Here is a 237115-nt window from a genome sequence, read left to right as displayed (position 1 = left end):
TAGTTTCTCTCCTGAGAATGTCTATCTTTTCATTTGTTTCATAGTGTTTATTTTTACCTCATGGAATATGGTTATAATATCTGCTTTAAGGTTTTTATCTGAAAATTCCAATATCAAGGTCACCTTGGGTTGACATTTCTTGTCTTTTCCATTGAGAATTAGATTTTCTTGTATGTTGAGTAATTTTGTATTATATCTTGGACATTTTCAATATTACGTTGTGAAACTTAGGGTTCTGTTAAAATCCTCTGGAGAATGTTTATTATTTTTTAAGCAAGCAAAATCTTAAAGTTCAGAGCTCCAGTTCTGTGTCACTTTCTGTGGGTTGTAGATATGATGCCAGTTAAATTCTCCAAGCCAATGCTTCTTTGGATCTGTTTTTCACATGTAGCTTGGGAGTAAACCTGAGACTTGTTTTGATTCAGACACAGAATTAGAAGATTTCTTTCTCTAGTTCTCTCCTCTTTGGAATTTCTCCCACACTCTCCAGCCCCCTATTCCCAGTCCTCTGGCTGTAAAGCTGGAGTTTTTCTCAGAGTTTTGGCTGCCTTTGCTCTCTCACTGTTGGACTAACCTTGGGGTGAAGCAATGAGAGACAAGACATAAAATAATAACAGGGACTCCTCCCACACTCTCTGACCACAGGGGTCCCTTTTCCTGGTTCCTCTGGCCAGGAAGGCAGGACCTCTCAGGGTCTCAGGGTCTTACAATGTCACTACCACCACTGCTGCCCTGCTGCTGTGCAGCTTCATGACTGCAGCTGGTCTTGGGGCACACCAGGGAGGGAGAAAAGCTGGGGCTGGGGGGAGGCACTCCCTTCACTCTTTCCATCTCATAGGGGCCACATTTCCCGATTATCTGACTAGAAAGGGGTTCTCTTGAGTGTCTGCTGTCTGCGTAGTTCTAGATCTCAGATTATCCTCAGGTCAAAGTCAGAAGGGGAGTAAATTTACCAGTAAATTCATCACTATGCTAGTCATACTTTAAGTTGTAACTTCCTTACACAATCTTCCTGCTATTGTTTACTTTTCAGAGTCCTCAGGTAGCTGCTTTTTATTTTTAGTTCAGTTATAATCTGTTGGAAAGAAATGCTGTAGTGGGTCCTCTATCTTGGCCAGTGCTAGAAGGCTCTTTTTATGGTTTTGAGTCTTTATTCTTCCTCCTTTCACCTTTTGAGCAAATCAGGTGGCACTTCATTCCTTTCACTGAAATTTTATTAATTAGGATAAAGCTTTAACAGAGCCCAAATAATAGTGGCTTAACCAAGACAGAGTGCATTTTTCTCTCAAGAAACTGTTTAAAGATAAGTACTCCAAGATGGTAAGGTATCACTACTACTGTGGTTTCTAACACTGGGTTAAGTTAGCTGCACCAGTTCTCATCATTTACCAATTAACAAATAGGAAGCAAAGGGCAAGAGAGCAAGTGTGCATTTTTTTCTTTTAGGAGTATAACCTGGAAGTGGCACCGTTATTTCTGCCCATGTCTTGTTGGCCAGAATTTAATCACATGGCCACACCATGCTGCAAGGGAGCCTAGGAAATGAAGTCTCTAGCTTAGTGGCCATGTGTCTAGCGAAATACTCAGGGATCGCTAGCACTAAACATGGGGAAAATGGATCATAGTGGACAACCAGTCTGCCATATCCTGAAATTTTGGTGGAGGGAGCTACAAAATACCTAACAATCTGGCTAAAATATTTAAAAAATCTTTTTAAAATGTAAAGCTGCAAGGTAAGTCTCCAGATGCAATACAAAATGGGAGCAAGAATCCAGAGAAGTAAATATCAGTGAATTATCTATAATCTACGCATTTTAAATTAAGGCTAAAGATAAATTTTTATTTTGAAATAATTTCAAACTTACAGACAAGATTCAAGAATAGTAAAAATAGGGGCTAGCCTGGTGACTCAGGTGGTTAGAACTCCATGCTCCTAACTCTGAAGGCTGCCGGTTTGATTCCCACATGGGCTAGTGGGCTCTCAACCACAAGGTTGCCAGTTCAACTCCTCGAGTCCTGCAAGGGATGGTGGGCAGTGCCCCCTGCAACTAAGATTGAACATGGCACCTTGAGCTGAGCTGCCTCCCGAATGGCTCAGTTGGTTGGAGTGTGTCCTCTTAACCACAAGGTTGTCGGTTAGACTCCCGCAAGGGATGGTGGGCTGCGCCCCCTGCAACTAGCAACGGCAACTGGACCTGGAGCTGAGCTGCGCCCTCCACGACTAAGATTGAAAGGACAACAACTTGACTTGGAAAAATGTCCTGGAAGTACACACTGTTTCCCAATAAAAAAGTACTGTTCCCCTTCGCCAATAAAAATCTAAAAAAAAAAAAAGAATAGTAAAAATATTTCCTTTATCCCATTTTCCCTGTAACTAAGTTGCTGACATATGCCCTATTGCTTCTGAATAGAGTATAATGCCTTACAAATAGGAATATTCTCCCATAAAACCACAAAATAACCATCCAAATAAAAAAGTTAACATTGATTTATTCTTACCGTAATATCCAAAGTCTGAACTCAAATTCTGCCAAATGTCCCAATAATTCTCTCTCTCTTTCTCTTTCTCATTAAGCAAAAGGATCTAATCTATGATCATATGTTACATTTAGTTTTGTTTGTTTGTTTTTGGTGTGTATGTGTATTAAGTACTTTTGAATTTCCCATTCCTCATTAACTTGCACCCACCAGTTTTAGCATCTATTGATGTTTCTTTGCTAGATGAATAATTGTGATGATGATTGCTAAGTACAAATTTTTCTATTCCACCATTCCTGCTACATTTATTTGCTGGCATTCTACTATAAGACAAAGTGTTTGTTTCTCCCTGTTTATTTATATCAGTACAGATTTAAGGTTTTCTATTTCATTTAGTGAGTTCTAATCCACTCCTATCATTGATATAAAATTTGTGGCCAGTGGGATTCCTTCAAGCTGGCTTCTATGTTTTCTGTTTTACTTTAAATTAAAAAAAATATATTACAATGGTTTTAGAGGGTATCCTATATACTCTTCACCCAGTTTCCCCTATTGTTAACATCTTACATTTCTTTCTTTCCTTCTTTCCTTCTTTCCTTCCTCCCTCCCTGCCCTCCCTCCTTCCTTCCCTCCCTCCCTTTCTTCCTTCTTTCCTTCTTTCTTTCCAATTAGAAAGTATATTCACGCAGAGAAACACTGGCAGAAGAGTTGCCAGGGGTAGAGTCTAGAGTAAACAGCTGCCAACATCTTACATTTCTATGATAATTTTGTCACAACTAGGGAACCAACAGTGGTACTTTACCACGAAGTAAACTGCATACTTTATTCAGATTTCACTAGCCTTTCCCTCATGTCTTTTTCTGTTTCAAGATCCTATTCAGGATACCACATTACATCTAGATGTGAAGTGTCTTTAGCTTCCTTTGGTCTGTGTTCTATGTCCTTTTGTCACGTTCCTATGATTCTTTGAACACTTCCTTATTTTCTGTCATAACAAGATGTTCCAGGCTTCTCTTGTACTTTTCCTGACCTAGCTCTGGAATCAGCTATTTCTCCAAGGAAACTTGATTTCTTTTAGTGTAGAACAGTATTAAGAAACCTTGATCTGAGTGCTACTTGTTCTCATTGCTATTGGGATGTCTTTGCCTCAGGCCCTCTCTCTTCTCTGCAGATGAAGTCAGGGAATATTCTCTCTCTCTCTCTCTCTCTCTCTCTCACACACACACACACACACCTATGTATCTATAACTATATTGAAAATTATGAGTTCACACCAATATAACCAATTCCAATCCAAAATCCTAGTTAATTCTACTCTTCTTTTCCATGTTTAACTCCTGTCTGACAATGAGAAATCTGATTTCCCAGATCCTTCATGTATTACTGTATAAACCTTATGTAATCTCTGATCACGACTGCTCTCCTACACATATATGTCTCCTTTACTCTGCCTGGGCTTTGACGGTCTTCACCTGGATGCCATCCTTGCATGAATGCCCTTCTTACCACCCCCACCCCCAATTCTGTTATCCTCTGCATACTCACCTACTGTACAATTACCTTGCTCTACCCCGTCTAGTGGACTGAGTTATGAGTGCTACCTCATTGCTGAATATCACTATGGTCAATTTTGAAGTACTCCCTTTGGGAAGCTATGCACTGACACCAGCACCTAGTCCACCCTTCAAAGCAATTTTGGAATTCTTTTTCTGGAATGGCCATCAGAACTGTCATCGTATTACCCTGGATGTACTGAATGCCGTCAAAATGTCTTCATTTCAATATTTCCTTGATCTTCAGGTAAAGAAAGAAGTCATTGGGGGCCAGATCGGGTGAGTAGGGAGGTTGTTCCAATACAGTTATTTGTTTATTGGCTAAAACTCCTTCACAGACAGTGCTGTGTGAGCTGGTGCATTGTTGTGATGCAAGAGCCATGAATTGTTGGCGAAAAGTTAAGGTAATTTTAGTCTAACTTTTTCATGCAGCCTTTTCAGCATTTCCAAATAGTAAACTTGGTGAACTGTTTGTCCAGTTGGTACAAATTCATAATGAATAATCCCTCTGATATCAAAAAAGGTTAGCAACATTGTTTTGACTCTTGATTTGGACTGACGGAATTTTTCGGTCATGGAGAATTGGCTGACTTGCATTGTGCACTTTGACGCTTTGTTTCAAGGTTGGATTGGTATACCCATGTTTCATCACCAGTGATAACATGATCCAAAACATTGTCTTGCCTCTCAAAAAGGTCTTGGCAAACTTCGAATCTCCTCTGCTTTTGTTCATCAGTGAGCACCTTCAGGACCATTTTTGCATACAACTTTCTCATGGCAAGATTTTCAGTTAAGATTTTCCTGTTTCTCTGTTGATGTTCACTTGGTCTGTTATGCTTCTCACAGTTGGCCAACAATTTTGACACATGATTTAATGAATTTTTGCAATGTTTTCATCAGTTCTTCTAGTTACTGGCCACCCTGACCTCTCTTCATCAGTGACGCGTTCTTTCCCCTCAGAAAAATGTTTAATCCATTTGTACACTGCCGTTTTCTTCATGGAATTATTTTCATAAACTTGGACTAACATGTCCTGATTTCATTTCTACACTTGCCAAGTTTAACAAGAAATTAAATGTTTGTTCATTGCTCTAATTCAAGCTCAGACATTCTCACCATGGCAAACAAAAACACGCAACAATAATGAATGCCACTCAGCAAAACACTGCCACACGTCAACACACTTCAGCTGTGATACACTGATATACCAAGGTTATGAAACCTTACCAAGCTGTTTGTACAGTGCTGCCAATGTAAGCACATGATGGCAAGTTCGCAAACTTAATTGTCAGAATTTAAAGAAGAAATCAAGGAAGAAAAAAGGAAGAGTGAAGAGGGAAAGAAGGAAGAGGAAAGAAGGAAGAAATGGGGCTTTCTTGTTATGAGCTATGCATAGGTCAGAAAACAGAGCCTAGACATTTTTAAAAATTCTATAACAGAAAAAATCTGAAGACAAGGAATATCTTCAAAGGGCTGAGAAAATAAATGTCAATGTAGAATTGTATACCTAGCAAAACCATCAAGAATGAAAGCAAAATAACAGATTTTTAGGAAAAAAACATTATATAAACCAAAGGAAAAGTCTACCAACAATAACAAATGCGTTTTCCAACAGTGAGAGAATGCATATTTTTAGGATTATATAAAATATTTATCAAAGTTGATCATATACTGGGAAGTAAAGGAACCTTCAAAAGATGCTTTTGGATAAAGGAGCATAATTGAAGAAAGGGTGGAGATGCATGAAAAAATTGTGAGCAAAAAAAACAACATATATATATATATATATATATATATATATATATATGGCAAGTTTAAACAAACACTGATTTTTATAAACGATTTATGGGTTAAAAATGACAACATTAATAAAGCTTGTTTATTTCCTTTATGAGGTGGGAAAAGATTTTGAATATCTGACTTTTTCTAAGCTATTTAAGTACTAAAAGAATAGAAATAAGGTATGTGGCAGGCCATATATATTGGAGAGGTAGATTTTAGAGCCAGAATTCCAGGATTCAAATCCCAGCTCTGCCATTTACTAGCTGTGTGACCTTGGGCAAATAACTTTTCTGTGCCTAGGTTTTCTAATCAGAACAATCGAAATAATACTAGTATCTAATTCATAGTGTTGTTGTACCAAATGAATGTATGTAAAGCCATTTAGATTTAAAGTGTCTAACGTATAATAACTGCTAATAAGTTTTAACCACAATTATGAATTCCAAAACAGTAGAAGGAAAATATGGATGTAGAGGAGGGAAAAAAACCTTACTCCAAAAGCAATCAAGAAAGGATAAAAAAGAAATAGAGAAATGTAAAACAGCACAAAATGAGCGTAAAAACAGATGCAACTATAGGAATAACACAAGGTGATGTAAAATCATAAAATAATAGCTAATAAAATAATGTAAACGGACTAAGTTCCTCAGTTAAAAGACAAAGTTGGTCGGCCTGGATTGAAATAAAGCCTAGCAACAGTTGTTCCAAAGAGACATAGCTAAAACATGAAGCCAATGGAAAAAGGTACGCCAGAGTCAAAGCATGGGATTTTTCTTCCACTACCTTCCCCTCCCCTCCAGTCTTAGCCCACTGCCACGACTCTTCAGCCTCTTCCAGCTCCACTCCCGGTTCGCTCTTCCGCCCCTTCCCTGGGGGTGGGGGGGGTGGGGAGGAAGGGGGGAGGATGCTCAGCCCCCAGCGCTTCTCCCTTCATCAACTGGTTCACACTGGATTTGGCCGTGGTGACGCCTGCAGAAGGCCGGGCTCACGCCCTCGCTCTTAAGTTCTTGACGCCCCCAGCTGCGATTGATGAGCAGGAGCGCAGGTCACGCCGCTTATAAAAGGTGGGCTTGTGACGCAAGCACGCCGCGGCGCGTGCGCACCGGCTCCCTCGAGGCTGGCGCGGCGTAAAGCCCGGTGTTCTGCTGCCGCCTCTGCGGGACCGGCGGTGTGATTAGGCCACAATCCGTGATGAGTAAACACTCCTTTTGGTGGTGTTCTTGGTTACTCACTTATGGAATTTATGAAGGTCGTCGGAGGTTACCGCCAGGCACAGCATGACCCTTATGAGGACAAGTGAACTGTGGAAGTTCCCATTACTACTCCACCGAGGAGCCGCCATAGGAGCGGTTATCCCGGACGCAGACGTGTTGGATGGAAATTATCCGAGCTTTATACGAGATTCTGACCCGAGTGAGGTAAACCTCGGTGCGCTTCCTTTCCATGGACTCAGTATTACTGAAGGATTGATTGCCTCTTCTTAGGAGGTTCAGTTCATTTCCGATGACTCCCGATTGCATCTTCAAAGCATTGAGGGTTTCGAGTGGAATATATTACCGTAGACTTCAGTTTCTTCACATCTTCACATTTTGTTTTGTTTTAACTAAATTAACATGGCTGCAATGAACCGCCTACCCCTTCTGGAAATCACATAGAGGAACATGAGATTTCTTACTACATACAGTCCAACCAGTGCAACCTTAAACAAATGTATAGAGGAACTTAAGAAATATGGCGTCACCACAATAGGTAAGAGAGTGTAAAGCCACTTGTGATACTGCTCTTGTATCATAGGAAGAAGGCATCCGGATTCTGGATTGGCCTTTTGATGCCGGTTCATCACCGTCTAACCAGATCGTTGATGACGGGTTAGGTCTCGTAAACATTAAATTTCGTGAAGAACCTGGTCGTTGCAGTGCTGCTCACTGTGTTGCATCTCTTGGGAGAACTCCAGTGCTTGTTGCCCTAGCACTAATGAAGGTTGAATGAAAAATAAAGATGCAGTGCAGTTTGTAAGACAAAAATGGCGTGGAGCTTTTAACAGCAAGCAACTTTTGTATTTGGAGAACTATCGTTCTAAGATGTGGCTGTGCTTCAAAGACTCCAGCGTTCATAGAAACAGCGGTTGCATTCGGTAAGCTTGGCTGTCGGATGCTCTTGCCTTGGAAGTGGAACATGACAAGGCTTAATTGATTGTACATATTGGCCAACATGTAGGCTTAATGAATGACAAGTCTAATGAAGCTTCCTCAGGAATCCTGAAAAGCCACAGGCTTGCACTCTCTGTTGGGCTTACAGCTATTCCCATGACAGAAATAATATATAAGAAATTGAGTGAATAGGTGCCAAAATACTCAGCAAAATACTTGTATATTTTTAGTATCATTCAGAATTAAAATCCTAGGACTTCTAGACAGCACTGTAAACCATATGTGGCTTATTCCTTCAGTCATTTCAAGCATTGCAAGTAGGGCCTATATGGGTTGTTATATGTCTGCTCCTTTATGTTTACCACCTCACGTGTGTATCAGTATACATCAGCTTTGTGCAACAATTGATTTTGTTGGATTCTTACCAAGACTTATGGTGATTATTTAATGTCTTCCTATAAATCTCATTTTGGGCTGTAATGAAAACCTCCATTTTGAAAAAAATCACAGGTCTCTGGTTGAAAGTTCATATAAAGTACACATTGTACAGAAGCACAGGTGTGTAATGTCTTCAGAAAAAAAAGCCTCAAAATTTTATGTTTATACTTAGGATGCAACTTAGAGGGAAGGGCCTGAAGACAGAATAGGATGAGGCTATGAAATATTCCTAATAAAATGTTGGCTTTGTCTTATGCAGGATGTATAGAATAGGTCCTTTTATTTAGTCAACATTTTAAAAATGCTTTTGTAAATGCATTTTAAAAATGCTTTGGAGCTAAAACATTTTTTAATTATAAAATTTCTGAAAATCTTAGAATTCTTCACCATACCTATTAGACGTTGTTTAACTATTATTTTTGTTTGAAGTGTGATATTTTTCCTTGTCTTCCCAACCAGAAAAGAAGCATGGGTTTCTACACACTTCTACAATGACTTGATCAGACATCTAATATTTTATATGCTTTTCAACTGTGTAACTTAATATTTGGATATTTGATACTTTGTTATATAATTGATAAGATGGTGATATATTAGTTTAACCATATAATCATTCTGTCTGTGAATACAGTTCTGCAGGAGATAATTTGTCACTCTTCACCATTCACCAGCTAGTACAAGAGCTTAAACATCTAAATAAATAATGACTTGCAGGAGAAACACCATCTAAGCAAGATAGTATAGCTATGTTAATATTGATAAGAGTACGCAAAGGCATACTAGAGATCAAGAAAACCATCATTTAAAGTTTCAATTCACCAGAAAGTTATAACAATTCTAAATTTTACGTATCAAACAACATTGGACCAAAATATATTAAGCAAATATGGAGAGAACTACAAGGAAAAGTGACAAGTTTACCATAGTGGCAGGAAATTGTACTTTCCTTTCAGAAACAAATCAGGTAGACAAATCAGTAAGGATATAGATCTGGACAAAACAATTAACAGGCTTGATCCCATGAACGTATAAGGGGCATTACATTCAACAGTGAGGATCTATATTCTTTTCAAGAGTGTATGAAATATTTTATTGAATTTGACTATATATTTAACATAACAGTTTCATCAAATTTAAAATAGTTGAATAATACAAATAACTTTTCTGACTGCAATTCATTTAAGTTAGGAAAAGAGTTGATATCCATACATTTGATTTTGAAAATCTGTGTCTAGAGAAGAGACTGCCATATCTAGGTAGCATGTAGTAAGTCATGGCAGCTCTACCCCCTTCCTGCACAGACCAGAAAAATACAGATAAATTACAAAAGTCATATATTTAAAGACTTATATTTAAAGACTTGTGAGAGCTGTGAAAGCAACAAGAACTAGGTGAGAGGATTCCAGAAAGTGAGGAGCTCTCCTGGGTTGAGTGGCCATTTTGTTGGCTGGCAGCATTTACTGATTCTGAACTTGGACTAAGGATCAGGCCTGGTCCATGCAGAGGGTCTCTACTGAGGGAAAGAGAAGCCCAGCAAAGCTTTTGGTGGTCATGTGGGACTGGTGCAACAGATTGGGAAATTGAGAAGCTTGACCAGTTTCCTCCACACGTTGCAAGTTGAGTTCCTCAGAAAGCAGATACTGAATCTGAGATTTGCATTTGGAGGTTTACTGATGAGTCATTTCCACAACACCTTTGTGGGAGCAAGAGAAGCAGGATGTGGAAGAAGTTGATTGGTGATACACACAGTGGCAACAGTGGTCTCAGCCAATCTTGCACAGAACTCTGAAGCTGGGATGGCCGTTTAGAGATGTCTCCAATTGAGGTAAGGGGATTGGGCCTTTGGACCTGAATCAACCAGTCGTTGGATGCAGACTGTCCATGGGGATGAGGGAATAACCTTGGATGAAGCATCTTGCTTCAATCAAGTGCAGTTCCCAGGGAGGGATGCACCTATAAGCTTTCAGCTAATGATGCTCCTGGCAGCTGGGAGAATGAGTGTTTCAGGCCCGAAGAGGGATCTGGGTGGTGCAACTATAACATCCACTATTCTAAATGACACTTCCTGATTTCTGGGACTATGTGAGAGGCTGGAGAGTCAGAATGAAGACTTTTAAAAGATAGACGGAAATCTTCCTTAATCTCATAGTGCTTAGGAGACAAAGTCTTGCTAGGAGAAGAGGTTCCAATTCTCATCGACATTGATTGTCTTGCCTTTATTATTATAGCCATTCTGGTGAGTGTGAAGTGATATCCCATTGGGGTTCTAATTTTCATGTGACAAATGATGTTAAGCATCTTCTCCAGTGCTTGTTAGCCATTCACATATTTTTTTTTAGTAGCACGTCGATTCAAATATTTTGTCCAGTTTTTTCAGTTGGATTTTTGTTGAGCTGTAAAAGTTATTTATGTATTTTATTTTATTTTTCAAAAAGATTTTATTGGGGAAGGGAAACAGGACTTTATTGGGGAACAGTGTGTACTTCCAGGACTTTTTGTCCAAGTCAAGTTGTTGTCCTTTCAATCTTAGTTGTGGAGGGTGCCGTTCAGCTTCAAGTTGTTTTCCTTTCAGTCTTAATTGTGGAGGGCGCAGCACAGCTCCTGGTCCAGTTGTCGTTGCTAGTTGCAGGGGGCGCTGCCCACCATCCCTTGTGGGACTCGAGGACTTGAACTGGCAACCTTGTGGTTGAGAGCCCACTGGCCCATGTGGGAATCGAACCGGCAGCCTTCAGAGTTAGGAGCATGGAGCTCCAACCGACTGAGCCACCGGGCCGGCCCCTTATTTATGTATTTTAGATCCAATGTCTTTTTCAGATACGTAATTTGCAAATATTTTCTCCTAGTCTATTTCTGGTCTTTTTTTTCCTTCTCTCTTAATGGTGTGTTTCAAAGTGCAAAAGTTTTAAAATTTGATGAAGTACAATTTATCAGTTTCTTTTATGAATCATGCATTTAAATTGTATCTAAGAACTCAATCAGTCACAGAGATTTTTCTGCTATATTTTCTTCTAGAAATTTTATGGTTTTAGCTCTTACATTTAGGTCTGTGATCCATTTTGATTAATTTTTGTGTATGGTGTGAGTAAATGTCTAATTTTTTGTTTTTGTTTTTTGCATGTAGATATCCAGTTGTACCAGCATCATCTGTTCAAAAGACCATCCTTTACCCCTTTGAATTATCTTGGTAACTTTGTTGAGAAATCAATTTACCATAAATGAAAGGACTTATTCATGAATTCTCAACTCTGTTCCACTTATTGACATAACTATACAGTATTGATCATTGTAGTTTTATAGTAGGTTTTGGAATTGGATAGTTTGTTATTTAGGATCAGTCTGTCAATTTCTACAAAAAAAGGGAAAAAAGCCTGCAAGGATTTTGGTAAGTGTAGTATTGAATATGTAAGTAATTTGGAGAGAACTGTAGCCTTGACAATATTGAGTCTTCAAATCCATGAACATGGAACACTCTTATTTAGGTCTTTAATTTCTATCAGCAACGTTTTATAATTTTCAGTATACAAGACTTGCACTTCTTAAATTTCTAAGTATTTTTTGGATATCATTATGAATAGAATTGTTTTCTTAATTTCATTTCTAGATTGTTTGCTGCTAGTATTTAGAAATACAATTGATTTTTGTATATTGACCTTGCATCCTACAAGCTTTCTAAACTAATTTATTGGGAGTGGAGGTTGGAGGGAGGGGGAAGGAAGAGAGAAGCTATTCTATTCTCTACATACATGATTATGTCACCTGTGAATAAGGCAGTTTACTCTTCCTTTCCAATCTGGATGCCTTTCATTTCTTTTTCTTTCTTTATTGACTGGCTAGACCTTCCATATTGACCAGAAGTTGCAAAAACCAACCTTGCCTTGTTCCAGATCTTAGGGAGAAAGTATTCATTCTTTCATCATTGATTATGATGTCAGCCTTTGGTTCTGCATCAAGTTCAGGATGTTTTCTCCTATTCCTAGTTTGTTGAAAATTTTATTGTAAATGGGTGTTGTATTTTTTCAAATGCTTTTTCCATATCCATTGACATGATCTTGTAGTTTTTGTCCTTCACTCTATTAATATCATATACTACATTGATAAATTCTTAAATGTTAAAACAACTTTGTATTCCTGGGATAAATCCCACTTGTTCATAGTATGTAATTCTTTTATGTTGATGGATTTGGCTTGCTAATATTTTGTCTAAGATTTTGCATCTATGAAGGACATTGTTCTGTAGTTTTATTGTGTTGTCTTTATCGGGTTTTTATACCAGATAATACCATTGTCTGACAAGGGTAATACCATTGTCATAGAGTGATTTGGAAAGTGTCTCCTCCTCTATTTCCTGAAAGAATTTGTGAAGGCTTGGTATTGTTTCTACTTTAAATATTTGATAAAATTCACCAATGGAGACATCTGGGCCTGGGTTTTTCTTGGTGGGAAGATTTTTAATTACTAATTCAGTGTCTTTACTTGTTATGCATGGGTATGTTGATTTCTGCTTTAGTTTTTGCTTGCTTTGGATTGTGTTTGGTTTTCATTTTTAGTTTCTTGACGCAGTTTATGTTATTGCTTTGAGACCTTTTTTTTTTCCTGATATAGGCATTTTTTTCCCCCATAACTAAAACTTTTTGACTTTGAACTAGCTGTTTCTTTTCATGTTTTCTTTTTTTCTTTTTCTTTTCCTCTTCCAATGACGGATGCAGTCGCAAGCCCAGCCTGAACAGATCTCTGAGGCGACACCCCTAGCAAGCAGCGTGCGGTCTGGCGTGGGGCATCAACTTCCGGGATAGAGGAGGTTGGGCCTGATACAGGCATTTAAAGTTATACAATTTCTCTCTAAGCACTGCTTTAGCAATAGTGCATTAATTCTGGTTTTGTTTCTTTTTTTCATTCAATTCAACATATATAATTTACCTTGCAATTTCTTCTTTGAACTATGGATTATGTATTGTTTAATTTACAAATAGTTGAAAATTTCCCGTTTTTTTCCCCTGTTGTTGATTTCTAATTTAATTATTAATTCTGTCCAGGAAGCCTTTGTGGAGTCAGTTGCATTTGAACTCCAAGGATGAATGATGTCTCCAGGCAGAAAGCTGGGGTAATCTGAAATGTAATTGATAAAGGGCAGGGAAGCAGAGAGAAGAACTTTCCAGGTGGAGACCAAGCATGTGTAGTCACATAGACCTAAGAGTGTATATGTTTACTGCCAGCAAGATGTTCAGTGTGGTTGGACAAAGGAAATGTAATTTATATCTTCTTTTTGTCTTGGGCAGTATACCTAAAGTTTGTTCATTTAGTTGATCTTTTCAAAGAACCTGTTTTTGTTTCATTGATTTTTCTCTACTATGTTTCTTTTCTATTTCACTGAGTATAAAGGAAATGTAGTTGGGGCACAGAGGAAGGTTTTAAACAGGATGTAGAAAAAAGACTATATAAAAGCTTCCCTGGTGTTCAGAGTCCAACTTGACTCTTCCCCTCCTTGAAGAGTTTCTCATCTTCTAAGAGCCCAGAGATGACAGAACAGGGATGTTTTCTCAGGATGTCCTTGGCTGAGCACCAGCGCCAAGGAAGCAAATATTAGAACAAGACCTGGGCTAAGGGTGACTGGTGTCTCTGCTCATTACTCTCCTAGGAGCCCAAAGTCACCTAGCCTGTCAGTAGGTCTAGGACCTACTCACTCACTATGGGCAGTGGGGATCCCGAGGCTGAGCTGGCAGCAGGGTGGGCAGAGGTAGGTCCCTAAGCATGGTTTATTGTTTCCTGTGTTATACAGTGAAGTTAGAGTTTGGAAGCTACCATCCCAGTAGGTTTTAGCAATTCAGCAAGTCTTTGATTGCAGGGACTGCAGGCTCATCCCCCACCCCATGGTGGACCCTGCTGGACATGAGGAAGGTGAAGGCTATGGTTGAACTTGGTCTAAGCAAGGACAGACTGACACCATTCTATAAGAACACTGTTTTGGTGTGCTGAATTATTTCAGAGAGTGAAGGGTGGAAGAGTGAGTGTCCCAAAGTCAAGAAAATGAAAATCAAGTCTTCCCTAGAACTCCCTGTGGTGCTCTTCCCCTCCCTGCCTCTCTTCCTCCTCACTCCTTTGCTTGCTGACCCTCCCCACCCACATTTCTCTGTTTTTCCTTTTAGTAATAACCCAAAAGGAATGTCTCATACTCAGCAGCCCACAAAGCAGTGACCATTCTGATTAGTTAGTGAGCTGCCTCCAGCCACTCAGCCCCCACACCCATCTGAGACTTGAAGAGTGTATATTTCTCCTACAGGGACTCACCTCCCTGATGGGTGGGCCACACTCACACCAGTGGCTGCTCTCTCATTCCTCATTCCCCATGACTCCTACCTATCCTTCATTCTTGGGGCGCAGTGCAAACACTGCTCCCCCTGAGGCCTTTTCTTACGTCCTCATAAGAAGTATCCTCTCCCTTCTCTGAGCACCCTTGACCTTTATCTGTACTTCTTTCATGGATCTACCACTTTCTCCTTTGTGGCACAATGAATTTTGTCCATGTCTCATCTCCTCCATTAGACCCTGAGCTCTGAAAGGCAGAGTTCTAGGCAGTATTCTAGATTTCCCACCAGGGCTTGCCAGTAGTTGGCAATTAATAGTTGAAGAAATTCTTGGGAAGGAAGGCAGAGGAGGGTTATAGAAAAGTGAACTCAGGGCCTTCAGGGACAAGGCTCTCCTTTACTGTATGCTGGGCATCTCCCCTCACACCAAAAAGCTCAAAGGAAAAACACAGTGACAAGGGTGGCCATTTTGGAATCCATTTATATTGTCAGTGTTCCTCTGGGCTTCATCCAGCCACGCGCCCGCCTCTGAGAGTGCATCAGACCGTCTGAACATTCATGGCTTCCTTGGGCCAAGTGTAGCTGTCCAATGTAAAGGAGTCATAGGCTGGAGTGTAGACCAGGGATCTTACAAAAGCCTCCTTGTCCTTGGGCTCTGGGTAGTAGGAGGCCAGGCTGTGTTTGTACGCGAAGTTGAGAACCTAGGGAAAAACAAGTTTGGCTGAGGAACTAGATCTAAGGAGCAGTCTGCTTAAGCGCCTTTGCTTGGGGCATGTGAAAGGGAATATACCCTGAAAAACCAGACGTGAGCTGTGGCCCATGAAGCCACTGGATAGGAAAGATGAGCTTTCTGCCCAGGTACAGGGCTGGAGTCAAGAGGTCTCAGACTAGAGTTTGCCTCTGCTTCCCACAGTCTGTGAGTCCTCAGCAGTGACATTATCCTTGCTGAGCCTCAGTTTCCTCATCTTTAAAGTGGGAGTAATAAGATCTTTCTTTAGAGTGGTGTGAGAATAAAGTGAGGCAACAAGAAAAAGTGTTTAGTGCCTGATATTCCCCGCGCCGCAAATGTGGGTTGAATTGGAAGGCCAGTCTGGACATTGTTATCTGGGTATTAGATTTGACATCAGAATGGCGTGAATCTAAATGTCCCAAAAAGTAAGGAACTGGACAAGAGGAAGCTGGGTTATTGGTCTTGAGGGTGATCCTACAATGGACAACTCACGGGGAGTGAGTGCTGTTGTGCAATGTGTTTTATAAAATTATTTTTTAAAATTGATTATAAAAAATGCAAAATACATATAGTAATAGAAATAACAGTACAGTAAACCCTCTTGTAGTCATCGTCCAGATTCTACAGTTACCAGTGTTGGGCCAGTCTTTATTGCAACATGTTCTGATTCTTTGCAAACCCATCATCTCTGCGTGGTCTCTAGGGTGACATTTTTCCTTGGACTAGTCCATGAACCTGGTCATCCCATGGCCCAGCCTTTCTGAGAGAAAGGAGAGGAATGAGCATCTACTCTGGCCACAAGGCAGTGTGGAGCTTTCTGACTGTTCTCTTTTAGTCTTCTCCAGAACTCTGGGAGAGGGGAATTACTGGCCTCTTCGGAAAAAAAGGAAACTGAGACTCAAGGAAGTGAAGTGATTGGCCCCCGGTGACTCTGCTGCCGATTGGCAGAGCTGGGGCTCCCCAGCCTGAGCGCTTTCCGTAGTGGTATGCAAGTTACCCTTTCTGTATAAATGGGCACTTATGATTCATTTAAAAAAAATTCCACCCACGTTCCGGTCCACAAAACTATGGATGACCTTTCTGCCTGATATTTGAAGGGAAAGCCAGGATCATTCCCAGAAGTGGCTGGAGTGGGCGTTGCGGGTGGGGCTCGAGTTGCAGGCAGAAGTTTGTCACCCAGCCTCTGGGTTGTATGCAGTGCAGCCCAAGGAGCTCAGGATGTCTCCTTAGCTGCCATCCCATTAACCCTCCTCAGTCAGAGAAAGTCAGTTAGCCTCAGTACTCATATTACGGGGGTAGGATGCGCCTTACTTCGACGGCGATTCTCAGAGACACATCTCGGATGGTGTTGAGCGGTGGGTATAGTCTCCCCTGGGACAGATGTTGCTCAGAGACCTCCTGGGCAATTTGCTGGGGAGAGAGAACCAAGAGGCATAAGCTCAGTTTCGGCCTTCCCAGAACAAGCCCAAATCATTACACCAGAGACTCCCCTCACCCCGCAAAGGTGGCCAGTCTCTGTATTTCTCACTGTTGTCTCTGCTACCACCTGGCCCCAGGGGAGCTTAATGCTTGGGCTTAAGCCAGGACACATCCTTTCTGTACTATGAGACTGGCTGAGGCTTAAAATAACCCGAGGCTTTCTGAATTCAAGAGAACAATCACTAAGACCAAGACGCATAAACTCATGGCTTGCGAAGCAGACTCTGCCTTGTCTGGTCTAGCCTGTTGCATATGGGCCCCTGAGTCCCTTACTCCCTGAACTCCAGCCTCTCCCATGGCCTTAGTAACCTCCTGGGTGCTCACCTAGGCCATCCAGTCTCTGTATTCAGGGCTCCTTGAGCTCTGGTCCCAGACTGAGGAAAGGCTTCTTCTCCAGTGAGCCCCACAAATGGGCCTTGGACTTTACCTGAATAAATGCCCTAAGCACATCACCCTGAAAGCGATGCCCTCCACAGCTTGCCTCCTTTGTCCAGAGCCTGTCTTGGAGGGCAGCTTACCTCCCAAGCCTCATCCTCCAGCCTCAGGCACTGGTACTCAGCCAGCCTTGCAAAAAAGCCTCTTTAATGTGGCGGCTCTGCATCTACTCCCACGAGATCTTGTGTCAAAGTTAAATTTGGGAAAAGCCTGGGAACCGTGTGTCCCAGAATGGGCAAGGTAAAAGAGTTGGTCTCTCCTCAGAGTTTGGCAGACAATGGGGAAGTGGGCCTCCCCTTCTGCTGCCTCATTCTCACATTCCTTTCTCTCCCTTCCACTCAGTCAAACATTCACTGAGTTCGGTGACATGCCAGGTTCTGTGCTAGGTGCTGAGGATCCATGGTGGAGAAGCCATGAAGTCTTTGCCGTCCCGGAGACTGGTGTCAGTGGACAATTAAAATTATACCAATTATAACACAGTGAATGCAAGGAGAAAGGACATATAGACATAGAGGAGTCTGCCATGTACAGGAAAGGCTTTCCAGAAGAAGTGCTATAAGCTAAGACCTGAAGGACAAAGTATGAATTACCTGAAAAGGGGAACGAGAATAGCATATGCACATTAAATTCTCGGAGGTGAGAGAGAAGAGGGAGCAAGAAAGAGCAAGAGGAAGAGATTGAAGAAAGAACATTAGATGATATGTTGATGGTAGGGGGAGGGTACGAGTGAGGCTGGAGAGTAAAGAAGGCCAGGTGATGAAGTGCCTTGTATGGAAATCTATGAAGCAGTTTGGACTTTATCCTGTAAGCACCGAGTAGCCATACACAAGTCTGAAATGAGGACAGTGACAGCCTGCTCTGGATTTGGAAGGATTCTCTTAATGGAGGAGATGGACTGATTAGAGGGAATCAGGATCTATCTCCATGGCTAGATCTGCATCTAGAAAGGTTATTCTTCAGCGTAAAGAGATAAATCATGTATCTGTGGTCACTTCTAAGGCGTTGGGCACTGGACATGCTCTGCATCAGCTTGCGGTCACTTTGCCTGGGGTCATCCTGGTCATCACATGCCTAGTGACATTGAACAAGTTACTTAAATTCTCTGTGCCTCACTTTGTTTGTCTACAACGTAGGGATAATCACTATACGTATTTTACAGAGCTGTCAGTGTGAAATGAATTTGTCCATGTAAATCTCCTAATACTTGTATTATTTTTTTCCATAGGAAAGACAGAGTTGACTTAAATTGTCTCAATAAAAGCACACTTTTCAGAAATATAACTTGTCAGGCCTTTGAAGACCAGATTGTCAGCTCCTGGAGGGGAGGGACCTTGTCCTGCTCACAGCAGGTGATTAATAAGTAGATTGAGATGGAGGACACTGTTTTTGTAACGATGGAGATGGACTGGCCCACAGCACAGGGAGGGAGGTGGGGAAGAGGGTGAGACTGTCTCTGGGGGCTACATAGGAAGTCTCTAGCAACCATGTTTCTGCACAGTGGGGGAACTTGCTTTCAGACCGACTCTGCCTAATCAATGGGAGTTTCAGATAGCTTTGCCCATGGCCATAGGGCAGACATCACCACCACTGACCATGGCAACGAGAAAAATACAAACACAGAACACTCAGACAGAAGGGACAGAGAACCACAGCACGAAGCCATAGCTAGTGTGCACATAGTTTGGGGGAGGCTGCAACACCTCCAGGAGACGTTATCGGAAGGGCCTTGCAGAGCTGGCACTCAAAGCCCAAGGTGGAGTAAAAAGGAACCTAGTACATGAGGCAGTTCCTTGTGGGACTCGTGGAAGTGGAATTGGACAGGGCTGCGTGGAATCCACTCCCGTGTCTTGCTGGTTTTGCTGGGAAATGCAGATGGATGTCGGAAATCACAGTGGAGCCTTTGGAGCTCATTGGAGATACATACACTTAATATCTGTATATGTTAATAGCTCTGATTAGTGTAACCTGCCAACAGAGACATTTCTATGCCTCAGAGTGAGGTTAAATGTGAAGTGCCTGGCATTTAGTAAGCACTCGATAAAACGTGAGCCACTTATAACTGTTATTATTAATAACCATTATTATGAATCCACATTCTTAATGAATTCTTTCATTATTTTCATCGTGTCCAGTGAAGAACCCTCCTGGGAGCTTTTCTAGTAAGATACCTGGAGCAGGTGCACTCCCACACCCCGAGATCTGTACTCAGAGCAGGCAAACCAGAGAAGCAACCTCTCCCTTTCCTTATGGGAAGCTGCCCTAGTGGGGCTTATTATGCCGGCAGGTATCCCGGTGACGTGCTCAAAACCCATGGCTGGAAGAACCCATTGCCTTTCACGGTCCATGAGGCCACAGTTTCAGATGTGGCAACTTTGGGGCAACTCCTCTGTTCTGAGCATCTAGACAGGCACGGCTGGGAGACAGGGAGCAGTACAAGGTATGTCTCCTCACAGCTAATGCTCTGCTAACACCCCTGCTTTCGACTATTTCCTATCCCCTCTTAAAAACCCTGTGTGTGTTTTGAGAGAAGTTCAAGCCGCAAAGTGATTTTGAGAGACGCTTGAGGTTCAAGCACTTTGGGGATCCATTGCCAGGGTTGGGGGCAGGTTGGTAGGAGAGATGAGAGGAGGAATCTTTGGGGGCCCGGTGTGGGACGTGGGGTAGGTCACAGGCTCTTCTGGGTGCACGTAGGGAGCAGGGACAGTGCTACCTCTGCTGTCAGGAGGAAGATCTCATCTGGGATGTGCCGGATCCCGCCGGCGATGACGCCCAGAGCCACTCCCGGAAACACATAGGCGTTGTTTCCCTGTCCCGGAATGAAGGTCCTGCCATCCTTCAGGGTGACACTCTTAAAAGGACTTCCACTGGCAAAGATCCCTCGGCCCTGGAGGCAGGAAGAAAATCAGAGACAGAGCTTGGAGATCGGTTTTGGGCAGTAAGGTGGCCTAATCTTATCCCAAACATTGGACCTTTCTTTATCTTCTCCCAAAGGCTCAGCATTGTGTTTTGTTCATTTGACCAGAAAGCTTAGTCCCACTGAGTTACCTGGTAGCCAAGAAACCGCTGAAAGGTGAAAGTGGACCTTTTTTACCTGTCACTTCCTGGGAGGGCCAAGCCAGGACATGACAGGTATGCACGTGGCCTAGAGTCTGCAAATGCCTGGGGTTCTGGAGGCTCTGTGTTATCAGGGGAACCTTGAGCATATAGCACAATGGTAAGAGCGTGGGCTTTGGAGTGAGACCTGGGTTTCAGCGCCAGCTCCTCTCCTTACTAGCTCTGTGCCCTTGGGCAAGTTACTACATCCTTCTGAACCTCAGTTTGCTCCTTAGCAACTGGGGATGTTTTTCACCCTCATAGGGTTACTCATAGTTATTGTTACTATGTCCTCTCAGCCTGGGGAAGGAAGGACTCCCCGCTGACCTCGGTGACCTGGTAGCACTTCTCAGCCGTGCACTCGGCCTTGCTGGTGGGGTTGCTCAGGGCAAAGATGATAGGGCGCTCGTGGAAGGAGGCCATGTCCCTCAGAATCTGCTCCGTGAAGGCTCCTGCGATGGCGGCAACACCTATAGGGAAAAGGCGGGGTAGTGGGGATGCCTACTCTTTAGAAACAACCCATTCCTCTCCTGGTGGTAGTAGTGGGGAACTAGGTGCCATGTGAAAGACTCAGGCGTCTTGGGGATGGCATCTGCCATAGAGACGGAGGGAGCAGAAGAGAAAGGGTCTCTCTGCTTGAGCTGGCTGAGACCTCCTGTCAATCTCTAAGGGACCACTGGTCCACTGCAGGTCCCTGCCCAGTTCAGATGCACCTGGAAAGGCATTCCTGGCATTGTCCTTTAGACTGGGCTGCTGCCTCAGTACAGGGAGACATGCCACGGTCCCCGCCTCAGGAAGGAATGTTCCTGTCATTCTGGTTAGAGACCAGCCCTGCGCTCTTCCACTGCGCTGTGTAACTCTGCACCATTAAGCCCCAACTCCGTGCCTTAGCTCTATGGTTTTTATACACTAGCACTCAATAAAAGTTTGTGGTATTGAATTAGACATGAGATAGGGGAAGAGCTGTGTTTCCATGGACCGCTTATGCCTTCTTGCTGAGCCTCAGTCTCCACCTGCAAGTCAAGAGGGTTAGTTGGGCTGGGCCGCGGGCTGCCTCCCTCCTCCTACCTATGATGGCTGTGGGTTTCACCAGCCTCACCACCTCCTCCAGGGAGTTCACCTCGGGATGATCTTGAGCAAACATCTCCTTCTCATGGTTCAGGTGGCTCCTCCCCTGCAGGGAAAGGAAAAATGTGAAGCAGCTGTAGTGGTGAGAACTGTTAGGCAGCGGCATGGATGCATCCGGAGACGGAGATGCTGAGAGCATTCCCTGCTGAGCCCTGTGCTTTGGTCTGCACTATCAGAAGCCTTGGGGCCCGGCCCATTCTCTCGATCAGATTTCCTGGTAGAACCTAAAGATTTTGTGTGTGTGTGTGTGTGTGTGTGTGTGTGTGTGTGTGTGTTGTATTTATTTAATCCAAACCATATATAGAGAATCCACAAAGCCTTTCTTTGAGCTGCTGGGGTCATGAACTTCCTGGGCCAGGACAGAAAGGCTCTCAGGAAATGTCTGAGTCTGACTAAGACTGTTGGTCCCAAGACATCCAGCTCCTAGATCCAGTTAGGGTTGGGGCCTGAGGCACGTAGGGCCAGGGAGCTAATCTGAATACATTTCACAAGAGCCATTAACCTCCCTGTGAATAATAGTAGGCTGAGCTGTAGAGCAGGCTGTCAATGGCTGGCTGTGCCCAACCAGCTTCATATGCCTTCATTTTCATCTAATAGGAGTCAGTGGATGACAGACTGGTAAATGGGTACAGATGTTTCTGATGACTCCTTTGGGTTAGCTGCCCTCATGAGAACCAGAGTGAAGACATCAGCTTTGAGAGTTCTGAGTAGGGGTGAGCTCAGTGGGGTTAGCAAAAGGATGTTGAAAGATGGGCAAGAGAGAAGTGTGGCAGCCCCGACCTGTGCCTGGATTATGCTCTGGAATGACCTGGGGTGGGAGGAGGACTCTCCAGGCCTCAGTTGCTGCCAGCAGTAACCTGGTTCTATATGGAATAGAAAGGTCATTTTATGCTGAAGGGTCTCTGCTACTCTTGGTCGACGGCCCCTCACACTTCCCCTGTTCCTATCTCAGTCATCTTTTTCGTCTCTCACTGACAGTCCATGTTAGTGAAATTCTGGGAATTAACACTTGGAGCTCTGAGTGAAGTCCTAAGAGAGGAGGTGATCCAGTTGTGTCCCTCACCACATTCCGGTCAGGAGCTGGACTGTTTCTCTTTTTTTTTCACTCATACCTTAAACATTAGTTCTATACTTACCATACACCAGACATTGACATCAAGACTATATAGCCTAGTAGGGAAACAGACTAGTAAAGGGGCAACTGCCCTATGTGGGAAGTGTAGTATATGGAAGGGGAGGGCTACGTGACCATTGATGTAGGAAATTCACTGAGACCTAGATGCTCAGAGGAAACTTCTTGGAGGAGGTAACATTTGAGCTAAATCAGAAAAGGAAGAAATGATGGTGTTAAGGGTTGAGAGTGGGCATGTGGGAAAAGAGAGAAGAGCATTTCAGGCAGAAGAAGAAAATGTGTAAAGATGTGGAAGACAGCATGTTCCTTTTGGACGACTATGATTCAATATGGTTGGAGGTTAGTGCAAGGCAGGAAGTGGTGGGAGATGAGGCCGGAAGGGGCACACATACACACACTTACACCCATATTCAGAGCTTTTGGACAAGAGAAATTAAGGCTACTTTATGATGAGTCTTTTGCTTTGGAAGTTAGGGCATTGCCCTCCCTTTGCCCTCTATTCTCTCTGAGCTATTTGGTCCTTGGAGACTTCATCCTGTCCACTCCCAATAGCCGAAGGTGTCAGAAAACGTCCAGGTCTCCAGGCTGACAGTACCTTGACAATGAGTCCCTTGGAGTCCACCATCCAGATCTTCTTTGTGGCCTCTGCCTTGGGTACACCTTCTTTCTCTAGGGCCATGACAAGGAGGTGGGCAATGCCCATGGCTGCCTGGGAGGTACCATATGGCAGATGTTCAGACACAGGGCAAACAGCTACTTGGCATTTATCAGATGCTTCATCAAGGTCCTCTTTCCTTCCCCCCACCCCTGCTTCCAAGAGACCCAGTTAAATCCTTGCCTTGAGTCATCCAAATGTTGGGGCTAAGGCATCTGCAATTATCACAACACACCTGTGCTTCTTCCTCTTCTCAGAACCCCAGGACACCTCCCCTCCTTGACACCCATTCTTATTTTCCTACTGGAACAACAGTAGAGAGCCCCTGATGGCACCTACCTCACCTGCACCTTGGAAAACAAATACATGATTGGAGAGCTTGTTCTTGGTGATTCTCAGAGCAGCCAGGATCCCTGCCACAGCGACGGAGGCTGTGCCTGCAACGGTGTGGACTGAAATCAACCTCTGGCCACTGGGTCCCAGCCTCCAAGAGAAGACCTGTGGCAGAATCCCCCCACCCCCAGGACCCGTGGTGGAACAAGCCACATTCCTTAGTCCTTATCGAAGTCAAGCCTGTAGGCATGCAGGTTTTAAAGCAAACCCATGCCCTTTTTTGCAGATAACTGTTACTTTGAGAAACAGCTCCTGGATTGTTACTCAACCCTGGGAGAGAAGATCAGAGAGTGAGGTGCTGCTACCACCATCGTTTGCAAATGAAATGACAAGAATAAATATAATGGAATCCAAAACAAAGTGTGAGCCTCATAGATAGTCTTTGTTTAAGGGATAAATGGATAAAAACATATGAAAAATGAGGCCATAAAATAGCCACAAGACATTAAGTGACCATATGAACTGAGGTGCCTATCTGATCCACCAAGTCTAAGCCTAGAAGCATCCCATCGTCAAATGGCTTGAGCATGACCAGAAGGTAAAGTTGCATGAGCAGGTGGTTCAGGTTCGTTTGATACCTACTTCTCCTTCAATCTACACCTAAGGCCTTAACAGGAATTCCTTCTCGCCAGCTGACCAAGAAGAAAATAACCTGGACTTGGTTTACAGGTTATTCTTCATAATGTGCTTCCATCAACTGGAAGTGAAAGGCTGTATCTTCACAGCCCCAATGAAAGGTAGTCGTAAAGGGTGATGGTGGAACAGTTCCCAATGGACATGACTTCAAGTGTCCTTGGTTGTTCGGTCTAAGAGATAGCTAGATGGAAGTGATTCATGGGCAATTGCTAGTGGTTTAGCTGGATGGTCAGGGACTTAGAAAGAACCGAATAGTAAGATTGGTGATGAGGAAGTCTGGGGAAGGGGTGTGTGGATGGACCTCTTGGAATAGGTACAGTGTGTGACGATATCTGTGCCCCATGTAAAAGCTCACCAAAAAGTATGATGAGACTAGGTTCTCAATATCAGGGGGACAATGTGGCATGTCCTGTGCATGTCAGCCAGCATCTTTCCCCAGCCACCTAGGATTTGCTCAACGAGTTTATGTACAAAGTAGCCATGGTGACAAGGATGGAGGGTATGCATGGACTTCCACTCACCAAGGCTGACCTGCTACTGCTACTGCTGAAAAACTAACCTGTCGATGGCAGAGATCAATGCTGAGCTCCTGATATGGCACCATTCCCTGGAAGGACCATCCGCCTGGCAGCAGGATGAGTACATTGGATGCCTTCCATTATAGATAGGAGAGAGATTTGCCCTCACTGGAGTGAACCTATATTCTGGATATGGATTTTCCTTCCCTGTCTATAATGCCCTGCCAGTGCCATGATCTGTGGATGTTTGAATGCCTACTCACCATCCTGCTATATTCAGACAACAGGCTTCTTTCTAATCAAGGAATTCATTTCACAGTAATAGAAAAGCAGCAACAGGCTCATGGAATTCCGTGGTCTTAACACGTACTCTACTGCCCAGGAGCAGCTGGCTTAATAGAATGGTAGAATGGGCTACTGCAGATCTACTTAAGACTCAGTTGAGGTAACACCCTATGGAGATGGTGAGGCTGTATCTTACAGAATGCAATATATGATTTGACTTAGTAAACAATACATTGTACTCCTAATCTCATAGCCAGAGGACTTGGGTCTGGAAATCAAGGGGTTGAGGTGGAAGTGGCTCCTCTCCCCATTTTACCTGACTCACTTGCCAAAGTTTTGCTTCCTGCCCCTTCAACACTGTGCTCTCTGAACTGGAGGTCTTGATTCCCAAAAGACATATGCTTCCATCAGAGTTCACCACGTGGTTTCATTGAATTGGGAGTTGAGACTGCCACCTGGCCATTTGGTGCTCTTTTTGCCTTGAAACCAGTGGGCAAAGAAGAGGGTTACTTTACCGATTGTGTTGATTCATCCTGACAACCATGGGAAACTGGGGGCTGGGAGGATTACGCCAGAGCCCAGATCTTCTGGGGTGTATGATGATACTTCCATGCTTCATAGTAAATATTAATGCATACTATTACAACTAAAGAGAGACAGGACTACTGAGGATTGAGATGCTTCAGAAATGAAGGTTTGGGTCATCCTACTAGGTAAAGAATCCTGGCGAGCTGAGGTCCTGCCTGAGGACAAGAAAGCATAGAATGGGAGGTTGACGAAGAAATTTATAATCATCAACTATGGCTTCATGACTGGTTATAGACATGAGGAATGTAGCAGCCATGCATTCTTTCTTCCTTGATTATTATGTGACACATAATGGCATATATTAGTGAATTTATTCTCCCTTCTCCTTCTTCTTATTACTTTATATAAGTTTTGTTGGAAGATAATTCTATAATTTAGTCTTTAGGTAACCGAATTTTCAAATGTGAGGGCGACTGAGTTTTTAAGAATAGTTCATCTGCCCAGAGATGGATAGTGTGGCTTTCTTTCAGAGATGAATAAAATGACTTGTGAAACTTTGCCTCTCCCCATTTCAGGGAGAAGGTAGAATGTCTTCATTTGTTGGAAAGATAGTTGCATTTTATTATACATTTTGTTAGAGTTGTTTTTGTTGTCTGGAAGTACCTGTGTATAAAATGGCGTATGGATGCTGAATAGTTGAAAGGGTGGACTGTACCAATTGATGGGTAATTGTTTCTCAGCTTCAAACCCACTCTTGACTCTGCTTTGTCTACAAACCGCTTTTCAGCTTTGTCAACTGGCTCTATGCTGGGCTCTGCCAATAGGGGGCGCCAGAGGGCGACTGAAAGGCTAGCTGAGGGGGGTAGGAACTCTTTTCCAGTATCATCCCTGCCTTTTAAGATTACGAGGTAAAATGTAGGCCACTTAGTTAAATTTGAATTATAAATAAACAACAAGTGTTTTTTAAAAATTTATTTTCAATGACAGTTGGCATTCAATAGTATTTTATATTAGTTTCAGGTGTACAGCATAGTAGTTAGACATTTATATAATTTACAAAGTGATCCTCCCCCATTAGTCTAATACCCTCTTGGCACCATACACAGTTATTACAATATTATTGACTGTATTCCCTATGCTGCACTTTACATCCCCTTGACTATTTCGTAACTACCAATTTGTACTTCTTAATCCCTTCACCTTTTCACCCATCCCTCCCAAAACTGTCATTTTGTTCTCTTGTTCTCTGTATCTATGGGTTTGTATCTGTTAACAAATAATGTTTTATTGTAAGTATGTCCTATGAGCTAGCATAAATAGTCTAAAAAAATTGTTTATCTGAAATTAAAATTTAACTGGGCATCTGCATTTTGTTTTGCTAAATCTGGCAACCCTACAGCCTTGGTTTTTAACCTTTACAGCAGCAGTTTGTCCCCAGAGCAGCTGCTGAATCCAGTTTGTTGTGTGTCCCTCACTTATAGAACCAGCCTGGTAGCACACGCCTCAGAGACACGGATACTAAGCCAGTTGCCGCCTCATCTTCCCTTTGCTTCTCCAGCCCCAGGGGTGGTAGAAATCCTTACTGTTTTATTTGGCTTTTCAATTCCTTAATACATAATCCACAATTCTTGGCATCAGGTTTTCTCTGTTAAAGCAACTGGTGTGGAACTTGACTGATAGAGTTCATAATAAGTAATTGCAGTTGGCAATGTGTCATGCTAGGTGGCCTGCGGGGTCTCTGGTCCCCCTCCCCGCATAAGAACGCAGGACATGGTGAGGCCAAGAAGGAACATCCACGGAGCCATCGATGGGGGGGTTCATACCACTATATTCTCGCTGGTGGTTGGTTTGGAGACACAGGAAGTAGGAGCCACATTATCTGCAATCCGCCATCAGCTTCTCCGCCAACCAACCAACCCACTTGCTAACTGCAATCTATGCTTGCTAGCTCAGCCACAGCAGTTATATCAGTGGCCAATGGCTAACTGGTTACAGCTGATGGCCAACTAGTTACAGCTGATGGCCAACTAGTTACAGCTGATGGCCATCGACTACCTGAGCCAGCACCTTTCCACGTGAGGCCGAGAGCCTGGAAACTGCTTTCTGGGACTCTGTCCCTATACAATGACAAGCTTCTATGATGGTCAAAGAAAAGTAAGTTAAAGTGGGACTATTTATGGCTTGTTAAAGTTGCACAAAACAAAGAAATCGATGTTATCTAAGGCTGGTGAGGGAGCAGGGAAAAGCAAAAAGTTCCAGCATGCATTGCCTTTTAAAGAGCTACAGCTCTTTTTTGGAAAACTATTTCTTCCCAGTATAGACTAAAGGCATAAAATGTTTTTGCCCTTTGACCTCATGCTTCTACTTCTGGGAATCTATGCATGGAAAATTTCACAATGTATGTCCTAGGATATTTATGACAGTGCTATTTATAATACAGAATGACTACAAATAACAAACCTAACAAAGGAGTAATGGTTAAATAAATTAGCTTGTGTAGATACTCAGTAAACTATATTGCAGCCATTAAAAACGGTTGTTGTGAAGATTACTGTGTTTCCCGGAAAATAAGACCAGATCCAATATTAAGTTTTACTCCAAAAGATGCATTAAGGCTTATGTTCAGGGGATGTCCTCCTGAAAAATCATGCTAGGGCTTATTTTCCGATTAGGTCTTATTTTTGGGAAAACATAGTACGTAGCAACACAGAAAAAGCTATGAAGTTAGTAACATATTGTTCTAAGTGCTTTATATGTCTTAATGTAAAGGCACTTATTTACTCCTATTATCATCATCCCCATTTTACAGATTGGGAAAATGAGGTACAGAGCAGTTTGCCGGATTGTCCAAGATCACATAACAGAATGAGGCTTTGTTCTTGGGGAATCAGGCTCTAGGGTTTGTGCTCTTAACCCCCAAACTATGATTCATTGGCTTAGTTGTAAGGAAGAGAACCTTAAATAGTCTACATATCATGACTCTAATAGTAAAAAAATACACACACCGAATCTGGAAGGAACTACAAAATACTAATGGTTGCAGGGTGGAAGTATGAGTGAATTTTGTTTTCTCTTTCTAGTTTTCCAGGGGGTTGCTTTTTGGTAGCTCTGGAGTGGGGCCTTCTCCCAGAACATGGGTTGGATTTGTGCCTGGCTCAGAGGCTGTGTGGTGGGCTGAGACAGGTGGCTTGGCAAACAGTTGGAGCCTAATAAATGTACATTCATCACTGTGGACATTAGAAGGCGGGACCCGATACTCCCCAGAAGATAGGGTGCAGGCTCTGCAGCCTTCACACAGCTATGGCCTGGGGGGACTGCTGAAGTGTCAGCAGGGTCCCAGAGCCATGGCTGAGGACTGCTGGGCTTCCTAACATCATCTGAGGGTCGCGAAGGAGCTCAGTGTGCATTTACTGAGGACCCAGGTTACCATGGCTTGGGCACTAATAACTATAACACAGTCGGGGGTCAGAGGTCATTGTTTCGAAGCTGTTGCATTCATTTATTTATTAAGCATCAGTTATGTACCAGACTCCAGGGTACGGAGGATAGCACTGGTAACAAAGTAGACAGGTTCATTTCTGCTTTGGAAAGAGAGAAGTTATTAAATGATTACAAGTGTGATGACTGTTATAAAGAAGTCGTTCATGATATACTTTTTGTTAGTTTACATGCAGAAAAGTATGCTATCAGTAACTTTGCAGCCTAGTGAGTCCCCATGTACTCTGTGTTCCAGGCGCATTAGTCATCAACAGGCCACATGTTTTTTCACTGGTGTGTTTTGCCCTCGCTGCTCCCCCTAGCTGTGGGACCCTTCTGTAGTTCATTATTTATTCCTTAAGATTCAGCCCGAATGATTTCCTCTGCCAGGCATTTCTGCTTTTCCCAGGCATCACTGCCTTCTTTTCGGACATCTACTTTTTATGTAACCTAACTAAAGCTGGGCTATGTCATGGCCAGGCTCAGCACTGTACCGCATTCAAAAGGAACACCAAGCTGACATCCAATAAAGGATCAAAAAGCAATTTGAAATTATTTAAATCACTTACAGAGATGGTGAGAGTTGGATGGTAGGACCCTCCTCCCAAATCCCCAAATGCCCTTTGTCTATTATTTTCTCAAAGTTCACTTATAATGGTGACTATTCCCTACAGCTCGGTTTCCCTGCAAACAATCTCATCCGTCTTACTTTTTGCCCCCCAAAACTCGCTTCCATTTTAGTTCTACTGAGTCAGAATCTGTTATCCAAAAGCTGTCCAGATGGTTTATATGCCCATTTATGTTTGAGACCCACTGAACTAGATGGCTTCTCTAGGCGAAGTACTGGTTTCCGTCCATTGGATAGAGAGGGAGTTTTCTGCTCATTGGATTCTACTGCAGGACCGCTTTCTGCCTCCTGAAAGGAGGAGATGTACAAAGCACCTGCCACCAGATGGCGCCAAAGATATTTCATCAGGGAAGCTCCCCAAGACACTGCTTGCGCTCTTGATGGATCTTTACCTTCTTGGGTGTTAAATATCTTTTGTAGTTAGAACCTGCAGTTTGCATAACGGCTTACGTGCGAAATAGGGTGCTGGATTGGGAATGGAGAGCACGACATCCAACAATTGTACAGATGAGGAAAACGAGGTCAGAGAGAAGCAGTGGCTTGCCAGCCATCCAGTTGGAAGCAAAGCAGGAAAACCTGGATGCTGCTTCCACTCCTGGGTCTATGCAGCTCAGACAGCCTCTCCTGACTCTAAAGCTAAAGGTCGCAGGAGCCACATTATATAGGTTTCCATGGGGGAGACCTGAGGGGCGAGTGGTAGTGGAGGTAGAGGGAAGTGAATTTAGGCAGTGTATGTAAATTTTCAGCCATAACTCTGGAAGAGGTGGAAAACACAAACCAATGGGAAATATGATAGGAAAGAGTTGAAAATTTCAATGAAAGGACACAGGGCAACGACTATTTATTGATTACTCTCACCATGACCTTGGCTCCGTGCTAGGTATATGCTTACCTGCATTTGTTCTCTGAATCTTCACAACAATTCTGTGAAGCAGGTACTATTGTCCTTTCCCTCCCCTCTCTGAGGTGGAAAGTGAGGTTCAAAGAAAATAGAAATTACCAGGCGAGAACTTCTGAATCCTCTCACCGCCAAGTCTATAAAATGTCTGCAGCCATGTGCACACACTTTGCTTTTCCTCCTCTCACTGTTGATGAAGGGCCCCTGCTCCTAGCTAACGGCACCTCCAGGTATGTGCTGGATCCCATCATTTCTGCCTACTCGAAGAATCTGTCATGTCTTTCTGTCCCCTATCTTCTTCAGCCTCAATTCCTCCCTCTCTACTGGATCACTGCCAACAGCATAGCAGTGTCGTACAGCTCGCTCCTAAAATAGCCTTTTCTTGACCCTCTGTCGTTCCCACTCTATTTCCCACTTCCCTTTACAGCCAAACTCTTTGAAAGAGCTGAATATACTCATTGCCTCCATTTCCTTTCTTCTTCATCTCCCTGACACCCAATCCAACTAAGTGACTGTTCCCACCTCTTGTCAACGTCACCAGCACCTCCACTGCACCAAATTTAGGGGTCAGGCCTCAGCCCTCCTCTTCCTTGACTGCTCAGCAGCATTTGAGATCATTGCTCATTTTTCCTTTGGAAAACTCTCCCTGCACTTGGCTTCTCACCCTGCCCTCACTGGCTGCTTCCTCATGTCACCTTTCTGGGATCTGCCTTTGAGGCCGTCCTCTGAAGTGGCAAGTTACCCTAATTACAGACCAGAACTCAAGAGGAAAAACAGCAGTTACTTAAACCCCATATTACAAAGTTTGGCAAATAAAGTTATCTCCATCATTAACTTTCATTTTGGGGGACTCTTGGGAAACATGCTAGGGACCTATAAATGGAGAGGAAGGAAGCTGCTTAGCTTTCTGGAGGAAACCCCCTGGCATAACCCAGGGATCCAGGGGACATGGCTTGTGCCCGAAGAGGCCATGGGCAGCACAAAACAACTGGTTGTTCCTCATTCACAATGAAAGAAAAACAAATTTTCCGTTTCGGAGGGAGCTTTCCACAATTACATCTCCTGCAAACTGAGTCCTGGAGGTTGTAGGTTCAAGAAACAGCACAAAAGGACAAGCTGAGAATATAGTTTCTATTCTGCTTTTAACGGTCACGTTTGACAAGGTTAAAGGAGTTTCCCTGCTAAACAGCAGGTTATTGGAGACGAGGGAAAGAATAGCGATTTATCAGGTGAGGCCAGGCTGCTGTCCCAGGCAGTGGGAAGGACGGGGGGTTAGGCTCTGGCTAAGGTGGCTTTGGAGGCCTGTGGCTTGGGGGGACTGGGTGTCCTCTACTCCGGGCCAGGCTTGCTGCCACGAGCCACAGAATCACCTCCATTCATTGTTCATTAGTGTGTACAGAGCCAGGTCTGGGGTTTCCCTGGGCTAGGCCTTGGATGTCTACGGGCGTCAACAGCATTAATGTCCAGAAAATTCAAGATCTCCTTATTGGACACGAAGCAAAAGCCTTCTCTGACTGCTTCAACCCTATGTCTTTACCATGAGGGAAATTTTCTGGAACCCTGGACTCTCTAGAAAGCAGTTCCTGGCCCATGGAGGAAAGTGGGGTTAGGCCCATTCTGCCACCATTTGGAAGGAACCAGAGAGAATCATTACCATCTTCTCGGCTTCTCTGGGGATTTAACTGATGCAACAGGCTAAGGAGGAGGTCCCCGAGAAGCCAGTATTAGATGCTCGAGACATGGGACCCTCAGGGCTGGGACAGCCCTGTGAGTGAAGAATAGCCTCAGAACACAGGATTTAATGAAAAGGAAGATTTGGGGGCCTGGGGGGACATCCGGTTGAAGAGACTAGGGGAAGTGTCACTGTGGGGGAGAGAGAACAGAAAGGTCCGGAACTGCTGCTCACTGTGTATGGTGGTGTCGGCGGTGGAGGAGCAGACCCCTGACAGCTGGGAAGAACCCTGGTGTCTTGAAAATGCCAGGATAGGTCAGCTGCACAGTCTTCTGCGCTGGACCTTTCTTACTGAGCTCCCCTTTCCTACTGTGGCATCTGACTCCTGGGGTGCTTGGATGCATTCTGCAAAGAGGGTCACCACTGCCCGGCATCATTCCCAAGCCCTGGGGAAGGATGGGATCCTGTCTGTGGAACAGGTGTGGCCCTGGGTGCCAGTGTCTTGGGGAAGGTGAGGGCTTGAGCCCTTAAGGACAAAGAAAAATTAGCCAAGAGCGGAAAAGAGTTCTAGGCAGAGGGATGAGCACATTCAAAATTACAATGTTGGAAGAAAATTCACAGAAATGTGAGTAATTGGATGGGCTGGAAGGATAGAGTATATGTGGAAAGTGCAGAGGTGAGGTGGGACCCTGCCTCCTTTCTCCTCACGCTCTCCAGGTCCTGCGCTCACACTGGCTCCTCTCCTCACCTCCACCAAAGCCCGTCTGTCTCAGGTCTCAGCCCTTCCTCCTTCCCTTTCCTGTGTGCTGGGAGTCCACTCTGCACCAGCCGTATTAGTGCTAGGTACCAGCCCTGAGGACCGCTCCGTGCCTGTCTCTGCCTGTGCATCACTATAGCCCTTACAACAACCTGGTGCCATAAACAAGGGTGATGATGGAACTACGTAACAGTGAATTGGCGTAAGCTGCAGCCCACTGGAATGGAGGCGGGCCTTAGGGGAGCACCCTGGTCATTCTGGCGATACTGGCTGATTATCAGTCACCGTTGTCAATACCCTTATGTCCATTTGACAGACAAGGAAAAGAAGGCTGTGAGGATTTGAGCCACTTGGTCCAAGCTACAAAGCAGAGACGTGGGGAATCTAATGTCTATTAAACTCTCTGGCTCGCACATAAAAACCTGAAAGTGTGAGGGGGTGAGGACAGCCCGCCATACCATAACACAGGCACCCTGAGAGGCCGTCCGCCCCTGGGGATGTGGCAAGAGTTGGGGGCAATGCAGGTCCAGGGAAGACTGGTGAGGTAGGAGGACGCTCTGGAGCTGACGTGACAGCTGGGTTTTCTCGTCCCCAGCCACACCCTGCGGGCAGCTAGCAGTAGAGGCTGGGGGCCCGTGGTCACTAGGCCAGCAGGGTCTTGGACCTGACTCCTTTGGAAGGACACAGCTGGCCTGGCCTCCAGCATGACCATTCCTATTACCATTTCTCCTCGAGGTCTCCCTCTTCCCCCAAGAGCAGGGAGGCTTCCTTGGTCCCAGCTGAAACAACAAAGTCACCTGAGCCGCTCGCTGCCTTTTCCAAAATTCCTGAAGAGGCTGCCAGCTATGAGTCAGTGTGTTGGCAGCCCTGCTCACTGAGAACCCGCCTGGGCACTGAGGCTTTCCGGGAGTCTGAGCTGGGGTGGAAGCAGGAGACATTGGCAGCCCTGGGGAGCACTCGACCCTTCCAGCGGGGGCTCCAGAGGAGCCATGCCGTGGTCGGCCCTGTGGGGTCAGTGGTTCCCAGCTGTGTGTTACGGCATCACCTCCTGGGACACACTTCAAACCACGTACCTGAGCTCCTGCTCGGCACCAGGCATGGGCCTGACCTCATGGAGCTCAGGCTGGTGGGATCCTTAGGCCTTGAGTCACATCTTTCCTTGTTCCACTGAGGACACGAGGCTGGGATGATGTTCAGAGCATGCAGCATAGCCCAGTCTCATCTTCATTTAGGCAGCCAGGTTCCAGCCCCTGCCATGTGTGGGGTTCTAGAGGATTCTGACCACAGGTACAAACTGCCGGGGTGGACTGGCCTGTCTCCAGCAACCACACGTGGCATGGTTTTGGTTTCTGATCCCCACTGCAATTGTCCCTTCTTCCCTCCCTTTCCCCCAGCCCTCTCTAACACTGTGTGTGCAGGCATTCCTTTTCTATTTTTGAGCAAGGCCGTGTAGTCTTACGTTTCATTTCTCTCTACTTTGTATTTAGAGGTAAAGGGGGCCAATTCTGGCATAAGCTTAATCTTCCATGTTGCCCCATTAGGTCTGGAATTCCTCAGTCCTCTTAGCAATGAGAACACACAGAATAGGCTTCTGATCCTCGACCCATTACTAACCAGCTGGTGGCTGTGGGCAAACCCTTTCCCCTCCCCTCATCTTTGGGTTTGTGAACTGTGGGAGTTAGAGGAGGGATTGAGAGAGGCGCAGAGAGCAGCAGGATGCAGGAGAGCAGTGAGCCCCACTCTTGGGTGGGGTCTGGAACTTAATCCTTGGCAAGAAGACTCACTGCCCCATGTCACCCACACAGGAGAATAGACAGCCTGATGTCTTGGAGAGAGAGTGGAGAGTTTGAGTCAGAAATAACTAGGTTCCAGTTACCATTATCCAGAAATAACTAGTCCCAGCTTTGTGCCTGTCTGGCACAAACTTAAGCAAAACTTAACCCTTGAATTTCTGTTTCCTGATCAGTGACGTAGGATAGCAATGTCTGTCCTCTCCCTAAGCGGGAGGGTGTTGTGGCAAGGAAGTTGGGAGATAATGCGAATGAAAAATACTTATCAAACCTAAAGTTCGGGCCAGCACAGTGGCTCAGGTGGTTGGAGCGCCATGCTCCTAATGCCCAGGTCGCAGGTTCAATTCCCACATGGGCCTGTGAGCTGCGCCCTCTACAGCTAAGATTGTGAACAACGGCTCTCCCTGGAGCTGAGTGGTGGGCAGCCGGAGTGAGCTGTGAGCGGCCGACTGACAACTGGGGGGAGCGCAAGGCTCATAACACCAGCGTGGGCCAGGGAGCTGTGTCCTACACACAACGAGACTGAGAAACAACGGCTTGAACTGGAGTGCGGGGAGACGGAAGATGGGGAAAAAAACAAACAAACAAACAAAACCTAAAATTCTATGTGCATGCAACAATGTTATTATTTGGCACAGCTTGAGTTCCCTGGGAAGCAGAGTGTGAGACATGTGGAGTGTTGAGGATGTTATCAAGGAGTGCCCTTGGGGTCAACATACATGAACAGGTGGGTGTGGTTATGAGAATGTCAATTTGCATATGTAGACTTCATTCATTTATTCTTCAAACATTTATGAAGCATCTACAATGTGCCAGACAGCTGGGGAGTGAGAATAGATAAGACATGGTTCCTGCCTCTGGAAGCTTATTGTCCCCTGGGGAGACAGACAGCCCAGTGCAGGTATCTGGGGTACAGTGTGGTAAGAAAACTGACAGAGGGTGAACAGGTGGCTGTGGGAGTGCCTGATGTGCACCCAAATCTGACTGGGGAAGTGGAGGCTGATGTGGGGCCTTCCCTGGGACAGGATACCCTTGAGCTGAGTCTTGAAGGGTAAGAGTTACTCAGGCAAAGGGCCTGGGGAGGGTACCCCAAGGTGAAGAACAGAACTTTCACACACAGAGAGGACTGACTGGGAAGCAGGTCATAAGATACAAGTAAGGGAGGGTCAGAGGGGAGAGTGAGAGAGCTTGGTCGGGGTGGAGGTGGGACACAAGCAGGCAGGTACTTCCAGTGAGGAAGTGACAGCTTTCTCGTGCAGAGGGGGTCAACAGCCCTCGTTTCATCTCAGAGGTGTATTCTGGCAGCAGTGTGGGGGTGATTGGAGCGGATGGACTGCAGGCCCCCGATGTGTCCCTGTGCCTGTGTTTATGAGGATGTACACACATGTGGCTGTGTGTGTGTGTCTGCACATCTGGAGTCTGCGCACAGGTGCTGCCCACATAGACTTGTTTTCCACGTCCACCCTCTGGCCTTGGCAGCCCGGTGGGCTCAGGGGGATGGCTGTCCTGTGGCTGACTCATGGGTGAGTGCCATGACAGGGGAGCTGGTCAGGGGCTAGCAGGTGTTTCCTCTAGGGCCACAGGCACAGCCCAGCCCTCTGGGCTGTCAGTGAGGTGAGCAGCGGCAGTGCCTGAGTGCTTCCTTCCCTTAGCCGGGGCTCATGGGCTCCAGTGCTGGTCCCAGACCCGTGCATCATGGCTAGGGAAACAGCATGGGGACAGGCTTGCAGGGTTGCAAGGTGTCAGTTTTCCCTTTTGGGGTCTTCTCTCCCTGGGCACCCACTCTTCAGTGCTGAAGTCATATATTTTCATCCTTAATTATCTAAAATATGCTTAACTATGTTATCCTGTCTCTTGAAAATTTATAATGAATACAAAAAAAACAAAACCCAAAAAACCAAAAAATCATTTAGTCACATTTCTTTAGCCCTTAATGTGGACCACAGGCAAGAAAGAGGCATTTGGTTTTGTAATAGAAGTATAAAATCTGGGAACAGTAAGGTGAGTGATTAGAAACCACATTGGAATTTACAGTCCAAATTTCAACTCGGTGCTTATTGGCTACGGAAGTTACTTCGTCTCTCTGTGTCTCACTTTCTTCATTTAGAAGACAGAGGATGATACTATCTTATAGGATTAAATGTTCTTTACATAACATTATTTATATTAAATTACTATACAGTACCTGACGTATACTAAATACTCAGCTCTGAACATTAGCTATCATTACCTGGGTTTGAATCCTCTTAGCTCATTTGGTGAAAAGTCCTGACTGCGTTGGGCCTCTCTGCAAAACGAGGGGTTGGCCAATCGCTTACTCCCCAGGATCAACACCTGTCCCCCACCAACTTGTTCTTTTCATCTCACATGCATCCTTGGTTTTTAAAGAGTTTGCTTGCCAACACTTCATTTGTTAAATAATAACCCATATGTCATCAAGGTTTCCCTTGGGCTTTATAAAATCCCAGGAATTGCTCACAGAGCTCCTTTTCAACAACGCCTGGATCCCGGATGGGGAGAGAGGATCCCCGAGGGGCGTCCCTTTCCACTCCAGTGTCACACAGCGGCATCCCCGCAGCAAGATTCAAAGGCCCTCAGATATTTCCGGTCCATAGAACAGGGCACCAAGTTGACCCTGAACTAGAAGATGTTTCCCACTGGCTTTTGGCGTGCTCTGGGGCCCTGGGGCCATGTCTTTCCGGGATATCATTCTGAGGAGCACACATCCAGCCAAGTTAAGAGAAGGACTTGTTCTGATTCTCTGACAAGGATACATTTTGTGTTTGGAAAATCTAAAAGCAAATCCTTCTGGCTGGGGAAGGCCATTTTTATGGCGATTGATAACTTTGGTCTGAGAGTCCTATGTGCATATTAACTCTTTCAGTTTTCACAGGAATCTTCCAAGGCAGTTATCATCACCCTCACTGAACAGATGATGAAACTGCAGTCGGAGATCTGATCTGCCCAAGTTCAACTAGCTAGAAAATGACATCATAGCTTAGTATTTCTTACATAGATGAAATCACATAATTCTTACTCTTCTCTGAAGCAGTAATGCTCTCCATCCTATAGATGAGGAAACGAAGGCCTAGCAAAGTTACGGGACTTGTTCAAGGTCACAGAGCTAAGAATGAGCACCATGGGAATTGAATGCAAGTTTAATGTTCTTTCTTCAATACCTGCTGGCAGTAAACCAGCTAAGAGGTACCCCCGCTTTGGCACCCAAGTGAGCCTTTGAGATGGCACTAGTCCTCGGGGGCTTTGTCGGGGGGGTGGAAACTTACCCTGGATGTCATCGTTGAACATGCAGTATTTGTTGCGGTATTTGTTGAGCAGGCGGAAGGCGTTGGCATTGGCAAAGTCTTCAAATTGGATGAGACAGTTTATTCCAAACCTGCAGGGAGGGAAAGGAAAGAACGCATGGCTGCCTCCCCGTGGCACATCCCTGGCAGTGGGGAGGCGCAGGCCGGCCAGCAGGTGGGGTGTATGGTATGGCTCATTCACCTGGGTTTTTGCCACCTGGCTGGCTCCTGGACTCCCGGGCTCTTCCTACCTCATTACGGATGAAGATGGGGAAGGGAGAGTAGGGGCAGTGGGCTTGGTGGTCAGCTGAGCCCACCTCACTGTCTCTGATGTGGGCTGGTGGCTCACGTGGGCCACCACGTGGAAGGGCTGAGATAGGGCCTGCTCTTTCTATGGCCTGTGGCCATCTGAAATCCCAGCAGAAATCTCTCTCTAAACACAAGTACATGCAGACAGCCCGGCTTGCCCAGGGGTCTGGGAGCCTCTACAGTGTTCCAACCGCTCCCTGGGTGGGCCCCGAGGCCATGACTTCCTCCATTAGAGACTCTTCTGGGTTCAGGCATGGCTCCCTGACAGGATGCAAGGAAGGCTGAGAGGCATCTACGATCAAGCCGCTGTCCCCTCCTTACACCTCAGTGAGGGTGTCCTCCGTCTCCCAGGCACAGAAGAATCAGTGAGTGAGCCCGTCTACAGGACAGGTGCCCTAGCCCATCTCCCAAAGAGTCTCATTCAGTGAGTTTGGGTGGTAGGGCTGAGAAATCGGCATTGTTTTCCTCCAGAGTTATAATCGACACATAAAAACGGTATGTATTTAAGGTGTACACCATGATATACATATATCTTGTGAAATGATGACCTCAGTCAGGCTAATTGATGCATCCATCACCTCCCATCATTACTTTGTTCTGTGTTTTCAGTGGTGAAGACATTTAAGATCTTTTTAGCAAGCTTCAAGTATACGGTACGGTATTAATTATCACCTATGGTCCCCGGGCTGCACAGGATTCTGCATTGTTAGCAAGCACCCCAGATGGTTCTGACCTGACAGGCGAGGGGCCTCTGAGAAACGCTGCACTGGCAGGTGAAGACGTGCTCACAAAGCTGCCTGAGACGCCTTATGTAGAATCTATGCTAAAACTGCCTCCGAGAGTTCAAGGTCAGGAAGAAGTTTGCATTTCTTAAAAGATGCCTAGGTTCATAACCTAGTTTTCCTGCTGACATTGTCTGGGAGGAAGGTGAGAGCTCCGTTTTCTGCTGTTTGGCAGGCAGGAGGTTCTCTCAGTCTAGGCTTTCTGTGCGCACCTCCCCTCTGACTCCACTCTTGCTCTTTGATCCTGGTTTTGTTAGTTTTATCGTATTGTGTCTCTTATTGGAAGTCTTTCTGGAAGCAAGGGTGATATGAATTATTAAAAATCACTCAGTCCATGGACAAAACAAGGATTTCATCTCATGTGTCAATTTGTGACTAACAGTCTCTGAGGTCATGTTCATTGAGGAAAAAATGCCCTGATGGATCAGCAAGTAGTGTCGGGGCGTCTGTTCGGGACAAGTGGCCTGCCGTTCCCAACCTGGTGTGAACTGGAGGCTTGGGACCCGCTATAGAAAGAACGAATTATGACCTTGCTGAAAAGGTGGGTGAGCACATGCTTCTGCGTGGGCGTCCTGTGCTATGGGGGGCATCTGTCTGATGAGGCTGGTGATGGGGTGAGTAGCACTGAAATGGCCTAGAAAACATTGTTTCCAACCTCATAATTTTGTGCAAGACTTACCCTGTACAGTAGAAATGCCAGTAGGCAGGCAAGTGTTTGCTCCTACCATGGTCCTCGAGAAACTTAGTGAGCTGGGGCTGTCAGTGGGGGATCTGGAGATGGGTTCATGTTACAGGGACAGAAAGAGAGAGGCGGTGACTTGCCACAATCCAGGGCTAATACTTCTGGGCTGTGGTCAGGAGGCTTGTGGGCCTGAACCTGGCTCTGTGACACGCAACTGAGGGATCTTGCACATGTCAGTTCACTGCTCTTTACTGCCTCTGTTTCCCTGTTAGTGGGCACAATCATATCTGCTTGGGCAACTTCTGTGGGTTGTTATTAGTATTAAAAGTTGAGGGTGACTTTTAAATTGTAAAGTGCTAAACATACGTGTCATTCTGGCCTCAATTCTTATTCACAGTCATAGAGCAAGTGCTGACGGGGGAGGGGGAGGGGGCTTGCTGTGTCTCCTGACCCACCATCCAGTCCCCTTCTCCTTGTACAATGAAGAGAAATGATAACAACAAACAAACAAAAACCCTCCTGTGCACAAAATACAATGCTGTGCTTGCCAAGCCAAAATTTACTGTGCATTTTTGTTCAGGGTGTGAATTTCAAGTATTTGGGTTGGGAGGGGGAACAGAATGTCTTTGGTTGCTGGTGACATTTTGCTATATATAACCCTCACAAGATGCCCAGTGCAGCTCCGCAACTGGCCTGGAGCTGAAATGCCGAAAAGGTCAGACGACAAAAGAATGTGATGCACATTCTCCTTTTTCTCTCTGTCTCTCTCTCTCACACACACACACGCACACACACTCACACACGCACACACACACTCACACACGCACACACACGCACACACACTTGACCTTTAAACAACACCATTCTAGGTAAAAATAAGGCAAGAATTATGAATAAATACTTTCGTTCAGTGCACTATTACTCTTTCATATTATATTCAGTTTTATATGTGAGAACCTCCCTAGGGAGCCATTTGCTGAGATATTGAGTAAAAACCTCATTAATTCGGGTCACTTCAGTACGAACTTGGGATTCCAGAAAAGGCTTTGTGAATTGCCCATCCAATAACTAGACTCAGAGTTCCTCGACCTCAGTAGGTCCACGGATCTCCAGAACCCTCTCCACATTGCACACCCCTCCCCACTGCTGCTCCCTGCATCTTTTCTCGCCAGGAACCAGCCCTATTCTAGAATTTCACACTGCCCATTTCCGTCTCTGACCACAGCCTCTCTCTCCTTCCATCTCCCTCAGTTCCACTGTACCTACTCTTTGTCTCCACTGAGAACTTTGGGCCCTTCACCACTTTCTCCTAGTTCCTCGGCCCCTCTTTGAGGCCATGAAACCAGGCCACTAGCTAGTCTGAACCAAAGGTAATGATTTCAACTGCTCTCTTAGCATCATCCACCCACCCGTCTATCCATCCAAAAGCATTTATTGAGCATCTATGATAAGCTGATACTGCAGTTGTTCAATAAATGTTTTAAGGAGGGGTAGATACATGAAAGGGTTGGTGGAAATGATAGTTGTGAGTTTGCCTGACAACTTGTTAAACTAATTAAAAGCCAATTAAGAACAAAAACACTATTTCCAAGTGAAAATTTAAATTCTTAGGAGAAAAAATATTTTCTCAATTCATTCAAGCACATACAAATACAGGTACTGAACCTACCCCATAACACCAATTTAAATGTTAATTATAATTGCCTTCCATATATTCATGGACACTTAGTACTGCTAACAACAGTAACAAAAATAACTAAATCTTATTGAGTGTTTATTACCTGCTGGGCACCTCCCTGAGCTTTTGGCATATTATCTCAATTAATCTCCACATGCTTTTATGAAGTAGGTGTTATTTCTGAGAAGGATTCCTGAGCTACAGACGTTTTTTGCCCAGGGGTTGTTTACTGCAGTTGGAAAGTCATGGAGCTGGAATCTGAATCCAGTTGTACGGGACTCTAGAACTTACCTTAGTTTAGTTTCAATGGCGACATGAGTCTGTAAAGGATAAAACTAAGTAGATGAAAAAGTTGGATTTCTTTCTCCATAGAGAAGGGAAGTGCCATGTGGTGAAGAAAATACTGCACTGGGGCACAGGAAAACCGTGTTTTCTCTCTGTCTCTGACAGAAGCTCTGAGTCTTGGGTGAGGCCCCTTTCGCTCTGGGTCTCAGTTTCCTGCTCTGAGGGCTGGAAGAGCAGCAGAGGCTACTTAGTGTATGGTTGGAGTAGATGCACCAGGAGCTTCGCTCAGATAATTCTACAAGTCCAAAGTAGGGCGGTCTGACCATTCTGAGTAAGAGCAACATGTGACAGGAAAGTCTTGAGAGTATTTTGGAGTCCTTTTTGAGCTGAAGCCCAGCAGACCAGCTGAGTGAGCAGGGCTGAGGCAGTCACCCTCCAGGTTGTACAGCTGCCCCCTCCTCAGGGCTCTGGGCCCTGATTTTAGTGCTGGCAGCGTATTGCTGACCTCTTGCCTACAGAAGACCCCCCTCACTGGGGAGGCTCCTGCTTATCTGACCCCTTCTGCTCTTTTGAACTCTTCACCCTGAAGCCCTGGCAGGGGCTGAGGAACTTCTGATGCTTCTCCAGGGGAGAGTTCCTGCAGTGGACAAAGAGGGCCCTCCCCAAGCCATTGGTGGAGCTGCCCGGACTTCTCACCCCTGGGGACTCAGCTGGGAAATGGCCTTGGAGCTGCCAAGGAAGGCATTCCAAGGCCAGGGCTCATTTAAAGACACAAGGCCGACTGACGGGTGGTGGATGTTTAAATTCTTCCCCCAGGGCTCAAGCAAGAGGCAGCCTGCAAATGGTGACCTGCGCCTGGGAGCCCTGGTGAGCTGTGTGTGACAATGTGACAGGACCCAGGCCGGGACCCATCGATCAGGGTCCCTGCCACCTGGGATGCAGCCTCCCGAGGGTAAGGGGATTCTGAGGTGGCTGTTCCGCCCTTCCCCACCCCCCCCCTCCCACCCCCAGCAAGCTGACTGAACACTGCGTGAGGGAGGTGGTGAGAGCAGAACATTCCAGGGGCTGCCCACCTGGTTTCTCTTTCCATAGGTCAGGACCTGTCATTCTTTCAAACACCTGGGCCTGACCTCTTTCAGGCCTGAACAAACACGAGGGAGCTGGGAGGAGCAGGTGAATTTGCTCAGCCTGTCTCCAAACAGAATGACTAAAAGCTACCACTCATATTTCCATGGGAGCCTACTCTGTTCCCCCAACAAAAAACACACGCACAAGACTCTCACAGCAGAGGACTCAGTGAGAACATCAGTTGTCACCCAATGCAGAGCTATTTCTTTTATTTATTTTTTCCTTCCAAGAACCAGCACTGACAGAATCATGAAAGCTCTGGGTCTTTGATTCTGTGTTACATCTTCTGTTAAACTTGAGTCCCTTGAGATGCTCTCACATAGAGTTTCCATGGCTAACCCTGTTTGGGAAACTCTGAATGTTACATATATATTAAAGGCTCTGAAAAGTCCTGCATTAAGAGACCTGTTCAACCCAGCATCTTCTAAACTCATTTGACCAGACGCTTTACCTTTCTGTGTCCTACCCTCCCCACCTGAGGTGGAGCACACTTAGAAAGACACAACCCTCTGCAGAAAGAACTTTGTACCAGGTGGGGCTGGGTGGACTCAGGGCAAGGCCATCTGTCCCTGGGGATACTGCCATTGCTCCTCCTGTCCAGGAACCTACCATAACGGAACTCACCTCCTCCGGGTTTATTCCCCTCCCCCAATGCATCCTCCCTAGCGTTCTGAACATAAATCTGTGCAGGCCACTTATTTTCTGAAAATCCTTACTGGGCTCCCACTGCCTTTGGGATTATGTCCAAACGCCTTTGGTGATGTTCACTTTGGCTCCAAGCTTAAAGCTCAAGCTTAAAGCTGTCTTGGCATATGCTGCTGCTCCCCAACCATTGTGGGGCATGCATTGCACCATGTCTTTGCTCAAGTGCCTAGGAGGCCATTTTCATTAAGCCAACTCCTACTCAAACTGTAAGACCCAGCTGGCATGTCACCTCTTCCAGGAAGGCTTCTCTGACCCATTGCTTTCTCTACCTTCAGGGTAGCAGCAATTCTTTCCTCCAGGCTGCCATGATACCCTGGATATTTCTCTATAATAGCATATATCACATTGCACCACAATTATTTATTGATGTTTCTGTTTTAATTATTAAAGAAATGTGTACAGCAGGGTATCCTCTTTGTGTCAGGAACTATCCTAGGTAGGATATAAAAATTCAACTCAGCAAACATTTCTAAGTGACCACTGTGGACAAGGGACTGTCTTACCTGCTAGATGGCAAAGGCAAAAATCTGATGGGGACACAAGAAAATAAAAAAGCAGTTGCAACATACTGTGACAAGAGGAATCATAAAGGTATGTGCTAGGTATGTGGCAGGCCTGAAAGGGATCAGGCAGCTCGGCTGGGGGAGAGGCGGTGAGGGCTTCACAGAGCAGGGGACTCAGAGGTCCGTGTGTAGGTGGGGGTAGGGATGGAGAAGGGCGCCGCAGGTAGAGGGAACAGCACATGCTTGTGGAATGAGACCAGGGGGCCTCCTGGAGCTCCAGGGAAATAAATAGAGCTGGAGATGGGGAGAGGGGTGTGGAGAAGGGGAGGAGGCGGGAGAGATGAGGCTGGGTGGTGTCCAGTGGCCACCCCGTTACAGGCCTGTGCAAAGAGTCTAGTCCGTCTGGAGAGCAATGGGGCCCCCCTGAGGGGCTTTATGCAGGAAAGTGGCATGTGTTTTAGGAAGTTCATTCTGGCAGCAGAGTGGATGATGGGGTGGGCGGACATGTTGGCGATAAAGAGTCACGGAACCCCAGGGAGAGACCATGAACTTCCGGGACAAGGCAATGGGGACCGAACGGGAGAAGAGGGACTGGGTAAAAGATGTGAAGGAGGCCAGGCAGAGTGTGGAGAGCTTCGGGGTCGAGAGGGTCTGGCTCCGTCACTTACTAAATGTGTCACCTTGAGCAAGCGATTTAATCCAAATTTCAGTCTTCGCTGAGAATAGCGTGGGATCATAATACCGCTCTTGCAGTCCTGTTGTGAGAGTTTAATGGGGTAATGTATACAAAAAGCCTGGCACATCCACGGAGGTGATGGTTATTAAGGGCAGGATTTCATAACAGGGCAGATGTGGAAGATGAAGGAGGAGGAGGAGCCCAGGATGGGGGATGGTGTGTCCACTGCTTGACGAAGTTGGCGAGAGGGAAGGACAGGCTTCCTGGGTAAGACAGGTTTGACACGTGCTGAGTCTGAGGTGCTGGGGCGCTGGGGGAGAGTCCAGCAAAGGAAAGTGAGCAGGGGAACCAGCAGGGCAGAAGGTGGGCAGGCAGAGCAGTCGCGTCTGATGCTGCTGAGATGTCCAGTGAAACAGGGATCTCGAAGTGTGTACTGGAGTTGGCATTTAGAAGATTTTTTGTGACTTTTGCCAGACCACTTTCAGTGGAGTGGTGGGGAGGGGGCCATCCTGCAGGGGGTTAGAGGGTAAATGGAAGGGGAGGAAATGTCAGTGATTATGAATCTCAAGAAGCTTGGTTATGAAGTAGAAGGAGGCTGACAGCCATTGGGGGATGTGGGAATGAAGGACGGATTTATTTTTGAGATGGGAGGTGTGCATATGAGATACAGGAACCAGTATGGAGGAGAGATGAGAGTAGTAATGATGGAGAGACCCTAAGGAGATGGGAGGAGGTGGGAGCCACAGTCCAGTTAGAATTGGAAGAAGTCATGTTCCCTCCCTCTAGGACCTCCCAGCCTAGTGAAGCCCTCACAGCACAGCTCCATCACAGGTATGTATGAGGGAGTGACTCATTCTGCTGGGGGCAGGGGTTGGGAAAGGATCCAGAAGGGTGACAGGGAAACTATTGTGTAGGTGAGGAAACCAGAAACCATGGATTGGAGAAGGCGGGAATACTGAGCCTGAAAAAGAGAAAGCCAAGCGGAGTGAAGCATAATGATTATCTTCAAAGACATGAAGGACCATTCTGTCGACAGGGAATTAAGTAGACTTCTTTCATGTGGCTTTGAGCCAACAGGTAGAAGTCAGAAGGACACAGATTTTAGTGCCATGTAAGGCAGAGATTTCAAACACTGGATGGAAAGAAGCTGCTGGTCACTGGAAGTGATTCCATGGTTACCGGAGCGCCACTTGGCATGGAAGCTATGGAAGGGATTCCAGCGGGGAGTGGGGTGTGTGAGTGGACCCCTGAAGCCTTTGCCTTCTCAGGTCCCTCACAGGAAGATTCCTCTGGTGAGCCCTGCCCTGGCAGCCAGACTGGCCGGCTCCTGTGGGGGGCATTCTGGCCTAATGGGGAAAACTCCCATTGGGTAACAAGATAGTCACAGGAAGCAGCAACTTCTAAGCAACAATCCCAGAATAATGTGGCCATTCCCCAGCCACTGTTCTGACAGCAATCCCAGGCCAGACAGAAAACACTTCAGGAACAGTTTGGATTTCCTCCTCGATTTCCTTGTTTGTCCGAGTTCCTGGGCAAGCACGCAAATGGCGCCAGAAATCCCAGCGCTGGGAAGGGGATGGTGGCTGATCTGCTCACCCCTTGACCTCTCCAAGGTCAGAGGCCAGTACTGAATTTTTCTTCTAGGGCACAGACACTCACTCCTTAACTTTTCTGCTCCTAAAACCCACGCGCTTTTCCCAGCCACCAACCCACTAGCCGGCTTGGGGGTGTCAGCACTTATGCCCGCTCTGATTGGCCCATAGATTGAGCGTTTGAGCAGTCATGAGGCCACTGGTGTCCTCCATGAAGCTTCTCTGATTAGTTTGGCCCATTCTGATCTCTGTTCAGGTGAACTACCATGGTATATGTACCATACCGTCTGTCCGACAACTGTGTCTCAATCTCCTCGGAGTCTAAACCAACCCCCTCTCATAGAATTGGCTAAATTCTACCTTGAAGTATGACAGGTCATCTGGGGGTGGGAAACAATAAGGTCAGAGAACCTAGTCTGTGTTGGTGGGCTTTTGGGACCCAGTGAAGCAAAATTGGTGAGGGGAAGAAAGGGAAAGATTAAGGTTAGGTGACAGGCTACATCAAAGCAGGGGCGAGGCAGTCCTTGAGGGCAGGGGAGGTGGTCTTACTCACTCCAGTATGGCAGGACAGCTGAAGAAGGAGCTTTAACTGATCCCCTGTCCTGCCCCTTGCCCCCTGCCTCCTTTCCTGCCCTCTGGACAAGGCAGCTTCAGACATCCATGTTAAAAGACCAAATAGACAATAGACATGCTGCTGGGTGCCCCAGGCTCCGTACTTGCCTGGCTCTGTAACTAATATTGAACAAATGAAAGCATGAATGAATGAATGACAGAGAACAGTCCCACCACAGGAGGGACCAGTGACAAACATCTCTTATGATATTACCAGCTCCCCTTGGAGCCGCACCCTCCTTTCCTAGAGGCCACAGAGGCAAAGCATCTTTGTATCACAATCGCTCAGGCTATTTCTTTCACCCCCAAGGATGAGGCCACTGTGGGGAGGGCCCTCCCAGCCAGGCCAGGAGAGTGAGCAGCAGAGGGTCTGTATGACATGTCTTCAGGTTTTGGAGTCAGGTGGGTTTGGGACGAGTTCAAACTCTCCCAATTTCTAGCTGGGTGAGGATGGACAATGTACTTAACCTTTCTGAGCCCCAGTTATTTGCTCTCTAAGGGTTGCTGTGGTAATTAAATGTAAAGCCCCCAGAATAGAGTAGGTGCTCTATAAAAGTGAGTTGCTAGCTCTTTCCTAGGAAGAAAGCCATAACATTTTTTTTTCATTAAAGTTTACTGGGATGACAATGGTTAGTAAAATGACATAGGTTTCAGGTGTACAATTCTGTAATACATCATCTATATATCACATTGTGTGCTCACCACCCAGAGTCAGTTCTCCTTCCATCACCATATATTTGATCCCCTTTACCCTCTTTTACCACCCCCCTCCCCCCTTACCCTCTGGTAACCACTAAACTATTGTCTGTGTCTGTGAGGTTTTGTTTCATTCTTTCTTTGTCTTGTTCCTTTGTTTCTTTCAGTTTTATATCCCACATATTGATGAAATCATATGGTTCTCGACTTTTTCTGTCTGACTTATTTCTCTTAGCACAATAATCTCAAGATCCATCCATTTTGTCGCAAATGGCACTGTTTCATCTTTTCTCAAGGTCATAACTTTTAAACCCAGTCAAATATCCCAGGCCCCTTGGCCACCTATTTCCCCTATTTGCCTTGATTGACACTGTAGGCAGGGCCGTTAATGAAGCTCATCTTTAATCTATACAAACCCAGTAGTAATTCTTTGAGCACCTCTTTTTTCCCCCTAGTCAACTGTAAGCTCCTTTAGAACAAAGTCTATTTCTGACTTACTGCTATGTTCAATAAATATCTGTCCATTGAATGAATGGATGGATGGATGACTACATAAATAAATGAATAAACAGGTAACTTGATGCTGCCTTGAACTATTTTCTGATTATTTTATGTGCGCACATTACTATCTCAGGGAGAATTGAATTCTTCAAGGTGGGTCTTTTCTTTGTACTGGACACACTCTGGGGCACAGAGAAAGTACATGATAAATACATGCTGAACGGAAACTTGGAAAAGATTTCATGAATTTTGTGACTGAGAGCAAACAACTGGATAGGTTCCCCTTACCTTCCCACTGCTTTTATCATTATCTGACTGTGGGGAGCTAATTTTCCGTCTGGGTCTCTGTTTCCTCACCTGTGCAGTGAGGGAGTTTGATCAAATGGGCTTGTTGTTTCTTGCTCAGGTTCTCTGAGGCTGTAAGATTAGAGTCCTAGGGAGGGCCAGGCGGGGAAATGAGGTAAGATACAGAGGGCATTTCTAAAATTCAGTGTACATAAAAATAACGAGCAGTGACCGTGTCTGCTGAGAAGGACTCTGAATGTGAAAATTTCCTTGAAACATAATCGGGGCTTAGAGCTAACAGTCATGTTCTTTACTATCTTTTAAAATTAAAATAAAACCTTGAAGCTTTCTTTGTAGTTTGTATGCTATAAGCTTAGGGGTTTTCCTTTGTTTATATAGTTTTAAATCCACCAGAAGAAGCTTGGAGCCAGAGCCTCAGCTTTTCCCTTGGGGGTGGGTTGGTTGGGTTTGTAGTTTGTGGAGAGGCCTACAGGGGGCGCCCAGCTCTGGTGAATGAAGGGGTAAGGGGACCACGGGCCATGTGGGTGGTTAAGAGGGAAGAACCTGGGTGGTGAACACACAACGCAATATATAGATGATGTATTATAGAAATGTACACTTGAAACCCATATAATTTTGTTAACGAATGTCAACCAATAAATTTAATTAAAAAAAGAAGGAAGAACCAGGAAGCACTAGACAACGGATCCAGATGCTGGCAAATTTTCCCACCACAAAAAGAAATGATAATTGTGTGATGTGACAGAGGTGTTAGCAAAGGCTATGGTGGTACTCATATTGCAATATGTTAATGTATCAAATCAACACGTATACCTTAAACTTACACAATGTCACAATGTTATATGTCAATTCTCTCTCTCTCTCTCTCTCTCTCTCTCTCTCTCTCTATATATATATATATATATATATATATATATACTTTTTTTTTTTTTTTAAAGAGGATGATTCCTCACTGCTGGTAGCCAGAGAGTTTTGAAAATGGGAATTGATGGCTAGTCCCTCCAGAGCCCCCCTAATGGTGAGGCTAGGTGGGGTACTACCCCTGCCCTAGAACAGCCTGGAGAGAGAAGACATGAATATGCTAAGTAGGATAGTTTCCATAAGACCTCCCTCCCATTTATCCTCCTTGCCTACTGTATCAAGAAAGTGTCTAGAGTATGTTGCACTGTCTTTTCTTTCATGTTTAAAGAACAGAAATAGAGAGTATCCAAGTTAGAGGGGGGTTCTGGAGTTATAACCACCTGGGTTATAACTTGGTTCCACAATTTGCTAAAAGTGTGACCTTGGACAAGTTCCTTAACCTCTCTGTGCCTCAGTTTGCTCATCTGTAAAGAGTACATTCATTCAGTAAATGTTTATTGAGAATCCATTCTGCACTACACGTTGTTCTGTGTGCTTGAGACACAGCAGTGAACAGAAGAGACAAAGATCCCTTCCTGGAACTTCTGTTTTAGTGGGATAGGACAGTAATTGTAGCTACTGACTAGGGTTGTTGTATTAAATGAGTCAATGTATATGAATTGCTTTGTTGTCCTTAGGAGTCAAGGTTAGCCCAGCACTCAAATCACCAGAGAGAGTGAAGGGTGGAATGCTTGCTTGTTTATTTATTTCTTTATTATTTTTATTGTTTAATGCAAGGAACTGTCTCTGGGAAAGAATTGCTGCTTAACTCATTATAAAAAATCCATATAGTAATCAAAACAGCATTATACTGGCATAAAAACAGACACACAGATCAATGGGACAGAATAGAGAGCCCAGAAATAAATCCATGCCTATATGGTCATTTAATCTATGACAATGGAAGCAAGAATTTACACTGGGGAAAGACAGTCTATTCAATAAATGGTGCTGGGAAACCTGGACTGACACATGCTAAAAACTGAAACTGGACCAGCTCCTTACGCCATGTATGAGAACAAATTCAAAATGGATTAAAGACTTAAATGTAAGACCCGAAACCATAAAACCCCAAGAAGAAAATATAGGGAGCACATTTGCAGACATTACTCTGAGTAACATTTTTACTGATCTATCCCCTCGGGCAAGGGAAGTAAAAGAAAAAAATAAACATATGGGATTACATCAAACCAAAAAGTTTTTTTCACAGCAAAGGAAACCATCAGCAAAACAAAAAGGCAGCCTACTGAATGGGAGAAGATATTTGTCAATAATACAGCTGATAAGGAGTTCATATCCAAAATTTATAAAACACTCATTCAACTCAACACCAAAAAAAAAACACAAACAAAAACCCAATTAAAAATGGGCAGAGGACATGAAGAGACATTTCTCTAATGAGGACGTACAGATGGCCAACAGACATATGAAAAAATGCTCAACCTCACTAATCATTAGAAAAATGCAAATAAAAACCACAATGAGATACCACCTCCCTCCAGTCAGAATGGTTGTCATCAATAAATCAACAAACAACAAGTGTTGGCAAGGATTTGGAGAAAAAGGAACCCTTGCGCACTGTTGGTGGGATTGCAGATTGGTGCAGCCACTATAGAAATCAGTATGGAAGTATCTCAAAAAACTGGAAATGGAACTACCTTATGACCCAGCAATTCCACTCTTAGGTATTTATCCGGAAAAATCCAAGACGCTAATTCGAAAACATATATGCACCCCTCTGTTTATTACAGCACTATTCACAATAGCCAAGACGTGGAAACAACCCATTGGTAAACACCCATTGGTAAATGACTAGATTAAGAAACTGTGGTACTCAGCCATAAAGAGTGAAATCTTACCATTTGCAATCATATGGGAGGCCCTAGAGAACATTATGCTAAGTGAAATAAGTCAGACAGAGAAAGACAAATACCATATGATCTCACTTATATGTGGAATCTAAAGAACTGAATAAATGAGCAAAGTAATCAGAAATAGTCTCAGAGATATAGAGGAAAAACTGATGGTTGCTAGATGGGAGGGGAGTGCGGATGAGGGAGAAGGGGGGGGGATTAGAGAGCACAAAGTGGTAACTACAATATTGCCACGGGATATGAAAGACAGTTTGGGGAATATAATTAATAATGTTGTAAAGATTATGTAGGGTGTCAGATGGGCACATATCTTATTAGGGAGACCACTTCATGGACTGTATAGGTGCCTGATCACTGCACTGTACACCTGAAGCTGAAGCTGAATAATATTGTATGTCAACTATAATTTAATATATATATATATATATATATATATATATATATATATATATATATATAGTCACAGGATGTGGAGTACAGCATAGGGAATAGAGTCAATGGAACTGTAATAGATATAAACGATGTCAGAAGGGCAATAGATTGGGGGTGTGGGGTTATCACTTTGTGAGGGGTGTAAATGTGTAACTATTACATTGTTTTGTACACCTGAAACTAAAAAAAGAAAAATCCATATTTTTTTCTAATTACAAAAGAAATGCCTGCACCCAATCAAACATTATAGAAATGAATGGCTTGGCAAGCAAATATCCCTGAAAATCTCATGTCTCATCTGTAATCACTGTTAACGGTTCGGTGTATATACATCCAGATACTTTTTTCTTTACATAACTTATCTGGACTGAACCATTTGTTTTTAGGAATTTTTCCAGTTATCCAACTTTATTAAAAAAACAATCTGGTTAAGCCTAATCAAATGAACACAGTAGAATAAGAAGAATAAGAGGTGAGTGCTGGTTTGCAGTTTGCTACAGCCTTCCAGCAATTTCTGTGGCTCAGGGCAGATTCCTTGCAAGCATACAGATGTGTGAGTATGAATGAGCAGGACACAGAGAAGGAGAGAGACAGAGGAAACGAGAGTGAATACATCATGCCACGGCACTGTCTGGAATTGCTACATCCTTTCTGGCGTGGAATGACAAAGCTGGGATTTGGGGATTCCAGTCTTACACATTCTTTCTTTCCCTCAAGAAACGGTCTGTTTCATCAACCGCAGCTCCCGTGTTGGAGGAAAAACCCTTCTTAAATACAACACCTTGGAGTCCTACTTCCTTTCTGGGTAATGAGGACTAGGAATGGAGGGTCTTTCTAAGATACCTCCAGACTGTAAATTTCGAGGATTTAGGTTTTCTGATGGTGTCTTCCCCTAACTCTAGTGCACTTTGCAGGATTTCCATGACTCTGCTTTTCATTTTCAGAATTTTGTTTTATTTATTTATTTATTTATTCAAATCTGCCTGTTTTTTCCACAGTGTTGAGTACTTTCCTCATTACTTCATTCTTATAAAAAATATCTCTTTCATACACTTAAGTATGTCTGCTTTATAATCTTTCTCAGAATATTCCTTTTTCTGGGGTTCTAATTGTTCTATTAGTTGTGTATCTGATGTTCCCACATTGTGAATTGTTTCTGTGTGGATTATTGTGAATCATGAATTTATTTTCATTGGGGAATTGCTTTTTCCTTCAAGAAACCCCACACAGCATGGGTTGTGGGAATATCCCTATACGGAGGTTTTGCTTTTCCTTCTGCCAGGTTCTCCCGCCATACCCGTGGGAGGGAACAAGATTTTATACCCATTTCTTAACTTGGGGATTTTTGCACTGTGTGGATATTGCAAATGTGGAGTCTAAATTTACATGTGGTAAAGGCTTGGTGTTTTGGTTTCTTTCAACAGAAATTCCCCCCACCCCAAGCTGTCATTTCCCTAAGCTGGGGAGCAGAGCCGAGTTCTTCTTCATGGGGGCTGCAGCCATTTGAGGCTTCCATTTTCTTCAGGATGCTCAGTTCCGATGTCCTGCCTTGTGGAGGCCTCCGCACTAGACCCTACCTGGGTTTGGACCTGTTTCCAAGCGTGAATGATGGGAAGGAAACAGCCATGAAAATAGAAAGACATTCAAAGCTGGGGAAATTGCTAGCATGAAGGTTCTGTGGCTCTATCAAAAATGACAAGTTGAAGGAGCAGCAAGAAAGCCAAGTGACTGGAGCTGAGGGAGCGAGGGAGAGGGCGGGAGGACGTGAAGTTATCCAAGGCTCCCTTCCAGCTCCAGAGCAAAGTGCTGAATGTGCCGCCTCTTAATTAAGTCAGTATCGGTGGGTTGATCTCGGGGTGATTTAATGCTTTTCTATCCTTGGACAAGTTTCTGTTTTTCATTTCTGTGTTGAGAAATGTGTTACACAAAAAGATGTCCAGTGACTCAAGCGAGTAATGCTCTCAGGGTGGTGGGTCTGTAAGGTCCAAACAACATTCAGCCAAAACTGCAGAAAATAGGAGATTTTACCCCCACATGTACACACATGTATACACAGTGCCTCTCCACCTGGGGGGAGGGGTGAGCAAAGTTAAGCTGATCGTATGTAGGGGGTGGAGACCACACATTTACTAACTGTATATCCTGGGGATCTGAAAACAGAGATGGATCATACCCAGTGTTTCTAGGGCTGTTTTCCCCCCCTCATAAGATCAGCATTGGGGAAGAGAGGGAAAGTGGTATTGGGATGGAGGGGATAGACGAGTGGGGCACTATGGAAGGAAGTGATGGATAGAATAGTTGATAATTTAACTCAAGCAGGAATGCATGAAGGAGGATACCACTAAATCACTACCTAAAGGAAAGTGGCTTTGAAAATTACCTAAATTAATAATAATAATAATAACAAACATTATTGAAGTGTTTCCTATTATGAGATATAATGTTAAGCATTTTACATGGATTGTGTCAGTTATCATACTGAGCACTCTACAAGTTAAAAATGCATGTTAGAAATGAGGAAATGAAGGCACAGATAAACTAAGTAGCTTGTTAATAACTGGCAGGAGAGAGGTTCAAGCTCAGGCAGTTCAGTCCTAGACTTTGTGCATTTAACAATCATGGCTAGTGGGTGGGGTCTTCATATGGTCCCCTTCCTTAGGCAAGGTGCTTACACTTTATAATCTTCATTTTCCTCATCTCTTAATATGAAGCTAATAACAGTACCTACCTCAGAGTGTTGCTGTGAGATTTAAATGAATTACTATTGTATTAAGTGCTTGTATCAGCACATGCACATAGTAAGCAATTAAGTAAATAAGAGCTATTATTACTATTATTATTAATCCATTGAGGAAAATGAGAAAAAAACACACAAAAAAAACACAAAAACCCTTCTACTCCTTCATCTTCTCTGCTATAATCCGAAACTTTCAGGCCTGGGCATGATTTTGTTCGTATTCTAATGCCAGTTGATAAAATCAGACTGCTGAGGGAAAATGAAAAGGAAACAGCCATCTGGCATCGCTGAATCCATCTGCCTCGTCAGCAAACTTCCTCCAGCACAGTTCTGGGGCTGGACCTTAACTAATGAACGTCACGCTCTCTCAGTTGTTCAGTCTGCTTGACCACGATGGACGTGCATAGGTCCTAAAGAGGTGAGTGCTGGTTTGCAGTTTGCTACAGCCTTCCAGCACTTTCTGTGGCCCACGGCAGATTCCTTGCAGGCATGAGAGTCCATCATCAGGCACCATTCAGCTCCTATTCTGATGGAAACGTGTAGAAGCTGGACGGTCAACAATGAACCATGTCAGGCTGAGACTGGAAAACTGTCCTGCTTCTTCAGAGGCCAGGCAAGCTAGAACGAGTCACTGAGTTCCTTCTTCCGAGCTTCCTCAGATGTGGTCAGACTCATAATTCTAATTGATAGTTAGCCTGGTGAAGGCTTTCAATCCCTCAACTAACTAATCAACCACCCAACTCCCTCCCTCACCATTAACCACGGGCCGACCATGAATAAAGTCATGCTCTCTGCTCGCCAGGAACTACCAGTCAGGTAGAGACATTACAGAGTCATAGGGCCTGAGGAAGGTCTGATCCATGAAGTCCATACTCCAGCCCCGTGATACCTGAACCCCTCTAAAACACTTCAGGCACGTCTTTGCCTAATCTCTGCTCTGACCGTGAAAGGTTAAAGACCAAAAAAGCTTTAGAGCAAAGCTCTGGACCATTAGAGGAGATGTTACAATGCGGGGCATACTAATTAGCAAATGAATTCTCTGGCCAATAGTTACTCTATGATTACAAACAGAAAGAGCTTCAGGCCAGGCTGGTCAGGGCAGAATTCCCGGGGAAGGCAGAACTTGAGTGGGTGTGCCTTCTGTTCTAATCTTCTCCCACATGCTTTTCTCTGAATTCCCTTTGAACTCAACACCAGTCGAGAGCTTACCTCGTTTCTAATTATTTCCTGTTCAAAATTTTTGTCTTTTTGGAAGGTCTGTCAGATTCTCGAGGACCCAGTCCATGTCTTTTGTTTCTTTTGAATCTCATTACGGTGCCTAGTAGAGTGTTGGGCATGTAGTCTTTATTCAAAAGCCCTGGAAATGCACGATTAGAGACATTATTTGTGTGTGCTGCTTCTAGCTTTCTTGGAGCTTCTGTGATGAGTTTTCTCACCTCAGTGGTGAAAATAAAGCTTGATCCCCAGAGTGCTGGACACAGTACCTGCTGCTACTATCTTTCTTTCCCTTCACAGGAAAAGTTTGAAAAGCCAAATTTCAAAACATAGACATACTTGTTGGAAAAGTGACAGGACTTTCTGTACTTCCGCAGGACACTTTTTATAAGAAATCCCCCAAACAAGACAGTCACAGAGAAGCAAGCTTTGGCATGCACAGGTTGGTGGGGAAAGGCACGCCTCATTCCTCCACAGGATAGGTCTTCTGGGCCCTGGGTACCCAGATGTGTGAGTTCTTTCCCCACATGTGGCAGTATAATTATGTCAGGCCTGCAAACAGCTCAAGTTCCTCATGGCCAAGGGGATTCCAGCAGAAGCAGCTGGGACGGAAGGAAGCTGTCAGAGCAGCAGGTGCACTGTCAGGATGGACTGCCATGGCATGGCGAGCCCACAGAATGCGCTGGGTCTTTCCTCATGCAGGCCCCCAGTGGGAAGGCGTGTGGGAAGTCTCTGTGTACCAGTCCTTACACACTCACCTCAGGCTCCAGTTTGACTCTAAAAGCTGAGGGAGCTGGGGCCACTCAAAACGTGCCTCTCCTAGGACGTGGTCCGTCAGTTTCTCAAACTTCAATCTTTGTATAACTCTGTTGGAAGCATCAGGAAAGCTTCAAAAATACAGATGCCCAGGACTCAACCTACGCCTACTGTGGCATAGGAGGCTGGAGTCTGTTTTCTTGATAATTCCCCTGGTGAGTTATCCAATGTCAGGCCAGGCTTGGGATCCACAGGTCAGTGTTCGCATGCCTGCTTTTATTTTATATGATCCATTGCTTTATTCCAGAGTGGGCTGGGGGTGGGGGGTGGGGGTTGAGTGTACCCAAGGGACCATATTCCTGAATGTTCTTATAACTCAGAAGAAGAAGCTGTCGTTTCATGTGGACCAAATAGAAAGGTTTGGTTTAGCTCCCGAAATATCCTGAACACCTGGAGAAGAAAAATCTTCAACCTTCACATTCCTTTGAATGCTCATAGAACTGCAGATGCTTAGCCACGAGGCAACTCATGGATCCCGAATGGCTAAAGCATAGCACACAGGCTGTCACACACACCTCATTCCCCTGCTCAGGGCAGACATTGCTAATCAATCATGACACTCTTCCCTGTTGAACCTAGAAAGCCTTTAGAATCCTAGCATCAGAGCTTGTGCAATGAATGAAGACTTTTTTCTCACCTTGCCATTCCTACCAATAACATCCTAGTCGAATCCTCCATTTTGCTGAGCACGCTGGTTTGCAGTTACCCACAGGGTGTGGTTCAGAAAACGGTGGTGAGCCCATTCTCTTCTCTCTCTATTCTTTTTCCCTAGGTGAATTCATCATTGCCTTGACACTAAACATTATGTGAACTGGCAATTCCCAACTTTATATTTCCATCCTAGAACTCTTCATGAGCTCTAGACTTACATAGAAACTCAGAGGCTAAGAAAGCATAGAAGTCAGGTCCAAGCTCTCCTAGATATAGGAAAATGTCTGTGAATGAAAATCTCCTTGATAACAGGACTGTTTATTTCTCCGTGGGTTGCTATGCCTGGCACAGCATCTTGTGTACAGCAGGTACCAGTAAATGACTGTGATTTTATACCATACATTTCCCTGCTTATATGAGTAACTCTGTTATTCTTCTCTCGCTCTTCTTGCCTTTCCAGAGCACAACCTCCTATAACGGTGGCTGCCCCATTCTTTGTGCCTCTCAGGCTGGATGGGACGTGGTAGTCTGTTACATTGGTGGCTCCCCAGTGAACCATTCCTCTTGGTATTTACATCCTTGTGTTACCCTCTCCCTTGGAATTTGGTATGGACCAGTGATTTGCATTAGCCAGTAGAATGTGGTGGACCGTTATACTGTGTCTGCTTCAGGTCTCAGCCATGAGAAGGCCTGGAAGCTTTCCTTTTCGTGTTCTTGGGAGCCCTGGACTGCCATGAATCAAGTTCAGCTACCTTGTCGAGAAAAGAAACCAGATGGAGAGATGATGTGAAGAGACTACGGACAGCGAGAGGAGCCCAGCCCTTCTGTGTCCAGACAGCAGCCCAGCCTTTCTTTTCAGTCCCAGCTGAGCCCAGCTGCCAGCTACTCCACCAGTTGAAAGCAGCCCCTACAAGCAACTACTGGCAAGACCAGCAGGACCCACCCCACTGACTCAGCTCAGCTTGAAAGTTTCAAGAGCAAATAGCGTGTGTTAAGTCACTCAGACGTGGGGTGGTCTGGTCCACCGCAGCGGATAACTGAAACGGGGGGTGTGCTTTGACGTTACCGACCAAGGGGCAGGGAACAGTCTCGGGACCTCACTTCCTGCTTTCCAGCTTTCAGCGTTGGTGCTCTGCTTTGAACAGAGGCCTGACCAGTACCAATCAAGGGCACTGTAGAGATAATTTAGTCATTTTGTCAGCACGTTGGAGTGGAAAACTTTAGGGGCATCCTCCAAATGTAAGAGCAGAAACAAGTGGGATGAGAAGCAGAAGGGAGATGGAATGGGGGCGATCTCGTTCATGCTGAAGTGACAGAGGGAATGCATGCTTGCCTCCAGCTTGAGAGGCAGTGTGAAGGGGCGGGCCTGTGCAGTAACTGGCTTCAGAAATCAGGGGTCTAGAGCTGTCTGGATTTCTCTGAGAACTGGAACTTTCTACAAAGACCACTAATAATGATTGCCATTATGGTGTGAACCTCAGGTTTCTAGTGTAGGATGGTGTGTGTGTGTGTGTCAGAGAGAGAGAGAGAGAGACAGAGAGAGAGAGAGAGACAGAGAGAGAGAGAGAGACAGAGAGACAGAGAGAGACAGAGAGATAGAGAGACAGAGAGAGAGAGAGAACATGAGCCTAAGAGAGAAAGATGAAGAGACACAAAAAGACAGAAAGAAATTTTCCTGGAGCTGAAAGCAGATGACTTTTTTTGAAACAGTCAGGTTTTTTTTAGAACTATCATTTCCCTTCTTCTTTATCACTCTTCTTTCAGCAGCTTAGGAATCTCCATATTTAGGGTTTGGGTGCTGGAGAGACAGGACGTGGTTTCCTTTCCTGACCTGCCTAAAGGTGGAAGCTGCTGCTGACATCAGAGTTCTATCCAACCCAGGCTGAGCATCAGACAGAGCGAGGCAGACTTAAAGCGGCCATTCCCATCCATTCCACTGTAAGTGACAGAAATGAGCAACGTCAGTGGACACCCTGGGAGCACACCTGTCACTCAGGTGCAATGCCGCGGCTCTCCCTTCATGGCAGGGGGAACGCAGGTAGAATGAATCTGCTCGTCTTTTCCCCGGGACCATCAGGCATCGTCCCCACGGGACACTCACAGTTATCTATTTTTGTGCTTCACATATTTACACGGACATTCCTTCTGCTCTGGTAGGTCCTCCCCAAGGGCCAAAGTCCAAGATCGTAACTCAGCCATAGAGACTCTTTTCCAGGCCGGAAAAAAAAAAAAAAAAAAATCTTAAGACCCATCCTGATGAGTGGGCAGGGGCCAGAAGTTGGAGCTTTTTATGAGTAGGATATTTGGAAAGAGATAAGGATGTTGAAAGCAGGAGTCAATGTTTCCCAAGGTTCTTTCTTAAAATACATGGTGTTTGACTTCAGGGCTGCTGACTCACCCTCAGGCCGGGCATTCCATCTTGGGGCTCCTCTATTCCCCAGAGTGCCTGGGGAGACCAGCTCCCTCCCCACCTACAGGATCCACAGACACATCTGCTTTAGCTTATTAGAGCGTCAAAACAACCAGCTGTCAGCCCGTCATCTTTTCCACGTAAGGACATTCCTGCTGGCTGATGCACGGCTCTCCCCAAGGGTTCGCCCCTAGACTGCTGTGTGTCTGTGAGACTGGGAACTAAGTTTAATGATAATTTGAAGAGCCTCTTACATTCTACTTTATGTAACGCTCTCACATGAATAGCAAGATGTCTCTGTGGGAAATCATGGAATGACTACTGACTCATTAGATAAGCCGTGAGCCCTGGAAACAGGAAGCAGAAAACAGGCTCTCAGAGCCGACTTCATTCCCTGCTCTTGTCCTCCACAGGTAATTAAGGTAATTAAGTATTGTAGAAAGCAGGCTGGCCTCGGGGTCAGCAGATCCATGTGCAACTTAAAACCCTGCCAGATACTACTATGTGACCTGAGACAGGCTGCTGGGCCTCTCCTGACCTCAGTTTCCTATTCTATAAAATGGGAATAATAATACCTCTACTGCCAGCCTCACAGGGATCTTAAAAGATCCTAATAGAATCCCGGGGTGGGAAAGCAATGTAAAGAGCATCTAAAGCTGAACTCTCCTCCTATAAGAACACCACTAATAAGCCACACAACCTGTCCTTGAACTCTTGCTGTGAAAAGGAACTCTTTCTCACAGAAGGTCCGGTGTACTGTGGGATACCTGTGATTTATTTTGAGCTGCAGACTGCCTCCTTTGGCATTCTCCCAACTGGTTTTTCTCCATGTGGGTATACAGAAGCAAGTCCAGTGTTCTTCTGGAAGGACAGCTTTCAGATACCTGGAGGGGGTATCGTGCTCTGGGTGTGGACAGAGCCGTCCCTCAGTCTTTTCCCCACCAGGCTAAGCCTTTAACTTCCTTCACTGTCATGATTATTGTTCTCCAAAGGCACTTTAGGTAATTTATGACCCTCAAATTATCTTGTCTGGAACCAAATGTGGTATTCATGATGGTCTGAAAGGGGGGAATTAAGTGGGATATTCACCTCCCTTGTTCTAGATGATATACCTCTGTTGATGCAGCTGAGCCTTGAATTAGCTGCTTTGGGGGGGGGGGTCACATCTCAGAAACAGCTCTTCCTCCATAGTGTCCGCTTCAAACACTGAATGTTCTGATTACCACTTCTTTTCTTTCCAGCTTATTCCATCTGGCACCCAACTCAATAATTCTTCGGCCTCACCAGGACTTACCATCCATCGATCATACTACTGTCCTTTCTTCTTCTTCTCCACCATGTCCTCATGTCCCTTCTTACCCAGCCGAGGCCTCATGACACATCAATACAATCATTTCCTTGAATACACTCCCAGTTCCTTTCTCTCTTGCCTGGCAAAATCCCAACGCTGATTCAATCCTACTCTCTGTCCCTTCTTGCCCTGCAGCCACAGGATTGAAGCTGGCTAGAGAAAACACAGAAATAGGTCAACTGGCCTAAGTTAACTTCATGACCAGTAACCTCAAGGGGGCCCGTGGAGCTGCCCAATAATCATCCTCTAGTTGCCTAGTTTGGGCGTTGAAAGTCATCTATCCTTAAACCTCCACCACCTCCATCCCCACCTTCACCTTCAGTGGATGACCTTGCCTCTTCCAATCAGGCCACCACATGCTGCCCCATCACGTCCACCCACCTGCCCATATCTGCCCGGTGCTCTGCCCTCCCTCTGTGAGTGGGCTTCTGTGCTCCTAAGCTAAGACCAACCTCTCCGGGTGCGCACTAGATCCTTGCCCTCTGGTTTACAGGAACTTTTGCCCCTATGCCCCACACTCCATTACTAATTTCCTGTTTTCTACAGGACTATTCCCATCCTATATAACCACAATGTTATTTTTTTTCTCATCTGAAAAAACAAAAACAAAACACACAACAACAGGAAAATGCTTTCTTCTTATTTCCAGATAAGGAAAACTAAAAGTTTGGAACCTGCCCAAGGTTACAGACCTGGAAGTGGGGGGTCAGTTTGCATACTCCCAAAAGCCCACCCAAATGAGACTTTGTGGCTGCAGAGGCCAGAGCAGCACTGTCTCAAGCCACCACTCTGGTTCTAGTGGCTGAACTCGGGCAAGGGAATATTTCGCCAAGGACATCCAGGCCAGCTTTTCCATTCCTGGGCACTCTTGGGACAGCAAGAAAAGATGGAGCTTTTCAAGTGAGAAGGGGACTTGCTGGTAGGGGCCTGTTGAGCTGCTGAAACTGTCTTGACTGACTGGCCCAGCAGTGTATGGATGAAGGGGCTGTTTCCAGAACTCCAACCCAGCCTAAGCTGGGTGAGAGGGTGGCCAGGATGGCAGATAGACGGGGCAGACAAGGGGTGGGGCGGAAGCACCAATGTCACCCCCCCCCAGAACAGAAATGACACTTCATAAATCTCGCAGGCCCAGCCCACGCTGGCTCACTAATGCTGCCTGGATCTCATGTCCAGGTGGAAAGTGACAAGTAATGTGGCCAGCTGCCCTGCAAAGTGATTTTGTTAGAAGGGCACAGTTCTTTCCTCTACCACTCATAATATCCCTATTTATGCTGACAACCCAGAACAGCTCAGGCTAAGGGGGTTTTCCTCCTGAAATATCAGATACATAACTACCTCCAGATCCCAGACCTTCGGCCATCAACCCTCTCCCTTCCCCTCTCTGCTCCCAAAGATTCTCCCAGAGAACGAGCCCATTTGGCTTTGAGTCATTCAAGTCCATGGGGCAAGCTGGAATTTTCAGACTTGCATGCATGTACTGCCTCTTGTTTGTGTATCTGCCAAAACCAGTGTTGGCTTTAGTCATACTATCTCTTCAATGCCCTCTTTCAAAAGGGACAGACTGAGCCACTTACTTGTCTGTCACAGCCTGCATGAACTCGTCCAGTAGGTCATCATATTCCTTCCCACGCACACGCTGGTGTTTCAGGCCAATGTACAGAGGGTCTCTGAGCAGCTCCTGGAACAGACAAGATCCATTTTCTCAAGTGTCTTGGTTTACCAGGAAGGACCAGGGCTTAGGAGGGGAGGAAGGAAGAAGAAGCTGGCTGTCCCCCCTTCGCCCCCAAGGTGTCACTCTGGAAGGGTCTGAAGGCTAAGTTCCCGACTGAGGGTGGGCTCCAAGGTGGTCCCCACTTTAGGAGCCAAGGATGCTTTGAACAGGCAAGTCTCTTTTCGACACAATCTTGCAACCTCTGGCTGCAGCTCTAGGTTTATTTCAGGGATTCTCAGCAGTGACACTTGTTGCTATTTTGATTTGGATAATTCTTTGATGTGAGGGCTGACGTGTATATTGTAGAATACTTAGCAGCATCTCTGATCTCCAGCCACGAGATGTCAGTAGCACTCCCGGTTGTGACAATAAAAAATGTCTGCAGATATTGCCAAATGTCTTCTTGGAGAGGGGGCAAAATCGCCGCTGCTTGAGAATCACCATAGGCAGCGTCTGGATTGAGGTATTGGGTCTCATCCAAAGCCACTGATCTGGAGTCAAATTAGAAACCCTCCCTCACTCTCTCCCTACCTTCCTTTCTTCCACGAAACCTTACTGAATCCTTACCATGTGCCTGGTACTGGGTTACGCCCTGGGGATACAAGGACAAGAATGATACAAGCAGAAACTTCAGTTCAAGAAAGATGCCCACCCTAATGCCAGCCTGTGTCAGGTGATGCCACCTCTTGTAGTTCTTTGGCACAGTACGTACATGGGACATGTTTATTGATCATCTATTACTGCTGACATTGGGCCTCACTGGGAATTTGTAGATGAGTAAGAGAAGGTTGTTGCCTTCAAGGTACTCACAGTCTATTGCAGGTGGCTGGTGAGTAAATGAATAAACTTTCCTACAGGGCACTGTGCCATTGCTTTGGAACAAAGTGTGGCACATGGCAGCACAGAGAAGGAGAGAAACAATTCCCACTGGGGGACGGGGGGCTATATCATGGAGGAAATGGTTGGGCATTAAAAGATGGACAGATTTAGACTGGTGGGCTGGGCCTTCCAAGCCGAGAAGTCAACACAAATAAAGGCTGGGGCCTGGAGGCAGAAGGAGGAAAAAGTTCCTTGTATGTTTAGGAAACAGCAAGTAATTTCCACGTGTTAGAGTCTATCTCACAAAAATGCCAGCTCCTTGAGGACAAGGTTTGGTGTTATCTTCATCTCCATCTGAACTTCTACTGCAGGATTCAGAGGTAAGGATGCCATGGGCTGTGCCCTCAAGGGGCTTAAAGTCAAGCTTCACCTCCACCACTGACTAGCTTCGTGACCTCAGGCACATCATATGACCTCTCAGAACCTTCTTCTCATCGGTCAAATGGGGATAAAATACCAACTGCCCAGGAGGATTGTAACGAGTAAATGAAATAATGTATGTGAAAGAGCTTTGTGAATTATAACATACACTAAAAAGTAATGGAAGTAGCTTTAACTTTCTTAGGGCTTCCTATGTGCCACGTACTAAGAAATATTCTAAGAACTTGAGTCTTCCCTGTGAGGTGTGGCATTGGTGTGTGCAGCTCAGAACTCCCGTAAGAGAACCTGTCAAGGGAGGGTAATTGGTGGACAGCCTTCAGCTGCCACACCTCCCTGGGCTGCTGCTAACTCATGACTGAGCACGCAGACCTAGGATAGGCCGGTCCTGGCCAGCTGAGGCTCCTCTCAGGCCGTCTTTCCATCTTTCACTGGCCTGAGACTTTCCCGGGGCTGCACTGCAGGCAGAGAGCTCTGTCTCCCTCCTTCCCTCTCTCCTTTCACAGGTGTCAGACCTGGGTCCTCTCTGACCCACCTGCCAACTACCCCTGCTCCCTCTCTTTATTCTTCACGTGTGTTTTCCCCAATACACCTCTCACACTTCTGTTTTCTGGAGGACCTGAGTGGATGTAGAGGTAGGTCTCATTATTTTCCCCTATTTTACAAAAATTGGGCAACAAGACACAGAGAGGTGAAACAACCTGCCCAGACCTTGGGCTTGTAAGTGGAAGAGCCAGGATTCAAGTTCAGGCTGCCTGGGTCCACAGTCCATGAGCTTACCCACTGAGCCACACCGCTTAAGTGACTCTTTTGTACATCAAGCAGATTGACTTATTTTTTTGTTATAGATACTGCTCTAGGTCTGTATTGTCTTGATGGCACTGTAGGAGATGTTTGGGCAAAGGTGTGAGGGACAACAAAGAACAGGAAATAATCTGCCTTCCCAGACTCTCACCAACAATCAATCCCAGGGCCCACATAGCCTCAGGTGGGTTTAGTGCTTTCTCCAAGTCACCACAGGTCTGCATTAGAAAGACAGTGGGGCCTAACCTTCTTTTCTCAACCTCTCACCCCTGGATTATACATCCTTGAGATTATTTAGGATTCTGCCTTGGTAGGTGTGTGTGTGTGTGTGTGTGTGTGTGTGTGTGTGTGTGTGTGTGTGACTAAAGGGTGAAAGGAGGACATGTATGGTGCCTACCCTTCCATGTGCCACCTTCAAAGTGACCATCTAAAAGCCAGTTAGAGGCAGTAAACATCCAGCCAAGGGGGGGGACAAGAAAGTAAAAGATGGTATAATGACTTCATGGATAGCTAGACAGTCATTCAAATGGGTGGGTTTTTTGACTGTGCAGACACCTGGACAAAGGTAGCTGAGATTATTTAAAGTGAAAAAAGCGAGATACAAAATGGCACAGACATCATCATTTCAACTGTCTAAAACACACACGTACAACCTGGAAGGGCATACACAAAAATGATAAAAATGGAGTAACTCTTGGCATTTGCAGAGAACATTTGCTCTTTTTGTTCTGATAGAGATGAAAGGGTCCATGGTAAGTTATAATTTGTAATGTTGCCAAGTCACGGATTTGATCGGTGGTGCATCCGGCAGCAAAGAGTAAATTTCTCAGTGCTGTGTCTGTGTTTTCTGGGGCATATCAAATTCTCCAGTGGTACTAAAGAATTTTAGGGTTTTCCAGAAATTTCTCAGTATATCTGCATTTAAGATGAAAGGTCAACCCTAATGAGGTACTGTTGAGCTATAAGGGTGACTATGCAAAGCTTTAAAACAGTCCTTATATTTACTTTTTAAAAATTATTTTTTATTAAAATATAGCTCACATACAATATTATATTAATTTCAGGTATACATCAAGTTATCCAACAGTACCCAGCGGGCACTATACAGAGTTATTACCATATTATTGATTATATTCCTTATGCTAAAGAAGTGATCACCATGATAAGTCCAGCAACCGTCTGACACCGTACCCCGCTATCATATTATTATTGACTATATTCCTAGGCTGCACATTACATCCCTGAGACTTATTTGTTTCATATCTGGAACTTTGAACCTCTTCTTCTTCTTCGTCTTTTCTTCCCCCTTCTAATTTTTCAACTACAGCTGACATTCCATACGATTTTATATTAGTTTCAGGTGTACAGCATAGTGGTTAGACATTTATATAATTTAGGAAGTGATCCCCCTGCCTAGTCTAGTGCCCACCTGGCACTATGCATAGTTATTACCATATTGCTGATTATATTCCCTATGCTGTACTTCCCATCCCTGTGCCCGTTTTGTAACTACCAATTTGTATTTCTTCATCCCTTCCCCATTTTTACCCACCCCCTCCCAACCCCTGTCCCATCTGGCAACCATCAAAATGTTCTCTGTATTTATGAGTTTGTTTCTGTTCCGTTTGTTTGTTTATTTTGTTGTTTAGATTCCACTTGTAAGTGAAATCATATGACATTTTTCTTCCGCAGTTTGACTTACTACACTTCAGCACAATACCCTCTAGGTCCATCCATGCTTATATTTACTTTTATAACAAGATGTTTTATGCCTGAAATATTTCAAAACTAAGCCCACAAAAAATTGGAAAGTTTCCCTATGGAGATGACACTGAAAAATAGCTTCTTGTATTTGTATAGAACTTTTAAGCGATTCACTCCTTCTGGAACAGGAGTTAATTTGATCTTTCCGTCTTACATGTTCTCATATCCATTCTACAGATAAGGGAGGTAGAGTTCAAGGATTTAAATAAATTGCCCAAGCTCACACAGTTAGAAACACAACTAAGCTGAAGTTGCACGTTGCTTTGACTGGATATCGTGACGCGACACTTGCTGCTCAATCATCGGACGTTGTGGTGATCAGGGAATCTGGGGTGGGGGGTGGGCTTCTCACCCTCGGCCTGGTCCCCTCTGAAGAGTCCAGTAGTGGCTGTGAAGGTCCAGGCTATATTCCGCAGACCAGGCTGGAGAGCCGTGCCAGCCAAAATGGAGTCTGGGGCAAGGCCGGGTCCACATCCCGAGCCAGCTGGATCTCCTTTGGCAGGAGGGAAAGGAGTTTCTCAAAGACAGCAGAGGGTGGCACTCTCCCAGGCTGTCTTGCCACCACATGGAACAAGAGGTCCACATTCTTCCCTGTGTCCCACCGAGCGATTTGGCTGTAAGACTGATGGTCAGTGGGACTGCTAACTGGCCTGCACCCTCTCCTGGCAGCCCTCCTCTATCCTCAGATAATGGTTAAGCAGAGAAGTTTTCAGCAGGTAGTAATGCCAGATAAAATACAGGACGCCCACTTAAATTTGAATTTCAGATAGGCCGTATTTTTCTTTTTTTTAAGTATAAATACATCCCAACTATTGCCTAGAATGTACTTATGCTAAAAAATGATTAGGTCTGGAATTTAAAGTTAACGGGAGTCCTATGTTTTCCTTTGGTAAATCTTGCAACCCTATTGAGAGACAGAAGGAATCTTGAAGTTGGCAGTCCGTGTACGGCAGAGGAGAGGGCACTGCTGGGCTTGGTGGCTGTCTGAGCACCCTTAGTGTGGCCTGGCTGTAGAATTAGAAGGGGCTCTGGGCTTGAATTTAGGCTCTGTCACTGAACTAGCTCCGTGACTTCAGGAACGGTATTTCACTTCTGCATCTTCATTTTTCTTCTCGGTCAGTTGGGGATCATGATGAATCTCTATTGCACAACACAAAGTCTTGGAGGAAAGGGGCCCTATTCAGGGCAGGCCCTTAAAAAGTGTTTATGATGACAGTTGCATGATTTCTAGGATTGGGCTAGGGAGATGACGCATTAAGAACTATGAATGTCTTCAAAATCATCTGGTTCGACTTTCTCCAAACGAGTTTTTGAGGCTCAGAAAGGTTAAATGAGCTGCCCAAGGTCACAAAGCAAATTTGGTGGGCATCAGGGCAGACACGACGGCTTCTGGTCCCGGAGTCTGCCCAGCTAGGACCAGCTTACTCACCTCCAAGCCTGGCTGCTTCCCCTCTGTTACACAGTTACCAGGTTCCCTTCGGAACCAAGCCAGTCTCTAACTATGACTTTAGACTAAGGTTTTTTTATCCAAAGCAGGTGAACCAGAACTTTCTTCTCTGCCGTGGGAGTTGAATATGCCCTTTATGGCTGTCTGCCCGGCTCTGACTTCCTGAGGTTTTTCTTGGAGATGAAATGCTATGGAAAACAAAATGGTTTCCTCCTTGTCACATGTCATGTCACTGAGCACTGGATTTAAGCTGGAAGAGAGATGAACCTGCTGGTCTGGGATAATATTTATCTTCCGTAGCAACAGGCTCACGAAGATGTTACTCAGAGAGCATCCAGGGGTCAGGGGAAGTCTTGGCATTGGGTTCACGCTGCAGACACAGCGCACTGTCCCCTGAGGGTAGCGGTTATACATGCCCACCACACATTTCTTTGGAAGCTCAGTTAAGCCCAGAGTAAGCTACACAGATCCTTGGAAGGGCACCTCCTGGATGAATGCGCTCAGAGACTGAGCGCCTCTGATGGCAGCACATGGTGAATGCTGACTGTTAGCTGCAGTAAAGATGATCTCGCGAGGCGAAGAAACCCTTTGACACCAGCGGGGCTGGAGACCCTTTGCTTCCTCAGCAATCCAGTAACATCCCCAAGGCACCGCTGACCAAGCTCTGCTGATCATCTGACCCCATGTTTGTCTCCCCACCAAGCTGACATGATTTTCCTCCATCTCCGCATCAGTCAGCTCCACAGAGACGCACACAGCGTCTTGTTGGGAGGTGAATCATCAAGACTCTTGCCTCCTGCCAGGAGAAGAAGCCCTCTAGGGCTCAGGGGTCCTTGGAAAGCCAAGCCCCTCAGGTTTCCCCACAGAACCGTTAGCACAGAGCGGGATGAGCCTTGGGATTGGACTCAAACCTGGGGGAAGCCATTTCTGCTCTGGGGCCCCTTTTCCTGTGTGAGACAAGGGGCTGCACCAGAAGTATTTCATGTCTCCTCCAACATGGACAGTCTTTGACTCTGTCTGCTGTGTGTGGATGAAACAAAATGCATGAGGCAATCCACACAAAGCCATGCTGGAGGGCCAAGAACAGATGCGTGGGGCTCCCTCGCTTTGCCCGATTTGGAACTTAATTATGGAATGTCCCTTCTACAGGGGCTCAATGCCTCACATATTTATTTTTCCAAATCTCCTTGGTGTCAGCAGGTAAAAGTGACTCAGAGTTTCAGGGCTGTAGACAAGCAGATGTTTTCCTTCAACAGGAAGCCTGGAGGGTATTTTCTCTGCCTGCAAAGCTCCTGTGGCCTCAAGAGTTTTTATGGAGACAGACACACAGATGGTCTGGTTGTCCTGACACTAAAAGCCATCACAACAGCGCCCTCCCTGCACTGACATGTGAGATAAAAGTTGCAAGGCTGAGCCTCCCTCTCTTCTTGCTATGGCTCGCTCCGGGAGAGAGATGTGCCCCAAGACTTCTGGGGGAAATATCTTGCGAATTGATTCATTTTTTACAAAATGAACTGTAGCATGTGAGATCACACAGTGAATCTATTTTAAAAGAGATAAATCACCATCTCTCCAATGTTGGCCACTTTGTAACTTTGGATTTTTGTGTTCCGAGTTTCTTGAAGAGGGTCTGGTGGTGGTGGTGGTGGGGTCATCTTTCTTTGGAGCAGGAGGACTGTGGAAATAGCATTAGTTCACCCTGATTAGATCCTGAGTGTCCATGGACCCTGACTATGTGAAACACATCCTTTCCAGGTCTTTATTACCCAGTCTGTAACACAAATCCCTGACCTCTTGGAGCGGCGTGCCGTGAAGGACAAAGCAGCTCTGCCACCAGAGAGACCTGGGTCCAAATCCCGGCTCTGACACTTAGAGCTATGCGACCTGAGGTAAGTGCTTAACATGTTTCAGAGTTTGGTCAAGTACTTAACACATTTCAGTTCTTCCATCTGTAAAATGGGGAGAACAATATCTCCTATAGCCTTTGTGAGAATTAAATAAGATTAAAATATATAAAAGCGCCAAAACTGTGCCTGGCACATTGCAGATACTAGTATTGGTCTTACTGGATTGGGCGAGAACTGCTTTCTCTCACCTCCATGGTGTTGCAAGGGCAGGTCAGGCTGTGCCCCCACCTGTCATCTGGGGAGCACTCTTATCCTTCCTAAGGGAATCTTCCTGCTTCCTGAGGGAGCAGGCACAGGGGAAGCTCTCTCCCTTCCACACAGAGGAGGGAGAGGTGATTCAGAGGCCTACAGCCCAAGAGGGAGAAGCAGACACTTTGCGTAGATGTAACACATGAACCATTAAAATGATCAATTAGGTGACAGTGTTGAAACACTGACAACTAGAATATTCTACCCACGCTTGGCTCTCATTTATCTCCCTCATGCCTAGCAGAGTGCCTGACACTCAATAAATAAATTTAATAGATACATTTAAATGTCACAAAATACATTCAACTTTTCTTAAATGAGTGAAGAGAACATGTTACATAATAATCTTCATTGAAAAAAATTAAACCACAATTATGGGCACATGATTACAGCTGGGTAACAACGACATCTATATCCATAGACAAATATTAGATGGGAACACAGTGTAGCATTGAGGGATAAATGCCATTTCCTTTTCTTTTAAGATTTTGAATAACGTTTTAAAGTTACTTTAGTAATAAAAATTCTAAAAATCAAAGAAATGACCTTTAGTTATAAAGCAACGGAAGTCCAGGCAGGTGGTGTGGTGCGGTACGGGAAGAGGGTCCCCACCCTGCCCCTTCGAGCAGCTCTTCTTGGGAAAATTAATATCTCTGCACCCACATTTCCTCCACTGTAAAAAGAGGGTAATAACCCATGCTCCTCTCACTGGGTCATTGTCAGGCTTAAACAGAGTGGTGTGTGTAAAGGGCCTGGCCACGATTACTCGTGGTTTCTTGCCATCCTTCTTGGAGGGTTTGTTATAGGATGGGTCCAGCCCTAACTTCAGCACGTCATTGCTGGGTGCTGGACCTTCAACAACAGAGGCTCTTAATGCACCTCCTAGCGGCAAACAATACCCTTCTCGGGGATGAAGTGGCTTCAGAGTCAAACTCAAGCTGCTATCACGGCTGGCCTACAGCCAGCTTTTAGGAGACAGAGAATGAAGGTCTCAATGAAATCCCCCTGGAGCACAGCAAGAGGTGTCAGATGGGAATAATAACTAAAAGTTTGCTACGTGCATGCATGGGTCTACATATGTTCTTTGTGGCTGAGGGACAATTTCAGCAAATGCAAGTGTCTGGCTGTGCGGAGGGAACTACAGTGCAGAGCCCACCGTGAAGACTGGTCTTGATGAGCAACTCTAAGATTTGTACCACCATACCGCCTTCCATGTCCTCGGCTGGTAAAGAGGCATGTGGGAAAGAGCTATAGGAATGGCAGAGCACGCAGAAAGCTTCTAGTCCCACCCCTCGGTGTATTGGAAGGGGATCAAGGCTAGATAGGGGCAGAGACTCACCTGGCCGTCAGGGGTCCTGGGACCAGCATCCCTGTTTCCCAGTCCAGCACTTGTCCCTCTCCCCTTGTTCTACCTCATCCCTCTCCCCTCCCCATTATTTCCCAGCTCTAAAGCAAGGTCTGCCCTCATTTGATTGTATTTGTGGATGAAGCCTGACTAAGGAGCGGCAGTACTCATTCTGTTTAGAAATGGGGACGTGTGGTGTCCAGGGAGGAGGAGCCAGGCAGAGTCGTGGCAAGTTTTCCTGAGAGAGATCTCCACAGAATGCAACTAAATATAACCTTGATGACCATAGGTATCAAGAATCTAAAAAATGACCATCCCGTTTGCCTCAATAGTTCCATTTCTAGGAATTTATCCTTAGGAAACAATCAGATATGGAAACAGACTGATCTGCAAAAATGAGTATTGGAGCACAGTTATGACGGCAAGAAGACTAGAAACCACCTAAGTGTCCAACAGTGGAAGGTTTCTTATGTAAATGATGATGTACCAGGCAGCTATTAAAATGACATTGTGGAAGAAGGCTGATGACATACATTGCATTTCAAAAAGCAGAATACAAAACTATATGCAGTATAAACCCAATTTTGTTTTTATAAGTGCTTTGGGGGGGAAGGTTGGAAGGAAATATACCAAAATGGAAGCAAGGATTAGTATTAGGTTGGTGCAACAGTAATGGCGGTTTACAGGTTAAAAATAATTGCAAAAACCGCAATCACTGTTGCACCAACCTAATATTAATTTGTGACTGATATTTTAATACTTCTCTGGATTGTCTAAATTTTTAAAAGATGAACATGCACTCATTTAAAAATAAGAGATAAACGTCATTAAGAAGGAATTCTTGGATATTTTTCATATTCACTGACAAATAGACACAGAGCTGAGACCACAGGCATACACAAACACTGTGCCCCAGGGGCTGGTCCCCAGAGCAGACACACTCGGGACTGGGGATTGAGCTCCTTAAATCCTAAACCCCCTGGAATCCTGCAGCCGATCTCACCCACAGTCTCTCTCCCTGGGTTTGCCGGACACTCCTCTGCCAGATCCAGACATTTCAGCCCTTGTCCCTGGTGTTTCAGTTTGAATCCTTTACTGAGGCAGCTTGCCTCTCAAATGCTCAAAGAACACATCCCAGCAGCCACTCCCACCTCACAATCAGTGGCCCTGGATCAGAGAGAAGCCTTGAGGACAATGGAAGCTGCCTGGATTCATGGAGCAAGGAAACAAAGAAAGCCCAAGCCGGGTCTTCATTGAGGGCCTCAGGAGATAGAAGAGCAAGAAGACCCAACAGCGGCAGGGGGGAAAAATGGGGGCTGGGAGAGTGGGATGGCAAGCAGGGAAAAGAAAGGGCCTCCACGCCACAGCTGTGTAGGAGCAGTGCCCTGGCAAAGGGGACCCAGCCGAGGAATGGCCCGATGCTTTGTAGATATGCATATAACTGCCCCACAAAGGTGCTCCCCACCCATCCCCGCTGCCACCTTCTGGCCCAGAGTTCCTGGCCCAGGCTGTGCATTACCTCGTTGTTGGTGCCCACATCCAGCAGGACGGGGAGGCACTGCTGTGGATTGACTCCCCCGCACGCTGTGTACAGGGCCAGCTTTCCCACCGGGATGCCCATGCCGTAGCAGCCCAAGTCTCCCAGGCCCAGGATACGCTCCCCATCAGTCACCACCACGGCCTGGAAAACAAAGGACGCCATCAATCAGGGACAGCACCTTCTGTGACAAAGTGCTCATTTTAACAGCCCGTAGCCTGTCAGGCCAACACCTGAATGCTCACGGCCTCTGCTAAGGGAAAAAAAACTGCTTGTTTGGGATAAGGCCAAAGGGTTCGTTCACCTGCAGGGGGCTGGTCTTTCTCCCATCCCACTCTCATGTCTGGCAGGCTGGTGAGACACCCCACTGAGGTGAGATGGTGAAAAGACACCTGCCTTGCGTTCAGAGGTTCCGGTAGGGGCTGCAGAAACAGCTGGAGGGAAAATACATCTAGCAACTCTCCCTCAAAAAACCAAGCAGATGCTTTTAGCTTGAGATTTGAGGGGGGCGGGCAGGGACGGACGGACCTAAGGAAAAACAAGTGTTCCTGCTGCGGCTACACCTCCAGGGTTTAGAGATCAAATAAGTGTTGTGGAGCCTGCCCCTGGAATATAGGAAGTCCAGTTTGCAAAGGACAGAGCTCCCTGCGACGTCTGCTGTAATCCCTATTTCACATGAAACCAGGAGGGTTCTCAGGCTTTCTGGGATTACCTCTGTGTCTTGCCAATTAATCACTGAGTGCCTATGAGGTAGTAGACGTAGGGCTAGTTCAACGCTTACCTACTGTGAATTAACAGAAGCTGATGAAGCTGATGGCGATGACAGATATGATTATATGATTATGATGGATATTCATTTGTTCACTTATTTAATACATATTTATGAAGCACCTATTTTGCATAAGACACTTCCTGGGTGAAGGAGCTTCAGTTTGCTCATCTATAAAAACAAATATGCGTGGACATAGCCCTTAAAGAACTGAGGGGCAAAAAGGAGAAGGAACATGTATATTTATAACTCTGGGAGGAAAGTGCGAATGCAGCAGAACAGGACAAAGGCAGCAGAGATTGAAAGAAGGGAGAGTTACTTCCTGTAGGCTAACACTTCATGGATGAGAGGACACACGTGCCAGAACTTGGACAGATGGAGACAGTCCACCGAAGGTGTGGCTGGTGAGAAAGGAATTTGATGCAAAAGGAAATTAAGATCCAGGGCAGAGGTCGGGGGGATAGGCTGTGTGTGGGGGTGCAGTTTGAAGGAAAGGAGAGACTAGAAAGTCAGGCAGGAGTAAGACTGAAGGGCCTTGAATGTCAGGCCAAGGAGAACCCCTCAGGGTGACAGGAAGTTGTTTATAGGTCACTCCAATATGCTCACCATCACTGGTTCCCCCCACCTCTAAATGAGTTAAGGTTAACGGGCCACCCATCCTTCCACTGGAACCTGGATTTGGGCCAGGTTTAGGACCAGCTCTGAGCGATGGATGTCATGGTTGGCTCCAAGCATGTTGCCCGAGAGAACCATAGGGCTCAGTCAATGTGATCCCTGAAGGTACAGTACTGGGTGCACTGGGGATAAAGAGATGAAGACTCCTCCTTTCCCTGGAAGAGTTTATGAGGCAGTACCCAAAGGGTCCACGGCATCTTCTCACTCCTTTTCTCTCTCTCCAAGGGTGTGCGCATACAAGAAATAGGTGTAAAGATTCTTAAGAGTATTCTTCCACTTCTGAAAAAGGGGTGAGTGCAACAGACCCATAAAGATCACCAATGCCCCTGAGACTGGGCTGCTGCCTCTATGGAGAGCGCTGTCACAACCCACAACTCACCGATCCCACGGCCCTGGCAGATAGGCAGGTCCGAGATTGTTATCTCTGTTTCACAGGTGAGCAAACTGGAGCTCTTAGACCTTCACGTTCTATGCATATTTCAGTATCAGCCACGTGCCAGGCACTGAACTTGATGTTTTCACATCATTTATCTCAGAAAGATTAGATGACTTACCAAGGTCACCTTCCTTGTGTATGTGGCAGGTCAGGATTCTAATCAGGCTTGGGGTTCCTGGCTCAGGGCTCCTTCTACCACCCCACTTGACTGGGTTAAAGTACCTGTGCTCTCAGCAAAGTCCTGCCCTGCCTCAGTGCCCCCCTCTCTTGCCTCTGACCTCCTCCTGGCAGCTCTCCCAGGTGGAGCCTGTGCCCCCCCTGGGTGCTCAAACTCTGGTCATTTCTCTACTAGCTCTCATAATCAAAGCGTCCTTATTCTGGTTGCCATTCCCTTAGAATTTCTCTCTGCTTAGGGGCAGTGAGTGACAAGGAGTTACACGGAGCAAATCAACTACTACTCCAGGGTGTTAACCCTATAACTTTGGGGCTTTTCAGCATGGTGAGGGGGCCCTGCCATGAAGCCCTCCCAGCCTGGAAATGTCTCTCCTGCATTGCGGCTCCTCTGAGGGAATGTCTCACCTCCCTCTGTCATCCACTCTTCATCCGACCGTGCTAATGGTTGGGTTATTGCAATAGCGTCACAACCACACACTCTCTCTCATCTCTCTTCTAATCTCTCCTGCCAACCAATGTGAGATTCATTATATCAGAAGCCCATTTTCATTAGGCCATCCCCAGGCTCAAAGACCTTGAATGACTTCTAATTGTCCATAAAATAGAGTTCAAAATGCCTAACTCTTTAATGACTCGAACCCAACATACCTTTTGAAACTTATTTCCTGCTATTTATCTGCACACAAAATTGCGTAGTTTAGCCAAATGGGCCTCCTCACTCCTGCCACATACAGTCTGAAAAAAACAAAAATCTCCTAGCTCTCAGCCTGCATATTCCTCTCTGCTAGAAGGTCCTTCTCCTCTTTCCCAGCCGCGCACATCTTGCCCATGACAATCAAATGCGATTTCTCCCAGCACTTGTGTGTCCCACTCACCTGTCCTGCTCACCTGTCCCATTTGCCTGCCTGCCTTCCACAAACGTTTAAGGACCTACTGCTTGCCAAGCCCCACCTATGCTACTTAAACATTTGATGGTGACAGCATTTGGGTTCTTATTTAACATTTTTTTTTTTTTTTTTAACATTTTTTAAAACGCACGTTTTATCTCATCCAACAGCCTAAAGGTTAATGGCAGGGGTTTTGGAGTCTAATAACCAGTATTTGAATCTATGCCCCTTGATGATTTGCCATATGTAATCTTGGGTCAACAGGTAACTTTTCTGAGTTTTAATCTTCCATGAAATCGGAATAATAGTGACACCCAACTCATCAGGTTGTTGTAAAGATGCAATGAAATAATATACGAGGTCTGACAATTAAGTTTGAGAACTTGTTGCAACGATGTTACTAGTCTTTTTTGATATCAGAGGGATTATTCATTATGAATTTGTACCAACTGGACAAACAGTTAACCAAGTTTACTCTTTGAAAGTGCTAAAAAAAAGGCTGCATGAAAAAGTAGGATGGCGTGAACTTTTCGGCAATTCATGGTTCTTGCATCACGAGAATGCACCAGCTCACACGGCACTGTCTGTGAGGGAGTTTTCAGCCAGTAAACAAATAACTGTATTGGAACACCCTCCCTACTCACCTGATCTGGCCCCCAACGACTTCTTTCTTTACCGGAAGATAAAGGAAATATGGAAAGGAAGACATTTTGATGACATTCATGACATCAAGGGTAATACGACGACAGCTCTGATGGCCATTCCAGAAAAAGAGTTCCAAAATTGCGTTGAAGGGTGGACTAGGCACTGGCATCAGTGCATAGCTTCCCAAGGGCAGTACTTGGAAGGTGACCATAGTGATATTCAGCAATGAGGTGTGTAGCACTTTTTCTAGGATGAGTTCGTGAACTTAATTGTCAGACCTCGTGTGTCTTACTTTAACAAGATGCCTTGTATGCAGTACGTGATCAGTAAATGGTGTTGCTCTTATGATTATAATAATGATTATTATTGGGGCAAAGATTATATATTATAATTTATAATTCAATTAGATTAGAATTTATAATTCAGCATTACCAGAGATAAAACACGCCCTACTTACGTGTTAAATGAGTGAATGAAAGGAAAACCAAGGGGAGACCTTGGCAAACGCAGCTGTTAAGACAGCCTGGCCGTGCGCAGCTCAACAGCGTTCTAACCTGGATGTCTTCACCCATTCCAATGGCTCCTGCTGTCGTTTCTAAGTAGACACTGAGAGCTAACTGTCGGCTGGACACTGACACTTGACTGTCCAACAGTCTTCCCAGAGTCCCCAAGTCCTTAACCAAATGCATATGCTTCTCCCTCTTATTCCTTTTAAACATTTTACTTCTGCTGTCCTCCCTTCCTCGGTTACCTCCTATCTGCCAGGCTCAGAGCTGTCCAGTCTACTTTGACGCTTCTCTGTCGTTAGTCAACCGCAGCCAACTGGTCACCAAGTTCTGCTGACTTGACCTGCTCCCTATTTTTTCCCATCGGTTCCATGATCTTCATCCCCATTCTATCTCCTTGGATCAGCCCATCCATCTCTCCCTTGACCGCTGTCGTGGTCTCCTAACTGGTTTTTCTACTCTTGGATTTCCCCTGTTCCGTTTCATTTTTTCCAAAGGCAGCAACCAGTGACTGATGGATGAAGGAGATAAAGGCCCAGCAGCCGTGTCTCAGCTCAGGATGACTGTGATGGCCATCCCAACTCCAGAACCTCCTCATGGGCTCACTGAGTCTTCCTTGAGACCTCACTCAGCTCAGGCTCTATACTGCCTCCTTCCCATGGAGAGGAGTTGATCCCACGAGTACTCCCTAATATGTTCCTGATATGCTAATCCCCATCTCAAACTGTTTCCCAGGAAATCCAACTGCTGACACTGAGCAGAGTGCGTTTAACACATGGTGGGCCTGTGCACAACAGGCCAGCACTTGGCACTTGCATCTGGTCCAAGTTTAAATGACTAAGTGGCTGGTGCCCAGCGGCGGAGGATGCTCCCTTGGCTCCATGACCCGGCTGCCACTCAGCACCTCCTTCCCTCAGCTGTTGGGACTGGGAGGAGGGGAGATTTAGGCGCTTGGGAAAGCTGTTTGGGAGGAGGGCTGTTCTCTGCTGAGCCTTCCTCCGCTTGGGCAATGGCTGCTGTGGGAAAGAGGCAGAAGAGCAGTTCTCACTCCTGTTTGTGATTTATGCTGGACAGCTCTGGGCAGCCTGGCCCGCCCCTTCTTCCCTGAACAAGAGGGGCCTACAAAACTTCATGTCCCCCAGCCCTGAGCTGTGGCCTCACTTCCCTCGCAGCCTGCTTCTCTTACCTTTCAGTTAGTAGCTCTGCTTTCTGGCTCGGAAACTACCGAGAGCCATCTCTTATCTCCTGAGTTGATTCAGAAATTCTTTTGAAACAACCCTTCCTCTAGCCAAGCAGCCAACGCTATTAGGGTCCAAAGATTCCTGTGCCTTAAAAAAGTCTGCTTGACTGGTGCAGCCGTTATGGAAGGCAGTGTGGAGGTTCCTCAAAAAATTACGAATAGAATTGCCATATGACCCAGCAATCCCTCTCCTGGGTATCTACCCAAAAAATCTGAAAACATTTAGAGATAAAGACATGTGTGCTCCAATGTTCATTGCAGCTTTGTTTACGGTGGCCAAGACATGGAAACAACCAAAATGTCCTTCGATAGATGAATGGATAAAGAAGTTGTGGTATATATACACAATGGAATACTATTCGGGGGTAAGAAAACATGAAATAGTACCATTTTTGACAACATGGATGGATCTTGAGAGAGTAATGCTGAGCGAAATAAGTCAGACAGAAAAAGCAGAGAACCATGTGATTTCACTGATATGTGGTTTATAAACCAAAAACAACAAAAGAACAAGACAAACAAATGAGAAACAGAAACTCATAGACACAGATAATAGTTTAGTGGTTGCCAGAGGGTAAGGGGGGTGGGGGGTGGGAGTTGAGGGTAAGGGGGATCGAATATATGGTGATAGAAGGAGAACTGACTCTGGGTGATGAACACACAATGGGATTTATAGATGATGTAATACAGAATTGTACACCTGAAATCTATGTAATTTTACTAATAATTGCCACCCCAATAAATTTAATAAAAAAAAAAAAAGTCTGCTCAGCAGCTGGGGGAGAGGTGGCTTGGCAGCAGGGTCCTGGTGACATCAACACTGATGTTTGGGTAACCGCGGGCAAGTCACATAACCTCAGCTTGCTCCTCTGAGCAAAGACACACCCTGACCCACCGTTCAGCACCCTCATGAGGGTTTCAGAAGCACTCTGTGCTCCACTCAGCGACTGTGAGAAATCAGTGACATTACGAAGAGAAGTCAGCATCAACTGCAAAGTGCCACGAAAGGGATACTGAGCAGAGATTCCAGGGAATCTCCATCTCCTGAGGTAACTGGAGAAAACACACCAGTAAACAAGAAAGACTGCAGCTTGGGACATTCTGAACCTTTGAAAGGGCAGCCCCAAGGATAAGGAGGAAGGACCCTCCAGTAAAAGGCTGGTGGATAGGGCAGGGTGGGGACTGGGGCAAGCTGGGAGCAGCCCTGTCAGCCCTAATTGACTTGTTTACCTGCCAAGCTATAGGCCCAATATTCAGAGCACCTGGTTTTTCAAGAGAAGCCAGAAATCCAAGTATTTTGTTTTCAAATGAAGTCTCCTGATTTTTAAAATGTTGCCCACAAGTTCAAAATTTTCAAAAACCACTGAGGGCCACATCAGACATCTCTAGGGGCCAAGCCGGCTGGCCGCCCATTTGTGGCCTGTGACTCCCAGGTAGGGAGGCCTCTCCACAGCTGCCCTTAAGCCCTCTGCAGTCTCTTCTCAGCACTGCTGTGTGTGCTAAAGCCACCCCTTCTTCCTCCAGCAAGGACACCATCCATTGAAGTGCCCTTCATTCTGGCACAGACTTTATCAGAGTTAATCTTCACAACTGGAAAACAAAGATCAGAGAGGTTGTCTGCACACACAGCAGGTAACTGGACGATTCAAGGCCAGAACCCAGGTCTGTCTGATTGCAAAGGCAGAACAGATTCTTCTACATAGTTACGGGGACTGACCTCAGGGTTTCTACATAGTGAGACAGAAATAAAGGGTGGAGGGGAGGAGGTGGCCCCAGGCATTCACTCATCTGCTCTGGGGTGCTGCAGGGCCAGTGGCCAGTCAGTCACCCTGTATGCTCCTTGTCCCTGGGCTCCTCTCTTTGGCAGCACAGACACACACAGTTTACTGTCATTGCTTCCGGGTCAGTCTCTCTAAGCAGACTGTGAGCTCCTTGAGGTCAGGCCTGCATACCTTCTCTATCCCCGAAGCCCCAGGGAACTCTTACAGAGTAAATGTTTACAAAATAGATGTTGAATACATCTGGATTAGGTGCTCTGGCCCAGCTCTTCTCCTGGAACGTACACTTTCCCCAGAGGCTCTGGGTGTCTCTCTTTATTTGAGGCCTGCTCAAGTCACACATCTTCCAGGGTGACACTAAACCCCAGTTCCTCTTCCTGTAAAATCACGAGAGTTTCTGTCTCCATCTTTCTAGTAATTAGCACTCAGAAATTAGAAGGTTCTTAGAAAATATTTGTTGGCGTCAATGGACATTTGGCAGCTAAGGTTCTGTTTTGAATTCACAGAAGCAATTCATGGTCAGGATCTGTGTTTTTCTCATTCTGCATTCCTCGTAGCAGGGCCCTGGGGCCACCCTGACAAGAGGAACAATTGGAACCTGAAATCCAGCCCATGACCCCAGCCCCCTTCCCTATTACAGTCTGAAGGAAGGAGCCCCCCCCGTTTTTTTACTGGTTCAGAGGGGGTGTCTTTTCATTATTCTTTCTAATATCCTTGTAACTTGCACAAAGGCACCTTATATGTTAGTGGAGCCCCCACCTCTCCACTCCTGGCACCATGCCTGGTACATGGAAGATGCCCATCATATCTGTCAACTGAGCTCAGTCAACTCAGCAAGCATCTGCTGAGCACCTACTGTATACAAGGCTTCCCCACGGTTCACCTGTCCAGGAAGGTAGAAAGATTAGTTTGCAGGGCCCCAGCAGTGTGTCCCCATAAGGCAGGCTGGAGTTAACTTCCCACTGAGTGAGCTGGCTTCCCTTCATGTCCTCAAAATTGTATTAGAGATGCATCCCCGACACGCCCTATAAACTTGCTTCTTCTGGGACTGGGACCAAAACCTGCAGGGCCAACGCCAACATGTAACTGAAGCCTAAGCAGATAAAAGCAGGAAGGAGAAGCACAGGGTGAAATCTACTGTAACTGCTTCCGAGTCAGCCTCTCTAACCAGACCGTGAGGATGACAGAAATGGATGAAATGAGCTCTTCACGGAGCCAGGACTCAAATCCAATGTCCTGACCTGCCTGCTGTGGCTCTGAATGCTGCCACTTCCCTGGGAGGGTCAAAATGGGTGGGACACAAACAGAGGTAGGGAGAAAGAGGCTGGATGTTGTGCTGGTGGAGAGCGGTGGGTGGCTCAGGGAACTTGCAGGGACAGCGGGAGTGAGGCCCTGGAGAGGAGACAGTGGTGGAGTGCCTCCGCCTCCCAGTTGCGGCAGGATGGTGCCAGCATGATGGTGAGCTGAAAGGTGCTTATCCTGGGCTCGGCCAGCTTCAGCCCCTCCCTAGCTCGTGTGCCAGAAATGCCCTCGCTAGGCAGCCAGCGAATGTTTTGTATTTTTGCTTCCCACCCCCCACACACATTTTTTTGGTAAAAGTGACAAGGATCTTAGATGCCTGAGCCCCTCAAAGTCTTCCATAGACGATTCTACAGCAGGAGGCCATCTGGGGATGCAACCAGAGGCTAACAAGTTTCTACAAAGCTGTGTTTTATATTTTAAAATTAACACAAATTTTGCATTCTATATTGTATACTGTTTATTAGATAAAAAATATTTTCTCCTTAAATTTTTTCAGTAGAATGGATATTCCAGGAAGAAGTGCCAGGTTTATTTTGTTCCTCTGAATATACAACCTTCCACCCCCGCTCTTTCCCCCACATCACTGCTGTGTACAACCAGGTGTGAAGGTATTGTTCATCGTAAGTGTTTTCTTTGGTTGCAGAATGTCCCCACCTTGCATCCTACTCTCTCCAGTGCCTAACTGTCCAACTTGACCCCTCAATTCAAGGCCCTGCTCCAATGTCACCTCTCCCATGAAGTCTTCCTAGATTCCACTCAGGCTAAAAGCAAACTCCACTTCTTTGAACACCCCCAGATCTTTCTGTGTCTTATTTACCTCTGATTGAGTTCCACCTTGTTAATGTTTTTGCGTCTCTGTCTTATTTTCCTCATGAAAATCCAGCTACTTGAGAAGAGGGCCCATGTCTGATTTTCCCCTGTATCCACCATGGAAACTGGCAGAGTGTATATATTTAGTAGGTACTCCATACATGCTGAACAAATCTTCAGGCTACTACTGATACTCCTACTATTAAGAATTATAACATAGTAATAATAATATATTAAAATAATAATAAAGGACAATTTCTCATGTGTGCCTGGTTAATGCAAATCTATGCTTTGTGGTGCATTTATACTCAGCTGTATAAGGTCTATGGTCTGGGAAAAGGGTGCAGTGTCTTGCCTTTAGTGTTGTAATGGCTCATTTTGTAGGTAGAAATGACTCTGGTCCAGGCTGAAAGGGTTCATCCAACAATAGAGCAACAGCAAAGAAAACAGGATCATACCTTAATATTGTCTTCTGGCCAAGAATTCATCATTGTTGCAATGTGGCCCTTGTCATGAATGGTGATGAACAGCCCACTAGGAGAAATAAAACACGTACACACAGAGACACCAGACAGTCAGACCAGGAGCAGAGCAAAGAGCAGAGACACTGTGTATCATTGTCCCTTAATGTTGCCCATAGGTCTGGGCAAGAGGGGTCCCTGCCTGAAGCCCCAACAGTTAAGAGGGCCCTGTTCCTTTTCCATTTCTCCTCTCTGCAGGGCAAGGAGTCCATGGTTTCAAGGGATGTACACTCCTGGAACCAGTGCTCACCAGAGCTTGCACGCTCCCAGCAGTCACACAAGACCCCAGAATTCTCTGGCTGACTGGCCCCCAATGCTGCTTTCAGGGCCTCTTCTCTGGGTCTCTCCTTCTGAGTACAGACCACACTGTGATGGCTGCACCCCTACGCCCAGGGCTACAACTGGGACCTGGACATGTGGCTTGGAGCGTCCAGACACATGTACCTGAGGCCTCTTGCAGTGGGGATGGGACGAGGGGTGGGCCAGTTGTGAGCCAGTTTTCTCTGCACCACCAGAGTCCGAATATTCGAAATTCAAACCTGGCCTTCCTGACCATCTGCAGGTATAGTTGTAAAGAAAGACAGGAGGTGAGAACATATTTTACTTAACAATTTATTAGCTTGATTCAGAACTTTTAAGGTTTAGACTGTGTACGTGGACCTGAGTCTTCTGCCCTAGGATCAGGGATGAGAGAATAGGGGTACCTGGGCTGGAGGGGTGGGGCAGGGGCTGGGGGTGCAGAGGACAGCGAGTATCCATTTCTTTGAAGGCACTTTGAACTTAACACGTCCAAAACTGAATTTACGTTCTAACCCACCACTGTGACTCCAACACAAGACGAAGAAAGACCTAAAACAAATCAGATTCTATTCCCTTGCTCCCTTTCTCAGTAACTATTATACTCCCCCTTCCCCATGCATCTAGTTTAACAATCCCAAACCAGTGGAACCACCCTTCACATTTTCCTCTCCCCTTTTATGCAACCCATTGCCTCGTCCTTGAATCCTACTTTCTAAGTAGCTCTTGGTTCATACACTTCTTTCGTCCGTAACACCACCTCCCTGGTCCAGGCTCCTGATATCTCTTCCCCAAAGTGCCACGATAACTCTGTGACATCCCCTCTTGTCTCTCCCCAATCTACTTTCTGTACAGTAGAATGAGCGATGTGCTTGAAGTCAGTCTTACCATATTAACCCCTAAAAAGTCCAAGCGTCAAGCTGGCTCCTTGGAACTTGTTTCTGAGGTAATCTCTAGGCAATTTGAGCTTGGAAAATCACAGGGTGTTGGGAGGAATGAACTTCAAGGGCGGCCCAGGATGAGAACATCAGTCACATGCGTGCATCCTGAAGTTTAAATAGGGGTACTTGTCTTGATGGCAGTAGCAGGGTACATGGGACAAGCTGAGCTTATAGGCCTAGAACTTTTTAAAGAAGCAACCTTCTCTACCTCCAAAACAGCTGCTACTCCCTGGCATGGCCTGAAGAGGTCTTGTTAGAGATGTATCTTTGGCAGTTTCTATTTTTTTCCACAGCTGCAGCTCTAATATCCACAAGTAATTTCCTTCCAGGTGGTCCAGAGTTACTCACATGGAACGATGTGCTGGAGGGTCCCAGCCCCAGGCTCACTAATGACTCACCAAGTGACCTTGGGGAAGTCATTTACCCACAGTAATTAATCCCAATGACGCATTCTCAGACTCTTGAAGTTCCTAACCCTGCTCTGTTTTGGAAAAGTCCTTCCCCAAACAACCACGGTTCTCGACATTCCCCTTACCAGACAGAGGTTTGATAACACGTAGCAAAAAGCTCACATATTAAGGAGTAAGACCCAGGCACTGTTTTAGACCTTAGCAAAGCTCCGGTGTGGCTAATTCTAAACAAAGGAAAAGGATGATTACAGAAATTATCTGGTGCATTAAAACAGGTCCTCTTTGTTGAAGATAAGGAGAGGGAGGAGGGAGGTTTAAGATGAATATTTTCACATTTAATTTGAGCTACCACTATTTCGAAAGACCCTTTTTTCTCTCTCTTTTTGTATGTATAATTTCACTCTCTGCAGCGATCATGCTGCAAAAATAACACTTTTGAAATGTATTTGAAATTTTAATCACTTTTCAAAATGCTTTTCCATCTATTATCTAAATTGCAGCTATACACGATCCCACAAGCGTTGTCCTGGATGGGGATTTTGAAATATCTAGTCCAAAGACCTCATTTTATACACGAGAACACTGAAGTCCAGAGAAGTGAAGTGACCTGTCTGAGGTCACACAGCTCATAAACAGCAGAACCTGCTTGACCCAGGGTGCTGAGTCCAATGCTCTGTCCACCGACCCAGACTGCCTGTTCTCTCCAGGGATCCGGTTCCCCATAAACAGCTAGAGGTGAGCAGTGAAGTGTGCCAAACAGAGATGTACACTGGGGCCACTAAAGAAAAAATTTTCTTTGACGCATATTGGTAAGGAAATAAAATGTGCAGAGTGAGGGATTATGCTGCTAAACCTGTGGGTTACACGTTCCAGCAGGAGTCTCTTTGCCCATCCACCCATTTCCTGGCAGAACTGCATCTAGACCAACTCAGAAAGAAGATACTGTCAGGATTGAAACCTCTTAAAAATTCCTTCAGCAGCCTATTTTCAGGGATAGCCACTTTTCACTCAGGTGACACAGTTTTCTGCAGCAGTACCTGGTGATAGGGTGACTTTTGTCTCTGCTTCCATGAGGTTCTGATCAAGTGAGAAACACTGACACCCCCTCCTCTGCATTGCTTCTTAGTGGCTTCTGGGTGCCTCAAAACGTGCTTCCTGAGACCTCCCACCCATGGGAATTTCTGAGGCTGGAAGAGGGATAGTCAAGTGACTTCCAGTAATACAAAACACAGAAAGTAATGAGGCTGCAAGCAACTCAAGTGAATTTTTAGAGAGACAGCAGATGAAACATAGCACAGGCTGGGGGTTAAATGTCTCAACTTTGCACCCACAACACCCTGGCTCAAAGCCTGCCTCTGCTACTCACTAGCTACGTGGCTATAGACAAGTTATGTCCCTTCCTCAAGCTTCAGTATCTCATTTGTAAAATGCAGAACATGGGCACCAGCTGCTTCCTGCCTTTGTTATAAGGATTAAGAAAGATAATGCATATTTAAAGAGTTTACTACCTTGCCTGCTGGCCCTCACCAAATGGTAGCTTTTAGTGCTGCTGAGTTGGTGTAGTGGTTAAGAGCGCAGGCTCTGGAGTCACACCACCTGGGCACAAATGCTGGCAAAATGCTCAGTGAGGTGCCAGGCTCAGAGTAAGTGCTCAGCACATGTTAGTAGCTAATTACTAATTCATATTTCAACAAGAATTATACGAAGTCAATGTGCATGGTTGTCAGGAGCCATTGTTGACAGTTATATGTGCTTTTGGTGAAACAGGAAGGCAGTCATAAAGTTTGGTAGAAAATCTTTCATTAGGTGGGTCATGAGTGAGGGCAAAATGAAAGGATCTTTGGTGATGTATAGTTGGAACTAAAAATTTTCCATGTTCCCTGCAAGAGCTAATATTCAATGAGAGCGAGATCAAAGGTAGCCTGAAAAGGAAAACAAGTCACAAAAGGGCAATATCCATTCATTCATTAAATCATTTTTCCATTCATTTTTCCATCCATCTATCCATCCATCCATCTGTCCATCCAGTAGGCTTTTTGGAGTCTGTGTTCCAGAGACCCTTTATGTACATTATCTCACTATCAAGTGGGCATCACCTCATTCCACAAATGTGATTAAGAGGTAGAGATGTGAAGGTAGAAAAGAGATTCAAACACAGGTCTCGTGGATCCCAGAAATGTGGCCCTTTTAGGTGTGTAATTTCACCTCTCTGTGCTTCAGTTGTCTCATCCGTAAAATGGGAGCAGTGGCTCCTTCTCTATTACGGAGCAACTGTGAGGATCAAACAAGGCAAGTTCACGAAAACGCTGCACGTTGTGAAAGCCCTGTAGACAGGCGAATCTTATTAGTAGCTGTCTAACCTTGTCTAAAGTGGGACGGGTGGTAAAGCGAGGGTCTCCAAGAGCACGCTCCTCTCTCTGGTTTCCTGTGGCAGCTCTTTATGGATGGATTGGGTAGTAATTTAGGTGCCAGGGAGCTGTCTGTATTCCACAGCAGGGTCTGTTTCAACCTTCTCTCAGCGTGAATGATGCCCTGGGAGGCACTGCCTTCAACAGCTGGTGGATGTTATCCCACTCTGGGGTACAAAGGGAGGCAGGAAGGTGGGATGCTCCAGGAAGACCTGGGCCTGGCTCCACTGAGATGTAGAAACACTTCCAGCTTTTGAGTGAATTACAGGCTGCCCCCGGGGATCCCAAGGCACTGAACATCCTGCCGTGAGCTACAATAACCACAGCATTTGTCAAGGCTAATAACTCCTCTGAGTAATTAGAACAGACCGTCCTTCACTGCTCCTGGAGCTGGGGGCTGGGCACCGGTGGCAGAGGCACTCGTGGGATCTCTCGCTGTGAATAGCCACTAACTAGAACAGGAAAAGAGCAAAAATAATTTTAGCAACTGATTACTTCCTTTGAGTTGTTCCTGTTTACTTCAGGGAAACAGTTTTAGAACTAGAGGGAAGAAAAAAATATATAGTGACTATGGTAAACTGTCAACCTATGGAATCCAGGGATTAAAGGAATATAGACCCCTGTTTTATATAACGTACAGCATATTCCTGAAAAGTTGCAAGTAAATAAAGTATCTATACCTAAAATTATATTGTACGTATACTTGGGAGGTTGCTGTTTACAGGGAACTTGCAGAGAATTTTATTTTTTTTGAACATAAATCACTGTCCCCTGATTTACGGCTTTTATAAGTTTGGACTTTCCTACTTCAGTTTCTAGATGGAACACAGGTCTCTCTTAGCTGATGTGTGGTCATTAGGGCCCACTGACCACAGCAGAACAGGGGTGGCAGAGATGTGGGGTGCCCATCTCCTGTGTGGAGCTTTGGGGTAAGGGTGCAGAGAAGGGAGGAATAGATTCATGTTCCACAAAACCTGCATCCAGCACCTCTATTCTTTCACCACATACTTAACTCAGTTGGCCAGAAAGTCGTGTTTTTTTTTTTGTGTTTTTTTTATGGGCTGTTCATCCTGGAACAGAGTTGACGTGACATTTGGGGTGGAAGCGTTTAAGTGTGTGATTCACCATCTTCTCTTTTTCCTTTGCCCCAGTAACCTGCACAGTTCCAGACGACGTGACTTTACAGAGTACAGCCCCCCGCTGACTCAAAAGGAACATGATGCAGAAGCACTGAATAAACTTTGTTTTAAGCCTTGAGATTTCACAGTGGTTCCTCAGCGTAATGCAGTCGTAGTGTACTCTGGTCAGCAAAATCTTCCTGAGATGCCCAACAACATTTTGGAGCTCTGGTTAAAGCAGAGGGGACGGCCCTCCTTTGAGGGTCTCCCCTCCACTCTTCATCTCATCAGTCATTGTTCCTACAACAGATCTCAGACAGGGGAAGAAAATAATCCTGACTGGAACCGGTGCTATGGCACTGAGAATTAGTAACTGTTATTTAGGACATTGTGTCTTTAATGCAAATCTCCTCCCACTGGATTGTATGTTGGATGAGGGGAGGACAACATGTGTCTTAGTCACTGCCGGGACCCCAGGGCCTAGCATAGTGCCAAGCACGTAACAGGCACGCCATACGTAATGTATGTGTCAGGTATGCTGAGTGGTCCAGAACGTAGCTGCTGAAACAAGACAGATCTGGGCCTTTATTTTCTCAGTTACAAATTGGACATACAATAAAGCCTACCTCAAGGTGCTTCTATGAGAGGAAGCAATAAAATAATATATATCAGGAACGTGGCGTGAGGTAAATGCTCCCTAGGTGGTAGCTGATATTGGTTGCTTATGCTATGGATTGATAACATATCCAAATATTTTCTGGGTGAGAGAAAATTCTAAGCCAACAGTTATGGCTTGAATTGTATCCCCTCCTCCCCCGAAGATATATTGAAATCCTAATGCCAGGTGCCTGTGACCTCATTTGGACGTAGAGTCTTTACAGACGTAATCAAGTTAAGATGAGCTCATTGGGGAGGGCCCTAATCCAACATGACTGGTGTCCTTATAGGAGGAGGTGAAGACAGAGATGCAAAGGGAGAAGACTACCTCGTGCTGATGGAGGCAGATTGGAGTGCTGCATCTATAAGCCAAAGAATGTCAAGGGTTGCCAGCAAACAACACAGCTAGAAGAGGCAAGGGAGGATTTTCCCGTACAGATTTTGGAGCAAAGCGCGACCCTATCCACACCTTGAGTTCAGACTTCTAGCCTGCAGAACTGAATCAATACATTTCTGTTGTTTCAAGCCACCCAGCTTGTGGGATTGCGTTACAGCAGCCCGAGGAAGCCAATATACCAGCCATCTAATTTTTGTGCAGTGGCCATGAACAGTGTGGTCATCACAATTCTTTCTCTGTACATTTCTAAAAACTCAGCCTGTTGGAATTTTATAAGGGTGAGTGCAGGTGAAGTTTCCTCCATCCAACAAAGGCCTGTAAATTACATCATTATCTCCGGTTTCCATCAGGAGCCAGAAAAATCCTCTTGAATTTTAGAATTCAGTTACATGAGAGAAAAAGAGAAACAGAGATAATGTTCACTTAGGAGCTATTTCTTGAGAAAAAGACTCTTAACCCTTATCTCGGCCTGCAGAGGAGTGACCCTTAGAAGTTTTCCAAACTAGAACTGGAGAAGAAAAAAAAAAAAAACACAACTAACAAAACTCACTCAAATAGACAACATTCATTTAGGCTTCTTGGCACCAACTCCAACAAAAAAGGAGGACTTAATTAAACCAGGGTCAGTGACATTAGGCAAGCCACTGCGGCCGGCTCAGGAGGAGGGACCCGCACTTTCAACTCTGAAACAAAGGCTCACTGTTGCCACGAAACCACCACCATTCCACACATTTTTGACCCAAAGGGAACCTGTCCTCTGAAAACCCGCAAGAGGCTATTTTTAAAGCCCCGCAGCAACCTCCCTCCCTCCCCCGCTTCGATCCCTCAACCCGGAGTCAATAACAGCAGGAGAAAGTAGGTCTGAGAAGTCCAAGGGCCTCGCAGCCCAGCACCCGGTGAGGCAGAGGCAGAGGCTGAAGCAAGCAACTGTCCAGGCCTGGGAGGAACTTAAAAATCACCCTCATCCCGGTTTCTGTGCAAAGTCCTCAAGGGAGTGTGACTAAAATGGTGAACATGTTAGTGGCAGGTCACTCACTCCTTCTTTGGTATTGTTTTCTGTCTTGAGGAACCTTTTGATTATTTTAACCCACTGCACAACCACAGTTAATATTCTGTACCTCACACAGCCCATCCTGTTTGCATTCTGTCTCCCTCTGAGGTGGGATGTTACAAAGGGCATGGGTATGTGCCCCCTCCCCGCCCTGTGGAGGCCCTTTTCCTTTTGACTCTCCCAGATAATAAGTGATGTGGAGTTTTCCTGTCTTTGGAATGAGGCGTAAAGCTCTGTCCACGTGACTCTATCAGTGGACCTCAGAGTGGGCTGGGCTTCCTGGATTTCTCCTGTTTGAGGTGAACAACTGCCCTGGCCCCTGCACGGGCTTCATGTATCCTGCTTTGTGCCAGGCACCATTCTGGGCACACGGGAAACAAGGATGAAGTAGACTTTACCTCTGATCCAGTGGGGTTTTCAGATCGAGGCAGACTGGGAAAAAATAGAGTACAATTGGGTATCACAGAAGCATTGTTGGAGGGCGGGGCGAACCACAGAAAAGCAGGCCCAGGATGGCTAAATGGCAGAGTGGGAATGTTCAGACCGGGTCTGGAACCCCTATTCTAAGGCCTTTTGGCTCTCCCCTTCCACTCTCCTTCCCTCTTGCTTCTGTGGGATGATTCTCCCCAAATAGACTTGAAGCTTCAGAAGGACAGGGACCATATCCTCCACTTCCATTGATTGATTTCCATGGGTCCCCTAATACAGCCTTATAAACATCGTATCCACATCAGAGAGGGATTTCTGAACAGATGGTCTATTCCTTTCTCTTTCTCTGAATGTGGGAATGGAGTAGTTAGGGCAAGGGCAGTAGAAATGTTACCACTACTATATCTAGCGATGTGATTTGGGAAAGTTACCAGACCTCGTTGAGCCTGTTTCCCCATCTGAAAAATATGGAAGGTAGATCAGATAACCTCTAAAAAAATCTATGATTCTATGACGTAATGTAGCAAGACCTGCAGGCAGCTATGGAGTAGTTGCAAGAGCATGAATTTGGAGCTAGACAGATCTGGATTCAAATCCCAGAGCTAACCCTTGTTCACAAATTATTTAACCTCACTGAGTCTCAGTTGCTTATTACTAAAATGGAGCTCTAATTAACAATTAATTTTTTATTTATTATATATATATATATTTTAATTAAAGTTTATTGGGGTGACAATTGTTAGTAAAGTTACATAGGTTTCAGGTGCACAATTCTGTATTACATCATCTATAAATCCCATTGTGTGTTCACCACCCAGAGTCAGTTCTCTTTCCATCACCATATATTTGATCTCTATTACCCTCATCAATTAATTTAATAATTAAATCCATCTCACTATGTTGGTGTGAGCATTAAATAAAATAATGCAGTGTCAATCACAAAGAGGCCTCCTGATAAATCTTAAGTTAAAACCTAAGAAATATTTGCCAAAGGAATGAATGTCGGTTCACCTCCAAGAGACACAGAATGTCTGATGGGGTGACTACATATTCTGGTTCACCCGCATCTTGATATAATTATTATTTGTTTTCCTTTCCACTCTCAAAAATTCACTGACCGGTAAGTCCAGTCTATTAAGTTCAACATTTCAAACATTTTTTGGATGCCTACTATGGAAAGTCAAGCTCATCTCTTTGGTGGCATCCTTTGGAATCCTTTTTATGTATTGTCATTAATTTTGATCCTACTGACAATGCAAAGCATCTGTGAAGTGGCTTCTATCACCCACAGTCTTTTCCTCTCTATGACTTTTTGGAACAGTCTACAACAGACTCTGTGCCAAACTCTGCAGAATTGGTGTTGAACTCAGACAAAGGATGGAGCCTTGCCAGTATTAGGCCACAAACCTCAGGCCTTGTCTTGGCTCCCTGAAGGCCTGATCTTTGGCCTCAGGTAAGTGGTGTCATTGTTATCTCAGTTACCATATATAAAAAGTTGGAAAGAAAGAAAGAAGATAATATTTATTTAGCTCTTGCTATAGTACGAATATGTCCTAAACTCACATGTTGAAATTGTAATGCCCAGTGTGCTAGTATCAGGAAGTGAGGCCTTTGGGATGTGATTAGGGCATGAGGATGGGGCCCTCATGAATGAGATTAGTGCCCTTATAAAAAAGGCCTTAGAGAGAACCTGAGCCCCTTCTGCCATGTGAAGATGCAACAAGAAATCTGCCACCCAGAAGAGAGCTCTCACCCGACCATGCCTGTGCCCTAACCTCAGACTTCCAGCCTCCATAATTGTGAGAAATAAATTTATGTTGTTTATAAGGCATCCAGTCTGTGGCATTTTGTTATAGCAACACAAACAGACTACGACAGCTCACCTTGGGAACATTTTACAAATGCTGCACCATTTACTCATTGCCATGAGTCTGGGAGGCAGGTATCATTCCCATTTACACCTGAGAGTTCTGAGGCTCAGTGAGATGAGATAATACCCATGAGCTCAGGCACCAGGTAAGAAGCCACTGTGCCTTCCTGTCTCTCTTGTGGAAATTTCAGGGGATATTTGTAAAACACCAAGCCCTTTAAAAGCTAGGCTTCTATTAACATAGAGAGAAACTGGAATGGGTTTCTAATTGTCTTTAGTATTTTCTTCTTATTGGAATTTGCAAATATCGTGTATCACTCTAGTGTCTTTGATTATGAGATGCTTTTTGGCAGGAGAAAATTCTTCGAGTCGAATTCCAAGGGTTGGGGGAATTTCTTCATCTGTTCTCTTTGGATAAGAAGGATCGTGATAAGGTGTACAAAAAGCTGAAGAAGAAAGTGTAGTTTTCATTTAAAAAAAGCATGCATACGTGGAAAAGCTCATGTAGGGTACCCTGTATCTCCATCACGTCATTAGCTGACTGAACAATTTATTGTCACGAGAAAAAAAAAAAAAAAGGCCCCATAGATGGAAATTTCAGCTGAAATGGACACCTTTGTCCAAACAGCAAATCACTTCAGAATCTGAAAATTCTAATTTTGCAACTCCCAGATGCTTTCAATTAGAGCAGGGTTTCAGCTGTGGTTTCAGCTGTTACTTGAAAATCTTAAAATGTGCCAAGAAAACTTAGAGAGGGTTGGTACAAAGGAGTTTCTTTTTCTACTGAAATATTTACTCCTCCAAAAATAATAATCATAGAGGCTTTAGGCCCCCTTTTCCCTGAGAAGTCACACTTAACACGCTTCACTTTCTTTTATGGCTGTGAACATGGCACAGACCCACACATGCCTCCACTTTATAAAACAAATAAACACCTTCCTGCTGTCTAGAAGGCCTCTAGTTGATCTGGATCTCTGGGCAATGCGTTTTTGGAACGTGGCTCTGTTCTAACATGAACTTCTGAAACACCCAAAGGAAACAATCATGAAATCTGACAGTCTGAAATCACTATGCCTCCGACTCAGAGGCCCGGCCAACAAGTTGCTTGTTTACAGGTATGTGTGAGATAGAGAGAAAAAAACATCCTGTTTACTTTTCTGAAGCAGGTTTGAGAAGTTGTCAGACCTATTTTTTTCCACTGCGTCATAAATCTCAGGGCCTTGCGCTGAGAAATAGGCTAGGAGCTCAGAACGCTATCAAGAGGCCCTGAAACAATAGGCCCCTAAGCCAAGGCCAAGCTGAAATTGTAAAAGCTTGAATCCATTTTATACTAACATTTATGAGACAATTCTACGGGCAGGCATCTGAGTCCTATCTTGAAGCAATTTGTAAGTGGAAGACTCTGCCCACTTTAATTTATCATATAAACATTTCTGGAGCTTATCATCGCATATTAGTCATGAAAGCTGGAATTTAATAAAGGAGAACAGAATGCAGTTTTCAAAGAGGACAAAAGTTCACACGGAAAACATATGTGTAAATCTTAGAGACTCTGATCACTGGAAGAAAATGTAAGAGACACCCAAGTGTCTAGAACCAAAAGTCTGAAAGGGCCACTCATCAGGTATAGTTAAGCAAGGAGGCGGGGCACACACTTTACTTAATTTGTCATTTTGACTCAGTGTAGCCTCCAAACTCTAAATCTCTTTAAAGGAAGAAATTTCAGAAAACTCAAGATCAAGAATGTTCAAGGCCAAGAAAATATTTGCTCTGAAGTGATTGGGAAAAGATGTGTGCTTCTTTGGTCAGAAATAAGTCACAATGGACCCGTTGAAATCAAAACACCAGTGTTATCGTGAAACTCAAGAGCAGGGGCTCAGACAGACTTAGACTCAGCTCTCAGGTCTTCTGGTTAGTAGCTCAGTGACCTTGGCAAATGATACATTTGAACCTCAGTTTCCTCATCTATAAAACAGGGATAATAAAACGTTTCTAAAAAGTTGTATGTGATGAGGTAATATATGGAAAGCTGTTAATACAATGCCTGGCACATTTAGTAAGTGTTCAGTATATTGAAGGTATTTTTATTATTATTCCATGTAAACTATCCAAAAGAATACTTCACATCCCAGGCTTACTATTAGTCGAATGTAATGAGTAAGGCTAAAAAAAGTTGACTTGATCTGAATTAGGTATGCATGAGCTATCATGCTTGCAATATTACTGCTTTTTCTCTATTAGAATACCTTGGGTCTATAGTGCTAACCCCCAAACTATTAGATGACAGAACTAACAAATAAGGATCTCACTCTTAATCTGTTCAGGAGACTGTGATAATATGGGTGCTACTATGAAACAGTTTTACTGTTATGCTGAGAAACATAACAGATTCAGTCTTTCTTTTCTATTGGCTTATGTATGCTAAAGCTCATTCATGAATTATTTCAGCAATTATTTGTTAGACCGCGCTATGTAATGGGCACTGTTCTAGCACTTGGGATAATTATTTCAGTGAACAGACAAAAATCACTGCCCTTATGGAGCTTATGTGCATGCATGCATTCATCCATTCATCCTGGTATCTGGCAAATGCCATACTAGTAGTTAAAGAAAGGGAAAGGACAAATATAAAAGATGAATAAGACACACTGTCTGATAAGCTCTCTGTCCAAATGGGCAGAGAGTGATGGAGCAGATCTGTATTGTAAGTAACTACTGGATTATAATGCTAAATTCTATGAGAGACTATTAGCAGAGGCCACTGTAGACAGACATAGAAGACAGAGCAAAATATTCTGCAAGCAAGAGCGGGAGGACAGAGACTAAGAAGATGGCAAAAGATGAAGACATTTGGGATGGATTTTAAAGGAAAAGTAGGAGTCTGTTATTTGGGTACGTGGGGAAAGGGCAGCCAGCAAAGTGAACAACTGCTGGTTTCTGTCAATTAGTAGAGCATTTGGTAGAATGTAAGCTTAAAAGGAAGTACAATGTGTGAACTCAAGCAACATGATTTTGGAAACTCAGCTGTTATCAATCACTGACTAATGAAACACTGTTTTTTTTGTTTTTGATTTAAAGTAGGACCAAGTAGAAAATGGCCTTAATTTCCCCTGTTTTTCCATTAAGTGACAACAGTTGAGTCTGCTCCCGCTTGAGTTTGATTTCTGATGTTTGATTTCTGATGCTTCATGCTTACCCACAGGAGAGTTTTTGAAAATATGGGCCATGTGCCACCAGGGTAGTTCATCAGCTTCTTGAAGGAGAATCTGTTATGGGTAGTTTTAAAGTGGAGAATCTTGGGCTCACTCTTGACCCTGTGAATCAGACTTGTGGGAAATAGAGCTAGAGTCTGTACTTTTTAATAAGTAAACTCTTAAGAAAGTTTAAAACCACTGGCCTAGGTAGAGGTTGACTCTCAAACACTGCCCTCCCAGTTTAATAATCAAAATAATTGAATTACCTACTTATCTATTATTCTAGCCAGCACCTTACCTGATTTTGTTCTACAATTATTTGAATTTAAATGTCTTGCACCATCTTTGTCTACAGAGAGGTTTCTCTGCTCCTCAGTACTGAGGACCCCCACTTTCATCCCCATATGCTTCAAAGAGGTTCAACATTCTAGCTTCATCTGTTCTTCCAATTGGTAAAAAAGTTACCATGACAACTTCACATCTATGTCTCTCCACTTGACTGCACATGAGAAGCACCAAAGGGCCCACACAGGGTCCCTCCTGCACAGATAGGCAAAGGCAACCTGTCGAATCTCATTGGTGAGGAGGATTCAACATTGTCATTAATCCCCCGGAACCAAGGACTCTGGAAAGGCAGGTCATGATCTCATTCCACTCTAGCTATTGATTTCTTCCCAATCGATAAGTCTGGAATTGGGGATAAAGCTACTTTGCAAATAATGGATAAAGTCTGTTCTTTAATTATCGCAGTAACATAGAAACTCTTTGCAATTACTTTTCTCTCTCCAGCCTGGCTCTTAAAATAATTCCAGAAACACTTATTAAGTGCCTGCTATGTCCCAGGTCCTGTCACATCTTCCTGGTGAAGATTCTTAAAGGAATCAAACCACTTTTTACATTACCATTAAAAAAAATTTTTAAAGACATCATGCATCTTAAAGTTATAGAGTTAAAACTCTTAGTCTTTAAGTAAATAGCCAGTAGTAATAGAACCACACTCCTCAAAGATTCTATTAGACGTCATCAGGAAAATAACACTCCAAGTTTCTTCTGTCTATTCACTGACCCTATTCTTCTTCCATCCATTTCCTTCCATCTAACAAGAACCATACGCCAGGCTCTGCGCTGGGGGATGGGTATCCAACGGCAAGCTAAACAAAGACGGTTCATGCCCACTGAAAGCGTACAGTCCAGCAGTGAATAGCGTTCTGGACGACAAATAGAAAGCACCAAATTCTAGGTCCAGTTCTCTCTCTTACTATTTGTACAGTCTTAGGGAGTCACTTAACCTCTGGAATCCTCCATTTCCTCATGTGAAAGGGGCTGTCCTCTGTTTCACAGAGCGGTTGGCAGGATTGTATTTGAATTCACTCTAAAACTTCAAAGTGCCATATAAATATAATAATTATGAATTAAATTCAATTAAAGTGGCAGGGGAATACCTATCTCTCTGCACCATGGGAGTAAAGAGACAAGAGACCTGAGTTCTAGTCTTGCCACTTCCACTGACTTGTATCCCTGGTGAGGAGGGTGTCAGGTCCCTTCTTGACCTCAGTTTGAGCTGGTTGATTTATAACTCCATGATCCTGTCATTGTATGCTGCAAAGAGAGGCAGCACAACTATAGAAATGCAAAGCTTGAGGCTCTCTTGAGAGCTAATTAATTCCATCTCTTCACAGACAGGGTCCTATCAAAGGGGCCTGTGACTCTGTTTTCAAAGTCCTCTTAGGAGTCAAATCTCAGTCTGTCTTGCAACTCAGTGTGGGGAGTTGTCTGGAAGTTTTGGCTATGCATGGTTCTTTTAAAATTGGAGGACATTAAATATCTGGATACCAAATCAAGGGCATATCATGGGAGCAGGAGCTATGAAGTACTTGGCACATCCTTGGTACATACCCAAAAGACTCTGCCTGTGCAGATGGGAAGCACCTGCTGAGGTGCAAGCCCTGGCTCTCTTCCTGAGACTCTCTATCTGGGCACCTTGATGTGGCACCGCAACTCATAGCTCCACTTCACCCTACCTCTCCACAGGGCACTGCAGCTGAGATGGATACACAGGGGATTCCTACTCTAGCTGTTGTTAACTTCATTGTCTAAGGAAACTGTTTATACTGCTGTTGTGGTTTTGGAGGTCAATATTTGTGAACACATGATTCAGAAATGATGCTGAGTTTCAGTAGTGCAGGATTTGAGGGAGTTCCAATGCGGAAGGAGGGAGAGGCTTTGGAATAGGGCAGACTCGCGTTCGAATCTTGCCACTTCCTAGCCAGATGACTCTAGGTCAGTCTCCCTTCACCTCTGAACCGCTCCTCTGACATGGGGACAAGAAGACATTCCGATTTCTCAGGGCTGTTGTAAGACTTAAAGATAATAAAGGAGACATGGCTATCATGGTATTGGCCACTTAATGACAGGAAGTGGTGGTAATTGTTGTTCTAATCCAGCTCACTGTTCCACTTTTGGAGTCCAAGCTGAACTTTCCACGACTGTCATTACACCACGACACAGTTCAAATCTGACAATTCTTCCTCATTTTCACCTTCACATCTAACTAGTGTCCATCTACTGCACACTCCTCTTTCTCAGCGTCCTGTGTTTGCACTTTTCATCTCCACATCTAGGACCCTCTCAGGCTCTTCTTTCCTTGTGCTTTAGTTAATACAACAACTCCCTGTGATCTCTTCTCTTTAGTCCTCCATGAATTATCCTCCTCGGAAAATGCTTTCGTGACAGACTTGCTCTCAGAAATGACCCATGGGCCCTGACTTATGCAGTCTAAACGCCTCACCTGGCCTCACCAACCCCACCTCGTCAGGGGGGTGATCTCATCACACACCCTGCACATACATGCCTTAGGAGGACAGGGTGGTGAGTCCTCCATCTTGGAGATGCTCAACCACCAGAGAAGAGGCTCAGAAAGGACATGACAGGCAGCTGTGAGGTGTACACTCTGGAACCTGGGTTTGAATTGTGCCTCTACCATGTGCTAAACGTGTAACCTTTGTCAGGTCACTTTAACGCTGTGACTCAGTTTCCTTTTCGTGGAAATGTGCCTAGTAATATTACATACCACAAAGAGATGTTGAGGAGCCTGAAACAGTAAAGCCTTAAAGAGTGCCTGGTACATTGGAAGCTCCTGAATAAATAAATGTGAATTACTGTTTATGACAGAGCTGATTCAAGCATCCCATCAGGAAGGGGAATTGCTTTCAGCTGCCGTAACAGAAAACTTTGACTCAGCCGGCAGGAAAGACATTTATTTGATAAAACAAGAAGTCCGGGGGAAGGCGGCTCCAGGATTTGTTTATTTAATGGCTCAACAATGTCACCAAAAACACAGGTTCCCCACATTACCATCCTTAGCATTTTGTTCCTAGGGCTGTTTTCCTCATGACTGTAGGATGACTGTTACAGTTCCAGGCATCCCAGGCAGACATGAAAATGTCCAAGGAAGAAGGAGCTTTCTTATGATGAGAAAAACCATCCCTGAAGTCCTCTGGCAGATTAGCCTCACATCTCTTTGGCCAGAATTGTCACTGGCAGGAGGACACTATGATTGGCTGGGATTAATTAGGACCTACTGCTTGATGCTAGACAGGGCCAAGTCTTTCTCAAAGCACATGGTCACTTACGGGAAGAAGGATAACTGAAAAACAAAACAAAACAAAAAAAACTCCTAACTAACTAAAAAACCAAAAGAACCAAAGACGGGGTTTTGTTAAGAAGGAGGAAGAGGCAACCAGCAGTGTCTTCTTCATTCCCAGTCCTGAAAGTCTATGATTCTTGGCTTGTTCTAGCCACAAGTCTTGCTTATGCAGCAACTCTTGCTTGAAGCTCATCCAGGAAATCCTCCTATGCCAGGGACTGGGCTGAGCCATCTTCCCAATGTGTTTCAAAATCTGCCTCTTGAGATTTAGATCAAGAGGCCACAACTCAGTGGAGATATTTCTTACCACAATGAATTACCACAATACTTTCAAAGTAAATGAGACAATGCACACCACACTTTATCAACTGGCTTATATCACTTTAGAACTGCTCTTCTCAGTTGGGCTGTAAACTCCTCAAGAGCAGGGAGCACGAGTAAACTATCGATTCCATTTGTACCTGTTATATATTTATGGTGGCCAACCACAAAGATGGTGCTTAATTAAGACTTGTGCAACCTAATCAGAAGACAGTCTTTAAGTGCTCTGTCCGGTACTATGCTTGGCACTGTGGGAGATGTAGACAAGAACAGGATATCATGAATTCCCTGCCGCCCCACCAATCCCCTGAAGCTTGTGATCCAGGAGAGGATGTCATATGATAAACTGTGTGAAGTTGGAGAAGTCCATGTTCCACCACCCACATTACTTTTTGTCCTTTTAGCTTTTCCATTTGCTCCCCTCCAGGAACCTTCAGGACAACGCTGACACCACACTGGGGCACTTGCCTGAAACTTGTTTCCATCTCCAGCTTCTTAGAATCTTCTTGATTGATTCCTTCTCATCCTGCCCCATCAGACAAAACCCATTTCCTTCCTAAGTCCCAATCCCAATGGTCTAGGGAAATGCTGGTTTAAGATTAGTCTCAAAGAAATCAGTTCATACATAAAATTTCAAAGTTTACGCATATGGGAAATTTAAGGAGATTCCTATAGGTGCAATGGACTAAAATAAGGACATGAACGTAATAATGGAATTTAGGGGTTGGCCAGCTGATGGTGGGGTTCTTTTTTTTTTTTTTTTTTTTTAAGTTTTTAGCTTTTTATTTTGAAATAATTATAGTCTCAGAAGAAGTTGCAAAAATAGCACAGAGGTCCCATATATTTGTCAATGAAAAACATCCAGCCTAAGAAAAAGTTTATAAGAGTTTATTTGAGCCAAGCTGATGACAATTGCCAAGAAGCAAAGTCTCAACAGATTGAGAAAATCGGTGGGGTTCTTTTCTGGCAAGGCAGTCTTCACTTTTCTTCAAAGGATTCTACAACAATGATCTTTTACTCTTCTTCTTGTCCAGAACCTTTCAAAACATTTGCACTGTTTGTAGCATCTCTTAAGAAGCCACTCTTTCTGGACTAAACATAGCATGAGCAAACACAAGCTTTGGTGAATTTTACAGGTTAATGAATGATCAAGGTTATTTGAGGAAAGGTCTGCTCATCTCCTGCCTGTGTGTATGTATTTCCTTCTCAGTAAGGAAATTCTCCTACACCTATTCCTTTGATCACCATGGCTAGGATTATCAGGGACAAAGGAGGAAAAGGACAGAGTCGGATTAAAAAAGAAACAAAAATCAGTTTGCTTAAATTGCCAGGGAAATCAGCCTTTGGCTAAAGGAAGTCAAACCCAGAACATCCTGTTCTAGTTAATAAAGCTCATCTGCTTCCAGCTTGAGCAGGAAAATGTAATCTTTGCATCTGCACGGGGCTGCTACACCATGCCCACCTTCACTCTCAGCCTCCAAACTCATGGATGGCTGACAGGTGTCCTCCGTCCTCCCCACACAGCAAGGTGCTCCTTCTGGATGCTGAAGTCCCAGGCAGGTCACATGCAATGAAGTACAGACTCACTCAGGTTTTTTTTTGTAAATCTCAAAATTTCCTCTAAAAAGGAATAAACTTCTCCCCTAAGTGATCGAAATCCATGTGATTCAGACCCTAAAATAAATGATCTTTCTCTCCTCCATCTCTCTGTTCCAAAGTATTTCAGTGATGTGAGATCCAGATACAATTTAACTTACTCCACGTGACATTGTGACATTCGTGTCAAACATCGAACAACCTCCCACTTGGGAAGGACTCCTCGTGCTACCTTCCTTAGCTCTAGTCCAGCATCAATTCTCAAGCCACGGCACCAAACAATCCCTGACAGACCGTGGACTGCCCAGCTGGTCTGCCTGGGAAGGTGCCCATATGTGAGTCAGAGCTCTCAGCAAAAGTGACACTTCTGCAGATAAGCCTACAATCTTTTTCTTGGCAGAGTGAAAAGTATGTGTTTTCATCTACATCTGCATTTTCCTCCCTTAAAGGTCAAAAATCTTAGAGGCAAATTTATAGCACAGTGTTGTAATCTGCTCAAAAATTACAGATAGTAGGGGTTGGAAGGAGCCTCCGAGATCACCTAGTAAAATCCTCTCATTTTATAGATGAGAAAATTGACGCCCAGAGAGGGGGAGGGGTTGACTGTAGGTCACAGTCCAAAAACTGGGACCAAAACCTCTATCTCATGACTCCCCGCTCTTTCTACTAAAGCACAGTGGGACCTTGCAGTACCTCCTCTTTCACTTTGCTTCAGATGGTCTCTATTTCTTTTTCTTTAATTAAAATTTATTAGGGTGCCAATGGTTAGTAAAGTTACATAGGTTTCAGGTGTACAATTCTGTATTACATCATCTATATATCACATTGTGTGTTCATCACCCAGAGTCAGTTCTCCTTCCATCACCATATATTTGACCCCATTTACCCTCATCGATCACCCCCGCCCTTACCCTCTGGTAACCACTAAGCTATTGTATATGTCAATGAGTTTTTGTTTGTTTCTTTGTCTTCTTCCTTTGTTGCTATTCCTTTTTCAGTGAGTAACTTTTCACCAGCCTTTAATCCAGTGGTTTTCAAGGTGGTTTGTGCACCAGCGAGCAGCAGCAGCATCACGGGGAACTTGATGGATATGTCAATTCTCTGGCCCCATCCCAGATTTCCTGAATCTGTGTTTTAACAAGCCCTTCGGGTAATTTCAATGCTAAATAATGAGATGCCTTACTTTATGTTAGCCCCACCCGATTAACACGGGGATCAGGGCCCTAATCGGATTCATCTGATTTCATAACTCTTTTTCATTTTGGCTCTTCTCGTTACCTAAGGCAGAAATTAAGCTACCTATAAGAAAGAGAACTTATTGTAAATTGGTGAACAGGAATTGGAGTGGAACACTGTCATGAACTGAGGCAGCTCTAGGGACCGTCATTGCTCTGCCTCTGCTCAGATCTGCTCCTTCTCTTTCTCTTTTTTTTCTCCTCCTCCTCCTCCTCCTCCTCCTCCTCCTCCTCCTCCTCCTCCTCCTCCTCTTCCTCCTCCTCCTCTCTGTTCCTTCATAGCTGGCATTTGCCTTTGGTCTACCATGACCTGACGCTAAAGTCTAAACTATTGCATCCTTTCTGCCTTAATTTCCCTTCCCAACTGGAAAATTTTTCCATGTAGCTTTCCCGTGTCACAGTTCACATTCCTGAAAATGACACCAACTGGCCCAGCTCATCTTTTGAGCTAGGCTGTGTGAGTCACACGCTCACCCAAAGGACCGGTCACCTTTTGTCTGATGCTTTTTCCTATCTAACCAGCTACTGACATAGGATGTGTGTGCAGCTCGGGAGAGGGGTGAATTCTGTGCAGCGATGGGGCTTCAGGAGGAAACTGTGGGGGGGGGGGGAGGAAAGCACATATGAAACTCTTTCCCACCACACCCCCCTACACTAATCCCGTGACTGAGAAATGAGGGAACTTGGTAGTGGGGTTCAACAGCTTGGCTTGCTGAGGGTTGCGTTGGAGATGAAAGTTCTGTCATATTATCATGACCCTACTCTTCAATGTACTGCCAGGCTGGGGTGGCCTGGGAAATATGGGCTGCCGGTTACGGGCTCCCTGCAAGTCACAGAAGGTCCAAGCCTGGAAGGCACTGCAGGCATCACCCTTTCCTTTCTGGCTCCTCACAACCTCTAAGTCCTCACATGGACCTGCTACAGGATTTGCTAGTTAAGCACGAGGCCTGGTCATTTAAAGTCTGAATCACACAACAGAGTCTGGCGTTATTTCAGAAGACTGAGATGCCCCGTCGATATACAGTGTAGGCTCTTTGGTGAGGAGACTGAGTCAGACGGCAGATCTTGGGGGTGGTGGGTCAGGCAGGTCACAGCTGCTGAGCACCCACAACGGCCAGGCTCTTTTCATTGGGAATCTCACTGAACCCTCACAGGCAGCCATGTGAATAGGCATTAGTCCCATTTTACACATGAGGAGACAGGCGGTGCTAAATTAATTGTCAAAAGTGATCAGCAGCTGGGATTCAAGGCCAGGCATGGCTGGCTTTAAAATCCATGCTCCTTCCACCATCCACAACCCAGCCCTCATCATCAATGCAGATGGGGCTCCACGGAGGCCGGGAAAGGTTAGGTCTACAGGTGTGTGCACATCACTTAGAGCTGCAGGGGACGAGGATGGGGAAGGCAGGACTGGTCATGAGGGCGGCGGCCTGGGGCGGGGAGAGTATTCGCTCACACTGGACAGCACACTACACCACACGTCTTCCTCTCTGCAGGCCCTCCTCAGCTGGGTTCCGTCCTGGCTTCCCACCTTGCCTCAGCTCTGGCTTTCACCTCTTCCAACTCACACACCACTGACCTTCAGCGGGGCATTCCTTCAGGCCACACTAGCCAGGACTTAAGGCCCGTGAAGACCTGTGCAGAGGGTGTGTCGGGGGAGAGGCAGGAAGGGGCAGAGGAGGTTCCTCAGAGCCCAGATCCTCCTGCCGTGTGGACTCTGCCCAGGGATACTCCAGTGCCCCTAAGATACTCGGGTATCTTCCTCCAGGTTGTGAAGCGATGCAGAGCCCCAGGCGTGTTAGAGGTTCCATTTTAGTATCAGCTGGACCTAATTAGCTTTGGTGGGGGGGGGGGGGGCAGGCCCTTTCACAGAGGATCCCATTGTTCCTGGAACCTGGCAGGAATGTTTATCATTTCAGAAACTGAGAAGGAGCTGGCTCTCTCTGTTTTGGCCTTGAAGCTGTCCTCCCTTCAGATGGTAATCCGTAAGGCCATTCCCAGACAGGCCTCAGATGAAGCTCAGGGCTGGGGTGGAGCCCAAACTTTCATTTCCCTCAGGAGCAAGCAGGTGTGGAATCAACACCTGGAAAGCAGCCAAGTGAAAACCTGGAGCAACAGCTGAAAATGTCACATGTCAAATAACTTAATTGGGTAATCATCTGAAGAGGGGTTCGTGCAAAACACAGGCAGGAAATCTGTACCAAGTGTGTGAGCTACGAATCCAAGAGGACAGTTCCGTTTGCCTGAGCCTGCCTCAGCCCCACCCAGCCGTGGGCCCAGGACCTGGCTGCAGCCTTCTCTCCCAGGAGAGGCTCTAGAAATGGTATCAGGCAATCCCCACCTTAGACCTCTGGCCAATCAAACATTTGGAGCTGCAAGGACGTGCTGCCCTGAATGCCCACCAAATGTGCAGTCCCAAACTGCATGGCTTTGAGTCCTGGCTTTACAGCTTATGAGCTCTGTGACCTTGGGCAACTTATTTCTCTGTGCCTCAGTTTTCTCACCTACAAATGGGATGGTGATAGTACCTATCTCTTTTGGGGGTTGTGATAATTAAATGAGTGAACATATCTAAAGATTTAGGATAGTACTTGGCCTTTAGCAAGCATTTATTTATTTTTTTTTTACGGTCATTTTTAAATTAAATTAAGTTTATTTAATATTAGTTTCAGGTGTACTAAACAACATAATGATTAGATATTTACACCCCTCACAAAGTGATAACCCCCCCAGTCTACTACCGCTTTGACATTGCATATAGCTGTTACAATACCATTGACTATATTCCCTATGTTCTAATTTACATCCTGTGAATATATATATATATATATATATATATATATATATATATATATAATTATAGTTGACATTCAATATTATTCTACTTCAGCTTCAGGTGTACAGCACGGTGGTCAGGCATCTATACAGTCTATGAAGTAATCCCCCTGATAAGTCCAGTACCCATCTGGCAGCCTACGTAATCTATACAACATTATTGATTATATTCCCCATACTGTATTTCACATCCCTGTGACTATTTTGTGACAACCAATTTGTACTTTCTAATCCCTTCACCTTCTCCCCTACCCCCCAACCCCCCTCCCATCTAGCAACCATCAGTTTGTTCTCCGTATCTCTGTGTCTATTTGTTTTGTTTGCTCGTTTATTCTGTTCTTTAGATTCCACATATAAATGAGGTCATATGGTATTTGTCTTTCTCAGTCTGACTTATTTCACTTAGCATGATATTCTCTAGGTCCAGCCATCTTGTTGCAAATGGTAAGATTTCATTCTCTTTAGCAAACATTGATGCGTATGCTTTTCTCCTGGTTCCCGCTCAACTGTGGGCTCTCTGCTGGGACCATTGTACATGTGTTTTCCACACTATGTGCCCCGCTTCTGCAGCACCCTCTCCATACCCTCTGAGGGCTGACCTGGTTCTCTGGGCTCAAGTGGTGGGCAAGATCCCATTTCTACCCCCATGGATCCCCCATTCTGTTGCCATGTTCCTTTCCATCTCTGACCCATTGGAGAACTACCAGAGGAGCCTGGACCTGAGTCTGAAACAGCTCTCCACTAATCCAACCCCCCTGAGTGGTGGGAAGGAGACCAAGCACTTCCTCTTTTTTGGGCAGAATCACTGGCCAATTCTCCTACCCAGCCCTTCTACTCTACTCTCCTGTTCACCCCCTATGAGGTCCCAGAGGCCATACATTCTAGCAACAGGGAGGTGGGTGTGCCTGGATCATTGCAGACAAAAATAATTGACTCAATTCTTTGCAGTCATCTTTCATGGCCCAGCTCAAACACCGTCTCCTTGGTGTGGCTTTCCCTGATTCCCACAGTCAGAATTCTGACTTCACTTGCTCACCAATTATGATCTTAGACAAGTTCCTCTCCTTTGGCCACCTCAGTTTCCTCATCTGCAAAATGGAGACACTGTTACCAAACTAATCTTACAGTACATTAAAAGGCTCTCCATTATAAGCCAATGGATGTAGAAACCTGGCTCCCCTCCCCTTGCCCTCTTTGCCAGACACAGGAGATGGGGAGATACCCAAGTGAGCTGACTACACCAGTGCCTACACAGTCTATAAAACCAAGCCCTTCCCTGGAATGGCTGTTCCCTCCTTCTCCACCCTGTGGAATTCCTATTTAACCTTTAAGGACAAGTTCAAATGTCATTTCTTCTGTCCTCATTCCTCTGCCCTCAGGGAAAATAAATTTTCCTCTCCCTTGTATTCCTGTAACTCTTTGTCGCTATTATATCTCTTGTAAATTTTATCATATTTAACTTATATTATTATTATACATTTATTATTCGAAGGTGGAGACACTCTGCTATTCCCTTGCTAGATACGCTCTCAGCTCCCCTCACTCTGCTGGTAAATTACTTGAGGTCAAGAACTGTATTTTGTTCTTTGAGATAAATTCACAGTGTCTACATGATGCTTGGTACCTACTGTGTTTCCCTGAAAATAAGACCTAGCTGGACCATCAGCTCTAATGCGTCTTTTGGAGCAAAATTAATATATGACCTGGTCTTATTTTGCTATAGTATAAGACCGGGTCTTATATAACATAATATAAGACCCGGTCTTATTTTAATATAAGATCGGATCTAATATAATATAATATAATATAATATAATATAATATAATATAATATAATATAATATAATATAATATAATATAATAATGTAAGACTGGGTCTTATATCAATTTTTCTCCAAAAGACTCATTAGAGCTGATGGTCCAGCTAGGTCTTATTTTCAGGGAAACACGGTAGTAGTTAGTTGCTCCATAAATATCCATTAATTCAAATTCAGTTTTGTGTGTTCCCTGGATTCCGGAGTGAGCTCTGGAGGTAAATTCTACCTTCATGAGCCCGGTGCATATGCAGGGCCCAGACCCTGATACTAGTTTATCTGGAACCAACAACAGAATCCACAATCTAGTCCACAGAGTCTGTGGAAGAGGGCTCCCACACAGCCTGGGAGTGGGAGGCAGGAGTGGGATGGCCTCGCAGTTTCATAGATCTTAGCTGCAAGCCAGTGGAGGCAGTGAGCCATGCCTTAAGAGTGGGTTCTGGAAGCACCAAATCATGTCTATAGTTAAACGTGTTAGTTCATTATATGTTAAATAACTTCATTTTCTTTCTTTTTTTCTTTTTTTTTAAGGAGAGCACAGCTCACAGTGGCTCATGCGGGGATCGAACTGGCAACCTTGGTGTTATTTGCACCATGCTCTAAACAACTGAGCTAACCGGCCATCCCTCATGACTTGATTTTCTTTGTAAAAATTTAAAAGTGCATAGGTATAATATGACTCCACATTTATCAATCCTTCCTTCCTTCTATAATACATATTATAGAAACAGATACCAACATTTACCCACAATCACATCTTACCCTCACAATGATTATTTGAGGTAGGTGACAGTATTACCTCAATTTCATCAATGTGGAAATTAAGAGAGGATAAGAAACTTCCCCAAGGTCAAGAAGACTAAAACTCAGGGCTGACTGCAAAGGTCTAGTTCTTCCCAGTCAGCACATAATGCTCCTTTCCCATCTGAGAGTCAATTACTTGCATCCACTGGTCTCAAATGCACAAATGGGTCTGACACGTTTCCTACGCCCTCAAGAAATTGGTGTTCTACTAGAGGAGACTTATATAGAAATAAATAAAAACATAAAGCACAAAAAAATAAAGCTAAGGACTAGAAGTATGTGTAATGGATTGTGGGGGAGGCTGAGAAGGGATTGATCCATTTAGCCTGAGGGGACCAGGGAGGGCTCCACAGAGAAGCTAACTCTTGGGGTAGGCCTTGAAGGCTAACCTGAATTTTGACAGGCAGAGAATGAGGACAGAAGAGAATACAGGAGTTTGAGGCACAAGGGCCCACATGTGCAAAGGCACAGAGGAGGAGAAGGCCAGCTGTCCTTGGGCATGGAGGATAGGCCAGTGAAGCTAGAACATGGGATTTCTGAGTACGAGCTGGGCTGTGACAGGCTTAGTTTTGTAAAAGTGTTGGACTTGTTTCTTGAAGCCCTAGAGCATTGGCGATGGCATCGGAGGAGGAAATGACATGGGCTGACCTGCACTGTATAGGAGGGAGGGCCTGGAAAGATCGTTTCCAAGGAGGAACTGGGAAGTAATTAGGGTTCTGCATCCTTTAGAAATTACTGTCAGCTCCCAACATCTCTGCCAGTATTGGTTTCAGGGATGAGAATAAGAACGCAGGAGTCTCTTTCTTGTTGAAAGAGGCACGTTGGAAACCCGAAGTGCTGCCAGGCCCCGGTGCAGTGTCCCCACCATAGGACAGACTCATGGCTGTTCTGAGTGCTGAGGACGTGTCTGCTTGAACAGCTCAACACCCCCATCAAGACAAAGCCTGATACGATGCCCTCTGCCAATGGTAACAGCGGGACCAGAAAAGGACAAGAGCTGGCATCGGGGATTCCAGAGATCAGCCTGCAGCGCTCATTGCACATGTTGGCTTCAGGACTGGAGGATCGTTTCTCCAAATTAGCAAGATGTTCTAGATCCATGATTACACAATCCTTATTTGGCACATGATTTATAAACACAGATTTATGTATTCTCTATAAATGTAAATTACATATCTGTGCCCAGGGCATCGTATATTTACATGTCCTAACACAGACCGGAGTAATGTTCCATTCCATATAATAAACCCAGGCAGCTCTTGTATCATTAGTCCTACAATACGTATTGATATTAATTACCAGGCACTTTGCGTTGAGGACCTTTAGAAAATCATCCTATTTTCTCCTTTTTATTTTTTAAAAATATATATTCTGAACTCATCATGAATAAAACCAAACAATCTCTTTTGGAAAACAGCCCCCAAATTCTTTGGCTCTGAAAGAAAACGTAGTGCCAATTTTTTGCCTAATAAAATGACATTTTACGTGGAATTTGAGTCAAACCCAAAGGAAGGAATTCTGGTTCTCTGAGTCAGCAAAAGAATTCGGTCTTTGCTATCCAATACTCCATTATTCATTGGCCTCAATTGGCAAGAGAGCTGTCGGTACTTTGGAGATGACCAGAAAAGCAGTGATGGTGGGGGCAGGGGAGGTGTTGGGTAGATAATGAGAGAAAAACAATATGAAGTGCCTCTCAGGCCAACTCTGGACAACATGCCGGACATGTATTATTCGAAGGTGGAGACACTCTGCTATCCCCTTGCTAGATACTCTCTCAGCTCCCATGTCCGCTTATGAGGTCATTTTCCTGAGCAAGAGCTTCAAATCAAATGGATCATTGTTGGGCTGCTGGCCCAATCACGACTTAGCATTTAGAGTCCCAATAAGCAAGGCCAGCAGAAGGAATTGATTCCTCTCTATGAAACACCCCCTCCCTGAGCCCTGGGCCCCCAGATGGCTCACCGGGGCCTGCGGAAAGTCAGGCCATACTGCTGACAGGCCAGCCCCACGGTGGGTGTGTACACGATGGGCATGAATTTCTCCACATCTGATGTCAGCACTCGGTAGAAGAGCTTCTCATTCCGATCTTGGAGTGTCATGAGAATAATGTACCTTGGAAAGAAAGACAGAAACCAAGTCGTTCACACGAGCAGCATATGTGGCAGCAGGGCAGGCCATTGGCACAAAGACCCAGGGCTCCCACTCAGCTATTTACAGTGGCACAGGTAGGGGCCAATCACCCATCTCCCCAGGCCTGGGTCTCATTTAGGAAATGTGGAGAGTATTACCTGCCTTAGGATACTTGTTATTATACATGGGGTAGGTCCTGTTCTAAGTATTTGACACAAATTCATTGAAAGCTCCCAATGACTTGTGAGGCAGGTACTGTAACTCTTGCTAATAGCAAGTCCCCTATGAGCGACAAAGGGGACTGAGACACAGAGAAATGAAATAACTCACCCCAGGTGGCAAAGCAGGGATTTGAACCTAAGCAATCTGACTCTAGAATCTGTGCTCTCAACCGCTGTGCAAGATGGTCAGTTATGTTATTATTATGTGGACATTAATGAATAAAACAGGATAGTCACATTCTGAGGTGGAGTAAGGCCAAGGAAAATCCTGGACATGCAGTGAGGCACAAATCGGCCTTTCCTACCTCACAGGGCTGGTTTCTGTCACAAGCAGAGTTTACAAGTGGCTGAGCACCAAGTGATCTCAGGAGGCATGTTCCCCCCAAATTTCTCTCTTGCCCATTCCCTGAAGCCTGAAATCAATTAGCCAGGAAAAGAGCCTTGCATTCACATTCCTAAAAATGCAAAAACCCCTGGGAGAAAAATAACCCAGGGCTTGAAGTTCACAATGAAATGTAAGTGACTGCTGATATCACAACCTTTGTGGACCACAGTTTGGGAGAGTATGGAGGTGCTTGAGGTCCTGGTCTGGAATGGGGTGAGAGAGATGCTTCGATAGGGTAAGATCCCTGGGCGTGGTGTCAGGGTCCTGGGTTTGAATGCCAGCTCTGCTGTACTAGCTGTGTGACTTTGGGGAAGTATTATGATTTCTTGAGGCCCCAGTCTTTTCTTCCCCACCAAAGGCACTGGTCCAGACCTAAAAATTGTGTTTTACAAGGTGCTTTTACGAAGGGAGGGTTTATGCTTAGAACAGCCAGGATCTCAACTCATTCCCAGTGTAAGAACTCCTTACACAGTATCCGTTTGTACACATCTCTTCCCAATTCTGTATTCACTGATGCCAAGTCAGTAACGTGAAATCGGGAGTATTTACACCATAGAAATGGACAAATACTATAAATCAGGGCTCCCCCCCACCATTGCCTGCCCAAGAACCAGTTATTGAATATTTGTCAGTACACCACTGCCCTTATCCAAAAGAAGTTGGGGAGCTTCCTTAGCATTTCCCCAAGCACCTGCTGAAATGAGTGACCCCTGGGAATGAGGGGGTCAGAGTAGTCAAGAGAGCATCAAGAATAAGTCCTTTGGAGCTCCCAGGGTCAGGCACATCTTCCGCCCCTAGCCTGGCATGTCTCCCCGGCCATATGAATGATGCCCATCTCGCTGGAAAGAACTGGGTAGGGAAGCATTTCCGACTCTAATTTTTAGAGTTTAGTATCTTTAGGAAAGAGGATTTCACTTCACACTTTAATTCTACTTTGTAAATTTAACAAAAGAAGGCGATTCAGATCATTCAAAGTTAGGGCATGTCTCATGATGGTAGTTGGATTCATCATGTATTTTCTGGTTTGCTCTTCAGGGTGACATGGCTAGACCCGGTCTGCATAGGATAAACAAAGGAAGAGAATATTTGGTCTGGCATACAGTATGGCCTTGGAGTCATGTGAGTAACACTCATAGAGTTTAGTGTTTCAGGCGTAGAGGGGATTAGGCAGAGGCTTACGTATCCGTTACTGCTTAGAGGCAACGAACGGTATGGGGGGAGCATAGGAAGGTTGATCCAGGGTGACCCTGACAAGCTATTGAGCTCTGCTCCTAGGGGACAGCCACACTCTCAAGGATCCAAAGTCCTGGCCATTAAGCTCTACAGATATGTAAAGGGAACCCTTATCTTCTCCCTGCATTTCTGCTGGAACTCATAGCAAGGTCACATATTTATTTATTTATTTATTTATTTATTTATTTATTTATTTATTTATTTATTTATTTATTTACATAGTGTCTATATGTACCAGGCACTGTTCTAAGCACATTTTACAAATACTCATGCATTTACCCTCGTCATAACCCTATGAGTTAGGTACCACTGATTGCACAGATGAGAACGATCCAGAGAAGCTTGGCAACTTTTGCTATGAAGAGGTAGAATCACGATTTGAAGTCGGTCTAGTACTAGAGTCTAGTCTTGTAGCCACTAAGCTCTGATGACTTTTAGCTACGGCGTAGCAGAGTTATTGAAAGCACAGACTCTGTAGCCAGCTACCTGTGTTCAATCCTGGTTGTGCCAGTTCCTAGCCATGTGACTTAATGACCTTCTTTAGTAAATCTAATAAGGCTGCCCCTGTCATCCCCACTTGGTTCTTCATGGCTATACCCTCACTGGGGAGGACCCAGAAGGTGGCCGGATTATTAACTGCTCCCCTAAGCCTCCAACATATGACATCCCAGGTCGTTCCGAAGGTGTCTCTGTCCATCTCCCCTCTTCTCCACCACGTTCCCCTTGTTCCAGGAACCTGGGCCATGCACCACTTCCTCAACACACCCGTCCCACACCTTTGCTCTGCTCTTCCCTCTGAGTGACATGCCATCTGTGAACCCACTGCTGTTGGCTGAAGTCCCATCAGTGCTTCCGGGCCTGACTCAGGTCCCACCACTTCCCATAGAAATTCCCAGATTCCACTGGTTGGAATTCAGTTTCCCTTCCCGGTTCTCCCAGGACATGGTGACTGCCTCGAGCACAACAAGCCCTGTCCCTCTGGGAGACCATCACCCCTTTGAAAGGCAGGGCTGGGTTTGGGATTTCTTGGAAAGGCTGTCAGCCTGTCCCAGCTGGAGGGCATCGAGGAAACACTCTGTGGACCACAGGAGACAGACAGCGGGGCCCAGGGCTCAGGCAGAGAGCAGATTTTAGACACTGACTTGTCCAGGTCACTCTGCTGCCGCTCATAGGATCTCATAATCCGGAGGAGCTGGACGTCCTGGCTCAGGAAGCAGGGGGGAATTAGGCCATGGATTCCAAGCTGCATCCTTTCTTCCAGTGTGAAGGCCATCCCCTGGGAGAACAAGAAAAACGCACACACACGTAAATGGATATGCAGGAAACCAAGGAAAAGAAGTGGTTCCATCCACAGACAGGCAAACGTCACTGTGACTCAATAGAAAGGGCCCTGGACTCAAACCCCATCTCTGCCATTTAAGAAGACGGGACGTCTTGTGCCAGTTACTTTGAATCTTCTGAGCTTCAGCTTCCTCTTGGAAAAATAAGGACAATAGCTACATGGTCAGGTTTTTGGCTTGTTGTTTTAAATGCATGTTGTTTTTTAGAACACTTTACGATTTATAAAAAAAAATTGAGAGGATAGTGTGGAGAGTTCGCTATATCCCCTCACCCAGTTTCCCCTGTTATTAATATTTTACATCAGTATGGTACTGAACCAGTAGTGATACATTATTATTAAATAATAATTTTTTTGTTCCGAGATGATCCAGGAAACTAAATTACATTCAGTCATCATGTCTCCGTAGGCCCTTCTTGGCTCTGACGGTTTCTCAGACTTTTCTTGTTTTTTATGACCTTGAGAGTTATACCCCTCTACTAGGATTTGTCTGAGGTTTCTCTCATGACTAGACTGGGGTTATGGGTTTTTTAGGAGGAAAACCACAGAGATAAAGTGCCATGTCCATCCCATTAGGTCAAGGTACATACTATCAACATGTCTTATCACTGCTGATACTGACCTTGACCCCCAGGCTGAAGTGGTGCTTGTCAGGTTTCTCCACTGTAAAGTTACTCCTTTTTTGGAATTCTTCTGCATGACATATTTGTCTCTTCTCCCCCATTCATTTATATGTTCAATCGTTTATTTATATTAGAATAGAATAGGGTATTATTAGAATAAATTATTATTAGAATAAATAGGGTATTTATTTTATACTTTGGGTAATAATCCAATCCTGCTTTATATACTTTGTTGCTGAAATTGTTCCAGTCTTGGCCATTGGGAACTCTTTCAGTTGGCTCCTGTGTCCCTTTGACATATTCCCATAATTTTTTCCCATTCCTTCCTTTTTCTTTCTTCCTTTTTTTCTCTCTCTCTGTCTCCCTCTCCCCTTCCCCTCCCCTTCCTTCCTTCCTTCCTCCTCTTTCCCTCCCTCCCTCCCTCCCTCCCTCCCTCCCTCCCTCCCTCCCTCCCTCCCTCCCTCCCTCTCTTCCTCTTTCCCTCCCTTCCATCCTTCCTCTATAAGAAGCTCCAGGCTCGTCTTGTATATTGCCTGCTCCAGTCCTAGAATCAGCCATTTTCTCAAGGAGCCTGATTTCTGTTTTGGAGTGTGGTATTAGAAACTAAGCTCCAGGCTCTCCTTATTATTAGTGCTCCTTGTGACTGGGGTTTCATTGTTTCTAGCCCCTCACAGCAGACAGAGCAAGACAATGAATCTTTACTAAGCTAAACAGAAGTTCATACTAGTCTCTTCAACTCTAATCCATCACCACATGGATCATTCTGGCCTCATCACCCTGCTGATCTGTAAATTCTCACTCCAACAGTGACAGACTTAGCTCCCACCATTTCCTATCCATTTACTTTATTACTCAATTCCAGTATACATATATAGCAGTATCAAAATTGTTCACCTGTACTACAATGGGAAGCAACTTTATAAACTAGAGTACAGTGCTTCTATACAGTATCTTTTGTCTTTACTCTTACTAACCCCATTCATTTCCAAAGTTGCTTAGGTCAGCATTTTTCCGTCCACCCCATTCACTGCAGTTGTATCATACATACATTTGTAATACTGTTAAATTCTCTTGTCACAGTCTGCATTCCTTACTGAGATCCCCCAACCTAACGCATGAATTTTTAAAAATCTGCTACATTAAAGTCCATTTTTGTACTGTGAAGTCCTATGAGTTTTGACAAATGCATCATGTCTTATATCCATCATTTCAGTATTATACAAAAAAGTTTCACTCCTCTACAAATCCCATGTGCTTTACCTATCATCCTTGAACTTGTGGCAACTACTGAGTTTTTAAAAAATTTTTTAAATCTTTACAGTTTTGCCTTTCCAGAATGTCATACAATTCAAATAATATAGATTGGCTTCTTTCACTTAGCAATAAGCACTTAAAGAATAGTCTCTTCAAGTGACAACTGGATTTCCACATGCATAAAAATAAAGTTGTATCCCTACCTTACACCAAATACAAAAATTAACTTAAAATGAATCAACAACCTAATATAAGAGCTAAAATCATAAAACTCTAAGAAGAAAACATAGGGGTAAAGCTTCATGACCCTGGACTTGGCAATGGATTCTTAGATATGATATCCAAAACACCAGCTACAAAGAAAAAATTAGATAAACTGACTTCATCTATTATAAAAACTTTTGTACACAAAAGGACACAATCAAGAGAGTGAAAAGACAACCTACAGAATGGGAGAAAATATTTTGGAAATCATATATTTGGTAAGGGTTTGGTATCCAGAATTTATAAATAACTGCTACAATTCAACAACAACAAGAAAACAACCCAATTAAAAAACAGGCAAATGACTTGAATAGACATTTCTCCAAGGAAGATACACAAGTGGCCAATTGCATATGAAAAATTCTTAGCATCATTTGTCATTAGGGAAATGCAAATCAAAACCACAAATACCAGTTCACACCCATTAGGATGGCTAGAACTGAAAAAACAAACAAACAGGAAATAACAAATGTTGGTGACAACGTGGAGAAACTGAAATCCTCGTACTTGCAGGTTGGAATGTAAACTGTTGCAGCCTCTATGGAAAAATAATTTAGTGGTTCCTCAAAAAGCTAAACATAGAATTACCATATGGTCCCAGCAATTCCACTTTTACATATATATACCCAAAGGAATTGAAAGTAAGGATTTGAACAAATACTTGTATGCCAGTGTTCACTGAATAATTATTCATCATAGCCAAAAGGTGGAATCAATGTGGGTGTCCACCAAGATACGAATAAATGAACAAAATGTATATATGGACAATGAAAACTTATTCAAACATAAAAAGGAATGAAGCTCTGATACATGGATGAACCTTAAAAACCTTATGCTAAATGAATCCAGATATGAATGGACAAATATTGTATGATTACATTTCATTCCATGAAATGTCTAGACCAGGCAAATTCACAGAGAAAGGAAGTAGATTCGCTGTTACTAAAGTCTAGGGGAAGGGGAGACTGGTGAATTACTGCTTAATGGTTACAGAGTTTCTGTTTGAGGTGATGAAAAGTTTTGGAAGTGGATAGTGGTGATAGTTGCACAACATTGTGAATAGATTTAATGCCATTGAATTGCATACTTAAAATGGTTACAATGGCAAATTTTGTTGTATATACCTTACCACAAGTTAAAAATATTAATAATGTATTAGACCCCAAACCATTGAATTGTACACTTTAAATGGGTGAATTGTGTGGTATGTGAATTATAGCTCAATACAAACTGTCTTTAAAAAATTCCTTGCATGTTTTGGATATAAGTCCTATATCAGACATGTGTTTTGTAAATATGTCTCTGAGTTTGTGGCTTGTCTTCTCATTCTCTTATCAGGGTCTTTCACAGAACAGTATTTTCTGGTTTGGCTACCAGCAGGGAGAGATGCGGAATAAGTAGGACATCATGGAATTTGCTCTCTGGCCCAGTTAAGCCCTACAGAGACTGTCTGCTGGCCGAAGTTGCAGGAACTATTCTCATAAGGGACACTGTGAGACATGGGGACATAAGCTGCCTGGCTTTATCCCAAAATGATATGGAGCAACACATGATAAAAAGAGACTTATTCTGTGTAGAACTCAGGGTGGCTGTGCTGAGGTGAGGGCTGCTCTGGCACTGCCACAGCTTCCTCAGTTTTCTCACGGAGGGAGGGCCCAGGCAACGCCACAGTGGTGAGCCCCTTAGTGGCTCCGTGGTTGGTGGATCCCAACAGGGAAGGGACCAGAATCCCTATGGGTGGGGGGGATTGTGTAGGGGGCTGAGAACAGTTTTTAACCATCTAACTAACTGACTTACTAACTAACTAACCAACTAACTGACTGACTAACACTGTTAATATGACCCCCATTGTATTCAAGGGTGATGATACCTAAAGCAACTCTGGTTAATGAGAATATCCAATCTTACTCTCTGCTTTCTTTACAACCACATTGCGGATGGTTTTACAGCCTCCACTTTTTACAGATGAGAAGGCTAAGCAAGCGAGGTTATGTAGTTCTCCTGAAGTTACAAAGCGAGTACCCCTATTTTATTGCTTCTTAACCCAGGATGCTAGTTATTAAATAATTAATAAGAATATTTCATGTGGTCATTTTTCTCCTGATTAATTTTGACTAGAGGTTAAGTGACAGAACCAAGATTTGATCACAGGCTGCATTCTTGCCCCAACAGTGGCGGATTTCCTGCCAGGACCTTGGTGAGATTGACCTTATAAAATGTGAGTTGGGATGGGGAGTGGCGAGGGAGGAATGGAAAAAAAGAAATAGAGAAGAAAAGTGAATAAAAGGTTCCTAGGCTACTCCCAATTTCCTTTTTGTTTTCGGTTTGTAACTTGCGAGTCTCTAAAATTACCAGTATAGGCTCCTCTTATGTTTTTATTATTTCTTTGTTTGAGGTTTCATTGTTAGTATATAGGAATGCAATGGACTTTTGTACGTTGATTTTGTAGCCGGCAAGGCTTACGTTTTTATAAAGTAATAATGATGAGTCAGCTTATGAAAACCCTGAAGAATTGTTCCTCCTCTCAGATCTGCTGGAACTTTAAGAAAGATCTATGCGAAGATAGGCTCAACTGTGTTTGAAAGTATGACTCACAGAGACTTCTCGAAGTGTTCTCCACACATAAAATACCAACCTTTTTTTTTCATCAAAGCCCAGAGTCACCAGTTCATAAATCCCATGGGCTGGCCACCAGCTTTGCATGAATGGTGCAGCAAGGGTTCCTGATGCTTTTGCAGGAAACCACCTCACCCCGGAGACTGGGCACTTTCACCAGACACCATTAGGCAAGCGACTGTTCACTGGCTTGGTAAAGATTGCAGTCATTGCTCCTTGGCCCTGGGGAGGCCCAGGCATTTAATTATGACATCATCGTCATTAATGACCACTGTGGGTTTTAATAGCAGTCCGCTTCTCTCTACAAGGCTAAGTGTTTCTCTTGGCCGACTGCCACCAACCTCTTTTGTATTTGAGGAAAAAGTATGACCATTTAGCAACTGGTAATTTCAAGGATTAAGAAAAAAAAAATACTACTAGAAGCTTCTTTTCATCCTGAAGCTAATGTTAAGGCTACTTCAGATTTACAAGTTTGTAAAACAACAAGGCTGTACCATAGCCTCCAAAATAGGATAGGTGCATGACGATTCATGAGGCTGTGGGGGCAAAGTATTAGAATCTGCATTTCTCTCCAAAAGCAAAAACTTGGCTAATCGACACTTAGACTCTTGGTCTGTCTGTCAAAAACAATCATAATTCCCATAACTATACCAGGGGTCCTAGGGTAAAATACGGTTTGTACAACATTGAGGGGTTGCCAGTGGGACCCTTATTCATTCTTACCACACTGAGAAATGACAGTTTCAATGTGCCTAATTAAATGCAGTTGTGGATTATCTATCTAGTTTTAACAAAGATCTTAAAATAGGATAAGTGGCTTTTGAAAAATGGCTGATTCCTTAGCTATATTTCAAACTCATACCCTGTGGTATTTAGGGCACACCAATAGGGACTTGCCAGTTATTACTCTTTTGGCAATGTTTCAATTGTTACAGACCACTGCTCTGACCACTCCCCTCCAGCTACGGGTCCCTCCCAACTAGCTCTGGCTTCTTCCGGGGAACCTCTGGACGTCCCAGAGACCCAAACAACCAATGCGTTAAAGAAGGGCAAAGCGGAGGGCTTCAAGACCCCGATCTCGCACTAAAATCCTGGGACTGTTTCGATTGCTCAGCGCCTGTGCTGTACCAGCGCTAATCCTTTAACTGTCACCCCTGACTTTGCCTATTTTATCATCTTCTCTGCATGATCGTCTCTGGCCCAGCCACTGAACTCTACTTGTGGGCTCAGCATTGCACAAGTTCCCTGGACCAAACTTGCTGACGTCAGAGAGAAGCTCATTGAATAGATCCCACTGTCAAGTGGCTCAGAGGCAGCAAGCCCACCACGTGGTGCCCCTGCGCCTGCCTCCTGCTTGTCAGAGACCCAGGTTCTGAGTGCCCCATTCCTTCCGACTGAGCATTTCTGAGGGGAGCTCTCCCAGTACCACCGGGGCCTCTGCCTGGGGCTTGAGCCCGGCTGTATGCTTGACAATGTCTTCTCATTCATCCCATGAGCATTTCTGAGTTCCTACTCTGTGCCAGGCCCACCACGTTGGGCACTGGGGCATCCCAAAAAGGAATAGGTGCTGGTCACTGTCCTACTGGATGAGTCTATTGGATGAGATCCATGGATTAACATGTAATGGCCATCCTGAGCCTTCACCTTGAGCAAGCCACTTCTCCAAGTAGAAAATTAAGTGCTGCTCCTTTCACGTGCTGTGGGATTCAATGAAATAATGCATGGGAAACACTCAGCACAGGTACTGTCACCTAGAAAATGCTCCATGAATGTCAGCTGTTCTCCTTATTACTATTTTGTTCACGGGGTAGAGCTCATTAACAGATGTTGGAGATAAGCCCTGAAGTGTGGTGTGGGGGCAGAGCCCCAGAAAGTAGTTTCCAGGCTCTCAGCCTCACATAGACAGGTGCTGACTCAGGTAGTAAATGGCCAACTGTGATTGCATGGCCATCAGCTGTGGCTAGTTGGCCGTCAGCTGTAACCAGTGAGCCATTGGCTACTAATATAACTGCTGTGGCTATGCTAGCAAAGAGAAGAGAAGAATGGGGGCTAGCAAGAAGATGGCGGCTGGGCTGGCAAGCGTGGATGGCGGTTTGCGGACAGTGTGGATCCAGCCTCCAGTGAGAGTATAGTGCCGCCAGAGAGAATATAGTGGTATGACTCCCCTACCTATGGCTCCGTGGGTGTTCCTTTTTGGCCTCACCATATCCTGCGTTCTTGTGTGGGGAGTGGGAACAGAGACCCCACCGGGTCTCCCGCACGACAAATGGTGCAGCGAGCAGGGTCTCCCGCATGACATGTGGTCAGGAGCTAATCTGCCAGAAGGGGGCTGGTGGAAGGGGGGGGGAGTGACATCACCACATCAAGTGTAACTGCTTGTCCATGGCTGTGCAGGGCTCCTGCCTCTGCAGCCCTGTGCACTGCCCAAGCTGCAACAAGCACTCTTTCTGGCTGCTCTGACTCACATCAATATCCTTACCCACTGCCCTCCTTCAGCTTCCCATCCACAGTCAGGCCCCCTCCTCCAGGAGGTCTTCCCTGAAGCCTCATTTCACACAGCTTCCCGCTTCTCTCAGTGTCAGTGTCATACAGTTTAGCACATGAAATGTGTTTTCTGTTTGAGTCCCTGAGCCTTAATTACTATTAGTAAACTCAGGGTAGTGGGATGCAGACAATTTGAAACGGCTGACACAGGGCTGTAGCACAACAGTTATCATCAGCATCAATAACGATGGCAAGCATTACCTTTTATTGGGCACACGTTGGGCTGGTTTAGGCACTGAGACAGGCACCTCATGCTTCTCAGCGCTAATCCTCACAGCCACCGAAAGTTAATTATCCTGTGATTATTATCTTTGGTTTGTGGACTAGGAAATTGAGGCCAGAGGGGTAAGTAATGTGCCTGAGGTCACAGCGAGTTGATGGAAAAAGCAGTAGAACCCAGGTCCATACACTTCCAAAATGCATCCTCTTTCCTCTGAGCTAATCAACTGTTCCTGAGAGTTAACAGATTAAATAGGTTGTTGACTGAGTTGGCTTTTGTTTGACTAGAGATAAAGTTATTCTGCTTCTCCAGATAGAGCCTGTTACCTTAATGGTCCAGCTACTGCTGAGTGACCCTCTGCATTAGTGCCAGACCAGTCAGCCCCTCTGCAAACAGGTGTGCTTGTACCTCTGTGACGACGTCTGTGTATGGCCCATGGCACACACGTGGCCATGTTTCCTCTGACTGGCATCATTACTGGATGGAAGGCTTAACGGACACACGTGTAAGCGAAGGTTTTCTGTTCTACCATCATTACGTCATGCTCTGAGCTGACTGTTTATGCTGTAAGCAGTCAATCAATCAATCAAATATAACAGCAGTGTGGCATAGCTGGGACCAAGCTGTGGGCCATCAGCTCCCAAACGGTACAATTAAAGCAGATTAGCTGTTAGGGGACTGGAAGGCATTTCCCGGTCCTTTTCAGACTCCTTCATGTCTCTGTTTGGGATTTTTATGAGTTAGGGTGACGTGGACTCCAGTTGGAGACAGGAAGTGGGATTGCCGAGGCTGCTGTTCTCTCACTGAACCCCAGGTTTATGAGGGCCCCTGAGTACACTCCTGGGATGGATACATGAGGGTCTTAGAAACACAAGTCTTAGCAGACACAGACCTGAGAATGGCCTTCCTCCCAGACTTACTTCTGTGATCAGATGCAAAATTACATATCCAGAAACACCTCGTAAATTCATGAAAGGGGAGTGGATGACACACTGCTCATTACTGTCCAGAACCAACCCTAAATCAGATTTGGGCTCACAGACTAGGCTTTGGTGCTGTGGGCTGCAAATGTGTGGTCTTTCCATCTATGGTGTACACAGAAGCTCTTGTTCTCATGGGAGATACAATTCAGTTTTCCTTCCAAGAAACAGCAACCTGGACAGGGAAGTACTGCACTCACACAGCCAGGATGGGGGAGTGGGAAGGGAACTGGAAGACAAAAGTTCTGCGTTTAGTTTCTCCACTTTCAGACTGTGTGGTTCTGGGGAAGTTACTTCACCTCTCTGAGTCTGCCGCCCTCACTGGGTGGTTGTGTCAATCAAATGAGTCATGGATGTTGAGATCTCTTTGTAAATTCAAAGATGTGGTAGAAATGTTTAAAAATGGCGGTGTCTACTGCAGTTTCATATCCCTCTAGGTTCAGAACTACAAGCAATTTAGCAATTGCACTTTATGGTATTTATTTTCTTTCTTGTCTCTTTTCCTTTTAAGACAATATGTTCCTTCAGGGCAGGGACTAAACCTAAATAAATTGTGTGCCCCTTTTGCCTAACATGTCTTGCATATTTTTGCTGCTTTATTGTTTCTAAAATGGTCTCATCTGGTTTCTGTCATTTGATCCTAGACAGGGCAGGTGTCATTATCCCCATTTATAGAAGAGGAAATTGAGGCTCAGATGGGTCAAAGAAATGCTGAGGGCATATGGTTAGTACATGCTACTCACAAGCAAGCGAGAATAATGGCTATTTCAATTGTTCTGCCATTGGAAGACGAGCTTATATGCCAAGTTTTTGGATAAGGACCAATGTGGGGAGAAATGGAAGAATCTGCTCCTGAAATACTTGGCGACTCTAGGATCTTGTCCTAACTGAAACAAGGGAACAGAGGTGGATACTTGGAAGGCTTATGAATCATTCTCTTGGCAAAATTCCCTGTGGCAGTTTGAATGCTTCATGACCTTCTCTTCCCAAGAGACTATTATTTAAAAGTTAAGTAATATTGTTCTTGGCACTGTGATGGCCCTCCAGCTCAGCTGAACCTCAGGCGGGTAACGGCAGAGGAAGGTGATGGGCAGGAGAGCTGCGGAGGACGAGGGAGTACCCCTTCCTTCCTCCAACAACACAACAGCTCTTAGACAGGCTCAGCCGAAGAGGATTAGGTCAAAAAGTGAACTGTGACCAGGAAGCATAAAACAAACAGACACGTTTGGGAGGGTCTCTGAATAGGCATTGTGCATGGAGGCCTGGTGCGTGCCACTGAGTGGGTGGGGGTGCCAGAACTGGGTGCGACCGACTAAGGACAAGTTTATCCGACAGAGTGATTGTCCAGCATGTCATTGCCAAACTGTTCTAGCCCTGATGTTCACCAAATCCTCTTTTTCCTGGGACTTGGCCTCAATTCTGCCACCAGATCAGATGAAGCAAGAAGGAGGTCATTTTGACCTGGACGCAGAATGACCGCTGTGGCACATGGGAGATCAGAGCAACCAGTTTCCTCCACGATCAGGACATCAGGAGGCAGAAGTTGTAGGTCCAGAGTCATTTTGGACTGATTTTATGATAACTATATTTAACTGCCTTTTTAGGTTTTATAAAGTAGTTTTATTTCCTTTGTTATATCTGACAATCCCCCCAAAACGAAAAGAATATCCTTATGACAGTGGTCTCCAAATTTTGCTACCCTTTCGAAGTACCTGGGAGGCTGATAAATAAATGCCCAGGTCACACCCCATACGCATTAAGTCAGAATTCTGCGGACGGAAGCCTGGATAAGGAGTTTTTAATGTTAATTTTTTTAATTTTCCAATTACAGTTGACATACAATATTGTATTAGTTTCAGGTGTACAACACGGTGATTAGTTGTTTATATAACTTATGAAGTGATCACCCTGATAAATCTAGTACCCATCTGGCACCATACATAGTTATTACAATACTACTGACTATATTCCCCATGCTCTACTCTACACTCCCATGACTTTGTAACTACCAATCTGTTCTTCTTAATCTCCACCCTCCTTCACCCATCCCCCCACGCCTCCTCAATCCAGCAACCATTAAAATGTTCTCTGTGACTATGACCTTGTTTCTGTTTTGTTTGTTTGTTTATCCTGTTCTCTTGATTCCACATATAAGTGAAATCATAAGGCATTTGTCTCTGTCTGACTTACTCTGCTCAGCACGATATCCTTCACATCCATCCATGTTGTTGCAGATGGCAAGATTTCATTCTATTTATAGCTGAGTAATATTCCATTGTACATATGTACTACCTCTTTATTGGATGAGGGATTTTTAAAAGTCCACAGGTGATTGCAAGATACAACAGAGTTTAGGAACCACTGCTCTATGAAGTAGGCTGTGAAAGTGTTGTGCCCATTTTGCAGACAGCAATGCTGAGGCTAAGACAGCTTCATAACTTGCCTAAAATCAAGGCCCTAGCAAGTTGCAGAAATGGGACTTGAATCTGGAATTCCATTTCAATTGTTGGTTCATGAATTCATTTACATACTCATTCATTTAACAAGAATGTTTTGAGGACCAGCCGTGGATCAGCACTGGATGTACAAGAGACCAAATAAACGTAGGCCCTGCTGCCATGGAGTTTCAGTCTAGTGATCTGTTTTATTCAAACCAGTGTCCTTTACACCCCCTTATATTTGAGACTTAATTTGAAATTAGGCAGGCGAGTTTAGTGCCTGGCGGGCTGGGGTGCTCAGCAAAATAGCACCCGTAGTATTTTTGCTGGAATTCAGGTATGCAGTGCAGATTTGCCCAGGAGAGGACACAGAGGAAGGGGATCAAGCTTTGAAGTCTCCTGCTCTGGATTCAAATTGTGACCCAACCTTTCCCGGCTGTGTGATCCTAGGCAACTTTCTTAACTTTTCTAATCCTCTATTTCCTCACCTATGGAATGAAGATAGTAATACCCATTTCAAAAGATTGCCATGGAACTAACTGAAACTCCCTGCATGGTGTGCTCAGCTAGTGGCTGGCACCTCTGAGGGACCTAGTAAACATAGCTGTGACCAGGTCCTTACCAGATGGAGGTACATGGGAGAACACAAGAATTTGTTAACCTCGTGCCCCTGAAAGAGACAGCAGCATAGAGTGTCATTAGAATTTCTCATCCTGTTTATTCTTCCTTCTCTCACCTCTATCCTAATCCATTCTATTCATTTGCTTTGGTACTCACAGTTGGGACACCATGTACTTGGAAATCAAGGCTAAGAGCCCAATAAATTTTAACCACTAATGGGGACATAATGCAAATTTAAAACTAATGGGAGAAACTCATAGTGGACTGGATTGAAAGTTAAAAGTCCAAGGGCTGGAATACTTTTTGAACGGTATTTCCATTTAAAAATTAGATTTATATTAAAAGAAAGGGAAAGGAGCATGTAGAACCTCAAACCATGTGAGCTTTTCTTCTTATCAGTGCTTCGTTTATATAATCAACGTTCAATTGTTTCTTTATTCCCTCCTGAGATAGAATCTAATCTTGGCACTTCATGAATTTGAGTCTTCTAAATATTTTCTCATTTCATACACATGATTATGATCTATATGCGTTGGGACCACGTGGACCTAATCAAAGAGCTCTTTTCTGTTAATGATTCCCTGAAAGGTCACTGAATTTCTGCACATGGGGCTTGGTTGTTCTAGAGTGACACCGTCCACCCTGAAAGAAGTGTTGCTGATATTCACAGAGACCTGGCAGGGTGACCTCCCCTCCAAATGTCTCAAAATAAACTCTATACTCAAGGCTGTAGTTGGTGACATTTACCTACCAGGCTCTTCTAAAACCAATATCCTGTGATAGATGAAATAAAGTCAATATTTAAAGTCTCCTTTCAATGACCTACTAATAGCTCGTGCTAAATTAATGTTGATTAACTAAATACAACACTCACTGAATGATTGATTGGGTCATAGAATAGTCTGGAAATGTTAAGTTGCTTTTACAGATGAATACTCACTTTGTAAGTCAGTCTATATTTTATAACTTACGTTAAATTAAATACAGATATTAATACTATTTCTTTAGTGCCTACTAAGGTCTGGGCTTGTGGTAGGTGTTGAATGAACCACTGCCACTTTTCCATTTTATCCTTCTACAACACCCCTCTGGAGTAAAATGTCGGCCAAATATTATACAGTTGCTAAGTTATAGAGCTGGAATAGGAACCCAGGTCTGTGGGCCGTTGAAGTCCACACTTATAATCAGCATTTTGCACATGCCGTTTTGCATTGCATTTTTCGTTGTGATTTTGAACATTCTGCAATCACCTTTGTCAGCCACATTAAAGGCAAGATTTGATCAGTCTACCTGTGGGAGTGTTTCCTGGCTGGCCATATCCTACTACACCCAGCCTTTGACTTTTAAAACCTTCTCTAGAAGGAAAGGGAGACGCATGCAGCAACATTTGGTATTCTGTCCCCAAAGGTGGGGAATGACAGGACTGGGGACAGTAATGAAATAGTCTGTCCAGGACAATAAAACACAGTAGTGTTTGTCAAACTCAATTAAGTTCTGGCTGTGAAATCCATCTACTAGGGAGCAACCAATACTTTAAAAAATGATACAGACTGGAGTAGAAAAGGTCAAGCTGCATCACATTTAGTAAAGGTAAGTACTGAAGTTGCTAAACTTCTGTTTAATTGCCTGTCTGCGTTTGTGCCTGGGTAGCGTGGAGCTATGTGTACTGGCGTGTGATGGAACGTGTACTTTAACTGCAGGTTGTAGTTGAAACATTGTGAAAAACACGGTAATACAGGATAATGACGATGTGTGATGAAGTCAGGCTGCCCAGCTCTGATTCTTACAAGACGCCCGGCCTGGGTACATTACCTGACTTTTCAAGTTTCAGGTTCGTCCTGTGTAAAACGGGGATGTTAATAGTACCCACTTCATAATATGTGTTGTGTGCAACGGGGTGTCTGATGCCTCGTAAGGATTCACCAACTAAGCGTCAGCTGTTACATTACATAAAGCAGTTGGGGTGATAAATATAAATTGGGAGCAAGCACAAGTAATGCTTTGCATTATGTTCCCAGAATGATTTTAATTCCAGACACATCTGGTTCCTGAGCGTCTCCATCTCCATGTCTCACAGGCTGGTCAAACACAACATGCCCCCAAACAAACTCCTCTTCCGTGCGGAACCTGTCTTGTGCATTCTCTGTTCAACAGTACCGCCACCCGTTAGCCCAGTAGAAACTTAAGAGGGTCCTGGAATCTTCACATTCATGTTATTGCCTTAAAATATGAAGACTGCACACTGTCAGAGCACAAGGCAGCATACACTGCATTGTCTCTTTTTGTCCCTAGTGGAAGACCCAAATGCGAGTCCTGGCCCCTGGTAAGTTTCTAACAGAGAAAATCAGCTGACACACCTACGGGGAAGACGGAAGCAGAGTTGTTTCCACTGAGAAGATAGCTGAGTTGTTTCCACAGAGTCTGAAACAAAGGGATTTCTCTGTTATTTTCCAGAGTAAGGGGGAAAAAAAAAAAAAAAGAAAGAAGCTTCAAGTAAGAATTTGGGCTTTCAGGGCAGTTAAACCTTGGTGAGAAATAAAGATCAGAGGCTGGCTTTTTATAGGGAACAAATCTCTGAAGCATTTTTATGGCTGATAGTTAATGAAAATCAGAGAACCCAAGGCTGGAAGATAAGGACTTTAGAATGCTTTTCTCACTGCTGTCTCTGTTGAGCTGTCCACCATCTGGCCCACTCTACTTACTAAATCTAATAATTTCATTCATTCATTCATTCATTCATTCATTCATTCATTCATTCAACCAGCTGGTACTGTATGACATGCACAATTCTAGGAACAAGTGAACGAGAGATGCAAAAGCCTCAGTCTCACATGCTAGTAGGGGAAACGAACACAGATGCTGTAAGACGAAGTGCTCTGTCATTCAAACAAAGTTACAAAACAAGGTGCTGCCATTCATTTGACAAAAATTTGTTGAGCACCTACTTTGTGCAAGGTAAGGTGCTAGGCAGTGGACATTCTGCTGTGAAACAGAGAAGTTCACATTCCAGTAGGGGAGACAATGATTCAATAATGACTTGAGTAATTATTTCACGATAAGAAGTGCTACAAAGCAGAGACAGAGGATGCTACGAAAGCGTGGAAGGAACTGGGGGCTCTGAGGACGTTTCCTTTGTGGGGAGCGTGATTAGGAGAACCTTCCCTGAGGAAGCAACATTCGAGATGAATATGAAAGATAAATAAGGAGTTAATTAGGCCAAGTGCCAGGGTAGGGCTGAGCAGAGAAACATTCTAAGTAGAGACGGAGCAGCAAGGTCAATAGCTCAGGAAGCTACAGGGAGGGCCAAGATTGGGCAGCATGTGGGTAACTTAGCTAAAGACGTAGGTTTTCAGCCTCAGGGCCATGGGTAACCACTGAACGGTTTTGAACAGAAGAGACAGAAGTCACTTTGTGTGTGTGCATTTTTTTTTTCTTTGCAAAAAATTACTTTGATTACAGTGAGAATAATTTTTGGAGGGAACTAAAAGTGTGCTGATACATTAGGAGTTTCCTGTGATACGTACTTAACTTTCCAGGGAAAAGGTAATGGCAGTGTGGACTAGGATGGTGGAGTGAAGATAGAGATAAGTAGGACAGGAGATATTTGGAGGAGAGAAGATGCACAGGACCCCGGGGAGGGCTGAGGTTTGAGTGAGAGGGAGAGGTCGAGGATGGCTGCCTTTGTAACTGGATGAATGACTATGTGGCATCACTGAGATGGGACACTAAACGATGCGGACAGGATATTTGTGGGGAGGGGTGGAATGAGATGAGGGCATCTCAAATTGCACTTTACACACATCGAGTTGGGCAGCCTTTGAAATATCCATCTGGAGACGTCAGTAAGCAGTTGGATATTGGATATCTGTAAGTCTGGGTCTTAGAGAGAGGGCTAGAGAATGAATTTGAAAATTGTCAGCAGATATGTGGTAGGTAACGAACGTTTCATGGAAAGTCTAGAGTGAGAGAAGAGCCTAAGTCCGAGTTTTGAGAAACTCCAGCATTTGAAGGCTGGATGAGGAGGACAAGGCAGTGTCCTGAGAAAGGACAGCTGAGAGGGAGAAGGAGAGCCAGAGATGGGTTGTCACAGGATGGCCAAGGAGTACAATGTTTCAAGGAGGAAGAACTGGTCAACCCTGCTCAATTTCTCTGAGAGGTCAAGTAACACAAGGACTGAAAAATGTCCACTGGTGTTAGCAAAGTGGAGGGTCCCTGTCAGCCAGTGAAGGTCTGCTACAGTTGGACTGGAGTGGTGTGAAGAGAGAGCAGGAGGTCAGAAAATGTAAAACAGCAAACGCACACAACTCTTTCAAGAAGTTTGGCTACAAAAGGGGAGTGTTTTAAGGTGGAGAGACTTGAGCACGTTGAAATGATGATGGACAGATTCCTTAAGAAGGGAGAGAATGGGAGCCAGACCCCAGGTGGAGGGTCTGGCTATAGACAGAAGAGGCCATCTCTGCTGCTGTAACAGAATGGAAGGAGCAATGGACAAGTGGAGATGCTGCGCGTTTACAGGCTTGATGGGAACATTATCTGTTGGAAGTGAGGGTCAGGAGTGTCTGAGTAGAGAAGTTTTGAAAGGGAAGTTGTGGAGAGTGAGAGCAAGGTGATCAGAGGAACATATGAAATTTCTGAGCTTTGATAAGGGCTCCATTGAGGTGGGTCATTATAAATGTATAGTTGTATACTTTTTTCTCTTGCATGTTTCCTCTAGTGTGGCTTGGCTGTCTGCCACGGGCATGGAGAAAGCAAACACTGGGTTTATTCAGGGTTGTAATTTTTCTGAAAAGAGTGCAATGAAAAGAACAGGAGCAAAAAGTTGAAGGTCAGGAAGAGTGGAAATGATGGACCAAGCGGGACTGGACTAGGGTTAGTGGCTAGGAGTGATGCTTGGAATAGGTACATGGACGGGCAAAGCAAAGGGCTGAGTTGCGGAGACTGTGGTCAGTTCACAGGGCACGCTAACTACACAGCACCTCTGGTGAGAACATGTTGTTAGAATCACTGATTTCTATGATTCTGGGATTTCTATGATTCACATAGAGGAATTTCACACAATGCCAAGATCCAGGGTGTGACTCTGGGAGTAGCTGAAGAAAAATGCAGAGGGAAAGTATTCCAGCTGGGAGAGGCCCGAGTGTTGGTGAAGCCAGCCATGGTGATGCTGAAGTCATCCAAGACGATGGCGGGACTGGGTTGGAGAACACTTATAAGCTGGTGTCAAAGTCCTCAATGAATGAAAGGTGGTAAATGACAATGATGAAAAGGAGAAAAGGTCAGTAGCTCTAAATAGCACAATTCTTAGAAAAGGAGCATGGAAGCAGGTTTTGTTGCTGTGAAGTTTGTTTAAACAAGAGGAGAGGAGAGGACCGTTCTAAAAGTGGCCTTGGGGAATGAAAGGAAACCTACCTGTGTCCTGCTGTGGAGGGTTGAGGAGTGTGAAAAGAAACAGGAGAGGGGTTTGGAAGAAGCAGTCAACTCATGCTGAGGTAGGTTTTAGTGAAGAGTTGCAGTTGGAGAGACAGTTCCGGATGGGATTGAAGATTCAAGGTAAAGCCATTATTCCTAAATTCCAAGTGGACAATATGGAAGTGGAGAGTGGAGAGTGGAAGGCTGGGTCAGGGGCAAGAATGGATGGACATGAAAGTTTGATAGAGAAATAGATGCAAATAAAGGAGGAGTCGGGAGTGTGAAGAAGGGCTAGTAACTTAGGGTTACCATAGAGACAGACAGGCAGGTTTTACAAAACAGGTCATATCTAAGATGACATCAGGTAGAAGCTCTGCCAATGGGCAAAGGATTCCAGGTGGAAGGATGAGTATGTATGAAGACGCAGAGCCCAGGAAGCGTGCTGCCCAGCCCAGGGCGGTTGGCTTCAGTGGGGCTGCTGGGTAGATCGTGCTGGATGACAAGACCAGAGGCTCGGACAGGAATGAGGCAGGCGGGCCCAGGTCCAGCTTTGGGGTCCAGCTGACGAGCCTTGTGGTTTAGGGAGCTCCTGCGGGCTTTTCAGTACGGCCAAGGCATGACTCCTGATTGTCTCTGTTCTAGACAAGTGGGTCTCTCTGTCCTCATTGCTCCCTCCATGCTTTGGCTGCCACTCTCCCTGCAGAGTCCAGCCTTAACCCTCTGGGCGTAGCCTACTCCTCCCCAAGGCCTAACTCAAGTCTTAGCCCTGGAATAAAGCCCTCATCACGATTCCAGTCCACACCTTCCTCCTTTTCTCAAAATGTTTTCGTTCTTGCAGTCAGAATCACACCCCAAAAGAAAGACTGTGGAAAAGGCTACCATTCACCATTTGTATTAGCAAGTATCGTCCTCGCCCAGCTAAAGAGAGACCTGGTAGGACATGAAATTATAATCATGCGAGAGTCGCCTGTCTCACTCATGTAGAAAGAAGGCAGAACAAGAGTTGCTCCTAGACCATCGGAGAAAAGGAGTCCTTCTCTTTTCTGTTGGTTGGTGCGAAAGTAACTGTGGTTTAAAAGGTTAAAAAATAATTGCAAAAACCACAATTACTTTTGCACCAACCTAACATCAGGTTCAAGTATAAACAAGCATTCGGCTTGAAAGCCCTGGGTTAATCATGTCTGTTAATGACTAGCTAGCTGTGTGGCCTTAAGCACGTTACTCATCTTCTCAGAACCTCAATTTCTGAGTCTATAAAATGGGATAATAATACCAAATCTACAAGGTCATTAGGAGATCATATAAGGTCACTCATGTATTCATTCAGCATGTTTATTGTGTGCCTTACATGTGTCAGGCATTGTGCTGGGAGCCAGGCGATGGCAATGCACAAGGTAAGCACAGTCCTTGCCCTCCTGGAGCTTACAGATCAGAGGGAGAGACATTACGCAAACAATCCCATACTAACTGCCAGCAGAATAATCCAGGGAGCCAGGCACCGAGCTCAGTGCCTGGTGCAGAATGTGCCATTAATACACATGAGTTAGTCCCCTGCCTTTCCTAACTTCTTCCAGTCAAAGTCATATAACAAGTGCTATCTGCTAGTATATATCACTTCAGACATTTTCAGGGCCTCTCACTGTAAGTAGGTACCATCCCAGGCCCACACAAACACAGGCAGGGCGCTGAGGAAACCATGGCAAGGTGACTAAATTCACGTCCTTTCCAGTCTCCTACGTCAAAGGAGACCCAGTAGAAAATGATCACATCGCCTCACATAGCTTAACCTCAAAACCGTTGGCTCATTAGAGCAGAAAGGCCAGGACTCGGGCTGTGTGGGGGCAAAGATGGCAGCCTCAAGTGGGGCCTGGGAATACGGTTAGTGAGTGTGGAAGCCGGGCCTCAATACAGCCCATCTATCCTAAAATATGAAGGGCGGGGGAGGGCCCTTTCCTCTACTAATGGGCTCCATTCATTTCTGGTGAAAGAAAGCCTGGGTTTCCCTAAGATTTACTCATGAGTGACAGCGTTCTTTAAAGATCTCTGCGCACAAAGGCTTTCCTAACTCCTCAGTGGCCTGGGACAAAAGAATCAGGCTGAGGGCTGGTACTGCTCATTATGGAGCAGCAGCTGGCTCCTAAGCACTGCAGAGAGATTTCCTCCCCCTGCCCTCTCTCACCTCCCAGGGCTGCGGTGTGCCCCCAGCACCACTAGGGATAACAGCCTGGAGGGTGCAGAGGCTCTTAACAGAAAAGCTTCTTTAATTCCTGGAGCAGCAGCAGGGTAGGGAATAAATCTCTCTGGCTTGGGCATTCAGGCAGCCTTATTTTGGTCACCCACTGGAGAATCAATTGCCTTCTCCTTTTTTGGTAAGAATCTTGTTGTCACCTGCACAGACAGGAGCTCTAAAAATATTTGTCAGATTTACAGAAAGTGTTTGTTTACAAATTTCTCTCCCCATTTAGACTCTAAGGTTTCCTTACAGCAGTGTCTTACTTATTTTTACCTTAGTGTTTGGCTTGTGGTAGAAGCTTAATAAATGTTTGGAGAAAGGGAAAGAGAGAAAGAGAGAGAGAGAGAGAGAGAGAGAGAGAGAGAGAGAGAGAGAGAGAGAGAGAGAGAGAGAGAGAGAGAGAAAGGCAGAAAGAGAGAAAGAGAATAGGAATAAATGAGTGGATGCATGAATATTGGTCTCCCAGGTTGGACTAGATTAGGAGATGCCAATTTGGATTTTAGAGACTCTAGTGGGTCCTCAGAGGTTCATTCCACAGAGGTGTCAATGGGGGGGGGGTGTCATGGGAATAGGAGCCTGTCTTGCTTCCCCCACTATAGTTTAATCCAACTTTTATGATATTCATCTGTCTTACACATTAGGCTCCTTATTTGAGATTTTGTGTGAATAAAATTTCTGTGGCTAGGAGAACCGTTTGAAAAAACACTGGGCTAGACTTTTTCCCCTTAGGTTTCTTCCAGCTTTGCTATTTTTTGTGATGGGCAAATACTTGTATCTTTCCTGCTTTTGGCCACTGCTAGAACATATTTCTGCTTCTTATTCTGGGGAGGTCGCAGGAGGAAGGATACAAAAAAAGGAATTCCCTTGCCAAGTAACCACAGTGTGTTCTACTTGGGCCAGAGTTTGGGCAGCTGATCTGCCATGCTGGGTCCCCATATGTCCTGGTTTTTCTTATGTGTGTGTGTGTGTGTGTGTGTGTGTGTGTGTGCTGTCCCAAGTCACAGGGATGGGGTGTGGGGACTCCTGGGGTAAGTGGTGTTTTTAGCCTCTATCTCCAGCTCCATTTTCGCATGTCTAATTTTAACATAACTTACACTGCACTTTAGATAGCACTTCTGCTGACTGTCCCAAACTGGGAGGTGACTCAGCCCACAGAGGACGGCAGTGCTGCTGTCGACAGGTTGGTTGTGGACACTATCAAAGACGAGTTTGCCACTCACGTTAGAAAAGACATCATCAGACAACCCGACAATTCCACAGCGTGGACCATCAACAAGGTTATGGAGAGACTCCCGTGACTTCATCTATTCAGTCACTTAGCGCCTGTCTGTTGAGCACCCACTACGTGTGGGGCTGTGGGAGGCAGTGGGGATGGAGAGATGGATAGGAGGAAGTCCTTCTGTTAAGGAGCTCACATCCTGGTGACAACGTTAAGGAAGTGAAACAATTCAAGATGTTAAGCACAGACACAGAAAGGTAGCGAGTGCTACAGAATTACAGAGTAGGGAGAGAACAGGTCTCCTCAAGGGTGAGGGAGAGCAGTGGGGAAGACGTCACAGAAAAGTGACATTTGAATGAGACTTTGTTCAAGTCTGGAGGCAGGAGAGGGACAGCAGAGCAGGCATGGAGCACCAGAGAGAAGCGGAGGCGATGTAAGGTGCTAGACCATATTGGGGGTGGAGCTGAGGGCAGGGGTACGTCATGCGCTCAGGCTGAAGGGATAGGTCTGATCAGATTGAAATAAGCCCTGTCTGCTTTGCAAAATATGTTACTCTGGAGGCAGTGGGAGCCAGTGAAGGTTTTAAAGCTTGATCTCATGTGCCATGCCAAGGACTGCTAATTATGCTGCAGGCCATGGAAAAGGCAATCAAGCAGGCAAGCACTGTCCAATCTTCCTCTTAAAGAGCCTGCTGACAGCTGGGTGGAGAACTGGGGAGGGGAGCAGGCTGGAGGCATGACGGGCTGTGGCCATGGGCCACGTGAAGGAGAAAGATGCTCTGTACCAGGGTAGAGCAGAGGAAACAGAGCCGAGGCGAGGGATAGCGTCAAGGTACATTTCAGAAGGAGAAAAAGCAAGACCTGACTCCTCCTTGTGTACTGAGCTACATGGGGAAGGTAGAAAGCTGCAGGGAGATGATGATGGTGGGTTAGGCTCCCTGCCAGGAAAATGACTCACTTCTGTACAGCAGTGTTACAGTTCACTGTTACCCTGACAAATTAACACAGCAGACCAGCAACTCCTCAACCCTTCTGCACTCACACAGTAAAAGTTAGTGAGAACCTGTAATATGCCAGGCATCACACTATACAAAACAGACAGGGCCCCCGCTTCAGGAACTGACAATGTCATTCTGAATCTGTTGGGAATTTTAACATCCATCATGAAATGATGTTATGATGCACCTTTCTCAAAAGGTGTCACCTTAGACAACACAGTAAAAACAAAAACAGCTATCGTTTCAAACTTCGGTTTTATGCTGAACGTGTTATGAAACAACACTTCCACAGAGCTCATATGGGTCCCACAAAGTCTTCAGAACATCAACACACAACCAGCAGGCTGCAGAGCTGGTCTCCATCAGATTCTAAGTTGAACAGGGATTTTGTAATACATATATTTTTCCTAAGTTTAAAAGTAATATATGTATGCTTATTATACACTGAAAAGTTAAGAAAAATTAAGTAAAAATTACTCCTATTCTCATCACTCGGAGATAATCGCTGTATCATTTTGGTATATTTTCTTGTAATACTTTATTTCCATGCTAAAAAAATGTTTGTTTAAACAAAATTGAGATCATACTACATACAAAATTTCATTCTCTTCTTCCCCGGCCTCAAAATTATATAAGCATTTCCCCACATACTAAAACTTCAAGCTAAAATATTAAAAACCTGAAAAACACTCCAACTAATTAATAATTTCCCTGTTTTGTGTAATTGTTTCCAAACTTTCACTATTACAAATTATGCTGTGATGAACACACATGAAACATTGCATTTCTGACTTTTTTTTTCAGATTGAACTACTAGAAGTGGATTTAAGAGACTGATGACTCTTTCATTCATTCAACAAATATTTAATGAATACCCACTAGCTGCTGGACAACATTCTAAACTGGTAACACAGTAATAAGCCAAAACAAAAACAAAAACAAAAAAAGACAAAATATAATGACTTCATGCTTATATTCTAGAGAGGTACAGTAGTGTCCCCTTATCCGAAAGGGATACATTCCAAGACCCCCAGTGGATGCCTGAAACAGAGGATAGTACCAAACCCTAAATAAAATATGTTAAAGGAAGCACTTTATGGCATCTCTTTGGCATATCTGAATTGCCAGCATTGCTACTCTTGCCCTTTGGGGCCATTATTAAATCAAATAAGGGTGACTTGAACACATGCACTACCATACCTTGACAGTCGATCTGATAATTAAGAAGGCTACTGAGTGACTAATGGGCAGGGAGCATCTACAGCGTGGATATACTGAACAAAGGGATGATTCACGCGTGGGTCAGGAGGGAACGCGATGGCACAGAGATTTCATCACACTACACAGAATGGCACGCAATTAAAAAACGTACGAATTGTTTATTCTGGAATTTTCTATTTAATACGTTTGGACCTCAGTTGATCGTGGATAACTGAAACCCTGGAAAGCGAAACCAGAGATGCGAGGGGTGGGGGAGGGGCTACAGTACAAATAATTTTAAGTCTCTTTAGGGATATTGCTAAATCACTTTCAGAAAGGCTGGAGCAATTTAACAACCCTACCAGCAGTACGTAAGTAGCCATCTTACTGCATTTTCACCAGCACTGAACGTAACGGTTTAATTCCCCCCCCCCAATTTCATAACATTTAATGGGAATGTTGTATTCCTTAGGGCCTTTGCCTCTTCCTTCTTTACCCCCATGTATTCACCAACTACCAAAGCACAAGGAAATTGAAGAGACATTTAAATTCTCATCCAGATGGCAAGTTTTAAAGTTGTTCTTAATCTTCAGTGAGAAAACAATTTCAGCCCCAAATCAGGGATGGCAACACTGGAATCACCTCCTGTGTTTTGCAAGGTAGCTCATGAAGGTAGCAGGAAATGATAACAAAATTATGTTCTGTTAGGGTCTCGTGTGTTGGAAGACAAGTCAATAGTGACTTTCTCCAGCCAAATGCCAAGCCTCCTTGGGGTATCTGCCAGGACAAGCCAGGAAAGTGGGATCTCTGCAGGGGTGGGGGCTGAAGCCAGGATCAAATGCAGATCTTTCATGAAAACACCTGGTGAGCAGGAGGGGGTTTCCTTCTTTTTTATGGATGCCTTTGGAGGGTATTGAAGACTGACTGGGGCTTATAATATGTACGGAAATATATTAAAATAAGTAAATAAAATACCAATAAAGAAATAACAAAAATGAAAATATTATATATAATATTTTTGGAGTGTTTAGCATGTGTTAGAAAATTTCAGAATACTCTTTTTTTATAATAAACAAATGCATAGTGCTTGCTATGTATCAGGTACTGTTTTAAGCACTTTTGACTCATGCAATCATCATAATCAATTTATGATGTAGAGATTGTCTTCTCCAGTTGAGAGATAAAAAAAAAAACGAGGCGTAGAGAGGTTAAGTATTTATTAAGTCAGGATCTGATCCCAGTGGTTCTGCCTTTAAAGCCTGTGCACTTACACACTATCTTATAAAAAGGAGACTGATGATCAAATCAAGTAAATAATTGCCCTGTTCCAATGGTTCAGGTCAAGAGGGATTTAGTAAGTGTCTCCTATGAACCAGGCACTGTGCTGGCCCAAGGTCACAAATCTCATGAGTGGGAGGGCTGGGTGCTTGGATCTGGCTCAAGGTTCGTCTGAGTTCTTCACTCTCCCCACTGTATCTTGCTTAAGGAAAAAGTTTCCCTCGTTTGGGTTGATAGGTTAAGAAACATAGCTGGCACATGGCACAGTGCTCTTGGAACAAAATGCCACAGCTAGAGGAACAGAAGCTCTCAGCTCTGCTGTCATTTTTGGAGGGCAGCTGTGTTTGCGGGCACATTTGGGTGGGCCCCTCTCTATACGTTCCAGGCCCCAGACACTCTAATATGGTCCAGGTGGTTCAGAATTCATCTTTTGGGATCAGATGCCTCCATACAATGAACAGCAGTCTTTAAGAATTCCAAGAAGCATTCTTACAATCCTAGGCCTTGGCGTTAGAACCAGCTGAACCTTCAGTTATTGAAAACTCTCTTATTTTACCCCTGACAACTCACACTATACCTCAGACTGCTTTGATAGCTCCCATAACAGTTGCCTTCATATTTCAAAACCTATGAAATTACATATTTGAAGGGATTATTCATTTTTTTCCTTTGGAAAGCACACACACCCCTTAATGCTTTAATAATGATAACCAGATGGATTGAGGGGTCTTTGACAAGGGGTTTCTTTAGCTAATTTGAGAACATACTGAATTTCAATCTTTTCTGACTAGTGCAAAAATGAACAGATTGTAAAGTGCCCTATAAATTTCCTACTTGTGCAATTGTAATACTTTCATCATAGCCAGATGAAATATATTTAAAGCCAACTCTCTTCTTTCTCCATTTTGAAGGTCCAGGTTTCAGGTTTTACTCAGTAAATCCCAAGAAAATGTTTAGCCAGAAGGACTGGATACTTCTAAGTAGGTCGCACTCCAAATGCAGCCCATAATACCTCCCAGTCAGTGCTTATGCTCCGGCTTCCTTATTCCTTACTCCCCAAAGAGCCCAAGAAACTTTAAGAAGCTTCCTTACTTACATGTAAAATCATAAGATACCAGGGCTAGAAGGGATCTTGAGGACCATCTGGTCTACCTACCTCTTTCATGTTATCGATGAGGAAGCTGAAATTTCAGAAAGGTTCAGTGACTTGGCTGAGGTCATGTAGTTACTAGGAAGTGGCAGAATTTAGACTTGACCTTCATTCTAAGTGTAATGCTCACTCATTACATCACTTTGCCTCTTTCTTTTGCTTTCCTTTTATGTACCTTCTCTCCTTTTTCTTTGTTTTTTTTTTTTTTCCTGTCAGAACCAGGTCTTGGATGATGATAGGATGGGTCAAACCAGAGTAGGTCAGGTTGTGGAGAATGGCCACAACAAGAGAGAAACACAGGGAAGGTTCTGGCAATAGGCAGCCAGATAAAGGCTGGCTGACAAAACCAGCAGAAGGCAGAGGCCCCGACAGACAGGTGGTACGTATACGGCAGGGAATTTGACATCAGGTACTACATAGAGGTGTAGTAAGCAGATTAGTTAAGTAGCGGACTGTAGAGACCCAGACTCACTAATTGCCTTTCAGTGGCAGGACTTGAGTTCCTAAGACCCAAGGTACAACACCAAGGCAGGGATGTGACCACAGGGGTCCTGAAACGTGGAACTGGAATCAGAATCTGGAATGCAGCCCCAAGGAGCAAGTTGACAAGGTCATGACAGAAGCCGCAGTGAACTGCTGGTCCACAGTTCCTTAAATTCTCCCAAACCAGTGTGGAAGAGATAGTAACTGACCAAACAGTCCATGTACTTCCACGTATCTCCCAACCTCCCTTGTAGCTGGATTGGGGCCATGTGACTATTTCTGGCCAAAAGACTGTGAGGGGAAGTGGAAACCAGACTGTGGCAGCCACACTCTTGCTGCTGGAGAGGGAGGGAGGAACACTAGACGTGTACCGAGAACAGTCCTGTTGTCAGCTTCTGTTCTGCCCCTTCCCAGCTCTGTGAACTATTCTCTGTGGAACGTGGGCAGCCTGAGACACAGATGACCTTTTGGGGTGAGGATTTCATATCCACAAGGGAAATGCCTTTGAGCAAGAGAGTACACCTTGCTGCAAAGGAGCACTTCCTAGAAGCAAAAAAGAGCAGAGTCTCCTCATGAAACCAATGCTCTCTGCATGTTATAACTGCTTGTTTTGTTGAGAAACAATTGAAAATTAGACAAAAGTAGGAAATTTATAACTGATATAAATGTAAACACATATAAACATAAAACATGATATAAATATCAAAAGATTTACATAGATGTAAGTAGATTTACATAAGTATACATAGATTTACATCCCTTAACTCGTTTAATCCTCTCAACAGCTGAATGAGGCAGGTACTATTACTGTTGCCATTTTACACATGAGAAAACTGGCACAGAAAGCATGGGTAATTTGGGAGACAGTTGACACAAATAGTTTGAGTAGACAAACCTCTAGGTTAGAAATGGCATCTTAAGAGATAGTTAAGAAAATTAATATTGAGCATAATAATACCAGTTACTATAATTGAAGCTGAATCAATCTACTGTCTGTATCATATTTTTTGAGTTTAAAATTAAGCATTTTAAAGTGAAGAATTCAGTGGTACCGTGTTTCCCCAAAAATAAGATGTAGCTGGACCATCAGCTCTAATGCATCTTTTGGAGCAAAAATTAATATAAGATCTGGTCTTACTATAAGACCGGGTCTAATATAATATAATATAATATAATATAATATAATATAATATAATATAATATAATATAATTAATATAATATAATATAATATAATATAATATAATATAATATAATATAATATATAATATAATATCAGACCAGTTCTTATATTAATTTTTGCTCCAAAAGACGCATTAGAGCTGAGGGTCCAGCTACGTCTTATTTTCGGGGAAACACAGTACTTAGTGCATTCACATGTTGTACAACCACCACCTTTGTCTAGTTCTAAAATATTTTCATCACACCAAAAGGAAACCCCCTGCCCATTAAGCAGTTGCTCTCCATACACCCATTCCTCTCTCCCCCAGACCGAAGCAACCACTAATCACTTTCTGTCTTTATAGATTTCCCTATTCTGGTTATTTCATATAAATGGAATCATAGAACAGGTGACCTTTTGTGTCTGGCTTCTTTCACTTAACATAATGTGTTCGAAGTTCATTCATGTTGTAGCTTGTACCAGAACTTCATTCTTTTTATGGCTAATTAATATTGAATTGTATGTATATACTGCAATTTGTTTATCCATTCATCTGTTGATGGACATTTGTGCTATTTCCACACTTTGGTTACTGTGAATAGTGCTGCTATAGACATACTTGTACATGTATTTGTTTGGGCACCTGTTTTCAGAGCATATATGAATACCTAAGGCTATATGCGTAGGAGGGACTTGCTAGGCCATATGGTAATTCTATGTTTATCTTTTTAAGAAGCCGCCGAACTGTTTTCCACAGTGGCTGAATCATTTTACAGGCTTACCAGCAATGTACAAAGATTTCAATTTCTCCATATCCTTATCAACACCTGTTATCTTCCAGTTTGTTTTTATTGTAGCTATCCTAGTGGGGGTGAAGTGGTATCTCATTGTGATTTTGATATGCATTTCCCTAATGATCAATGATCTTGAGAACCTCTTCCTGTACTATTGGCCATTTGTATATCTTCTTTGGAGAAATGTCTGTTCAACTCCTATGCTCATTTTTTAGTTGGGTTTTTGTCTTTTTTGTTGTTGAGTTGTAAGAGTTCTTTATATATTCTGAATACTAGATCCTTATAAGATATAGGATTTGCAAACATTTTTCTCCCATTCTGTAGGTTATCTTGCTATCTTAAAGCTGGGTTTCTAAGTCTGCTTCTTACTGCAAAGAGATTTCTTATGATATTAAAAGGTTTATTTTAGGGGCGGCTGGATAGCTCAGTTGGTTAGAGTGCGAGCTCTTAACAACAAGGTTGCTGGTTCGATTCCCACGTGGGCCAGTGAGCTGTGCCCTCCACAACTAGATTGAAAACAATGGCTTGAGCTTGGAGCTGAGCAACCAGTGGGCGGCCAGTTGGCTCAGTGGTTAGAGCGTGGTGCTCATAACACCAAGGTCACCCGTTGGAGTCCCATATGGGCCAGTAAGCTGTGCAACTAGATTGAAAACAATGATTTGACACAGAGCTGATGGGTCCTGGAAAAACACACTGTTCCCCAATATAAATTTTTTTTAAAGGTTTATTTTAATACTTATAAGAACTGTTGTCTTATAGCTTTGAAACTGTAAATGTTTGTTATGGAAAGCTACATTTGTTAAAATGTGTTATAGAATTTGTTATTAAACTTTGTGGTTTGTAGCAGAAATTAACGATATTTATTAAGCCCAGTATGGACATTTATTACGTCCAGTATGGCATAGTGGGGAAAGTGCCGGAATTACAGCCCAGCTTCATGGCCAGTCAAGCTCAGACAAGCGGCTTTATGTCTGCCCCTCAGTTTTCCTCATCTGTAGGATGGGGGTGATAATATCTGCCTCACCTCTCTCTGAGGGCTCTTACGAGAATCAAATGAGAAAAATGAAAATCTGCACCAAGGAATCAGAGCTCTGTGGAACACCTTCGCACACGTGCATACATGTGGACACGCGCATGCGTGCGGACTCACGCGAAAACACTTCATAAACTGTTACCCACTGGTGTTGTCCTGGGCAAATCAGGCTGCTGGAGTTCCTAACACACACATCTGGCTGTGCTACTTTGCCCTCTACAGTCCTATAGTGGCTCCCCTTCCTCAAAAAGAGATGTGGTGATCTGACTCTTCCGCTGCCCTGCAGCTCTAACTGATGAGGCCCCAGGCCTGGCCATGCCAACCTGATATCTTGTCTGTACCACCCTCTGCTGCCCGGTGAAGCATCTCCATGTGCTGTTCCACAAGCGCTCGGTTAGAAGGTGGGATATACTTCTGAGTCAAGGGATCTGAGACATGGAAACAGGTATCAGTCCTAGGAAGCATCTTACAGTTGTGATGGAGAGGAAATTACTGTGGCTTTTGAAGATTTGTGTTGGGAAGTCAACTCTGCCACCAATAGCTGTGTGACCCTGCGCCAGCCCTCTGGGCCTCAGCTTCCTCATCTGCTAATTCAGGTGAGTTCAGAGTCCTTTTTGGTCTATGACCTGGCATTTCCTTTATGAACAAGTATTATTGTTATTGTTTAAGCTTTACTCAGGTATAACTGACAAATAAAACTATAATATATTTCAAGTGTACAATGTGATGATTAGATATAGTATACATCGTGAAAGGATTCCCACCACTGAATTAATTAACATATCCATCACCTTACATATTTACCCCCTCCTTTTTTTTTTTGTAAGAACACTTAACTTCTACTCTCTTAGCAAATTTCACTTAAATGATATAGTTTTGATAACACTGTATCTGATACCTTAGATCTGATACCTTAGATCAGATCCTTATAACGTAAAGTTGGTACCCTTTTACCAACCTCTCCTGATTTCTCTCACCCCAGCCCTAGGCAACCACCATTCTATTCTTTGTTTATATGTGTTCAAATATTTTTTAGACGATCCCACATATAAGCAATACATGCAATGTATGCATCAGCAAGTATCTTTTGTTGAATTAGATTGAAGTCAACGGTCCTTAATAACAGCCATTATTCATTGACGTTTACTATTTTAGGCTCTATATAACTACACTAATTTAAATCTTTGTAACAATCCTTTAAAAATAGATTTATAAAAATCATGCCTCTTTTACAGGTGGGACGGACAAATCACTTTCTGGAGTCAGACAACCAGAGAGGGAGGAGCTAGCTAGGGTTCAACCCCGGACAGCATGACTCCAAAGTCCATAGTTTTTTTTCACTTCAAGTCTCTTTCTCCAAGACTCTTTCAATGATTTTTCTCTTCTGAGTTTGCCTCCCCGCCCTGTCCCATGGGCCTCCCCCAACTGCCCAGAAATATTTGACTATTTCTGTACCGCACCGGTTTTCTAAGAACTTTGAAGCCCATGTGCCTCCCTCCCAGAGAAGGATCTGGGAGTCTACTTCACATTGCAGAGAGAAGACTCCATTCTCCTCCACTCCTCCAATGCTTTTTTAACTCTTTCGAGAATAACAACAGCAACAATATCATGTGACACTTACCTAACAATGATCAATTTACCCATTATTGTCTATTCCCTTTGAGACTGCCACAGCAATTCCATAAGTTAAGTGAGGACTGATTTTATAGATGAGGAGACTGAGGCTCGTTTCCCTTCTGGCCTTTGACAAACTGGGTTGAGCTGGAGTTTGGGGAGATATCTCAGGGACATGCCACATTAAGTTTCTCTTTGTAGACAGCAAAGAGAAGGGGGTATCTCTGGCCATTTATAGCCACTCAGCAACCTCACACAAATGCCACTCAGATGAAACTCTGGCCTTGACCCTAATGCATCAATCAGTGGTGGGCGTTTAGTGAAGCTATTTCAGGGTGCTTTTAGTGCTCTGACATTCCACTAAACAGGCTTCTCGCTTTGCCCCATGAGCTTGGCAGTCCCCCAAAATATCCCTAACAACCCCAGTGACCGATGTTCACCAGATGCTGCTCAGGGCTCATGTTGTCACGTGGGGATGATGGAAATATCTGCCATTACCCCCTGGGAGCTGACTGATTGTCCACAGTACTGACCACTCTCCCTGTACAGCTAAGGGGAGGAATTTCAGCGGAGTGACGTGATGACTTTGGTTGGTTGACTGTTTCTGATTTGGAGGTCATTTGTCTGGCTTTGAATTATCTGGTGCTTACCCTCCCTGTCTTAATCATCCCTCTTTCTTTTTCTCATCCATGTGTCACCAGGAGAAAGAACTGTAAACATGTGAGGTTGCTGTTTTCAGCAAATTCACTCAGTAATCAATGCCAAACCAGGCTTTGCCTGAAAACCAGCCTGGCACCGACAACAAGAGAAGGAGATAGGGTTACATTTCTTGTAAACCAACAGCTTGATTTTCATTTTGGCACATTGTGGGTTTTGTTGTTGTTGCTGCGCTGCCCGGAGGGATAGGCTTATTTTCCAGAGCTGGGTTTATGGTTTAATGGACCATTGCTCATTGAAACTTGCTGAATAAATCCTATTCAATTTAACACATTCACAGTCATTAAGAATTTTAGCAATCCATCCTCCTGGCACAATGATCCTTCTAAATTGCAAAAGTGATTTGCTACTTCTTATTTGGACTATTCTGGTCAAAATTACTTTTCAAAATTACTGATTGGGCTGATATTTACCTGGTATTCCAGCAGCTCTGTGAAGTGGCTGCTCTCCATTTTGATTGATTTAGATCCGTGCCATGCAGGTCACTAAATATTTTCAATATTACCTCTACTTGTTAATCTCTACTTAAACTCTTACCCATATGGTACTAAGTCAAGCCATTCCAGAAAACACATTAGGCCTTGAATAAACCAAGACCTTCTAGGTTCTCACACCTTTGCCTTGGAAGCCCCTAACTTTCCCTAACTCCTCTCTTATCCTTCAATAATCTCAGGTCTTTGAAACCTTCCCTAACCCCTTCTTCACTCCCTTTTCCCACCATACACATTCTTAGTCATTTCTTCCTCTCTGATTCCGTAGTACTTTGTAACACCAGTGGGCTAAGAGACACAGTTTTTTCCACGATGGGGGAAAATATCCCCAAAGAGGCAATTCAGTAACATCAGAAAAAGGCAACATAGGAAAGTAAGTTCTTTCCATAAGGAATTTACAGACTCTTAGAGTTGGGAGGATTCTAAGAAGGTCCTTCCCACAGCTTCTGCAGGATTCTTGATAGATGTACTTTCAGCTTCCAATCAGGCACTTCCGGACATGGAGAAGTCAGTGTTTTGTTTTTTTTAAAGTTTTTCTTTACATCAGCAAAAGTTGATCTTGCAATAAAATCTACTTATATGTCCTTGGTCTTCCTTCTGGAGAGGCAGAATAAGTCTGTCCCCATTCTACTTGATGGCCCTTCCAATATTTGAGGAGGCTCTCATCTCCCTCCCATCCTCCAGAGCCTAGGGCCCAGAATCATTCTTTCTGGCATGCTAGAAAGAGCCTCGTGCCGACTGTCCTCGTAAGCCAAATGTACATACTGGGTTATTTCCCAAGTGTTTGGTACTAGGCTGTTGCTTGGGGCGAATATAAATACATTCTATTCCAGAATTGATTAATTTAATTTAACCCTTAAAAATAAGTTTACAAATGCAGAAAACTAAAAAGTAAAAATAACTGCAGGTAGTTCTTAGAAAGATAGAGAAAGTTCCACACATTCTGTGATGTATCTAGCAAATTAAGTTCAGCGGCAGCTCATTCTTTGTGAAATGTTATGCCTGTGTCTTGCAGAGAGATGAAGAGGCAGCCGAAAGCTAAGGCCTATGCGTGTTCTCAGAGACCAAGCACGCTTGCTTCATTTAGGAAAAATTACTAGGAGGGGCCACTGTGGGGAGCTGGAGACCACTCGGAAATGAAACCCCATTCTAGTAAAATGAAGTATGCTTGTGATGGAAGCAATATGGGCAGTGTCTGACTCTATTCTGGGAAATGATCTTGGAATTTTTCTCTGAGGATCCATTCACAATAGTGATTTTCAGGTATGGTTTAAAGGCAGTTTTGCCCAGAGACTCAGCAATGGACTCAAATACCTGCTAAGCTCCCTCTAGAGGTTCAAATGTGCAGCTGCCAGCAGAGCTCATGGGCTTGGAAGCCAACTCCAGGGTTCAGAGGGGAGTCAAGACGAACACAAGGACTTATCAGTTCTTTCTGTTAATTGGAGCCAAATCTACTGGCTGGAAAAGAAAAAGCAAGGCTGAGGGCAAATCTATCATGAATATACGTTCATATAGAAGCGGTAGTAACTGGTAATATTTTAAAATGCCAAATTCGGTAATAGGCTGATAGCTCACAGTGCAATGAAGAAAGCAAACATTCCTTCATGACTTCCCACATGTGCTGACTTCTCACAGGCACATGGCTTTTGGTTAATGGCTGATGTAATCAACGCGCTCATCATTACAGCCACCAACTCTCGAGCACTTATTATGTGCCAGGCACTGTGTGACATACTTCATTTTCTCATGTGATCTTCACAAACCCCCTTTTCGATAGATACTATTATGAGCACCGTCGATAGACCAGGAAGCCGGGACTTAATGAAGTGAAATCCTTTGTACAAGTTCATGTGGTTAATATGTGGTGACGCCGGGACTGGTACTCTGGTCTGTGCTCTTGAACACAATAAAATAATGCTTTCTCATCAGAGGAAACTGGACTCAAGATTAAAGACTAGTCCCAGGCACCCAATTAGCAAGCGCTGCTGTTAATGAGGGGTTTGACTGAGGGTGTATATACGATGCCTGGTCCATCTTGAACATTCAGTGGACACCTTCCCCTCTGAAACGACTACCGGTCTGACTGCATGTGTCCTGAGTGTAGCTTCCAGCGCACAGAGACCCCTGGGAGCCCATCCATGTCTTTGCATCCTGTCACCTAGACCTGTATGCTGCCTATACTGGGTGCTGAATACGTATTTCTTGAATGAATCGATGAATGATTAAATGCCTTTATGCCTGTCTTCTCAGAGTTTACAATCTGCTAGGAATGGAAAGATTCCTAGCAGACACACACACACACACACACACACATGCACCCCTTTATAATACTAGTCAGAAATGAGTCAAAATATAGTGAAGAAACATACCAACAATTTCACACTCTTTATAGAAGCCAGACAAACTTGCCCACTTACTAGGAGACGTGTGTAAGAATGTTGACTGCAAAATCGTTTCTAGTAGCAAAAACTGGGAACAACTACATGTTCAGCAACAGACTCATGGCGAAGTGCATTTCAGTTTACTGATACAATGGAACGCTGTATATAGTTTCAGGTAAGTGGTCTGAAACTACATGTATAACACGGGTAAGTGGGAAAAAGAGTACCATTTATTTAACACCTATTAAGTCCCAGGCACTACTCTATGTGCTTTGCATATGTTAATTCAGTCCTCACAACAACCCTTTGAGGGTAGGAGGTACTATCACCAAACCCATGTCAGAAATGAGAAAGTTAAAGGATACGTACATTTGATATGATTGTTAAGATGTTTAAACATATACAAAAAGCTATAATTTAAGAATATAGCTATATGTATTAAAGGCATTAAAACATGCCTGGGAATCACTAAACACCAAATCTGTGATGGTGATTACATCACGGGAGGTGAAAGAGAGGTGAACGTGATGGGGGAGGGGAGGGGAGTAGAGTGGGCATCAAATGGATTTAGCATGTTTCATTTCTCAAGCTAAATGATTGGTACATAGATATTCTTTATATTTATACTTTTTCTGTGTCTGAAGTATTTCGTAATAAAGAAAGTGATCAAAAGGAGAAACTAAGTACCGTGACGTCGCAAAGGAAAGAAACATTACTCCTGATATTGCATGGAGAAGAGGCATTTAAATGGGACCTAAACAGTATGGATAGGACTAGCAATTGTGGAAATCAGAGTGTGTACTGAGTGATGGATGTGAGCAAAAGCATGGAAGGTGCAGAACTCAGACTGTTAGAAAGACATTACACTTTCCATTCCAAGGCCCCCCGGAGTCCCAGCCTGAGGGACTCAGACCCTGGATCTGGTGGCTCTGTTATCTCCTTGGCCTCCTTTCTGTGGCATACAGCTGGGGAACTGGCTGGCCAGGGCTGGCGGGGCACGCTTGAATCTGCTGGCATCCTGTGTGGTTCTCTTTCAGACGGTGTGGTGGGGAAGGGGAGTGCTTGTCTGCTACTCAAAAGCAGATTGGCAGGGATGTGGAACTTTGTGTTTACAAGCATGAATAATGACTGACAGACTGTCTACTTTTGAGTTTTGAGAGTAATGATGGGGACTTTGCTGCAAGTCAAAACCCAGACTGTGATTGGCCGACAACAGGGGGTAAGTGTTTTGCTGAACAAAACAGAACCAGCTGTTGGCCAGAAAGTCTAGGGCACAGGGGAAGGCCTCAGACAGTCCAGTTTCAGGCAGCTGTGGCATTAGTTCTGGACAACCCCAAATTCCAGATACTGCCCCACGCCAAGCAGACTCCCCAGACACTGCCCTGAACTTGGGCTTCAGCCTCTTCCTCCACCTTGTTACCTGTACCGATGGGGACTCATGTGCCTGGTCACGCTGCTGACTGTTCTCACTGGCTGTGTAACGGCTTGTGGTCTGGATCAGAAATCTGGGATGGCATAACGCAGAGCCTGGACCACTTTACAAGAGCCTCTGGGTGCAATAGCTGTTACTCCTTGGTTTCCCGAGTACACACTCAAAGAAAAGTAGCTGCTCAAAATATACTTGTTGTTGGATTGGTAGAAATGAGTATCTGATTGGTGCTGCACGCAGAGAACGGCATTACCTTGTCACGCAATCAGGAGACCTTGCAGTTAAGTTTAAAGATGGGGTCTTGAGTGTTGACTCTTCCTCTACTTCTACATGTGTAATCATAGACTAACTACTCAGCTTCTCTAAGCCTCAGTTGCCTCATCTTTAACAGGGACCATAACAGCACACCCTCAAAGGGCTGCTGTGAAGAGCAAAGACAATGCACCAATGGCTACGATTTATTGGCGTTTCACTATGTGCCTAGCTCTGTGCTCAGCACTTTGAAACAGAATCTCACACAAGCTTCCCAGCATTTACATTCCTTTTGGAACTGGGGAACAGATAGCTTAAATAATTTGCCCCAGTCTTACAGCTCATACATTGTGGATCTGGAATTCGAACACAGGTTTGCCTGGTTCCAATCACAATTATTCCACTAGAGGCTGCAAAGTGCTTTACAAATGTGATTTCCAATACTTATGACTTAGAAGTCATAAACTCATCTTAACTAGGTTAAAACATCCTCTCTTAAATTGACCTAATTTGGGATTAATTTAATTCCAAAACACGTAGGCTGGATTACATCCATGCTGTAAATCCAAGACCTCCTTGGCTCCATCTGTATGGGCTGGGGGCCTGCTTTCCTTTCTGTCTGGGTCCTCAGTGGGCCAGGTTGGACATCAAAGGCCCCCAAAGCAAGAATAAGCTTCCCCGGGAGACCCAGGTCTCCCAGTTCCCAGGGTGGTGCTCTTACCTTAGACCTCAGTTTCACATCCTTGCAACTTCCTGGCAGCAGTCACCAACCAGGTGACTAAGGATGTTTTTTGTAGTCTCCCCAAGCTAAGTCCTGAAACCCAAATATTCACTTCACTTGCCAAACACTTCCCTGAGTTAGGTGCTCTGGAGGTGAAGCTTCTCAATAGCTTTTCTGTATCCACTAACATATGAACAGGGCAAGGCACGTCTCTTCTTCTTCTTCTCAATATTGTATTAAATATTAAGGGTTTGGTACTCTCAGTTCTACAGCACTTACCACTTGAAATAAATTAATGAGCTACTTCTTTATAAAAATGTCTAAAATGTTATATTATGTCACATGTGGCCACAAAAGAACAGTTAGGGTTTTTGGCTGGAAGAATACATGCCCTCTGGCACAACCAAATTTTATTATATGATCCAGCGTGAAAAACCAGCAGCTATGGCCTTCGGGTGGAGATCCTTTTGGGACATGCTCTCTTGATGTTCAGAAATCAAAGCTGGAATTTACACACAATTCTTCCACATGAGTAGATGTTAGATCCTGGCTGCATTTGGACCCTACACCTATTTTCGGGAGTCATAGTTGGAGAAGCATCAGCTTCTGGATAATTGCAATCATAACATTTTAGAGGCGGAGGTTACCTGAGAAAGAAATCATATAGCAGAGGATTCTCAAATCCCTGCTGAATAGAAATTAATGTTCAATCATTAGCCACCATAATACAGACCATTTATTGAGTACCTACTAAGTGCTAGTCATGTATTAACTTATTTGGTCCTCCCCCAAGTCTGTAAGGTATATACTATTACTATTCTCATTTTATAGATGAGGAAATGGAAATACAGAGATTTAAATAATCTGCCTAGGGTTCAAAGCCACACAGTGGGACTTCACTTAACCACTCTTTGATATTGCTTCTTGATTCAAGATCTCAGAGCTAGTAAGTGTCCACCTCTGTCTCTGTCTAGAGTCAAGTAGCTACAGGTATGCACCTTGCCTTTGGAGGGCTGTTTAGGTGGGGGAGTGTATACATGGGGGTGTTATGATGGTGTGAGGTAGGAAGTGGTGAGGCACCTCTTTTCTCTTCTCAACTCCCCATACTTGGAGAATGTTAGTATCCTGACCTTGTCGGTACTGTAGTTTGGGGGTTAGTCACAGAATGAAGCCTAATTCGTGTGTCCTCCTCTCAAGGATTTTTCTGTGTTATCACTTCTTGAAAATTACAAAATATTCTTGTGGTGGTTTAAGAGTATACTCCTTTGTAAAGATCTTTTTAATACAAAAAACCCCTAAGCATGGTAATTTTATGGAATGCATGGAAAAGTAGAAGAAAGTAAAATTTACTCATAATCACACCACCCAAAGACAACAGCCACTGTTGACATTTTGGTATATTTTCTTCTAGTCATTTTTGAACAATGCATATATTGTTAGCTGTGACTGTAATGAATATGCAATATTGTAGCTTGCGTTTTCCACTAAATATCGCCTATACTATTATCCACCTTTTATAAACGTCATTTTAAAAGGTTGTATAAGATACCATTATGGAGATATGCTATAATTTATGTAAACATTCCTCTGTTGTGAGGCATTCATGCTACTTTTTAAATATTTCATTATCATAAATAACACTAACAGAAATGTTTTTCTGAATAAAGTTTTTGCCATATTTAAGCTTGCTTCTCTGAGAAATGTTTCCAGCATGAAAATATTGAAACGTCTCTTCACCTGAAACATCACTTCATCAGGAATTTCTCAGTGCTGACATTGATTATCAAGCTGTCAATTGTCACTATGGAAATAAGCAAGTTATCATGGAATTTTTAATTACATTATTTTCTTAAATGAACCTCCTCCCCCTTTTTTCCCCAAATCACTCTAGAGCTGTGTAGTTCATTCTTTGGTAGAATGGCAAAGAGAAAATACTCTTCCCCACCTATAATACAGGTAACACAGTATCAGGAAGTAGCATAGTATCAGAAAATGGTTACCAACAAGGGTTCTACCTCTGTGATATTCCTGCAGAAAACTCATAACCACAGTCCAACCATGAGAAAACAGCAGAAAAACCCAGTAGGGGGATATTCTACAGAATACCTTCCAGTACTTCTCAAGTCTGTCAAGGTCATGAAAAATAAGGAAAGACCGACAAATTGTCACGGAGCAGACAGGTTAGGGGGACATGGCAACCACATGCAATGTGATTCTCCGGACTGGATCCTACAAGAGAAACAGGGCCTCAGTGGAAAACCTTGTGAAATCTGAATAAAGTCTGGAATTTAGTTAATACTAATGTACCAATGTCAGTTTCTTGATTTTGACAAGTGTACCACGGAAACGTAAGATGTTAACCTGGGGAGAAACTGGGTGACGGGTATACATGAACACTCTGTATTATCTTTGTAACTTCTATGTAAATTTAAAATACTCCATTAAAAAATAGAACTACCTTATGACTCAGCAGTTCCACTTCTGGATACTTATCAGAAGGAATCCAAAACACTAATTCAAAAAGATTTTTGCACCCGTGTTCAGTGCAGCATTATTCACAAGAGATATGGAAGCAACCTAAGTGCCCATCGATAGATGATTGGGTAAAGAAAGTGTGGTACATAAATATAATGGAATATTACTCAGCCACGAAAAAGAATGAAATCTTACCATAATACCTGACCATAAAGGTATTATGCTAAGTGAATTAAGTCAGACAGAAAAAGACAAATACCATATGCTCTCACTTGTATGTGGAATCTAAAGAATAAAACAAACAAACAAATAATAAAATAAAATATTCCTAAATAAAAGTTTTTTGTTTTTGTTTTTTAAAGATGAAGAACAAGCATTCTGGAGCCAGTCTGATTTGGGTTTGAGTTCTGGGTATGGCATTTGTTACAGCTGAGTGATCTCAGACAAATTATTTCTTTGAGTGTCGGTTCACCTATTTTAAATGAAGAAAATGATCTACCACAAGGGGCTGTCGATCTTAACCGTAATAAGGCAGATGAAGCACCTAGCATTATTCTTGGCACAAGGGGAGTGCTCAGCAGATTTAAGCCATATGATTATTTTATTTAGTTTGAGGCTTCTTCCTTCCAATTCTGATTTTCCTGCAAGGTAAGAAGGAATTTTTATGCACAGCTATGTAAAAAGTGGAAAATTAAATAGCCTCATTAAAATTTCAAACTCAACACAAAAGAGACAAACGGTTACATGGATCTGGAAATGGTAACTGTTGTCGGCTTATGAGTCCTTGTTCTTGTTTTCTGTGTAGCTATTGAGTGCTTTCCTAAGGGGAGGTGTAGTAAGAAGATATAAGGTTTTGAAAAGAGACTCCATTCTAGCACTGAATGCCCCAAATAACCAACTTACAAATGCCCATTGTAAGATATGGGAATTCTTTCACTTGCACTGCTTAGAAAAACAATCTTGCAGAGAATTAAAAATGGTCTGTGCTTGGCCTCTACCCAAAGGCAAATTATTTTAGTATGAAAGTCTAAGGAAAATAATTTTACCACAAGCTATGTGAGTAGGAAAGAAAAAAATAACCAAAGGATAAAAAAAGAAAAAATACACTTTGGCTCTATCACATATACAATTTCTATTTTGGGTGCTAGGCTGCAGCACAGATGTGAAACTTGATCTACAAATTAGGGTCCAAATGACAAAAAGAAAATAAACAATCCAAAAATCTAAAAAGTATTCTGAGATGATATTAAACTAACTTCATGAGAAGACTAAGGATGGGCATGGCTAAAACCCATTTTTCAACACCACTGGACCTGAATTCAAATCCACTTATAAGATGTAGGATCATAAATTACCTAATATATATCACTTCACTTCTGTTTCCTGACTCGAAAAATTGTGGTAGTAATATCTACATCACAAGATTCTTTAAGAGACAATATAAGGATTAAATGAGATTACGTGAAAAAATGCCTTGCATAGAGCTTGTGTGTAAGAGACGATGAATAAATATTAGCGAAACCTAAGTCTGACCATACACAGCACTGGCCTGGTCACATTTGTGACCTTGTTTCTAATGTTAAGGAATTTGCAATCTTGTTGGTAAAAAACTATTCATATGAAAAATTATAGGATAATACTGAAACTGTGTAATAGAGTGCTAAATTGAGTGTTAACACTAAGGTACCAATTAATGTTAGCTTTCTTTTGGCTGCCAAAGTGGACTTTGCTTGCCAACATGATGCCTTTTGGAAGTGGAGAGAAGGGAGGGTTTGGATTAAATACCAAACATTAATTAGGGCAGCAAATGTATCCCTTTGGTGTAAGCCTGATTAGCTGACTAATGCTCTTCCAACTTTGGGATTCACAGTAATTCATAGCAACGAAATATTTATTCTGGGAATGCGTTCTTCCCTATAAGTACATTTTCCAGTGTAATTAATTACATGCTCTGAAGTGCTGAAACTTCTACATTTCTGGACAAAATTTAAAAATAAAATTGTGTACAATTTCAGTTTTACACTCTAGACTACAAACACGTATCTTACCTTCCTTTAAATTCTAGCACTTAGCAGAGTACCTGGTGCCTACACGGTGTTCAATAAATGTTTTACTAAGCGGCTGTGTAGGGCATATTCCTAGCTTCTTCTAAGGAGTTTAATGAACATGATCCAACTTTATCTCGATGACTACAATCACTATTCCCTACAATCATTATTCAACTACAGACACACTAACTGCACGTCATTTCATGGGACTCACGTCCTCCGAGGCTATTTGCCTTCATGAAATGGCCTCAGACATGTGATCTTTTCATTTCTCCAGCAGTTTTTAAGTTTTACATCTCCTCTCTTGTCACAGCAATCACTGCTAGCTGTTGTCATAGTGCCATCTTTTGGGGTGTTCTCTTTTCTAACATGTTGTGAAGTGGGGAAGCAGAGAGCCTATTTCTTGGGGTGATACCTTAAACTAAGCGTCAATAAGCTTTATGCAAGGGGCTCTAGGACAGCCCTCAGAATAAACCAAATGAGTTGTGTTGCATGAGCTCATCTGGTTGCTTGGAGGGTTAGCTGTCATTTATTCTCTAAAAAAAAATGATCTATTGAATGCCTTTTTTTTTTTTTTTTTTTTGCCAGTCACTGTTCTAGGTGCAACATCAATGAGAAAACCGATACAAAGGTCACTGCCTTAAAGGATATTCCATTTGGGAGACAGATGATAAGTAATAAACATAGTCAGCAAAGAGGTATGTTAGTGATAAGCGCTAAGGAGAAAAACATTGAATGGGATATGGAAAATCTGGAGTGCAACGTGGGGGTAAAAGCAGAACATGGTATTACAGAGAGTTGAGTAAGATTGACCTCTCAGAAGGTGGGACTTGGAGGAGGTGAGGAAGTTTGCCAAACAGCTATCTGGAGGAACCAGGTGCCAGACAGATGGCAAACAACAGCAAAGCCTGCAAAGCCAGGATGGCGAATCACAAGGAAGCCCCTGTGACCAGAATGGCATGAGCAAGAGGAAGTCCAGGAGGAGATGAGACCGGCCAGCGAAAGGACAAGCAGGGAGGGCCTTGTGGGCCGCTAGATTTTCCTTGTGAGGTAGATGGGGCAGAAGTCATGGCTCCATTTTACAGATGAATCAATTCAAGATCAGAGGATTTAAGTGGAAATCCAAGGCATTAGTGATCCCTGTTAGCTGTTGTCATATTGCCTCGTTTTAGGGTCTTTTCTAATGTGTTAGAATATATGTCTTCTCTTTTCTAATATGTCAGGCTTTATGCAAGGGACTTTGAAGCCAGTATCTGCACTCGGATCTCCGGATTGCAATGCACTCTTCTTTGCATGATGCCAGACAGTTGCAGGGAGATTGTTGGTCACAAGTAAGGGAACATCCCTTGAAGGAAGCTGATCACATCATTCATTTACACATTGATTCTGCTGCTTACAAAGGGGTTACCTTGTAGGCATTTCTACCTGGTATCATCCTTTGAGGAGTTAGTTTCAGCTATTTGTGTATCTTAATATAACGTATCTTTTTCTGGTCGAATATTTTATAATTCAGACATTTTGCTAATTCAGCCAATTTCTCTGCCTTGTATGGCCTCACTCCAATTTCCTGAGGTTTTACATAATAGGCTCCATCTGATCTACGGCCACTTGTCTCAGTATATTTTCCCATCAGAGTGTGAAGCTTCTCAGGCCTTGTGATTGGTTAAATAATGCAACACAGTCCAAGCTCCTGATGGGGCCTCCTCGGAAGTCAGATCTGGGTTTGAATCCAGGGCACAGTTGATGTCAAGGGAACCCTTCCAGACCTCACAACAAAGTGTCCAGAACCAAAAAGTTTCTGTGTTGAGTCCAAGTCAGAATATCAAACCCTATCTATTAAGGCCAACTCCAAATTCCTCCATAATTGCTTTGGGAAGATTGTTTGCCTACTTGAAATATTCATTTCCCATCCTGACACAATGTTCTTTGAGGTTAATAAATGGAGCAAAATCACCATTTTCAACAATTTCAACCCAGTGCCAATGGAAAGAAAACCATGTTTTCATTGGCAGAGAATTCATAGGATTTAAGAACAATAAAGGTGAACTACACCATATTTTTAAAACGTTTTTCCCCTTAGTCTTGGCTAATTTGTAAGCATGATTCTCAGAACAAAAATACAGAACTTAGAATTATTTACAATTGACATAAGAATTTTTTAAAGTAATCAACACGCCAGGGCTGATTTCATCACATCAGAAAGTTTTTATTTATGTTTTTTCTTAAAGTACTTTCAAATTCAGGGTTTTCTTACCCCACCCCCTTTTATTTTAAAATAGCAAATTCCCAAACTTTAAACTGGTATTTGTGAATAGAGCATCTTCAAATGCAAGCTGACCTAAAACATAAGTTTAAGGTCAAGTTAGTCTAACCTCTTAGCATAATTTAATAAGGAAGCTGTAGAGGGTTTGCAGGACAAGCAACATTCAAATCATAATTACAATCTAGTTTGGAATAATTGGGAGAGGGAAGTTCTGTGTAAGACTTTTAAAACATCATCAGAATATTAAAATATTTGTTGAATAAATTTTTATATAAATGAATGCTTTAAAGCAAAAAATGAAATTACCCTTTTCCGTAAAGAGAGCTATAAATTTTCAGAGTTTACAGGAGCTTTGTGGATCATCTAGTCTCGGAATAATAAGTAAGTTTTAACTGGAAGCCAACTTCGAGCAATTGTTAGTGGATGCCTGGAGCGCTGTGTGAAAAGTAGTGGGAAGCCACATCAGAGCTCAGTGAAGAGGGTCATGATTGATTCATGTCTGCTATGATCAGGGGAGGATGTGGAAAGTTGCAGGACACGGGGAAGGACATGTGTGAAAGAACATATTTCAGATACTTTTCATTGATCCAGTTTAACCTACCACCTTGATAGAAGAGAAATCTTAGCAGAGAAATTGTCTGCCAGTGGTTACACTGCTAGCTTGTGAGAAAGCTGGAATTAAAGCGCAGGAGTTTGGTTCAAATTTTAGATCCTCCGATCAACAGAAGTCATTAAAAAATGTACTGTATACTTCCCTGTCATAGTATAGTTTAAAGGGAGATACTGCCATATCCAATGATGCCTTCAGGCTCGTGGGGGTGCATAAAGCTGTTTGCCGCTTACCTAGTATTCTCATGAAATAAGAATGCCTAGCTGTTTGTTAAAACATGTGGATTTCTGGTAGATTGGACAGATTTCTGATTCAGTAGAGGGGGGACCAGACAATTGCATTTTTATTGAGAGCTCAGGAAGTCTATGGACCACAATTTGACAAACACTGAGATGGTATTTTTTTTTTTTTTCTGACAGTTCTATTCTATGGTTTTCCTACTTCACACTGTCCTCACACCACCTTTTCTGTCTAGTCTCTTTCTCCTTCCATCCATATTTTCTCCTCCCTCCCTCCCTCCCTCCCTCCCTCCCTCCCTCCCTCCCTCCCTCCCTCTCTCTCTCTCTCTCTCTCTTTGTCTCTGTCTCTGTCTCTCTCGCTTGCAGTTTCTCTTGTTCCTGGCTCTGGCTGCCATCATCAACCAATGAGAGTCCCTCTTTTTTTATTTGGCAAATTGATCCATCACAGGATGTCTTTCCATCTTTGTCTCTGGAGCCTTTCAGCTATTCCTAACCACTCCCCGACCTCCCCACCAAGCAGAGACTCTGAAGCTAGACTGTTTGAATTCAAGTTCAAACTCCATCTCTTATTGACGATGTGACCTGGGGTAAATTACTTCACCTCTTTGTGCCACATCTGTAAAATGGAAATAACAATAGCATTGACCTCAGGGCATTGTTGTGAGGATTAATTTAAATGAATTAACAAAAAGTAAAGTTCTTAGAACAGGGTCTAGTATATTAAGGTGTTGTGTAAGTCTTGGAGACTATTATTTTTAGTTTCATTGTTTTGAGGTTGCCAGACTATCAAGAGTCAAATAACCAAGGCACTGCTACAGAAATAACAACTTAATCTACAGCTCAATCAATAGATCATTTCACAGGTACCTCTGAGGGACCTTCTAGTTCAACAGCAAGGAGTTACCAGGCATTCTCTCTGTGTCCAGATGTGTCATGGACACCGTTTTCCCTCTGCAGGTTATATATGCCTTTTTCTTAAGACAGCAGACATCATTGGAATGTCTGCCCAGCTCAAAATCACCCCCCTCCATACTCCCCAATACATGCCTGCTCAGCCCCCAGCAGCCAGTGTGACAGTGTACAGTGTACAGTGTGACAGTGTGACCCCTTCCCTCCAGCCACTGACTGGCCCAGGAGAGGCCACCTGACTTAAGCTACACTAATAGATTCTTTCTCTCATAATTTAGGATTGGGAACAAGAGATGGCTGAGTTTGTATCTCTTTGAGGCTAGAAGTTTAATATAAACTTGGAAGCTGTGGAGCAGCCATGTTTCCCACAATGAGAAATTGAGAAGTAGAAGTTGGCTTATTGGCAATAAAAGAATAGAGAAATTAGAGTATTCTGAGAGCTTCCCAGCCCCGGGTCCAGTGTTCCCCAGGGCCTGCCTGAATTCCACTGACTGGGTCTGTCCGACACCCCTGTAACCTTCTGTTCTCTCTTTTTCTTAATCTAGATCAAGCTTGTTTCTGTTTTAACCATCAGAGATCTAGCATCTACTTTCACTAGCAGTGGCTGTGAAATTTTTGGATTCTCTAACAGATCTCTCCAAGCCAATAAACACAAAAGTCAATTAAACACAATATGCTTACCATACAAATAAATAGAGCTTTAAGACCACTCCCTTACTTCCCTTCTCCCAATGCCTCCCCCTCATCAGAGTATTGCCCTAGGCCACACCTAATAGAGTTTCTGGAGCTGCTACTATCTTAGGAATACCTGAGAAAAGAAGCACAGAAGACTAGGTTTGATTTCATTGGGTTAAAAATAGCTCATGTGGAAAACTCAGCTAATTACACCTGATGATTATATTTTAGTAGTTGGTTAAAAGGTTAATAGAATGAATAAGAGGTCAGACAATTAAGTTTGCGAACTCATCCTAGAAAAAGTGCTACATACTTCATTGTTGAATATGACTACAGTCACCTTCGAAGTACTGCCCTTGGGAAACTATGCACCAACACCAGTGCCTAATCCACCCTTCAAAGCAATTTGGAACTCTTTTTCTGGAATGGCCATCAGAGCTATCGTCGCATTGCCATGAGGTCCTGAATGTCATCCAAATGTCTTCTTTTCAATATTTCCTTTATCTTCAGGTAAAAACAGAAGTCACTGGGAGGCCAGATCAGGTGAGTAGGGAGGGTGTTCCAATACAGTGATTTGTTTACTGGCTAAAAACTCCCTCACAGACAGTGCCGTGTGAGCTGGTGCATTGTCGTGATGCAAGAGCCACGAATTGTTAGCGAAAAGTTCAGGTCATCTAACTTTTTCACACAGCCTTTTCAGCACTTCCAAGTAGTAAACTTGGTTAAGTGTTTATCCAGTTGGTGCAAATTCGTAACAAATAATCCTCTGATATCAAAAAAGGTTAGCAACATCATTGCAACAAGTTCGCGAACGTAATTGTCTGATCTCATAAGTGTTTGTGAAATCTACAGCTCTTCTGCTTTTCTCTGTTATTTCCCTGTAATTTCTCTGAGCTTTTACTCTGGCATCAGACAGAGGAACAGAGGGAGGGTAAATGGGCTGCTTTAAGTGCCAGGTCATGGAGTGTCTTATAGGCTGTTGTGGGGACGTTGGCTTTACTCTGAGTGAACAGTATTGCAAAAGGCACAGAGAACAGAGAAAGCACAGCATGCAGAGCCTGGCAAGTTTTTGAACCATGTGGGTAAGACCAGAGAGGCAGACAGGCTGCAGAAGATGACACGCTAAGGGGCAACAATGTTGTCCTGAAGTCATAAGCACCATTCAATTTTGTTCAAATTTGCTGGAAGAAACACGATGTTCTTAGTTTTTAAAATATTTTTCTTTAGTATGCTCATTGTAAAAAAAAAAAAAAAAAAAATCCCAAGATAACATGTTTTAATCACAAAGTAGGATCTTTGCTTTCCTCACTAATTGCTTAGAAATTGACATAAAATTTAAACTGAGATTATATCTAATAAAATATACATATTTATAAGTAAAAAAATCCCAATACTTGAATAGCATATGGAATAAAAAGTACAAGAATCCCCTACCCCATTGCCAAACTCTTCACCAGACAAAACTATAGTTAGTTAACACAGCACATCCGTGAGAAAGCTTTCCTAGAAGACTCAGCTCCCTGGGTTTGGTGACTGTATTTACAGAGTGTAGTGATTTCTCTCATGCTGCTTGATCAGGGAATGGGGAATCACAGCTGGCCACACCTTCTGGATAACCCTAAGATCACAAGAAACCCTATCATTAGTTCAAAATACAGAGAACAGTGATGGATTTACAGGGCCTCAAGGCCGCCATCAGGAACCTCATGTATCACTGGCTGGCAAGCACTCATCTGCCAGCTCATGATGGGAAGAATACGGGCTCCGTAGTCTAACAGACCTGGGTTTGAATCCCAGCTCTGACAGTCAAAGGTTGGATTAACTTTTTGTGGCTCCAATTCCTTGTCCATTTATCCATTCAACAAATATTTATTAAGAGCCTCTGTGTGCCAGAGCTTGGGGCAGGCACAGGGGATCCAGTAGTCAGCAGAAAGAGACCCAGTGCCGCTCTCATGAAGCCAGTCTAATGAATGAGACACACACTGAGTCAAGATTCACAAACGTACAACGGAAACTGAGGGGCAGCATAGTGTAAAGAACACTATCTCTGGAACAAAATTGTCTACATTCAAAGTCTGGTTCTTCTGCTTACTACCTGAGTGTAACCTTGAGTAAGTGATTTTGCTTCTCTATGCCTCAGTTTCATTATCTGTAAAATGGGGGTAATATGAGTATCTCTACAGGGGCTGTTGTGAAGGTTAAATATTGATAAGTACTTAGAACTGTGCTGGCACATAGTAAGTGCTATATAAATGCTTGCTATTATTATCATTAGCTGCAGTGAGTGCTCTGGAGGAAAGATACAAAGTGCAATAAAGGTATAATTGAGGGCACTGAGTATATGAGGTCTGACAGTTACATTTGCGAACTCATTCTAGAAAAAGTGCTGCATACCTCATTGCTGAATATCACTACAGTCACCTTGGAAGTACTCCCCTTGGGAAGCTATGCACCGACGCCAGCGCGTAGTCTACCCTTCAAAGCTATTTTGGAACTCTTTTTCTGGAATGGCCATCAGAGCTGTCATGTTACCCTTAATGCCCTGAATGTCATCCAAATGTCTTCCTTTCAATATTTCCTTTATCTTCAGGTAAAGAAAGAAGTCATTGGGGCCAGATCAGGTGAGCAGGGAGGGTGTTCCAATACAGTTTTTGTTTACTGGCTAAAAACTCCCTCACAGACAGTGCCATGTGAGCTGGTGTATTGTCGTGATGCAAGAGCCATGAATTGTTGGCAGAAAGTTCAGGTCCTTTAACTTTTCCACGCAGCCTTTTCAGCACTTGCAAATAGTAAACTTGGTTAACTGTCCAGTTGGTACAAATTCATAATGAATAATCCCTCTGATATCAAAACAGGTTAGCAGCATCGTTGCCACAAGTTCATGAACTTAATTGTCAGACCTCGTATCACAAAGTTCAGGAAGGCTTACTGTGCCAGTTATTTTATTATCTCTTTGCTCTAAACCTACTCCTCTGTAGTCTGTGTTGTGATTCGGGGCAAACCACATGTTTGCTTTGCAATTTGTATTTATGTTGGGCTCTTTCAAGAGAGTACGGTGGAGGGAGACTGAAAGCCTGAACAGGGAAGGACCTTCTCCTTCTTGTCTATTTCCTGAGTGATTTCTGTGGGCTTCCAGTACCTTCTAGTGGCACATGCAATGCTTCTCCACCTGCTCAAAATTTGTGGGCCACGTGTGATCTTTATTGTTGTTTTTGGTTTCGTTTTCCCCTAACAACACTTTACAAATGTAAAAAACATTCTTAGTTTATTGATCATACAAAAATGAGCCATGAGCTGGATTTGGTCCATGGGCCATAGTTTCCAACCCTGGCTTAGAATGTCCTTTTCACTCTTTTTGTTATCTGGTTAATATGTTTGCATTTATTTAATAATTCATGATATCCCCTTGGTTCAACCAACTGGTGTGGTTTGAGTCTCCTGCCTGGACCCCGACTGATGCACGTTCCTTGGGATTTGAGGGAAGAGTTGGAACCAACAAGGTAAAGAGCCATGGAGGCTCTGGGATGGGGAGTGGGAGAGGGGTGTCGTGGAGAGGGACGTACTGTGTGAGTGCCCTGCAGTAGGAGGGAGCAGGGCTTACCTGGTGCAGAGAGACCACAGATTGCCTGGGACCAACCCAGGCAAGACCTTGTAGACCACATCTAGGATTAGGTTTTCTATTCTAAAAGCTCAGAAAAGCAAGCCAGCAGAGGGCTTAATGCAGATGGGTTATAGGCATATATTTGTATTTTGAAAACGTCCTCATGGGGAACAGAGAGTTGTTGCAAGTATTAAATGATCTACCCTTTACAAAACCACCTGTATAAATCAAGTAAATGCTCCGCAAATTTCAATTTCCTACTTCTAGTCCTTTTCTGTAGCATTGCTACAAGGACTATAGCTGGATTTCTGACAAAATTGTCACCAAATTTGCTTGCCCTTTGTGATTTTCAACCTCGGGAGGATGACTTTTTCAAACTGTGAACGTTTCGCTGCCCGTATGCATACAAATTCTGTGTATTATTTTTTTCATTCTTGCCTTGCCCAAGACCACAAATGTGATTTTTTCAATCAGACATAGATTGAAATTACCAAGGTTCTGAGAATCACGGACGTTTGGCAAATCAGCCATTTGGCAAGCACGTTCTTGGCAGCTTTTCTGCTGACTTCTGAAGACTTCCCCCCAATCCTCACTCTGAAGGATTTAGTATCAACCTCAAAATCACAGCCCTCGGGACCCAGTGCATGTCCTTAAGCTTTTGGGCCAAGATCATTCTCACTAGCACCACATTTACTGTGTAGCAGAAGCTTGTGTACCTGCACCAAAGGAAAAGCACAGGAGGCCATCCTTGTGGGAGGAGGCCTACGGACTTGCCAGGAGAGGGTGGCTTCAGTTACACCACGCCTAAGCACATTCCTGATTGCAGACATGAAATGAAAGCAGAATGGTCTCTGGAATGAATTAACAATGAAAATGTTACCCTTTCCAGGGATGACCATGCCTCTAGCTAAAGTTCCCCCACCATCCTCTGCATGCCCAGCCACCACTGTGCTCTGCAGCTTGGGGTTGTCGAGAAGAATAACTATAGGTCTTACCCTCAGAGCATAGCGTTTAATGGGGAAGGTGGTAGACGTCTTTTGGGTACTGGCATCTCAAATTCCGAGGGAGCTTATAATCCACTTGGCAAGTTCAGGTTTAAGTACACAAAATAATTACAAGCCAGTACATAGGGTCAGCCCTTTGGTTCACACAATGATTACTATGGCAGTTCGTGTAAGACTTTGGTTCCCAGCTCTGGCTGAGCTCTGTGGCCCACCTTCATCTCCAGCCCTCTCCCTCACACTGCTGTGGCCCCTGGAAGCCCACCCTGGGCCCTGCCCTTAAGGCAGCAGATATTTAAGCATCTCCAGTCTCACATTCCAAAATACCGTTTCTATCTTTCCTAAGCAGTAGTTTTCAGTTTTGACTGCACATGTCAATCACCTGTGGAGCTTTTAAAACGTCTGATGTCCAGGCCATACCCCAGACATACTTTACCAGAATATCTGGACGTGGGACCTAGCATTAGTATTGTTAAGAATTCATCCAATAGCTATAAAGTGCAGTCAAGATTGAGAGCCAGTGTCCTACAGTGAGTCTGCCCTGACCTTGTAGACTCTTTGATAATAGGATCCAGTCCTCGATCCAGAGGTCAGTCCTACCTGGAAGCTCTTAATGACAATTCTGGTCTGGTCACCTGCCTAGGATCCCAGCTCCATTTTAGATAATGCTTAGGTAACCAAGCTAGGGCATGGACATATAGACTGAATGTATACAGACCAGTGTCCCAACCCCTCCACCCTGTGAGCCTTGGTTAAAGGATGGGGCCTGGGAGCCTTAGTTTCATATTCTTACTTACAGAAAGGTCTATAACAATATAGGAGAAACTTCACATGGAGGGAAGCTTCTAGACCTAGCATTTCCCACTGGAAAATATTGGCTAGAAAAATCAAACAAAGAGGGTGACTGTGGTCGTCATCTGATTCGCCCTGAGCACAGAGCCAGTCCACTTTTCTTCCTTGATGTTGTGCATTAACACATCCAATTAAATAGTCTCTATAGAGACAAACCCACGAACCACATGCACTCCCCTTGCTTCTGCGAAAGCTAATTGGTGATACAGAGACTTCAATGGGAACTGACTGATGGTTTGTCTTTGGGGGAAAGAAAACCCAGGCCTGGAAACTGGAACCCTACTATCTTTCTCACAGAGGTCGTGAGAACGTCTAGCATCACGAGTTCATATCCCTGGACTCGTATTCCTTTGTTACAGCATTGAGAGCAGCTGGACTATTCCCAGAGGCATAGCTTTGTCTGTGGGGCTTCAAAACACACTCTGAGAGAAAGATACAGGGCTTGTACTCATCTGGTTTCCAAAAGAAGACCTTAACTTTACAAAACAGTTTTTAAAAACTGGGGAGCACTCTCTTAAACCGGAGAAAGAAGGTTGACCAAATGTCAGGCTTTAGACATGACCCCTCCCAGGGGATAAAGGTCACCAGATTTCCTGTGACCTACGGGAACTGGTATAGTTAGGTTACGATTTCCTTCATTTTTTGCAGCCTTAGGCACTGTATAAAGATAAGCCATTTAAAGCTTTAGTTTCTTCTCTGATAGAAAGAATGTCAGCCAGTATACGCTGTCTTCCAGTGGGAAAGTCAGTTCTTAGTGTCCTAGGGGTCTGCTGAACCCTGGGTTTCCAACGTTGCTTCCAGAGGTCAAACATGGCCCGCCGGCCACCGGCCACAGGTGTCTGAGGTTTTGAGCAAAGCGATCATTCTTACCTAACAAGGCAGTTTACAGAAATTGCCCTGCTCGCTGGGCATACCACCCACCCACCGCTGCCAGGCACCTCCTGAGCCAGCTTTGATGGAGGAGAAACTGATTGAAGTTGGATGTGAATAACAGTCTAAATTTGAACTGTTGAGGTTTAATTCTGCCAACTGCACCGTGACAGCGAGGCTGTATGAAGCACACAGAAGAGGACACTGCGTCTGAATAACGCCCACACGTGCACTTGTCGCAGAGCTCCAGAACCCGGGAACTTCAGAGGTTCTTACAAACAGTGACTTACTTCCATAAAGCTCTAAATTCCCTGAGGAAGCTTTCATTGTTTTGCTCTGTTTTCTCTACAGGGTTTCCCAAAAGAATTCTTTTGACAAAGAGAGTTCAAGGCCATGCCAATAACATGAACAAAAGGTTTGGGCCACCTTGACTCATCTCTGTTTTAATAAAGGAAAAAACAGCAAGCAGCACAAGTAGGGATTTCTGATCACAAGGCCCTCACTGAGAACGCTTGCTGGAAGTGGTCTGCAGATGCACCCAGACTCTGAAGGCTTGGGCCTCCCACCCCAGGTGCCTCAGCTGGATACCTGAGTGGATTTTGTCCCCAGTGACTCTCCTGTGAGCCTTATAATGCTATGGATTGCCCTGTCTCTGGGTTTCTGTGAAACAGACAAGAGTTTAAACAGCGACTTGGTGCTTTACACACAAGCTTTCAAGCTCCAAAGCAACATTACAATTTTAAGCGCAAACCAAACCTCTGGCAGTGTTTACTTCAAACAAGTACAAATGCCAAGAAAAATCAACAGGATGAAGCAGATTGGATCAAATCGAGGCCTATGGCCTGGAGAAACACGCTTCTTGGCGTCTTCTCAGAATGCCAACCTTCAGCATTTCCCCTCAGAAGCTGTTGTTATTGCTTGAATAATCATGTTAATAAGTGTGAGTAATCTGTGAGAGACCTGAGTCAGGAGTTTTCAGGCCCAGGTTGGTGCCTGGGCAGTGCTGCGTGAGTCTGTACACACTGGGGAGGCAGGGGAGGTTTGATAGGAAGTGACCGTTAATCAAAGGAGCCCTGGAGGGAGACTGATCTCTGTCTGCTCAGAACCTAGAAAGAGACAAGGCAAGAGGCTGCAGGCAGTTAGAAGGTGCTCGTGGTTGTCTCCGTTCCAACATAGGTGGTAGGGATAGTGGGAAGGTCATGAATGGGGAAGATACTGGAGAGGACAGACCAAGTCACAGCTGAGGCCGGGTCACTGAGGCCCTGGGAAATGGGGCCTGAGAAGGGCTGGTTTGGGATAAGGATGCTACATACTGAATTGCGGGTCCTAGGGCCTGGCGTGGGGAGATTAAGCACTTGTCCAAGGTCACCCAGCCAGTAAATGACAGGACTTGGATTTTAACACAGGGAATTCCAATTTGGAAGCCCAGTGCTTTCAATTCCTGTGCTCTCCTGCCTCCAAAGAGGACAGAGACCCCTTCTTTGCACATGGATGTCTTGTGGGAAGTAGCTCATTAAGAGGAACAAACACATTAGAAACCTAAGTCAGAATTTTCTAACGCTAAGGCCAGCCCACCTACAAAACTGCCTTTAACTTGCAGGGAATGAAAACGTGAAAGAACCAGAGCAATACTCAGGATAGGAAAACTGGGCAATGCGGGGGTCGGGGTGGGCTGTTTGTGTTCCCAAATTCAAAGATACATCAACATGTCCTTGACGAATTTTTTTTAAAAGTCCCCAGCCCCATCCCAGACCCACCGAATCAGGCTGTATTGTCTGCAACGTTCCTTAGATGATTTTGATGTGTCTGAAACCACCCTCACGATAAAGATAATCTGAGGGAAGCCTTAAAAATAACTGGCAATGCTAACTGAGGAGCGCTGCCTGTGAGATGCCTACGCCGTGCCAGACGCTGTTCTGAGGGCTGGCTAGAAATGATTTCATTTCATCTTTAATGTGAAGATTGCAGAAGAAGAAAAGGAGCCTCCAAGAGGCTCAGCCCCTTGGCCAGGGCCCCACGGTGGCTGCAATGCTGGCTCCGGCCCACCTGACACTAAGGTCACATTGTGGACTGGATATTTCGAATAAAGATGTGTTTGAGAGACGCTGGGAGCAAGAGTGTCCAGCCCAGGAAGAGCACCTTCCTGGGAGGGCTGCTTCACCCGGGCCTCACTGCTTGCTGGGGTGGCGGGGGCGCAGTAAGTGGGGAAGCTGAGAAGCAAAAAGCAAAACCCCGACAGCCGGGTGCACTGGGACAAAGAGAGCTCTGCCCAGCTGGGTACCTGGGACTTGCTCACCTGTACCTGCTTATGCCTGTTCCTCACACCAGCGTCAAGCAATCCTGTCCTTTCATTTTGACAGGGTTTCCTGAAAACAACACAGACTTTAAAATCAGTCCTTAGGGTTCCAGTCCTGACTCTACTGCTAACTATCCTGCTTCCCCTGGGACACTGGTCTCCGTATCTGCCAAATGTGGAGCTGCCCTGTGCCCCATCCCCAAGGCTCCTTCCAGCACCACATGCATTGATTCTCTGTGACAACTTGTTGGACCCACCTGCAAAAGGGGTACTAAGAAGATCAAGGACAGAACTGCCCTCTGGGGGCCTCAGGAGCACAGGAGGGTGAGCGATGGTGAAGGCAGGAGGTTTCCTTCCGGGTACCCCAGGGTGCTGTGCGGTCACATGAACCCCTTTGGGCTTCACTCCTCTATGAAAGCCCAGGCCCTGGAATAAGGCTCTACAGATGGGAGAGGCAGCAGGAGGCGTGGGCTTTCGGGGTCCTCAGGCTTCTCATTCATGAGTCAGTCACCACAGCCGAATGGCAGCACTTAGTCACTCTCCCCCCAAGCACCACTCAAGCCCCAGTGCCCAGGGACGCAGAGTCAGGATGTCGTGGGTTCCCACAAAAGAATGCTGTGGGTCTCTGATATGCATTCCTGTACCGACCACTGGGTCACCACCAAGCACCGTGTGGCCTGGCTGAGGGTTTGCTTCCTTACTCTTCAGCCACAGAAACTCCTCTCTACAAAATATAAGGTGGCTTTACGGTCTCTAGTTGGCTTCTTGACACACAGGAGAGACGTGACCAAGGACAGACTGACGTTTAGTCACTTAGCATGTACCAGGCACCTTTCTGAGGGCTTCCTGGTGTTAACTCACTCCATTCTCAGAACAACCACAGGAGGGGGTACCAGTGTTAACCCTATTTGATAGATCAGGAAACTAAGTACGACATACTTAGACCATCTGCCCAAAGTCACATAATTAAGGGAGGCAAAGCCAGAATTTGAGCCCACATGATGCTGGCTCTAGGGCCCCTGTTGTTAAATGCCATGTTCCACTGTTTACATTTAAAAAAACTAGAATATAAGGGCATGGAGGAGGAAATGTAACAAGGGAAATAAAAGGAGACAAGACGTTGCGATCTCATGGCTATGGGAGGGGAGGAAGTAAGTAAGGGCGAGGAAGGTATTTGCACAGGTATTGGGGATACAAATCCAGGTTGATCCGACACCCAAATGCATGCTCTTCCCCAGGCCAGAGGGCAACAGAAAATGGTGTTTGAGCTGCCCAAAGGAGGAAGACAGTATGTCCACCAGACATATGATGAAAAGTTTTGTAAGAAGTACCTGCCATGAGCCTTAGGGTTTCCTAGGCACGAATGAAGATGGGAGGAAGTTCAGGGAGGTCCTTTCACGGGGTGGAATGGCTTGAATGAAGGCAAAAAGGCAGAAAAATCAAGGCACTTTCAGGAAGAGTGAGGAGTTGTGTTTCCCTAGGTCATAGGATGGGTGAAGGGAAGTAATGGGGGGAGCCAGACTGATAGGTCTGATCACAGGAGGCCTTAAATGACAGGCCAAGGAGGTTGAGTTTTATTTGTCAAGCAATAGGTAGCAAAAGCTATCTTGGGGCAGGGTATGTGGCCAACTGAAATGAGAGAAGAGCAACAAGCCTTCAGGAGGGTGCTGTAACAGACAAACATGCAGTGAGACCTGGACTGGGATGGTGGCACCAGAAATCCCAAAGTGACAGATACACTGGGAAGGAAGAGTCAACAGGACTTTGGGACAGGAGACATGTGAGGGCAGAAGGCAAGGGACAGAAGAAGTCAACGGCACAGAGGTGCCTACGCTGAGTGTTTGGCAGAAGAGGCAGGAAGGAGGTGAATTTCGTTGGAGACAATTCGAACCCTGGAGATGCAGCAGATCCCAGCGATGTGGCAGAAAAGATGGGCTGCGTGGAGGCTGGGTGGCTCCCAGGAGAGAGGACTGAGGCCACTGGACAAAGGGAAGCCAAGGAATAGTGCAGACAGGAGAGAGGCACTGCCTACTCCACCAGGACCCACGCCTCTTTCTCCTTGTTAGATTGCAGCTGCTGTTTAGAGAAGAGTGGTTAAGAGCGCGGACTCTGGAGCTAGAGTGCTCTACTGTGAATCTCAGCTTTACCACCCATCGGCTGTGTGATCCTGAGCAAGGGCCTTAATTCTGTGCCTCAGTTTCCAATTCTATAAAATGGGAATAATAAGAGTATCTGCCTCCAAAAGTTATTGTGAGATATACAAGAGTTAATACATGTAAAATGCTCAGAGCAGTACCTGGCACACAGAAAGTGCTGTGACTAGTGATTGATGTGACAATTAATGTAAGTGCTAACATAAATAGCACTTCACATTTCCAAGCCATATTTATTTGCCATCGCACTGGGTTATCATGGTGATGCTGTGACGTTACATCCCACCATCTAGATGTGGAACCTGGGACTCAGAGCTGTTAAATGATGGGCCCACCTTCAGGGGCAGGGCTGAGATGACAGCAGGGCCACCAGCTCACATCATTATGCAGACCCTGTCACCTTAGTGCCTTTGGAGTTCAAATGGGAGGAACAAAGAGGAACCAGAACTTCCTTCTCGCATTTATTCTCCACTGACCCTGATATGTTCCATTAATTCAGCTCCCAAATCCCACTCAAAATGCACCCCTGTCCTTCCATTCCAACACACAGCCATTTTGGGCATGAGGAAGGGAAGGAGGGAGAAAAAGGAAGAGGAGGAAAAGAAGAGGGAGGATGGAGGTGAGAGTCCTGAGAGGTGCTCAAGAAGTCTCTACCTGGTCAGCCGGAAGTGAAGGCCCCGATTTAAATTCCCCCAAATGAACCAGGGAGCATGAAAGCCAGAGCCTTGGGGCACAAGCGTTTCTCCACAGGAGTCACATGTGAGTCACCTTCACTCCTGCCAGGTTCGCTCCTCCTGACTCTTAAACTCAGCCGCCCGGGCAGCTATGAGGCCCCACACCTGCACCCTGACTGCGGCGGCCATGGCAGCTCGTTGGCAGCATGACCTTTAAATGCAAGGCCCCCCAGTTTTCTCAGCTCACCATCAGATCCAGTGCTGACCTGCCTCTCAGCAAAGCTGTGGCTTTGGGTTTGAAATAAATGATTGAGCCTCTCAAAGCCAATTATCCAAACGACTAAGGGTGACTGGTAGCATTTGGAGTCTCTTACCCAGGACAGGACATTGTCTACTACGCATGAAGGCTCAGGTTAGAGAGAGCATCACATTCATGGTCTGAAAAACGGTCCTAGGTTTTGTGTTTGTTTTTTATTCCGAAAAACAAGGGGGGCATAGAGAGCAACTGGGTTATCCATTGTCGTCTCTCTGGGAAACCTTTTGGCAAGGTCCTTTGAGCACTATCCTTGGCTTGGCTTGTTCCCTTAGGACAAAGTGAAACTGTGACTGACGATAAGGAATGATAAAAGTTCATTTAGACAGAATTCGCCAGGGCAATTCTTGAGGGGTGAGATGGTATCTTTGCTCCATTCTGAAGGTCACCCGGCACTGTTAAAAAATCAGGCACTGCTCGTGGACCTGAGGCATGATAGCTTTGCAGGTGACCTTAATATGTCCCCCAAATGGGGAGGCCTTGGTGACTGGCCCTACAGTTCCCTTCTTCCTCCTCATTAACCTCATGATGATGAATATTGCAGGTTGAGGACTGTGATGGGCTGACTATTTGTGTCCGCTCCAAATTCACAGTTGAAGCCCTGGCCCCCAATGCGATGGTATTTGGAGGTGGGCCTTTGGAAGGTAATTAGGTTAAGATGAGGTCAAGACAGCAGGAGTCTCATGCTGAGGGTGCCCTTACAAGATGAGGAAGAGACCCCAGAGTCCCCTCTCCCCCACAGGCACAGGCACCCAGGAAAGGACATATGAGTGCACAGCGAGAAGGAGGCCATCTGCAAGCCAGGACGATGGCTCTCACCAGGGTCTGACCACACTGGCCTCAAGAACTATGAAAAAGACTGGCCTTAAGTCCCCCAGTCTGGTATTCTGTTATGGCAGCTCGAGCTGACCGAGACAAGGACTTTATAGATTATAGGGAACCTGTGTCACTTTCCAGAATAACTCAGTGATGTCATTATCCCCATTTTGCAGATAAGGAAACAGATTCATGGCGGCGGGGGACCAGCAGAAGCTGGTTAAATGGCGGAGCCTGGATTGGAACCCTCGTCTTTTGACTTGACTGTTTTCCTCCCTGGTTCTTCTGGGGCTATTTTATTTACCCTGGTCCCCATGTCCCAGGAAGGTTCGGGGCTCAAGTTCCCACAGTGTCAGGCAGAGGAGGCAGAGACCACTTACCAGCCCACCAGGGTCACTGGGAGGAAACTCAGGCCTTTGCAGAAGCCTGAAGCTTCTGAGGAAGTTGAAGAAACAGGAGGCAGGTCCATGCAGTGGTTAAGAGTGGGGGTGGGGCGAGGGAGGGCTGTCCTGAGACTTCCTGGGTTTAATTCCTTATAGGTCCTTAGGCATAGCTACTAACTTCTCTTCACCTCAGTTTTTCTTACCTATAGAGTGGAACTAAAGACGGTATTTGCCTCAGGGTTTTTATGAAGCACCAAATGAGATAACGACTGTGAAGCACTTTTAAGACGCTGCCTGGCATAGTAAACACTCATGAAGACAGGGGTCAGGTCATGACCTGGACTGGTGGTTGAGCGTTGCCCGACCACTGCACCAGCACTGACAGAGTGACAACACTCCCCACACCCAGAGACACATGGTAACATGCACGGGCAGCCATTTCTTCCTTCTTCCCCCACCCCATCCGTTTAGGTTGCAGATGGGGAAATTGAGATTCAGAGCTGATAAAGCAGTCAAGTAGAACATGCACAAGTCTAGGGATCAGAGTTGCATTTGTACTCGGGCTTTTCGGTTTGCTGTCTATGTGATCTTGGGCGAGTTTCTTAACTGCTCAGATTTTCAGTTTCTTCTTTCTATAAAAAGATGGATTGATAAATGACTACCTCAAAGGGTATTGTGGGGATTAAATGAGAAAGGTAAGTGAAGATGCCCCTTAAGATATCAATGTCTGTTTTTCTTTAAGTGCCTTGCTTATAGTGACACAGCAGAATAAGCAGCAGAGTGGGGTCTGTAATCTAGGCTGTCAGAGGCCATAAGGCCACCGGAGTAGATTGGCGGAGGAAATGAGAAGCTAAAGATCTGTGTGCCAAAGGATATGCTGTTTACTTGCCACTGTTCTTCCACCTACATAAGGAATAAAAGAAGTATAAAACGGAGTCCAAAACGAGCAAATCACTACTGGTGTCTGTATCCTGCCTTGGGTTTCAAGACTAACAGTGGTTGCGTCTTATCCATAACTAATGGGTATGCAAGCACATTTAGTGAGTGTTCATGAACTCATTCAATCAACAAATATTATGAAGCATCTGCTCTGTGTGTGAAGCACACAGACTCTTGGAGCTATAAAAACTGATAGAACAGTACTGTCTGTGGGGGATCCTATTACGGTGGGTAAGGTAAAAATAAAAGCAAAAAAAAAAAAAAAAAAAAAGACACTAATCACAGAAGTGTGATAAGAGTCCTGACAGTAGAATAAACATCAAGACACAATGGAAAAAGCCTATATTTGGTCTGGAGCTGTCAGGGAGGATTTCCAGAGGAAGTGGTATTGGAGCTGTCAGCGCTAAGAGGAGGAAGGGGCTGGCAGGCACAGAGACCTGGAACAAGCAAGAACTCGTGTGCACTTGAGAACTGTAACAAGTTTGCTGTACGTGGGCACAGGGCACGTGGCTGGGAGCAGAGCTGACACTAGACTGAGTGTCCTCTGGACCAGGGTCTGGGACATGAGGCAAAAGAGCCTGGATTCTGTAGTATAGGAGGGAGGAAGCCACAACGCTTTTGAAGAAGGGGAGTGTCCGTGTTTTTAAAATTTCATCTGGTGGAGGTTGGAGTAGAAGTTGGACAGGAGGCAGGAGAAAGTGGAGATAAGGCAATAAATAAAGAGGCTACAGAAATCTCCAGATGAGAACAGATGTGACCCTGAACTCTGTGTGTGTGTGCACGCATGTACAGACACACAGACACACACACACACACACACACACTCACACACAACCAGCTGCTTCTGCCTTTACTGAAACACCTTGTCATGAATCACAGCGGCTTCCAGCTCCCACAGGAGCCCCCCAGGCCTGGCTGCTTTCCCTGGGCGGGGGTGGGGGGGTGGGGGGGGTTACTTCAGATATGCCCTATCCTCTTCCTTCTCCGCTGTGGTAAACCCAAATGGCCTTTCATTTCCAGACCAACCTCAAACCCAGAGTTTGAGGTGATTAAATACTGCCTGTGAGGTTGTGGTACTAGAAACTTCCTCCCAAACGGTGTAAGTACAGGGAGTTCTGCGTGCCCGGACACACACAGCACACCCAGGCTTGTGCAGATGGAGAGCACAACAGCTGCATTTGTTTCTGCAATCAGACCTTTCAATTAACATGGCAATTACGGCTACCAAGGGAAAGGGAAATCAGCATTTACTATTGATTTTTATAAACAAATGCAAAAAAAAAAAAAAGGTCACACCCCACAGCACTCACCGAAGGAAATAAGTAATAGTTAGTGTGCCTTCATTAAAATAAAAGCTCTTACTTGGAAAAACAGACAGACACTCTTGTGGAGAGTAGAGTGAGGGTGGATGACACACTATCTTTCAAATTTCTGGAACTCTCGTTAACATGACTGACGTCAAAGCTGGTAAAGGAGCTAACTAGCATTTACTGGTGCCTACTATGTATGCGTCAGATACTGTGTTAAGCAAGCACTTCGGATATGCATGTATTATCTCTTTTTATTGTCAAAATGACCTTCGAGGTTGGAATTGTTATCCTCAGTCCCTAGACGGAGACTGCAGGCAAGAAAGATCAAGTAGCCTTCCCCAAATCTTACAGCTAGTAAGAGGCAGGGGCAGGATGCAAACCCATATCTCTTGCATACCAAAGCCTGAGCTCTTTCCATTCCCTTGCTTATCTCCTAATAGAAATGTGAACAGCTGCACGCCACAGCTGGCTGGAAAGCCCCGAGGAAGAAGTCACAGTGCCCATTTCTTATCTCTAGAGGTGGTTAGACTGGAAAGAGCCTGGGACACAATCAAGTCCAATCCCCCAGAAACAGACCTCAGAGATGGGCATGGATCACTTCCCAAGGTCCCAGAGCTGGGAAGGAGGGCTGCCAGTCTCTAACTAAGGTCTCCTCTCTCCCTGGCCGTGTTCTTTTCACTGCATGAGGCTGAGGTTTCCCAACTCAGGCATTAATGGTTCCCCACAGAAGTTTGTTGTTCTTGCTGTTTCTTTAATAATGAGATTTCTATTCTCACCTGAGTCTAAGAGGAGCTGGAAAAGTCATACCTTTTCCTCTAGCAGATTTACTCAGTGGAAATGCATGAACCAATGTACAAAATCTGCTTCCACAAAATGCTACAAGAGAATGAGTAAGGAGTGATTAAATCACAGCAAAATGATTTTATTTACAATCAGTGTTCAGTGTCTTGAAACACAAACTCCCACCCAAATATTTATCCCAAGGATAAACATGTCCCCCACGTGTTGCCATAACCGATTCCGCTGGCACAAAAGCACATCCTAGCACCAGTTTCCAGGATATAAAGGATGACGTTTATAAAAAGGCCTCACAGGACAACACGTGTGTGGCGACTCCGGTCTTAGAATCCTGAACCTGAGCTTTCTGTTTGGTCTGGATTCAAAGCTAATTTTCTCTCGAAGGAAAAAATAATTTATAAACTCATTTATGCTGAGACATAACTCAATGATGTCTTGAACAGACATAGCCTCTATTTTCTACAAACCGAGATGCTCAACGGAATAAAAATGAAGTTCTACCTTCAAACAGAACTTCAAAGAAAGAAACCTGAACATTCTTTCAAAGTAAGCTATAAACAGTTTTACTCTAAGAGTTATGTGGTTCAAAGTCTCTAAGACAGGCAGATAATTGGGACACAGTCTTCTCACTATGCTTGACACCAGTGGGTGACTGAGGGCAGGGTGTGGTAGGTAAGATGGGAGAGAATTTGAGTGAGTGGAGCTGATGGGACTCAGAACCTACTTCTGGGCATGTGACCTGAACATCTACTGGGAAGAGAGAGTGGACGTGAAACCATAACCGAACTTTGGCCTCAAAGAGAAACCTTAGCCACCTATAGGTTTCTGCTCCAGTTTCTACCATTTCCCTACTAGTAAGAAGGTGGTACAGTTACGTGATAACCATTTAAGAGGTCCCTGATTTAAAAAGAAGAGACAACGAAATCAAGACTGCGTAACGGTCTTTTGGTGCAGGCCAGACTCCTGCATGGACATTTCCTGGTACATTGGCTCTTGTAACAGGGAGGTCAGGCTTGGTGGAGATCCACAGAGCATTTTAACTTCTGGCATTAAAGGCCACCACAATATGGAAATAAAAAGAGTATGGAGTTTCCCAAGCTAAAAGGCCTCTGGGTCTTATTTCCTTGTACTTCAGGGGCCCTGTGTCCCTCAAGCAGCATCTAAACGGGCAACTGCCAGAGTCTGCAGAAGTAAGTGTCTGCAGTCCCAGTGTTTCGGGCAATAGCTTTAGTATGTGACTACCATGTGCTCCAGTGACACTCCCTGGGACCACAGACTTCTTGTCCTGACTAGGCAGGCTTCAACCATCCAGCCCAGTTTGGTTTTCTTTTTTTTTTTTTTTCCTTTTTTTAAAATTTTATTGGGGAAGGGGAACAGGACTTTATTGGAGAACAGTGTGTACTTCCAGGCCTTTTTTCCAAGTCAAGTTGTTGTCCTTTCAATCTTAGTTGTGGAGGGTGCCGTTCAGCTTCAGGTTGTTGTCCTTTCACCCTTAGTTGTGGAGGGCGCAGCTCAGCTCCAGGTCCAGTTGCCGTTGCTAGTTGCAGGGGGCACAGCCCACCATCCCTGTGGGACTCGAGGAATTGAACCGGCAACCTTGTGGTTGAGAGCCCACTGGCCCATGTGGGAATTGAACTGGCAGCCTTCGGAGTCAGGAGCATTGAGCTCTAACCGCCTGAGCCACCGGGCCGGCCCCTGGTTTTCTTAAGGAGCTACTTTACCTCGTCAAGAGATGTCAACACCACCAAAACAGTAATGCTCCAGAGGGACTTAGCGGTCATTTATTCTGATCTCAAATTATCTCTTTCACCTATTGCAGACCTCAATCTCAACTCTTCTCTGTCTTCTCTTTCTTTGTGCTATGTTATGCTCTCCAACAAGTGACACACAACCCTGTTCTTCTTGGCTTCCAACACTGGCCCATCTCCCCATTCAGGTTTTCTTCTCTCCTTCTTGGTTTGATGCTTCTACCATTGATATTCCAGGATACATTCCTCCCTTTCAACTCAGACCCCAGGATCTCTTCTCTAGGATGTTGCCCTTTCCCCACATACCCCATACTTGAGCTCTTAGACCTGAAAGGAAGAAATGGGGAAGAAAGTGTTTCTGACCCCTTAGAGGCTAACATTATCAAGTTGGATAACTGGGGAGCCAATTCAGCACACATAATCTCGTCTCTGTTTCATTGAGGTCAATGAAAGGCATACATTAGTACAACCCAAAAGAATGAATGTGTAATATATATTTAAATTAATTATAATTTTTAGTAACTCTTATTCAACTTGAATAGGCTAAACAGCATGTCCTGACACCGAGTAGAAAAGAAAAAAGTTGGAAAAAAGTCTCCTAACTCACTTGACAAGGAAAATGAGAAGGCAACAGTAAAATTAACAAAACAATTTAAGAAATTTAAGATAGAATTGTAACCTAAGAACCAAAGGAGAGTACTTCAGAAAAGGTTATTTGACCAAAGAGGTGAATGTAGCACTGTCTGAGTGAGCTGATGGGAACTACACTTCAGAGGCAAAGCCAATGAAGTAAATGCTTCCCCCGTGGACCGGACGGTAGCACCTATGAGTACCTCAGATCTACAAACCATCAGCTAAATGGATGCAAATGTGTTTACAGCCTTCCTTCTTTGAAGCAACAATGTTATGAAATGTTTACAGTGTTAAGAACCCATTATAAAAATTCACTCTTTTGAAGAAGTGAATTAAAGATGACCACTGCGGTTTCACTACATAGAGTAAGTTGCCCAAGATCAAAGACTTGGGAAACCTATGGTGTAAAACCAAAGATCTTTTACAATTCTGCAAGAGCTATAATACCTACTTGTATTTTGGAAAATTTGTTTTAATTATCAGACTTTCTATGATGTCAGTTGCTTCATAACTAGAGTTATATCACGTGACAGATGATCTCACCCAAATGACACCCAAAAATGTATGAAAACCAAGAGTTGGCTTACTAATGGTATTCTTGTTGTTGATTCTATTAAAACTTCATCTCTTTTACAAATTTTTAAATAGCTTTTTACCTAGACAAGCAGCTGATACTGGGTTGAATTAGCCAAGAAAATCATTCCTGCAAGCTTCTGATTTTCTATTCCCTCTCTAGGAGTCATTGGTCATAAGACAAGCCAGAACTCAGCAAAGAGACAGGCAAGCTAAAATTCAATCCAATGGTGAGAGTGACAACACTTTGCCCAGGGAGGGCCACGTTTGTGAAACGTTCCTATTGCATGAACTTCAAATCCTTGTTTCTTTTCCACCTAAGTCTTATAAAAAGAGAGGAAGGAAATAAATTTAAAAAAAGGAAGGAAATTCTCATCTAGAAAATATACTTTCTAAACTATGAACATTCTTTCTGTGTTCAATGGAAAGAGTTATCAGTTTTCCATGAAACTGAGGAAAAACCTAGAAAAAGAAAGAAGTCCCTTGAGCTCCTATGGGTATGATAACAGTCTCACCAGGTCTTTGTGATGGGGGCAGTGATGCCAGCTACTGCATGGAAGGGTGGGTAATGTCCCCATAATGACAAAAATGCCAGCTAATGTGACCATGTACTCTTCACTTTGAGATATAAAATGTGTATCTCCACTTTCAAATATAAAATTAATACCAGAGTGTTGCTTTGTGTGAACAGAACCAGAACAAATATGGTTAGGTAGATAAAGACCAATAATACCAATATTCACGATAAAAATACTTCAAATAAAGACAGCCCAAGTCAGTAAATCCTCGTATTTTCACCAGTACCAAAATACTCCTTAAGGAATTTCATGTTTAGAAAAATCTTGCATTTGGAAAAATTAATTTATTTTTCAATGTCTAAGACACACACAACTGCCAAGCAGAACTTCTGATACTTGCATGCGATAAACGGTATTAATAGTTTTACTTTGTTTAATTCTAGGCAAACACTAAGGAATGCAACGTCCTGGTTAAGCTGTGTAAATTTATGATGGATACGTATCAGGTTTCCATTAGATTTTTTCTGAATATTGACAATAAATCTTGAACTCCTATTACTGCTAGTATGGAGCCCAAGGAATTCTGGGACAAAAATCTCTGCTTCCTTAACACATCTCACATCTGTGTCTACCTCACCATTGGCCATGCCAGGTCCTCCTCATCTCCCTTATGGGAACTGAATTTCTTCTTAACTAGTCTCCCTGACTCAGCTCCTGTCCCCTCCATGGGACCAGAGTGATCTGTCTACAGCTAGAAGCCCATAATGTGACCTTCCTTACCTTCAGGACGAAGGTCAAACTCTTCACACAGGCAAAACGCAGCCCCAGACCCCCACCCATGTCTGACCCCTGCCTTGCTCTCCAGCCCCATCACTCCACATACTCTGTCCTCCTTCAGACTCACTCCCAGCTCCTCACATACCATGCAGTTTTGCTATATTTGCTTGAAACATCTTCCTCCCACCTTGTCTGCCCAGGGAATCCCTACATAGCATTTAGGTCTTAGCACGGACACACTAAGAAAAATAAGTAGTTACCTCAAGAGAGAGGTCAGAGTAGAAGCTCCTTTTTCTTTATGCAACACATTAGTTATGTAATTTAATGTAAGGATCAAAGGTCACCCACTTTAAGAAACCTCACCTTTTTTTCTCCCCACCAGGGTAAAAATTACTTGGACATCATTAATAACATACTTTTAATATAATATAAAACCTATTATATTGCATTACATTTATGAGCTTGCAAGTCCGTCTTCTCTTCTGAACACTAAGTTCCTTGAAAGTAAGGACCGTGACTGAGTCACCTCTTTATTATTCAAACCAAGCACAGTGCCTGGAACACAGTAGGTGCTCAATAGATGCTTGTTGAAGAAACTAGTGAACGGTCTCAGGGAATCTGGATTGAGGCTTGCTACTGCCCCTTACTCTCTGGGAGACCACGAGCAACTCCCTTGAGCTCTCTGCGCCCCAGTGTCCCCCATAGAAACAAAGGTAATAATGCCTGCTTCACAAAGTTTTTGTGGGGCTCAAATGAGATCACCAATTGAGAAGCATGTCATAAGCTCCAAAGGCAAAACACAAACATTCTATTTCCTCATTATTATGAGATATGCTGAGGAAAGATAGAAAGTAATTGCAATAAACAGGGGTGGTAGCTGCGTGAAGGTGGGAGTCATGGGCAGGGAAAAATACAGACCGAGTGCTGGTGACTCTGAAGAAGAAAGGCGCAGGGGACACTGTCGTGTCTGTTCTACCTTCAAACTCTATTTCCAATTCAACCCTTCTCTCCTCTGCCTTGCCACCCGCCACATCCCAGCCTCAACCTTCTCACGCTCCCACTGCTATAGAAGCCTCTAATGGGTCCTTCTGCTTCTACTCTTGCCCCTCTCCAATCTGTTCTCCACACGGGAGCCAAGGACATCTTTCATTAATGTAAACCAGACCTCATCATTCCTTGCTTAGAATGATTTAATAGTGTCCTGTTTTTCAGTGGATGAGACCTAGCCCACATCCAATGGACTCCAAAGACCTACATGGTATTGAGACCCCTGAGCAATCTCCACCCTGAGCACAGGCAATTCTCCCCTGGCTCCTCACACTCCTATTGACTGCCTGTTTGTTGTCAGTCCCTGCCATGCCGAGCTGCCTGTTGCCTCCAGGCTCTACCTGTGCTGTTCTCTCTTCCTGAAACTCTTACCTGGCTTATCTTCCTACTGGCTCCTTTTTTTAAGTCTCTTCTCAAATATCATCTCTTAAGAGGTCTTCCCTTACAATTGAAGTAAACTCTCTGTTCTTCTCTCACACTGGACCCTGTTTATTTCTTCTCTATCACTGATAACCATCTGTATAATTTTGTTTGTTTACTTAGTTACTGTTTTGCTCACTAAATTATATACTCAGTAAGGAGAAGGATCATAGTCGTCATGTTTATTTACTATGTTAGTCCCAACACCTACCAGTGCCTGGTAGAGAGTAGGTGCGCAATAAAAATGTGATGATTGGATGAGTGGACAGATGGACAAACAAATGAACAGATAGATGGATGGACGGTAAAAAGAGATGGCAGGGAAGTAACTAAAGAAGATGAAATCCACATCAAGAAAGCAGAACTCTGTAAGGTGACAAGGTCTACTTAGGTTGGCAGTCCTTGGTAGTCTAGGGCTACCATGAAGACCCTTGGGATGTCTTGTGTAGAAATCTATAAGGCAGAGGAGGCCATGGAAACAGGACATAAGTGAGCTGTATGCAAAATTTACCTTCTCTACAAGTTCTTCTCTGCTTGGGACTAATATATATATATATGTATATATATATGTATATATATATGTATATATATGTGTGTATATATACACATATATATACATATACATATATATATATATATACATATATATATATATATACACACATATATATACATATATATAATCAGAGTGCCTGAATGGTAGGTATTATATAAGTGTTTATTATTATTATATCTAATATTATTATTCCAGCAATTATGAGTGCCAGAGGAGGCAGGTGACTCCCAGAGGAGGCAGTTGACTGGCAGAAGGTCACAGAACATTTAACAGCACAGTTAACTGAAGAACAGCTGAGGCTGCTCAAGAGCCTGCCACCCTGCAGCCGAGGCTGGTTACTGGAGACAGGCCCTCCTTCTGCTGGGTAGGCCCTCCCTCCTGGCACCACCTGGTTGGCTGCCCACCAGAACCCATGCCATCATCTCCCACAGGCATGGCCAGGCAGCTTCTGAGGCGTCTCAGACGTGAGGAGAAGCTGCTGCCAACTCTTGGAGTGTGAGTACAGGGGAAATCTTTCAACTCTGACGGGCAGATTACAAAGCCTCTTTCTAAAAATGGCTGTTAATAGGTTTTTCTCCACATCATCTATCTTTACTCCCGCTTTATCAGGTGGCAACTGCATTGCTAGTCACTGTCCTGTGACCCGAAATGATTTCACCAGTCAAAACAAATAATTATGGGCTAGAAGAGACCAAAAATAAAAGAGATAAGAAGGGAGAGTATGACACGAGGGCTGAGCTTTCTGTCAAATGGTTTGTGGACTGTCTTCAAGATCATGTTACTGCAGAGAAAAAATAGAAAGCCTGAAAGGAAGATGGGAGTCAGGAGCATGTCCATTCATCAGAAACTGACGCATAAGGACTGACAGCAGGAGCTGCATTAGCAGAGGTTTGGGTTTGCAACATATGACAATGTTTAATATTAAAGCATCTCCTTTCTATGGAGAGACTGTAATATGAGGTCAGACAATTAAGTTCGCAAACTCATCCTAGAAAAAGTGCTCGTACCTCATTGGTGAATATCACTACAGTGATGTTCGAAGTACTCCCCTTGGGAAGCTATGCACTGACGTCAGCACTAAGTCCACCTTTCAAAGCAATTTTGGAACTCTTTTTCTGGAATGGCCATCAGAGCTGTCATCATACTACCCTTGGGATCCTGAATGTCATCAAAATGTCTTCCTTTCAATATTTCCTTTATCTTCAGGTAAAGAAAGAAGTCACTGGGGGCCAGATCAGGTGAGTAGGGAGGGTGTTCCAATACAGTTATTTGTTTACTGGCTAAAAACTCCCTCACAGACAGTGCCGTGTGAGCTGTTACACTGTCATGACACAAGAGCCACGAATTGTTGGTGAAAAGTTCAGGTCATCTAACTTTTCCATGCAGCCTTTTCAGCACTTCCAAATAGTTAACTTGGTTAACTGTCCAGTTGGTACAAATTCATAATGAATAATCCCTCCGATATCAAAAAGGGTTAGCAGCGTCATTGTAACAAGTTTGTAAACTGTCAGACTTCGTATAAAATATACTGCAAAAGGTTGTGGTATTGAATTAAATAAGTTAAGGTATAGAAATTGCTTAGAACAATTCTTGGCACATTTTAGGTCCTAAAAAACAATGCTAGTTCTTATATTATTACTTGAATTCCCTCCAGAAGGCATTCCACTCCTGAAGGAAATTCAGTATAACAGGAATCTGGGTTGGAATCCTCAGTATCTCCTTCAAACACTAGAGGAAGAGGAGATGGAGGCTGTCTATCGTGAGAGAAAACCCAGCTCCACTTTAGTCATGAGGGTACCTGGCAGTCTGTCTCCTACTGGGAAAGTCACCGGACAGCTCAGTAACTCAGAAGGGATGTCTTCTTGCACAGGCATCAGCTCCCTTTTTCTGTTTTGTGAAAGAACCAAGCAAAACAAAACAAAGGAACTAAGAGAGTCTGCCTTTTCCAGGCTTTCACACTGTAGAGGAGTATGTGTCGGGTTCAATTAAATATGGGGTCCTTGTAGATCTACTACCAAACAACAATACAGAACCCAGACAAAATGCTTTCCAAAAATCATATTCTCAAGTTGCTCATCATTGAACACTATCCCCTATGGAACCTCTAGCTCTCAATATCACTTTTAAAAGTAAATGCAGCTTTGCTTTTTCTCGTATTCAAATTCCTCAAAAGCTGATGATCTTTCCATCAAAAATCCCTCTCCTCAAATGACAAAGTACGTTTTACTCTTTACTGTGTCCTTTTGGTAAGAGCTGCGTTTTAACCAGGCTGCCAAGCAACCATTTGGGTACAGAATGAATGCATGCTTTTAACCGCTGACCTCAGCACCCCCAAAGTAGGATAGCCCTCAGATTTTCATCACACAATCATAGAGCATCTTTTGTGCTCTGCATCAGAGAGGCAGTCAAGACATCACCCCAAAGGATTTCCCAATGTACTTTCTACACATCAAAGTGAAGGTTTGGAGGCTGACTATAATCTATGCCTTTGCAAACAAAAGCGCTGCACATTAGTGACCCCTTTGCAATGGTCACATGAATCAAAAGGCCTTTCCCCCCCTCTCACTATGATACTGGCATTTGCAAAGAAGAGGGTAGATGATGAAAGAAAACTTTGGGAGAAATGACAAAAATGCAAAGTAAAATAAAGCCATACCCCCGAGAGCCTACAAAGGCCTGAGAGAAACTAAAAGAGGGAGAGCAGAGATGAGTCTGGAAAAGTGTCCACAGAAACAGAGAGAGCCCAGACTCAGATTCGCTTCAATTGCAGTTGGCCCAACTCTGAGTCAGACAACAGGTATTTCTGTATGGGATCTGCCCTCTGAGCGGCTGCTTACATAATCTAGATGTTGTTTACAACTGTTTAGAACAAGCTGCAGGCTCCTACGTTAACATTTTATTACATGAATCTGAACATATCACCCCTAGAAGATATAACTAATTAAATACGGGCAAACCTGGAAATAAAACTATTTTAGAGGTATTTCCACAGGGTAAGAATGCCACCCCTGCGTGACAGAGGGGTCAACTCCCAAAAGTTGGTCTGAAGGTTATTTACTTGGCTCTAGAAACTTAATTCACAACATACACTGTAACCTAAAATTGAAAAGACAATGGAGCATTAAAGAAAATTATGTAGAGAGGAAATAAATCTCCCATAATTCCACTGCCTTAACACAATCAGATGCACACATTTATTTCCAAGTCTTTTTACAGAGTTACATCTTTTTACGGTAACACTCATGGTTATAGATTCCCCTCAGTATTTTGCATTTTGAATTAAGCATTCATAAACATAAGACAGCATTTCTGAAATCTTCATAAGATCACATAAATGCTAATGTAACACATAATATAGTTTCTTTGGAGATCAATTCAACTATTTATAATAACACGTTTATGAGGAAATACTCTCTGAAGATCAACTTCGGGTTCCAGGAGTAGCAAATCTCCCTGCTGCGCTTCGGTCATCCCATCCTACACTTCCTTGCTTTTCCTGACCCTTGGGAGCTAAGGTGCTTCCTGGTATAGTGTCTTCGTCGACTTGGGCTGCTATAATAAAATACCACGGACTGGATGGCTGGAACAGCAGAAATGTATTTCTTGCAGTTCTGAAAGCTGGAAGCCCAAGATCAAGGTGCTGCCCAATTCAGTTCCTGGTGAAGGCCGTCACGCTGGCTTGCAGATGGCCATTTTCTCGCGATATACTCACATGGCAGACAGGAAGAGGGGGTTCTCTCCTGCCTCTTTTATAAGGCACTAATCCCACCAGGAGGGCTCCACCCTCATGATCTAATTACCTCCCAAAGGCCCTACCTCCAAATACCATCACACTGGGGGTTAGGGCTTCCACATATGAATTGGAGAGGCACCCTCAGTCCATAACATGGTTTCCCTTGTCTGTAGTAGGGGTCCTTCAGGAAGGGGGAATTAGCAGTTCAGAGCAGGCATGGGGGCCCCCAGGACTCAAAGTAGAGGGTGAGAGTAGACTCTGGTCTACTCCCTACGTATCCTCCTGTTGTAGTTTGTTTTCTGTGGGCATCATCTTCCATCTCTGGTTCCAAGTTACCACCTATGTCTGCTGAATAGGGCCTCTTTCTTCCCCAGGCTTGGTCTAATGCTGGTAAAACTGGAAATAACAAAGTGTGAGCATTTTTGAGTTGTGCTTCTCCAATCGTCACCCTAAAGTGGAACTTTGGGCACACAAATGGCTTATGGGAGATTTACGCACACTTTAGGTATAGGTGATTCTGGGCATATCCACATCACAGAGGGGGACACTCGGGGAAGGGAGGCACCAGGGTGAAAGAGGAGGGCGAAAGGGAGGGATGAGAGAAGGAGCCTCAGAAGATGTCTCTCTGAATGAGTCATTCATTCAATAACTGTTTACCGATTGCCAACTATGGACCAGCCACTGCTCTAAGTCCATCAGATACATCAATGAACAGACAAAAATCCCTGCCTACATGGGGCTTACAGTATAGTGGGGAAATACAAACAATAAACAAGAGACACAGTAAGTAAGGAAATTAAACAGTATGTTAGGAAGTATCAAATACTAGGGGGGAAATGTAGATCCTACTAAGGGTGACCAAGAAGGTGGAAAGGACTGTTTATGCCTTTATATGGGGTGGTCCGAGTAGGTCTTATCAAGAACGTGAGAAGCCTTGAAGAAGGTGAGGGAGTTGACCACATGGCTATTTAGGGGATATGTGTTGTAGGAAGACAAAACGGCCAGTGCAAAGACTCTACACAGGAGTATGCTGAGAGTGTTGTAGGAACAGGGAGGAGGCAGAATGGCGTGGGCAGCAAGTGAGGTTGAGAAGCAGAAAAGATGGGGTCCGAGAGGGTCAAATCATGTAAGGCTTTGTAAGGACTCTGACTTCGCAGGGTTTTGAGCAGAAGAGTGATGTGATCAGACTTAGTTTTGAAAGGATCATGCTGGCTACTGTGTGGAGAATAAATAAGAAAAGCACGAGTGGAAACGAGGAGACCAGCATGGAGGCTGCTGCAGTCATCCAGCAGAGACATGTTTATAGCTTGGGTCAGGGTGGGACCCGTGGTGAGCAGGGCTTGGATTCCAAGATCCAAGAGCAACAGAATTATCTGATGGATTGGATATGGGGTCTGAAAAAGAGAGGTTAGGGATGTGTGCAAGGGCTTGGGCTCTCCAGGTGTGGTTAACAGTCACAGAGGAGGGGTTGGAAAGGAACAAGGCTGGAAGTTGGGAGACCAGTGAGAAGGTTTCTGCATAAGCTAGACATGAGATGATGAAGGAGTGAATAAGGCTGGTGGTAGTGGGGGTGTAGAGAAATGGATGGATTCTAAAGGTTGGGGTAAAGTTGACTATAAAAATATTAAAGTTTCAGATAAGCATCTGTGGCCGTTTCCCAGTATCCATTCTCTCCCTCTTAATATGTAGAAGTTTTAGCTAAATACATGTAATCCCACTAGAGATTACATTTCCCAGGTCCTCTGGCACCCAGGTGTGGCATATAAGCAAGTTCTGGCCAATTGGATGTGAATGGAAGTGATATTTGCAATGTCCAATTTGTGCCCTTCAAAGACATTTCTCCTTGCCTCTGGCTTCTTTATGGAATTGACGGTAGAGGCTAGAGCAGCTACCTTGGCCCATGATATGTAAACGCACACTGAGGATGGCAAAGCAACAAAATCCAGCCACATACCAACCTGCGACTGCCTACCCAGACTTGTTTATAAGAGAGAAACACATTTCTATCTTTTTGAGCTTCTGTATTTGGTGTGCATGCTGTTACAGTTGCCTAACCTTTAGCCTAACTAATACAAGTTCTTTTAGCTGTTCCAAGCACAAAGCCCTAACACCAAATGTTATCAAACCCATGAAGCCAGGACACTACTCAACAGGAAAGGGTTTAATTCCAACCTGCCTCTGCTTGTCTGTTCTTAAAATATCTGAACAGTATTTGAGCTTCAATGCCCTGAGTCACTGCACAAAAAGTTCAAATCTAGAGTAAACTGCTGCATATGGAGGTAATGGTTACTGAATAATCCATTACTTCTTTTTCGATCACGGAGGCCCAATTCAACATCACATCAGAAGCAGTCTTCTCAGGAAGACGTATCATGTTATCCATCTTTGGGGCAGAAAACAGCATCACTAACAAACTTCTAATTCTCCATACAACCCAGCCATCATCTTCTGATTGATCGATGAGCCAAGTGTGTGATGACAGACTCTCCCCACCAAAAGGAGACAAGATCAAGTTCTAAGCTGGCACTGAACAAAAACATATACTTTCATCAAAGGCAATTCCTAACCATGTGGGAGTCTAATAAATCACCACTGAATACAGAAGGGGTTAACCTGAAACCTGTGTAGCCTCAGACATGCAGCCAACACTGCAGCGCTGGCCACCAAGCCTTTACACTTTCACTGAGGAAACACATGGGCAGGTGGTCACCTGTGTTGCCTTGTGCTTTCTGGGGGCCCTACTACACGACATGCGCTGGTCCTTAATCACAGTGATTTGACTAAGCACCCTTTTCATTCATGCCCCCCCCCCCAACTGTCAAGCTCAAGAGGAAAAAAATAAAAACAACCTACAGACAAGCAGGTGAAAGGTGAGGGTCAGTGGAATTTTACGGTAAAAATCGTTGGCATGTGGGTCAAGGGGGGAGGCTGATGCCCTCTGGGAAATCACACACGCTTTCAGTGGAATACCCTGAAGTCTGGGAAGATTTAGGTTAAGCAAGTGCCTTTCCTCCTAATGGGCCATTTGTAGTCATTTCTTTTCTTTTAGTCATTCTTCTTTTAGTAGAGATCATTTAAACAGCAAATATTTATTGAGCATCACAAATCAGACAGAAAGAATGTCATGTGACAAGACAGAGTCTCTGTCCTCAAGGTGCTTAGGGTCTAGTGTGAAAGGCAAACTTAACAGTCATTATAACAGGGTACTTATAACAGTGCCCAAAGGAAACACACACAAAGTGAGGGGACTCACATCCAGTTTGGGGAGTGGGAAATAGGACAGCCCTTCCCCAAAGAGGCTATAGGTAAGCTGAGGCCAGAAACATTTTGAGGGCCCAATTCCTACATTAATAGAATGGGGATGATACCTGCCTATGAAGAATTCCCATAAAATGGGGTGATAGTTGCCTGTTTAATATAAGTAAAATATGGCTGATATCTTATAATGTGTAATTAAAGATTTACTCTGTTGCCACAATCTACATGGACAACAGATCATTACATAAATTTTAGAAGAAAGGCAGAATATTAATAAAAAATGAAATAGAAGTTGATGGATTGGTGAATTTGCATCATTCAGAAAATCTAGACTCCTAGATGGAATTCGGATCATCGAGTTCCATTTCTATCGTCATTAAGAATATTTCTAAGTCGGTCAAAGCAGATGTGAATGACAATTTTCACTGCTATTCAGTAGACTCAAAATCAGGAGGTGGGCTGCTTCTGCCCATTTCTACAACCATTGACAATCTCTGTGGAGTCGCTGAACTTTCTCAACCTGTCTCTTCATCTGAAAATCAGATGTGGGATGAAAAGGATGGTTCGCAAAAACCTTTTTTAATTACAATTCACAGTGAAAATTGGCATTTTGCTAGGTGACCTGGTACAATACTCATCTTCATTAATTTTAATGCATTTGCTATTTTTTACTTTAGTCTAATCTATTTCTTTAAAATAAAAATGCAGGTTAGACCCCTAAGCTAACTGCATGTCCCACAGTGACTTGTATTCTGAGCAGTTCCAGGCTAGGTCATCTCTAAAGGCCCTTCCAACCCCGATTCTGAGAATTGTCAACATGATCATCTAATATTTAGCGCTTCACAGTTTTTAAAATGATTCCGCAGGGGCTATTTTCCATGATCCTTACAGCAGTGGGATGACATGGGCAGAGGAGGTCATGAGATTCATCACAGGTTACCTGGCGAGGGTATGACAGAGCTGGGGCTGGACCCCGTCACTGCACAACAGCAGCCATTTGTCGCTCTTCCTCTCTCAGAGACTCCCACCTCCTGACGACACTCTGCCCTCAAGCTTCAACTTAAATGCCTCTCCTGATATGTCAAAATTAGGATGCAAATCTAGTGAACACATTCCAAGAATGCAGTGTTAATTTTCACGTTCACGCCCTTGCTAGATCCTTCAGAAACTACCTCCTGCGGGCCACACTGCATGAAACTAATTCCTGCCCTGGAGGAGTTCACAGTCTTGCAGGAAAAATATTCACCCACAGACTCACCCACTAAGCACAGCCCCCTTTCAAAACTGCCCTTCTCTTGCTTTCTCAGTGACAAACTAAGTTGTTCTGTTTAACTCAGCAAGTCTCCCCATGTGGCTGATGGACAGCGCCAAGCTTCAAGCCTTCCTTGGAGACTCCGAGGGCTGGAGGGTCAGCAGGACAGCAAGAGGGTAGCATCCCCAGTGGGAGTGAAGAGCATGTGCAGCAGCTCCCAGGCAATACAGCTTCCCCTCTCTCCCCAAGGGTGAAGGGGGCCGCCAACAGGCTCTCCTGGCATCAGCCTAGATACCCTCCTCACTCCAAATTGGCATCAGCTGACTTTAGAGATATAAAAAATTTGGTTTTAACATCATGAAAAGATCAGGTCGCCTAGATTTATGGACAGTGTGTCATTTACATTATTTAGGAGGAAAATTTTACCTCAGGGACTAGGGATAGGGGCAAGAGTGCTTTTAGGGAGCCATAACCTAGGGATAAAAAAAAAATAGACATTTAAAGGCTTTCTTTATTGTTTTAACTATTCACAAGGCAATAAGTGTTGATTGGTTATATGCCAGTACTTCTAAGGCAATTATTGTCAAAATGATTGGAGTCTCTAGTGGGAATTTATTGTTTTGCTTTCTGGCATCCATCCCACCTCCCTCTGATGACAGCACACAGATTTACTGTGGGGGAACCACATCCCTTTTATTCTAAACCAGTTGGTGTGGGTGGCCCTACATTAAACTCTGTCTTTCACTCCAGGGGTGAGCTGAGATCAGATCTGGATTCCAGTGGCAGAGCTGCCAGAACTAACTAGTTGGTGACCTTGGGCAAGTTCCCTTTGTCTTTTTCCTCCTCTGTAAAACGAAAGGTTTGAATTAGGATCTCTGATGCCTCTTCAAGGCCTCAAGATTCTACAATTCTAGACTTTCCTGTCCCTGCTCTCAAATTAATCTTTTTCTCAGAATAATAATAATAATCTCAGCTGACATTTGCTCTCACTGGGTGCCAGCTACCTCCATTTTCTCTTTAAATCTCACATTCCTGAGACAATTGTCTCTCTTTTAAAAATAAGGGAGCTTGACTGATAGAGGTTAGAGGACCTGCCCAAGATCAACAGAAGTAGCGAGTATCAAGGGGAGATCTGCCCCCGGGTCAGACTGGCCGTGAGAACCTTAACCCAGTCAGTCTACATTGTTCTCACAGAAGAAACTGGGCTCTCCGCATTATCGGTCAGCTCTTTCTAAGCAGAAGAGGGGTAGGGGAAAAAGCCAAACTGAGTTCCATCAAGCCCCTGCAAGGCAAAAACGGAAAACCGCTGGAAGGGCGCCGGGGAGGATCCCTCCCAGGCCCAGGAGGCGGGGCGCCGCCCTCCGCCCGCCACGGGATCCGGGTTTGGACCATCCTACCCTTGGGGACCGTTACCTTGTTGAGATGCGGGTTCCTGGTGACATCGTACCCTCGCTTCTTCAGGGGTACGGGGCGCACAGGGCCAGGCTTGGAGTGGCAACCTCGGGCGGGTGCGGAGGGCGTACAGCGCGGGACGGCTCCGCAGGCCCGGCTGGCCAGGAGAGCCAGCCTCGGGCCGGTGCCCAGCGCGGCGCCCATGGTCCTTCCGCAGACCTGGCACCGGGGAGAAACCAAGGTCAGGGGCGCCTTCCGGCCAGGCAGGCCTTACGCGTGCTGCTGGGCACTGGGCCTGAGCCCGCGACACGTCCTCAGGGAAAGGGCAAGGGGGTCCCGAAGGGTTAAAGGCGCCAGCCCCGCCCCTCCACGGCGCCACCTGAGCGGCTTTCTGTGCTTGCGGTGCGCAGGCCTTGCCTGGCGCCCGGCAAAGCGAAAGCGAGCTCAGGAATCCGATTCTGTGCGGGTGACAGCTGCGCCACCCCCGCCCTCATCCCCAAGCAGAAGAAGCTGCTGAGCGGCGAGGAGTCCCCGAACCTCCAACCCTGCTCGGTGGCTTGCCTCGGCCCCTTCCTTCCCCAGCCCACCTGCACTGCGCCCGAAGCGTGATGTCTTCACCTCCCAGCTGCGGGGCAGGCGGGGCGAGGCGCTGCGGGCAGTCGTTACCCTCCTGCCAATGGCTGGACCGCGCGCCAGCGGCCGCGAGAACGCGAGGCTGGTGCTTTCTGGAAAGAGCGGTCCCCGAAACCTTTGTTCCCAGTGCGGGGCTTCCCCTGAGGACGCGCGTGGAGCTCTTCATAATCGCGTGCACGTGCCTCTCCAAACACAAAATGAAGCTCAGAACGGCCCCAGGAGCCTCTCCATCTTGAGAAGCTGAACGCACCCAGGGGATTTAGCATTTAGGGATCAACATACTCTCCGACTCTCCACTATTCAGGGAAGGCCCTGGCCCCCGGGATGGGATTCAGAGTAGAACTCCTCAGACACCCAGGGCTCAGTGTTGTGCTGTGCTGTCCAGTAGAACAGCCAGTAGCTACACGTGGCTCTGTAAATTTAAATGGAATAATATTTAAAATCCAGTTCCTCAGTCACACTAGCCATATTTTATATGCTCAAGAGCCACTTGCACATAGTAGCTAAGGGACTGGACAGCACAGGCATGGAACATTTCCATCTTTGCAGAAAGTTCTATTGGTATCGCTGATTCAGATCTGGTCCACAGTTACCAAGAGGGCTCTTGGGGACCCTGTGGAGCCTGTCATGGACTGTAGGGACTAAACAGGGGCCTTGAGGGTCATCTAGTCCTGAATTTAACTTTACACTTTCTTCATACAGTAGCCAAAAGATTCCTTTTGAAAGCAAACACTTCATTGTGTGTGGAATAAAAGCCATTCTTTTTGGTGTCTACGCTTATCCCGTAGCCTGGCTCCTGCCAACTTCTTCAGGTTCATCCTACTCCATTCTCCTTCTCACTGAGCTCTGGCCATGCTTATTCCTTCCTGTGCTTCCATCCCATCCAGTTCCCTTCCACCTCAGGGCCTTTGAACGTGCTATTCCCTCTACTTGGGATGCTCATCCTGTCAGGTCTCCACTAAGTTGTGAACTCAAAGGCCTTTTGTCCACTCCAGCCATGTTGGCCTCCACGAGGGACTATATAGGGAAGGTTTTTTCCTTCATAGAAATTAAAACAGCCAGTAATTAACTCTAATTGTTCATTGTCTGTCTTCCCCTAAAATGCAAGCTTCATGAGGAAAGGCTCTTTGCCTATAAACCCCTGTGTCCTCACTGCCTAGCTCAGTGCCTCGTTCATAGTTGCACAATAAATAGTTGTTGAGGGAATGAAAGTAAGTGAAAGCTACTTTTATAGGGGTTGTGAACCCTCAGACTGACTTCCAGACAGATGACACGGTCCTCTACTGCCTCCCCTTCGAAGCTCGCTGGGCAAGCAGCCTTCAGCATGTGTGCTCTGGCCCTGTTCTAAATACAAAGCAGATATCCTGGTGCTCAGGGCTGCCTCTGCCTGGATTCAGCATCCCCTCCTCTCCCTCAGGAATGATCATCTCCTTCAGTCTCTCCCCTTTCTAGTTCAATCTCCAATTTGCAGCTTTAATGATCTATAGACAATAGTGGTTTCCAAAACAGAATCAAAATTACCTGGTGGCGGGGGTGGGGTTGGGCTAAACACATATTTCCAGGCCCATCCATGGAGATTGTAATTCAGTAGTGTTTAAATACCTGGAGTCGGGTTTACTCTTGGACTGTACATTTATACAAGCCCATAAATGATCTTTTTCCCCCCTTCAATCAGTTTGAGTCAGAATTTTGGTTGCTGGCAAACAAGAGCATTAACTGATACTTTCCTCTCCACACTGTGTTTTATATTTGCACAGCTTCCTAGCAGCTGACAAACATCTTCTTGAAGGTAGATTGTGTGTGTGTGTGTGTGTGTGTGTGTGTGTGTGTGTGTGTGTGTGTTTCCATCTTTGGTACCTGGCACATAGCAAATCATCAAAAGCTGTTGTATGAGTCTGCCTTTGGCCGATACAATGACCTCTCTCACCTGGAGGACGTTTAATAGGTAACCTCAGTCATTTAAAATTCAGCTAGAAACCCGGATGTAAACAACAAAATTTCCCAAACAAGCCAATATAATTTTTATACAATCTATTCACTAAAGTACTTAAAGTTTACATGTAAGACTCTCTTGCGTGTCCCCACCTGTGACCTATATTCTCTTAACCCAGACATAATTCTAACTGATTGTTTTTCTTTTGTATGTGTTTGATCTTTGGCTGCAGTAAAGGAAAGGTGCTAAAAGCAGGTTTCAGTGCAGCCGCAGAAGGCCAAGAGCAAGAGAAGGTGACTGCTCTGTTCTACAGAGCTGTCCGGGGACCCAGGTTCTTTAAACAGGCTGTTATGCTCCTCTTCACAGAAGCACTAATACCACATCAGTATCCCAGCCAGTGGGAGGTGGAAAGAGGAAGGCAAGCAATTATCCCTTAGGAAGTGATGTGGAAGTAGCATATGTTACTTCTACTCACATTCTCTTGGTGAAAACTAAGTCACATGAGTACATCAAGCTACAAGGAAGCCTGGAAACTATTGTCTCTAGCAGGACAAGCATGTATGCATTCCACTAAGGCTCAGTGGGGCAGCCTACTACTAAAAGGAAGAAAAGAATGGTTCCTGGGGACTAGTAACTACAAGTCTAGATACAATACTCACTTTATATTAAAGTGCTTGGCATGGAGTGGGTGCTCAGAAATTGTTGGCTATTATTATTGGCATGTGTGGTTTCCATCTCTGGTTTCATTGCAATTTCCTTTCTTTTAGAGCTGAACATAGGATTACAGAGGCCAGGTTCAGAGCCACGAAAATGTTTCAGAACTTCTTCCAATTCCATACAATTCTGACTTCCTTAGGTAGCCAGCCTGTGGTCTGGTGCAGCGCTAAATAGAACTAATGAGTCCCCATAATACATCTTGGCCCCTCTCCCTTCACATCCCATACACTGACTTCTGCCATCATTATAATGTTGCTTCCTGCACGAAAGGAATCTCATTCCCATCCTCCCTGGGCAGAGTTTCCATATTCCCAGTGCACTGAGGACCTTTGTTTTTGATTCTGATTACAGAGATTTGCATATCTGTCTGTTGCCCTGCTGGATAGATTTCCTTGAGGACTAGAACCACTATTTACAATCCATTGCATTTCCAGTACCTGGGACAGTGCCTGGAACAAAGAATACACTTACTTTGCTGAATTAAATAAAATTGATATGCATCAAATTTGTGCATAACCTTCCAAGGAGTGAACTTGATTGAAACCAAATTGGGTACCTTGTTAAAAGGGCATGAAAGTAGCTTCAAGTTAGAATTTAGTTCAGTTGGCTCTCTTAAAACAAGACCATCTGTGCTCGGTAGGCAGATTTTAATGACCCTACATATGGGTTTAAAAAATGGAGGTGCATTAAAAATTCGTTATTTTTTTTGGCTAATTCTATTGCTTCACAAATTTATAATATTCTATACAACATTTATGTTCATGATTGCCCTAAAAGAACTCTTTAATTCACATTTCTGCTAGTAATATTTGGAGATACTTCAACTCTATTATTTGTCTACACCAAGGAGAATGGTGAAGAATGTCTATTTCCTTTGTCCCCACAATCACAGCTCTGCACACATGCCCTGCACTCTGGTCTTTGCGCAGTTTTCTCTGCTCCCAGCACCTGCCCCTTGAAATGCTGTCCTTCCTTCACAACTCCGCTCAAATACCACTTCCTCCAGCAAATCTTCCCAGATTCCCCCATCTATGTCACCTTGCCCTCCCTCCCACGTGCTCCCCAAACTCTGTTATTTGTACCTCTCTTATTGCACTTTTACAGTCTATCTCTCTGTGAAGTGAGTTATGTATGTGCTTGTTTACTCTGAGCCTCAAAGGGGCTCATAGAAGTTAAAACAATGCTTTGGCTTCCGACAGTCCTGACTTCACCAGTGACGAGCTTGTGTGACCTTGGGCATTTTGTGTGACCTCCTGAAGCCCCATAATCTTTAGGGATAAAACTGGTATTCTAATATACTTCCCACATGGGTTCTTGGTTGGATTCATGTATTTATTTGTTTTTAAAAAATGTATTATAATGCACTTACCACATGCCCGGCAGGCACTGTTCTGGGGGGTTATAAATATTAACTCATTTAATCTCATCATATTTGTATTAAATACTGAACTGATTATTAGGTTATTTCTCTCAGCTCCAGATCTAACTTCCTATACTCTGGTTTATGGCTGCGCCTTGGACTTTGCAAACCAGTTCTTCTTCGATGGCCGAGTTCCTGTTAATTTCTGCCAATAAGAGGCACTAGAGGGAGACTGAAGGCGGAGTGGGAAGATTCCTCCTCTCTGTTTGCTTGCTGTTATTTCCTTTCAGTATCCCCTCCAGGCACAGTCCTTCACCCACCAGCAGCCACTGGTCCTAGCCTCTTCCATATTCTAGTAGCAATCTCACCAGGCCACACACACTTAGCAGTGGGTCTCTTCCTCAGGCGTGTCCGGCTTCCCATGGTTTCAACTTCTTCCCTTTGTTCCTACAGCCTTAGAGGTGGGAGGGGCTTCCTAACTCTTGATGGTTGCCTCAGCGTTCACTTCCTTCTCATTCAGCCCCCTAGCATCCGCAAAACCAGTTCCTTCTATTAAATTCTTTTTGTTGAACTGTACCTAACGTGGTCTGGTCTTCTTGACTGGACCCTGTCTGAAACAGGTTGGTACTATTATTATCTCCATTTTATAGATGAGGAAAGAAAACCTGGAGAAGTCAAATAACTTGCATGAAATGGACCAGGATATAAACCCAGGCTCCAGAGACCATGGGTAGTCACCAGGACACTAAGAGCTTACTTGTGGGAAGTGCTTAGCTAGGCCTGGTGTTGGGTGGGCACTAAATATACTGGTCTTCTGATCTTCAGTCACCATCCTTGTTGTGACTCTTCAGCCTTGCATCCTACATGGCACCGAGCACAGGGCTGTGTGCAGTAAATGCCCACGGAACTGACTTTGACTCACCTGGACAGGGAAGGACAAAGTGGCCTGGAGGGGCCTGAGTTAGAAAATGATGCGGAGGGCTGCGTGGGGCCATGGATCCTCTGCATCTGATTCCTGTGACCCCCTTCCTTTGGAGCTGTTTCCAGGGTAACTGATTCTACCTCTCTTCTTATCCCTCTCCCCACCTCCCTGACACCCTCCACCCCGTCCTATTAAGTGGGAATAAACAGCTCTCTGGCATTTTGAAAGTACCACAAGGAGACATGAAACAGTAATTTTGTTGGGTAGCAGATAAAAACATGTTTTTCTATTTTTCTATTGCATTACATTCTATGTCTCTGTTCTTCTGTTGCATTGCCATAATTTTTTAATACCCAGTTTTAACAAGAAAAGAATATCTTTGAAGTAACCACATTTCTAATAGAGGTGGCCCACCAGACTCAGTTAGACCCGCATGCTGTTGTCACAAGAACACTTTGAAATCCTTGTTTATAAACTCGTTCAGCCTTCTATTCAAGTAGTTGTTGGACCAAACATAATTGCTTCCAGAAAGCAGGATACAACATATTACATTTCTTTCTCATCAGACTCCCTGCCTGATTCTCATTTAGTTCTGCACTAATCCTCAACAGGCCTGCTTCCCTTCCTGGCCTGGCCTATGGGCCAGCCCTTATTTTCATGGCTGGTTTAGGCACAAACAATTTATAATCCATTTCATACATGCCCCTACATCCACCCTGCAAAAGAAAGTCCAAGAAGAAAATGTCCTTGATCAGGGTGGCCGGGGAGAGAACGAAGAACCAGCACTTCTTGTGTATTTTCTATGCCTCCGGATTTCCCAGAGGTGGTTTTAAAAAGAAGCTATTTTCTGCCCCTCTCGAAGCACTCTATTCAAGCACTCAGCTCTCTGACAGCCACCACACCATCCTCCATTCTGCTCCTGGCCCCTCGGCCTCCTCCCTCATCTCACAATAGTTAGACAAAAAGGCAACTGTTCGAAAAAGGCAAGACGCGGAAACAGAAATCCATGGCAACAGCTGCTGAGCTAAGCAGCTGATAAGGGGGAACAAATTTGTACCCTGGGTGTTTGAAGGTCAGGGTGGTGACCCAGTGGGGGAAAGGGAGGGCTCTTTGTCCACTGCGCGATTTTCCCATCTGGCCCATTCAACATCCCCTGGTCCACACCACCTGACCCCTGCTTCTCCAGCTCCTTTGCTCCTTCCACTCCAAGCTTGTTCAACTGTAATAAGCATGTCTGCCCGCTTCCTCATTGATTTTGCAACAGTCCTAACACACCTCCATAATGGAAGGGGAAAAAGGGGTGGGGGTTTCCCTGTTGACTGTCTTATTTCTCAGTGGGATAAAAATCATTAGCTTTCTCTGGAGGAATCCTGAGGCTCTCATTAGAGCTTGGGTTATCTTTCTTTTTGGTGTGTTTAAAGTATGTTTTCCATATGCATAATTGGTGAGATTGACAGGCTGTGCCCAGTCAAACTTGGGTTCTCTTCAGCTCCTTATCACTTCAATTGGTTTTTTTTCCCCTTCTCACAAGATTTAACCACTCAGCTCCTCCCATCCGCTAATATTCAGCCTCAGGTCCCCCTGCCTGGTTCACTGAGCTTTCCCCCAAAGAGATGTAATTAGTTTCCTTTGTGGATTCACAGGTTAGAGCTCCAGCTTGTATCGTTTATTATTGCACTGGATGTTATCTGTGTCATCAGGCAGCCCACAGAGCAAGCATTCACTGGGCTGTGAAACCGAATGTGGATTCTGACCAAAAGGTCAGTGTTTCCTCCCTCTGTCCTATCAGTTGGTCCCTGCAGGCCACTGTTTATCAGGAATATGCATGCTTCTCAGGGCAGGTGGATTTAGTTCTCCTTAGTTTGAATTTAGGGCTTGGTTTCCAATCTAAAAGACTTGCTTACAAAGGGTAGAAGTGGGGACTAATTAGGCAGCATCCGAGTGATACAGACCAGAGAGACACCTTTTTGCTTTTTAGGCATCACAATTAGCTAAACGCCCCCCACCCTTTTTTTTTACAGTCTTGACCCTGTTGTTTCAAAGCAGGTTTTGAGACTTGAGCTCCATCAACATGTTATTTAACACTTTAATTTGCACAATAAAATAAGGGATAGAAACCAAAGTCACCATTTCATGTTGTTGTCTCAGATTTTTGCCATTATAAACTTCAAGTTCTTTGTATAAGCAGCTGGAGCTTTCTCTGTGGAGTCAGCTCCATCTGGGTTTGGATCCTCACTCCGTCTCTCACTAACTGTGATCCTGGGGGCTTTACTTGATCTTTCTGAACCTCAGTCTTCTTATCTGTAGAAGGAGTATGATAATAATAGTACTTAACTCATAAAGTGGTTGTGAGGATTAAAATCCTGGCACACAGTAAATCTTCAATAAATAGCAACTATTACTATTTCAATATTTCCTCTATATTTCCACAGAACAATGCTGGGCACATAATAATTGCTGAATACACATTGGTTAAATTTCACTTAACTGAATTTTCAAAGGTCCAGCTTTCAAAGAGTCAGTGTGAAATGTTGGTATAACCCCAAAGCACCAAACTTGGTAGAAGCCGAATGTTCAGTTGTATTTTAATTATCATAGAACACACACACTCAGAGCGTGAATCTTTTAGATACTATGTCAGGTTCTATTAAAACAGGAGTCATGTGAATGTCCCCTGGGACCTGTAAGTCTCTTGTTGCAGGTAATTTCACTTGCATCACTGGCCTTTAGTTTGCTAGATCTATTTCCCTCCACCTATCAAATGCCAGGACCTCAGCTCACCCCAACTTTGTGACTATCTAGGAATCCATCCAACAGGGAGACAGGTTTTATAACTTGAGCTACACCGTCCACTCCTTTACTACCTTCTGCTCACTGGGCTCTGGCCTCCTGGTTCCAGTCCCCAGCACTGCTGAAATGCTGCTCAAATCCCCACTTAGTGGCACAGATCACTGTAACTTCTGAAGCCCCCAGGGTAGACTGCTTTCTCAACTAGTGCTGCTTGAAACTCTGCTATTTCTTCCCTTGTCTCCATTTCTGTGGTTCCCACAATTTTTCTCCTATTGGAGGCTCTAGAGTGGAGCTCTCTTGGTGCTGGCAGAGGAAGGTAGAGATGAAGGTCAAAGATTCCTCTCGACATGTTTCTTTCAGACTTACCATCGCCTAGGAAGAGGGCGGGTCCCTGGCCGAATGACATGATCCTCTACGGATTCAGATGTTACATCTCTCCTCTTCTCACAGCACACATGTTCCTGGGGGAAGATGGGGCCAAAGTGGATTCCAGGACAACCTCATACTGTTCTCTGACTCTCTGCTTCCTCCTGTCCCAGCTTCTAATTCTAGCTTATCCTGCAAACTTTCTTTATCTAAAATGGTTTTTCTGGAGGAGAGGCATTTGCCCTCGAGCTTCATTAAGCCCACCAGTTGTAACAGACATATATGTCAGTCCATGATAATTAGGCTCAAGGTTTTCTTCAAGGCCACATGCAAATCAGCAGTGTGCCCAGGCAGTGATTTAAATGTCCCAAGCATCCTGTGACATATAAAACATTTGTCTGCCTAGAGCACACAGAGGACCTCCAGTAGAGGCTGTGTAATTCAATATACCTTGCTCTTACTCAGTCACGATGCCCTGCCACGGAGCTTTAAAAACCTTTGTTTGCACAAGATGTGTGTGACAAAAATGAAGAGAGGATTGGACTTTCTTTACAAATCTGCAGAATTACTGAAGTCGAGTTGGGAGCTTTCTAAAACACCTGATAATTACAGAGTGTATGAAACCACGTAATTCCATTGTTGGAAGGGACCATAGAGATCACCTAGTTTTATAATAAGTCAATGATGGTGATAAGACTTGAAACTTTGCTCCCTGAGAAGGGCTTTCTGGGCACAAGAAGATGCTCAGCATCCCTGCAAAGGTGGGATTTCTAAGAAAGTAGAGAGCACCCTCTCCTTTGAGGACGAAGACCATTCCTTATGATTGAAAAATATCGATCCCACTTAGCAGCATTCTTCATGCCCACTTATTTTCTAGCGTTCATCAATCCTCACGTTGCAGAAAGACATTTTCTCCTTTATAAGAAGAAACCGGGAGACCACACTGATAGGAAACCCACACACTGAGCACTGGAGTGAACTAGCACAGACAGAAAGTTCATGGCAATCAACACACTCTAAGTTAGGGATTTTTGATCCAACCACAAGTCCTGACTAGCGCTAAGCAAGCCAAGAATATGAACATCTTGGACAGAATAAGAAGCGATTGATAACAGATAAGAATTAGTAGTGAAGCTATCAGATTGGAATAATATGTTTGCATTTCTTAAATCTTCCTTACTGTTCTATATATTGTATAGCAAGATATTGAATGGGACTTTTCTTATTATCTCCAGATTTCAGCTAAAGACCCAAGCTAAGAACAATATGTGGTAACCCATGTTCTATAAGAAACCAAGGAGCCATCAGATGTGGCCTCCAATGTTCTAAGGAGTGGCCAAATGGATCCTCCAACTCTCACCCCCCTTAGCAGAACACTAGAGCCAGGGCTTATTTTTTGTTATTGTTGGTGGACAAAGAAAGAAGCTTCCAGGAGACCACACCTGGAGATGAGCACTGCTGCAAGAGGGCAAGAGAGTGTCTCCTTCTCTGGCTCGATGCTTAGCGAGCTGCCCATCTCAGTGGGGCCACCAGCGTGGAGTACCATGAGGCAGCTCATGAGAGACCTGAACTGTGGCCCTGGGAGGTGGGAAAGTCTGTAGCCAGAGGCTGACTGGAGGAGTCAGTGATGGTGGGAGAGGAGAGAGATCGGTTACAGGGTGGGGTGACCTCCCATTCCTCACACCAGCCAGGAAGAGTGAAGATTCTTGATGGCTAAGGAAATACCCCCAAAAGTAACTAAGCCTGAGCCATGACACCCATGAGGATAGCCTGTTCAGGGGAGGGGACTATACCAATAAGAGGCTGTGGAGTTTACCACTCCGGCAAGGAACTGAGCAGAAGGTCACAGGACGTCAGCCAGGGAGCCTGAGTCAGGTCGCCATAACGGCATTCAAGAAAACCTGTTCTTGCCAAAGGGGCAGTTGTCTACTTGACTGTTATCCAAGTGTTGTAATATCCCTTATTCATAGTTTTGCATCATATCACATTCGGTAAAGTGGCCTTCTGGAACTGCATTAGCAGGAACTTCGGGACAGGACAGAGCTCTGTGGTGAGCCAGGGGAGACCATTGTCGTAGTATTCAGTCAGCTACAAAGTTTCTCATTTAGTTATTTTTTGCCGCGTTGGACTTTTTAGAGAAAGAGGACCACCAACAAAATAAGACAATATCAAAGTCAGTAAGAAAAAAATTACACGGTCAAGCCGGACTCAATCACCTTCTGCCCAATAGCCTTTCCCTTCTACTCCCATAGTTACAGATCTGCAAAGTGAGGATTCCTGGTCAGTTTCATGACTCAAAAATTTGAAGGCAAAAACAAAACCAAAAAAAAAAAAAAAAGGACTAATTCATTTTCATTAAGATGTGAAAACCCAAAAGGATCCATTCAATCCTAAATTAACTGGAAAAAACCAGTTTTCCAGTTACCACTATTTTCTGATGTTTGGTATAATAACCTATTCTCCTTTTCTTTGCCCTAAATGGTTGCAGGTATGATGGGGAAGGGGTTGAAAGGCAGAGAGAATTTAGTGAGAGGGAGAATTGACAAGAGAAGTGTATGATACACAAAGTTCAGAGACAAAGCAGCTCTAAAGCGCAGGCATCTGGCATGTAGCTCACGGGCCAAATGCCATCCCTCTGATGCAGAATTTTAGCCAAAAGAAAGAATGCTACCTATTCAGATGACGCGCCTGAACCAGAAATCCCAAATTCTGTAATTACCTGTCTGAGTCCCCCATGGTGTAGAGGTGTCACCCTAGCAGGTTTGGATCAATTTATTAATCACTAGGAAGAAAGTGAATGCTCTTATCTGATTTGGAGGTGTTTGGGCTTAATTACATTACTACCCAATCATGATACCAAGGCATTAAGAAGGACTATTAAGTATAGGAAATAAGAGTTGCATGAAGCTTTCTTGTGTGTGTGCCTCACACTTGAATCTCATTCAACAACCCATGCCAGGCATGGGTCCTCTTGACTCACCGTTGTTCTTAGTGGCACGTCATGCAGACATATGAAAATCCCTGGGTGCCTCTGCCCTCACAGTGTCTGGGACCATGTAGCCTTTTCCAGACAGTCTTGGTGCCTAGGGGAGCCTCAAGCAGATGTGCTCATGACCCTGTCTGACTCATAGGGCCAGTACGTGGTCAGTTCCAGCAGACCAAACCACCCAGATGCCAAAACTGGTAAAGCGGAAAAGATGAGCTTTAAATGACTCTTAACTCTAAACCCTTTGGTTGCCACAAGGGAACAAAGTGCATGTTCTTTCTCCTTAAAACTAAGCATCATGGTGACACGCGTTACGAGATTCAAACAGTTACTTGGTTTTTAGGATATTATAAAAGCTTCAGAAGAACGACTAAAACCAAATCTGAACACTGGATATACTTAACCCAAGTTTATTGATCACAATGGGATTACAGCTTGTTTATTTCTTGGAGCAAATATAAAAACCAGTGCTTGTGACGGGGTGTTTAATAGCTAACAAATTTGTGTGTGTGTGTGTGTGTGTGTGCGTGTGTGTGCGTGTGTGTGTGTGTGTCTGTGTGTGTAATGTATATAAGTAAATAGTACATAAACAAGTTACATTTTTTCTGTTTCTTTGGTTTTATTTTAGGTACGTGTAGCTTTTATTATTAACAGCCCTATTTCTAAGATACCTTAGCAATAGGCATAAAATACAGAATAGGAACTATAATATACTACTTTACTTGCTTTGGCATTAACAGTCTCATAATTATCTCTCAAGATGTCTGCAATGTAGATTCATCAAGAAACAAGATGTTGAAAAAATGTATTTCATGGAGTTTCTTCTCTGAGGCAGGAACACGGGCACTGAGGCTGGCCTCTCCCACTTGCTGATTGAGGATTACTGCCCCAGATTTGCCCTCAAGGGCCCTCACCTTGCTCCTCCCCACTTTTGTTCAAGCAATTACCTCTTCCTGGAGCGCTCTGTACTCACCAATGTCTAAATTGTAGATATTCTCCAGGGCCTACTTCCGATGCCACCGTATCCTCCCAGCTTTGCTTAGCACATCTTTCCTCTCAGAATTCCTACCCCTCCAGGTCTTGATCTGTGCTCCAAGTGAGGAATCCCAAATCTTGATTCCCAAAGACCTCTACTCCCACGTTTTGAATTCCAGGTTTTGAAAAGGTATGTCTCCCAAGTAAATAGTGTTTATACAGAAAAAGTTCATCGATTCAATCAGTGCCTTTTGCTTGAACAACGATGGTGTAACTATCAATAACATCATTTTTATTTAGTATTATGAATTACACAATCACATGAGTCACTGTCATGGCTGTGGCACTCGTTATAATAACGAGGGAAAAGTTAAGTCAGTGGCTAGTGGCGTAACGCCAGCTGTCGGACTATACTTGTGTCCAAGGTCATGCCTGTTCTGGACATGTTCTGTTGGAACTGAAACCACCAAATACGTGTCTGTAACAATATGTCACCCATTGATTGTATCCTAGAAAGTCCAATGATGTCACCAACAAGCAATCAAAGCTACTGATGAGCATGAGGTAAGCAGTGTCAGCACACTGAAGAAACTTGACCTTTCATTTTAGCTGGTGTGACACATTTTCAGTTTCTTCAAAGCTTTATTTAATGCCAAGAATAGCTTTTAAGCCTTCAGTTTTATTTTCTAAAACCCCTGAGGTTCTGGGGAAACTAAAGTGAAAATGAGGAGCCTTGATTCTAAGTCTCTCTGATTCTTCTACTAAACGTCAACTGTCATCAACACTGTTCTAGCTTCAAAGGTTCTGGATTCAGAAAGACATTGATCATAGATGACTGTCCATGATGTAAAATCGTAGCTATTAGAGGGAAAATTTTAGAACCAACTATAGTGTCCTGCCTGTCCGAACATACGAGCTTGGAGGGAACATTTCTTATGTCCAGAGTTATAATTTATTGCAGTCCTACTGTCTGCTAGTACTAGTTTAGATACTTCACGGTCACTATCTCTATTTCACCAACAGCTCTCCATAGTAGGTTTTATCTTCCCCATCTAATGCATATAGATTTATATTTTGTGCATTTAATATTTTCCTCTTTAAATACGGTACCCTTCCTCTGTTCAAACTTGCTGTCGATACTGGTTATTAAAAGGTAAAGTTATTACAACAGAAAAGAAAATCAAAAGAACATGATTCTTGATTATAAAGTCTGAATGATAAACTTAGAAGAACACTTTAAAAGTGAATTTTGACCGCAACAGAAAGATACAAATTCTGGGGCTAAAAGAAAGCCAGAAAGACAAGAAATTCCTAATAGCATCCTTTCCATAAAGACCTGAGCTGTTTCCCGTTCATCCTTATGTTTAGAATACAGCCTTTTGGGACCCCAACTGAGGAACTAGAATATCTACTAGGGTCTTCTTTCCTTTGAAGATCCTGAACTCTATCTTTGGTCTTTCAAGTAAGGCAAGCTCATCTAGGCTTCTCAGCCTCCTATGAGTTGCTTTCTGTTTGGTGCCACTTAAGACTTGGCAAATGCCTCGAGGACTCACTTCTCACACTTTTCTTCCCTCGAGGTTCTCAGCCCCTGAAGTCCTGCATGGCTTGGTGTCTTAGTCAGTCTAGCCTGCTATAACAAATATACCACAGGCTAGGTGGTGTAGTTAAACATCCAACATCTATTTCTCAGACTTCTAGAAGTTAGAAGTCCAAGATCAAGGTGCCAGCATGGTTGGGTTCTTGGTGAAGGCCCTCTTCCTGGTTTACAGATGGCCGTCTTCTCACTGTATCCTGTCATGGCAGAGAGATAAAGGAGCAAGTGCTCTTGTGTCTCTTCTTGGAAAAGCACTAATCTCATCACAAGTGCTCTCTCCTCATGACCTCCCAAAAGCCCCACCTCCAAATACCATCATACTGGGGATTTGGGTTTCAGCATATGAATTTGGGTCAGGGGACACAAATGTTCAGTCCATAGCGCTTGCTAACTTTCAACTCTAATTTTTGAATGCTATTTCCATAAGGCTGTCAAAGCTCTGCTCAGTTGCTGCTTTCTGCTGGCCTTTTGCACACCTCACTGCTTTTGAATGAGTAAATGCCTCAAAGGAAAAGCAGTGTACAATAGGACTATGGCACACACACAGTCTTGATGGCCCTCAGTGTTTGTTGGTGAGCAGCAGAATGTTTCCCTTGTGCTGCAATTAATGTGGGGTGGCACCAGTTGCTGGCAGACCTGAGGGACCCTAGAGATGCAGTAGCAGATGACGACCGAGGACCAATTGCTCCATGCTTGCCCCACTCGCATACTTCAAGGCCTTGTGTCTCCTTAAATCCATCCCAAGAAAAGAGACAACAGCAGAGGAGGTAGAAAAGCTGCATTGAATAGGATTCACTTTTCATCATCAGGCAGAATGGGAACTCAAGACAGAACTTAAGTTCAAAGATCAGTCATAAAAAAAAATAGACACAATTACGTATTTTTTGCACATCTGAGTTCGTGGTCCATGAAGGTCATACCACAAATATTGCTCTGTAACATATATACATACATGAGGTCTGACAATTATGTTCATGAACTTGTTGCAATGATATTGCTAACCTCTTTTGATATCAGAGGGATTATTCATTATGAATTTGTACCAATTGGACAAACAGTTAACGAAGTTTACTACTTGGAAGTGCTGAAAAGGTTGCCTGAGAAAGTTAGATGACCTGAACTTTTCGCCAACAATTCATAGCTCTTGCATCAGGACAATGCACCAGCTCACATGGCACTGCCTGTGAGGGAGTTTTGGGCCAGTAAATAAATAACTGTATTGGAACACCCTCCCTACTCACCTGATCTGGCCCCCAATGACTTCTTTCTTTACCTGAAGATAAAGGAAATATTGAAAGAAAGAGATTTTGATGTCATTCAGAATATCAAGGGTAATATGATGACAGCTCTGATGGCCATTCTAGTAAAAGAGTTCCTAAATAGCTTTGAAGGGTGGACTAGGCTCTGACGTCAGTGCATAGCTTCCCAAGGGGAGTACTTCGAAGGTGACCGTAGTGATATTCAGCAATGAGGTATGTAGCACTTTTTTTAGGATGAGTTCATGAACTTAATTGTCCGCGTGTGTGTGTATTACATATATATATAAATTTTCCCCAGACAATACCCGTAGACTTACCTTTCCCTTTAATAGTGGCATAGTATTCCCTAGTAAGGTTGGATGTAGTTTATTCTTCCATTCTACCATTAATTCGTATCTAGGAGAATTTACATTGTTTCTATTATAGAGAGCATTAGCATGTTCTCATACTTTTATTGATGAATGACAAAAATCCTAGGAGTGGAAGTGACAATTAAAAATATATCCACATTTAAAATTTTAAGACATCCTGCCCAGTTACTTTCTCCAAAGTTATAGCAATTTACATTCTCATCAATGGTATACAAAAATGTCCTTTCCACACTCAGAAAACACTGATGCTCTCACTCTCACTATTTTTGTTAATCAAATGAGAAACAGTAATACTTCATTATTGTTTTAGTTTTTACTTTCCTGACCACTAGTGAGGGTGAGAATCTTTTTATATGTTTATTGTCTTCTTATAATTTCTTTTCTATAAACTATTTGTTTCATTGATCCATATTTCTACTAAATTATCCTTTTCTTAAAACTTATAGACATTCTTTTTATTGGAAGCCTATTAGTCCCTTTTCTGCTACATGGCAATTCTAACAGCTAATATTTATTGAATATTTATATTGCCAGAGACTAGACTAAATGCCTTAAAATATTATCTCATTCAATTTTTATAAAAACCCAATGTTATTACTACCTTCACTAGAATGGCTAAAATAAACACTTGACAATAGCAAGTGTTGAAGAAGTGGGACAACTGAGACTCACACGTTGCTGACGGGAATACAAAGTGGTACAACCACTTTGGAAACCAGTTTGACAGTTTCTTATACAGTTAAATGTACACTTATCATATGATCCAGAAATCCCATTCCTCCATATTTATCCATGATAAATAAAAACATATGCCAACAAATATATTTACTTGAATGTTTGTAGCAGATTTATTCATATTAACCAAATAATCCCAAATTGGAGAGAACCTAAATATGGTTTTGATTGTGATTTTATAAATTTCTCCTTCTACTTCTAAGAGGTTTTATCTTATGCAGTTCACTGCTATGTCATTTGGTATATAAGGGTTTGTGGCAGTTGTATATTCTTTTTTATCATTCATAATATCCCCTTCTGTCTTATTGAATGTTTTGCTCTGAATTCTACTTTATTTGATAATAATTTTGTCTCCTTGCTGTTGCTTGGTTTCCATATGTCTTATACATTTTTCAGTGTTGCTTTGACAGGGATAACAGAAAGTTAATATTCACTGATGCACCAATATCAGTTGTTTATAACAACAACAAAAAATCTGTTCTGATAGGTTAGTTCCCATGCCATATTAGTTAAGTATTTTAAAAATCACTTTTTGGGCATTTTGGTTTTCATTGGTTTCTTACTATAAACAGATTAATAGCCAGATTCTGATTTTTCTCCCAATTTAGGACTCTTTGTCATTTTCAAAATTTATTTTTATAATTGATGTGTTTCATTTTATTCCTTCTATTATATTTTACAAATAGTATTTATTACATTTTGTTGTCACTTTCTGTTTTCTCCTTCTCACTAGTTTTATCAAGTTTGTTTATTGATTACTTCTTTCCTCTGCTTAATACAGAAGTTACATGTTTTTCTGATAATAGCTACTTTTCTAGTTTTAGTCATATTAAACATATATTTCTTTACTGATATAAAAATACATTATAGTCCCAAAATAGATTGTGTATATGCATTGCTTCCATGTTCTCATTCCCCCTACTCTAACTAAAATGAAACTGCAATATGCTTTTTATTTCTCCATTTCATGAGCTCTCCTCCCTACAAGAGTTAATTTTTTTGAGAGAAATTACAATTTACTTCAAGGATACAAATAAATTTTTTCTTATAGATGCCTCTTCTGTGTCAAGGAGCTATCAGTTCTCAATCACATTTTATCATGACATTCTTAAAATTAACTATAAACTTTAATGGATAAATTATGCATTGCCATTTCTTTTTGCTGACCATTTCATTTTTGGTGTTATTTAATATTCAGTTGCCTTGAATATTTCTAGAATAATTTCTTTAGTAATTGTACGTGAACTGTACAGTGAACCACTGTGGTTTTTGCTTATTCAGCATCCCTTTTCCTTTCTTCTACTTAGAGAGCCCCGCTTTTCTGTGACAAATTCATCCCATGGTTTTGGGGAAGGCTGACTCCACCTAACTCTTCTTCCCAGAAAAAGGCATATGGTGCAAATATTGGGCTTTTTCTTCCAGATCCATCAGTGAGAGTCATTGTCTCTTTGAGGATTTCTTATAGGATTTGAGTCTCAGGCAGTTGGTTGCCTCCTGCTTCTATGTGCAGAGAAAGCTTAAACCAAGAGATGGTGAAACAGAGTCCAAATGACATCATTGATCCATGACTGAAGTTTATTAAGGAATATGGAAGTAGATTAGTTGAGTTTCTATCATTTCCAACCAAGAGTTGGATTAATACAGGTGGTATACTTTTTTAATCACTGCATGGCTAAAAAAAATTTTTTATGTTCACTTAACATTCATAAATGTAGGATTCCTAGATTATAATCCTTTTGTCTAAATTGTTAGTGAACACTGTTCTACTAGCTACTAGATGTTGCAAATGACAAATCTAACATCAATCTAACTTACTTTTGCAATTCACTTTTAAATGTAGTCCAAAGTCTTATTGATTTGTACCCCCTCACAAAATATGTCATGATTTTGTTATTGGCATAATTTTATTTAAATATCAACCTACCAATGGATATTTAATGAAATTTTCATTTCCATGATGATTTTAATGTCAATATTTTAGTAGTTTAACAACTGATACAAACAACTGGTATACCACAGCAGGTAGTGAGTCTCTGGACAGATGAGGAGAGGAATTGAGATGTGATGGATATTCAGTCGACAGAGAGAAGTAGGTAGGTCATTCCAGTCAGAAATTTAAGCATGAGCAGAAAAATCAAGTCCAAACATTGTAGAGTGTTTAGAGAATGGAAAAAAGGCTACTGGAATTGAATGAGGATTGATGAGAAATAAGATTAGAAAAAAATTCTGGGATTAGATTGCAAAGGGCCAGGACTGCCAAGCTGAGGAGTTTAAAGTTTATTTTTTCTGCAGAGGGAAGTCTGGTCTGTGGCAGTGAAGTGGAAAGAGGAGATGGGATGGGAGCCATTTCTCTGACCCAGGAGAGATACAATGAGGCCCTGTGCAGGGCAGTGGCAGTGAGAGTGAAACTTAGGCCATCTACAGTGTTAGCCAAATAGGGTTCCACCTGGGATTTGGAGGAGTTTTGCTTCTAACTCTTGTTTTGCTCGCATGGAAGATCAGAGTAATAAACATGGCCATGAAGATTGCCTCTGGGCAGGAACTTGCAACTAAGTGATGGGCTGGAAGCCTGGGAATGAATTGTTTTTATAAAACCTCCATCTACTTGACCCAGTAAATCATATGAGCCACATTAAATCATGTGAATTAGCAACAACAGCTTCCTATTGCAATAGGCTGATTTGCACTTTCATAAATTCGCGTATAAAAATTCAGATGTGGAATTTGGTAAGGCTGCAAATCTATCCTAGGGTTCAAGATCCGAATATTTTCATTGTTTAGCCATAACAATCTCAAGTTTTCAGGATTACAGAATGAAAAAATGTAGTTGTATAAAATCGAAATGCAATGACCTTCCTATCAGAATTTCTACCAATTTATCTAATGTTATCCCTTGATGCTTGCAGCCTCTGATAAATGAAGCTGTAAGTTTATAGATATTCATTCATTAATTATTTATTGAATAACTTCATTGTTCAAGGTATAAGCTAGACTTTATAAACAGTGTCTCATTTAATCCTCGAAAAACCCTTTGGGTTAGGTGGTATTATCTCCATTTAACAGATGGGGAATCTGAGGCTCAGAGAGGTAAGACATTTATTAGCAGCCTCTCTCTCTCTCTCTCTCTCTCTCTCTCTCTCTCTCTCTCTCTCTCTCTCTGTCATTCATTCATTCTCTCTCTTCCTACCCACCACCCACCCCCAGGAACTGAGCCTACATCTACAGTAGCCGGCCTCTGGAAGCTTTTTTTGGACAGAATCTTGCTTCCTTTGTCATTATTGATTGGGACCAACAATGAACATATAACACTAGCTGAACCAATCAGATCCTTTCTCCTAGAAATTTGACATTGGAATTCAGAAACTGTAAGTTCATACTTGTGGCTGGAACACATATACTTGACAGGCTTGAAGAGGTAGGTTCCAATAATATGGTTGGAAAAGCATAAGAGGCAGAGAAAATGAGGATGAAGCTGCTTTGAAGAGAGAAGAGGTGTGAAACAGTCATGACAGCCTTCCAGCTCCTAATTTCTATCCTTTCTTGAGCTCTAGCTATATTCTTAACTCTGATTTCCACAAGATATCTCTATATCCTTGTGATAAATTCCCTCTGTTAGCATAAACTAGCTGAAGTTTGTCTCTGTTACTTGCAGTTAGAGTCTTAACGAATACAGCTTGAATATGACAGAATTGGAATCCAGGTATAATTCCAGGCCATGTTTATAGTGCCTATACTATATAAGATTAACTTGTGGACAGAGTATGAATTCTGGGTGAAGCTATAAGGACCATGCTAATGATTACCGATCATTAATTTCTTTCAGCGGTAAAGAAGGATTTCATCAATTTATACTCTTGCTCATATACAGAGTTAAAGAGGCAAGGCAACTGAACAAGTTTTGATGGTGAACTCACTGGCTCCTCGGGAACACTGAGGCTTAAGAACCCTACTTTCGTCGTCATCATTATGCTCAGCAAGCGAGGTGTACATATCATATATCCTGGAAGATCTGCAAATATTTTGCAAATTACCTGGTTGTAGATCACTGACGCGCCCTGACGTCAGGGATTATGGCAGTTCACCAATCCTGTTTCTTCTTCCCCCAGTTCAGTGTTTGATTACATTTCCCAGGTTACCCTGGAAGTTAGTGTGGCCATAAGACCAGGTTCTAACAAATGGAGTGTGAACAGAAATGATCTGAGCTACTTGCAGGCCTGGCCCATAAAAACACCTAATTGCCACCTTCTGTGCTTTCTCCCAAATCAACGGCCTTGGAACCCACATATGGAAGATGGAGAAGCTCCAAGATGCAAGGAGCCTGAGGTTCTTAATTATTACTTGGAACAGAACCAACCGCTAAGTTGGAACACCTATTTGAACTTTGAGTGAGCAAGAAGCACCTCCCTATTTTGTTCAGTTATTAACATTTTGGGGTTTATGTATTACAGTGGCAAGCATTACCTTAACAGGCACGATCTCTTTGGTTTATGACTAATTAGCAGATATCCCAAGGCATGAGAACTTCATTAATGAACAAGTCTTATAAAAAGGGAAAGTTCTTCAGCATTAACAGATTATGTTTAGAATTTTCCTTTTAAGTCTTGACTACATGGCTGGTTTGCCATGAAAATAGGATGACTCTGGTTGATTGGCATCCTGGGAATTTGGATCGATGAAAGAGGCCAGTGTTTCCAGCCCTTACTTGATTAATCACATTTCCAAAAACAAAAGAAATTATCCCTCAGTTTTCAGCAGTCACTGTGGCCACAGAAGAAAAGATAACCCATGTCAGGACCCCTGCTACTTGTTTTTGCAAGGATGAGTTTTCGTCAAAGACTTCAATTCAGAGATCAAGCCTGTTACATAGTCCAACAGAGATAGCTAAGTGTGATCAGTGCCAAACCAATCCTCTGATGGGGAGAGTGGAACAATTCCGTGGCTAATCTATTTAACTACATAGATCAACACTCCAGCTAGTTTAGGCCACATAATAGATTACTGTTGTTACCATTGTTATTAATTTATATTTTACAACTTGAGGGCCAATGAGCTCAAATGGAGTAGGCTGTCAGTCTGATGCCTGATGAAGGTCTGGCTGTCTGTCTCCTGAAAGAGTTAAAAATCGAGAGACATGGTTGGTGGAAAGAAAAGCAGGTTTATTCAGAATGACAGCTTTCTGGGAGGATGGTGGACTCCTTTCCAAAGGCCATTTCCCTGTTCTAGAAGGGGCAAATGGTTTTATAGGTACATAAGATGAACAAAGGAAAGGGGGAGTCGGTCAGGCAGGCCCGAGGGCTGACATCGCTTCTTGGGGTCAGGTTTGTTTTAAGATAATGTTATCTCTGGACGCCAGGCTGGGTCACTGACTCAGCCACTGCGGCCTGAGGCTTTGTGTGTTTTCTGGTGTCTGGGTGCTTGAGGATTAAAAAATTGCCTTTTCCAGGTTAGGATTTTGTTAATTAAATGTATTAACGAGATATGGATAGTCTTGAGAAAGGGAACAAAACAGAGTTATTTAGTCAGTGAGGGGAAAAACAAAGAGTAAATAGCTGAATATCAGGGCAGACCTAACTCCAAACTAGCTAGGTTTAATTACAGGTGGCTAGATAGCCAGCTAGTGTGTTTCCCCAAAAATAAGACCTAGCCGGACCATCAGCTCTAATGTCTTTTGGAGAAAAAATTAGTATAAGAACCGGTCTTATATTTTACTATAATATAATACTAGGTCTTATATAATATAATAGGTCTTATTTTCGGGGAAATACAGTATGCAGTGAGTCAAACTGCAAACTAGCTAAGTCTAACTGCATTATTGATTTACTGAATTTCACCCTTACAAGTCTAACAAAAACCCTCTTTCTTCTCGCTGTTTACTGCGTCCTTAATCTGGAATTAGAGTATATCTGACTAGACGTACTGGCCAGCATAGCGCCAATCCCCTGGAGAATGCACAGCTCCATGCTTTACTCCATCCTAATATCCTGGGTTTGGGTAGGAAACCCCAAACAAAATTGGGGAGAAAAAATGGGTTTCATGCATTGGAATTCAGGATCTCAGGTGACATTGGATGGCCAACACTGAAGTAGACCTAGAATGAAAGTATCGTCAACCTGCTGAGGGAGGGAGCAGAAATCGGTTGGTGAATAAATTTGGGCACGTAGTTCAGGAGCCATTGTTCCAACACAACTGGTTAGACTTGACTGTTCTCGTCTGGAAAGGTCTACAAGCAGACTTGGGAGCCCCAGGAACTTGGTCACAGGGGTATGGATGCAGGGAAGTGGACAGGAAGCCAGACACTGGGGCACAGCCTCCCTGATTACCCAGCACCCTGTGCACACCCCTGTTCTAGCTTTTCTCTTAATGATGAACCCAGAGCCAGAACTGTCCTCATTGCTCACTGCCTTACAAAAAGCTTCATGTGTACATTGGTTCCAAATCATGGATTATGAAAATGGTTATATCAGAGAATATTAATCCTGGAAGGCACTCTCAAGGCCAAGGTCACGCAAGTATTGATGACAAAGCCAAGAAAAGAGCTGTCTCCCAACTCCCAGTTTGGAGCCTCTTCCCTGCCCTCAGGTTCTCTCTGTGGGTGCTCCATACCCTTGCCAACTGGTTGATTGTAGATTTCTTTGCAATGGGTGACAATTGTTTCTCGCAAGATAAACTTCCTGCCCCGAAGGGGTAACTTGTAATGCAGCCACCCCAAAGCCACTTGTTGACTTCTCAAGTTCAAGTTGTTTTTACGACTGATGGACATTTTCAGAGGATTATTTGCAGGTTGGATGGACCTGTGCTGTTTTCCTTTCAAAACTCAGGCAGGTTTCAGCAATAATTCTTCCTGGGGTAACTAGTTTCTAGGATTCTGGCCTGGCTTGTTCTGAAATCCTTGTGTGTGCTTGTCTACACCCTCATGTCAGGTGGCATATAGAGTGCCCTTACTGTGGAAACAAAGACAAAAGACTTTTACATTTAGGATTACCAATGTGCTCTTCCCATCAGGATGTTTGCCTTTGAGGTTTGTTTTCCAGGTTTTAATGGTAAAAGAAAAGAGAGGCTAAGTACTTAGAGGAATTAGAATGTGCTAAACTTTCACTGGTACAGAGATGCTTTTATGCAAATCAGTTTTCTACTTGCCTGGGGCTTACAGCGCTTCCTTTTTGCCAGGAGCTTTCAACCAGGGCACTTAGAGTAAAGGCTTTGCTCAATTAAAATGAAAAACTAAGCATTAAAAGGCTGATGTGTGTGTGTGTGTGTGTGTGTGTGTGTGTGTGTGTGTGTGTGTGTGTTATACAGTGAATGAACTCGTTGAAGATAAAAAGCAACTATATATACTCACTAATGTGTATAAACAGTTCCTTTTATTGAAATAATCAGGTGTGAACAATTTACTTAGACAAGTTAATTAAGAAAGATACAATCCCAAACTGAAATTATGTTTAGATGTCAAATGAGTGTGGTGTTTCTCTTTATACTGGTGTCAGAGTTAAAAGAAATAATTCAACTTGCAAATTTAAATCTTCCCTACTTCACTACCTCATCCCTTCCCTAGGGGGGACTTTTGCTTGCTGGATCAGCTTTTGGGAGGAGGAGGGAGGGAGAAGAATTGGAGTTATGACAAAACAGGCAAAAGAAAGAAATCAGAGAGGTTAAATTTAGCTACATAACATCGAATTAAGATAAAGACAAGAAAGGTGATACTAGGTGGACTGAATCGAGGAAAGTTTTGGAAAGCTTGGAGTGGGGAAGAAGAAATACTTTGAAACAGGTACCATGTATGAGATGATAAAAAGGACATGAGATGGGAAGAGAAAATATCAAATAATTTTTGTTTTTCATTATTTTCCATTTAGTGCTGCCTGAGAGACTTCAATAACAATTAATAGTTTTCTTCAATTATTTTGGATGCAGGACTAAAGTTCTTTCAGTATGAAACCATGCAAAGATGGCGTCACTAGGAAGTTGAAACTTACATGGTTTATATACTGAATGTTAAATAGAAGGCATTTGTTTCAACATTAGTTATAGATACCCATATGTTTTCATGTATACACACATTATTTAATCTGATCAACTATCTAATAAATGCTTACTGATATTCAAGGGGAACTGACAAGTAAGAGGGATGTGTTGGGGCCAAACCATTCTTTCTACTGGAAGAAAAAAAATCAAAATACTACCTCTACACCATATCTCAGAAAGAAAAGATAGCACTCTTATATAGTAGTACCCCCATCTGTGGTTTTGCTTTTTGAGGTTTCAGTTACCCATGGTCAACCATAGTCTGAAAATAGTAAATGGACATTTGCAGAAAAATACAATGTATAAGTTTTAAATTGTGCACCCGTTCTGAGTAACAAGATGACCTTTCACACCATCCCACTCCATCCTGCCGGGGTCATGAATCATTCCTTTGTCTAGTGTATCCACCTATATAACTATCCCTCCCAACCCTCCACCCCCACTCTCATCCCCTTAGTTTCTTAGTAGCTCAGTTATCAGACGGACGGCTACAGTTAGACTGTCGTGGAATCCCAGTGCTTGTGTTCAAGTAACTCTTACCTAACAATGGCCCCAAAGCTCAAAGGTGGTGATGCTAGCAATTTGGATATACCAAAGAAAGGTCATGAAGTGCTTCCTTTAAGTGAAAAGTTTTGCAGGGAAAAAGAATAGTATACGAGATACAGTGTTTAGTATCCTCAATTGCAGGCATCTGCTGGGGGTCCTGGAACATCATTCGCAGATAAGAGGGGACTACTATACTCGTAAAACATCAAGAGTGTAGATAGGATACTGATGACAAAGGACTAGACTTAGAGAACTTCAGAAAAAGAAAAACACATGAATCACAAACACGGACCACCATGTAACTTATCTCATACTCTTTTGCAACGCTACATTTACACAGAATCACTACAATACATCCAGCTATAGAGTCTCTGTTCCATGCATGTGTTTAGTTATGCATCTAGAAAGTTCTACAGCAATGATCTTAACTTTTGGCAAGGTTAAGAACGTCTCTGAGATTCAGATGAGAGCTAAGAAACCACCCTAGGAAAATGCATAGACATAACAAATGCATATCGCTTGCAACTTTATGGGTCCATGGATCCTCCTGGAGACTGGCTTAAAAACTCCTACATCTTCCTAGACCATCAAAAGCTGGCAACAGAGATGCCCTTGTCCTGTCCTAAGACTTAAGCTGGCAAAGCAATGGGATTCTTCTTTCCTTATAACAATACTATCACACACGAGACAGAGAGAGGAGAAAGTTCTTAGGTGGAAATACTGCTCACTCAGTTCTCATATTTGTCTCTAAAATCAGGAACAGTTTTTTAGTGGTATAGCATATCAAGTCAAAGAAACACTCATTAGCACTCCTAAGTAATTGGAAGAGAAAAACATGCCTTCCTTCCCTACCCCACATGGGAAGAGGACGCAGGCCAAAAATCGTGCAGTAACATTTGTGCATCTGTAAAGTTGCAATGGATTATTTCACTGAGGCCTTCTGATGCATGTGTCTTTGTTTCATAGCCTTAGGGTGTACTTAAGCAAATTCTAGGGTTATGGATCAAACTACAAATCAGCAGCAGGATTAGGTATTGCCAACTGAATTTAAACACAGACTTTTCTTAATGTAAAAAATTTACAGTCTTCCATTTAGAATGTGCTCCTTGGGTTCAGTCATGAAGTCCTAACTGTAATTTGATGTGCATCTACTTGCTCTGCCACCAGGAAATGTTTGCCATGGGATTAAATAGGATACTGTATACAAAGCTTTTAACAAGGATTCAGCGTGCAGATAGGGCTTATTAAGGAGCCATGTTAGCAGGCTTTCCTGAGGCAGTAGGGCCCTTATTGCTGCTGCTCTGCGGATGTGGCTACCACTGCAGAGGGTTTTTGGGGCCTGGCCGCCCAATACTGCCTGCGACTCACGATGAAGCAAAGAAATCCCAAACTCCTGTGCTTGATTTATTCATACCTCCTGGTGTCTGGTCATCGCAGGAAGCACACAAAATAGTAGGTCCCTATAGCTCTTCACCCTTAGTTGAGAGAACAGGTTTATATACCTAGCGGAAAAGCGATTTCTCTAATCATAATACTTCTGACTCCAAATGTGTGGGTATCCTCCACACCAACAACCAATTCTCCAACTCTCCGGACACAAACGGGGTGTGTAATGAATCAATTTAATTCTGACACTGCCGTAAGTATCCGGAGTTAGTGAACACTCCATGAGAGAAGTGCTCAGCCTCAGAAGATGGCCTGCACCTCAGACACTCATCTCAAACCTGGGTCTCCTGTTCTTCTAATCAACTGGCTATGAATCGGGAGGGAGTTCCCACCCAACCTCTACTCATGTTCAATAATTTGCTAGTAGGGCCTCACAGAATCCAGGGAAATAGTTTACTTACTATTACAAGTTAATTATGAAGGGCACAACTTAGGAATAGCCAAATGGAAGAGATGCATGGGGCAAAGTACGTGGAAAGGGGTGTAGAGTTTTCATATCTTCTCTGGGTGTGCCACTCTCCCAGTGTCTCTATGTGTTCACCAACCTGTAAGCTCTGCAAACATCTTCATTTAGGGTTTTTATGGAGGTTCCATAACACAGGCACGGTGGATTGAGTCATGGGACACTGGTAATTAAATCAACCCCCAGCCTCTACCCAGGCCCAGATGTGGTGGTGGGGAGTTAGGGCTGAAAGTCCAACCCTCTCATTACAGGGTTGGTTCCTCTGTAACCAGCTTCCAACTTGTAGAGTCATCTCATTGGCATAAACTCAGATAAGGTTGGAAGGAGTTTACTATGCACAACAAAAGATGTTCTTCTCACCCCTGTCACTCAGGAAATTCCAAGAGTTTTAGGAGCTCTAGGCCAGCAACCAGGGAGGAAGACCAAGTATATATTTCTTATTGTCACAATGTCACAATATTCCCCTTAAGATCACATATAGTGTGTTTTTACTTTTTTTTATTGGGGAAGAGTGTGTTTTTCCAGGACCCATCAGTTCCATGTCAAGTCTTTGTTTTCAATGCAGTTGTGGAGGGCGCAGCCCATTGGCCCATGTGGGACTCGAACCGGCAACCTTGGTAGTTCCAAGTTTAACCTATTGTTTTCAATCTAGCTGTGAAGGGCAGAGTTGACTGGCCCATGTGGGAAGTGAACCGGCAACCTTGTTGTTAAAAGCTCACGCTCTAACCAACTGAGACATCTGGCCACTCCTCATGCAGTGTGTTTTCACATGGCCAATTAAACTTCAGGTCCTTCCAAGCAGGAGATAGACCGTGCAAGGAGTCTGTCTGGTGACTGTGTCATCTTCACCTGTTGTTGCTTCCTTTCCTTTTTATGGGGAGCTAAGTGGAGGGGAGTTGGGAAGTGTGTAGGTATCCAGGAGGCTTTATGCTTGAGCATGCCGTCATGGGCTGAGGCACTTATCCCAACACTAAGTGCTGACCCTCATGTCTACTCTGGTCCAACAAGTAAGCATCATCGTCATCATCACCATCACCATCAGGGCCTATAATGTATCTTTCTCATCAAAATTTATTTAGCATGTTGTCCCCAACCTGCCTTTGCAGCCCTATTTTCCACTGCTACCTTTCCCACACATTACAGTTCAGCTAAATAAAATGTCTATCTTCTCAAGCTTTAGTTCCAGCCTCAACTTCTCTCCTGAACTGCAGACTTACAAGATTTGACAATTAAGTTCACGAACTGATCCTAGAAAAAGTGCTACACGCCTCATTGCTGAATATCACTACGCTCACATGCAAAGTACTCCCCTTGGGAAGCTATGCACCGACGCCAGTTCCTAGTCTACCCTTTAAAGCAATTTTGGAACTCTTTTTCTGGAATGGCCATCAGAGCTGTCATCGTATTACCCTTGATGTCCTGAATGTCATCAAAATGTCTTCTTTGTGATATTTCCTTGATCTTTGGGTAAAGAAAGAAGTCACTGGGGGCCAGATCAGGTGAGTAGGGAGGGTGTTCCAATACAGTTATTTGTTTACTGGCTAAAAACTCCCTCACAGACAGTGCCATGTGAGCTGGTGCGTTGTCGTGATGTAAGAGCCATGAATTGTTGGTGAAAAGTTCAGGTCGTCTAACTTTTCCAAGCAGACTTTTCAGCACTTCCAAGTAGTAAATTTGGTTAACTTGTTTGTCCAGTTTGTACAAATTCATAGTGAGTAATCTCTCTGATATCCAAAAAAGGTTAGCAACATCGTTGCAACAAGTTCTTGAACTTAATTGTCAGACCTCGTATATATCCAACTGCCTATTTTAATAACACCACCTGGATGGAGAATAGGCAATCTCAAACTCACCAGTCGAAACTTAAACTCGTGCTTTTCCTTTAGCTTTCTGTAAGGTTCAGCTTATATACTGGAATAGCGAAGCTTCTGTCATGTTTTATTCATCGCCTGTTCTGCCTTAGAATTGCAGTGTGTGGGTCTTGCTCAGGATGAGAGGTTTCTCCAATTGAGCCATCTGCACTGGTCTCCACTTTGTATCACTTACCTGGGATGTGCTTCCTTGTTGCCTGGCCAGCCTTGTTCATTATGTCCCCGTCTTGGTGTAATGTAATTCATTCCTTAAATCCTTATTTCAGTGCCTACTCTGTTCCAAGAACTGTAAGAAGCAGGATTGTGAACTAGATAAGCAAGGTCTTGGCCCTCAGAAACTATATACACTACAGAGACTTTTACAATGAAAAATAAACTAATAAATAAAATCATTCCAAACCATGAGAAGCAATAGGGAGTAAGGGTCAGTATAATGGGCCCAGGTGTTTCTGGAGTTAGAACTACTATTCTCTTCTCTGAATAAAGTTCATCTTCCATCTAGGGGTAATAGTCAAATTTAATAAACTTCCTATGCCAACTGTACAATTGAATAATCTCTTATTTTTATTTAGGAGAGGAGTCTTGGCAATAAGAGAGCATCTGTATAAAGTGCATTTACCATTTATGATTTGCAACAAATTAGGGAAATCAGAGTTTTCCCATAGATTTATTCCCTGTGCTTCTGCTGCCAAAATCCTGCCCAAGTTCATTTAGCTACTTCTATTTCCATTTGAATGAGTCCACTGATTAGTTCTTCTTGATGGCTGGTGCAAACTCTGTCCTCTAGCACATTGTCTAATTATTTGTTGAGTTCCTTGTATCCATTTTTCAAATGTTAAGTTGTTGATTCAGGCTGAATCCTTTCCTTCCCTCTTGGGAAAACACCCTTCTGTAAATTTTTTTCTGTTGTTGTGTCTTTCTGCACTATACAGAAATTCCTCAATGGCCCTATTCAGATGCTCCTACATGCTGATAAACCCGTCAAAAATTGAAAATATTGTAAGTCGAAAATGCATTTAATACACCTAACCTACTGAACATCGTAGCCTAGCCTACCTTAAACGTGCTCAGAACACTTACAGTAGCCTACAGTTGGGCAATTATCTTGAGTTTCATCTCAAGAGTAATTGCCTTCCTTTTCTCACCAGAAGCAGGAGATACAGGTAGGCATTTTATAGACAGGATGGGATGGGAAGACACAACACACAATATCCACAAAACACTGGCAACACACTGCACTGTAGAGTATTGGCTGTTTACCCTCGTGACCGCGTGGCTGTGGGGGAGCTGTGGTTTGCAGCCACTGCCCAGCCTCACTGGAGAGTATTGTACCACCTCTTATCAGCCCCGGGGAAAAGAGCAATGTCCAACATTCAAAGTACGGTGTCTACTGAATGCATATGGCTTTTGCACCATCATAAAGTTGAAAAATTTTTAAATCAAACCATCCTAACTTGGGGACCATCTGTAAGTGAACTGGCTAATCCTAGGGCCCTCGGGCTAGGACCAATTTATCTAGTCCTCGCTGAAAGCATTGTGGCTGATGCTGGCTCTTCCACCATATATGTTGCTGTCATTCTGTGTTAATTGCCTGTGTGCCATTTGGAACTGTATTTTCTATCGAGAAATGTTGATTTCCCTAAGATAAAGCTATGTGAGTGTAAGTCACTCCTAAGTATATCTTAGTCTGAGTGTGACAAAGAGCTTCCCAGAACCACCCTTGGCAAATGTCAGGGATTTCATTTGTGGGTGAATGAGCCCACCACGTTACTCCTAGGCTTATGTTTCCCGAGATGTCCTACTAAGATTTGCCATAGCTGAATTCCTCTGCCCATTACATTTGGTATCCAATCTAATTACGGAGTGGTCAGAGAAGGCTTCTGTGACCTCACCCCATCATACATTCCCATAGCACCCTGTAATTCTTCACGGTACTCTGCTCACATGAAATTATTTGTTATTGTACATATAGTATTTTGTTTAAGACCTGTCACCACTGCTAGATGCTAAGCCCCGTGAGGATAAGAATTGTGTTTCTCCTTCATAACTGCATCTCCAGGGTCTAGCAAAGTGCCGGAGGCAAAGTAAGTGCCCAACAAATGCAATGACTTAATTTTCATGATACAAGATGGTGAAAAGAACTGGTGCTATTGGCCATCTCAAGAGTTCACCGTCGTTCTCTAGAACACGTCTGTAAACTCTACAGTGATCTTTCATTAATGAGATTCTGCCTAAAACCCAGTTACCTGGAAGACCAGGCACACACACAGGCTTCCAACAAGCAGGGTTTGTAGGCTCTCTGTGCCGAGATACCACACTTTTGTCACTGTCAAGATTTTTGCTCAAATTCTCTTTTCAAATGAACACTGTCTCTGTCTTCTGATGTGTTTACAAGAGTTCCCATCATCTGCTGTAATTAGTTCCAAGGCTTTGGGGATTTTTCTTTTAATTCTTCCAAATCAGCAGAACACAAAGAGCAAGTTTATACTCCTCTGCCGTGGGCAAAACTGTGACATGGGAAATCTTCCTCACTGATGCTCATTCTCAACTCTGCCCTGCAAGCCACTTTTCTTTTTTGGGCTCTCTCCCTACTTCGGTCATCTCCAGTGTCACCCTCAATGGCCACTCCCTCGTTCTGAGCCCTACCTCTCACCTCTCTCCACATCCCTATTTAATGTCTCATCTCAGGCTCTCTACACGAGAGGGGACCCTCCCCCCTAAGCTGTCATGGCCACTAAGCATTAAGGTATTGCCCATCGCAGATGTTGGGTTTGCATTTCAACAAGGCCTCAGAGGGTCACCTGAGTAACTGACTCTGCAGATAGGAATGTGTGAGTTACAGGATGAAGCAGGACAGACATTGGGACAGTTGGAGCCCCATGGGAGTCAGGAGGGAACAGGAGAAATGCCAGCAGGGGCAATAGACTTGCAGAGGTGGGCGCCCTAGCATATTTGAAACCTGGAGGAGAGAACTTTTTAACACCATCCTCTGTAGGAGAAAAATAATTTGCAGTAAATCAGTTTAAACTAGCCCATTTTTATTCTTTATTCTTTAATAAACATTTGTCTACGTGGAAGTCAATTCAGAGAACTCCTTATGGTTTCTAATAGTACACAGTCATTTGAGTACACCTTGGGTGCAGTTCATGTTTCCAGTCCCTACCAGACTACATAATTCCCTCGTGGAAACAATAGATTCCAAATAAACAATGATGGCACAATGATTGAAACACAAAGAAACGGGACTTGGGTCACTTCAAGTCTTTTACCCTGTGCGATCATTTGGAATGTTTATCTGTCTTAGATTTAAAACAGGGAAACACAGTGGCTGCAGCGACCATTTGAAAACAACGCTCCCCTGACTGTGATCCAGGGAGAGCTCTCTAGTTTACAGAGTGTGTCAGAGGCCACTGCGGCTTTCATATGTAGTATTAAAACTCAACTGTAACCTCGTGACAATTGTTTAGAAATTCTTAGCCCAACGAAAGATATTGGGAGAGAAGCATTTTATCACTGACGATGTTTGGAATTGTCCATGCTTGACAATAATAAAAAGCAGACCAACTGAATACAGTTTTATTATCATTTTTAAATTCTCTACTGAGTTTGCACCCCCCTTCTTGCTGATACCCAGGGCAGGTCACTCCCACTGTTGCCCTGAGTATTCACTGAAGATGAAGTCAGATCCACACTCTGTCACTTGCTGTGTGCTCTTGAGGAAATGTATATATTAAAAGCCCTCCCCTTTTTTTTTAAAAAAGCTCACTTTATCGTTATGGGGTGCTTACGATGTGCTGAAACCAGGTTAAGTGCTTTGCAGACACTGCCTCATTTAAACCTCACAACACCCCTCCCCATTCAGGAGGTGACGTCATGATTTCGGACTGTCGGACTTCAGATCGTAGGCATTTGATCTAACCTCTACAAGCATCACTTTTGTCATCTGTGAATGGGGATAATAATGTCTTTTTCACACACACTTCTCTATTACATGGCCTCTGTGTCTCTCTGTCTCTGGCTTCGTTTCCAGAATCTCCCATCTCTCACTTCAGGATCTGCCAAGACCACACTACTGTCCCCTCAAATCCCTGCCTCCCCTTGGTCCTTTCCTACTCACCCTTTAAGATTCAACTCAGACATCATTCCCAGGAAGCATTTCTTGACCCTTCCCTTGCCTGAAAGCAAGCCTGGGCTAAGTTGCTCCCTGCATTATGCTGCCATGGTCCCTGCACATAACTCCGCTCCAGCACCTACACGCCCGGTAGCAATAGTCTCTGTGTCTGTCTCCCCAGCCATCCCGCATGCTTCTGAAGAGACTCTGTCTTCACCTGTATGCCTGCAGCGCCCAGCACTGTGCCTGGAATATAGAGCAAGCTCAAGAAATGTTCAGCATAATTAGAAACACTAGATCTCAGTCTTCCTGACCTGGTAGGGTGCCTGAAACACCCCCAGCGCTTGGCTCCCTCTATAATGTGCTGCTCTCCTTTTCCTGGAGAATCATTACTTCTCAAGACAGACAGACAGACAGACAGGTAAAACTATGAGAAAGTGCTTCGTATATTGATCTACACCTTGTCTCTTAGGAACCTAAAGATTTCGCCTGTTTGTACTATTAGCCGTTCATGGGAAGAACATTTTCCAGACTTGCCAACAAGCGTATTTAACTAATCCATGGGTGATGTAATTTTCTGTTTTAGTAAATAGAAAACCATGAATATTGAGGGTTCTATCTCTTAATAATCAACTGGCTACACTCAAGATTTTAGCACCTACCCATCAATCAACAATTACTGAGGAAGTCATCTGCATATTAATAGATTTATCACTTTGGGTGGGAATGAAGATCTCTGGGGTGGTGTGTATTGGTGAGTGGTGGGGAAGGATTGCCTCCTCCTGACTCACCGAGCCCCTTCTGAGGCAGCCTTTACCTAAGGAAGCACCATAAAGTGCCCCCGGACAAAGAGTCCCTGCGCTTCTATTTGTCCAGGTTTCATTAGTCTAAGTTTTCATTCCCCCAGAGCAAGCAACTCTGAGCGTTGCCTGTGGACCTGTGGTTAAGAGTGCCTTGATTTGCTATTTGTCTTTTTTTAAACCCAGCTGAGATCAATGTCAACATTCAAGATGTTTTCATCTTATTTGCCAATCGTGATTTGGACAAACAAAGGCCTCCCAAATGGCTTTTGCTGCTCAAATCGTAGGCTAGGCCAAAATCAGTGTAACAAGTATCTGAAAAGGCAGATCTGGCCGGCCTCCTAGATTCCTCCTCGCACCTCTCTAGGGAACCAGATGCTCAGGTGGGTAAACATCTGGCTGTGATCAGCAGACTTTCCCCAGCCCCAGTCCCCCTTCCGAATCTCAGTGCCATGTTTATTTTGTGTGTTTGCCATTAGAGCTCTGTGTATTGAGCAAACCTTCTAGCCTGTGTATGCATGGGGATGTATTTGCCCTGCTCTGTTTCATACCGAAGGACTATTTACATTCTAGTCTTCAGTGCTTACGGGGAACTGGAAATGGCTCCGAGACCTGGGCCTCTGGGCTGCAGAAGCTGGTATTTTCTGTATCAGGAAACACAACAATTGCTGTGGTTGAGAGATAGAATGAGAGCATCTCAGAGTGCCTAGATTCATAATATTGTCTTAATTCTGGAGGCCAGCAAAGAATACTGAGAAATTGGCATAAAATACTTTTTGTTTGAAATAACCATCGTGAATGGGCCACTCCAGCCCCACAGCGCAGAGCCCGTCAGGCTTCATGTACGTTCTTCCGCTACCTCGCAAGCAAGATCCTGGTTCTGTCGCTTACTTGCTGCAATTCCTGGGAAAGGTCCTAAACCTCTCAGTGCTTCCATTTTTCCATCTGAAATGGGGTTAGTAATACCCACTTTTTAGGATATTGTGATGAGCAAATAAACCAATAAAGGTAAAGCGTCTACCAGAGCACCTAGCATTTAGCAAACACTTAATAAAATAGTAATCGTGATTATATTGTTATTTTTTCTAATTTAAAATTCTTCCTTAGCACCTAAGTTATTTTCCTCTTTCTTTCTGGTATTTTTCTGCTTACAGCAGTGCTCAGTTGGCTATTGAGAAAACAAGCTTCTTTACTGTAATATATAAAAAATAATAATCTTATCATTTTGACTATGCAGCTGCACTATTAGACAAAAATCTTCCTAGAGCATATTGCTTGCAATCATCTTTATATTGTCACCTACCGTAAATGAAAACTCATATACAATATGAAGGTTTACAGTTCTAGCATTCTGCTTTTTTGTTACAAAGGATTTTTGTTTAACTCAGAGGCCTGCATTGCATTTAGATGCGGCAATAGTGACTCTAAAGTTCAAAATTCAGAGAAGAGTAGGTCAAGTTATTTCACCTCTCTAAGCGTCAGCTCCTTCATCTGTGAAATGGAGATAATGTGCAATTCTATCCTTAGAGGATGTGGTGAAGATCTTATAAATTAAAGCCAGTAAAGTGTTTACCACGGGTCCAGCATAGACTAAGCACTTCAGTGAGTGTCAGCTATAATCACTACTAATGAAATTTTTGCTTTGATCAATTGGTCCAACTCATTTTTCCTTTTTTTTAGACTAAGACTACTCCATTACTTTACAGCTGTGCATGCTTTTGATTGGTGATGCATGAGAAAAGTCCCTGAACTTTTTTGAGCCTTATTTATTGTGTTTACTTGTTTATTTATGAGCAATAAGCTTAGCAATTACCATATCAATCAGAGAAGCAGAGAGATTAAGTCTGCAAAGTGGAAAGAATGAAGCTGAGCAATAGGAAGAGTGGCCATAAAGAGATGGAGGGCTCAGTGGTTTGTGGTTCCCATTCCTTCCAGAAGCTGGGATACATGGCTCACATCTGACCTTGGGATCTGTGCTAGCTGCCTAGGTTAGTTCAACTTACTTTCTGTTACTTGCAACTAAACGGACCTACTATATTTAAGCACCATTAAATGGTTAGTAACTAATGTAAAATTTAAGTTACAGTTATTTTTTCCCTAATATTCATGGTAGTCTTGACGTCAAAAAGACATTACATTACAAAAATCTATAAATCAATATCCTACAAGAGCATAGATGAAAACATTTCTAACAAAATATTTCCAAATAAAACATAGCAACATATAAAAAAGATAATACATTATGACCAAATGGGGTTTATCTCAGAAGTGCAAGGGTAGTTCAACATTTAAAAATCAATTAATATAATAAACCATATTAACAAAATAAAGAAGAAAAACCATGTGGTCAATGTGATAGATGCCAAAAATCAGCAAACAAAATTCAGCACCCATTTATTTTAAAAATCCCTAGCAAAACAGGAAGGGAAAGGACCTATCTGAATCTGATAAAGGGCATCTATGAAAAAACCCTACATTTATTATTCTTAATGGAGAAAGGCTGAATGCTTTCTTCCTACAATGAAAAACAAAGTGAGGATGTCTGCTCTTACCACTTCTGTTCAATGTTTTTCAGAAGATATTTGCCAGTGTCATAAGGCAAGAAAAACAAATAAAAGGCATAGAGACAGGGAAGAACAAAGTAAAACTGTCTTTATTCATAGATAACATCATTGTTTACCTAGAAAATCCTAAGGAATCATTCACTCCTATTGTGCCTGGCAGTGCACATGGCTACAGGGATAACCTATGACCATGTCAGATATAAAGCCTGCCCTCCCAGAACTCAGTCTTGTGTGGATGAACATGATCAAAGGTATAAAAAAAACACAAAAAAACAGCTTTTAGTATAGGTGAACAACAATGAAAATTCATGAAAGTCCTAAATACAATTTCACATCTTAAAAGAAACAATGCTGTGAATATGTGTGTATAGCGTTTAGATTATTTTCTTATTACTGAGCAATGAAGAGAGTTGAAAAAGTGGGATCCGTAGACACAGACAAAAATTTAGTCGTTACCAGAGTGTAAGGGGTGGGGGGTGGTAGATGAGGGTAAATGGGATCAAATATATGATGATGGAAGGAGAGCTGATTCTGGATGGTGAACACACAATGTGATATGTAGATGATGTATTACAGAATTGTACACTTGAAACCTATATAACTTTACTAGCCATTGTCACCCCAATAAACTTTAATATAAAAAAGAAAGAAAAGGTGGGGTCAAATAAAATTGGTTGCTTTAATATTGTGACCTCTTCTATTGTGATTTTCTATGTAACACCTTTTGTACATTTACTCCTATCCTACCTAATGATAATTGATTTCAAAAGACAAGTTGGAAAATAAGTCACTGGACTTCTGCAGCCTGGAGTTTTCATAGTTAGCACAGTGTCAGGAGTTTATTTCTGCCCAAGGCTCCATCCTTTGTTTATCTCAGTTCCCAGACATCAGAAACTGCTCTTTCCATTACACTCTTCCCTTCCATGACTACAGAACCCTGGGCCAGAGAATATACTCTGGCCAGCCCTCCAGGCTGAGAGAGAGTATAGAGAAGCCAATCCCCAAATGAGAGATGGCAGCCAGCATGGTGCAGAGTATTAAGGGCAAGACATGGCATCGCAGATTGGCAAGGGCAAGGACAGGCATTCCACCAATCGCAGGGGTGGAGGGTGGGGTAGGGGCAGAGCAGCCAAGCTTGAGCAGCTCTAGAGCAGAAACCTGAACACATGAGAATTCAAATTATCTGGTAATGCACTGGTTTTCATTAGTTCCTGAGTGATAAGTGGGTGGAATTGTCTTACAAAACCCAATTTATACCATCTTAAGTTATGTATTTAAGGATTTTTAAGTGAGCTGCATAGTAAATGTATCAGGTTCTTTAAAAACAAGAAAACACACAACCTAGGAATCTACAGAAACCTACTAGAACTAATAAAATAAATTTGGCAAGGCCACAAAGTCAATATACAAAAATCAATTGTATTTCTATATATTGCCAACACACAGTTGCAAGATAAAATTCTAACAAACATTTTATAATTTACAATTACAATAGTATCAAAAATACAAACAAAAATGGGGAAAAATGAAAATTTGGGGGAATTTAATAGAGACTATACAATACTGATACCCTGAAAACTGCAAAACAGTACAGAGAATCTGCATTTTACTATACTGCTCACTTAGAAATCCTTCAATACACAACTTAAGATGGTATGCAAAAGAAGACTCAAATAAATAAAAAAGACATACCACGTTTATGTATTTGAAAGCAGTTTGAAAAATACCGATCTAAATCAATCTTCTTACAGATGAAGACAGGAAAATATAAAGCTTTCAAATGATTTGTCCAAGTCACCCAACAAAGTGAGGACAGGACTAGAAACTTTGGAGGGGAGAGAATTTGGATCTTCCTTGTGAGAAAGCAGGAACTCAGGCAAGCACTGCAGAGTGATACTGACACCCAGCTAGCTCAGAGGCTGTGGATTTGTCATAGCACCAACCAGTGGGTTGAGTAGCACTAAGAGGTCAGTTGGAAAGCAAACAAGGTGAAATACAGGATTAAGCTGAAGCTCAGGGTTTGCAGAAATGGGGAGGGATGGCAAAACGATAACCCTTCTTGGGATATGGAGGACATGGCAAGAGAGGTGGCAGTGATTCACTCTCAAGGGCTAGGTCTGATCTGGGCAAGAGTGAAACCTGAGGAGAGGTGGCAGGACTCAACCTCCTGATGGGACTGAAGAGAATGTCTGGGGGAGGACAGGGATCAACTGTTGTGGTCAGAGCTTGGTCTCTTTTTGGAGAGTCCATTATTATACTTCCCAAAGCAAGATTTTGGATGAGAATTAAAATTCTAACAGATTTTGGACATAACCTTACTTCCTAAAAAACGTCGTCAATAAAAATAATCTTTTCCTTAATCACTCTAGTTAGCAGTTATTTTTGCAATGCATGTAACTGGACACAGCTTAGAAGTGTAATGGGTAGGCGTCACAGCACAAGATTTGAAGTTATGGTATCTGGATTTGTATCCTTGAGCAAGTACTTAACCTCTCTTTGCTTCTTAGTTCCCTCACTTGTAGAATGCGGGTAACATTAATACCTACCTCACAGGGTTGCAAAGTTCAAATGAATTAAAATTATTGATGACACCAGGCTTTGTAATATATTTGATTTAGATTCTGAAGCCTACCCATTGGTTCAATGTTCCAGCAATTAATTGGGGAGGAAGGGAGGGAGATAAACACAGAATCTGTGAAGTTAAATTGTTTTCCTAGAACAAGGCAACTAGGTTTCTATAGTGAAACAAGACTCCTAAAAACACACTTGGGCAAGTGTCTGTCAATGGATGAATGGATAAAGATGTGGTGTGTGTGTGTGTACATATATATATATATATATATATATATATATATATATATATATATATATATGGTATGTACGTGTGTGTTTAGATATATATGCCCAAAAAATGTATCCACATTTTAAGAGTTGTTATCTATGCTCAAGCAGTAGGTTGCCGTAATCAGAAGTGTCCGGACGCTGATGGTAACCACTTTGAGCACCTCTTGTAATTGCAGAAGTCAGACATGACATATATTCATCTTTTGTTATCAGTATATATTGAGTATTACAATTAATACAGTTTTTTCCTTTCTTAAAATGTGTATACATTTTTTGGCACCCTCTGTGTTTGTGTGTATACACACACACACACACACACACACACACACACACACACACACACAATGAGATATTATTCAGCCATGAGAAAGAAGGAAATCATGCCATGATTCTGGAGGACTAAGTGAGATAAGCGTGACAGACAAAGACAAATACTGTATTATCTCACTTATATGTGGAATCGTCTCTTAAAAAAATCACACAAAAAACTGAATTCATAGAAGCAGAGAGTAGAATGATGGTTACCAGGAGCTTAGGGGTGAGGGTAGGGGAAATGGGAAAATATTGCTCAAAGGGTACAAAGCTGTAGTTATGTAGGGTGAATAAGTCTAGAGTTTTAATGTAGGGTGTGATGATTATGGTTAATAGCACACTATTGCACACTGGAAATGTGCTGAGGGTAGATTTCAGGTGCTCTCATTACATACACACACAAAGTAGTAACTATGTAAGGAGAATGTATGCTAATTAGCTTGATTGTAGCAATAATCTCACTGTGTGTATATATATATATATATATATATAAAATCATCATGTGTGCCTTAAATATATACCATTTTTATGTTTAAATACATAAATTACATGCTTCAGCATGTTTTCCTTCAGACTTCCGTGTCAACGTTGTTGTTGTTTGATGACAGATGTTGTGGTTAAGTTCATGTTTCTTATAAACTCTATATCCTTTCTAATAGACCTAGCATGAGATTGGCTAGAATCTGACCAACATGTGTAAGGTTTGGGAACACAGAATTCCTCAATATATAAAAAAAAACCTCTTAGATCAGAACTAGGCATATGGCTAGTTATTAATGTATGCCAGCTATTATTATTCTGACATGACTTGTAAGTAATCCCTTGCCTGAAATGAAAGATTGTTTATACGAAGAGGAAAGAAGGGTATTTAGATTTATTTTTTCAGGCTAACTTATTATGAAAGACTTACATTCACATTACATATTGAAGATATGAGGTGCGATAAAAAAATACAGTGAATGTTTGAATAAAAATAATTACAGTAAAAGACACATTGCCATTAATCCCCCTCACTTTGAACACACTTATCCCATCATTCTTAACACTTTCTGAAGCAGTTCTGGAAGTCCTCTTTTGTGGGTGTCTTTAGTTGCGCTGTCATGGCTGCTTCGATGTCCTGAATCATTTTGACTTTAGGGAAGAGCCAGAAGTTGCACGGTGCCAGATCTGGTGAATAAAGTGAATGAGGACACACTGTAATGTTTTTATTTGACAGAAACTGCCATATTCCAGAAGCAATGTGTGACACAGAATATTGTCATGATGGAGGATGATTTATGACACACTTTAAAATACACCTTCTCTCAACCGTAGCTCACACCTGACTGACTGCATGGAACAAGTTGAAACTTGTCACACACTGTTACTAAGGTTTGACATGACGCTTCCCATATTGAAGATCCCTGCCTTTCTGTTGGCTGGCACTCGGCAGCAGCATTCACCATATTTGTTGATCACAAAGGAAAGGCTCCATGTCACACATCGCTTCTGGTAAGGCAATTTCTGTCAAATAAAAATATTATTGTGTGTCCTCATCCACCTTATTCACCAGATCTGGTACCATGTGACTTCTGGCTCTTTTCCAAAATCAAAATGACCATGAAAGGAAAACGTCTTGAATCGATTTAAGACATGGAGGCAGCCATGACAGCACAACTAAAAACATTCACGAAAAGAAAACTTCCAGAACTGCTTCAGAAAGTGGCAAGAACAATGGAATGAGTGTGTTTGAAGCAAGGGGGAGTATTTTGAAGGGGATTAATGGCAATGTGTCTTTTACTGTAACACATTTTTTAATTTAAACATTCACTGTATTTTTTTTTATCACACCTTATACAGAGATGAAAAACACAGGGTTTGCCTTCAAGCTGTTTTCATTTAGTTGGGCAATAGACACATAAGCCAGCAAAAATAGACTGGTGTATTACATGCAATGATTAACATATTTTCATCCACGTTTTCAGAAATGGAAGGCAGGAAGAAAGAGACCAACAGGGCAGCAATGAGTAGGAAACTGAAGTGAAAATTGAAGGAAACCATCTCTACCGGCCCCACAACTCTGCCTTGAGGGAAAAGGGACTCAGCAAGCGAAATCCTGGGGTGGGGAACGTGTATTCTTAGCCTGTGCTTTTCCTAAGACTGGCTGAAAGGCAGGAATAAACTGGATGTGTGCATTAATTCTATTTCTGTCATATTCGGGGCATCAACATATACAGAGCTGCTTTGTTTTTCTAACCTGACTGACTTTGTCTAAGGACCTTTGCTCAGAGGGAATTCATCAATCAAGGTAGCCATGTGTCATGCACTGTGGGAGCCCATCCATCCTAGGACCTGAAATGTGAACATGGTATCAGTTGATAAAGGACTCCTGCCAGTCCATTGCCTGTGGGGGGTTGTTTTCCAAACAATGCCTGGGTATTTAGTCACTATCATGGAAAGAGTAACTTAGTGGGTCTTCAGTATTTTACCTCACACCATGGGTAATGGCATGGGGCAGAGTAGCATTCTCAGTTGACGTGTCATGACGTAGAAGTAAATTGTGATCTGTGGAAGCAATCACAAGTAATTTATTAGAAATAATAGAGATATAAATAATGTTTACAAGTTATTTTATTCAAGGATACATTACAGTGGATTTAAGTTACTGTTTATAATAACATCCCTGTCGCACAATTGTTTACTGATATGCTTTCTTGAGTCAAGAGAGGGGTTGTAGCATACTTAGCATGCAAGCAATTGTGTGTAATCCCGGATGTATTGTGGGAAGGTATCACACTTCCTTGCCAGAAAGAAACATTGAATATCATTCATCATTGTTTGAATACATAGCTGTGTGTCCTGGGGTAAGTCATTTGATCTATGTGATCCACTCAATTTTTTGGTTTCTTTATAAAAAAGAGACATCTCCTTCCCTGATTGTGTTGCTTCTCTGCCTGGCTCTCCCTCCCCAAACCTCCAAACCCTGATGTGTTGATGCCTTATTGTGCTGCAATCATGCATTGTGGGTTAAGCAGAAATGTAAAGGAAGACAGCCTCTCAAACCAGTGTTTTGTCACATGCTGCCCATTCTGTGACATGAAAGCCACTAGGAAATGGAAACAGTTTCTTTGGAGGTCAGAGAGAGCAACGGATCCTGGGCCAACCTCTCTCCTGCCCCTCCATTACTCTGCCATTGATTCATCACCATCCATCCATCCATCCATCCATCCATCCATCCATCCATCCATCCTCACATCCACCCCAAATCACATCCTAGTCCCCAACCATCCAAACACAAAACTTCCTTCTCTTCTATTTCTCTGTGCTCCCCAAGTCCTTGTAAATACGTTGCAACTCAAAATGCTCTTAATATTAAACATTTGTATCAGGCATTTTCCTATGTGCTTTACATATATTCTGGCCTGTAATTTTACAACACTTGAGAAAAGTACTAGCCTTAATCTCAATGAACAGATGAGGAAACATGTATGTACTGGTAGATATTAAGCAGTTTGCTCAACATCAAACTCTTAGGGTCAGATTCTCTGCTGGACACTCTTTATAAGGAAAAACCTGTTTCTCAGGCTTCTATGTAGCCCCAGCTCCCATCAGGGCTTGGAATCTGTAGTATCTTTGACTCATGCATGACAAAATGCCTAAGCACATACAATGCCAAACAAAATTCCTAGACAAAGAAGGAAATTCAATAGAAGTGAGATACTACGTGAATTAGCAAATCACTGGTTTCCTCAGACATTCCTTCCTTGCCAGTCATTGGAGGAGGACTCCTTCTTAATAAGGATTAATCCGGGTGTGTTGTTTTTGTTTGTTTGTTTTTCGGTTTTTTGGTGTGAGAAACATATGTCAATTGTTTTCTTTTAAATTCAACAGTGTGTTGGATTCCAAGCTGGCCATTTAAACCCCTGCAAGCACCAACAGCACAGTCTGTCTTCAAGGTGATTCACTGCCTTTAATCCAGAACTCAAGTTGTTCAACACATGAATACAAGTGGGAACATGCCTGATACCCCAGAGCACAGCAGCTCACTCTGCACAGAAAGAGGACCTCGGGACTGCCTGGTGGCTCTGAAGGCTGGCACAGGTTCACAGCCCTCACAGCCCCCAAAAGGAACGTTGATGATTGTTCTTCCGAGGAATGACAACCACCCCAGAGAAGAGACTGGTATCCTTAGGTCCCTGTACTACTCAACAAACACACTCTTCTTGATCAATTGCAAGGTTCCAGGGTTCTAAAAACTTTGGTACCCAACAGGGTTGAATAAAAATGAGACTAAGGGATGTGTCACAAAGATACCTGGTGGGCTACAGCTGGTGAAACATAGTAAAAAACAAATCCCAGTGACTTCATGGCCCAGACATGCATGAAGAACCCCAAGATTTCCTTCCTTTTCACCATGAAGTTCTGGTCAGAAGTAGATTGACCAGGAATCTAATGAAATGAGAGCTTCAGGGTTCCTCACTTGCATGGGCCCCTTCTGAGGCCCTGCCTCTATTTTCTGATTGATAATTTTGCATCCATTTTCTTAAAGAGCCTCCTTTCCCCCACCAATTTTATAAAAATCATCCAGCCTCGCAGAAAAGCAATGTTGGGTTTAGAGGATTGTGGCTTAATCCTCTAAATCAACCGATTAGAAATTAATGATTTCATTTGAAAGTTATCTCCATGCCTTGCCTCCTTTGTCTTCACCCTATTTGGTGCTTTGGACCATGATTTCAGGAAGCATCTGCCAGTGCCCCAAAGGTGGAGATGAATCCCGGGCAGGAAGACTTTCCGACACTGAAGGGTCAGCTAACATGAATTTCCTGTAATTTTCTTAGTAAAGAGGCTTTCTTGATCTGTCTTTACCATCACTTAGTACCCCAAAGTCATCCCAGACATATTAGAAAAGAACCATAGAGATAAGGAAGGATTCTGTACATACTTTTCACTGTGCCCCAAATTCCCTCCATTTATATAAAATTCCTGCCATTCATTCCTTAAGAACCAGCTCCTGTGCTTTGGAGGGAAAGAAGTACATTTTGTTCATCTTTGTATCATTAGTGCCTACCATTTTTATAGGCACTTGATAAATTTTGACTGTGGAAGTGAATGAAAAAGTGAATTAATCAATGAGATGTGACTGATGAAACAGGAGAAGGAAATGAACTGGATGTGAGTAGAGAAGAAATGGAGAAATAAAAAGCTAAGACATGTAAACAAGATTCTGAGCAATGTAAATCTAAAGCTACTGCTAAACCGATATGATTATCCCTCTTTTGGTTTATAGGAAATAGCACAGATTTCTCAAGGGTTTTGGTGAGGAAAGGTACTTTGAGCCCTAGAAGCAGATAACTACATGGTGTCATTTACTTACCTTGTAGCTTTTTATCTGCTCAGAGGATTTCAGTGTAGCAATAAAATTTTGCAAACAGGGCAAAAGTCAATATTGACCTAGAGACAGGTTTATGTGTTTTCTTGTGCCTGAAATTCATTTCTTGTGCCTTACCTATTTTAACTAATTTGTTTCTTGTGCCTTACCTATTTTAACTAATAGGTAAGGCTAAAGCTTTAAGAATTATTTCACATCACTTGCTAAAATAGAGCTGTTAACATGAACACTGACAGAACAGAACTGGCTTTCCATTTTCCTTTTTATCTCCTTATCCTTGTGTGATACAGGGAGAACAGATAGAATTATTATCTCTATTTTATATGCAATAAGAGCTTCCCATAAACTTGGTATATAAATATGATCTCATCTCTTTTATTTTTATGGTGGTACTTTGAATATCCACCTGCCTTGTTATCTGGAAATCCTACTTCCCAGCTGGTTTGACATTCACAGAGACTTATGTACTCTACAAAAGGATTATGTCATTCTAACTTTCATAGAACAGGAATCTGATCTAATCTAAATACTGGAATTAAAAAAAAGAAATGAAGAAAATGTCAATGAACTCATTAAAAGTGGAAAGGGGAACTGAAAAAAACCCACTTTAAATAGAAAACAAACAAAAATATAAAAAATAAATTCTAACATATTTGTAGTGAAATTAACTGTCACTATCATAAGACAGAGACTCTCACCTTGATTTACAAAGTGATCCAAAGACACTCTTAAAGTAAACAATAACCAGAGAGATTTAAAAGCTGGAAATGTTAAGAAACACCAGGCAAATGCTATCCAAATGAAAGCAGGTGCAGAAGTATTAATACCAGACAAAGCATATTCAAAGGGACAAAGAAAGATGTTTCAAATTCATTAAAAGTACAATTCACCAAGAAGATGTAAAAGGTATCAACTTTTATGTACATCAGACCATAGCTTCAACATATATAAAGAAAAATGATGGACATAAGATAGATATTGACAAATTCACAATCATAAAAGAAGAATTTAACATATTGTCTCAGAAATGGGCAAATCCAAAGCCAAAAAACAAGTAAGGATGAAAAGCATCTGGATAACATTAACTATCTTCATCGCATATATAAAGAGAGAGTGAGAGAATCAGAGACAGAGAAAGAACTCATCATCTATCAAAGGAGAGTAAACATTGAAAACATTCCTCTCAAATGCTTATGGATCATTTATAAACATAGGCTACGTATTTGGCCACAAAAAAAATTCAATAAATTCCAAAAATAGAATCATACACACCACATTCTTTGACCACAATGTAACAGTGTTTATTAGAAGCAAAAGGACAGTGCCCCTCCCAAAAAACAGATTCTACTCTTTTAAATAACTCCAATTAAAAAGAGAATTAAAAATAAATGACAAACTTTATAAATGGATGATAATTATTATACTACATATCAAAGTTTGTAGAATGTTGCCAAGGCAAAACTCTAAAGAAAAATTAGACTTAAATATATTGTAGCAATAAGAATTGTCTGGGTCAGGGGTTGGCAAAATTTTTCTGTAAAGGGCCAGACAGTAAATATTTTAGGATTTGCAGGCCATACAGTCTCTGTCACAACTAGTCACCTCTGCCATTATAGGCTGAAAGCTGTGATAGATGATAAGTAAATGAGTAAGTGTGGCTTTGTTCCAATAAAGCTTTATGCACAGAAACAGTGGTGGGC

General features: G+C 43.7%; 1 protein-coding gene and 1 pseudogene across 3 annotated transcripts; one reads left to right on the top strand and one right to left on the bottom strand.

Annotated features, from left to right (window-relative positions):
* Nucleotides 1-7426: 7426 nt before the first annotated feature.
* Nucleotides 7427-7986, top strand: LOC109451392 (protein tyrosine phosphatase type IVA 1 pseudogene; annotated as a pseudogene).
* Nucleotides 7987-15166: 7180 nt separating this feature from the next.
* Nucleotides 15167-191381, bottom strand: ME3 (malic enzyme 3). 3 transcript variants are annotated; one of them, XM_019739628.3, is made up of 15 exons: nt 191015-191381; nt 190449-190646; nt 112978-113111; nt 109829-109978; nt 82782-82857; nt 73084-73245; nt 62655-62758; nt 38222-38331; nt 23695-23792; nt 23296-23409; nt 21509-21614; nt 20768-20910; nt 20058-20231; nt 16745-16843; nt 15167-15404 (listed from the first exon to the last, which is right to left on the bottom strand). In XM_019739628.3, exons 2-15 carry the CDS (start codon nt 190629-190631, stop codon nt 15243-15245), a joined length of 1815 nt encoding a protein of 604 aa, XP_019595187.3. In that variant the 5' UTR covers nt 190632-190646; nt 191015-191381; the 3' UTR covers nt 15167-15242. The 3 variants fall into 3 exon arrangements, with proteins under 3 accessions (XP_019595187.3, XP_074191729.2, XP_088647653.1); XM_074335628.2 differs by lacking the exon at nt 191015-191381 and adding an exon at nt 190965-190985; XM_088791527.1 differs by lacking the exon at nt 191015-191381 and adding an exon at nt 190799-190958.
* Nucleotides 191382-237115: the final 45734 nt, after the last annotated feature.

The sequence above is a fragment of the Rhinolophus sinicus genome, chromosome 14, assembly GCF_057876585.1.
Source record: "Rhinolophus sinicus isolate RSI-liver-muscle chromosome 14, RSI-T2T, whole genome shotgun sequence".
NCBI classification, from domain to species: domain Eukaryota; kingdom Metazoa; phylum Chordata; class Mammalia; order Chiroptera; family Rhinolophidae; genus Rhinolophus; species Rhinolophus sinicus.
The sequence above is the reverse complement of the archived record's forward strand: the minus strand, read 5'-3'. Positions and strand labels throughout refer to the sequence as shown.

What these genes read in the sequence shown, in the direction of transcription:
- ME3 (XM_088791527.1), bottom strand. Translation starts at nt 190,921, where the DNA reads ATGAGGGCGGGGGTGGCGCAGCTGTCACCCGCACAGAATCGGATTCCT. An exon ending in CAGCAGAGTGACCTGGACAA is followed by an intron (nt 109,979 to 112,977) that starts GTCAGTGTCTAA and finishes TTTCTTTCCAAG; the next exon opens with GTACATTATTCTCATGACAC. An exon ending in CTCTGAGAATCGCCGTCGAA is followed by an intron (nt 15,405 to 16,744) that starts GTAAGGCGCATC and finishes GTTTTTCCCTAG; the next exon opens with GTTCTCAACTTCGCGTACAA.